This window comes from Sceloporus occidentalis, unplaced genomic scaffold, assembly GCF_023333645.1.
Source record: "Sceloporus occidentalis isolate IW3139 unplaced genomic scaffold, rSceOcc1.0.p SCAF_3, whole genome shotgun sequence".
NCBI classification, from domain to species: Eukaryota; Metazoa; Chordata; class Lepidosauria; order Squamata; family Phrynosomatidae; genus Sceloporus; species Sceloporus occidentalis.
Genome location: NW_028316983.1, coordinates 56,651,619 through 56,918,587, shown reverse-complemented (window position 1 = coordinate 56,918,587; position 266,969 = coordinate 56,651,619). Strand labels below are relative to the sequence as shown.

General features: G+C 41.2%; 3 protein-coding genes and 1 pseudogene across 4 annotated transcripts; 1 reads left to right on the top strand and 3 right to left on the bottom strand.

The window, feature by feature from the left end:
* The first annotated feature begins 38,016 nt into the window (after nucleotides 1-38,016).
* On the top strand, nucleotides 38,017-101,484 carry SLC60A1 (solute carrier family 60 member 1). The gene is made up of 10 exons (XM_089514506.1): nucleotides 38,017-38,479; nucleotides 62,872-63,070; nucleotides 64,761-65,000; nucleotides 85,647-85,815; nucleotides 89,631-89,746; nucleotides 93,259-93,432; nucleotides 94,612-94,759; nucleotides 94,931-95,001; nucleotides 97,240-97,360; nucleotides 99,466-101,484. The coding sequence occupies exons 1-10, from the start codon at nucleotides 38,244-38,246 to the stop codon at nucleotides 99,525-99,527; spliced, it is 1,536 nt and encodes a 511-aa protein (XP_089370632.1). The 5' UTR covers nucleotides 38,017-38,243; the 3' UTR covers nucleotides 99,528-101,484.
* Nucleotides 101,485-102,329: 845 nt separating this feature from the next.
* ELK4 (ETS transcription factor ELK4) lies at nucleotides 102,330-132,278 on the bottom strand. Its single transcript, XM_089514508.1, has 5 exons — nucleotides 132,121-132,278; nucleotides 119,328-119,543; nucleotides 116,439-117,335; nucleotides 114,191-114,307; nucleotides 102,330-111,681 (listed from the first exon to the last, which is right to left on the bottom strand). Exons 2-5 carry the CDS (start codon nucleotides 119,532-119,534, stop codon nucleotides 111,583-111,585), a joined length of 1,320 nt encoding a protein of 439 aa, XP_089370634.1. The 5' UTR covers nucleotides 119,535-119,543; nucleotides 132,121-132,278; the 3' UTR covers nucleotides 102,330-111,582.
* A 5,701-nt stretch (nucleotides 132,279-137,979) lies between these two features.
* Nucleotides 137,980-145,917, bottom strand: LOC149315973 (Krueppel-like factor 15; annotated as a pseudogene). The gene is made up of 2 exons (XR_016280691.1): nucleotides 145,045-145,917; nucleotides 137,980-138,584 (listed from the first exon to the last, which is right to left on the bottom strand). The product of XR_016280691.1 is annotated as a Krueppel-like factor 15 (transcript).
* Nucleotides 145,918-165,039: 19,122 nt separating this feature from the next.
* On the bottom strand, nucleotides 165,040-235,872 carry SLC45A3 (solute carrier family 45 member 3). Its single transcript, XM_089514505.1, has 5 exons — nucleotides 235,813-235,872; nucleotides 183,434-183,848; nucleotides 181,637-182,461; nucleotides 179,046-179,311; nucleotides 165,040-168,466 (listed from the first exon to the last, which is right to left on the bottom strand). The coding sequence occupies exons 2-5, from the start codon at nucleotides 183,651-183,653 to the stop codon at nucleotides 168,035-168,037; spliced, it is 1,743 nt and encodes a 580-aa protein (XP_089370631.1). The 5' UTR covers nucleotides 183,654-183,848; nucleotides 235,813-235,872; the 3' UTR covers nucleotides 165,040-168,034.
* Nucleotides 235,873-266,969: the final 31,097 nt, after the last annotated feature.

Below are 266,969 nucleotides of genomic sequence, written 5' to 3'. Positions count from 1 at the left end.
CACACAAACACTCAAGCATGTTTTTGTGGCCCTTGACACCTTCAGAATCCCCAAATTGACTTTGTTCTAGCCCAAAAAAGAGGATGATTTTTTATTTTATTTTTTGCTTCTGGAACCCTCCACACCCAAAAATTCTTGACGTTCTGTTTTTCTTTTCTTTTTTTAAATTATTTTTCAGAAATCCTCCCTGTTCTGTTTACCATTTAAAAATAATTTTGAGACCCAAAAATAGGATTATTGACACTTTGGTTTTTCTGTTACTGCAGTAATAAGGCTTTAGTTATGGAGATGAGGGAGAGTGCAGAAACGGGGGAGACAATTATGTTTCAGTTAATTGTTAAATAATATTTGGGACATAAATGTTAGGTTTTAAAAACTGAATTCAGGAGGCTGCAAAAACAAAGATTTTCCTATCTCTGTTGATCCCACACATGTGCATCTGAAATTAATCCAAGTAACGTTTGTCATGAGTAACGTACAAGAACAATGGCACTTTGTTCAGAGAAGCTTTTATCTTAAAACCACCCTGCATCATTGATAGAATATTATAGGGATGTCAATGGATGACGTCCTCTTAGTGACATAAGCACATGTTAATTAGTGGTTATTCATCTGTGCAGTTTCTTTTGGAGTTATTTACTACTACTTTTGCACTGTATAACCCCCCAGGTCCCAGTCTATTATGTCCATTCACTGTCCAGGGAGTGGCAATTCAGGTAACCAAGAAGCAATCTCAGCTACAATGGTAACCAAGTGAAAGAGAAACAAGGTCACTCTACAAGATGAAGAGAGAATTCATTTTTTCCACCTCACAGCCAGGATCAGCAGGTTCTTGATTGCCTGAGTTGCCTCCCCCTCTTTTCCTGCCAGTGAATGGCCACAGCAGCACCACACCCCCTGGGCTTGAGAGCTCCTGAGCAAGGGACAGTGGTGTGAAGCAGCAGAGCACTACAGTCACCACATGCAATGCAGGGTCTTGTCTGCCATTTTCACCATCTCATATTTCTTCAATCTTTGTTCCAAAGACATAGCACTTCCTGACAGACAGCACCTGGCACTATTAATCAAAATGCATTGTAGAGCAAATCACATCCCTTAACAAATTTTCTTTAGTGAAACAGCATGGCTACAGTTGTGACAGTAAGCCAACACTGAACACAGCTGGATTTCCTCCTGAATAAACATGTAGAAGACTCTGTTCTTAATAGCACACTTTAGTATGAGTTGGTCTTATTTAATTCATGTTCTCAACTTTTCACTAACATATTCCCTAATCCTATTTTTTAAATTTCTGTGTAACTTTCTTTTACTAAAAACAACAACAAAAACTGTTTTTTCCTTATCTTTGGGCCTGAACAGACAGGCCAAAATAAAGCTGCTTCAGGTCACTTTGGAGGTATGCTGTTTAAAGGGCACATGCATCTTAAGAGGCCAGATGCTGCACAAAAGCTGTGCTTCAGTCCTTAGGACTGGAGCATGGCTTTGGTGTGGCTTCCAACCTCTTAGGACGCATGTATCATTTAAACAGCATTCCTCCAAAGTGACCCAAAGCAGCTTTATTTTGGCCTGTCTGTTTGGGCCCTTTGCCTCATTTTTTCCTCCTTCACTTTCATGTCAATATCAATTTTTTATGGATATACAAGGTTGATTATATATACAGATTTTTTCAACACATTTGTTGTATCTTTTATATGTTCAAAGCCACTTTTAATGTGAGAGTTTTTCTGTGTCCTGTCTAGAGGGTAGTTATTCACTGTTTTGTAATATGAGGCTGATCCAACTGTCTCTTTCAAAAGTAATTGATGGGGTTGTTTTCATCTCCTATCTTCTTTTCAACAGCTCTTTGATGATTATAAATTATTTTTTAAAAGCGCAAATTCCACACCAGCCCTTTTCATTGCTTGCAGACACTGTGTTTCAACAACAATGCAAAGATCAGGGTAAAATCAACTGAAGGTTTTGTGCTCCTATCATTTATTACTGTAGACATAGATTCTAAAAGAAAATCAGGAGCAAAATGTCTGGAGCTTAGAAGGTCAAACAGTTTGGTGAAGTAACCACTTTTAGACAATAATTCCAGAAATGTCCCAGTGCTGGCTGGGGGAATTTTGGAAGTTGTACTCTGAGTTTGTAATTTTTCAAACACTACAAGGCTGCAAGATATAAATGTATAGACCAATCTCATTTGTCCCATTTTAAACAGGTCAATAATTTACAAGTTATTAAACATAATGTTAAATTATTGTCCACCAGATGCTGTTTCAAAGAAATGTCTACTAACCAGTATAGTTCCAGGAAAAGGATAATGGAAACAAGCTCAGCAACCTCTGGAGGGCATCATGTTGTCCACCCCAGTTTTAGAAGCACTTACCACATATGGCAGAGCGATTATTTAATGCTCCCTCCAGCAGCAGCCAGAAAAACCCATGCATTTGTTTATTACAACTTTCAGAATTCCCAACCACTATTTATAATTTGATGGTTGGACTCCACAAGGTAATTGCTTCTAAAACATTACAGCCCAAGTAAGGATCACGCCGACTGAGAGACTAGTCTTTATGACCCACTAGCCATCCTCTCCTGGGCCAAATCCAGAGAAATGACAGCATGTGGAATGAGGTATTACATGTCTATTTTAATACAGAAAGATCTATATTGTTAGAAAAGTGGATTTAAAGATTCAAACAGTATTCTTAAAGTCATTTTTCTCTAAGAGTAAGACCCATTAAACTTCTGAGTAGTCATATCCCAGATTGTTCTATTAATTATGAATGTATATGACTGCAAAAGTTTTTGCATACAGAAACACAATAACAATATCAGTTTTCAGTAAACATTAAGTAGTAGTATCCACTTCCAAAACACCCTGCCTGGTGAGGGCATTTTCATTCATGATTATACCCCACATGCATTTTACATTGCATAGGACTGCTGTTTAATGTCAGAAATAAGGCTAAAGAGAAGGCTTTAGTGCAATCCTAGCCATGTATCTTCAGAAGTAAAGTTTCTAAGTCTAAGACAGCATATCACAGGTTTGAAGTGAATATCAAATGCAAAGGAGGAGGATATGTATTCTTTCTGGAACTCAGTGAAGTAAAGATGGGTTATAAGCCTGTTTTTTGTGCTGTACATTTCTACTAAATCAAGCCATCAGGGTCTACACTTCAGAGCAATTTGAAGCATTTCAGGTGAGACAGTGTTCACCTTCTCTGCTCAGTGGGCCAGAATACCTACAATTAGGTACAACAACCTTTATGGAACACATGCATTGTAACTCCTCAAGATAGCTCTTCCATTCTTGCCTGAAAATCTGGGATTTCTGGAGGCCACCTAGTCCATTTATATGTATGTATGAATAAATGCAAATAATATCATTGTGACTTTCCAGACAAGAATATGTAAGATTACAGATTCAATTGTCCAATAGAACCTGAATGCTGCTATTATGAGCAGTTGCATCCCCGCCATCTTTTCTTTCTTCTTCAGTCCTCTTGTGCTTATTTCAGTTGTTCTCCTATCTTTTTCTTTTCTTCTTGAAAAAAAATCAAATGGATGCTACTCTAGGTAGTTGTACAAGTTCAGCAAAAGCGATCTTCTGAGACAACATGAAAGAATGTTATTGTTTCATTAAAGTGTCTACCATCTCGTGTTTGACACTCCTTAGCATCACCTCCTTCACAATGTGCAAGTAACAAAGCACTGATACTATTAAGCACAAACATTTGCTTTTCCCACTCTCCACTATTTTCCTTGTTCTCCAGTGGTGCAGTGGAGGTAGAACATAGGGAGAGACATCCAGGACCACACTCAAAAGAGTGCGCTGAAATGCAGCGCAGCTGGGTGCTTCAGTATATTTTTAAATCAATAGTAGTTTGAGTGTTGGACTACAAGACCAGGGTTCGATTCCTAGCTCTGCCAAAAAAAAACCCCCACTAGGCAAGTCAAAGGCTCTCAGCCTCAGGGTAAGGCAGTGGCAAACCTCCTCTCAACAAATCTTGCCAAGAAAACTATGATAATAACAAGGTAATAATAATAAGAAGCCTTTGGAAATGATTTGAGGGCACACAACAACCAACATTACCATCCAAGATTCCAAAGAGCCTCTTCCATCAAATCATTAAATCTGAATCCTGAAATTACCTGAGCACAAGGCCAACTGATCTTGGAAGCCAAGAAGGGTTGCCCATGGTTAGTACCTGGATGGGAGATCACCAAGAAATACCAAGTACTATTTCAGAGGAAGAAACTGGCAAAACCACATCTGAGCATTTCTTTCCTAAGAAACCCCTATGAAATTCATGGGGTCACTGTAAACCAACAGGTGACATTAAGACACACACACACACTGCTGCTTAGTCCATGTATCCTCTGCCCTTTATGAAGACTGGGGTGGAGGGTGGATGTATTGCTTATGTTCTCCTGCAAAGGATTTTAGATTCTTTCTCCTTGTCATCTGGCTTCTTGTGGGAAACTGATACACATTGTCTCCATGCCTCCACCTTCTTGATGAATGTCTTTGGTCCAAAACACACTGCAGAAGCAGTGTCTATAGTCTATTTGTTTCCTTTCTTACTTTGAAGGGAGGGCAAAACAAGGTCCAATACATACTGCAGAAATAATCCAGTCTGAGACCACTTTAACTGCTCTGGCTCAATGCTAGAGAATTCTGGGAATTGTAGTTTACTGTGACACCAGTGCTCTCTGACAGAGAAGGCTATCTCACAAAACTACACTTCCCAGAATTCCCTAGCATTGAGCCAAGGCAATTAAAGCGGTCTCAGACTGGATTATTTCTGCAGTGTGTTTTGGACCTTAGTTATGTTTTGCCTTCCCTTCAAAGAAAGAAAGAGGAAAAAAAAGACTATATTATAACATGACCTTGAGGTGTGCTCTTTTTATCTTGCTCAGTTATTTAATAAAGGTCATGCTACGAAGTGAAAGCTTGTGTACTTTCAGCAGCTTAATTTTGATATGATGATGATGATGATGATACCAAGTTAAGAGTCCAGCAATGTATAATAATAATAATAATAAAAGTTTATTTATATACCGCCCTGTGGTGAACCAATCCAGGCGGTTTACAACATTAAAATAAAATACAGCATAAAAACAATATATTTCCCTCCCCCCTTAAAAAGTTATTAAACTGCATATCTAAATTAAAACCACAATAACTAGTTAGAATGTAATGCTGAGTGTTGTTGTGTTTTCAAGGTGTCAATACGAAATGGCCTCATTGTGCACCTCATGGGCCATATATGATTCCCTGGATTAGATAACTGCTGGCACTCTGATTGCTAGATCTTGAATGGGTTCACTTTTGGTCCTTTTCCAAGCACACTTGTCTCAAAGTTTGGAAATTTAACTTTTTTACTAGAATCTCTCAAGTGGTGTGGCCATGGTTGAGAGATTGTAGATGTTCTAGTCCTTAAAAGGAAGTATTACAAGCCTCTGGTTTGTCTGTGCCTGTGTACCAATTAGATACAGGTTTACTACATAAACTGGATTTTAAGCATTTGTGACTCAAGACAAAATTAGTGCATTGTTGAAGGCTTTCATGGCCAGCATCCATAGCTTTGTTTGTTTGTTTGTTTGTTTTGGGTGGGTTTTTCGAGCTATGTGGCCATGTTCTAGAAGAGTTTATTCCTGACGTTTCGCCAGAGATCTTCTCTGAAGATTCCAGCCACAGATGCTGGTGAAACGTCAGGAATAAACTCTTCTAGAATATGGCCACATAGCCCAAAAAAAAACACCAAAAAATAGTGCATTGTCTTTTTTGTGTGATCCTTCTGGGTGAGACCAGAATGTGAAATTGGCAGAGCATGGTGAATCAGAACATTCAAACTGATGTTTTACCACAAAACTGGTTTTCTCCATGCCTGCCTTAGTTCCTGTGCTATAGCATAATTATGTAGCATGTGCCCAGAAGTCCCTTTTTTGCTCCCTGCTTAATGGTGTCCTACAGCAAAAGGTCCAAATGTTACTCTGAGGTAAATAAACACCTCATTTGGTTTCTTCCTCACCCTCCACTCCTTGTGGTGGATGGAGGTAGGAGGAAAAAGTACGCTCATATTGTCACAACATATCCTACTGCAGAACATTCTTTTGTGTGCTTTATGTTGAAAATACAGATAATATATTAAAATGTGTTATTGTACAAACAAAAGACATGTCTGAAGGATGGGTGATTTTATTAGATTTATTCCTAGTGAATGGAAAGGACTTCCAATAGAAAGACTGTATTCATTAGAATACAAGAGAAAGGATTACCAATAGAAAGACTGTATTCATTTACCAATGCACTGTTGAAATGTTTTATAAAGTAGGGTGGGCCACTTGTGATTCTCCAGATATTGTTTGACTGCAAATCTCAGCATCCTTCAGCCAATGGAAATTGCAGTTTAACAACCTCTGAAGGGCCAAACATGGCTCACGCATTTTGATGAAAGTTTGGGACATGACAAGGAATGTTATAAATGTTGATTGTTTTCTTACTGAGGCTTATGCTGCAAATGTATTACTGATCCTATAAACACTGAAAATAAAATTTGCTGAGTACCAGGTTGTTTGGCCAGAGTGTTATTTTGGAAGACAGAAAGATGAAATACTGGTCCATGTTGTGTCTTTGCTTTTTTTAAAAAAATAGGATCTGATGCTGTTGAACTGATTCCCACCTCTAATGAAGCAAAAACTATTTTTAAAAATAAATTAATGGACTCTGGGGAGATTATCGCACTGTGTTCTGAGAACGTTCCTATCATCACGTGATGAGAACGTTCCTGGAACAGATATTACTGCATTAGTAAACTAGAACGTGATCAGAACGTGATCAGAACTGCATTTTACCGCACAGCGATTCCTGAAACCGTTCCGAGAACATATTCCACCAAGGCCGCCTCCGTCTCCTGATTGGCTGAAAGAATGACAGGCAGGGAGGCAGGAAAGCAAGCAGGCGAGCGACTGCAGTGAGGGAAGGGGTGTGTGTGTGAGAGAGAGGGGGGAAAGGAGGAGGGAGGGAAGGGAGGGAAGAAGGAGGGATCGGGAGGAAGGCAGGGAGAAAGAGAAATGGGGAGAGATGAGCCTTGCAAGTTACATCCCAAACCTCCTTTGCAAGGTTGGGAAGAAGGAGGAGCTCCATGCAGGTCTCTTCAAGCCGAAGAAAAGCAAGTTGCCAGGGAGGGGACTGGGCCAAGGGCAGAGCCCCGGCAGCCATAGCAGCTCTTTAAACCGGTTAGAAAAGAAGAGTCCTCTGCTGTCATCCCAATTCCCCATTTTGGCTGCTTGTCAGCCTTTTGCCTCCTGTGTGTGTGCGCATGTAATGTGTGCCTTCATAGAATCATAGAATCATAGAGTTGGAAGAGACCACAAGGGTCATCCAGTCCAACCCCAATCAAAGCATCCCCAACAGATGGCCATCCAGCCTCTGCTTAAAGACCTCCAAGGAAGGAGACTCCACTACACTCTGAGGAAAGAGTGTGTTCCACTGTCGAACAGCCCTTACTCTCAGGAAGTTCCTCCTAATATTGAGGTGGGATCTCTTTTCCTGGAGCTTACATCCATTGCTCCGGGTCCTAGTCTCTGGAGCAGCAGAAAACAAGCTTGCTCCCTCATCAATGTGACATCCCTTCAAATATTTAAACAGGGCTATCATATCACCTCTTAATCTTCTCTTCTCCAGGCTAAACATCCCCAGCTCCCTAAGTCGTTCCTTGTAGGGCATGGTTTCCAGACCTTTCACCATTTTAGTCGCCCTCCTTTGGACATGCTCCAGTTTCTCAATGTCCTTTTTGAATTGTGGTGCCCAGAACTGGACACAATATTCCAGGTGGGGCCTGTGAGCTTCCCTCCCCGCTTTAATTCTTGTCTGGCTCTTTGCTATGGAATTCTGGGAGTTGTTTGCTTGCTTTTGTGTGTTGCTCCAAACAGAGGAGCTTTTGTGGGTTCCTTCCTGGAGGGAAGGAGGAGAAGGTCCTGGGCATCCCTGCCATCCTTGCCTCCTGCAGGCTGCCAGCACAGGAGCCCCGCTGGACATGACACTAGAGGCCCCCGCAGAAGCAGCCAGACCCTCTCCCTCTTCCTCTCTGCTCTGGCCCCCCTGTTTCCCTCTCTCTTTCTCTCTCTTTCCCTTCTTTCCTCTTCTCTCACTTGTCCCAACTTTCCTCCCTTCCCTCCCTCCTTCTTTCCCCCCTCACACACACACACCTTCCCTCACTGCAGTCACTCGCCTGCCTGCCTCCCTCCCTGCCTGTCATTCTTTCAGCCAATCAGGAGACGGAGGAATGAGAGAACGGATTTGAGAACAGATAAGAATATCGCACACACTTCTGTTGGAACGTTCTCATCACGTTTCAGCTCTCTGGGAACACATTCATATCTGTACCCTCCTGGAACACATTTGGAACACATTTAAACGTTCTGAGAACCCGATTGGAACACATACGTGCAGTATACTCAAATGCGTTCCGTTCTCATCACGTGATGAGAACATTCTCAGAACGCAGTGCGATAATCTTCTGGAACTGGAGAGTCTTGAGTCCCATCCAAAAGTAAACTACAGTAGGGGTGCCCTAACGCCTCTTCTCTTAAATCTTCTTTGAAATCTGGAATTGGCTTGGATCCCTAAAATAAAAGTTGTTATGATTGTTCCTATTGTTTCTATTGTTGTAACATTTTAGATTATTTTATTGACTGAGTGTAATAAAAAAAATGTTTAAGCCTCTGCTGAAACGATCTGGCAAACTTGGACCATTAAGGAGTTTATCATACGGGAGGGAATTGTCCAAATCCTGTGCAGAAACAGGATTTAAATCCACAAAACTGGAATCATTTTCAGATGCACTGAGCATTAACCAGAAATTAACTCACACAGAAAGTGGACAAATCCTGCAAAAGCGGGATCGTTTTCAGACACACTGGGGACACTGAGTATTAATCCGACATTAACCCACACAGGAAGTGGACAAAATTGGCTACTTTTTACTTTCGGGAATATCCCCAAAAGTAAAAAGCAGCTGATTTTGACCACTTTCTGTGCGGGTTAATGTCAGATTAATGCTCAATGTCCCCGATGTGTCTGAAAATGATTCAGCTTTTTCAGGATATTCCTGGAATTAAAATCCATTTTCAGCACGGGATTTGGGCACTTAGCCTCCCGTGTGATAAACTGTGATAAGACTCTTATGTAGCTATGTGTGATAAGACTCCCATGTCATTGAATAGGAATTATCAGTCAGAAGTACAGCGTGCCCACCCCAACCGTGGGTTTGAACATCTACGGACAGCAAGCCCTATTGAGTTTAATGGCCATTCATGCATGCAGTCCCAGTTGAGCAGGCACATGCACACATGCTGCCATTGAAAATTGTGGGACTTGATGTCCCACGGTTTTTGCCAGCTGCAGGGGGGCAGAATGGAACCCACGCAGATAAAAAGGACCCATGTATACACTATATAATGATCAAACCTTAAGAAATATTAAGGTAGTAGTTGACAGTAGTTGAGCCATCCTATGGATAAATAATAAAAGCTGCCTGCTGTCTAGCATCTGCACACTTACTTGAGGGAGGTAACTTATAAGTACACATTGAGCTTGTCAGAACTGTCACATTTAAGGATGTTTCAGTAATAAAGGATGAGAAAAATAATTTGCCCTCCCCCTACAAGTAAACAATTCTGAGAGCATTTCTAAAGAGCGAGGTTTAAAAACAATGAAGAAGAAGAACAAAAACAACCTGCATGGACAACATAACAATCTGCCTGCCAAAGTTAAGTGCCCGCCTCCGATAAACTCATTAAAAACAATTCCAGGAGCCCTGTCTAAACAGCTTTTATGCAAAACTGTGGCATGTTTTGGTGTTGTTGTTTTTAAAATGTAAACCATATTGACCCTAATTTTAATAGTAACAGTTAGTCATGATTTGTCTGTTCTATTATATACTGATATGGTGCCTTTTAGTGTAAACCCTCCCAGGATGATGTAATAACAAACATTAACAATCAGAGAGCCTAAGGAAACATTGATAAAAATTAATAATTGAAATCAAATAGCACTATGGGCACATGACACTAAGTGAGTTATAGTTCAAGGAAACTCTGAGTGCTTAAGATGGGATGGGGGGGGGGGGCTGTGTCAATGAAGGGCCATTTCTGCAGCCCTCAGCTCTTTCTGCAACCTCTCCTGAATCCATCCACCTGCCTACCCAAGAAAGTATATTTTTGCAAAGGAAATTATAATATCTGCTCCTAGAAGCCTCCAGGAATTAGGTTGCTCATGAATGCAAGACTCTGCATCTTGCATTTGCCCTAGAATAGCTAAAGAAGGGGAATTGCAAACCCATTAGTGCTTGTCTATTTAACTCTCGTTGGGGAGAGGCTGGTGGACACTAACTGGAACAATGTTCCACATGCTGGAAGGTTTTATTAAGACAACCTCCTAATAAGTAGGGCTATTGGCAGTGATTCCCAGAATGCAGATAGGTTGCTTTGGGCAAAGTAATCTGGACCCTAACCATTTAAAGACCAATTCCAATGCTTTAAACTGAGCCCTGGATACACACTGAAAACAAGCAGAACTTGTACAATAAAGTTGTCACATGGTCTGTGCAGCTAAAACTTAACTAGCCTCCAGGTGGCTGTATTTTGTACTCTCAGAGCATTTTTAAATACAGTCCCACATATTGTACATCACATTAATCTATGTTAAAAACCGTGTATGTGTATGTGTGTGTGTGTGTGTTGGCCTCTAATCTCACCAAACTGAAAATGAAATAAAATCTAGACATTTTGAAATTTCTGTATCTCATCCTTTTAAAGGAAGTTTCCTCTTGCATTTCTTGCTGATGTTCCAAAGAGCCTGAAGTATTTTATCATGTAGGCCACAATCCTGTTGACCTTATGCTGTGCTGCTCAGGAACTAGCAGAGCAACTTCCTCTGGCAATGAAGATGGTTTTCTCAGCTGTCTCCACACCTTACTCCTTCTACCTATCATTACAAATTGTGCCTCATGCCAGCATAACAGGCCATATGTCAACATAAGGCATCAACAGCATTCCAGCCATTAATCCCTGGTTATGTAATCCAAACATGTAATCTAGAAAGCCAGTCAATCTTGTTCCTTTACCATATCTGAGTCACTGTGAGCAATAGACTAGCCACTGTCTTTGTTTTTATCCAGTTCTTTTGCATAGTCCTTCATCCCTCCTTCTCCCAACCAGATTCTGGCAGGGAAAAGCTCAGGAAAATGGAAAGAGGCACAAAAGTTTGTTTGGAAGGTTGCTTCCAGACACAGGCCACCTAGCACTACACATTAAAAGACCAACATTAACCTGTAATGCCATTGTCTCCTTAAGAGTTTTCCTCTGGAAATAAAAAAGGAAGGGGTGGTAAAGGAAAACATGGGAAGATTGGAAATGGAAGACATGAGTAAGGCAAGGCAATTTCACAATAAAAGCTTCCCCTAGATGTTACCACAGATGGATTAAAGATCACATAAAGGCAACTTTGTATGTGTTCCATGTGAAGACTTATCTATTATACAAAGGAAATTCAGGTCTCCTCTCTATCAGGGTTGCCAAATTTCAGGGCCTAAAACCTCTTCTCCAGTCCTTAGAGCGAGGGTGAGGACTTACAGGATGGGACTGTTGCCTTGAAGTAAATGTATATGTGTGTTCCTCATTTGTTAAACTTGGTGTTTTTCATTTCAATAGCATACTCTTGCAATTAAATTTAATGCTTAATGCCACCACCAGGCGCTGCCCCTTGTAATATCACTAAGACCTGCCTCCCAAGAAATCATCCCAAAATCTCAGATTCTGGCACTGAAATCTCTTAGCCTGAGATAGTCCTGACCTGGCAACCTTGCCCTCTATATGCAGAAGGAATTTCAAGCACACACCTTTGTTAACTTGCTTTCAACCTCACCTTGCATTTTTCACAAGTGTTTCCCATCTCCCCACTCGTCTCATATCTAATATGATATTCATATTTCATATCATGATTTTAGAATGTAACACCTGTTTTGCAATTTTTCCACTGAAAAGAGCTGCACTGAAGCATGAAAGGGACTACCATGTACACAAGCTACTGGAACTAGTCACAGAATTTAACATACAATATGAATTTCCATTGCAAGTAAGAGGCATATATGCAGTGATATACTGTCATCTATGCTCATGTTCAGTCTGAACAGGTGTGAGCTGTACATGTGTGTAGAATATGGATAAATAAAAGGTAAAGGTAAAAGTAGTCCCTTGACATGAATGTCTAGTGGAAACTGACTTTAGGGAGTGGTGCTCATCTCCGTTTCTAAGCCGAAGAGCCAGCATTGTCCGAGGACTGATCTGGTGGTCATGTGACCAGCATGACTGCACCAAACGCTGTTATCTTCCCTCTGATAAATGGTACCTATCTATCTACTTGCATTTGCTTGCTTTCAAACTGCTAGGTTGGCAGAAGATGGGACGAGTGACAGGAGCTCACTCTGTCATGCAGCACTCAGGACTCGAACTACCAACCTTCTGATCTCCCGATCATCAGAACTGGCATCTTAACCACTAAGCCACCACACCCCACATTTGGATAACTATGGATAAATAATTGTTTGCAAAACAGATCTCCTTAAGGGGGGGAATTTGGGACATAATTTTGTAAATGTGGATTTTAATGTGTTGTGAGCCGCTTTTATTGTCTTGTCACAGAAAAGCGGGATACAAATAAAAGTTTTATTATAAAAAAAAGTTCTATTGTTATTATTATTAAGTCCTCATTTCTCATTCCTCTAGTCTGGCTTTTGGCTGTAAAAGGAGCTCCAGCACACCAGTGGGACCAAAAGAAAGCACAGATGTTCAAAGTTCTCAAATGGGATGCACTGCAAGCTTGTGAAATCCAGGCAGTGACAAAAAATAACTCTTTTGAAGTGTAGTGCTGGGGAGAATTCTATGGATATCATGGACTGCCAACAATACAAATGTATGGGTCCAACACCAAATCAGGCCTGAACTCTCACTGCAAGCCAAAATGACCAAACCGGCTATTGCACTTTGGACATGTCATGAGATGGTATGACTAGCTGGAAAAAACAATAATGCTTTGTGGGAGGCAGCAGGAAATGAGGACAAAGTTTATTTCAAACATTAAATGTTTCATGACATCTCATGGTGAGAGGCTCTATAACATATGTTCTTCAGAAAGAGGAGAGTTGCATACTACAAAATAGAGGACTAACAGACTAACTGTCCACTAACTGATGCTGGAAGAGAGAGGATGTGGCTAGGAAATTACATGATGGGGACATTTGAACCTAAACTCTTAGGCACGCAAACTAACATCCATTGCACATAGGCATGCCAAAATAAATACCTCTGACAGATATATATGGGGAGTTAGGATGGTGAGGTAAGAGAGAGTCTCTGCCGATGAAAGTAAGTCTTTAAAACCATAAGAATATAATTAGAAGGAAATATAACCTGCTCTGTGTCCAGACTGGCAAAGATTAAGAATTGTGTGTGTATACTTCTTTATTGGAGTGAGGAGAAAACTCCTGAGAAGATTATTGGGAAGTGGATGTACTGTATAAAACCTCCTCCTCTCCAAAAGGATTAATCAAGAATTGGCCTTGGGAGGACTTCCTTTACCACTCTTTAAAGACAGAGTGTCAAAGAAGGACTTCTGAGCCCTGTCCTCCCACTGAATCCCTGTGTTATCATGATGACATTTCCTATTTATTATTCCAGGGTAGTTGTAAACTATACCGGGAAACATTTTTACTTCTAAAAGAATGGGCCCTTCCAGTACTAGCCTGAAGTATTTCCCTGCCTGGGTCAACTGACAAGATGGTACTCCTTCCTAAGACCAAATAGAGTCAGCTGGTCTGGCAAGGTCCTTTAACACATCAATGAAGCCATCAGTCCATTGTGTAAATGTATTTGGCAAACAGTCAATCAGTTTAGGAGGATCACGAGAGGTTATGTGGTATACAAAGGTCTACACTCCAACAAAGGCAATGTGCGAGATGCTTCCTTTGCTCTCCTCTGCCCAGCATCTCCTCGCTTCACCCTGCCTAATGATAGGACCAACTCTGAAATCTTCAAAAATGTGGCATCTCTCCCATAGAAGACTTTGTATTTTTTCTTTTCCAGAGGAAAAGTGATGTTAATCAATTGCAGTAAAAAAGAAGAATGACTCCTGTAGCACCATAAATACCAACATATTTGTTGAAGCATGAGCTTTCATGGATAAGAGGCCTCTTCATCATATGCATACACTTATAAATGAGGTAACCTTTAAAGTGCCACAAAACACTTTACTAAAATCAAGATATTGGCCTTTGAAGATCAGCTGGCCAGTTCTTTTCCTAATTCCATACCAGTACAGTGGTCCCTTCCCTTATGCGGGGGATCTGTTCCGGACCCTCCCTCCCATTTAAGGGAAATTCTGCAGATGCTCAAGCCCCATTAAAGATAATGGGGCTCATGCCCGCGGTGGTGCGTGGCAGGCGCACTGTAATTAGGATCCTGTGGTATAGTGATGTGAGTGTTGAACTACAAATCTCGAGACCAGGATTCAATTCCCAGCTCAGTCATGAAACCCACTGGGTGACCTTGGGCAGGTTACATGCTCTCAACTTCAGGGGAAGGCAATGGCAAACCTCCTCTGAAATCCTACCAAGAAAACCCCATGATAGGTTTGCCTTAGGGTCACCATAAGTCAGAAACAACTTACAGGCACACAACAATTAAGAGGTCTGTCTTTTGTTGTTGTTGAAAAACATATAGGTGCTTCTGTTGTTTTTTAAGGATACATGGATCTCATTAGAATTGCTTTACATTTTCTACTTCTCATTATAACTAAGTTCAGAGAGCTTTTCTGAAGACCCATAATGGCTGCAATTCTGTCTCTATTTATTTCAGTATCCTGATATCACTTCCCATGCCATCTGAGATACTGCAAACTCTACCTTTTAAATCCTTGAGATTGCATCACCTTCTTACCAAAGCTTTCTTTCTTTTTGCTCCAGGCACCCACGTACACACACATGCACGCATGCACACACACAATGACTGTGACCTAGAAAATTCTTATTAATTATCCAGTACAGAGATACAAGGAAATGAGGTGGAGAGCTCCTAAGAGTTGTTTATGTGAAGCAGTTACCTAATATGTCCACATTTCATCCACAGAACCTCCAATGCTTGTCTACTAATTTCTCTGTCACAATTTGCTAGAACTATTTATTCCAAGCTGGAAAAGGTTATACTCTGCAATACTGCACAGATGAAAAACAGGTCACATGGAATCACAGAATCTTAAGAGTTGGAAGGGAGCACAAGGAGCATTCATTCCAACCCTCTGCCATGCAGTTATACACAAAAATACAACATTTGTAAAAGATGTCCATCCAAACTCTGCTTAATGACCTCCACCTCCTAATCTCCTAGTTCCTGCAACATCATGATTTATGGTGCTTCCAGTTCCTTGGTGGAGACATCAAAATAGTACTGGAGGTGCAGAGGGAAGATTTTCTGTTCACTCAAGTCCAGTATGACCAGAAATACAAAACAGCATTCTTCCATTTGAGCAGTAGCCAAATACACTTACGCAATGGACTAATGGCTTTCTGCTTTTCTTTCTGTCTGAACTTGAAAATCAATGCTTTTCAACATATTTGACTAGGCCAAACTCACTGAACAAATTGGTGTGGAAAGGGAAACACTTTGTTCAAGACATTTGGAAAAGCCTCTCCTGAATGGAAAGTACAGACTGAGAACTCATGAGACAATAGATTCAGGATTTGTGCCAGAACTTAAAGGTCAGGGCCCAAAATCCTGGTTGGCCAACCAAATAAAAAACAATACTATAGAGTTTTTAGTCCCCCATCATTGTCATTGTTGTCATTATTCTTTCTCACTAAACAAGAGCAAAGGGCAATAAATATTCTTTCCTCAGGAGGAATATTTCTTCCTGTTAAATGTTATTATTTCACCAACTAATTCATTGTTCAATACAAGTGTCAACATTTTAAAAAAAACTTATTTCTGGAAATTGCAAGTGGTCCAGACTGGCTGCTAGGAAGTTAGCAAGGACAAACTGTATAAAGCATACTTCTTTGACTCTGAATGGCTTCATTGGCTTCCAGATGTTTCCAGTTCCAAAGTGACCCCTCATTTTGAGGAATTCAGAAAAAAGGGTAATTCAAAGAATTCGCATTCAAGCTCACTTCGATTTCACTTTGAATTGGTCTGGTGTGGAAAACCAATCGGATGTCACCCCCCCCCTTGGCCCCCTGCGTCCTGCTCCATCATTCCCCTCCCCCTCCTTCAGCCCATCTCGCCTCCTCTGCCACCCTGCCACCCATCCCATCATCCTCTGCCTTCTCCTGCATCCCAATCCTGGCTCCAGAGACCCCCCAGCGACCTATCCCATCATCCCCTGCCTTCTCCTGCATCCCAATCCTGCCTCCAGCAACCTATCCCATCATCCCCTGCCTTCTCCTGCATGCCGATCCTGGCTCCAGCGACCTATCCCATCATCCCCTGCCTTCTCCTGCATGCCGATCCTGGCTCCAGTGACCTATCCCATCATGCCCTGCATTCTCCTGCATCCCAATCCTGGCTCCAGCAACCCCCAGCGACCTATCCCATCATCCTCTGCCTTCTCCTGCATCCCGATCCTGGCTCCAGCGACCCCCCCAATGACCTATCCCATCATCCTCTGCTTTCTCCTGCATCCCGATCCTGGCACCAGAGAATCCAGAGATCAGAATTCAGCAATAAATGATTACAAAATGATTTCAAAACAGTTGAATTGCTGAATTCTGATATATCAACATTTTAAGAACCCTAACAGCCTCATGTGAAAATCTTTTCGAATCGTTTATCTGTTATGATGATTCCACTACACTTTGGGACAATAAAGGAATGATATAACGATCTCGTGTGAAAATCTTCATAGACTAGTGATGGCCACTCAGTTCATGAAAAACACATTATTCAGAAAAGCAACCCATAGTAACCAAACAAGGTTGCGAGTTCAAGACCAGCAAAAGGGCCCAAGCTCGACTCAGGCTTGCATCCTTCCGAGGTTGCTAAAATGAGTACCCAGACTGTTGGGGGTAAAATTAGCTTACTTGCTAATTAGCTTACTTGCTGTTCACCGCTATGATCTTTGGAATAGCGGTATATAAATAAAACATATTATTATTATTATTATTATTATTATTTCCAAAAGAAGCTCCCAAAAAACTCCAATTGGGTCACCCCAAAATCTTATGTCCTCCCCTTAACTGGAAGATAAATAATCCTGGGCAATGGAGCACATACCTAATAGCATACCCTCCAACATTTTACAGATGAAAACTGGAGCGCACAAGGAAGAACACAGAAGGCAAGAGACACTGCAGCAGTTTGATTTTGCCTGAGCCTGCAGAGAAGTGTAAAATTCCTCCCCCTCCTCTCCTTTCCCCCGAAGTGAGTTAATTGAGAACAAGCTACTTTTCTACTTTGAACTCACTTTACATCAATGGATGTAAGTCAAGGACAAAGGGGGAAAGCAAGATGAGGAGAGAGAAAGTGGGACATGTTAAAAGCAGACGAAAAGGTGGGATGACAGAGGGATTAATCAGGATTCTGCCTGCCAAATCAGGACATTTGGCAAATGCTTACACATCTGGATATTTTGGATTGAAACTCCTACCATACCTTACCATTGTCTTTGCTCTCTGGGTCAGGCTGATTGGAGCTAAAGGCCTAAACATTTGTAAACTCAGAGATTGCCAATCCCTGCTTTACAACATCAGCCAGTTTTAGTACCTTTAACATAGAGAGACAGAGCTTCAGCCGATCAAGGGAGCTTGGTATATGATTTTTTTAAAAAAATCCAGGTTAATTTAATGGTTGTAGGAAGAATAATTAATTTTCATCTCTCTGAGCTAGTCTGGTCTTGAACTGAGACATTTTCTTAAAGCATTTGAGGATAATTAACAGATTTTTTTAAAAAATAAATAAATAAAACCATTCATTTAATAAAGCAGGATGGAAAGGGAGGACCAAGTTATTGATCTCTTTGTGACAAATGAAGAAATGTTTTCACTGCAACTTTGCTGTCTGGTTTCTCTCTCTACAAATATAATGTTTGTAGTCCCAAAATAGAAACAAGTAATGTCAAGTTGGTGAAAAGTGATGAATCACAACCAATATAGGCCAGGTTATTACACAGTTTATTTTCACAAGAGATGCTAAAACTGCCATTGAGCCCTTCTGGCACTATACCTGAGTTAAAAAACAGAAAATAGCCATTAGATAAAACTCAATGCACATCTCTAGTGTTTATATACCTGAACTGCGAATGGCAAGTATGAGAGATGCAAAAACTATAATTAGCTTCAAATTCTATGTGGCTTCTCAACGAATGGTTGCACTTAATGCTGTGCATTTTTAATAGACTTCTGCAAGGCAAAGATGTTTTAAACTGAGGGTTGAATTACACACTTCCCAACTGTCCTGATTTGGCAGCAACAGTTCTGATTAATGCTCTACCATGCCACTTTTTCAGCTGCTGTTAAAAAGTCCTCACTGTCTCTTTTCTCCCATTTTCCTCCTTCGTCCTCAGCTTACTTCAATTGCTACAAACCAAACTGAAAGTGCAAAAATAGTTTCCATTCAATTAACTCACGAAGAGGGAGAAGACAGTAGATGGAAAAAAACCTTCCCCTTTGGGGAAAAGCAACCTGCAGCAGCCTTTCCTAGTTCGTCTGGCCTTCCTCATTAATAACTTTTGCTGTCTTGACCACACTCTGATGGTTTGGGCGCACATGTATCCTGGTTTTCATCTGTGAAATGTTGGAGGGTATGTAATTAAATGCCACATGAAATATTAATCACACACAGAAACCTTGTTTTTTTATATACTTTCTAGTAAGCACACAGAGGTGCAATTTGGATCAAGACCACAGCATGGAGTTAGAGAGGTTTAAGCGTCTCCCCCTCCATCGACAACTTCTCCTTAATCTCCTCTCCCACATGAAGACAAGGGCTAAAAGAAAACAGCACAGTGAACCAACTGAAAGTTACATGTATATTGTTTCCACCTGTAAAATATTTAAAGGGAATGCTGCACTCAAAATTACTTTAGCAAACTCAGCTCTATTCTCAGCAAACACTCACTTTTTTTCTATTATGGGAAGCAATAGAAAAAAACCCACAACTCAAAATGGAACCAGAAGCATCTTCTAGCTTTTAGTGTTCCAACTCTCCCCATTTCAGTTTAGTTTTGTAAGCTGGGTTATCCAGTATTATTGTTGTTGCGTGCCTTCAAGTGATTTTCAAGTTATGGTGATCTATCACATGGTTTTCTTGGCAAGATTTGTTCTGAGGTGGTTTGCCTTTGCCTTTCTCTGAGGCTGAGAGAATGTGACTTGCCAAAGATCACCCAGTGAGTTTCTTTGTCTATGCAGAGATTCAAACCCTGGTCTCCAGTGTCTTAAGACTTTATCACACAGGGGGAAATCAGGGGTTTAAACAGTCATTTTTACAGGAAAGTCACATGATCGCAGTGAAGGTTTTCACACGATGTTGCAGTTAAAGAGGACTTATCATGAGAATAACCAGGAAATAGCCAGCAACAAATCATTCACAGGGAAATCCTGTGAATTATTTGTTGCTGGTTATCCCCAGGTTATTCCTGGATAAGTCCACTTTAATTGTGATGTGTGTGAAAATCTTCACCACAATCATGTGACTTTCCCAGGAAAATGACTGTTTAAACCCCTGATTTTCCCCACGTGTGATAAACTCCTTAGTCCAACACTCAAAGCACTGCACCATGCTGGATCCATTATTGTGGAGGATAATTTCTTTTCCTTCTTTTAGCTACAAAAATGCTTCCTGTTTATAAAAAGGTCTATCCAGAGAGGTAGCAACAGAGGCAATGTCATAATTGTGTTAAGTTGAACGAGGGCATCTGGTTTCCTGCAGAGAACCCTATTACAATACAGTTGTAAGTTGCTCCTGCCAACTGCAAAAAAAAGAAGCAACCAGCCTGCAATATTTTTTTAAAAAAAAGAAAGGTCATATAAAGAGAGAGGCTGCTCATTCTTGGTGCTCTCACAACAGACATAGGTGTAAATTTTGGATGGTGGAAGATTTAGCTTCAGTACCCAACAAAGCATTTCTGAGAATACAATCCAGTGAATGAATAGTAGGATCCAGCCAAGAACTGCTTTTAAGGTTGGGGGAAGTCAACTTTGGCAGGCTGGTTATTATTATTTTTGCAGGTAGTGGCAGGGAAGGGCAAATTACTTTTCTCATCCATTCTTAGTGAAAGATTCTTAAATATGAAGACTCTTACAAGCAGAATGTATATTTAGACGTACCCTCCCTGAGACCAGTAAGTAAGTGTGCAATAGGACAAACTACAGGCATCTTTTATTGTTTAGCCCTTGATGGACTCAACTACAATAGCTGTCTTAATTTTTCTTAGGGCTTGGTCATTCAGTACACTTCTGACTGAGTCCCAAGGAGCCTCAATTTACATAGGAGTCTTAGTGGTCCAATTTTGCCAGATCAATTTTTTTTGGGGGGGTGGGGTCATTCCTGTAACCTAGTCAAGCCCTCCCCCATTAAAAAACATGCACCTGAGGATGTAGGCTCAAGTCTATGAAAGCTCATGCTACCAACTTCTTTCTTCCTGTTAGTCTCAGAGGTGCTACAAGATCCCTTTGCATACTGGTCTTCCAGACTAACACGGCTGTATTTTTGAATTCTACAGTTGCATGAATACATGCAGACCTTACCAGCTCCCCCATGTCACTATTGATCCACAACTACTAGGGGCAATGGATAAATGGTGTGGCAATTGCTATGACATGGAAACACACTGAGATTGTATGTTGAAAATGGTATGTGTATACTGATGTACGTAAGACAAAACAGTGTGCATGCACATGAACCTGTACACACATGCATTTATTCGTAGTTCCCTGCCAACAACAGGGGTACAAAAGATTGTGTAATCCTGCTTTATTAGGCTATTGAATTGTAGTTGCTGATGTAGAAAGTCCTGTTTCCCATGTACAGTAAATTCCTTGGGACTTTGACTCCTGTAATTGGTGGCTTTTAAATCATTTCCTGATTTCCTTTGTGCTGTCATGCTGTGTGATTTTAAAATTGCTCAGGAAATGTAAGAGTCCTTCAAAAGAATTTAACCACAAGCAAGTCATTACGCATAGCTATACTTAATTTCCTGTATGATATTTGATCTCTATATTGATTCAGCATCAAGTATATCTCAAATTATCTACCTATCATATATCTGTACATTCAAACACAAAAACATAATCTGAATTTTTACAGTTCTCAATTAACCTTTCCAAGCGTTCAGTGTTCCAAATGTTCCACAATGGAATAACAATTCTAGTTGCTATCCACTGTGGTTGGGTAATCAGTAATGCTAATAAGATACTCGCAGCATTGATTCATCACAACAAGGTTGTACCAGATTTTATTCCTGTTTCCTTTGCCTCAAAATGAGATTCTGTCTACAAATGGTGTAATATAGTATTGTGCCACAGAAGGTTAAAAAATATTTGGTGGATATGTTAATGTTTATCTGCAAACCAGATAAAGAGGCATAGTAAGGTACCATTAGCTGTTAGCCAATGCCATTTTAAAAATAAAGTAGAAATTTCAGAATTTTCAGTGCTGGTTACTTGGAGAAGAATCACTTAGCCCAGGAGAACAAATTACATAACAGTTTGCTCCACTTTTATGACAATTTATTTCAAGCAATCTATTCCTTTTTTCCAATAATGGAAGTTGTAGTATGATTGTATTTTAATGTGGGATAAATTCATTGTTTTCTGTATGACAACTGTAACTTTTTAATTTCCTCGAAAGTTAAAAGGATATGGCCTGACTAAACAGAGGAAGAGGAATATTACACAATTCAAGTGCTGACTCAAGATGTGCCTTGTGCTGTAGCATTCAGGTTTTCTTGAAGTAATGAAACGCAACCCTGTTAGTTACAGATTAAGAACTGGAAAGTGAATAATGTACTAACTGTAATGGTAACTAAATACATCTGGGAGTTTAGAACCAACTGTGTTTAAATACAGTGGATGAGACCTCCAAGTATTTGTTCTGGATCTTCACACTACAAGTGTGTCTACACTACTAAGTTATAGCAGTCTGATACCACTTAACTGCTTTGGCTCCATCCCATGGAATCCTAAGATTTGTAGTTTGGTGTGGGTGTTCTCTACCAGGGAACTTTAGTGCTATGGGGTCTGAACAGACAGGCCAAAATAAAGCTGCTTCAGGACACTTTGGAGGTATGCTGTTTAAATGATGCATGCCTCCTAAGAGGCCGGAAGCTGTGCCAAAGCCACGCTCCAGTGCTAAGGACTGGAGTGCAGCTTCTGGGCTCTTCAGATGCATGTGTAATTTAAACAGCATACCTCCAAAGTGACCCGAAGCAGCTTTATTTTGGCCTCTCTGTTCGGGACCACAGTTCACAAGACTGTACTATTGATAACAAGCAGAAGTAGGTATCTCACCATATAACAAACCCCAGCATTATGCCAGGGCAGTTAAAATGGTCCCAAACTGGATTGTTTCTATAGTGTGTTTTGGACCTAAGTGAATGCTTCTTTAATGTTCCCCTATTGATCCATAATTCATTTTGCTGAATTCTCCGTTAAACTGTGGGAAATTAGTGGCAACTACCAAACACCTTGGAGTGCTGTTGCTCCCACTGTAAGCCCAAGGGGCATCAAGATAAGGTGACCCCCAAACTTCTGAAACCTGAAGCCAGCCCTGACTTAAAGCCATACTACATATTACACAATTATAGCACTATGGCCTGTTACAGACTGCCAAAATAAAGCTGCTTCGGGTCTCTTTGGAGGTATGCTGTTTAAATGATGCATGCATCCTAAGAATCCGGAAGCTGCACCAAAGCTGCACTCCAGTGCTTAGGAATGGAGTGTGGCTTTGGCGTGACCTCCGGACTCTTAGGACCCAGGCATCATTTAAATAGCATACCTCCAAAGAGACCCGAAGCAGCTTTATTTTGGCAGTCTGTAACAGGTCTATGAGTCCATTTTAATTGCCATGATTCCATTCTATGGAATCCCAGGGTTAGTAGTTTGTTAAGTTTGTTAAGACACTAGAGCTCTCTGGCTGAGAATCCTCAATACTTCCTCCTAGAATGCAAATCCCAGCAGCTTAGGAACCATGTCAGTGAAAGTGGAATCACAGCACTATAATTGTGTAATGTGGTGCAGGTGAGTGCAAGAGTGTCCCTTCACACAACAGAGCCCTTCCCCTAATGCTTTTGCTGTATTCGGAACTGTGGTAATACTAACTGTATGCTGTGGTGAGTACAGGACCAGAAGAAACAGTTATCCTTTTTTAATGAACGTGCGGTAAACAGATGAAATTTGATAACGTGCTGGCTGTGTTTCTGTTCACTCAGAATTAAATCTTTGAAGAGGTCTAAGTGACATGGCAATCAATCATTTTCAAAAGTAAAAAACAATTATCAACATCCATGCCCCCCCCCCCAAAACATACGTGCAATTTCATCCCCAAGGACATTAACATCCTCAGACCAATTAAAATAAGAAAAAAGCTCGTGGATTTCCATCTTCAGTGCTGCTAGGTCTGTGTGGCATGGTCAACAATGAGCATTTTCAGAATGAAAATTTGCTTACATGGGGTTGGAATATCCTCCCCATCTCATTTGTCAGTGTTCACCTTTTCATTCTTCTTTTTGACTTGGCCTGATATAGGCACGATACAGACCGCCCAAATGCGGCGTACTCCCGGTGATACTAGGGCTGGGGCCGTGTGGCAACCACACAGTCCCTAACTCTAGTACGGAGTGGCGGTGTCCCATGTACACAGGCGCCGATATTGTGTTGTAAGCACCACGTGGCATCCACATGGCATTTACATCACAAGTGCGTCATTGGCACACTCATGACATCCGCCCTGCGGCGCAAAAAGAACCCATTTTTCCCGGGTTCTTTTTACTCCGGAGGGAAGCCGCGCAGTTTGGCAGCTGCGGCTTCCCTCCAGAGGGAATTAGGCCACCAGCAGGATGCCCCTTGGGGTGGTCTATACCACACCATTGCTTTGGTACTGTTTTCCTCACTGAGTTCCCATTTGATATAAAAAGATTCCAGCCAGTCAGGATGATTTATGGAATGAAAAGGCATCATGGTGCTAAGTAACCAACAAAACATGATTATACATAATGCAGCCACTGAGGGCATGTAAAGTTAATTGACAGTGAGGTCAGTATTTCTGTGCCTGGTCACTCAGGATTTCTTATTTGCTTTTCTTTCTTTTCCAATGGATGGAAATATACTTACCGTACTTCCCTATCATTCCCCAAGGTGCTGAATGTAGTGTGCTTTTTCCAACTGGCTTTAAAGGTGGCAAGATATTCTACACACTCTGCAAAAATATTGTTCCCACTTGAAATCTTCCCTGTAAATGTCACAATTAAAACAATGATGATAAGCACTAAAACAACTCTTTTTAGATTGTAAGCCTGAGGGCAGGGAACTGTTCAATTAAAAAGATTGTATGTACAGCGCTGTGTAAATTTACAGCGCTTTATAAATAAAGGTTAATAATAATAATAATAATAATAATAATAATACCCATTTACAGGCCTGTAAAGAATGGTATGCAGTTCAATATTGTTATTATTATTACTATTATTATTTATTTCCTAATAATGGGACTATACTGTTACTATTCAGATTCCTTCAGCTGATATCTGTTTATAGCAGCAGCAGCAGATCGTATTGGCTGGAGGTGATCCAGTTGGTCAAATACCTACTGATGGTTGGTGGTGGGATAGTTGCCTTTAAATCCAACTGGCTCCTGTATGCTTCTTGAAGCTTCCTGGTAATATTCCAGCTTGATCAGCTAGTTCTAGTTGAATCTTCCACTATGTGGCCCCTTAAAATAGAGTTCTGTATGTTTGCTTGTTTTTTTAATTGGATCTTGTCTTCATCCACACTGCTTGAAACCCACCCAGCAACCATTTTTGTTACCTGGAAGTGAGAAAGTGCTTGGAAGACAAAATGTTGTAGATGTATTCTTTCTGGACAGCTTGTTTTTAATTAGCCCAGATGGTATATGACAAAGCACATTTTCATGCTTGTACTAGTTTTCACGCAGTGATCTGTTCTGTGCAGAAAAGCACAGGCTTCAGGAAATAATATGAAAAGAGCTAGACCAGCATGACCTACAAAGAAAGATTGTACTTAAATTTGCTAAAAGATGTAATGTATACCCATAGATATGTAGACATGGGTGGGCATCTTCCCATGACTGGGAGCGATACTGGAGCTCTTAGAACTTATTAGGGCTTCTACTGTTTCTGCTGCAGCTCTCTGTGGTGCAGGTGGGTGCTAAACTGTCCTCTTGCAGAAAAGAGCCCTGCAAGGTCCTAAAGAAGTGTGTTTTTTCCTTTCCTTTCTGAAGTAATAGAAAGGGAAGAGAAGGCTAGATGATGGTGTGGTCACGATTTCTTCTGCAGTGGTGGAGCACTGAAGGATGCAGGCATCAAATGTGGCCTGGGGTTGTCCCATCCTCTCCAGCCTAAAGACTAAGTACAGATCTTTGTTATCTGCTGGGGTTTGGTTCCAGGTCCCCCCCCCCCCACCATGGATACCAAAATCCGTGGTTGTTCAGGTATCATTAAATACAGTGGATAGTAATATGATGGCCCTTATATAAAATGACAAAACCAAGGTTTTTGTGGAATTTATATATTTTTTGAATATTTTCAAGTCATGCATGCTTGAATCCATTGATAAAAAAATCTGTGGATATGGAGGCCAACTGTACAGCAGACTGAAGGTCCACCTAGTCCAGTGGCCAACCAAGAGTGTTTGTGAAGTACAAGCAGAACATGAAGAAAATAAGACTGTGCTATTAACTTGCCAGAACTGGTATTGAGTGGCATACCACCTCTGAATTCAGAGGTTCCAATTAGCCTTATAAGCACTGATCAATTATGCCTTATAAGCATTGATCAACATCTTTTGCTTCAGACCATCTAATTTGCTTTTGAAGCCTTGTCAGATAGTGGTCATCATTTGGTAAAACAATTCCATAGACTCATTTTGAATACTTTGAAGATGTGGCTTGTCTATCCAGAATCTACTGCCAGTCAACTTAATTGGGTGCCTGAGTTCTAGTGTTATGGGATAGAGAAGAAATGCTTTCTCTGTCTACTTCCTTCACACCATCCAAATGTTTCGAAATACCTATGATTTGTTATGTTTCTATTCTGGAAGGATCCCCTTCAGAGGATGATCTGCACCCTGGCTGAGTAAACAGTTTCAAGAAACCTGAGGTGATCGGGGGGATCATGGACCTCTGTGACATTAGTAATTCTGTCTGGTTGGGATATGGAGAACCACCTAACAGATCAAGTCCACTGCCAAACCTAGGAAATACCTAGGATTGCCAAATAAAGAATTGCCCATTCGAAAACCAAAACTTCTTGTGAGTGAAGTGCTATTTATGAGTAAGAACGTTCCACAGCATCTCTAAAGATAGCAGCTGGGCCCTACGCAATAATGCTTTAAAAGTCTTAATTGTGGGATTCATTGGGGAAACGTTAGTTTTTCAGCATCCAGACTTTTGTTTAGCATTCTCCTTGCTGTCCAGTTCCCCTTTGGGCCTAACATGCCCTTGATACCTCCTCATATTTCACCTTTTGAGGAAAGTGTAAAGCTAGAACCACTTGGTTTGTTGGCTCCTAGCTTCCCAGCACTGACATGGGTGCTGTATTACCAACATTAGTCCTAAAGACTAATAAGTATGGCTGTGCTTGAAGAATGATATGGCCTCTCCAATATTTCCAAAGCTAGCTCACCATTTATGTGGAAATGACACAGCTGTTTTTACATACCGTTCTTCTGATGTAATAAAGTCCCCGTGGCATTTGAAAGACATCAAGGTCATAAGTAAACAACAAAGAAACCCATGATTCTTCTGAGTGTTCCATGATTAACACACAGCCTAACCTTGGGTAAGTCCTTCCATGATTCCATTACGGCCATTTCTCTATCAAATATGGTAAACACTTGACCTACATCTCAGTGCTGTTGAGATATTTCCTCAGTTAGTTTATATTTGCCAGCCTCTGGTTGATAAGCTCAAAAGCATTTTATCACCTTGGCCTGATTACCTTCTTTTCTGCTTTTACTAATTAACATTATAAAGTCACACAACTCACACCCATAGGCTGCTGCCTCCTCATATTTTAAAAAGGTGGAGGAGAGCTTAACTGCCACTGTGCCTTTTTAACTGCAAAAGTTACCTCAACCCTGGCACTATTATGCATATTAATTAACTGGCCACAGGTTCCTCATGATACAAATTTATTAGATGCAATAAATTTTCTTCTAGCAATGGGCTCATTTGACTGTGTACTTTTGTACTGGAAGCAGGTCTTTGTTGTTCTTCTTAATGAGGACTAACACAAATTAATCCCCTCCAGATGTTATTTATTTTGTTGCCATTATCATGGAAGTCAACTTCAATATAGGATGGTATTCCAGGATATTCTAGTCATGATTTAATCAGAGGAGAATTGCCTTCCTCCTATGGTGAGAAATTTGCCCAATATCACCTGTGGGTTTCAATGGCTGAGCAGGAGATGTTAATAAAATTATATAACACCTTTCTCCAAAAACACTAAAGGTAGTTTTCTATTTATTGCAACAGCTTCAAATCTAAAAGAGAGAATACCATAGGAAAGGGACATGGAAAGAGATGTGGAAAACAAACAAAATAAAGAGATCAGCTATTTCAGAATCTTACATAATAAAGATACATAATAAAACACTGAATGAGTAAATGGAGAAAGTCTCACTTCCTCAGGTCTTCTTCCGGCCCCAACAGTTGTAATGGTCCCAATAGAGAAATGAACCAGCAGAGACCAAACAGATTCCCAGTCAGACTCTCTCTTCATGGAATCAGTACCATTCCTTTGATTGTTTCTTAGTAGATCCCTTTCCTCCCATCATTCCCTTCTGCTGAATAACAGAGATGTGAATGCCACATGGTCAGTTCATATTCCCTAGACTAGTTTACTCCTCAGGTGTGGGGGAAAATACTAATTTACCTGTCATTACTTTAAAAGGATTGAGGCTTTTCTTAGCACAACAATGACAACAATGGCTCTCAGATTGTGAAGGCGATATCCAGTCCCTTAAGGCACCCTGATGGCACAGTTGTTAAGTGCCTGTACTCCAGCCACAAGTACAGATTAAATATTATATTAAATTTTATGTGTATTGTTTTATTACTTTGATTTTTGCAATGGCCATTGGCCAAAAGCAATAAAGATTGCTTGATTGATTAAATATCTGTATTGCAGCTACAAAGTTGTGAGTTCGATCCCAGGGGCTCCAAGGTCTGCTCAGCCTTGCATCCTTCCTCAGGTCACTAAAGTGAATACCCAGCTTGTTGGGGGGCAATTAGCTTATTCATCGTCAACTGCTTAGGGACTGCTTAGTTCACTGATAAGCACTATAGAAATGTACTTGCTATTGCTATGAAACCCCCAAATAATTCTACCCCTCTGCTGTAGACAGCCATTTGGACAGCAGCAAGGAAGGATGATATCTGAAAGCCAGTATGGTGTGACAAATAAAGGAGTCATCCTCAAATCCTCGTCCTTCATATATTTTGGGGTTTTTTACAGATCCACACATGTATGTGGCTTTGAAATGTTTTAAAGTATTTTGACTGGTTTTAATCAGCTGGTTTTCAATCTGTTAAACTTTATTTTTTGTGAAGTTGAAGGCTTTCATGGCTGGCATCCATAGTTTTTTGTGGGTTTTTTGGGTTATGTGGCCATGTTCTAGAAGAATTTGTTCCTGTTTTGCCAGCATCTGTGCTGGCGACATGGCACATAACCCAATCTTCATTTTCTATATTGGATTAAACTGATCATGATTTTATTATATGCTATCCTGGGATCTTTAGCAAGTGAAGTATATTTTAATTAATACATAAGTAAATAATTTTTAGACTCTCCCTCCCCAAACATTACCGTACCGTTGGCCATGCTGCTTGGGTTACACTGGGAGTTGTAGTTCCAAAGGTGATCCTGACCTAGAGTGCCTGACCTACCAATATGTAACAGGCATTTCTTCTTGGATTGTTTATCCCAACTAAGTTTTGCAATGTTGGGCAAAGGTTACAAGCTTAATTACAGCCTAATTAGTCTCAAGGTAATTTTCTGGCCATGCCTTGTGGCAGTTGTCCTGAAAGACAGGGAAAACAGGCTGTTTATGTGCATATGTCAGAGAGAGAGAGAGAGAGAGAGAGATTTGGACCAGACAAATGGTTGACAGTGATAAGGAACATTTATGAACAGACATACAGAGGAATGTACTGGAAAACCAATGTGAAGTCGAAGGCTTTCATGGCTGGCATCCATAGTTTTTCGTGGGTTTTTCAGGCTATGTGGCCATGTTCTAGAAGAGTTCATTCCTAACCTTTCACCAGCGTCTGTGGCTGGCATCATTTCTGAAGATGCCAGCCACAGATGCTGGTGAAACGGCAGGAATAAACTCTTCTAGAACATGGCCACAAAGCCTAAAAAACCCACAAAAAAACTACTGGGAAACCCCTTACCCCCATAGGCTGGGAATTATCCAGAAACAGGATAATTAACTGTAGTTTTCACCATTCTCCTGGAAAAGGCTGAAATTATGGAATCTTGTTGATATGAATCAGTAGTAGGAACAAATGAGAATAATTTAAAATGAAACTACAATCAAATAAGTAATAGAGGGCTATGTTAATACATTTCAACAAAGAACACATCATCACAACATATTTAGACAGGTATAAATACAAGCCTTCCACAGCCAATGCAGTGCAGTGGTTTGAGTGCTGGGCTGGGACACTGTGAGACCAGGGTTCAAATCCATACTCAGCCATGGAAATCTGCTGGGTGGCCTGTGGCAAGTCATAGTCTCTCAGCCTTAGAGGAAGGCAATGGCAAACCCTCTCTGAACAAATCTTGCCAAGCAAACTCACAATAGGTTTGCCTTAGGTTTACCGTAAGTTAGAAACAACTTGAGGGCACACTGCAAAAAACAAACCTATTTTTATGATTGGGTTGATGGTGGTTGGATTCTAGTTCCCAACATTTTGTATCTTGCCTGGTCAATGGTGAGAGATTACAGGAGAAGTTCATTAGCATCTGGAGAGCCATCGCTTTCCCCTCATCTTACAACATTTGATAGAATTCGTACCAAGTTCTTTAGAGTATAACCCTGTGTCTGTCTAGTCAGCCTCATCAAGTACAATGGGGAAATGTATGTAACCCAGGAAAGTGTACATAAATTATAGACACAATAGCTTTATTCATTCTCTGTGTGTGAGAGGATGGTTAACATATGAAAGGTGATCTCTTTTAAAAGGTACCTTAACGTTAAGCTCCCACAATGAAGAGAAGTGATTCTTGTCTGTGTGATAGCAACAGAACTGGAGTTTATTCTAGATTAAGCAATCTGAATTCTGGAAAGAAAAGGTTTATGTATTTTCTCTTTTTGTAAGCAACCAGATGCCTGACATCCTGATTCCTGACAAAGAAGCAGATTGAAGCTATTTGGCATACAGGTTAGAATGGTTTGTCTCTAGTCTACATCAAGGCTGAAAGCCACACTGAACCAATTGCTATTTCTTAGCTAGGGCAATCTCACAGGGTTGTTGTGAGCATAGAATGTGGGGAAATAAAGTCAGGTCCACTGCCTCTGTGGGTGAAAGGCAAGATAAAAATTTAACAAATCAATAATGGCATAAAATGAAACAGGATCTAAAATAAGGAGCAGTTTAAATGCCAGTGACTTAAAATAAGGTTGTGCAAATTGGCATCTCCAGCTTCACCATGTAAACATTCTGGAAGTACATAAAAACATGCAGGAGCACTGAGGCAAAGAAAGAAGTAAAGAACACACAACTCTCCAGCCTTTGCTTGAATCATTTTAGTACGCCTGTGTATTGCTTTGCCTGGAAAGAGGGAGGGAAAGGAAGTGAGAGAGAAATAGAGAGAGAGAAGCTAGCAAGAGCATTCTAAAAATTGCCAGTTAACATCTCAAATGTAGCAGGTGAAATATTTATAAACTCAGCCTTCTCCAGAGGGAGATTTCTGCGTAAGCAAAGCATCAACCACTCCAGCCTAGCCCCAGCCTGCCAGATTTGACAGCCACAGTATATATTCCTTTCATTAAAAAATAAGTCACAGAAAAGCTAGAAAAGAACAAAATAGAGCCTCTTTTCTGTAAGCATGCTCATTATTGAGGTTCCAGTGTTTCCCACCTCCTCTGCATATTTTGTGCACTTTGCAGTACATTTTGAAAGGCACAAGATTCCATATTACCATTTCAAGGGAGTCAAGCTGAGCAAAGTCTGGAGAGCCCTTGGGAGCCAGAGCAAGGGCTCTCTAAGCAGTTGCTTCAAAGTAAATGTTTTGGTGGTAATCATAGCTGGTTGTTGAGCATGGCTGCCCTCTCACTGGGCAGGGTAAAATGGCTTTGTGAGCTGACAGAGTTGGAACCACTGTTGACCATCAAATTTATTAAATGTAAACATTTTGCATATCCCACTACAGGTCCCCAAAATGTCATGGGTCAGCTGCACTGCTGGCCTATTGCTAGAAAATGGCAGCATGCGCATGCAGGTATCCTCTTTGCACAGTTCCTGTTGTCTGAAAATAGCACAAAGAGAGGCATGTGAGCAGTGTTTTTATTTTCTGGTACTGTGCTTGGCCATATTCTACAGTATGCTTCACACATGCTTAAGGAAACATGTTGTTGTGTGCCTTCAAGTCATTTCTGACTTATGGTTTGCCATTGTCTTTCCCCTGAGGTTGAGAGCATGTGACTTACCCAAGGCCTCTAAGTGGGTTTCATGGTTGAGTGAGGAATTGAACCCTAGTCTCGAGAGCCATAGTATAAAGGATTACAACCATGCAGAGAACTCTGCAGGAAGATCCTTGCAGATCTCAGCAATTATGTAATCTGAAGTCGAAGGCTTTCACGGCCGGCATCCATAGTTTTTTGTGAGTTTTTCAGGCTATGTAGCCATGTTCTAGAAGAGTTTATTCCTGACATTTTGCCAGCATCTGTGGCAGGCATCTTCAGAGAATGTTGGCATAGAAGAGAGCTGGATAACACACACACACACACACACACACACACACACACTATGTGACCCTGGGTAGGCTGGAATGATTTCCATGTTAATCTGTGTCTTGTTCTGTTGTTGATGGCAGGGCCTCAAGGTGGGAGGATATACAAAGGAGGATTAGTGTCTGCTAATTGGTGATCATTATCTGCTTGGAAAGCCCCTGTTCCTGGGTGATTTCCCATTTGCATTTGCTGCGTTCTCATTTTGCTATTCTTCAGGACTGGGAGCCAAACTTTGTTGACTTTAAGGGTCTCTTCTTTCCGGCTGAAATTATCCAGGTGTTTATGGATTTCACTGGCTTCCCTGTGCATTCTGACCTGATAGTTGTTTGCATAGTCCAGGATTTCAGTATTATCAAACAGTATTTTCTGCCCAGGATGGTTTATAACATGTTCTGCTACTGCTGATTTTTCCAGCTGACTCAGTCTGCAGTGTCTCCCGTGTTCTCTGAAGATGCCAGCCACAGATTCTGGCAAAACTTCAGGAACAAACTCTTCTAGAACATGGCCACATAGCCTGAAAACCCCACAGAAATTATGTAATCGTTTTACATCTGATTACGGGAACATAGCCAGAAGTTTCTCCAAATCTGCCTATATTTCTATGAGACTATATGGTAAATTGGGGGAGAAAGTATATGACACATTCTAGTATAGGTCTGCATATAGTACTACACTGAGCAATCCTTGTAGCAATCCTTGGAGGGCTCTGTTAATGTTAATAGCAGCCTGAGGCCCTGTGTGCATATGGAAAAGGAATGCCTTCTTCTTTTCACTGCTAGGGTCTGAGCAACTCCTCTCAAAAGCTTATGTTCACATTTAAAGGAAAGCTGGCCTTCCCTTTAGCCTCCCCCTTTGATGACATGGGCCCCAAGCTGTGTGGAGGTTGTTGTGGAATCACAGGATGTAAATGGATTACTGGTAGTTTTAACTGCTAGAAAGTGCTTGGCGCTGGGTATTGTCAGGGTAGTACCATCCAATGGCCTGAAATTTCAGGACTGACATCCAAGACCAACGAGCAGCCTCTGGCAAAGTTACAAGGGTGCCCCCATGGTGGTGCCATAAACATGACACATTAAGAATTAACCAAAGTTGATCAGAGTATAATGGGTCCTTGGTATCCTGTGGGATATTGTTCCAGGAGCCCTTGTGGATACCAAAATCCATGGATGCTGAAGTCCCATTCTATAGAATGCCATAGTAAAATTGTGTCCCTTATATAAAATGGCAAAAGAATGGTATGCTTTTGGAATTTGGGGGAGATATATATTCAAGCCATGGGCGGTTGAATCCATGGATACAGAGAGTTGACTATGAGCCATTCAAAATTGAATGGCAGAATATACAGTGCACCTGCGTCATACGCGGGCGTGGTTTACACGCTTTTCAGCATACACTGAAAGCTGAGCTGGGGGAAGGGGCGGTGCGTCCCATAGGGAATAATGGACCGCACGCCCATGGTGCATGCTCGCCGCCATGCCACCACATGCACGAGCCCCATTCATTTAAAGGGGGCTTGAGCATAGGCAGAATTCGCTTTACACGGGGGAGTCTGGAACGGATCCCCCGCATAAAGAAAGGGCAGACTGTATATACACAGTTTTCAAGGCTGTACTCTTACTCTGAGATTCCATCTGAAAGTCTGCATGTACCGGAAAGTATGGCGAGTAATGGCTGCAGCCAGTGTGGTATAGTAGTTTGAGCATAGGACTATGTTTCTGGAGACCAGGTTTGAATACCTGCTTGGCAATGGAAACCCACTGGGTGGCCTGGGACATGTTATACTCTCTCAGCCTCATGGGAAGGCAAAGGCAACCCCCTCTCTGAACAAATCTTGCCATAACTCTAGTTCTCCAAATGGAATTGTTGTTGAAGAACATCAAGAGGGTTGCATTGTTCTCCTCCTTGATCCATGATACACCTGAAACCCAGATTAACTGAGAGCCCTGATCTGGAGAAAATGTAGGACAGTGGATCTTTGGCTATAGAGCCTGTGTTGCCTAATGGGTTGAGGGCTGGACTATGGAGTTGATCATACAGGGGACAATTGGCAGAATAAACAGTGATTAATATGTGATAATCCCACAATTGCACAAATGGTTTTCACATGATGTCGAGGTGAAACATGGAAGTTTATCACACGGGACAGATACCATGCAGAAATGGGATTTAAAAATCCAGATAAAAGCAATAACACAGCATTAATCTGAACTGAAAGCCAGATCCTTTTTACTTTCTGGGATTTTCCAAAAATAAAAAGGAGCGGGGTTTTTTGACTTTCTATTCGGGTTAATGTTGCATTAATGCTCATTAACCCTTATGTTGTGTGAAAATCAACCCACTTTGCCTGGTTCTGTCACTTTCCGTTCAGATTCCCTGATGTTGTCTGAAAATCTACCCACTTTTGTGGGTTTTTTCCAGTTTAAATTTAGTTTCTGCACGAAAGCCGTCCCGTGTGATAAACTCCATGATTAAAATGCAACTAACCCATGAATAGAATCATAGACTCATAGAATCACAGAGTTGGAAGAGACCACAAGGACCATCCAGTCCAACCCCCTGCCATGCAGGAAATCACAATCAAAGTATCCCTGACAGATGGCCATCCAGCCTCTGTTTAAAGACCTCCAAGGAGAGAGACTCCATTACACTCCGAGGGACTGTGTTCCACTGTCAAACAGCCCTTACTGTCAGGAAGTTCTTCCTAATGTTGAGGTGGAATCTCTTTTCCTGTAGCTTGCATCCATTGCTCCGGGTCCTGGTCTCTGGAGCAGCAGAAAACAAGCTTGCTCCCTCCTCAATATGACATCCCTTCAAATATTTAAACAGGGCTATCATATCACCTCTTAACCTTCTTTTCTCCAGGCTAAACATCCCCAGCTCCCTAAGTCGTTCCTCATAGGGCAAGGTTTCCAGACCTTTCACCATTTTAGTCGCCCTCCTCTGGACACGCTCCAGTTTCTCAATGTCCTTTCTGAATTGTGGCGCCCAGAACTGGACACAATATTCTAGGTGGGGCCTGACCAAAGCAGAATACAGTGGCACTATTACTTCTCTTGATCTAGACACTATACTTTTATTGATGCAGCCTAAAATTGCATTGGCCTTTTTAGCTGCCGCATCGCACAGTTGACTCATGTTCAACTTGTGGTCTACTTGGACTCCTAGATCCCTTTCACATGTAGTTTCATTTAGCCAAGTGTCCTCCATCCTATATCTGTGCATTTCATTTTTCTTCCCTAAGTGCAATACCTTACATTTCTCCATGTTGAATTTCATTTTGTTAGGTTTGGTCCAGCTTTCTAGTCTATTCAGGTCATTTTGAATGTTGATCCTGTCCTCTGGAGTATTAGCTATTCCTCCTAATTTGGTGTCATCTGCAAATTTGATAAGTATGCTCCCAATTCTGTCATCCAGGTCATTGATAAAGATGTTGAATAGCACTGGGCCCAGGACAGAGCCCTGTGGGACCCCACTGGTCCCTTCTCTCCAGGATGAAAAGCAGCCATTGTTGAGCACCCTTTGGGTTCGGCCGGTCAGCCAGTTACAGATCCATTTAACAGTTCCTTTGTCTAGCCCACATTTTACAAGCTTGTTTGCAAGAATGTCATGGGAAACCTTGTCAAAGGTCTTACTGAAATCAAGATATACTATATCTACAGCATTTCCTTCAACTACCAAGCTGGTAAATTTATCAAAGAAAGAGATCAGATTTGTCTGGCATGACTTGTTTCTCAGAAACCCATGTTGACTTTTTGTGATTATGGAATTGCCTTCTAGATGTTCACAGACTCTCTTTTTAATGATCTGCTCCAGAATCTTTCCTGGTATAGATGTCAGACTAACTGGACAATAATTGTTGGGATCCTCTTTTTTTCCCTTTTTGAAGAAGGGGACAACGTTTAACCTCCTCCAGTCTGCTGGGATTTCTCCTGTTCTCCATGAGTTCTCAAAGATTATTGTCAATGGCTCCGATATTACCTTTGCCAGTTCTTTTAATACCCTTGAATGTAGTTCATCTGGTCTTGGAGACTTACATTCATTTAGATTAACCAGGTATTCCTCTACTATCTCTTTACTTATTCTGTGCTGAAATTCCCCTATTCTGTCCTCTGCCTTGGCATAAAACAGCAGCAAACTATTCCCAGGATTTTCCTGGGAATGACTTTTTGCCTTTTTTGCCTGGTTATTCCCTGCTTATTCACAGGATAACGCCTCTTGTGTTAATCTCATTTTAATTATGTTTTTATGTCAATTGCACACAATTTTCTCAGGTTAGGAGTTTATTCCATTAATATCCTGGAGAAATTGTGTAATTACATGAAACGGTTTCACATGACATCACACAAAACCTGCCATTAAAGTGATGACAAAGAAACATTAATGTTCATTTTACTTTTGGGATTTCAGCAACAATGCATTTCCAGTGTCACTGTGTGTGATCATCATTTGCGCAATTACTTGTCATTTTGGCTTTATTTGCAGGATGCTTTAAATGCACTTTAATCTCTCTTTAATGTCGAAATTAACCCCAGTGTGATAAACTCCTTAATCAATGTTTAAAGTCCCAGTTCCTCCCATGTGATAAACTCTCCCGGAGACCAGGGTTCAAATCCTGGCTGGGCCATGCTCAAGTCACAATCTCTCAACCTCAGAGGGATGGCAAAGGCAAACCCCTTCTGAAGAAAGGTGCCAAGAAAACCACATAATTGGGTCAGAAATGACTTGAAGGCACACACAACAGTGAAAGTACATGGTGAGATCTTGTCACACCTTTGAGACTCACTGAAAGAAAGAAGTTGGCAGCATGAGCTTTCCTAGACTTCAGTCTACTTCCTCAGATGCATTGGGATGCATCAGAGGGACTAGATGCAAATGCATCTGAGGAAGTAGACTAATAGTCTAGGAAAGTTCATGCTGCCAACTTCTTTCTTTCAGTGAGCTTCAAAGATGCTGCAAGATCTCTCTAAATAATAATAATAATAATAATAATAATAATAATAATAATAATATCAAATGCATCTGAGGAAGTAGACTTAATCCTAGGAAAGCTAATGCTGCCAACTTCTTTCTTTCAGTGAATCTCAAAAGTGCTACAAGATATCTCTACATGATGATGATGATGATGATGATGATGACAGCAAATGAATCTGAGGAAGTAGACTAGGAATGCGCCTGCTGACAACTTTTTTCTTTCAGTGAGTCTCAAAGATGCTACAAGACCTCCCTACATGATGATGATGATGATGATAGCAGCAAATGCATCTGAGGAAGTAGACTGAAGTCTAGGAAAGATCTCTCTACGTACTGATTCTTCAGACTAATCCAGCGAGATCTATGAATTACAACCTTGAAAGCATGGGGGGGGGGGGGGTAGCTGCATTGGCCATTTGACAGATGCCAACCAAAAAAACCATCAGTAGTGATACGTTTTCTTGACCAAGCGAAAAGGCACAGCATACTTGTTGCAAACGAGTCTAGTGTGCCTTTCGCTTGCCTAATCAAGGTATCGATGATGGGTTTGGGTTTGTAACTATAGTAAAAGGGTAGACCCCCCAGATTACAAGGGGGCGTCAGGCCTGGAGAGGAGGAGGAGGAGGAGGAGGAGGAGGAAGAGGGAAGAGGCTTTGCAGGAGGGCCACGCGGGGGGTGGGGGGTGGGTGGACCTTCTTGTGCAGATCTGCTTCTTCCCAGCGATGCAATGCAAGGCGGTGCCACTTCCCAAGCCTGGCACCGAGGCTAGAGAGGCTGGGCAAGGCTGGCAGGGAGGGATCCTGGGCCAAGAGGAGGAGGAGAGGAAGGCAGAGACGCGCGTGATCGTGGGCGGGAGGCAAGGGAGGGAAGGAGGCTGCAGGTGTTGCCTCTCCAGCTGGAAGAAGGAGCCAGGGTCGGGGGCAGCCAGGCTCCTGGGGGCCAGAGGCTTGCAAGCCAGGGAGGCATGTGAGCCTTAGGAAGGGAGGAGGAGGAGGAGGAAGAGAAAGGGGATCGGGGTCTTGGTCTGTGGCTGGAAGGATGCTGTGGTGGTGGGACGCCCGGGTGGCCACGCTCTTCCAGCGCAACCTGCAGCCCACCTTGACCTACTGGAGCGTCTTCTTCAGCTTCGGCCTCTGCATCGCCTTCCTGGGGCCCACCTTGCTGGACCTGCGGTGCCAGACCCAGAGCTCCCTCTCCCAGATCACCTGGGTCTTCTTCTCCCAGCAGTTCTGCCTCCTCCTCGGGAGCTGCCTGGGGGGCCTCTTCAAGCGCACGTAAGGACGCACCCAGAACCCCCCCCCTTGGTCCCTGCCCCAGATCTCCCCACCCCAGGAATATGGGCCCCTTCCCCTGTTCCTCCTGCCCCTCGGCCCCAGCCCTGATCTCTCTCCCCTCTCTTTCATTTCCCCATCTTCTTGAGCAGGAATGATGATCCAGGTGGCTTGAACTGCCCAGGCTCCATGCTCGAGGATGTGTGCTGGAAGATGGTGGGCACATTGCCCGAACATTTAAGATATTGCATAGTTTAAATTTTGTATCATTTGGATCATTTTCATTGTTTTTAAAATAGCTGTTTTAATATGTTTTTATATATACATGTGTCCGTATGTGTCTAAACCACTTTGGGTCCCAACCTGGGAGAAAGATGGGAGAAAAATATATATAAAATAAAATAAAAATTATGCCCCAAGGATGAAAGTAAGGCTGCCAGAAGAAACCAATCATTCAGTGTCTTAACCTTTGTGGACCACCAAGTGTTGGATAAAACCTGTAGCTTATTGGAGACAACAGGCATACCACTGTGTTTACTAAGCATCACTATAGGTTGTGTGACCTAGCCTAGAGACTATGGATTTGGCACCTGGATTGAGGAAGCTTTTGTTTCTGAAGCTAGCTCAGGTAGGACCATTTCCCAGAATTCCAGAGCATGGAGCCAGGGCAGTTCAAGCAGTGCCAACCTGGGTTATTCCTGCCCTGTGCATGCAGCCTCTGAGCATCCTTCCTTGTCTGCTATCCCCCTCTGCTATCTTCTCCTCTCTCTGGTCCTGAACCTCTTGAACTGCTCTTGCTTCCCTTTCTCATCTCTTTTAATTTATTTATTTAAGGGGATGGTAGAGCCAGTCGTGGTGTGATGGTTTGAGTCTTTGGAGGCCAGGGTTGGATTCCCAATAATATTCCCATGATAACCCATTCAATGGGCCCCTTGGCAAGCCACACTCTCTCAGCCGCAAGGGAAGAAAGCAAGGGCAAAGCTCTTCAGAAGAAATCTTGCCCTGAAAGGGTCGCCACAAGTGGGAAAGGACTCGAAGGTGCACAACAAACAAAACAGATTCTTGGAAATCCATGCCCTCCTAAAACCAAGTGGCAGAGCCACGGTTCTATACACTGGGACCACTGGTGACCAGAGGTCCTCCTTTTCCAGGATATGTCTTCCATGTCAGCCTTCTGCCCAGGAGGCATTCCCAAATGTCCTCCATTTGGAGCATGTCTAAGAAGCATGGATTGATATTGATCCTAAAGCAACTTTTTAGTTTTTATGTTGTAATGTCCTCCATTTTTCAGTGAACATCCTCTGTTTTGCACTGCCTTGGCCTCCCTTGCAGAGGGCATCTGGTCAGCCTGCATTGGCCAGGGGTGTGGGTTTCTTAATGCCCTGCCTCAGAGCATGCTGTGTATCCATGCCAAGTCCTCCTAAAATAAAGTGGCCCAGGAGCTACAGTCCTATACACTCGGGCCAGTTAGTCCCATTGACATGTGGGTTTCTGAATACCATTCCTCAGAGCAGGCTGTGTATCTTCCAAGCTGTAGCAATCTAGGGGAACTGTGGTTGTATGCCTTCCAGTCATTTCCAACTTTTGGCGACCTGAAAGCAAACCTGTCATGGGATTTTCTTGACAAGTTTCTTCAGAGGGGGTTTCCTTTGTTCATCCTCTGAGGCTGAGAGAGTGTGACTTGTCCAAGTTTATCCGGTAGGCTTACATTGCCCAGCCAGGATTTGGACCCTGGCCTCCAGAGTCATAGCACAACTCCTAAAATGACTAAACACATTTTTTTTTTTAAAAAAAAAAGAAGTCTTGCTTAATGGTTTGAATTCTTTGTGTTGTTGTAAGAAGCTGAGCCCTTTGGGATTTGAGTATGTCTCCCAGTCCAAGAATCAGATGGACACTTTGGGTTGATTATGGTGAAAGACAGGGCGGCATTTTCAACAGGACATAAGACATGAGATGGCTCCCAAGATGACATAGTGTCCATAGACATGTAGAGCTTTATTGGTCAATAACAGCTGTTCAACAAGATTGATTTAACATCATAGTATCTCTAGTTTCCTTTGCAGACAGGGTTGCTGCCTTTCCCCTTTTATTTCCAGCCCTTGTTCCTGTGTCTTTAAGAATAACCTGACATGCTGAATTCTAGCAGCTGAATGGGGAATGTGTTTTATTTGTTTAAACACAGATTGCAACAAAGTCAGTCAGTTATCTTAAAAATAATTAACCTCATAAGGTGATTCAGGGAAAAAAACTTTCTAATATTTACAGCCTTGAACATAAAGGAGGCCAGGTTTTTCCATTCTGTTATCCTTGCTCCTGGATAAAAATAATCATTTTCTTTGCAGTATGGGCCAAGGGGTCTTGTTCGATGAGCAAGTTATCCAAGTATTTGGCTCTTGATTCTCTATATGACAGGCAATGGAATTAGTATTATGCTAAGTCTTGAAGAGTTTCTTCCTTATAAAATATAAAGTCTTTGATTATCAGGAGACTTATCTGCTCTCTTGGGAGTGTGGCATATGTTTACTGAAACCACATGAGGGCCAGAAGTTTCCTGAGTGAATATTTAGTAAGAACAGATAGATAGCATTCATATCTTGAAACGTGCTTGATCATATGATTCCATGAGACTGCCTTTCCCATATTTAATTTTAGCATCTTAGACTGTATACTCAAATGTGTCTTCTATCTTGTTGCTGCTGGTAAATCAATATCACAGAAATAGTTGTAGTCTGAATTAAATGTAAGAATTTTAAGAAACCCAGAAATCCCTTTTAAGAAACAGTTTGCAATACACTTTAAGACAGAATTTGGGTGATCCTGTGTCTCCTGTGCTAACATTTATATGCAAACATCAAATATATGAATGCAGTTGCTTGATTCAGCAAACCATGCTCCAGTTCAACAATCTAGGAAGCACAGAGGATGTAATCCTGAAAGTTCCCAACACTAACAACAACAACAACAACAACAACAATATAATATATTTATTTATATCCTGCCTCTTCTGGGATATAAAGAGGATTGTATTCTGAAGACTTCCCAGATTTGGTGGCCCATAACGGCACAGGATATAAGGTACTTACAGTGTTTGTGGGAACAAATTGAACCTTTTAAAGGCAGCTAATATAGCCCTGCCAGTTCCCAAGAACCTTTTAGTTTTCCTTGCATGGTCAGCACTGTGCATCAAACTGTTGAAAATATGGGAGTAAGAACAGAAAGGAGAAGAAAAGGTTGCCTGCAACTGGGAATATTGTCACAACTGAAATGTTAAAACACTGGAATTTATTCCATTCTAATCACTCCACCAATCTCACTATCCGTTGTGTTTCCCACTCCTCCTGTAGTTCATTTCTGTGTTACAGTTAGCTTAATATTCTTCTCCAAATACCCTGGCTTCCTTTCTCAGTTGAGCCAAGCCAGGCATGAGTATGCTGTGAGCCCTGGACCCTAAATTTGGGGGTCCTCAAAGCCCCCAACCCCAATTTTTTTAATGATCTGATTTTTCAGACAGCTTTTGCCTTCAAAACCACACAGAACCCCCCCCCCCCCCCGAGACATGTGAAAGCATAATAAAAAATCCCCAATCCACCCTGGCATGCACCCCGTATGTATTCCCTAAATATGACACTCCCTGTTTCCATTTTGAGAGAGATTGCAGAGGGAAATGGAAGTCTGTGGGCTGGATATGTGTGTGCAGCCTGTGAGGGGGGGTCTGTAGGGGGAAAATTGACCTCTGTCCCCCCCCCCCTCAATTGATCACTCCTGTCTAAACTCATCACTGTGCTCACCCCTGTCTAAACTAATGGGAGGTGTTTTTGTTCCAATTGCATCTGTTAAAAAAGCACCTCTCTTCACGTTCCTTGTTTCCTTATTCCTTTCTGACTTTCTATTTGCCTGCCTTTATCTTCCTTCTTGAATTATTTAAGAGCATATCTTCAAAAGCATTCAGGGGGGTGATCTGAATAAGATCAAAGTAATCTGGGTGCTTCCTGATTGACCCAAAAAATGATTTGGACAGGTTTGACACGGAAGCCATGCAAAATGAGCCTTATGTAACTTGCACAGCACTTAGTCACTTGAGTGACTCCACGGAAATTGTCAAGGCTGCAGAATTTTTTCCCTCTCTCTGTGGGACCCTGGCTCTGTTGTAGAGCCCACGCAGGCAGACTCTTGGATCAGCTCATATGATGTCAGTGTGGTTATCTGAGGTCTTCCTTCCCACCTGGAATTAGTTTCAGAATTTAGGAAATTGGAGTATATGGCCCAGTTCTGAGAAGATTTGCAGTGGAAAGTATACAGAACACAGCAGTTTCTAATGTAGACTGACACAGACCTCTCAAGCTGCAAAGATCCTGCTGAGGAGTTCTCAGTGTGTTTTTGTAACCCTAACGGTCTGTTGTAAAAGATTTGTTTTAACAACCTTGATGTCAAAACTCAAGCTGTCCTCTGATCTTTCAAAAAAGTTGGCAAGCAACATCCAGTGTCAAAGAAGCTCATAAAAACTAATGTGATGTAAAAGAGGCACCTTAAATATTCTACTTCCATACAGAGTTCCTGGAAGGAACAGTGTTGTCTTCCTCATTGATCCCATCAATGTTTTGAATAGTGTCACTCTAGCTCCAAAATAACTCTATAGCAGTGGTTCCCAAACTTTCAACCTCCAGGTATTTTGGACTTCAACTCCCAGGAACCCCAGTCATCTTGACCAACAGTCAGGAACTCTGGGAGCTGAAGTCCACAACCTCTGGAGGACTAAAATTTAGGAACCACTGCTCTATAGTTATAAATCTGATTTATTTCTAGGCATTAATTTTGAGTCATTTAACTTTTGCCATCTGCAGATGGATGTTTAATTGATTAGCAAACACAATGGTTTTGATTGGATTAGAAGCCTTGAGTATTTTGATCCAGTAGATGCGTAATTGGTTTGACCTGTAAGCTGATAAAAGTGTCCTACTTGCTGAACTACCTTGCTTAAAATATTCATTATTTTAATTCATCAGATATTTACATAATAGTTACTGGCCTCATTACCAGTGTATGCTCTGGAAAACAATCTTAAAACATATTGCTTGAATTAAGGCAGGTACATAAAGTAGTCACAGAAGTATAGTAAGCAGAAGGCACAATTCCATAAGGAACAGATCTGATTAAAATTAATTACACTGATTATTATTTTCATCCCTGCAGTTATGAACTGGGTTACGTAGACAGCTTTTTTGCATTATTAGCCCTTTAATTTTCTGTTGTTCACATAGCCATGTAAATGAGAAGCCATCACATTTTTAACAGTTCATACGCTGATTTTACTCAGCACTATATAATAACCTGGCATAAACTAGACTGCACAACACAAGCATACATTTAGAGTTTTTGCTTTTTAAAAAACCAAGCATGATGCACCTGGAAAGGGCTATGGAATCAGCAACTTGATTTCTTAACTGTGAGTTAGAGAAGCAGTGTGTGTTTATAAGATACAGTACAGAGACCTTGCTGTCTTACTGCCCAAACATTCTTCCTAGACCTGTTAACTGTTCCATGGGAATTTAAGAGATGAATGACCTCAAGATCAAGTGAGTAAAAAATCAGGAGTATTAGGGGGATCCCATCCTTTCCTAGCAATGGACTCCATGAATTATTTGTCTGGCTGTGGTTGATGGGTTTCTTGAAGCACAGAGCCTACTGTAGTTTCTGTGCTTCTCCTAATAGGGCAGTAGAAGAAAAAACATTAATTAGAAAACCCCATTTCAGAGAACCAGGATGCTGTTAGCTGTTGATCAGTGTCCTAGCTTTCTCCAATGATGTTCTGATTGTCCTTGGTAAGTAATGCTGGCCAACATTCTAGTGGTAACTTAACTAGAATTAGTTTGGGATTTGTGTAGCAAGGGTGGTATCTTAACTTACAGATGCCATGTTTTGAGGAGCATAAGTGAATCTGTAAAAACATGAGCTCTTCAGATGAATGCCTTTAGATGCTATAATATATTACAGATTTACTGAAATAGTGTAACCAGATGGTTTCATTTCCATTTTCTTTCTGGAACTGAGGCAGAACGCTCCTTTGAAGGTTTGACAGGTTTTTGAGGACAAATATAGAGGAAGTCCTGTCCCAGCATTGCTAGTTCATTCTGCCAGCAGTTGCACAAGCTGCTTTGGAAGGTTTTTATTAATCTAGTAACATGGGCTTGTGGTCTAATTGGCTTTTACCATTTTCTATGGACCAGATGTCTGAGAAAGCAAAATACCTTTGCTGCTCTTTCAGGAACCATAATGCGCCATCAGTAATGCTCCAATATGGGGACATCAGCAAGTAGAACATCCCAAACTTTGGTCACCCAGATGTTTTGGAATTCACATCCCAGAATTCCTTACAGTTGACCAAGCTGGCAGGGGCTTCTGGGAGTTGACATCCTAAAATATCTGGATGCCCAAAGTCTGGGAACCGCTGAACTAGAGCAATATGGCCTGTTGGCCTCATGTGGCACACAAGACTAATTTTGTGTCTCCAGGCTAGCATTTTAATTCCATCCTCTAAAAGAATATCCCCCATTGCAAGATATCCACATTTTTGCACACCTGGGCCATTTTAGGCCCAGGAGAGTCTTCCCCCCCCCCCCCGCCCCCAATAGAAAGTGGTCCTGAAGTTCACTTCTGGGTAACTTTCTGTTGGAAAAAAGGCCTATCCTGGCCTTAGTGTAAAGAAGACCAAATTCATGATAAATTTGTCTCCATGTCCTCTATGTGGGAGCATTTAAGGGAAGTACCTCCCCCAGTTTTTTTCAGGAGTGCCACCTTTCAAGTTTCCCTAAACCCCAACAGTTGCCACCCTGAACTAGAGCTACTGAGGGAACATTAAAAGATGAACCTTTCTCAGTACAGAATATTAAGAAAATGAATGGTTCCATAGTTTATTTTCCAAGATGCTACTCATACTGAACTTGTCTTCGTAGTCAGCATGTCTCTCAGTCAGAAAGCAGTCCTGTGTATGGAATGTAAGTAATCATCAGCTTGCCACATATAACAGTTTGGTGGGTGCATTGTTGTCTGTAAACATATTGTGACATAACTTCTAAACATTTGTGCACCATACATCTGTAGAGTAAGGAGTTTATCACATGTAATTTTCATGCCGACCTGGGCACGGGACAAGATTGGGCTGAAATGAGTTAAAACTGATTTTACTGCATACAAAATTGCTGCTGCGCTGCCACCTGACCACCACCTGTTCTCCAGCAGTGCTCTGGCAACCAATTTTGATATTACAGAAGCTTTCCATACTACCAAAATCAGCTGCCAGAATACTGCTGGAGGATGGGTAATGGTTGGGCAGCAGCGGAGGAGCGATTTTGTGTGCAGTATAATCAATTTTAACCATTCCTGTCTCGTGCCCAGGTCGCCGTGAAAATTACATGCAATAAACTCCTAAAATATGTAGGCCTGTCTATGTGCTACTTACATATAAGGCTAAACCACTGTTATGCTTGCAGTTGCAACAGAACTTTCTCTCCCCCGCCTCTCTATACTGCCTAAAAATGAGCTCTGGAGGGCTTCCCAGACCTTCTCACTAGGGAAGGTAATTTGGTGCCAAAGAGAAGGCTGAAATTGGGACATGTGAGTTCACCATCAGAAGTCTACTGTTAGATCCTGCCCATAAGTTGCATGTTATTTCCTGCAGGGGAATATACTACGACCCCTGTATGTATAGGACGAGTACCCACAGTTTCACTTATCTGCATCTGTCGGGGGGAGTTCTCCCTAGGCATCTGGAGGTCCTCCAGCATGACTATGGTCAACTTTTGTCATAAATATTGTGTTTGCTTTTATCTGTGATTTTCACAATCTGCAGTAAATTGGGGAATATATTCCTCCTGGATGTGGGAGTCATACTGTGCTTTTTGTCTATTAAAATCTTGAGGGATCACTTGACAGTCCATCTGCTTTTTTTATAGACTCATGTGAATGTGATTGGTTAAGCAAAGACTTCTATAAGTTTATGTTCACAACCATTTCTTCTGAGACAGAAATGTATGTATCCAGTATTTTAAAGCTAGAATGTTGTGTGTTGATTCTTTTGGTCTAACGTAATCCGCTGACCATAGGCATTGAATTCTGTGACGTAGAGTCAACCGTTTGATTCAGACTAAGGTCATTAACTAACTTGAGCCTCATTTATTGGCTCACTGGAGTTTTCTACACATATGTAAAAGAGAAGATCACTAAGTACTTGCCATCCTACAAGATGGCTTTAGGTGGTATTTCTCTCCAGCCTTTGTAATAATGCTGCCACTCATCATGAGTGGAAAACAGACTAAATTTTGTGTGTGTTTGTTAAATGGATGCTCTAATACTTCTTTCAAACAGTGTTACGGTGTACTTCAAATATATAAATGATCAAACACTTAAAATCAATAAGACATCCCTTTCAAAACCTATTAGTAGGTTTTATTTGAAATCTTCCTTCTGTAACTTAAGCCCATATGAGGAGAGAACAAGGAAGTCTTTCCCTTCTTTTGAATTATAACCCTTCAGCTGTTTGAAGGGTGCCTTAGTCCTCACTTTTCTCTACAAGCTAAACATAGCCCAGTAGTTCAACTGCTATCCATAGAATAACTGAAACTTTAGTGTTGCTTTAACATATTTAAACAAACCCTCAGTCTGATCGAGCTTTTAGATCAGGAGTGGGAACAATCTGTGCTTTGGATGACATGTATCCCGAGGGCCATTTTTGTGTCCCCAAGACCTGCATTTGTTTTGTTGTGGTGATGATGGTTTAAATGACCCCAAACACCCCTGGGGGTATAGGATACAATTTTGACACATTTTGAAGAACCCATGGCCATATTAGAAAGGCCCTTTATCTGCAAGAAATGATCTTTTGTAATCCCGCTTCAATCCGAAGGGAGAAGCGGGAGATATAAATAAAATTTATTATTATTATTATTATCCAGAAAGCAACATCTGGGTCATTTCCTCTAGGAAAAAAGACCTCTCCTGGGGCTAAATTGACCTAAAGAGCCAAATGAACACCACGCTGGCTCTTGGATTTGAGTACTTATAGTCCTGGGGGAAAAAACTTTACTCAGCATGCAAAGGGATATTGTAGCACATTTGAGACTACCTGAGAGAAAAAGCATAAGCTTTTGTAGACTGACTTTAGTTCATCAGATGCATGGTGCGAAATGCCCATGGACAGACATAGCAGGTTGTGTGTGTGTGAACAGTAATAGAAATACAAAACCTTTTACTGATGGTCTTGTCAAACAAAATTGGGAGGAAAGATATTGCCTAAAGCCAATGTGTGTGCTGGAGGGAGTTTTTGGAATGTAGTATGATGCTGGCTGGGAACCAGAAAGGAATTGTAATAAAATGGGCAAGACAACCCTTGTGAAGCTGGGGTGTTAACAAGTGTTATCACATATGTAGTGTGCCAGGAAACTATTGTTTCTGTTCAACCCACTGTCAATGAACTGGAGTTTGTGAATATATCCCAATTCTGCTGCTGCCCCCCCTCCCCAGTCTTCCTTTGATGTTCTTTTTGTCCAAGGATTGCTGCTCTGAAGTCTGAGATGGATTATCCAGGAAGATTGAAGTGTTCTGCCTCTGGTTTTTCTGTATTCCCATCCCCAATGCCTGATTTATGTCCATTTCTCCTTTGGTGCAGAGATTGGCCTATTTGCCCAATACAGAGTGCTGAAGCGTATTGTTGACAGAGGATGTCATTTATCATATCTGCCACACTTTGTCCCCCAACGATCATCATAAAAACTGAACTTGTCACCTCATCACAATACCCTTAATTTCTGCATTAGGAGGGATGACTGTAGTGAGTTTCTGCTAACACACACTCTCCTGCTGTGCCTCACAAATGAGCACTATTTAAATTACTGTGAATGAGTGTGTTCTCACACACTCAAGTGTGTGTGTGTGGGCGGGGAAGAATCCTCTCTTCACCATATTTGGAAAAAGAACTGCAGTTAGTCCTTGCTGCAAATGTATTGTGGCTTGTGGGAAGTCATGACCTTAAACTAACAGCTGCAGTCCCCAAGTGTTCACAAAACATCAACAAAAAATCACAGTCTTTCTGGCTTGTGATTCCTGTGATATTTAGGCGGGATACAGACCGCCGCTTTGCGGCGGTCTCCCGCCGGCGCCATTTGCTCCACGAGGGAGCCGCAGCAGCCAAACCGCGCGGCTCCCGCGCGGAGCAAAAAAGAAGCTCCATTTCGGAGCTTCTTTTTGCGGCGCCTTTATGACGTCGCGAGGCGCCGCTGGCGCATTCGCGACGTCATAGGCGCCGCGACACGTCTGGACGCTATGCGTCCAGTACGTAAACATGGCGGCCCCCATGTGGAAGGGGCGCCGCCATGTTGTATGTATTCTATACGTACTAGGGTTAGGGGGGTGCGGAAGCACCGCCCCTTCCTAACCCTAGTACGTATAGAAGACGTACTATATGGCGGTTTGTATCCCGCCTTAGATCATCATAAAAGGTTCCATTATTGTTAATGGACTTTTTCTTTTTGACTCATGTGGAATTCAGTTTTCAGATTTTTCTTGGAAGATGCACAATCTCAAGAAAGTATGAGAGGCCTAAATGTCATGATCTAAATCCGATGACATTCTAGAAGCTGGGTTGGAAGAAGGAGACAATTTAGCCCAAGCCAACTGTGCTGAGACTCAATATGCTGTTACAAGACTTGGCAATATGCTCTTCATCTGTCTGTCTGTCTTTTTCTGTAGCCTTCTTGTTGTCACAGTCAACAATACATAACTAAAAACAGTGCCTCTCGTGTTAAAAGGCAGAGACATCAGCTAACAAGTTTAGCCTCACCCTGGTCAGTAGATGTAACATTTAATATTTAATGACTTGAGTGCATTCATGTATTGAAATTGCATCATAATGTAGGGCTGCACAGATAATACAATTTCCTTCCAGATGTTAGTAAGTGCTAGGAATGTTGCTTTTTTGTGTCATAGTCTGTCTTTGTTGCTCTACTGAGTTGTTTAGGGGCAATGTATGATGATCTGATTTAATTATCTTTTATCATGCACGAAAACTCTGGTTGTTGCTCTTCATTTTCCCATTGGCAGCTGTCCTCCAAGTGGCTCTGAGCCTTGCTTGACTGTTGGAGGAACAATAAGAAGTTTATTTTTGCAATATATTCCCCAGCCAGTGTCTCCCAAGATTAGTTAAACTATAGAGTGTATTCAAATGGGTCTTGAATTGGGTTGTTGCAAAAGCTGAAATCTAGCTCTGTGGTTTAACTCTCCATGGATCCTCACTCTCTCCTTTTGCTATAAAAATAGAAAGGCACCTACTATTCCTCTGGCTGAGGCAATCCCTCGGCCCAATGTCATTCAGTTATTTAGTTATTTTCCACATTTTCTTGATGCTGGAACTCAAGATGATGTGCACATTTAAAAGTGATACTGGAAAAAGTTCATGTTACTAAACACAAATGAAAGTTAAAATATAATAAAGTTGTCAGTAGAATTAAAAACAATTGAAAAGCATGCCAGTTATAAAGCAACGACAAATACAATATTTTCTGCATGCCCCCCCTCCCTCTTTCTCTCTCACACACAGGCTGCTCTCCCATGTCTTTTTTCCATGTAAGAGTTAGTTTTGGGGGCAACAAAATCAGGGAATTGGCCCTCCACTAAAAATTCTGCCCGCCCCATGATATTTTCCTTCAGCCCCTACATTTCTAGTATTGCAGCAACTTAAGTGTGTAGCAAGTGTGAACTGGCTACACCATGTTATTTTCCTAGTGAATGAGGCTTGAATGATTTCTGATGTTTTCCTTTTCAGCAAAAGTAAAAAAAAAAGAAGAAGACTGAAAGAAAAGTTCATTGTGGTGCCATAATTCTTATTTTGGGGAAGTAATACCCTCATTTTGATACCCCCTACCAGCTACCTCCCCATTTCCACCCCAGCTGTGCTATTCTTAAGTTTTTCCATCCAAGCTGTGCTGTTCTTAGGAGTTTTTTGCCCCCTATTCTCAGCCTCTTCCTATTTCACATTCTAGGCTTCCATTTAAAAAATTGCCTCATTCTTTCTCCTTCTGATGAAGTCTCCATTAGTGCTGAAAGGAGGAACTGCTGGATACACTTAGACCTACTGCATTTGTTGAATTTGGTTCTTTCTCTCTCTCTTCTGAATTCCAAAGTATGTTTTTGTAAAGGTTTTTGAAAATGTTTAAATTTTGATTGGTTTTGGAAAAATGGAAAGTTCTGTGCAGGTTTTTAAGGGGGATTGTCTTGAATATATGCTAATGTTAAAAATAACAAGCCTCTGTAAGATTAGAAATTTTGTAAAGCATTTCAAAAGCCCATCTGGTCTAATGTTCAGTTTCGCAAAGGCCATTTGGATATATCTTGCAAGCAGGGCACCGATCCAGTTCACACACTTCAACTTTAGGAAGAGCTTCCTGACAACAAGAGGTGTTCAGCAGTGGAACATGCTGCCTCAGAGTGTGGTGGAGTCTCCTTTTTTTAGAGGTTTTTAAACAGAGGCTGGATGACTATCTGTTAAGACTGGTTTGATTGTTTTTCCTGCATGGCAGGGGGTTGGAGTGGATGGGCCTTGGGGTCTCTTCCAACTGTATGATTCTATGATTCAGTGATTCTACCTTTGTAGTTGTTTGTCCCAAGCATCTATGTTTGAACACTGTTAATAGCAATGCATGGCCAGTATAATAATAATAATAATAATAATAATAATAATAATTTAAAAAAATATTTATGTTTCCCTGCCTCTCCAGGTGGATTGAAGTGGGGTTACAGACTAAATAAAAGCACAAAGTCTTTACCTAAAATTCAATTAAAAGCAGCTAAAAACAATAAAATATCCAACATCAGACAATAACAATAGCATCAACAAGCAAGGCAGGGATCGTACACAGACAGGGACATGTCATTCATATCAGGAGGGTATTCATATCAGGTGGGGTATGCTCTCGGCAGGCACTTAGAAACAATGATAATATCTCTCCTGACATCTTAGCTTCTATGCGGTCATCCTATAAGGCACTCTTAAAACACAAAAAAGATGAATATATTAGAACACAATGGAAACAACTAGCACAAGCTGTTACAGAAAAGAACGAGAAACAGTTTTGGGATATTACTGCCTCTGGCATGAATAGGATTAGACCGGTTATTGTTGGGCATATCACATCACAACAATGGTATAGCCATTTTAGTAAACTCTATGGAGCTACAAATGCAGAGCATCACTCTTTTTTTGTTTTAAAAACTACCTATCTGCTTCAATGGCCCCCGGTTTCAGAGTCTGAGATAAAAAAGCTGATTGCAGCTTTGGCATTGAATAAAGCCCCAGGAGAAAATATGATGCCCCCAGAAATATATAAAAACTTTTCTGAATGGTGGGCTCCAATATTGGCTAAGGTGTTTACCCAAATCAATAATACTGGGATAACTCAGTAGGCTGGAAACAGAGCGTAGTTGTCCCCATATATAAGAAGGGAGATAAGCAAGATCCTAATAACTATCGGCCCATAAGCCTTCTGGACGTTGATTCTAAGCTATATAGTAGATATTTATTAAATAGACTGGAGGATTGGGAATTTAATAACCAGATTATTTATCCTGAACAAGCTGGATTCAGGGAAGGCCAGAGTACTATAGGGAGATACGGTCCTGTAAGTAACTCGGGCCCAAGCCATTTAGGGCTTTATAGGTATTAACCAACACCTTGTACTGTGCCCGGAAGCAAATAGGGAGCCAGTGAAGATCTTTTAAGATAGGTGTAATATGGTTGAACCTTGATGAACCGGTGACGAATCTGGCTGCCATATTTTGCACTAACTGAAGCTTCTGAACTTGGTACAAGGGTAGCCCCATGTAAAGCGTATTACAGAAATCTAGACGAGAGGTTACCAGAGCGTGTACCACCGTTTCAAGGTCCCTTCGGTCTAGGTAGGGTCGCAGTTGGCATATCAACCGAAGTTGATAGCAAGCACTTCTGGCCGTCACATCTACTTGAGATGTCAATTGCAGGGATGAGTCCAGAAGTACTCCTAAACTGTGAACTTCGTCCTTCAGGGGAAGTGTGACCCCGTCCAGGACAGGTTGGCAGATTTCCTTCCTTAGACCTGAGGAACCTATCACAAGTACTTCCGTTTTCTCTGGATTCAGTCTGAGTTTGTTTTCCCTCATCCAGCCCATTACCGACTCCAGGCAGGCATTCAGAGGAGAGATGCCATCCTTAGTCCCTGTTTCAGTCGGTGATATAGAGAAACATATTTGGGTGTCATCAGCGTACTGATAACACCGCGCCCCATGTCTCCAGATGATCTCTCCCAGCGGTTTCATGTAAATGTTGAACAGCATGAGGAACAGAATAGCTCCTTGAGGGACACCAGATGTCAGTTCCCTCTTAGAGGAGCACGTGTCCCCCAGCTTGACCATCTGGAACCTGCCTGAGAGGTAGGATTGGAACCACTGGAGCGCAGTGCCCCCGATACCCAGCTCCCTCAGGCACTCTAGAATGATACCGTGGTCAATGGTATCGAAAGCCGCTGAGATGTCCAAGAGCACCAACAAGGCCACACTTCCCCTGTCGATGCCCAGATGGAGATCATCGACTAAGGCGATCATGGCAGTCTCAACTCCGTATCCCGCCCTGAAGCCGGATTGAAATGGGTCCAGATAATCAGTTTCATCCAAGACAGCTTGGAGCTGGAAGGCGACTGCTCTCTCGATCACCTTGCCCAGGAATGGCAACAGAGAGACCGGTCTATAATTATTTCTCACCAGGGGGTCCAGGGAGGGTTTTTTCAGCAGTGGTTTAACCACTGCTAATTTCAATTTAGATGGAAATTTGCCCTCCCGGAAGGATGCACTGATTATTAATCGTAACAATATAGTTACGGCATCTCCTCCCTGGGCGGTCAACCAAGAAGGGCAGGGATCGAGAGTGCACGTCATCTTCTTTACACATCCAAGGAGCTTGTCCACTTCATCGGTATTTACAAACTCAAAGTGATCCAGCTTAACAGAGTCCCCGGAAGCTCTGGATACCTCTCCTATTGTTTCTGTTTTAATGCCGGCGTCAAGATCAGCCCTCATCCGAGAGATTTTATCTGCAAAGAAGTTATTAAAGTTGTCACAGCAGCGTTTTGTTGGTTATAATATAGGGTTCAGGGCGGGCGGTAGCTGGGTCAACTCCCTCACCAACCTCAACAGCTCTGCCGGACGAGACTCAGCAGACACAATACGTGCAGCATAGAAAGAATTCTTTGCTGCACTTATTGCCACTCCATAGGACTTCAAAAGACTCTGATGGAGTGTCTTGTTGGATAGGCGCTGATGTCTCCACCAGCAGCGCTCTAGTCGTTGCGCGTATACCAGGCTTTCTTGTTAGGAGCGGGCCAGAAAGGACGCTCGGGAGCAATGCTGTCTATAGCCCTGGTAAGGTCGTTGTCCCAGGTATCTGTCAGGGCATCAACAGAATTGCCGTCAGATCCAACCATAAATCCCTCTAAGGCTTCTTGGAACCTTTTGGGTTCCATCTGCCTTCGAGAGCAGACCATTCTAATAGGTCCTCCACCCCCAGGGGGGAGTTGGGTGGTTGCCCTCAGTCGCACCTTGACTAGGAAATGGTCCATCCATGACAGAGCAGAGGTCCCCAGGACCTCTGCCCACGGACTTCCCTGATCCGTATTAAAGACCACATCGAGCATATTACCTACACAATGTGTCGGACCTGAGACTAATTGGGAGAGGCCCATGGCCGTCATGGAAGCCATGAAGTCCCGAGCTGCACATGTTAGTTCTTGTGAGCTGGCCTCGGAGGGAATGTTGAGGTCCCTCAGCACAAGAAGCCTGGAGGACTCCAACACCAGCTCCGAGACCAGCTGTGTCAGCTCGGCCAGGGAGTCTGTTAGGCTACGGGGTGGACGGTAGACCAACAGGATCCCCAGACTCCAGTGTGTGTTGATTTACATTAAGCATCTAACATAGAGAGTTCCTGAAACCCTAAAGAACATTTGAAATTCTTAGCCCTAATTTCTTGTGACCCAGAGTGGTATAGTGGTTTGAGTATTGGATTAGGACTCTGAAAGCCAAGGATCGTTGCCCAGCCATGGAAACCCAGTGGGTTATGTTGGGCAAGTCACACTCTCTCAGCCTCAGAGAAAAGCAAAGGCAAGCCTACTCTGAACACATCTTACCAAGAAAACCCTGTGATAGATATGTCCTAGGGTCAACAGAAGTTGATAATGATTTGAAACCACATATCAACCGTGGCATCTTGTGGTGAGCTAAGGCCAATAGAGAATGGGTAATTGGCTAAAATAATAGCAAGCAAGCAATTCCTCTTTCCTTATGACCAGACTCATGGCAGCAGTGCAGTGGTGCATAGAACAGGTGACTGCAATGGTAGGTGGAAGTGCATAAGAAAGTATTTCCATAATCATTGATATAATTAGAGAACAAAACTTGTTCTTTACTCCCCTGCCTCCAGCAGTCTCCTCTGAATAGCACAGATTTTTATGTTGTCCTAAAAGCTCCAAATAACAATTAATGTTTAACTCCTTGACTTGTTCTCATGCCAAACAAGGGTAGAAAGTGGTATTTTGTTAATTCTGTGAAGCATGCATAGAGTTCCAGTTTTGGCACAGTTCCCATCTCCTGTGTATTTGTTGCTAGCATCTGCATCTTTATCCCCTGATGTGCTCTTTTTGTGTCCCAGAGGAGTTGTGCTTAGTCCTGTTGCTGACACATCACTAGCATTTGGCAGTTGTTTTTCAAACAGTATCCCTAAAAATAATACCATGTTTGTGTGTTTCTACATTAAGCGTAGGCTTAAGGTTTGTTCAGATTTGATTGACCTTCAAGCTTAAGGCCTGTTCGTATAAGAATTGCTTGGTTGCACACATATAGCATACAATATGTTTGCAGATTGTCATATGTGATGGCCACTTATGTGCTGCTGCAAATACAGCTTTCTCTCTAGGAAATTGTTGTATTTGCTCTTGCTTTGGGTGATGTGACTTGGGCTCTCCCTTACATCAGAATATTGATCAAATGCTGATGGACAGCTGCTTGTATTAGATTCATAATGAACTTGAACCAAAGTTAGAATTTAACTGACTTCCAGTAGACTGATCAGAGAAGTTGGGGAAAGCAGGCATTCTTGAAAAACATAGATTGGCATCTTGAGAAATGCAGTTTGTTTGGAGGTGATTTCGGTAATTTTTTGGCCTTTAAGGACAGTGCAGAAAACCTGTGGTCCACGAGGTGTTGCTGAACTTATACCTCCCATCATGCCTGGCCACTGGGGTGGGCTGGCTAGGACTGATGGGAGTTGAAGTAGAGCAGATGTTCCCCACTTCTGCCTTAATGCTACAAGGGTAGGCTTAAAGAGTGCAGCCAGTCCTGGTCAAATCAAACCTGGACCCCGTCTGCCACATTGCTACCTTTGCTATTCCTCACCATGATACCCAGAAGTGAAACAATGACATGATTCTTCCCTTTGTAAAGAGACAATATGTCTTTGCAGTCATGAAAATATCATTCTTAGGAACATGTATGTGCTGTTACTCTTCTGATTCTTCTGGTCCTGACCTTTTCCTAGGTTCACACTCTGGTCACCTGTTGACTTTCAGTCTGAGTGGCTTCCAAAAGCTGCAAAGCAATTTCAAAACTGTTCTTTTTAAAGAAAGTGAGCCAACCGTCTCTTTGGATATAGCTGAGATGTGTACCGCCCACTTGTATAACAAGTTGGATTGGCCTGTACTGATCATGTTCCCCATTATTTTTTATAATTGTACTCTTCTGATTATATCTGGCTGGATAAGAGAGGGCCTTCATGTCCTATCAGCCATCTAGTTGCATGGAAATGCTGCAAAGAATTACTGGCAGAGACGGCTTTTTCAATAATAAGTAATAGCTGCATGTGAAGTACAGAGGTCTCAGGATGTTGTTTATTTTCTTATGGAATTCCAAAGCCTGAGCATTTCAGAAATGTACTCCTGGAGAGATCTGGAGCCTGAGACACCTGGGAACAGGACTGGCCCTGACATTAAGTCGGGGCTGTGTCCTGCGGTGGAGCTTGAACACCCTTGGAGGACATTAAATTGTCAAGTTATTTAATACTTTATTTCCTACCTTGGTCATTTTTGGCTGGCCCTGTCTTGAGAAGGAATTACATATGGAAAAACTCTGGGTCCATTAAATTGTGGGGTGGTGGGAAGACTTAAGGCTTGCCAAATCTCCTTTGTTATTACTATAAGCATGAGATCCACCAAGATCTGCTAGTTTATAGCAAAAGATGTTAACATTTTGATTTTAAAAAAACAAATAGACACAAAACGAACTGTAATCCTAGGAATTTGTTTTCAATACCAGAACTGAATTAAACTCAGACCTCTTTTATATGAAATCTATTCCTGGTTAACTATTGCAGTGGTATAATTTAGGAGGTTGTTCTTGCCCTTGTTAAACAATTAGGAGCCAGAAATTCTTGCAGATCTCTTTCAAATCAATCTATGATCCTGATCTACTTTCTGCACACCCCTGCTTTAAACTATTGCTCTTCAGTTGGTGTGTCAGGACCCTCAAACTGATGTAGGGCAGCCTTTTCCAAGTCATTTCTCTATAGCTCTGCTAGGCTACCACTCTCATCTCCACCAGCATGGTTGGGGATGATGAGAACTATAATCCAAAATATCCAAAGAGCATCTGGTTGAAAAAGTCTAATTTTGGATTTTTCTTAATGTGTGTGTGTGTGGGGGGGGAGGTAGGGAGAGACTTCATGTAAAGAAGTACAGAGTGACCTTAGCTATAAAAGTAGGGCAGAAGAATGACTTGTGGTCATGGTGGTTTGGCACATTTTGTGTGTTTGTGCATAAGAATAGCTGCCTTCCCAGAATCTCTTTGTTTGCACAGGTCTTTAAGGTAAAAGAGCTCTGTCCTTCCATGGCTCTGATTACTCTAGGAGGGTACATTTTAAAAATTTATTTATTTATTTATTTATAACATAACAGGGGGTGCATAGTCGGTGGGTCGCATTTAGCTCTGCATCTGATCTCTGAAATTGACAGATCCCTACATACCTATCAAACTATAGGAAAAGAGATTCCATCCCAACATTAGGAAGAACTTCCTGACAGTAAGAGCTTTTCGACAGTGGAATATGCTCCCTCAGAGTGTCTCCTTCTTTGGAGATTTTAAAGCAGAGGTTGGATGGCCATTGGTCGGCAGTGCTTTGATTGTGTATTCGTGCATGTCAGGGGGCTGGACTGGATGGCCCTTGTGATCTCTTCCATCTCTATGATTCTATCCTGCTGTTTGTCATCATCTGTTTGGCAAAGGAGAGGGAGACATATATCACCAGGGAAAGAAGAGGGCACTGCTTTCTGGTGATCACAGAATGGTAATATCAGGATCACTGGGTGGCAGGGAAAGGGGAAGCCTCTCTCAGCTTCCACTGTCATCTTTTCAAGGAGAAACAGCAAGATCACTGAGGATCACTGGGGAATGGAAGAAGCCTTCACTTCTTTTACAGACACATATGCCATAATTCCTAGCTCTCAGAACACACAGAGAGAAAAATTTAAACCTCTCCATTGGTGTGTACTTAGGTGTGAGCATGTCGGTTCTTCTCAGGATTTACCAAAACTTAAGAAACACATTTGCAACTATTTTTAAAGCATTTTTGAATATGTTATCCGTCCCTAAACTGGAGGTTTCCCAGTATTGATCCCATTTCAAAATATGGATCTAACTTGTTCTGCCTGCACAGAACCCTTTGTATATTTTAAGACCTAGTTCTACCAGCAGTATGGTAAAAATGTTTCCCACCAATATAAATACATGAAGTGCATATAGTGTTTATTTAAATTTTCAGACCACTCTTCCTCAAAGAAGCCATGGATAGTATTAGGCTAGAAAATATTAATTGGCCTTAGAGATCACCTATTAAGCATCTTTTAATTTGTTTAATTAAACCATTCATACCCTGTCTTGATAAGGAAACCCTGTGGTTCACCACAAGTCAGAAATGACTTGAAGGCACACAATGAGAACAACTCTGCCTTCCACCAGAAAGCTTCATGACTGAGCAGAGGGTTGAACTTGGGCTTCTCCTATCCTGTTTCAATGGACAATCTGTATAGTACTGTACATTGGATCTTGTGGAAGTCTCTTACCTTGGAACTGGTTACTGTAGTGCTTCTTGTAAAGTTTCCATCTGCCCAGCCCAAACCTTTTTCCAGTAGATAGGAAACAAACAAGCAGGGGCCAATGAGCTTGAGCAGGCAGAATGCTGGACGCAGGTTGATGTTCATGTTCCAGCTTGGCAATGGTGAGCTTGCATGGCGATGTGTAGGGATGAGGAGAAAAGCACTGTTAGTACTTTGAGTGAGGTTCTTTTGTTCCACTTTTGGTTCAACATCAGTGAGATGTAAGCATGATGCAGGCAAAATTCATGCTTGTGGAATTTACATTGTTGTTACACTAGATCACCAACTGGAGCTTGGAACAAAAGAAGTGCACTTTTAATTACACAACTCTGATTCTAGGAATTTGTTATGAGTACAGTAACTGAAGAGAACTCACAACCCTTCTGCACACAAACACGTAATTTCAGGCTTTATTTTATTTAATTCCAAATTTTATTTAATTTCAGCAGTACAGTTTAAACTGGAGGGAGGGGTGTTGTTGTTGCTGTTCTTGTTAAACAACTGGGATATCAAAAGCCCTTAGCAATTATTGCATATCATTCGGAGATGTATCAGTCAGTCCAGATCTACTTTCTGTGCACCCTAATGTGAACATCAGTAATTGACTTCACATAGTTGCTGTGAGATCAATAAAACAGTATGTCACATGGTCTGTTGTATGACTTCTGGATTTGTGTCTGAATTGTGGCACATGACATTTTAGGCAACCTTTGGGTGTATCTGTAAAAATAAATGGTTGAGGGTCTTTCAGCTAGCCAAACAGTCAGCAAACTGGATGCAAATTGCCTCTTCCTTTCCCCCCTTAACCTCATGTATCTAATTGGCCTATTTTCTTTCTTTGTCTTTTCCAAGTACCTTGTGTCTTTGCATGATGCTGTGATCAAGTATTTAACACTGTTTTAGCACTTTTATGTTATTTCTCCCACTTTTGGCATTCTTAGGGATAGGGAGTTCTGAGACTGTGGGAGAGAGTATCCCCTGGTTTTGTGAGTGACAATGGCTGACTAGTCAGGGTTGCTTAAATCTTGCTGTGGCTGCTGCAAACCAGAACAACAGATTCCCTCTGATTTTTATCCAGGGAGAAATGAGGGTGCAAGATTGTTTTCTGCAGCTCCAGAGACTAGGACCTGGAACAATGGATGCAAGCTCCAGGAAAAGAGATTCCACCTCAACATTAGGAGGAACTTCCTGACAGTAAGGGCTGTTCGACAGTTGGACACAGTCCCTCGGAGAGTGGTGGAGTCTCCTTCCTTAGAGGTCTTTAAACAGGCTGGATGGCCATCTGTCGGGGATGCTTTGACTGAGATTTCCTGCATGGCAGGGGGTTGGACTGGATGGCCCTTGTGTTCTCTTCCAACTCTATTATTCTATGATTCTATGCATATCTATCCAAAACTGTGTTGCCCTTGCAGTTCATGGCTGACTGCTTAACACTGTGTGTGTGTGTGTGTGTGTGTGTGTGTGTGTGTGTGTGTGTGTGTGCGCTGTGTGCCTAAAATGAAATACAGTCATGCTGGTCCATGGGGCTAAAAAAGAGAAATCCACAGTTGGTAAATGCCTTTATTATGACCTACCTAGTATCTCACAAAAGTTAAAAAATATTGTTGATATTTGCTGGGATGGGTTTACTTACTGGGTGAACGTTTAAGTCTGAGAGTGCTGGCATGGTGCTTGGAGAGGTGCAGCCCACTGGTCAGGCATGGCTCTTGCCAATAGTGGTTCCTTAACTCTAGCCATGGAGACTCCTGCAGCTGAATCTAGGAGACAATTAGTGTTCCATCAATGGAGGAAATTGCCCTTTTCCCTTTGAAAGAAGTAGCTCTAATTGCTCCTGAAGGAGCCTGACAACTTGAAAATCTTTTTTGAAGGTGGTATTCTTGACTGGTCTACATTATAGTTCATACAAATGATTTTTAAAAGTATTGTTTAAAAAATACTCTATACTGTAAAATGCACTGATCTTGCACATATTTATTTATGGTTAATGTAAAATGCACTGGAGAGAGAGCCAATATGGTATAGTGGTTTTTACCATTGGGCTATGATTCTAGAGACCAGGGTTTGGACCCCCACACAGCCATGGAAACCCACTGGGTAATCTTGGGGAAGTCACATTCTCTCAGCTTCTGAGGAAGGTGATGGCAAACCTCCTCTGAACAAATCTTGTCAAAAAAACAACAACAACAACAACCTTTAGAGTTGCCATAAGTCAGAAATGACTAGATGCCATACAACAACAAAAATGCACTGTACTCAAACATATTTCTACAAACATATTTCCATGTACACACACACACACCCCAGCAATCTTTTTCTGAGTTTGAGGACTTTCCATGTAGCTCATTCTTTTGGCAACTGTTATGCAATTTCCTTTGGGGAAAGTAATTTAAGTACTTAAAACCTATTAAATTCTATTGTCCAGGCCATGTGGCTACCAATCCAGTTTTGGAATTGGAACTGTCTTAGTCACTTTTGGCTTAGTCACTTTTGGCTGATCTTCTTTGGGGAAGTGTGTGATCCTGTTACTTTTCTCTGAAATCTTGGACAGTTGGGTTTTTTTATGCTATTGACTGTGGTATCCAACTCTTGGTAGTAAGACTAGGAGATAATATACTCTGTTGGTATCTTTCCTAATTGATGGATCAGTTCCAGATGGTGTTGGTAGGTTATTGGTCTGCCTGTGGTATGTATCTTCTCCAAAGCACTATCATCACTCCTGTGGTTTTTTGGGTTTTTTTGACATCATTTAAAAATCTCTGGGAGAGATTATTTGGAGATTTGGAGAGAAGTGTCATCAGTATTTCTCCTTTTCATTAAATTCACATGAGGTGGTGAGATGTATTGAATAAGGTGCCTGGAAACAGTAATCAGCTCAGTGGGGTACCAGTAAAACCTGACATCTGTTTCAGAAAAGGCAGGGATTCTGTTGATTAGTGAAATAAAAGACCAAGGATTTGGGGTACAACCCGGTAGATCGGGTTGCACCTCCCTACAATATTGGGGGGCTTCTGTGGGAACACAATATTATTAGATCCAGTCTTGAATTAGATCCATTCATGGAACAAATCCCCATTAATTTGCCAGTGTTAGTTGGTGTTCCTGCAGTGATTTTTTTTGGAAAATGATGACTCATATCCTGGTAATATTCTGATTCACTGTGATGCACTGTATGAAGCACTATTTGTGAAGACCATTCAAAAATACATTGAGTTCTGAATAGCAGCCACTGGGATGTTGATAAGTAGGAATAGGAAGAAATATGTCTTAAAGGAGCCTAGATATGTGCCTCTCTGTTTCCAAGAACGATTCAGTGTGATGGACCTGATCTTTTAAAAACTTTCCTTAACAGTCAGGGATTCAAGTCTTCTTTGACTGGTTCCAAAACCATCTCGTTTTTTAAAATCTTATTTGGAGCCCCGTCTCTACTTTCAAAAGTTAAGTGGGCTACAATGAAGGGAACAGGGCTTTTGCTGTGGTAGTGGCTGTGCCTTTCATGCCAGAGACTCACACTTTGTTCCAAAGATGGAGAATATGTGGTCATCCTGGTGTGACTATATAGTACTTTTCCATCATCCTTTAGCATTGGTTCTGCTGGGGATGGCTGTTTGGAACTGCAGTCCAATAACAGATGAAGAGTTATTTGGTTCCCATCTCTGTTTTAATCCATTCATCTTGTGATTATTGTAAGGTACATTAAAGGTAAAGATATTCCTCATTGACAAGGTTGTCAAGTTGTTTCCGACCATAGGGGATGGTGCTCATCTCCGTTACTAAGCCAAAAAGCCAGCGTTGTCAGAGACTACTCTGTGATCATGTGGCCAGCATGATTGCACAGAACGCTGTTTACCTTCCACTTAAGAAGTGATACCTATTTTTCTACTTGCATTTGCATGCTTTCAAACTGTTGGTCCATTGCCAATACCTTATTGTTTATCTGGGCTATAAGGAATTTTTAGAGAATTGACTAATCAGTACTGCTGCTATTTATAATTATCAGCATATTGTGCATTTCTTTCTTTCTTTTTTTTTAGTTTAGTATTGATGCTTGTTTTACTATAGTCATGACTTCTCCCCCCACCCACCCCCTTGTAACCTGCCTTGGGAACTATAGTGTGTAGAAGGGATGAAAATATTATGAACAACAAAAAATGAAAGAATACCCTTTTCTTCCTCCTCTCGCTCCAGGTTGGCACATTCTCTGCTTGCCCTCTTTGCATCATCACTTGCTATCTCAGTGGTTTTTGCCATCATTCCCATCTGCCATAATGTGGTGGTGCTCGCGGTGGTCATGGCTGTGGCTGGGCTGGCCATGGGGTGCATCGACACACTCTCTAATATGCAGCTGGTGAAGATCTACCAGAAGGATTCGGCAGTCTTCCTACAGGTGAGACACATAGCTTTGTGAGGCTGGTCTCCAGTTTTGGATCTTTAGATCTTTCTCTGTCTTGCATTCTTGCTTTAGTGTTACATACTTTGACTGGACCTGGTAACCAGCTAACATACATGCTTGACACGACAGTGACTTCATTTGTCAACTCTATGCTCTTGCATCAAATCTTTTTGCCTCATCCCCTAGGATCTTATTTCGTTATTTTGAGGAATTATTCCTATTTTACATCTTGTCAGTGAAGTCACAGAGACAGTCTTGGGGCACTTCTGTACAGAGCTTCTCCTGCTCCAAGGTTAGCCCTTAATTTGTAATCTGCTTTAGGAATACTATTTTAACCAAAAAGTTAACAGGCAAACAAGCAGAAATGACTCTACAAAAAAGTACAGTGCAGTACCAGAGAATCCTTCCCATCCAGAGTACCTTTGGTCAGCTGTGCTTGATTCAAATTCAGCCCCATTTTTCATGGATGCAAGCAAAGGGCAAGTCCATGTGCCTTGAGAATACTGGGACTGCAAGCACCAGTTAAGCGTACTTAGTCTGCACACATAACAAATCCTGGGCAGATGGTATTGTAATTCCCTCCTATTACATATACTTCCAGAGGTTATTGGCATCATATGAGTCTGAATGATAGATGTTGATGTAACTATCTCATTATGAACACAATTGTTCGCTGTAACAGTGAATATCAGGACAGGTTTTATTGTTCTCTCATGTTATTGCTTTTCTTTGATACACTTTATGTCAATCTGGTAATTTTTGTGAAAGGTGGTATAAAAGTATTATAAATACTTAGGCGTGTTACAGACCACCCAGAAGGGGCAGTCTCGTGCTGCTTCCGGTTGCTCCGCGAGGGAGCTGCAGCAGCCAAACTGCGCTGCTCCCTCGTGGAGGAAGAAGAAGCGCCAAAATGGCGCTTCTTCCTGGGCCCTGGAAGAGGCGCCGCAAGGCGCGAGGCGCGCACTTGCGGTGCCACTTCCTGTGCGTGATGTCCAGACGCTGTGCATCCACGACGTCAAAATGGCAGCGCCCATCTGTATAGGGCGCCGCCATTTTGACGCACTCATTACGCGCAAGGGGCAAGGCACGTCAGTAAGTGCCACCCCTTGCGCATAATGACGGCGCCTCAGGGGGCCCGTCTGTAACGCGCCTTAGTTCCAAGAGGATATCAAAGTTATATTCTAGGAGACTGCAAACTTTCTGATCACAGAGAGAGCATCTACACTGCAAAATTAGGCAGTGTGATGCTACTTTAACTGCCATGGCACCATCCTACAGAATCCTGGGATTTATAATGTTGTGAGGCACTAGCATTCTTTGGTAGAGAAGGCAAAAGACCTTGTATAAACTACAAACCCCAGGATTATATAGGATGGAGCTGCAGTACTTAAAGTGGTGCCAAGCTGCATTATTCCTACAGTGTAGATGCACTCAGAGCAATAGTAATGGGGGAAAGCTTGATTCAAGAAAACTGCAGGACCATAATCCAGCCATTTGGAGTTAATTTATGAGGGTTCAAATCATTGTTACTTATGAAGGTTGAAATCATTGTGCTTTCCTCATGTGTAAACATGTATTGGATTCTAGGATTCTTGTGACATTTATCTGACCATACTTATCATCAGCGATGCCTGGCACCATTGTGTTGAGAGTAATCGACTGATTATCTCTTTCCTTCATGTAGGCTCTTCATTTCTTTGTGGGCTTTGGTGCCCTGCTGAGCCCTTTGATAGCTGACCCATTTCTGTCAGACACCAACTGCATCTTAACAAATGGCACAGCCAATGGCAGCAGCAACCTCCCTCACATCCGGAAATCCCTGGTCCCCAATCATCCTGGGAATTTCTCCAATTATGACCTGCCTACCAAAGGACTGGTGGTGACGCGAGTGTCCTACGCCTTCTGGATTATGGCTTTGATCAATGTAAGTTGTGCTATCTCCTTGGCTGCAGGTGAACACTTGCAGTATTTTGAAGAGAGTTCTTGGCTTGCGTATTCCCAGGACCCCCATTAGAAGCTGGTTGTGTCCATGCAAATACCATGTTTCCAGTTCAGTTTTCAGACTTAAAATGTTCTGGTGTTCCACTGAACTGGCACTCCCAGTTTGTTGTCTCCATCTTTCTGTTTCTGCTTATGAAATGATGACACTGCTGAAGAATGAATGAACAGGACAGAACCTAGGATGGACCTGCTTTGTTTTAATTGGTTTCGAAGACTGATATTCTATATTAGATACTTAAGGAAGTTCACAGACATTGGCAGTGCAGAGCCGAGAGATAGTTTGGCTTTTTTTGTGGGAGGGAGGGATGAATTGGGGGCAGCTCTTTGTCTTTTAGCAGAATTATTACATGTAGAAAGAACAGGTTTGTCTGAACTGTTCATCAGGAAGCAAATCAAACATGCCTATCACATCAACCTTCCTAAAGCAGTAAGCTATTTCAAGATCATTTCATCTCTGTTTTCTTCTTTGAAAATAATTTTATACACTACCTACTACTTTGCAAAATAAGAGGCAGTGATGCTTCTTCCACTCTGCAAAAAACAACCCTTCTGAGTGTTTTTCCCGTTGCCCATTTACCTGTATAAATATTAACCAAATGAGGTGTCTCTCCACCAGTAACAAACAAAAATCATAGCAGGTGGACTCTTGCTGCAGAGGATTGCTGGAGACAGTGAAACTCTAGGCGCCTATAAAGATGTATGCTTCTGTGCCGGGAAAGCTGTGATGTTTTGTTCTCTGGGTAATATTTCTCACCTGGGATAGTCAGGTGATCTCTGACCTACATCATTGCTTAGCACACTCCCTGAATAATCTTTTCCTCTTTAGGAATATTCTAGATAGCAATGAAGAAAGGGGCTGGAACTAGAAGGGCTGCACTGGGTTAAAGACTGACATTGTTTGGTCTTTTAAATTGCTTAAAACCAGTTTTCTTCCATCCTAGTGCTCTCCAGATATGTTAGACTTCAATTTCTATTGTCCGCATCCAGCACAGACTGCAATACTCTTCGAATGTCTCAGGTATAACTCCCATCAGTGGCCATGCTGGGAGATGATAGAAGTTGTAGCCCACAATTTGAGGGAACCAGATACAGCAGACTGGTTAGTACATTCAGAAAGTCCTGCAGACACTCATCACAGTACATCCTTGTAGCTGTGTACCAAAAGAAATTAATAAAAATATTCAGCCAGTTTTCATTTCTATCAGGAGCAGCTCTTTCGTAAAACCAATGGACCTTAATTGCACACCCATGATCAAGCCACTGCTAAATACTTTACATTACAACCAGTATAGTTCACAACAATATTGCTAGCAATGTAAATAACCACCACACCACCCAGAATATATCTTGTCTTTTCTGATTTTGGAATCTAGGCAGGATTGGACCTGCTATGTATTTTAATGGGGGATAGCTTTGCCATGTGGAATAAAGAACAGGGCAGTTGTCTTGTTAACAGTTGTATAGATGAGGGAAGTTTATGAAGTGTTGCTTGTTCTTGATGGAGAATGTAAAAATGTTTATTGTACTGTGTGCCTTCAAGTCATTTCCAATTTATAGCGACCCTAAGGCAAACCTGTCATGAGGTGTTCTGGGACTGAGAGAGTGTGACTTGACCAAGGTCACCCAGTAGATTTCCATGGCTGAGCCTGGAATAAAATCTTGATCTTCTAAGTCCTACGCTCAAACTGCTATGCCAAGCTGGCTCTACATAAGTGTAAGATAGCTAGCAAATAAGCAGCAAAGATATCAAAGGCGTCTTTGTAAGAACTCCATTGTCGATAATAAAGCTAATACTGAACTATTTTAATCTCACTCTTAATAGACATAAGAGAAGAGGACGAGAAGCTCCCCAAGAGTATCAATTTACATCTCAGAGTAGTTAGGATAGGTGGATAAGAAATTAGGAAACGCTGGATCAATGCTCCACTCTTAGTCATCTTTGACCTTTTTAAGTGTTGAATGTTGTTGCATTTCCAGCAGTGCTAAGGTTAAATCTCTCCTTGCTCATTACTGATCATACCATGTTATCTGATCCAAAACATGCCTACATCATCATAGTTAGGACTATTTGTTACAATGCGATTTATTCCCAAATTAAGTACATATAGAATTGGTGCCACTGGCAACTTCTATTCCTGGGGGGTGGCAGTTTTCACTGCGATCGCAAGTGCAGAGAGAAAATGCAGTATCTCTTGCTCCTAATCCTGACTACACTCCCCTCCTCACTTTCCCTGGCTGCTTTATGAAAAACGGTGAAATTCAGTAAGGCAGTCTGTGTATTGTCTCGTTAAGCTGATATCTGCCAAGTGTCAGAATTGGTTGACTTTACAGTTCAAATGTTTCTGTGTTGAACTACATGCTATTTAGCCCAAAAAATCACTCCTGGGTATAATGTCAATACTCATAGAAAATAAATGAGACTAAGCCCTGTAGATTTTGCTCTGAAAAAATGTGCTGTCTCTCTCATATACACACATTCTTCTTTATAGTATTGGTGGAAATGATGCAGTCCTTCAGATGTTTGTTGGACTGCAGATCCCAGCATTAGCCAGCTAGTGATAAACACTGGGAGTTGAATTTAGGACAACAATTGAAAGGCTCCCAGTTCCCACAGTCTAATACCCAGATTCACAATCTGAAATTTTAATGATAGAGGTACAAAGCTTGCAAATTTCAATTTTTGGGTTGAACTCCCAGATTCCCCCAGCTAGCAATAATTTCCAAACTCTTAAAGGAGTATACATCCCTTGTTGCTTTAATCCAGGTGACTTTTATATTATATTAGGTGCAATGCAGCAGAATCATCCAACAATTGTTTTTCATTTGGTTAGATCATTGAACAGAGGCTAACAAAATATTAAAATTAAAAAAAACCAGTTCAGGAAACAGAACATAACTTTAGGCATAGCAAACAGGATCTTAGAGTCAGTTTCTGTGACTAATGCTGAGAGTATTAAAGGCATTAAAAAGATAGTATTGCAAAGTATTCTATGAATTATTAGATCATTCTTGGAGAACATTCTTGGAGTCTTTTGGCTGGCAGAGACTTGTGCCACAAGACATTAATTAAACTGTAGTGTGCCAAACCAAGGACCCGATGGCCTTGAGTTCAGATATGTTCGTTTGTTGGTCTGAAGGGGATCTCTTTGAAGAAGAATGGTGTCATAATATTTCATAGGAAGGAACTACTGTATTTCTAGATTCCTTTTAAAGTCCCAATTGTACACTGGGCTTGTTAACATACAGTGAATACACTGAGGAAGTCAAAAAGGAAGTGGTTGTCTGAGAGCCTTCTTATCGCCATCAGTATTAGCCAACCTGTAGTTTACAGGAAGGCTCAGTTTTCACTCAACAGGATGGTGGACAATAGGAGGTTCATAGTAGCAGCTATTCAATAGCAGCAAAGACAACAGGGCTTTGAAAAGATTAACATTAACTTTGGCTTAATACATCTTCACATCCTGGATAGATGCATCATAACAGTGAGTTATAAGCAGTAGGCTACAGACCAATGTCACATAAAAATAATTATTGAGAGATAACTTTAAGACTGAAAAGAGCAAATGGACAACATAAAGTTCAGTGTAGTCTCTGTTTCCTATACAGATTTTAAATTAGTGTTAGGCTTTTCTTTTACAGTTCACCCCATATTTGGATTTTTCAAGTCCTTCAAAGGGCTTTCAAAGTAGACTCATCTTTAAATAGTAATTTAAAGAGCAGCCCAGAAACTCTAATGTAGATTTCAGGCTAGCTCACTTATACCCATGTTGTCCAAACTGTTCTGCTGAACACTGTGGGCTGTGTTTACTGGCTTCTGCTGTTTTCTAGGCTGTTGCGTCTTTCTTAATTCTTGATGCTATATGAGAAGATAATGTATTCCATATTTTTGCCTTTGGCCAGAGCAATCTTTTAGGGAGGATGAGTCTATGGTAAAGTAACTACCATATTCAAAGCACTGCCAGCTCGCTGTGGCTAAGTGTTGGCAGTGTTCTGTTCCTTTTTCTTTCTCTCTTTCCTTCTACCCACATTGACTGCAGTGTCATCTCCCGGACTGGTGTAATTTCAGGACATGGTTGGAGGCTTGTCAGGATCTTAGAATCCATCCTGACAGATAAATCTTAATTTTTTTATGGAGTTACAAATTTGATAGATCGGGGACGTTGTAGATATAGGACTTTATCGCACACTGTTTTTAAAACGTTCTGGGGACCAAAGGAGGACGCTTGTGTGCGTGCGCGTCCTGCAGAAAACAGAGTTTATCGCACACAATTCAGTCCTCCAACAGTCCCTGTTCCGTTCCCCGGCGCGCACCCGTTTGCGTTCAGTCCTGAAGGGCGTGATTTTCACCTGACGGACTACCTTTCATCAGGCAAAGATGGCCATCCAGTCTTTGTTTAAAGACATCCAAAGGAGGAGACTCCACCACTCCAAGGGAGCATATTCCACTGACAAACAACTTTTACTGTCAAGAATTCCTTCCTAATGTTGAGGTGGAATCTCTTTTCCTGTAGTTTGCATCCGTTGCTCCGGGTCTTATTCTTTGGAGCTGCAGAGAACAAGCTTGCTCCATCCTCAATATGACACCATTTTAAATGTCTAAACAGAGCTGCCATATTACTTCTTAACCCTCTCTTCTCCAGGCTAAATATACCCAAATCACTTTGAGAGAGTCCCTTCTGATATTCTTGTAGACAGGCTGGCAGTATGAGTTAGATGATACTACTGTTGTAGTTGGCTTATGGACCAAAGCCAAAGAGTGCTAATTAATGCTTCCTTTTCATCCTGAAGAAGTGAATGGCCAAAGTGTAACAAATGCCAATGTTGTTGGACCAGTTTTGTTCAGCATCTTTATAAATGACTGATGACAGGACGGAGTACATACTCATCAGATTTTCAGATGACAACAAACTGGGAAGGATAGTTCATACCTCAGAAAACTGATTTAGGATTTAAGATTAATTTAACAAACTAGCAAAATGGGCCACCATGAACAAAATGAATTTCAAAAGGGATAAACTTTAAGGTAAGGAAAAATCTGATCACAAAGTCAAGATAGGTGATACCTGGATTGACATTAGTACTTGTGAAAAGGATCTTGGTAGACCAGACATGAATCAACTGTGGCAGAGAAAGGCAATGCATCAACAGACTGTTGGTCATCCAGAGCAATGAATTTAATACAACTACTTTGTTCTGCTTGGTCAAATCTGTAATATTTTATCCTTTCTGGGCATGGCAGTATAAGGACATTAACAGGACATGTCCAGAGGTTGACTACGATGGTGGATGATAAAAATCTAGGAGCCAAGTACTATGAGGAATGGTTGATAGAGCTGGATTATCTTTACCTTGGAGAAGAAACAACTGAGAAGTGATAGGACAGTTGTCTTTTAAATATCTGAAAATGGAGGGAGCTTGTTTCCTGTTGCTCCCCAGGAAGAGAATGTGAACCAGTGGATTCAAATTACAAGAAATTAAATTTCAAATAAACATTATAAAGAACTTTATGACTGTAAGAGCTGTTCAACAGTGAAAAAGACCACCTTGGAAGATGGTGGTCTCTCCTTCATTTTTTTTTTTTTTTACCAACGATGGGATGACCACCTCTCAGAAGTGCTTTAAATGGCAGTAGGTTGAACTCAGTGGGCCTTAGGGTCCCTTACAACTCTTTGATACTATGATCAGATCCATAGTCTTCCTTGACACACTCCCAGAAAATCTCATTTTTGCTTCTGCCCCTGGCATAACATCATAGGGAGGGCAACAAGGGCAATGGAGCTTTCCGTCCTGTACTTGGGTGATCTTTGAATGTTCCTGAGTAAATTCTTCTTTGGTGGTGGAGCAGGACTTCTGCTACATCATATAGTCCCTCAACTTGCTTTCTTTGGAAGATAAGAATTTTGAATATGGGAATTAGCATTCCATACAGATGTCTTCACTAAAAGTAATTTGTTTTTCAAACTCTTCTGTAACACAAAGCAACATCTGACTTTAAGAAACAAAACATTAACTAGGTAGCCTGAGACTATCCTGATCACTGGGGAAATAATACAGATCCAAACAATCCTGTTAGTTTCTGCCCCATATGGAATGCATTCTTGTTTATTACTCCTTCAAGGCCTGGTAGCTCTGAGGCCTTTTGACCTTGCCTTGTAAAAGAGAACAACAGAGGAGAAAGGCTTAAAATTGCATTGAAAACCAGGCTGCCTTTGCACTTATCTTTGTTGTATTGCTGTCTCTCCAGTGCCCACAAAGCAACTGATGTCAACATCAAAATAAAATGTAATTGCAAAAGTGCTGAAAGAGGTAGCCTGTCCTAGTTCTGAGGTTTGTTTCATTTGAAATTCATATGCTGCTTTTCCAGCTCACTTAAGCTGCTAAAGGAGGTTTACGACTAAAGCTGAAATCCCAGATATGCTTAATGGGAAGTAAACCCCATTGAGTACAGTGAGACTTACTTTCTGAGTAAACAGTCCTAGGCTTGTGCTGCACAAATAATGAAAAACAATCATTAAAGACATATGAAAGACAACATAGTTGTGATACCCAGTCAACTATAGGGTGAAATGCAAATATCAGTCAGAGGAGTTTATCATACTGGGGCCAATCTTGGCATTAAAGAGAGATTAAAGTCCCCATGTCCAGAACAATACTTATACTGTACTCACTGCAGACTGTTTCCCCTTCTTGCAATAGTTTTAAGTGAGTATCATTGATGGGGAGTCTAAAAGACGGGAAAACATGTTTGCATTTCATGCTGTAAGCTTCTTGTTAGTCTTAAGTGTCAGGTCCCTCTGCTTTTTAGTTGATTATGAGCAGGCCCAATAATTGTGAACTATATGAGATTTGGCAGTATTGTTGCCATGTTACTGAGGAAATATGGGAATAAACCAAACAAACTGGAAAGCATGAAAAACAGGACAAGAGTCTACACAGAGTGACACACTGTCAGTTTCCTGTTTTGCATTTCTCTATAGACTCTCACCTTGCCAGATTCCCTGCCACTTCTTTTGATGGGTCTTGAGAATGATGTATGGCAATTCAGACCCTGCAAGCATCCTAGAGGGGAAATAGTCTGGGAAGTGGATGCATTAGCCTTGCTAGCCTTTTCCTGGCATAAGTAGTATGTTATAATAATGTCTTTGTTTTAAATTATTTGAATTTATTCTTAACCTTTCTCCCAGCAAAGATGCTCATGACACCTAAAAATAACAAAATAACAGATTAAAGCAAATTCTTCATTAAAAACATAAAATTAAAAACGAATACATTTGAAAACATGATTTCAAACAGTTCTACTCAAGTGGTGATCCATGCTGCACCCCAAGCCAATCCCTTTAGAGCAGTAGTCCCCAGACTGTGATCTTTAAGGGATTTTGGACTTCAGCTCCTAGAATGCCAGACTATTGGCCAATATGGATGAGGCTTCTGGGAGCTGAAATCCAAAATCCCTTAAAAACACAGTTTGGGGACCACTACTTTAGAGCTTCCAGGAAGGTAAGAAACGAAAGTAGCCAGCAGATCGAAATATGGTGCAGGTCTCTGGCACACTGAAGGAGCAAACCCCTATCTGCCCCTCATATCAGATAGCTTGACAAGCAGTGATTTAAAAGACAATAGTCAGCATCCAGACAGGTGGATACCCTCAACAGCAAACCACCTTACAAGCCAAAAGCCTACCTGAATGAAATTATCTTGGTCTGCCAGTGGAAGAACAACATGGAGAAAATAAATGGAGCCCTTTATGGTTCTGGATTCTGGAGCAGCTACCAAAAAGGCCCTCTCTTGCATCCCTGGTGTGTCACTTTTCACATGATGCATGCACATACATTCATGCAACCCTCTGTCATTTTTTCCACAAGGAGAATGTCACCCCCCTTTTTAAAAAAATCATTTTATTAAATATAAAAACCACTGCACACATACTTTATCCACCCCTTTTGGAGGTACTCATGGATGAGAGATTTTGAAGGGCTTCATGACCATTTGCTTCTGCCAGCCAACCATTCTGGGCTATTGACCAGCAGTTGAACAATAACTGTGGCCATACATGACAGTGGTATAAAAAGCCAAATTCAATCTGAAAAGGGTTCTCAGGGGCTTCATTCCAGTAGTGAATGGGGGTGTAAAGTGGGAACCAAGAGTGCCAGCATATGCTATCTTAAAGCTCTTGCTGCTAGTAACAGCCTTAGGAGGCAGTTTAACCTTTTGGAGGATACAAAACCACAGTACTAAATCACAGAACAATGGTACAGTATTTTGGAGAAGAGGACTTGAGCACATGGGGAAGCCCAGAAGACTGAATTGGGAGTCACAAGGGTTAGGTTCAGCCCCAAGTTGTGAGGTTCCCCATACCAGCTATAGATAACAACTCTGTTTTGTTTTTGTTTTAAAAAGTGTGTATTTGGAATAGATCTTTTAAGTACCAGGTAGTTCAAACCTTTCACTATTTCTTGACATTGCAATCCATTGCAAATTTTGTTGCCATGCTATAGTAGCTTCTTCTGAGCAATGTCTGGTGAAAGGGTTCGTTACGATTATCTTCTCTGATAATCCTGGAGGAAAGGTTCGTTATGATTAACTGCTTCTAAGGATGTTAGCAGCATCTTTTTAAAGAGCTCTCTTGCAATCTGCCTGCACAATTTTTAACACTTCACAGCTTCTACAAGGCTTTCTAGCCCTTGGGTGGGTGCTGGAGCTTCTATTTTCTGCCTCGCTTGGGAAATATTAGAACAGCCTACTTTACATGCCAAGGCTGAGGCAGTCAAGCTAAACCATATGGAGTTGCTGGAAGTGGAGAAATGGATGTTCTTTGCCTAAGAAAAAAGAACCCTCTCCTCTGCTCTTTTCTTTTTTTCTTTTTTTCTTTTTTCTTTTTTGGCAGTTAAGCCACTTTGTGATGGAGTGGGCAGGATGAAAGAACACAGCCTGAGACTGTGAAATGTAATCATATAGTTAGGAATGCCGAAAGTGGCATCTGTTGTAAACTTAACTTAAAGGTGCAAAATGGGCATGAGAAAAATATGAAATGTCAGATGTTATTGACAATATATAAATTATGTCATATTTTTAGCAGGGGATAGTTGGATGTGTTTTCTAAGATGACAAAAGATTTAGGTGCTAGCTTGCCTAGTGTCTTAGCAAAGGCCTGCAGCCTAAACCTGTAAAGCACATTCAGCTACTGTGTACTGTTGGCTATGGAGGACAAAATTATCTTCCATCTAGTAGATTCTTTTACATAAAAGCTTTTGAACATGAGCACTCTTATCTGAGTAGCTAAAGCCTTGCATTGCAGGAGCAGTACTCCTAAAGCATCCTCAACCATTCTTAAGGGTTTGGTTTTCTCCCCCTCACTGATTCTAAGGAGGAAGGGATGTGCTCCTTTTGCCTTGCTGTGGAAATGAGTGGTTGCAAAATGTCAAAACAGGTAAAGGAAAAGGCATCTCAAGTGGTAAGATGACAGGCTTTGTCTTTATTGGAGTCTGAAGGGCTGCACGTGGCTGGTGTGATGAATGAGATTTTTTTAAAATGGGGATGGTAGCCCTTAGGAATGTGGCTGCTTTTCCTCCATAAATGATCCACAGGATGCATAGTTGCCAAGATTTTTTTTAAACCCTTCAAGTAACATGGGATCTGGGGTTTGCTACCAAGGGCCAAACTTTGCATTATTTTATTATTTATTTCATTTCATTTCATTTCTGTGCTGCCCTTCTTCCAAAAAGGGATCCAAGGTGGCTCACAATATAAAAACATTTCAAAAGATTTTACAATAAAAATGTGAAAACAATTAAAATCATCTAGATAAAATGGTATTAAACTAAATATAAACATTTTTGCTTGCTGGCAAAAAGCAAGGAGAGAGGAGGCCAGCCTAGCCTCCCATCGAAGGGCATTCCAGAAGGTGGAGCTGCTACTAAAAAGGCTCTCTCTCATGTCCTCACCAAGCAAGTCTGCAATGGTGGTGGGGCCGAGAGAAATCCTTTCTCTGAAGATTTTAGGGCTCTAGCAGGTTCCTATGGGGAGCTGTGCTCTCTCAAATAGTCTGGACCTAATCATACAGAGCTTTATAGGTCATGACCAGATCTTTGAATTGTGCTCGGAAATGAAATGGTATCCAATTAAGCTGTTTCAACAAGGGAGCTATATGCTCCCTATAACTGGCTCTGGTCAGCATTCTGGCTGTGACGTTTTGAACCCGCTGAAGTCTTTGAACAGTCGCCAAAGGCAGCCCCATGTAGAGCGTGTTACAATAGTCCAAACAGGATGTAATTAAGGCATGTGTCACCATAGCCAGATCTGACGTGTCAAAGAATGGGCATAGCTGGTGCACTAGTTTTAGCTGTGCAAATGCACTCCTGTCCACTGATGAAACTTGGGCATCTAGGCTCAGAGTTAAAACCAGGAAGACACCCAAGCTGCAAACCTGAGATTGCAGAGGGAGCATAATTGTCCAGCACAGGCAAAGTCCCTATTCCCTGGTCTGCCCTACGACTGACCAGGATGCCAATAGATTATGACTAGTCTCATTTAGTTTTGGCTTTGCTGCATTTTCCCCACTTCCACAAATGAAAGAGAAGGGTAAGGGAATATGGGGGGGGGGGAAGTTAACCATATATCCCTCCATCCCACCATGTCACTACAGTGATCAAATTCACAGTCTGCAGTTTTCTTAGAACACATAACAATCCTGATTGATTGATTGATTGATTGATTGACTGATTGATTACAGATTTCATAGCATCAGCTATACAGTGGCTCAGAAAACAAGTGGGCAAAGTTCATGCACAAATCATTGTAATTCAGGATTATATAATGACAATGCAGTGATAGAAGAATGACAAAGAGGGATGGAAACACAGTGGATTGGATGTGGACTGGTTATAAAGCAGGGAGCTCCCCACATTGGAGAAAGAGAGTTGGCACTTTTTGCTGGTATTTCTCTTTCTTGCATTGTATCTTTTGCTGTTCTGAGGGTCCTTCTCTCTAGAGCAGTGGTTCTCAACCTTTGGGCCTCCAGATGTTTTGGACTTCAATTCCCAGAAATCCCAGTCAGTATGTTCATTGTTCAGGAATTCTGGGAGTTGAAGTCTCAAAAATCTAGAGGACCAAAGGTTGAGAACCACTGTTCTAGAGCCTCTTTTTGAGAGGCAGAGGGGGGCCGTGGAGGGAAGGAGAAATTATGAAGTCTCTCTCCCTAGTCTCTTCCTCCACTGGAGGTAGAACTATTCTATATCTTACTCAGTGTTTATTTTTCTGATCCAAAAAACCAAAGAGGCAGCATATTGCTTGCCAACTGCAGGACATGCACAGGGGGGCTCTATGCATCTTCAATTTTTAGGACACTTGGACCAGTAAGTTCCATGAATAAGGCACTTTAGGGAATGAAGTTGACTTAATGCCACTTCTGTACTAAGATGTGGATACCCAGATGCAACTCTGAAACTGAAGCATTATTCAGTTGGAGGGACTGGCTATGCATAAATTGCCCATTTCCCCTTTATGACCAATTGACTTCCCAATTGACAGTCATTTTGCTTGTTGCTTCTTCAGTAATGTTTACTTTTTAAAGGGGAAAGCAGTGGTTTGCACAAGATTCAGGATGGACACATTTTTGCATTGAGAACAAAACATATGAGGAGGCCTTTTGGAGAAAAGCCATAGCTTGGTATTGGAGCAGAACGTTGGCATAGAGAAAGTCCAGGTTCGGTTCCAGGCTTCTCTAGATAAAGTAGGACAAGATGTCCATCTGAAACTGGAGAACCCTGCTGCCAGTCAGTAACTCAGTGCTGAGCTGGGTGAACCATGCTGGCTGCATGGTTGTGTCTAGAGAATGCTCTGTTGTGTGTCCCAATACCTCACACGGTTAGGTGGTTATGTACATGTAACAGGGCTTACTGGGCTGCTATGGTTGGGGTGCTGCTAGCAGTGTTCAAAGTATTATTAAAAGTTAAAAGCCCTGCTAGATGTTCAAGTCTTGTTTCCTGAGTATAGTCCAGTATGCAAGCTGGGTACTGGTGGTATTTTAGAGTTTTTAACTATGCAGTTCTCAGAATACCTCAATTTCTCCCATTATTCAGGGAATAGCAATAACACCTAAGGTTAAAATTCTAGTTTGTTGGAGTAGCTAAGAGACTTTATCTACTTGTCTCAGCTTGGAAATCTTACCTTCAGGCCCTGCAACTGCCAGCCTTCCCAAACTCGTGGCCATACTGGCTAAGAGTTGGAATCCAAAAAGGCAACCTATCCAAACTCTATGCTGCTAACTTTCAGTTTAAATCAAATTAGTTCAGAACATCTTAGCCTTCTGCAGCCTGGTATTTTCCAGATGTTTGGATGACAACCCCATTAGTCTTTCCCATTGGTCATGCTGGCTGGGGGCTGATGGGGGCGGTATTCCAAAACATGTGGAAAGCCCCAGATTGGGGAGGTGATATTGTAAGTTGTTATTTTAAAAAAAAAAAAAAACATAGTTTGGCATATAGAATATTGCAGAAAGCCACATCTACAAAGTAGGAGAAAAAACAAATCTCTGCTGTAAAGATATTATAAGTGTCTCCTCAGCCTGAGTCTCTCCAGTCAGTTAGGCTACAGTCTCATCCTTCTGTGTGAGCCTGGTGGCTGGGGATGATAATAATAAAAAAACAGTGGTATACGCTGGGGTTTGGTTCCAAGATCCCCCATGTATAACAAAATCCGTGTATGCTCAAGTCCCATTAGATATAATGACATAGCAAAATGGTGTCCCTAATAAAAAATGGAAAATCAAGGTTTGATATTTGAAATTTATACTTTTTTAAACATTTTCAAACCGTGTATGCTTGAATCCGTATATAACAAATCCATGTATAAGAAGGGCCGACTGTATATCTGAAGGGCAGCAGGATTGGCATTTAATCTATCTACCTTTTATGTTAACTGAATACATGTTGCATCAGCACAAAGGCTGGCTCTCCTTAGCATTGTAGGCTGAGCATTTAGTCATGCGTGAAATGATTTTTATTTTGTTGTTTGTTTAGGCTTGCATTAGGCTGCTGAGCCCTGTGCCAAGGCCTTTCATTAAATGGTGCACCAGGAGGTTCAGTATGTCACACTAAAGCAAGCATGCCGAGTTGTGAGATCCTGTAATAAAACGCCTTGGCCCTGCCCATGTGTATCTTGGCAGATGAATCTGGCCGCAGGAGCCAAGTCGGCTCATCAGGATCATTCAGCCTTAAGCTGAAAAGAAAGACAGGAAAGGAAAGGGGAAGGTAGGATACAAGGAAAAAATTAAAGACGGCTGAGATGTGTGTACTTATGAATGTAAAACACTTGGAAAGCCTTGGAACTTAAGCACTTAACTTAAGCACAGGAACGTAAGCACAGAAAAGAGTAACTCAGTGGTCCACGCAAGAACATGGCTCAATAAACCCATTAGTCTCTAGTCTAAAAAGCATGGGTTGGAAACCTGCAGCCCAAAGGCCTCATGCATCCCTCAGCCTGATCTTGTACCTCCTTTGGCTGAATTTCCCACAAGAATCAATTCAGGACTCTGCAAATGTGAATGGTCCCTTCCCCAGCAGCCCACTGAGTGGACAGGGAAAGAGAAAGAGAATGGTAGCGGGTGAGAAGGTAACCAAAAGAGAGAAAGGTGGGGTAGTATCACCTACATTTGACTCTTTCTCTGCACATTATTGACTTCAGCCCCCACTCTACCAGCTGCATATGGCCCTTTCTAGACTATCCACAAGGGAACATGACCCTGAAGATTGTCCATTTCTGTCTTAATTTGCCACTAATGCCTTTTTGTATTTGCTTTCTAAAAGGAGGATCCTGACTAGAAGCTTTACCATAGTGGGAACCTTATTCCCTTCACCCAGATGTCTGAGATTTGGTTATGAATGTTAATTTTGAGAGGGGGCAGCACTGCAGATATTGAAGAAGATATACGTGTTGCTTTTTGCAACATCCCAGGCCTGAGACTCAGAGTTGATGCCATGCCTGACCTGTCAAACATTTTTTTGCAACCAGACTATTCCTATGCAGTGCTGCTCTGTTAACCAGCAGCTTGTGCTCAGTTCTGCTAGTCTGTGAATTGTTTCTCTTCATGCTGGATGGAGCATCAGCCAGCATCACCTTTCTCTCCTAGAGTGGGAGAGGTATGCCATTTTTGTCTCAAGGTGAAGTTGAGTGTGAGCTGAGGTTCTGTACTGTTTAACCTCCCATGTGGTGGCATGGTTAAGAAGTATTAGACTAGAGCTGATGAAGCCCAGCATCAAATCCCTACTTGTTAACAAAGGCCACTGGCACTAACCTCCATTAAGGTAGAGTTCTGTGTCCAATTCTGGATATCCTCAAGAAGTATATCAACAAACTGGAATCTGTCCAGAGAAGAGTGATCCAAGATGATCAAAGATCTAGAAGCCAAGTCTTATAAGGAATGGCATAGGGGGCTAGGGATGTTCACTTGGAGAAGAGATGACTGCGAGGTATGTCATGTAGAAGAGAGAGCCAGTGTGTTTGCTGCTGCTCTAGAAACTAGAACACAAAGCAATGGATTTGAATTACAAGAAAAAGAGATTCCACCTAAACATTAGGAAGATTTTTTTCTTGTGAGAGCTGTCTGGCACTGCCTCAGACAGTGTTGGACTCTCCATCTTTGGAGGTCTTTAAACTGTATTTGGATGGGTATTTTCCAAGGGTGCTTTGGTTACATGGCAAGACTAGTTGTCCCTTGTGGTCCTTTCCACCTCTAGGATTCTGTTATTCTAGGGTTATGGTGAAGATAAATTGAAGAAGGAGAGCCATATGTGCAATTCCTGACAAGCAGATGGGATAGAAATGAAATAAATTCTGCGTGCATGCGTGCGTGTGTGCATGTGTGTTATAAAACGCTTTTAGTCATGGCTTTGTGGAAATCAGTACTGGGGGAGGAAAATAACTTCTGAGGTTATTACTATAGTAAATAGACTATTTATTTCATTCATTTCTCAAGGCTTTTATTAGTTTTACTCCTAAACATCAACTTTGAGTCATTTTGTACATGTTCTTGGCTCAGCAGAAGTTTACTGAGATGAACACATTGTGGGGCATTGTTGATAACTTTTAAAGTCCTAGTAACAGATTTGCAGGAGTTGATATGTCACCAAAGTGAACTGCTCTCAGTGCTCTAAGTTGGATTTCCCACTCTGTGCTAGTACTGGGAACTTTTAAGAAGAGTGTTTTTAGTGAAATGAAAATGAAATGAAATTTATTTATATACCGCCGTTCCTATGATCACGGCGGTTTACAACAGAATAAGATACAAAATACAACAATACAGGTTACAAACACAACAATACAGGTTAATGGCTTTCATTCCCAGAAATGTAGACAGTTATAGTTTCAAAGTTCAGATATGTCATTTAGTAGCCCTGAAAGTGCTGTTTGGGTGACTTTTCCAAGAGCAGCTTCAAACATGGAAGTATATGGTGCTGACAAAACCAAAAGGAAAAGGTCTCAAACACAGAAACACCTACCAAACAAAACCATATATTTTTTTAAAATATCTAAAATGAATAACAGAAACAGTGACATTTAATTAGTATTAAATAATACACTGTTTATATATCAGTTACTGTTGCCTTTATTTATTCGAGAGATGTGTATTTATTTCTGCCAAGTACCTGGAGCTGGCCAGATGTTCAGTTGCATCTCACTCATGCTTTCTGTCCTTTGGGCAGAAGAAGAATTTTGGAAAGAAAGATCTGCAGTGTTTGGAGGCACATCTGAAGCTTGAGCATATTTCCTGCATGGGTTCTCCTTTTGACTTTACAGCAGCTGCACTCAACCAGATGTGCACATAAGGGGCAGATGTACATGGAGTGTGACTGCAGGTGCTATAACAGCTAAAGCCAGAAGTATACATTCATGTTCATTTATGTTCTCTATCTCTTCTTTCTCTCTTTCACTCCCCATTTTGCTGTTGGTTATTTTTAGTAGTGATGGAAGGAAAGAAGGCATAGGAAACGTTTTGTTTGCTTCTTCCAAGTCAGTGCTTCTTGCACTTGAACTGGAGGGACATTTTGACCCAGCTGAGCAAAAATACCGCTGTTTCTCCAGGACCATCTGCACACTTTTGTCAAGAAGCAAGAATGGGTGTCTGGGGCATGGTTATATCATTCCTCCTCACTTCTTTAATTGTTTGTGTTCAAGTAGGCATTGCCTGAAGAGTTTTGTGCTCTTGAGCCATAGTTGTTTTTAAAAGACAAGAAAGGAGAAATTTGTAGGAGAGAGAAAAATGATGAGGTTTTTTGTGCTTCATTTTATCTGCCATGGCAACATCCTGTGGAATCCTGGGACTTGTTAGGTCAGTGAGGCACTACAGCTCTCTAGCTGGGAATACTAACTGCAAATCCTAGGATTTCATAGGATTCTGTCATGACAGCCAAAGTGGAACCATAATGCTATAACTGTGTATTGTAATAAGACCCTTAAAAACAGATTACATAAATAGAGTACAGATATGCATCACTAGGGGGGTGCAGAGGGTGTGACTTCACCAGGTAATACCCTAAGGAGAGGTGACACCACTGCTTCCCAAACATCTACCTTCTGGCAAAAACAGCTGGTATTCACCTGCATCCCTTTAAGACATTGAAGAGATGGTGTGATTGGCATGAGGCTCAGTGGGAGGAGAAAGGAAAGTCTCCTTTATTCTTTTTAAATTTTCTTTAAAAACATCGCATATTACCAAATTTTAACCACCTGAAACTATGTAAATACAGTCAGGTTGTGCATGTAATTGAAAGAGATTATTTTTATTTTTGTTAGTTGTTTGTGTAACAACTATTGCCATTACATTCAGAGATGTATGGGAATTATGATTTACAAGTAACATTAGTACAAAAGACACTGTAAGGATTCTGTACAGTGTGCTTTGGGAAGAGGTCAGTGCAGAGGGGTGACACCATGAATTACCGCACAGGGTGACACCTATTCCAGTGACGCCACTGCATATATGATTTATCATGACACTCAATGTTTGAGAGTACTTTCCCCATTCATAGCTTTCTTTCTTGCAGTTACCTGTATTGAGCAGGGGTATTGACTCCATGGCCCATGTGGCCTCTTCCAGATCAATGATTCTTCCTGAAGGGTGGGTCACTTTTCCCATTTTGCAGAAAGGAATATTGGGCTTAGTTTCAACAAATGCAGAATGCTTGGCTTATGCTTGCCTAGTCCAGGGTTTTCCAAAGGGACTGTGATACCGATGTCTGTTTATGCTACTCTCACTTTCGTAGCAAGCTTGCCATTAACGCAAACTGGTCCTGACCTCCGGAAGGATTCTAACTATTAGGAGAAAAGGTTTTTCTTCCATAGGGACTGAAACTGGCTGTTCTTGTTCCTATTGTTCTGCAAACAATGAAGGCCACTTAAATGAATGCAGTTGAGGAGAGGGAAAGGGGGAGAATGGGCCATAAATTGAGCATTTGAGCCAACAAAAACCAGGAAATGAAGAGCTACAGCTCTTTTAATTCACAGACAGAGAGAAAACAAACTCCACAACCAGCTGGATTATGGCTATCCTTTCCCCCATTAATCTAGTAGAGGGAGACAGTTTCAATTAAATTATTTAGCTCCTTTCTTGTACCATTTCCTCTAACACACACACACTTAATAAAAGCTCTATTACATTAAACAATTGAGTTGGTTTAACAAAGGACCATTATAGGGCATTGTACCAATAGATCAGAATTCAGTATTGGTCTAGGCAGGGAGTAAAGGTACTTGTGAGCCTTCCAGAACTGTGTTGCACGTTAGATGTTTAGGCTGTCGTTGTCCAGATTGCGGTGGGGGAGGGGGAGGACTTAGGTTTCATTTTTTTAAAAGGCATGCCCCTAAGTAGACGCAGAAAGCCCGTATGGCATAGTAGTTTGAGTGTTGAAGTGCAACTCTGGAGACCAGAGTGTGATTCCCAGCTCAGCCATAGAAATGTACTGGGTGGCCTTGGGCAAGTCACACTCTCTCAGCCTCAGGGGAAGGCAGTGACAACCCCCTCTCTGAACTAATATTGCCAAGGAAACCCTATGATAGGTTTGCTTTAGGGTCACCATACATCAGAAATGACTTGAAGGCACACAACACAAGTAGATGTAGCCTTGTGTTGACTACCAAGATTACCATCAACTGTGGGACTAGGCTGCCACCTGCTGGCAGGATGAGAAACAGCATGTTACTTTAGTTGGTTGAGGATCTGAAAACTGGTACACTTGTCCCTCCACATTTGCGGATTTGACTTTTGCGGATTTGATTATTCACGGATTTTATTAATATGTTCTCTCTTGTACGACTTTTGGTTAAAGTTGACGATAGAGTTGTGCTGGAGGACCTAGATATTCCAGGTTCTCCAGCGCAACTCTATGATCATCTTTAACCAAATGTCGCACTAAAGGACCTAGAGATTCCAAGAGAGAACACTGCACTAGGCATTTGTAGCTCCTTCAGCACAATTCTGTGGTCAGTGCCTGGCAGATGTCGACCACAGAGTTGCACTAGAGGACCTAGAAATTTCTAAAAATATAGTGTTTCTGTTATTTGTGGTTTTTCCACATTCACGGTGGTCCTGTGCCCCTAACCCCAGCGAATGTGGAGGAACAAGCGTATACCTCTAGGTCTTCAACCAAATCTATCATGTTAGATTATATTATTATTATTATTATTATTATTATTAATGTTTGGATTATATATAAGGAATTAATTGTTAGAGGAAAAATGAATTTACCAATTGGGTATAGAAAGACTCTCTCAAAATGGTCTGAAAAGTTATGTTCCAGCCTGGGTTGAGTTTTACAGCTTAGCATGCTGAAAGCCAGTGAATATACTCATGGAAGCATCTGTGAGACACATCCTCCTGCGACAAGGCAAAGTTTATGATGAGCTTCATGTTGGATGTGTTCCTCTGGCCAGTTGCTCCTGCATCTATGCCTTAGATAAAAGATTCAAAGGTCATGTCAAAGGTCATGTGTGGTGTTGTTGTGGGCAGTGTGGTAGGAGCTGTACATCATGTGCCTGTTCTCTGTATAACAGTGTGCTTTTTAAAAACACAGCCAGGAGCAGTTTGTCTGGGGCTCTTTATGCAATTGTAGCACTATATTCTACTTTAAATTGACATGACCTTTGAATCTTTGTTTGGTAAGGAAGTAGAGCTCTCTGGCTGATAATTCTAAATACCCCCAAACTGCAAATCCCAGTATGCCATAGGAGGGGGAACAATTGCAGATAAAATTTAATTATAGTACTATAATTCTATAGCGAGAAAGAGCCCCTTGTCTAGAGGCCTGTCCCCTTTTTAATAGCTGTTGAGAAGAAAATTTTCCAACAAAGGCAGCTTTTCACAACTTTGTAGACCAAACTGCTGAAATCTCCTCTTCAATGAAACAAGTAAAGCCTATGGATAGAGGTGTCCTCACACACATGCACATAAAGTAGAGTCTCGATTATCCATCCTTCAGTCATCCAACATTCCGGATTATTCGACGTCACAGCTGCTTGGGGGCATGGCTGTAGGCATTTCCACACACCCCAGATACGCCCCAAACATGGCAGCCATGACTGGCAAGGAGAGAAGGACGAGTGAAGCCTCGCCCCAAAACATGGACCCAAGCGCGGTGGCGATGGCAGTGAGCAGGGCGAGTACCTTCAGGCCCCAAAACAAGGGCCAAAGCATGACAACAGGGGAAGGCGACAGGCACAGCCAGGCCCCCAAACACGCCCCCAAGCATTAAAACTTCAGTACGTTTGCAATTCATAGTGATTTCAAGGCTTTTCTTGGACCCTCCGGATTATCTGACATTTTCAGCTATCTGACTATCAGCCCACCCGTTTATGTCGGATAATCGAGACTCTACTGTACATGCAAAATAGTCTTTCTCAATGCCCCTTCCATCTTCTGTAGTTTAGGAGGATGTTATTAATACTGCAGACAAAGAGAAAGCATGCATGAAACTAAGATGTTTATCACACTATACTCTTAAAGTGCTACTATTCCACTTTGACTCCTCTAGCTGCCTCCTGTTGCATTCTGGGATTTGCAGTTTTAAGGAAGAGTATTTAGAATTCTCAGGCAGAGAACTTCTCTGCCTGAGAATTCTAAATACCCCTCCTTAAAACTGCCAATCCCACAATGCAACAGGAGGCAGCTAGAGGAGTCAAAGTGGAATAGTAGCACTTTAAGAGTATAGTGTGATAAACATCTATGAAATCCCCAAATCTTTGATAAAAACTTGTGGAAGGAAAAAAGATGCAGGAGTAGCCAGATTGGCCATTAAACAAAATCCAAGTGCACCATTATTAGGCCAACTAGAAAGGTGCAAAATTAATTATGCTAACTTTTGATCCCATTGGCATTCTTCATTAGGCAGAAATGATCTTTAAAAATCACATAGGGGAAGAAAAGTGACTGTGAGTGTCATGGGTCTGCATTTTGCTTGAGGTGATACAGAGAGGAGGGTCTGTGCTAACAGGCCAATGCCATCTAGTGGGCAAACAGATCATCAGTTTATTTGAAGGATGGCTGTGCTTGGCTAACCTGCCTTTTCATGTTGTTCTCCAGCTGCCTGTCCCCTTTGCAGTGTTCCTATTGCTCTACAAGGAACGGCTGGTGCCATGCTGTCACAAGAACAGTCCCCCATTGCTGCCTGCGGATGAGCTGGCCATGGAAACCAGGATAGCTGACAGGGATGATTCTTCCACTTCCTCACCAAAACTTCAAACAGAAATAGGTGAGATCTGCAGTACCAATTTTGAAATGGACCCAGAGCTTGGAAAAGTTCCCTTTTTTTGAACTATCAATTCCTGTGATCTCCCAGCCAGCATGGCCAGGGGTCTTTATGCATGGCATATAACTGCCCCCTTCATCATATATGAACTCAGTTAAAATTGAAAATGTACAGTGCCTGTGGCATCATTGTGTGGGTGCGGGAAGTGTGGACCACACCAGGTGACACCCCAGAAGAGAGGTGACACCTGGTTGGGCCCTCCTCCTCATTCAATACAGGAGGGGTGCATGCATGCAACTGTTCCATCCCCAGGCTTCCTTCCAGGGGAGAAAGCCCAGGAATGGAGGAGAAGAGGGGCAAATACATCCCCTTCCCACACAAGATGACACCATAGTTAGTGATGCCACTGTACTGTGCTACTTCTTAAATAGAGAGACAAATTGTGGAGTGTGGTAGGTGTTAATGATCTCCTTTGGGAAGAACTACCTGTTGTATTAGAGGTATGGGGTTGCAGCTAACATGACCTTAAATTTGAAACAGGGCTGGTTAATTGTGGCCCTCAGTTGTTTTTAAACTGCAGCTCTCATAATCCCCCACCATTGGCTATGCTAGCTAGGGCTGCTGGTACTTCTCCAGAAATATCTGGAAGGCCACAATTGCCCATTCTTATCCTATTTCTGACAGAGATGTCTAACCTTTGGGCCTACAGATTTTTTGAGTATATAATTTGTATTGTCCCTGTGTAATTGTCCCTGCTGGATGGGCTGCTTGTTGGGAGTTGTGGACCAAAATACCTGCAGGGACAAAAATTTCCTACTTCTGATGTACATAGACAGGAGTAACTCTATGTTAATTAAACACATAACCAAACATACAGAGACACGTTCAGGTAATACCTTCCTTGGGCCAACCAGGTAATCTGAGTTCTGACTAGCACCCTAATCTATTTTGGTAATTCTAGGTTGATTCCTCAAAGCTTCCTTCACATACATGAAGTGAAAATGAGCCAATTAAAATGGTTTAATCCTATAATGACAGACAATCCTGTTTAGCTCTGCAGAATATGACTTCTCTAGGACAGGTTCCTGAGCTAGTGTTTACCCATTTCCTAGCACTCCAGAGAGACAGTGTAGTTTAGTGGTTTAAGTGTTGGACCATAACTCTGGAGATTCAGGGTTCAATTCCCCACTGAAGCATTAAAGAAACCATTTGAGTGACCTTGGGCAAGTCACACTTTCTCGACCTCAGAGGATGGCAATGGCAAGTTCTGAAGAAACTTGTGAAGAAAATGCTATGATATGTTTGCCTTAAGGTCGTCATTAAAAAAATGACTTAGAAGCACACACAGGGCACAGGGCAAAGGGTTGGTTAATACCTTTAAAGCTCTACGTGGTTTGGATCCAGGTTACCTACAGGGTTACCTTCTCCCAGACAATCTGTCCTGTACACTCAAGTCCTCTGGGAAATGTTTGTTCCAACCAGCCAGTACTAGACTGAGGACAATTTCCCAGAGGACCTTTTCATCTGCTGGCCCCAGATTGTGGAATGACCTGCGGGAGGAGACAGGGCAGCTGAAAACGCTGACTGCTTTTAAAGCAGCATTAAAGACATATCTCTTCCAGCAGGCCTACCCAGTCAATTTTAAATCATGAATTTTTAATCTGTATTTGAATTCTTATGAGTGTATTTTAATGATTTTATAGTATTGTATTTTAACTATGGATTTATGTGTTTTAATTGTGTTTACTATTTTAACATGCTGTTCCCTGCCTCGAGCCATGAGGAGAGGTGGGAAAGGAATAAAAATTAGTACTACTACTACTACTACTACTAAATAAGTACTTCAGCAGTTTGGCTGTAATTGCAGTTGGATCCTTCCTGGATGACATTTAGCACAAACATTGGTACTAGGCAACAGAGAACGCTTCATCAAAGAAAGTTGTATCATACCTATTTGGGCTTCACCATCAAGACAGAGTTTCCCTCTAGGCAAATGTGTCTGTTTCCCTAAATTGCAATATTTATTCTGGAGACTAAAAGGAGGGCAATTATCACTTTGTACAAAGTGGTTTGAAGATGAAAAGCAGTGAATACGTGCCAAAAAGCTTATTACTGGAACCTTGTAATAAGCAGCTTCTGTGTGCCTTTCTAAAACATCTCTTTTCATTTGTTTTGTAGTACTGCAGGGGTAGGCAACCTTTTTGAGCCGGAGGCCGGGTTGCTGTCCCTCAGACAACTGGGGGGCCAAAGCCAAAACATAAATAATTAAATATTTTTTTTTAAAAAAATTAAATATATAAATAAACCAGGACAAATGTAGGACAAAATTTTCAAATGGAAGACACTTTTTAAAAAAAATGGAGGACACGCGAAAAAATTTGCTGGTTTTTTAAAAAAATGTTAGTATAAATGCATGTTTCTGAGGGTTCTATAGACAATTGCCCCCCAAAGGCCCCGGCGGCAATCGGCGGCAGGACTGGGCTGGGGCCAGTCCCAAGGCCTTGCCGGGCCGCATCCGGCCCGCGGGCCGCAGGTTGCCTACCCCTGTAGTACTGTATTGCTTCAGCATGTAGCAATTTACTAATGTATTTGCACATCCCACCCAAGAATGTAGGCTTTTTGCGTTTATGCCTTTTCCCCAGCACACAAAAACAGGTCTTCACATCTGCACATATTTTTGTTGTGGCAGCTCTGTGTATCAGTTTTCCTTTGGTGTATTCGGCAAACTAGAAAACCTGAGACATTGATGTAGGTGACGCAATCCACATGGTTAGAAGGACATAAAAAGCCCCAGGTGACTTTCCTCAAAGAAGTCCCTGTTGGAGCAGACCAAAAAATGTTTTAATGCACCCTTCCGCAACTTGATGCCTTCCAGATATTCAAAACTATACCACCCATAATCCCCAGAGCTATAGGGATGCTAGTTCACTATATTTGGAGGGTGCTGGGTAGAGGGCAGACTAGTGGAACATTGTGCTTCCTGCAATATCCAGCTAAAAAGAAGACAAAAAGTCTGGCCCCAGTGAAATTGATGTAGTAGTTTATAAATACCTATGTAATTATTTAGAAACTGTTAGATTAATTTCATTCAGCACTTTTGCTGACATGGTACTTTTTCTCTCTTTCTCCATTTTGGTCACATTCCCTTACATCCAGCCAAGCATGAAGACCACACTGCTTCCAAATTGTTACCAAAATCAGATCATTTTTAATGTGTGAAATTGCTGAAAATGAAGTTTGTTTCTTTTTCCATTGGATCTGACTCCCACCTTTGCATTATTCCATTGGATCTGACTTTTGCATTTTTAAAAGGCTTAATCCCTACAGTCTTAACACCTAAACTTGGGGGGTGGGGGGAGGACACAGGGACTTCTTGGTGTCTCCATCCACATACAATAGTCTTGTGGGGAAAGTGTCCCATTTGTTCCAATGGGAGGCTTTTTTAAAAAAAAAAATAACTCTCTCTTTCTTGGTTTCTTGTCTATGGGCATTACAGATTGGGGTCAGAACTGAAGAGCAAAGGGAGGACAATGTTATCTTCTTTGACCTGTAATGCCATGTTGCCCTGCCTTCAGAATGTGGGATGCAGTAGGACTAATAATAATAATAATAATAATAGTAGTAATAGTAATAATTTGTTTTATTTATATATCGCTATTCCAAAGATCATAGCTTTCCTCTCTCTTTTTTTCCCCTTGAACAACAGATGACACCTGGCACATGGACAGACACATTCATTTAGTTGTTGCTAAACCAGTGCTGCACAATGCACATAGAAAGAAGTCATGGCACACATGGTATTGTTTTCTTCTCCTCAGGGCACAATGACCTCTTTGGATGCTGCCAGAGCAAGAACTTCATAGGAGCTCCTTGCTCTTACTTTGCTGTCCATGTGACTGGAGCCCTTCTTCTCTTCATGACTGATGGCATCTTGGTAAGGTCTAGCAGTGGAGGACAGTTGTGTCGCGTCCCCACCTGAAGCCCTTTCACACTACACAATTTTAATGCTATACATCTTTAACTGTCATGGCAACATCCTGTTTGAATCCTGGGGTTTGTAGTTGGTGAAGCACTAGAGCTCCCTGGCTTAGAATTTTAAGCCTGCCTCCCTAAACTGTAAATCCCAGAATTCCGTATGATTAGAACTATAGTCTTTAAAGTGGAATCATTGTGTTATCATTCTCTCATGTGTTGGGGGCCCCACTAGAACAGCCTGGAACCTCTAGAATGGGCAGAACAAAAGCTATATAGAACAGTGCTTTTTGTTTTACATTGCAAAAGTTGGAGAAGGTACATTTCTGGACCACATTTCTTGGAATCCCCATCCAGCAATGCCACTGGCCATTTTATCTTGGGGATTCTGGGAACTGTAGGCAAGAAATGTAACTTTTCTAAGTTCTGTACCTGGACAGCAGTACTCATGCACCTTCTTGTTTTCTGATCAGTAACTCACTGGTGGCTGGAACTCTTTTGGGAACATACTTTGTCCGGGATCATGTATTTCCACAGCACAGCATAAGTAACAGCCAGTAGATTTATGTTCTACTTGCATTATGCAGTCCCTACATTTGATATCACTATATCTCAGTACAGGGGTCGGCAACCCCCGGCCCGCAGGCCTAATCCGGCCCGCGGAGGTGGCAGGACCGGCCCCAGCCTGGTCCTGCCGCCGATTGCCGCAGGCGGTATTGCGGCGGCGGCAAGGAGGGCGGGCTGCACAGTGTGCCGCCGCTGCTCGCCCGCCCGCCGGCAGCTTCCTATAGCCCTGCGCGCGCCTGCAGGGCCGCACGGAGGGCTAAATAGGAGGAGTTTCTCCTCCTGGGGCTGGCTGGCCAATGGCTGCTGGCAGGGGGGCGGGCTGTTGGAGCTCCAGCCTGCCCCCATTGGCCAGTCAGCCTCAAGAGGAGGAGCTCCTCCTCTAGTCCTCGGCAGGGCAGGAGGGGGCAGCGGTGCTCCTCCCCCCTCCCGCCCTGCCCGCGGTTGCCTCACAGCCACGGGCCAGGCGGGAGGGAGGCGGGGGTCCTCCTGCTCCCTCCTGGGCTCCCTGGGGGTCTTTCCTCTGCCAAACCTCTCTCTCCAGAGGGAGGTTTAGTGGAGGAAGGGCCCCTGAGGGAGCCCAGGGCCTGGCGGGCCGGCGTCCTGGGCTCCCTGGGGGTCTTTCCTCCGCCAAACCTCCCTGCGAGAGAGAGGTTTGGCGGAGGAAAGACCTCCAGGGAGCCCAGGGCCTGGCGGGCCGGCGTCCTCAGGGGGAGGCCTCCAGCGCTGGCCCCGCCCCCGCCCCCGGAGGGTGGAAGCTCCGCCCAGCATGTGGCTCCGCCCCCGCCATGTGGCTCTGCCCCCAGAGGGTGGAAGCTTCCCCCCGCTTCGGCTCTCCAGTTGTCTGAGGGACAGCAACCCGGTCCCTGGCTCAAAAAGGTTGCCTACCCCTGCCTCAGTATATGTAAATCACTGCTTAATGCACATGGCTGAAACCCTCTTGTGCAATTGCAGTGTGCATTGTGACATGGATTGGTGTATGTTGGGCCTCTCTATATGCTGTGCAGAAGGGCCTCAGGTTTCATTACAAATGAGACTCATTGTGGATTGCAACCACCCCACCCAATCTGCATCAGTATATGTTTGGCATGCAGACCTCCATGTCCATCCCCATCAGTTGAATATGGCCATTGTCAGTAAAAACAGTCAGCATGTATAACACAACTTAGGGCACAAACACTTGTGCAGGATACACTTGGGGCAGCCCATCATATCTTGGCCTCAGAGCTGCCCCAATGACCTGGTGGTGCAGTGGTTAAATGGCTATACTGCAGCTACTCACTCACAAACCACAAGGTTATGAGTTCAATACCGGCTCAGGCTCGACTCAGGGTTGCATCCTTCTTTGGTTGCTAAAATGAGTACCCAGCTTGTTGAGGGCAATTAGTTTACACATTGTAAACTGCTTAGGGAGTGCTTAAGTGCACTGATAAGTAGTATAGAAATGCACTTGCTACTTGCTATTGCTATAATGCTCCTCTGCTCACAAAGGCAATGTGAGGTAGCTTTTTGCATGAGCACCCTACTGGGAGTCATGGTGTGGTCATGTGCTCTAAGTCAGAATGTGGAAGTGGAGCCACAAGGTAATCATTTTGATGCTCAATAAGTGGCCAATGTCCCATTTTGGTGTGGAAAATGTTGGATGGCTTCTGGTCTGTCTGCACCAGAGACGGGTTTGAGGGGGACAGGGAGAGATCAATGTATTTGTCCATGCAGACAAGCTCTTTGCCTGTTTATGTCATTAACAGGATTCCAACCCTTGAGTTTAAAGCTAGCAGCACTTGTACACTGCTGCTTATATTTATATGATTTTGGTTTCTTCCATCCTTTAAATTGCAACTCTGGCACTTCCAATTTAAGAATATGAGAAAATTGAATCTTTTCTTCATTGTCAAGACTAGCAGTGCAGTTGCTTCTACAGCTGTCACTTCTAGCAGTTCCTTGTAATATGCTATGTTGCCTTCTTTTAATGATTTGTCCTATAAACCTTCCACGGACTCTTATTAAGGAGGTTTTATAATAAACCAGTATAGAAATGTTAATACCGTGATGGGGTGAGGGGAGGATTCTCCCTATATCATGATTACTTTTTTTCTTGAACTTCATATCATGGTATTTTATCATATTCACTTCAAGGTTGATTTCCAGGAGCAATTCTAAGTGCTGTGGGCATGCTAGCTGGGGGATTCTGGGATGTGTAGTCCAAAGTAACTTTTTTCAAGTTCTTGAGGACCATGATACCTGAAGGACTGCCTCTTTCCACATATACCTACCCAGGGCCTGAGGACTGACTCTTGAGCATCTTCACAAGCTGAAATGCTGAGGAAAGCCATCAAGAAAGAGGTCCTCAGGGGCAGACCCTCAGTTCTAGAAAGCCCTCACCAAACAGTTCCACTTGGCACCTACTTGCATGTCTTTCCAGCACTAGCTAAGGGCTGTCTTATCCTCACATGCTTTCTGTTGTGCTTTATTGTGGCTTTCCTCTGCAATTTAATAGCTTTTGCATTCATCACCTCCTCTTATAGGTATGTTCAGAGGTTTAAAGTCTTTGCTTTGATTTAAATGATTATTTTACTACTGTGGTGATGTTTACAAATGGTTTGTGTGGAGACATATTGCCTAAATCCTACCGTGAATCTGTTAGAGTAAGCCTATTGAATTAGTGGAATTTATCAAGGTTCTACTGATTCCGTAACCCTATTCTTGTTGGCATTAACAACTGGATTTAGAACTGTGTTTTTGGTTGGCTTTTATTTTTGTTAATTATTTAGGTAATTATTGTTGTGAAGCCGTTCATAAATTGAATGAATAATTGAATGCTAGGTATATGTTGACAGAAGGCACACAACATTGCAAGAGATAAGGCCTATGTAAACTTAACTAACAGTGTGCCTTTTGTATTTATTTCAGGGGGAGTATTCTGGTTTTGTGTACAGCTATGCTGTGGAGGAACCTCTCTCAGTGGGGCATAAGATGGCTGGCTATTTGCCTAGTCTCTTCTGGGGTTTCATCACTCTGGGCAGGCTCATCTCTATCCCTGTGTCATACAGAATGAAGCCAGCAACCATGGTTTTCATCAATGTGGTAAGGCCAGATCTTAGTCTTCCTTCCATTCAGTGCAGCCGTGACCCACTGTCTTGGTCAAGAAGTCCAAGTCTGGCTGCTTCACTTTCAGGCTGGCAAGTAATGGTGATTTAATCTGCAACTGGCACCGTCCTCTGGAAATATAAGTATCTCCTTGGCAGAGATTTTCACAACTGAGAAAAATGTAAACTGCCAAAATGTTAAATGAGATTTGCCTCCTGTCAAGGAACCCTTAGTAATATGGGAGCTGGAAACCACCCAACAAAGTAGTCTGTGTACTTTCACAACCCTGCCATTTCCAGGGATTCTGTGAGAACTGTAAAATTATGTTTTTTAAAAAAACAATAACATCCATTAATAAAAGATTGGCTGATTAAAATATATGAGGCAAAAAATATGGACATAATATCTGCCTCATTAAGAGGAAAGGACAAAAATCAGATAGAAGAAGAATGGAAATGTCTTAAATATTGAAGAAAGTGGTGACATATAATAAATGATAAATAATAAATGAATACTATTTGATAAAATTACATCAACGCAGGAACTGATAAATATAGAAGCATAAATATCAGGAGTAAACGGTTAATATTTCATGATATGGGAATACTCAATTGTAAAGGAAGTATGACTAGAGAGATAAAGAATTCAAATATCTTCTGTAAATAGTTTATATGTCGTTTGTTTATTATTAGAAGGTAATGGTAAGTAATGTAATTTGCTTTGCTTGTGTGTTAGTTGTTTGTTTGTTTGTTAGGTTGTTTGTTTGTTTTTTGGTTTCTGCTTCTGTGGGTTTTTTTGTCTTCTTCTTTCTCACTCTTTATATGTAATGTTTTATTCTAAATAAATTTATAAAAAAAAAAAAACAATAACAGCCCTTATTTTTTTAATTTTTATTTGGGTGTATACCGTAGATAAGTTCTTTGTTCTCATGGTGTCTCAGTCAGGAATCTTTTCCCAAGAGGCAGTTGCTGGTTGTAAAAATATTTTTTTAATCTATCTTGCTCTAATTCTACTTGAAAGAAGAACAGTTAATGATGTAAATTAAATGAAATTACAGCTGTGACAGTGGTGGTAATGAGTTGGCTCCAGGCTGGCTGTTCTGTGAATTGAAGTGCTTCATTCTTTTTGATTCGGTACTAATATCTTCTTCCTCCTATCTGTTTTATTTCATTCCAGGTTGGAGTGCTTATAACATTTTTCCTGCTACTGATCTTTTCCTACAGTGTGGTCTTTTTATTTGTGGGAACTGCATCTCTTGGTCTATTTCTCAGCAGCACTTTCCCCAGCGTGCTGGCTTACACTGAAGACATCCTCCAATACAAAGGTAAGTCTCTCATTTCCAAACAGAGAGCTTTCACTGGGGTGTTATATGCTCTAAAAGATGGGACAAACGTCCTGCCATATTGGTTCAATCTTCAGCTCTTCTGTTTCTTTGCTGTTCTGTTTGTTTAAAATACAAAACAAAGAGTATAACCTTGTGTGGTTTTTATTCTAGGCTGTGCTACTACTGTGTTGGTGACAGGAGCAGGAATTGGAGAGATGGTTCTGCAGTTACTGGTTGGGTCGGTAAGTATGCAAGATACAGTGCAAGCAGCCTGGTAGGTGCCTCAGGTATGAATCAGGCAGCCCTTCCAGAAGTTGGGCTGCAACTCCCAGCTTGCCTCATATTCTGGCTAGGGCTGATGAGAATTGCAGTCCAACAATGGCCACAATTGGGAGACAACTGCAGTCCAACAATGGCCACTAGGCAGAGTCACAACTCATCTGTTATGTCCCCCAATCCCACCCCAAACTCATACCCATTACTTCTTACAAAGCCATTTACTGGCCAGTGGAAAGCTGAGGTGGTGGTGGTAAAGCATCTACCTCTGTAATTGGATGTACAGCATTACCATCATCTTTCACAGTCTTTGAAGGATTCACAGAAGTTCCCGGGGATGCTTTGTTGCTGCATGTCCAGCTTATAGGAAGATAGCTGAATGCAACTTCATGTGCAAGAATCAATTCCTGATCTGGGTTAAAACGTAGTCTAAATGGCCCCAGAGAAAGCTAAATGTCTCACAAAAATACAGTTCCCAGTACTCCCTAGCATTGAGGCACAGCAGTTAAAGCAGTCTCAAACTGCATTATTTCTGTAGTGTGTTTTGGACCTGAGTGGCAGTGGCTCTTCAGGGTTTCCTTATCAGTGGGAGATGCCAGGAATTTGAACTTTGCATGCAAAGCCTGTAATCTACTGCTGAGCTACAGCCCAGTCCTAACATGTTCTGTGGTGCGGCAGACTGTTACTTTGATTGGACAGCAGGGCTGGAGAACATATGGCCAAATGGTATTCTCACCATTCCTGGCCATTAGTCATGTTAGCGGGAGCTGGTCAGAATTGTAGCCCAACATTTGGAAGGTCATAAATTCTCTAGTCTGATGTCAGTCGGGAGACATATAGGAGATTACTTTTGCTTGTAGGGCTTATTTACTTCTCCAAGGACTGTTCATATCTTCCAGAGGTTTTTAAAAAGTCAGATTAGTTATGGAGATGGACAGAAGCAAATGGCAACCAAGCACTATTTGATTTGTTTTATCAAAGAGAGAAGCCAATGCAGGAAGGTATTTTGCCCTGTTTCTCCATCCAGCACAACAGCGGGTCTCCAGGGACTCAGGCAGAGAATTTTTGTTGAATCCTTCTGGATACAAAGTGTGTGCTGTGCCACTGAGCCGTCACCTGCTAGCTTCAGATGACATAGCCATGGAGCCTAAAGATAATCTGCCTTCCTCATCCTGCAATATAGTCACTTGGGTGGCATTACAAAGTGCTTGGAGAATGCACTTGCTAGCTTCTCCTTTCATCTCAGAGGCAGTGTGGTTAGATTGCTGGACTGGGAACTGAGCGACCTAGGTTCAAATCCATATTCAGCCATGAGACTGAGTATGGCTGGGTGCCTGAGGCCAGTCTGTCTCATTTACAGTGCTCTCATATAGTTCTGCATGAAGCTTAATCTATAGAGTTGCATCTAAGGAAGCAGACCAAGTCTATGAATGTTTATGGTACAATTCCTTTTGCAGTTAGCCTCAAAGGTGCTACAAGATCCCTTTGCATACTGATATTCCAGATCAACATGGCTTGTCTCTCAGTTCTATAGACATGTTGTGATTTGAAGGGTAAAACTGGGCTGAGGGTGGAGAACAACGTTCTTTACCTTGAGCTGGTATGGGGAGAAAGGCAAGTAATTGATAAATATCAGCACTTACGCAGTAGAAGTTGTTTGAGAGTATTCTGAGCGGAGAGGGGGAAATGAGTGTGTCTAGTTGACCATCTGCATGCAAAGTAGGTGATCTATTAGTGAGCTACAATCCAGTGCTAACATGTCCTGTAAAGCAATTCACTGTCAGTCTGAATGGACAGCAGGCAAGGGAATTTGCAGCCCTCCAGATTTATCAAACCACAGCATCTGCTGTCTCTAGCCATTGATCATTTTGGCCAGAGCATATGGGAATAGTAGTCCAACAAGAAGAAAATAACAAACCAGTCCATAAAAGGATAAGGTTTCAGGCATGCTTCTTATCAGAAGCCAAGCAGTAGACTTTTTCAGATGGAACTCTTTCCATCAGTTCCCTTGGAACTGGAGGCCAGACAGTCTGTCCCAAAGAGCCTGCTCAAGAGAAACAGACCCTCTATAACTCCCATTAGCATTTACTGGAGGGCTCCAACATTGTTATTTCTCTGGCTTCAAAGCATATCAAGTCAGTGTGTTGCTCTTGTGAGTTTCTGGAGCTGCAGGATCTCAACTTTATGGTTTTCTTTGTTGACAGATCATTCACGATCAGGGCAGTTACAGTTTCCTGGTCTGTGGAACCATCTTTGGAGCCTTGGCCTTTACTTTCTACATCTTCCTTCTATTCTTCCACAGGATGCACCCACAGCCCCAGTCAGGTAAGAACTGCCAGCTCATTTACACTCCTTGTACATCTAAAAAGAAAGGAAGGGGAGGTCTACTTGTTAGAGCAGAGTGGGCTGGAGAGTTCTGAGGAGGACAAAATGCAAGGAAGTATTTATTTTACAGCTGCTTCCTGTCATTTCTTCCTGCTTGGATTGGCCCATAGTGCTCCAGCACCAAACACCCATTTACTTTCTTTACTCTTGGAAGTGAGGTCCGGGGAAAATGAAGCACATTGTATAGACAGGAAGGCGATGGGAGATATCATAAAATGTGTTGGAAGTCTGAAGAAGCAAAATAAATGAACAAATATAGTTGGCTTTTCTGAACTCATAAATGCAGAACCATTTATGAGGATGCCTGCTGTTGCCATTTCAGTTAAACGATGGAGCCATCTCAAGGCATTTTGCTGCCTGAGATGAAACAGCATATGCTCTACTTATCTTTCCCAAGTCAAGGTATGGTGTATCCAAAACCAGCCATGTTATTTTGGCCCACAAGGCAGAAATTCCCACATGCATCCCTGGCCCTCCTTGGGAGTAAACTTGCAAACAATTGGCAATCTGCTGCATCAGGCCCAATTCCTATTGGCCAGTATAACTGTGGCAGCATGAGGAGAAATGGACACAGATAGGAAGCAGCAGAGGTATGGTGAATGCAAGTGCTGTGAAGAGAAGTGCAAGCTGTTTCCATCAGGAAATAAAGCTGCTCTGCCCACTCCTGAGCTGCTTGGCAGGGTGACATACACAGGCATAGGTTTGGCTTATGTGCACATATGACTATTTTTGGATAGGGAACAAGGAGCTATTCTTTAGCCCTTTCAACAATGTCTAAAATCTCCACTCCCCAGCAGCTTTCAAGCCCTGGAAGGTGTCCCTACTGGTTACCAGAGGAAAGGGGATGAAGGAGGAGGTAGTTTAAACAATGAAGAGGCAGCTGGTCTGGTCTTCAGGAGGAAGGATAAGAAGGGTGTACTTTATTAATAAGTGTATCCTCCTTATCGTTCCTTTCCTTTCCCCAGAGACCAGACCAGCTATATATATCTCCATTCTCATAATTGTCTCCCTCTCCTTCTATAAGGAACAGCAAGTAGCAGCACCCTGCCTGGGTTTGAAAGCTGCCAGGGCCAGGAGCAGACACAAAAATGTGTGGATGGATCATCATACTGTGCCTGGTTTAATGTAGAATCTTGGCCTCTCTTCCCTTATGGTCACAGCGTTTGCTAACATCTCTCTTATGCTCCATTTAAAAAAAAAAAAAAGAGTGACTCATGCCAGTATAATAAGTCTTTAAGCCACCATAAGTCATCAAGAGGATTCCAGTCTTATGTGGCTCCTTCACTTGTTCTAATAAGGCCAGCTCTGATAAAGGACAGTTATTCAATCGGCATAAGGTAGACTAATGAACAGAGTCATTACATCTCCTACTCTGTCTTGTAGGAGTTTTTGTTGTTGCTGTGTGCCTTCAAGTCATTTCTGACATAGGGTTTTCTTGGTAAGTTTCTTCAGAGGGGGTTTGCCATTGCCAACTACTGAGGCTGAGAGAGTGTGACTTGCCCAAGGTCACCCACTGGGTTTACCTGGCAGAGCCAGGATTCAAACCCTGGTCTCCAGAGTTGTATTCCAACACCCAAACTACTCCACCAAGCTGCTGGCCCAGTACTGTTGGCCCAGTACTGTTACCAATATGTTTTAAAGTGAAAATATGTGATTTTATTTTCTTGTAGAAAGGATTCACCTTGAAGAAGTTTTCAGAATTCTAGAAAGCAGCAAAATATTAATATAAAGCCTAGTTACAAGCCAAATGTAAACAAACAGGACTTGATGATACAATATTCTGTATCATAAGCACACTTTTACTATAATGAACCAATGAGATAAGCAACTATTTTAAAGACACAGGTAATACAAACTAGGTATCAGAATTGCCAGTGGTATTCTGGCACCTAGGTATCTGACTATTTTCTACTGTACTGTATGAAAAAGCCCTTGATGGATAGAAGGAGTAGAAGGCATGCACCATTTTACTATGCTCTTCATTGAACAGTCAGTGGTCAGTTTTATTGCTTTTTCAAAAATGCAGCTGAAATTTTGTTTTGCAGATATGGATCTGTCACCTGATAAACCACCACCGATAGGGGAGCCTGAACTTTATCAGAGCTAAACAAAGCAGTGGGTTTGTATTTGGATCAAGCACAATGTCACTCTCCAACTGAAAGATTTGCTCTCACCGCCTGATTTCAAACTACCTGAATTTTCTACAATCAGACTTGTTGGTTACAACTTGTTCTCATCAACCAGTCATCCATCATTACCAGAGAAGGTTCACTGCAGAAGGAATTAAGAGACAAACTGCAGAATTCTAGAAGGGCTGAAAATTTTGATACATGAAAGTTTAAACTCCTCTGGTACACTCCTTTGTCTGTCCAGGAGCTCAGGTGGTGGGGGAAATGTATTGATGTTATTTTACAGACCTTGAGTGAGAGGTCTCCTAGGTTTTTATATTCACTCTAAACAGGAGGCAGCTATAGGCAGTGGGCACCCTTTCCTAATTTGGTAAGAGGCAAACTATTTGTTACTGGGTAATTTTTAAAAGCCTTTTAATCCCAGGTCTTCTATACAACCATCCACATTAAGAAACAAATTGCAGTAATTCAATCACCCAATCAGTTGTAATAGTCAAATCTTATAGGACTCTACCTGGGATTTTGCTGTGGCCACACAGTGGAAAGATCCAAGTACTGGTGATAGTATAATGATAGCTTGAGCTGTGTTGAGTGTACTGACCTTTCAAAATTTGCACAGTAGAATGAATAAGATCTGTGGGCTGCCATATTAGGCAGAACAGCCTAACGCCTGAAGTATATGAAGCCAAATGTCAAGTCCTTTCCATTTGTGCAATATAATAGGTGCCTTCCAGGAGCAGAACCTTTCAGAGGTACTGAATATCCAGATCATGCTGGTCATTTTCATGACTGCTATAAATGAAGGTATTGGGATAGTTTTAAGACATAGCTTTAGCAGAATTGAGCTAGTTTTGTTGCAAGTGTTGTCCCACGGATATACATGTGTATGTATATAAAGGAATGTTTTAATATTGTTCTTGTCGCATGAACTCGTGGAGTGACTTTTAAGATGGGACCTAGCAACTTCACTCAAGCAGAGCTATTTTTTCCAAGAGGCTTGTTGCACTGCTCATTTCAAAACTGTACATTATACTGAATTTGTGTTGCCATTTGACTTTACAGATTGCTATGTTGCATGGGTATGCACACTCATTTTTGATTTTCATGTCATCTGAATCTTAATATACACCTTCCTTGATTACAGAGCTTGTGTGTTCTTCTGGCCTTAAGTTGTATAGCATGGACACTAACCTTTTCTAATGAACTGTTTGTGCCTGTTGGTTAGTGGAATTCTTGCATTAGAATACACATCCAGGTAGACATTAATCGGATTCAGTAAAGCATGATCTTACGTGAACCTGAATAAGGTGGCTTGGGTAACACAGATAACTGGAGTCTTAACTATTAAGAATTACAGCAACAAGCAGGCACCTCCCATGCCTGTAAAGAGAGTAAAGGTATTTCCTGGCTTGTAGCAAACCCTAGTCTACCATATTTGGTGAAACTATAAAACCAAGATTAGAAAATTTTAACTATATCCTCCTATCTGCAAGGGAAGGAGTAGGCATACACCCAACTTTACACCTGCTTGTTCCTATAACAGCATTGTGTTTCAAGTGTGACTTTCTATGTAAAACAAAAAGCAGAATATGTATTTTGAAGTCATAAGTGATGAGAATTCCTGATTGTTTTAGTATAAATCATATATATTTATTAGACCAGAGACACTGACAGTATGGTATAGAAGAACCTTTTTCTGCCCAGTAATTGCCAGCCATTCCTCAAAAAAAGAAGAAACTGTCTCTGTGTCCTCTGTCCATTCCAGACAAATTTAAATTCAGCACCCATAAAATTATAAGGGCAGAGCATGCTGCATTTGATGCCTATGAAGGACATTTCCCAGAATAAAACTGTGGTGGCTGCAGAATTTGTTTTGAGGAGAGTGTATGGAAAGAAAATAGACACATAAAAACTGTAGTGATTGCTGGGGGGGGGGGGGGGGAGGGGAGATGAGGAGTAGGGGACATATACTTAAACCAGCTGGTAGTACCAACTGGAGTAGACCCATGGAAAACTGACTTAACTGGTTGTCATTAATTCAGCATGTCTATTCTGGTTGGAACTGACAGTTGGCTATACACCCCAGATTCAGTCCCTCTCTTCACAGGTTAAGTTCAGCACCATGCACACAATTTCAGTCTAGTAAGCGCACATGCAAGCCACAAGATTCTGTGTGCCCAGCATCCTTTTGTACATTCAGCAACTAGACTAAGAGGAGGCTTTAGGATCTACCATGCCCAAGCATGTTTTGAGTGATTTCATCAAGACTTTGTGTTGCATCAAGTTCACTGGGAGTAAGGGGGAGTCTATTTCTGGAAACCAGATGTACTGGACTGTTGTGTTAGTTCCTCCACTCAGCTGTCCTTGCTAGCTCATGCTTTTACATCTATACAGGAGTTCAACAGATGCAAGTATTTTGGGCAGTATGAAAGAAACAAACCAATACAATCTAAAGAAGAAAATGTAAGAGGCAGTGTTTCTAAATCCTAAGGTAGGATTCTTGAACTGCATTCTGAATAACACCCAAGCATTTTCCTTTCCTTGATGGCTACAACTGTGCTTTTTGGAGATGAATGACAGTTCTTGGCAATAAATATGCACCCTTTGAATCCATATCCAAGAATGGTACCACCACAACATATAAACAAGAGGAAATTGCTGTTAACCATGTGGGGTGAGGTCAACAATCCTTCACAATTACCCAACTGTACTGTATAGAAACTACACTGCAATGGCAATTTCTTTCCATTACAGATGAAAATGAGATTTCAGATGACATATTTTGTTAAAAAATATTTATTTAAAAAAATACAACTGTTTTGTAAGTCTGGTTGCACATACATATTAACATGATTTGCTACAATGTTTAAAGCCAACTTGCCATTATTATACAAGGCAAATTCCCTCTGTCATGTCTTAAACAAAATATTTAACACTCCCTCAAACTCTGTTTCTAAAAATTGCCCTAATTTTTATTTTTTATTTTTGCACCGAAGACTAAACAATAGAAAACAACACCTGATTCCTCAGGAAAGACCTTCATTGTGTTTTGATAGGCAACAAATAATAAACTAGCCATTAAAAGCAAATCGGTCAACAAAATAGTGCCGCTGTGCAGTCCCTGAAAACCTTATATTGTAGAATGTGCAACGAAATCTGAAGCACACACCTTTAAAAAATTGTTCCCAACATTTTCTTCCCTTTCTAGCCAACATTTCAACATCATGAAGGTCTTCCCAGTATCTTACCCAGAGGTGCTTTTAGTCAAAAGAATAACACTGAAAAGTTACTTAGGACTTTGGCTATTTATGCAACTGCGTTACACACCAGCATAATTTTATACAACAGCATTAATATACTGGATATATAAAAGGTATACATTTTCAATTTTAAAAAATGGAACAAGACTTGAGAAAACTACTCTCCCCAGCTAACTCCATACAGCTATTGTTACAATAGGCTAAATATTTGCAAGATATTAAGAAATCCTGATTAATCCAATAGCCAAATCCTCAAAAAGAACACTTGTGTCTCAAATGCACTGAAACAGACTTCTGGATATTTCAGGCTGCACAGATGTTACAGAACAGCTGTGGGCCATTCCACCTTCTGCACTACACAAATATTTGCCCAAATTCAGGGGAGGGGGTGATGACATGAAGAGAAGTTACACCTGCCCCCCTCCCCCCTTCTGAGAAATAGTGCAAAGGCCTTAAAGAAAGCAGGGTATTACCAATGATAAAATGATGAAAAAAATGCCTCCCTTTTCCTTCTGCCAGTCTGCAGGGCTATACTTTCTGCTGTAAAAACAATCCAAGCATAACTCTGCTCTCTTCCTCCTTCCTGCACTAGGCAGCCTAGAGGAGAAATGTCTCTGGTAAGAAGGTCAAGAATTAAGGCTGTTCTACTAGGAACAATAACCAAACTGTTAGAAAAGGAAGAAATAGGAAATTAACTGTGTTAGCTTATAAGAGCAACTGCAGGAGAATCATCTACATTGGGGTGGGCAGAGAGTAGCTGCTGGACAGTTTTTGCACATAGATACTTTTCCCCCCCAAGCAACTTTAAAAAAAACCAAAACACACACATACACCCTTGATAAATAAAAGCCTCCACTCACACACACCCTTGTCAAATAAAGGGCTCCACACCGAGGAAAGATCTTTATGTAATAAAGATGTAAACCAGAAGTCAAGTTCCTGTTGACTTCCTTACTGAACAAAGGTCTCTCCTGGTCCTAAAACAGCCCCACATATCCCCCACAGCTGTAAAGTGGTGTAAAAAAGAAGAAGGGGAAAAATAAAAACAGGAAAATTGTTAAAAATCCAAGAGAGGGGGCAGGAGGAGGCCAATGTAGCCCTCAACCCTGGGCAGTTAGTTGCACATACCTTATTTGTGTAAACCTACTTCAGAATTCAATAGGACCTCCAACCTCATCTCTCCTACACAACATGCCTCTAAATCATATATTCGCTAGTTGTATAGCACTGAAATAGTTCAAAGCAGGATCTTAATAATCCATTGGCTTTCCCCCTACTGTCTGGCCCTTCACAGCCTTTAGATTCCCTTGCATATTCTTCCATGCTGCAGAAACGTATTAACTAGGAATGCAAACAGAGAACAAAATGTTTGCTACTGTACCAATCACAAGCACTGTGATGTACATAAGGCCATCTGGTAACACTGCAGTAAAAATACAAATGATGTTTTAAAAATTATTTAGGACAACTTTTTTTCCATACAAGATTTACCAAACATTCATGAAAAACCATTTAGTACATAGAAGTTGGTGCAACTGAACAGCAAGAATGAAAGTCAACAACTTTACGCCAAGTTTCAATACATACTACGAAAGAAGAAATCTCACAGCTCAAAAGGCCTCCTAGAAAACCCAAGAATTTAGTTCACCACCCTGTGTTCTACTATTATGTAAATCACAAGAAAGACAGACCTTATAAAGACACTCTAGATGTGAAGTGAGACTGAAAGTAGAAGCTTCCAGTTATTAATACAGTGCTCTGTTTGTTTTATGAAATTCACAGCCACAATATGTTCTGATGGCCACTGTTCGAGATGTCTTCAAAAGGTGCTAACCACTTCATATTAGAGACTTAAAAATGAATGATGTTTCATCAAATTTCAATTTAACAATAATTTAAGTTTACTTACTCATGTTAAGTGCTAGCTACCAAATACCAGAAAAGCAAACTGAATAGAAGTCTTATTTTTTAAGCTAAAATGCCAGTCAAGTAAAGCTATACTGTGGAGAGTGGAGAACATTTAAGTTTTTAGGGCAAAGGTTTCTTACTCTGCCTTATTTCATGGAGTAACAAAAATAACTTTAGTTATTTGGATTATTAAATGATAAGCAAAACTGCATTAATGTCACACGAACTCACCTCCAAATAAGTTTAAGACACTTTGGCAGAAAATGACATGTCATATAATTGTACATTTGTTACAACAGTTAGAGTGACAAATATAATATGTGATGTAACAAATAGTACTAGAAAGCCTGAAAGTGCAAGTTATTTTAAAAGCTGCAGTTACAAAGTGCTGTACATTTCACTCATAGGTAATAAATATACAATCTGGAGGCCCATATGGGTCCTTTATTATAGTATATTGCCTCTCATGCCAAATTTTTCCAAACATTTAGATTAGCTTCCTCTATTTGATTAGTATTATTCTATACCTAGAAGAAGGAAGGACACATACTGGGGGGGAGGGGAGGGGCTCAAAGCCAATGAATCATGGAATGAGTTCTTTGAACATAAAAGGTGGTTTACATCCAAACTTTGCCAACAGCAGCCAATCCCTGATTGCTGGCATAACAGGGTTCAAAAACTGCTACGAAGAGGTATTCAACGAAACAAGGTCAAGATGTCCACTGGACTAATGAGTGTGGCCCTTGCACAAGCAGTTCTTTAGATAATTTTACAAGAGGCCATTTACATTTTAGCCAGTTTTTTCTAGAGTTTGTAAAAAGGTGCACAGCAAGGGCAATGATAATTGTAATACAGTAACTATTTTATTTTTTAAAAAGCAGAAACTGCTTTTGAAGCAAACGGTCATAGCAGGTAGCTTGAAATGTACCATCAAAAAGACAGGTACACTTTACACAAGGCTACTTGGCTAAATTCACTCTATGACTGGCATGCTTGTTTCACTCCTAGGTCAACATCTGATATTAGTACCCTGACTTGTCAATGAAGATGGAACTAGCAACCTACTGAATGAATTCACACCCCACAGTCAATCCTACTAGCTAGTTTTCTACTTTGAAACAGCACAACAGTGATGATTAGAAAATTAAAAGGAGGAACGGAGGTGATATTCCTTGTTTTCAGCACATGCCAACCTTAGACCCAACCAAGAACTAAACCAGAAAAGGAATACTGTTCAGTGGAGAGTCAGTAACACACTGATCAGTATCACTTCGTGTTCACTGATATGAGTAACAAAAGAGAAGACACCAAAAGAATACAATTAAAATACTCTCAAGATCCTCTTGTAAAGCTCATTTGATTGGAGAAAATAACTTTTGAAACAGCCTTATGTGCATTCTTGATAGAAAAAGGGAAACCACTGGTTCAAAAGGGGGGGGGGGGGGACTGAAATGTATACCAAGCCATCATATGTCCCAGGCAATACCTACTGCCATTTGAAAAAGGAAGAACAAATTAACTATTATTATAGAGCCATGAGCTGTCAAAGATGCCCTCTGAATGGACTAGCATCTTCTTCTTTCACTCTTCCAAGACTGTGGTACTATGTACACTTACTTGTGAAATAAGTTGCATTGAGATCAATGGGACTTCTGAGCAAACACACACACACACAAAAAAAACACTCAATTCTTTATCCCACCACAGTTTTCCTAGAATAAGATGTACTCAAGCACAAGAACTCAGCAAACATACCAAGTTTGTTTCATATAATTGATCCTAAATACAAATTTCTGTGCATTAACTGCAGAATTTGCCCAGCCCTGAATTAAAATAAGAAAGCATTAATACAACAAAGCAGATACTGACTAGAAGAGTCATAGCATGAACTTGCAATGCTTTGTGAAGTCCTCCACACCACTTGGGAGAACTGATGAAAAAGAGAGAAAAAACAGTCCTTCCCACTTCACCTACAAACTTGAAAAATAAAATTTAGCTGATTGAGCATCCCTTAATATTTCTCCTTTTAAAAGCAAAATGTCTGATGTTATCTGTTTATATAGGATTATGTAAAAAATGCAACAATAATGTGATGCAAGCAGATGAAATGAATGATATAGGACGTCCTAAAGATTGTAAAATCTGAATGATAATATAAAAACCATTAAACATTTAGTTGGCACCATGATTGCCAAATTGTGCATGTCAGCATTGCTCTTTTCTTTTGCTATCAAAGAGGAACTAGAAATAGAACTAAAATATAATTAACTACTTAAGAAAACTCAGTAATACTCCAGACTGACTGTTATCTTTGTACACACACAGAGTCAGACATTTATTGTATCTGTTATCATCTAAAATAATTACAGATATTTACAACAGTTATGTTGCAGAAAAGAAAACATGCATGAAAATAGTACATTCTGACCTTACCTGTACCTAGTTGAAACATAACCTGAAAATATATATATCATTTTATATTTTTGGGAACCTTGGTCCACTGACACACTCCTTATTTTGGGATGGGGAGCATAGTAGGATGCATTTTACTTAAATAAATTACTGGCTAGAAAACCTAAAAGTATGTTTAGGTGAAGGGTGCAATGGCACAAAATCACACAACAAATCTGACAATGAAAGAAGAGAAGAGTGGGTCAAACAGCCAAAAAGGACAAAACAACCTGCCTTTTCCCAACTAGGCAAAAACTTGCTTCTGTGTAGTAACTTTAAAGGGGGGAAAAGGAAAAAAAAAAGGAAAAGCAAATTCCTTTACTTGCATCTGAACAAGCAATACCAAAGAGAGGAATTTTCATGGCCAAATGCATTACTCCAAATTCTGGTTCCCAACAGCTTCATTTCTGAATGGAAAGAATCCATAAAGAAAGAAGTAGTCATTTGCTATAAACTCACAAATGACTGATATCTCCATATACAGTATAGAATTTCTGCATCTGAGGAAGTAGACTTAAGTCTACTAAAGCTCATGCTGCCAACTTCTTTCTTTAGTTAGTCTCAAAGATGCTATAAGATCTCTCTGCATAATACATCTGCTGTGAGACTGGTGGGACTTGGTTCTGAAAGCTAAACTAAAATGAATTGGATTAACTTATATATCTAAACATACTGTACAGGTGTATCACATATGATACAACTAACTACAGTGGGCCCTTGGTACCCACTGGGGGTTTGGTTCCAGGACCCTTCTCCACACCCATAGATACCAAAATCCATGGATGCTCAAGTCCAATTACATACAGTGGGATAATAAAATGATGTCCCTTATACAAAATGACAAAATTAAGGTTTGCTTTTTGGAAGTTTTAGAAAAAATATTTTCAAGCAATGATGATTGAATCTGTGGATACAGAGGGCTGACTGAACAACATTCACAAGAATATAGCATGCTCTTTCCCATTATCATAAAAGTGAACAGTTTAATAGCCATTCATTTAGTGCTCAAGAAGAAATGTTAAAGCAAAAAACCACACTTGAAAACTCTCCAATACCCAATACTTATGTCAGATGCAGTCAGTCTAAAAAGACTGCCTTTAAAAAGTGCTGGTATTACTGGTCCACTGGAGAACACATACAAATCACTGGGCAAACACAAGAATGCAGGATGTTCACCCTCACCTGCAACTTTCAGCTGTTTTTCTGTAAATTTGGATTGAAAATAATCTATGAAACATTACACATTCAGTTTTTGCACAAGAGGTATATGCCTTTCAAATCCTATTTTTAGGGAAGGACAACTTTGACACGTCCAGATGTTAGTTTCCTCCACCCTCTTAAAGAACTTTGTCATGGGCTGCATACCTCCCAAATGGGAGATTACACTTTTTTCAAAAACAGAACTGTCCAGAAATTTGATTCAAGTTTTTTTAAAAAAGGAAAAATATGCAGAAAAGATCACCCCACACTAAGCACAGCCCTGTAGTTTCCTTAAAAGACAATCACAATTCACAGAGGCTTCCAAGAGCAGCAATTCCCCTTTATTGAATTTTAAAAACAAAAATGCGGAAATGGGAGGGGGTACACTGGGGGCTGGAGGGAGTCCCTATATTACCCACCCCTGCTCTTTCTTGTCTTGTCTGGAAAAGATGTCACAGCAGACTGCCAGAATCAATGGATAGGACACACTGGTAAGAACTCTGCAGGTGCGCTATGCTAGCAGGGATTGAGTAATATTGGCAAGGGGAAGCCAGACACAATCTGGTGCCTCTGAGGAGACTATTTCTCTAGTGTCCTCCTTCTTTCATAGTCTCTGTACTTGTGCTTTTTTCATCCTACTGGCAGAGCCTGTCCTGCATAGTGCACCAACAGGAGTCCGATCCATATCTGCTGTCTCTCTTCAGGCTGATAAACTAGACAGTTTTCCTCTCACCAGACTTAATTTGACTGTGTTTGGGAGGGAAGCCAAATTAAAAAAAATGTACCATTCTTGTAAATGGTGTATTACAAATGCTAGAAAGCTATTCAGTTAACCAATGTAAATTCAAACAAATTAGTTTGTATCTTCTCCCTTACAAGATACTCAACCATGCAGCACTTTCCTGCATAAGTACAATATGGGAAGCACTCTTCAGGCCTATATTCAGGCAAATGCCTGAACAAAGCTTGAAGTGATCTAAAGAAGTTCCTTAATGGGAACATACAAGTGCCTCATTACTATTGGGTGCAGGGGAGACATGGACATGCACATAGGTCCCATCTTGAATGACCCCATGCACCCAGAACAGAACTGCAAACTTCCCTTCAATCCAACAATTTTACTCTTGCACCAGAGAGATAATTGCAAATGGATGTCCTTTTTTCAACATTTCTGCTGCTGAAGAACCCACTAACAATCACCACTGTAACTATGATGGGAAATCAGACATTAGTTATGAATGCAAGTGGCCAAGACTTCCAATGCCAACCCTCTCATCCCTGAGCCATATGACATGATCACTGAAAAATTATCAAACACCATTACTGGTACTACATTTTTCAATAAATAGCTCTTAGACTTATGGCCTTAGCACCTGCAAACTCAGGACTTTGTGCATCTCTTTATACAAAAAGACAACTACCAGTGATGTAGGCATCTATTCTGGATACTGTTACACTTTCCAATTTGGGTCATAAAAGCAAGATTTTGCACCAGCAAGCCAGCATAATGTTGCCATGAGATTATGAGGAAACCTACCATACTACACCATGCTGAAGATACAGTATTACACTGGGGGCTTGAACTGCTGACTTGCCACGAAGTTACACACTGCCTTTAACTCTTACAGACTATAAGCAGCTCATGCCAATTTCCCACTTCCACCTAAACCATCCTCACTAACAGAAACATATCCTAATAATGGCACAATGTTTTAATTGTAGGAGCATCTATATCAGAGGTTCCCAGGGGTGCAAGATGGAATTTCTGGGGGCGCAATAAAAAAGTGGCTTGTGTCCTTGAGTGATGAGTCATCACTCAATTTTCTAAATAGATTAACATCTAATTGCTCAATTTAGATTTGCATTTTATGAACAGAGCTTGTTTTCTTTAAATTCAATTTGTTCACCTGCAGTCTTGTATGTAGTTCCATTTGTGGTTCAAAAATTAGAAATTTGACTTCTTAATCTTCAAATGTGATATTATTTTTGTAGGAGATACAAACATTAATCAAACACTTCCTAGGACTGTGGGGCATAGAAAAGGTTGGGAAGTACTGATCTACACATTCAAAATGTTAGTTCAGCTGTTATTCAGATTTAAATAAAAACACAGCATCCAGTGGAACTGGGGTCAAGAGAAGTGGTGCTTCTTTTTTAGGATGCTCACTTTCTTGGGCGACGGGGAGAGAAAAGTACTGTAAAACAGAAACCCTCACTTCCCATATGACATTAGCAAACAACAAGACAACACTGCACACAGTATTGCAAATACATACTTAATCTGATACCACAAAACATGCACTGAAAAGTTTCTCAGTCTACCTGATTTGTTAGTTCAAGCTCTTCACTATTTGATATCAGGAGAATTTTTTAATTTTCTCTTTTCTTTGCCTACCAAGTAATATCCAACTTAGAGAATTCAAATATTTCTTGAAGATCAAGCCTGTTCATTTCGTGATCTATGCACCTTTGTATTGTTCAACAGCACATAGTTCCTAGGACAAGGGTGTTGGTGTTGGAATCATTCAGCCTTCTAGATGTTAAACTGTAATTTTCACCAGCCCAAAATCAGCATAGCCAATGGAAGGAATGCTGGGAACTGCACTCCACCATATCATGAGGGCCACATGAATGCCTAGGAGATGACATGATGTTTTCTAGGATAGATAGCTAGAACTTCCTACGCCCATCATTGTTTGAATCTCTTCTATATCATCAGAAATGCACATTAAAGCTCCTCCTTAGAAAGTCTTACAATGCATTCCTGTGCCAGCTGTACAGAAACTATCAATATTAAAAGCAAGCTTGGATTTCAACTTTCAATAATGATTAAGAGTATCATAGAAAAGAACAAGAATCAGAGGAGCAGGAGATTATTCAAAGGGGGGCTGTGACTGCAGTTTCAGCTGCTGCAAAATCAATCAACATATCCACAAAAAATAGATTCCCTTTAACAAGAAAAAAACTTCTTAAACCAAAAAGAACCAAGGGAGAAAAGAGATAACAGAGCAAAGCCACCAATTAAGGCATTTCTGTACTAATTCTCTTATATCTTGAAGAGAATTTTTGCAAAGGCATTTAAATTGGGAATGACAAAAATCAAGTCAGCATATATTGTTTCTGTGGAATTATTACCAATCACTCCGTGGATTGCATCATTTTAATGTTCCTTCCTCTCGTTTCCTGATGTGTCCTATTCCAAGAAAGTCATGCACTATGTCTTCTGTAAATCTGGAGAGAAAGGCCTAGGAGTAGAGGGCCCATCCATTCCTGATACAGTAAATGGTCCATGAGTATTCAGCACTGATGGAAACTATAAAATAGAACCAGATGTTAATAAATAATTGTTATGATTATTATTATTTATTTACATCCCGCCTCTCTTTCGATGACAATCGAAGTGGCTTACAATTCAAAAATTACATACAATCCCATATCTCAATATCCCATCCTCCCCTAAAATATCAATTAAACAATTAACAATTTAAAATCTTACATTAAATTACAGTGTGCCCTTCTTTTACGCAGGGGATCCGTTCCAGAACCCTCCCCCCCAGCATAAAAGAAAAAGCATGTATGCTCAAGCCCCATTACAAGTAATGGGGCTCGTGCTCATGGCGGCATGGCACAGCGGCGGCGAGTGTGCGCCATGGGCGTGTGCACCATTGTTTCTTCCAGCATGTGTCAGCGCTTCTTCCGGTGCTGCTTTCAGCATATGCTAAAAGCAGCGTATAATGGACCCACGCATGACGCGGGCGCACTGTAAAATCAAACAATGGGCTATAGCAGATTCAGAGGGATCATACATTCAACTTGGTGGCCGGGATTTCTATTCAGGGAAGGCCTGCCGGATGAGATCCGTCCTGACAGCCTTTTTGAAATTGTCTAAGCTGGTAACGTGACGGATCTCCTCCAGCAGGACATTCCATAATCCGGGAGCAGTTGACAAAAAGGTCCTCCGGGTGGTTGCAGACAGCCTAGTTTTTATAGTTTTTATAGGCTGCAATAAATTCCTCCCAGAAGACCTGAGTGTGCGGGGTGGACTGTATGGAAGGTGGTCCCAAACGTAGGTTGGACCAAAGCCATTTAGGGCTTTAAATGTCATGACCAGCACCTTGTACTGTGCCTGGAAACCAATGGGCAGCCAGTGGAGTGATTTCAAGACAGGTGTTATGATTGCTTCTGGTTTTAGCAGTAACCAACCTGGCTGCCATGTTCTGAACTAAATGAAGTTTCCAAACTAGGCATAAGGGTAGCACCATGTGGAGTGCATTTCAGAAATCAAGTCGTGAAGTTACCAGCACATGTACCACAGTTTCTAGGTCCTCCACTTCCAGTAAAGGACACAGCCAGTATATCAGCTGAAGCTGATAACAGGCACTCCTGACCATCGCATTTACCTGATTTGTCATCTGGAGCGATGAGTCTAGGAGCACCCCCAGACTGAAAACACAGTCCTTGACCCCGTCTAGGACCAGTGGTTATATCACTGTGAGTACCTCTGTTTTATCTGGATTCAGTTTTAGTCTGTTTTTCCTCATCCAGTTTATTACCGCTTTAATACATTCACTGAAAGGAGAGATGCCATCTGTAGTCAAAGCGGTAGACCGAGATATGGAGAAATATATCTGGGTATCATCAGCATACTGATAACACCCAAACCCATGTCTCTGGATGATCTCTCCCAGCGGCTTCATATATATATTGAAAAGCATTGGGGACAGGATGGCGCCTTGAAGGCTGCAGTTATGTCAAAAGCAATGTTGGCACAGACATTTCTCTTTCTCAGTGTCAAAATCTTAACAATGGCAAAAGGTGCTGAACACTTCCAAAAGGTTTGACTTCTTGAGCTGAACTTCTGGAGAGCAAAACAATGGTCAACTTCAGATGGCCTTGTTTCAGTGGTGAAAGTCAGGTCAGGTTCATTGTTTGATTCAGTACTCCTGATGTTACAAGTGTCCATATTGGGCAAAACCACAAGTGAATAAGACTGGACCAAGATTTTATTTTTTTACAAACAGTATAAAAACATTGTAGCACCCAAAGCCATTATCACAGGGCTATTTACATTAATAATCTGAGGTAAAATATCATGCTTGGTTCAATTCTTCTACATTTAAAGTAGTCATGTGAAATGTATCCTTATTCTGCCCACCAATAGCTCAGCTGAAGGCCTTTATAAAGAAGCAATGGAAATCTATTTCTAGCTTCTTCTAAAACAGAGGCACTTGCCAACATAATAGAGAAACACAGATGCTGCAAGCTTCAGGATTTGCTATAGATTATGTTTTCGTGTATTCAGTTTACAACTTTGCCCCATCTTTTCCCACAGGAAACAAAGCAGAAAAACCATCATACAATATAGCTCTTCCATATTATTTACCATGTATAAATAATAATAAATGATATGCTTTTTCAGTCTTGATGGAAAGAGGAATGCATTGCACAAAACACAAAGTAAAGAGAAACACTGTAACTGCATTCAGCTGAAATGTTGTATAACAGAACCTGTGATTCATTGCAGAGCTTCCAAGATATATGAAAGATTGTATAAATCAATGGTTTTCAATCTTTGGTCCTACAGCTCTTTTGGATTTTAGCTTCCAGAATTCCTGACCATTATCAAAGCTGGTGCTTCTATGACCTGATGTTCAAAATGCATGGAGGACCAAAGTTTGAGAATTAGTGACCTACACTGAGACTTACTTCTAAATGAATAGTCACACTTACATAAACCTTTATGTAATCATTTCTGTTCTATCTTCAAAAAGTCCTGCTGGCTCTTTAACAGAACTTATTCGATATCATTTTCTGGAACTTACCTGGAAAAGGGTGGTAGCACCTGGTAACCTTGCTGGACTGAGGGGAGCAACTGGGCTGAGAGTACTCCAGAAATGGATACTGGAGAGCAAGGGGCTTGGAGTCAGCAAAATAGGTGTCTGAAGACATACAAAATAGTGTTAGAAAACAAGTTATAATAATATTTATTACCTGAAGCCCCCATTAACTTCAGCGTAATAACCAATCACTTGTTTCAACACCTCTCAGATGAGACGAGAACCCAAATAGGCAGCTGATAAAAAACTGGAATGTCATCACATATGAGTTTATCAGACAAAGGAAATTGGAAGTATAATCCAATGGCAATCCAAATGCAATCATGGGGTTTAACGTTATTGCGTGACAGACTACCACACGCAATTTCAGGCAATGGGAAGTCAGTCCGAACACAATCATGGGGTTTCACATTATTGAGTGATAGACTAATACATGCAATTTCGGGCAATGGGAAGCTATTTTCAAGCAATGGGAAGTCAGTTCGAATGCAATTTGAATTCACGTAAATTTGCTGAACTAGCGAATTCACGTAAATGCGTTCTGGCCCCACTTTCTTTTCATTCGAAATTAAGAGACATTCCTCCCATGTGATAAACTCCATAGAATGAGAGAGTGATTAATGTGTACACACCTAAAATGGGAGTCTGATGGAATAAATCTTACTGTCCTAGCTACAGCTCATGGAAAAATCTAAAAGAATGCAACTTCTTATTTTCTAGATGCCCTGGGTCCCATGCAGGGAGAAAGGCATGATCTAAATTCTAAAATACTGTACCTGCAGGACCAGTAACAGCATTTCACTTACCATGTCTGGGGCGAAAAGGTCTCTTAAGTAGGTTAACTACTTAACCATGGTTAAATAATTCAGAAAAGGTTGAAAGATTGCATGATCCCACATCTACTTTCTCTTCTATAGAGTGGAAATCTCCCATAAACTGTATCACACTATTATGACTACAACAACATAAACCGAGCTAGCATTCCTACTTAGTCTAGGACTTCTGTGTGTGTATGTGCTTTCAAGTCATTTGTCAAATTATGGAAACCTCGTGAATTTCACAGCACTTCCTTAGTACCTAAATTAAAACTAGTATATCATATCTTGTATTAAGCAAGAATTGTGCTATGTTTAGCTAATTTTATGTGGCAGTAGACATAACAAATAACGAGGCAAGAACAGTTTGCACTCCACAAGAAGAGGGTAGGGGAGATGTGATTTTACCACAACCTTCTAATAGCATTTTGTTGTTATGTACCTTCAAGTTGAACTGACTTATGGTGAGCATATCACAGGGTTTTCTTGGCAAGCTTACTTCAGAGGAGGTTTGTTATTGCCTTTCTCTTAAGCTAAGGGTGTGTGATCATCCCAATGTCACCCCGTGGGTTTCAATGGTCTCCAAGAGTCTTAGTCCAGCAACCACATTTAAATAACAAGGAACAGTGGATTGGATCAAGGATCTGCCTTACTTGAAGCAAAGGGGCTCTGCTCACTGAACATGCCTTCAATTGATTTTCAATTAGTGTCAGATTCAGGCTCCCCCCCCCCCCGCCCCCCGCCAACCTCATGTAGCATTTCTGTGGTTGCTATCTGGAAAAGGGAACAGGAAGTCCATAACCTCTTGCACATGTCTAAATTTGGGTTCCTATGTTGGCCCCTAATGGAAAGACATGAAATGACATGAAAAATCAGTTCAGGAAACTTGGATATCTCAGGATATTTATACTTCCACCACCAAATGTTTTAGCAAATTTAGGCATCCTGTACCCAACTTCCATTCTACTTATGTATATACAGACTAGACATATGTACTGAACAGATGCTGGTACTGTGGCAATGGATGTGAACACAATCAGCCCAGGAGAGGTTTCCATCTAGCCTCTGTTTCTGCTCCCATCTTTCAAGCTTTATGCTGCCCCACAAAACCAAAAATTACTGATATGAATCTTTTCCCCACCAAATTGCCCCTAATGCCTCCTAGGGACCTGACCTCTTCCCAGACCAATTTAGGCCCATGAAAGGGCTTTTCACCCCAGATCTTAAAAAGGCAAAAATGCCTCCCAAACCCTCTGGGGTATGCAATGAACCATCCCCCCCCCCCAAGTTTGGGAGTAGGATTTCTGGAGGGCACTAAAGACCACAAAACTGCCCTGAGGGATGCCTGTGGGCTGTACTTTCCCCATCCTACTCCATACTCATACAGGATTTTATTTAAAAACAGAAAACAGGATTACCTGCGAAAAAAGTGCTGGTGTAAGAGAAGCAGTAGGGAGAGAAGGGCTTAGTATTCCCAGAGGACTTGGGTCACTGCCAGTAATGACAAGAGCAGGGGCAATCTCCAGTCCTTTTGGCTTTCTAGTTCGGCTATTGCGAAGTTCCTTTTCTATTGTGGAGGAATCCTGCTCATTAAACTCCAAGACTTGATTGTGAGACTGCTCCAGCTGCTGGCAAGCATCAGACTCAGTGTCTGTGTCTATAACCAGATCAGGATTAGAATTTAAGGGTGGCAAAGGAGATCTGGAAGGAACCTGGAGAGCAGGAGAAATGGAGGCTGAAGGAGGCGTAGAGGTGAAATTGGTGGTTAAACTTGGCAAAGATGTTGAAGTTTCAGTAGGAGCCGCTTTTGGTATTACTAAAGACTCCAAGGCCCGGATACTTTCATCTGAGCTAGAAGGGAGGGTAGAGGAAGCTGATATAGAAGATGTTGGTTGAGTTGTCGAGGCAAGGGGTGATGGCAAAGACTTTTTGGAGGACATGGTCACAAATTTTATGACTGAAGGTGTAGACTCCTGAGGAATTTTTTTCTCTACCACTTTTTCAGTTGGGTTCTCCATCTTGATTGGCTTAAAGAGTTTTACACATGAGGATGAATTCAGGGAGTTCAAAGTAAATGAAGAATATAGGCCTGAGTGGATATAGTCATTGCGACTGGAGGATTTTGCACAAGACTGAGGCTTCTCTTTCCCACAGTTCTCCGTCTCCTTTATAGTGTTGTTTGCATCTACAGTGCCTGTCTGTGTTTCAGCATCACCCTCAATCCTACCAACTGCTAGTGGATCCATATTCAAAATTTCTGGATAGGACACAAACTTGTAAACAAATTTCTGACCATTCACTTTTTTAATTATATTCTGTAAAAAAAAGAAAAAAGTTATCAGGTACATTTCACAACTGTATTCTTGTCAGAGATGTGTGTCAGTTGGTCAAGCAGTTTGTCAAGCCTAACATTACCCAGGAAATTATTTGTCTTGCATGTAGGTACAACACAAGTTGATTTATTATGGGTTGGATCTAGATCAGTTCTTATAGAAGTTAACCTTTTTATACTACAATTCCTAGAATACTAAATCATCATGGCCACTGTTTCAGTTTTCAAAGAAAGTAACTTCCCCCAGCTCTGATTCAAAGTATCTTATCCCCACTGAAATCAATGCAAAAAGTAAGTTACACCTGATTTCAACAGAACCTAAGTAACTGATCCTGGATCAAAAGTTAAATCTCACTCCTAATTTGAAACCAAAGAGTAGCTTACAAGTTGACGGAAGGGCCACCAATCTATCTTCTAAGCAGGACACATTCTCTCTTAGTTTCACCTAGCCAGCAGCATTTGGGGATTCCAGAATCTTGTCTGTTTCAGAGCACAGCCATTTCATCCCTGTCCAGCCAGCCACTAATCAAAAAGTCCATCCATGATCAAAATAAGTGAAGATGACTCTGAAACTATATTACCATTTTTCAAAGCCTTGAAAATAATGAGCAGAGAGTAAGTCAATTATGTCCACATTTATGCCTTCGATTTAGAAGGCACTGAAACTGAAGCTCACATTCTGAAGATAGGCACAACATTCCCACGAGCGTGTGCATAATGTTCCAGCACCAAGGTTAAATATTCAAAAGAGAGAACGTTTATGTAACTTTTTGATGTAGCTGAAGGTAAACAAGTAGATGAAACCTTCTGCAGAACAGAATGAACAATAACCATTTCAATACATCTGAGCAATATTCTGTGGCACTTATCTTTTCTACTTACCAAAGTACACAGTTCAATCTGTGTAATGTAAAGTTAACATGTAATGCTTAATAGCCAAGCCAGTGATACCCTAATTTAAGTTCAGTACGCCAATTGGAGCTGACATTACTCCTGAAGACTTATTTTTTAATTCAAACATCCACATAAAGACAGGTACAAAACAAACCATTTATTAAGAGTTCATAATATATCAATATCCACTGTTCTCAGACAGTATTGATTAAAATTTATGGTGTTCCTCTGCTTTCAAAAAAAAATAGAGAGAGAATGAAACAGTGCCTGTGCTGAGAAGGAAGGACAGGTCCCTCATGCTATAAACTGTTCTTCAAGAAGTCATTCAAACATATTTGAAATAAAGCAGAGGGATGTAGGAGGCTACTCAGCTTCAAATCTAAAGCAGAATATTTCAGAGAGACACAAAATGCTATTTACTGCCCTCCCATGAAGTTAATGTGTATTGTTAGACTCCCATCTCCCCTAACTTTGTACTATCTTCTGGTGACCAGGCAACTGGTTCTCATGAAAGCTTCAATTAATTGCCAGAGATAGATTTTCCATAAATTATTAAAATTATGTATTTAAATTTTTTTAACAGCAAGGACATACATGTCTAAATCACAGCTATAAGCAAGGCAGTGCCTATGCTTGTTAAGCAATCAAAACTGGGAATTATTTGTTTGACAGGCTTATACTCTGAAGACAATCACACTCACTCATAGGGCCAGCCCTGTCATTAGGCAGAATATGGGAATCACATCAGGCAGCAAAGTGCCGGGAAGATAGATGTATGCCATACAAGCTCTAAAGAAAGCTGCCCTGCTGCCAGTAATAATAAAAGAGTCAACTGACAGTCCAGTCAGCTTTTGTACATGGAGTGGGAGGTGGCACTACTGTGGATAAGGCCTATTCATTCAACTAAGGAAGACCAACAACATTTTTCTTATTTACATTTCACTTCAGCTTAATAATCATGGGGCAGCTAAATCAATATAATCTCCCCTGAAGTGAAGGAGAACATCCACAAAGCTCATTAAACAAAAGCAATAATGTAAGAAGGTTAAAAGCCTCTGGGGCAAACAAAAGACTGAGTTACCTTCACATAATAATATCTGAGAGCACGACTGAGTTTGTCGTAGTTCATACTGGGCTTGTTCTTACGGATCCCCCAGAGGCGCGCCACTTCTTCTGCCTGCAGAAGCTTGAACTCTCCGTCATTGGAGGTCCAACAAATGAGATCCTTATTCCGAGGTTCCTGAAGAAGTTGCAAAAGGAACTGCCACAAGGTGATCGCGCTGTCCATAGCAGTGAGCTGAAATTCAAAGAAAGATAGGGGAAAAGATTACCACAGAAGCCATCCAAACCATCTGGAGACATGTGTATAATCTCCATAGCTGATGGTGAGCAGGAGAGAAGGTGCATTCACTCCAATTCCTACCATGAGACAAGAAAGTTGGGCTGCCAATAGAAGCTAAACACAAAAGGCTTAGGAGTCCTGCACAATGTCCAACACTTTCTCCTCCTTCTATAACCAAGAAAATCCAGCAAATGCCACACTCAGCAAAGGATAGGAGAGACCCTCTCATGACCACAGCAGTTTACAACATACCATGTAGCTGCTGACATAAGGACCACCAAACACAGTGTCCAAACACAAATCAAGGAATACGAATGACACTGCAGTCTGGGTCAGCCAGAAAAATCAACAGTAGCAGAACATGTTATAAACCATCCTAGGCATAAAATGCTGTTTGAAAACACTGTAATTCTGGACCATGCCAACAACTATCAAGTCAGAATGGACAGGGAAGTCATTAAAATCCATAAACACCTGGACAACTTCAGCAGGAAAGAAGAAACCCTTAATTAAACACTGGTCCTGAAAAACACCAAAATCAAGACCCAGTAAATGCAAATGAAAACCACCCAAGGTGAGGGGGGTTTCCCAGCAGACAATGGTTCATTAATTAAATAGACACCCTGAGGCCATTCAACAACAGAACAAGACACAGATCAACATGTAAATCACTTCTTCTCAACCATAAACACTCCACTCTCTTCTGTGCCAGCATTCTCTGAAGATGCCAGCCACAACTGCTGGGGAAATGTCAGGAATAAATTCTTCTAGAACATGGCCTCATATGCTGAAAAACCCACAAAAAACTAAGGATGCCAACCATGAAAGCCTTTCACTTCACTTTCTCCTTTTCTTATGAAGCCATATATTGCCTCCTTTAGCTAAATTAGGTCAGCTTGGAGAGTCACATTCACTCCTTAAATTTTTCTGTAGAAAGTCTATGTGGGGTTAAACTATTGTCTGAAAAGAAATTGTGCCATTGTAACAGTCAAAGAAGACTTCTCTTCCATTCAAGGCAAAAACAGCACAACACAAAAACGAAAGCAACTCTGCATACATATCCTTTCTCTGTTTAAAAAAATAAAGAAAAAGATCATTACTGCTACAATGGGGAAGGGGAGGATTTATTTGTTCGAGGACAGATCTGCATTTAGCTTTGGGCACTGAAATGTGTTTTTTGGTTAAATCTAAGTCACTAACTTTGACACCAAACAAATTGGAGAATGAAAGTCTCCAAGACTATAGGCCATTTCCCATATTATGTTTTACCAGTGAGCCTATGTTTGCAACTCTGTACAAACTTCACAAGGGACCTCAGGAAAAATTCGCTTCCTGATGGGTCTACCTGCAGTTCCACACATTTGCAAAGACGTCTTTGGCCTGTTACAGACAGGCCAAAATAAAGCTGCTTCGAGTCACTTTGGCGGTATGGTATTTCAATGATGCATGCGTCCAAAGAGTCCAAAAGCTGCACCAAAACCACGCTCTAGTCCTAAGGACTGGAGTGCAGCTTTGGTGCAGCTTCCAGACTCTTAGGACTCATGTATCATTGAAATATCATACATCCAAAGTGACTCGAAGCAGCTTTATTTTGGCCTGTCTGTAACAGGCCCTTAGTCACATTCACATGGTGCAGTCTTAAGCCGGTACCTAAAAAAAGGAATGTGCCAAATGGCTCTAACCTTCAAGGCTAACTTGAATGATAAGATATAACGAGTTGGGATGGTTAAAGATACAGAGATTTATAACCATCACATCAAAAGCCAATCAAAAATCTGCTTCCTGCCCCTTCTTCAAAGAAGAGAGGATGAGCAGCAAGGTAGCCATGAGGTTGGGCAACTACAGAGTGCTGTAGTATCTGTAGCTGGGTGGATCATACATGCTGTCCCCACACCTCAGGTGTCACACACCTCAGGTGTCACAAAAACTATACTGGGAAGAGCGAGCCTCAAAATAACTGGTACGTTTAGTAGCTATGCACAGTCCTGCAATGGCAACCTCTGTTTGTTTATAAAATATCATGTTAAAACTGCCCTTAGCAATGAAAGAAGGGAATTCTGAAAACAAGGGGGAATTTGCATGTGTTCCTAAATCTATTCAGTTTCGAGGGTTGTACACATTCTTATCATTAACCTAAGTGCTGAATTTGCTTCTTAACTGTCTCTTGCAGAATTTTGAATGCTGCAGCCAGCAATATGCCAGAAACTCCCACTGTTCGAGGAGGATGTAGCCACAGCAAGTCATCCCTTAATTACTTCTTATATGGATTACTGTAACATACTCTACATGGAGATGTCCTTGAAAGATGTCCATGAACTACAACTCATGCAGGAAATTATAAACAGACTTTTGTGAAGCATGTGTTTTACAGAGCATATGGCACAGGTCCTGGATTAACTTCTCTTTCAGTTCATTTCTAAGCATTTATAAAGTGTTGATTTATAAAGTTGGATTTATAAAACTCCCAGCTGGTTTAGAGCAGGCATAGGCAACTTTGGAATGTCTCAGGGCCAGTCTTGAAAATAAACAAAAATATCAAAACTGGAAGTGATCACTGACGTATTTTCAAGTTTTGATTATGTGGGTTCAGGGGCTTGCAGGGTACTGTGACCTCTTAAAAGTCAAAATCATTTCTGCTGTTAAATTAAGTTGTCGAGGGAACATTGGGCATTGGGGAGGTCTACAGGATGTGGCAGGCCAAACTTTGCCTGCCCTGGTTTACAACCACAATTTCTGAAGAACCAACATTCAGATTGATAGACAGACAGACAGGGCATAGGGCTGTTGTATTGAGTTTTTAATGGTGTTTAATGTCACTCTCAATTTTTTATTGATTGAGTTGGATATTACACATATCTAGTGGCTATTAGGCAAAAAATGTAATAAATGTATTAAATATATGAGTACTATACACAGAGAATAAATACAGTTGACCTTCCCTATCCACAGATTCCTTATCCATGGATTCAGCCATCTACAGTTTGAAAATATTTTTTAAATATATAAATTCCAAAAAGCAAATATTTATTTTACCCATTTAAGTGTGGGGTTTCCATTTCACTACACCACTGTATTTAATGGGACTTGAGTCTCCATAGATTTTGGTATCCACATGGGGTGCTGGAACTGAACTCCAGCAGATACCAAGGCTCACTGTATTCACAAAATGCTACCTATATACCATATATACTTGACTATAAGTCAATCTCATGTATATCAAGCTCAGGTTTGGGGACCAAAATTATGGATTTTGATATGACCCATGGATAAGTCAAGTGTAAAATGTAAGAGCATGTAAGAAAGGATCTAAAGGATGAAGGAAAGCAATGCCAAAGAACTTACAAAATTCCAGGAGACATAACTGTTTCGTGCTTACACTAGGCTGGCTGGATGAGACAGTAGAGGGGAAACTCAGTGCTTCCAGGACAGATTGCATTCTTGTCTTTCACCAGGTGATGGTTCCTTGTTTTACAAGAGTAAAAGTACAGTACTCACATTGACCTGTGGATAAGTCAACCCAGGTTTTCTGGGTCAATTTTTGAACTAGAATTTCTTGACATATACATGGGTATATACCGTAAGCAAATGGGAAGTATGGAAACTCCAGGATAGTATTAGCTTACAGTTCAAACCTGTTACTTTCAGAGTTGTTACCTAAGACACTATACCCACCTGGAAAGGAACTAAATGTACATCTGGAGGTGTTCCTTCAGGTTTTTACTGTAGCTGCTCATACAGCTGAATCAGTAAAGCCACTCTTCTTTATAGTCTGTTAGCCTTGCAACTGCAGAAACATATCCAGCTACTTATACTGAAGAAAAAGAAATGTTCACCCAACCTCAACAATATATTCATGATCTCCACTCACATACAGAATTAATATTTGGGAACTCATTTTATTTAAGCAAGAACTATCCATCCAACTGATAGATTTCTATGCAGTACAATCTAAAGCACCAGAGCTTGGATCCAAAAGCTCCTTTTTACATGTCAAGCGTTTTCCTGTTTCTTTGTTTTTATTTTATATTGCTTTCATTTTCTTTTCTTCTATAGAGGTAGCCAGGTATGTGTGTTTCAACAAAAGCAGCATAGTCCACAAAAGCTCATGTGGTAATAAGTGTGTCAGTTTTTAAGGTGCCACAGGTGTTGTAGACAATATGAACACTTCTCAATTTCAAAAGCATGCTTGTCCATGAAATTTGATGTGCGTGGGAAATTATTATAAACACAAATTTAAACTGTGCATTTGGATGCCTGCCATGTATCTGCTATTAATCATTTCAATGTTAGCATATCCATTTGACAACTGAACAAAATGAGGCAATGTAACCACACTGTTGATGCTACAGAAGTTTTAAAAAATGTATATACTCATGTGTAAGACTACAAATTTTAGTCCATGAATTGACCCCAAAACCCTGGATCCATTGGTCAGTGTAATTACTGTATGTTAACTCTTATCAAAAAGGAACCATCCCCTTCTCTGATTAGTGACAAAAGGTGAGAGCTTAGTCCACCCCAGGAGCTCTGACCTCCTCTATTCTTTCCACATTGATGCCACTTCTTAATTTTTTGAATGCCTGGGTGGTAAAATGGCAGCAGTAGCAGCTCTTTGGCACTTCCCCTCAAAGGTGTGCCAAGAGGAATTGAACTTTGCAGGATTTGAATGAGACATTTGTATATGTCAGCCTTTCTGGGTTAAAATCAGACAAAGTTATCATTTTAAAGTCTGTAATCACTGCTAACATAGTCGCCATTGTCTTTGCTTTGTCTTTTCATCCTTTTTGATATGTGTGCATGTCCTTAACCCTGCTTGTGTCTGGTTGCCTTCGCCACAAATTGCACAGCCATAATTTATCGTAATTCTCTTCTCATCCATCCAGCCTTTAGGGGGGAACACAAATATGTCTGCTAAAAGTCTGAAAGTTTTTTGATGTAATTTTCCTTTCCATTGTCCTTTACATCCTTTGTCACATGCCCCTAAGTTTTATTCTTGATTTATTCAAGGGTCTTATCAAAATCCATAATTTTGGCTCCCAAACCTGCCCTCAATGTATACATGAGGTAGACTTGCAGTCGAGTATATATGGTAATACAATAGGACAATACTGAGGCACAAGATAAAATATATATAAGCTCTACTGAAATCTTCAAAAGAAACACAGGTTAAGACTGAAGAGATACCCAAACTCACAGTGAGGAAAAGCGATCAACATCTCAAATGGCTATCTCTTCAGATGTCTAAAAATTCAAAGTAGGGATCAAAAACAAGTCACTTTTGTATAAAATATTGATGATTTTTTTCAACCATATTTCAAAATACAGTGGACCCTTGTTATATACTGGGGTTTGGTTCCAAGATCCCCCGAGTATAAAAAAATCCATGTATGCTCAAGTCCCATTAAATATAATGACATAGCTAAATGGTGTCCCTTATAAAAAATGGAAAATCAAGGTTTGATATTTGAAATTTATACTTTTTTTAACATTTTCAAACTGTGTATGCTTGAATCTGTGTATTAAAAATCCGTGTATAAGAAGGGCCGACTGTATGCTATTTATGAAATTATTTTCATGTTCAATAATGTTCTAAATTTTCACTGTAAACTTCTGAGTGACATTAGATGGGAAAGTGGTCTATATATTCAACTCAAAATAAGCAAAATGCCAATTGCCAGTTTAAACCTATGTCTTATTACATCCAAAAATAAATCAACCAAATTTTTGATTAATATCCTTAAAGAATATTCTGTCCCCAACATCAGTATATACTTGAAAAGTAAAACTATGTAAGAAGCCCACAAAGAACTAGGGCAGAAGATTATGGTATTATGATATCCTCAACCGAAGGGGTGGGTAAGGTGCAGCCTTCCAGGAATGCTTTTGTGGTCAATACCTCCATAATCCCCAGACTATCTTCTTTCTGGCCAGAAAACAAGGATGAAGTAATGCTCCTGGTGCAACAATTTACCTTTTAAATAGGTTGCAAGCTCTCTTTATACTGTTTAACCTTAAAAAATATGCAGTTTTTGAGAACCAGAAGTGGACTTCCAGGCGTTTTCATTTTATTTTTCAGTAGTCCATGTGGCCTCTGAAGGATCATAAATATGGCCCTCAAACCTGCCACAGTTGCTATAGATAGCTATAGACTGATCCCTGGTGCAGAGATAAGGCACACATCCTTAACACACAAATTAGTGGATTACATCCTCACTCCTCCGCATTGCTAGTTCCTTTCAGGTGCTGAAAGTATGCTCTCATTTAAAGAGAATTCATTTGGATCAATGGAAGCAATCTTCACCCAACTATTCCCCCCAAAGCCCCCTCTTTAAGATGCATTAGTGGAAGATCTTCTAACAGGTTAAATGATTGGAGTGTAGCCCCTCAAACATTTCTCCTCTCATTCCAGTTCCTCTCCTTGAATCAGCAACACACAACTGCATCTAACAGCCACTCACCACACTAAGAGTTGGAAATTTGCAGTGCCCCCCTCCATGCAGAAGCAATTCCCTTCTCTCTGGGTGGCCCTATTTCACTGCCATGTTGGTTTGCAGAGGGCCATCCCTTCTGGCCCTACAGGCTAAAAATATTTATACATGCTCCTGTATTGTAGCCTAAACCCTTTTTGTTTTAAGCAAACAAACCTGTGATCTTGCAAGCATTTCCAGCAAAGAAATCAACATTCAAAGGAAAAAGAGCAATCTTACAGAGTCGATTACAAATAGCTCCCTTTTCTTCCAGAGATCAAAGTCCTGAACGGAAATGCAATATTTCAATGCTTTGAGCCGTTGTTCTCATCCAAGTTCCTGGCATGCAGGAACGCATGTGAGCACTCTCATATTCCCTGCTCATTTTGTGGCACAAAAGAAAACCCTAGTGTTTTCAAACAAAGACATAAGAATGTCCAATCTCACTGATTGCTTCAGAACTAAGTGTTCAGAATTATACCTGCAGAGATCTTTAACACAATCAACAATATGTATACAGCACTAAGAAACTCTCAAACCTTTTTCAAGAGAAGTGAGACAGAAGATCTTCCACTAAAAAAACTCCCATTGCTGGGAAATCCAAGTGACAGCAGTTGGTAAACATGAACTTCTTTGCTAGTTTTGGACTTTTTAAAAATATACATTTGTTTGTTTTTCCAGTTAGCTCCTACCAGCCACAAAAACATCCTGCTGTATCTCTCTGCTCCAGTTGCCACCCACTGCCATCTCTTGACCAGGACAGCAGCAAAAAGTACACAGCAAACAGCACAGGGCTGGCAAGAAGGCTATTCATCAAGCAACACAGAGCAATGACAATAAAGAAGAAGACCGCTGTGGAAGATGAGATATGGAATAAATAAATAAAAAGTATGGATAATATAAGGATGATCAAGGAAAGGAGAGTCAAGGTGGTGTAGTGGTTTGTGCACTGACTATGACTCTAGATAAAAAGGGTTCAAATCCCCCTTGGCCATGAATACCAATGACTGAATTTGGGCAAATCACTTTCTCTCAGCCTCAGAGGAAGGCAAAAGCAAACCCCTCTGAGCAAATCCTTCCAAGAAAACCCTGTGATAGGTCCACCTTAGAGTCATCATAAATCAGGAATGACTTATAGAATCATAGAATTGTAGAGTTGGAAGAGACCACAGGGCCATCCAGTCCAACCCTCCTGCCATGCAGGAAATCTCAGTCAAAGCATCCCCATTGACAGATGGCCATCCAGCCTCTGCTTAAAGACTTCCAAAGAAGGAGACTCCACTACACTCCGAGGGAGTTTGTTCCACTGTTGAACAGCCCTTACTGTCAGGAAGTTCTTCCTAATGTTGAGGTGGAATCTCTTTTCCTGTAGCTTGCATCCATTGCTCCGGGTCCTGTTTTCTGGAGCTGCAGAAAACAAGCTTGCTCCCTCCTCAATATGACATCCCTTCAAATATTTAAACAGGGCTATCATATCACCTCTTAACCTTCTTTGAAAGCACACAACAACAAGAACAACAACAAATAAAGGGAAAAGAAAAATCGCCTAGATCAATGACTACAAAAGGTCAGCTGTTGCAAGAACAGTTTAAAGCAAACCTGGCAATCACTATAAACAGTGTATTGAAATGGCAAAATGCTAACAGATTCTGAAAAAAATTTTTTTTATAGGGCAGGAAAGTGTAAACAAAATGGGAGAGCCAAAGGTTAAAAAATGATTCAGAAAAACAGTAATATACAGATTCAGGCGGTTCAACAATAATCTGCAGCAAACAGTAGAAAGGAAAGGCTGATAGAAAACACCATCCAAAAGTTTTTGGCCATCAGGAAAGAAAACAAAGAGGTATGTCTGTCAGATTCAGACAACAAAGGATGAACCAGTTGTGCTTTCCACTGGTTTGGGCATATCTTCATCTTTATTGATACCTGACCTTTTGCCAAAGCTCAAGGCAACTTGCAAATTAAAACAAGTACCATATAGCTAAAAACATACAAAAGGTTAACATTAAAATGTAATTAAACTAGTCACAATATTAAACCGTTTACAACATACAATTTAAAGTAATAAAAATTAACCTAAAATAACACAATTAAAACAGTACAGCAGCCTCTTAAAATCCCTTTCTTTAAAAAGCTTCAGTTGTAAAAGTGTCAGAGTAAGTCTTTGCCTGGTTAGAGCAGGAGAAGAAGGAAAGGGGCTATTCTGGCCTCTCTAGCAAGGGATTTCCACAAAAAAGGGGCAGCTACCAAGAAGGTCCTGCCACACATCTCTATCCATCTTCCCTGTGAAGATGGTGGGACCATGAGAAGGGACTCTTTGAAGAATCTCAGGGCCTAGGCAGACTCATACAGGGAGGCCTGTCAAGGAGCCTGGACTGAAGCCACAATCAGGATTGTTAGAAGAGAAATGCAAGGCAAAGTTTGCCCGTACTTTCAACTGCCTGTTTTCAAGGTGCAATGTGTTAATGATATTAGTTAAAAGTTTAAGAGGGTAGGAAATGCACACAGACTATGTTCACATTGGTAACTGGACACCTTAAAACTCTGGTACCATTACCACAGATCCAATCCACACTGCAGAGATAATCAGTTTGAGACTGCTTTAACTGTCCTAGCTCAATGCTAGGAAATTCTGGGAACTATAGTTTTGTGAGACATTTAGTCTTCTCTGTCAGAGAGCTCTGGTTCCACAAATAAACTACAATTCCCAGGATTCCCTAACAGTAAGTCAGGGCAGTTCATGCAGTGTCAAAGTGGGTTATTTCTGCAGTGTGGACTGGACCACAAAGAAGCCAAATGCATGGACTGCTTTTAAAGAGGGCTATTACTCACATTTCCAGCTTTTAAAAGTAGCTATTTATTCCTCATATTCCCAGTTTGCGTGCCTGCGATAGGTAATGTAACAACAACAACAAAAGAAGTATGGATTTCCCCACATGACCTCTGTCCTTATTAAATAAGCAGCCAGAAGAGAGGTTGTGATCTCCTTTACTGCAGAAATACAGGATAAAACTTGTTGCCGTTCACAGGGTGAGGAGGTGTAATCCAGATGGAGCAGGAGTATAAACCCAAGGGAGCCACAGTGGGAGATCCCGAAGATGGAGGAAACTAGAAAAATGACAGTATGCCTTACAAGTCACATATGAAAGTGTGAATACACACCAGAAAGGAGCAGTGGAGTTAAATTCCAAAGGCCGAACGTTAAAACCCAGGGCTACAGGACAACATAAAACTACAAAGAAGAACGAATGTAGCCTTGCCAGTGAAATCCACACAGATTTGGATTGCTAATAGAAACTGAGTGTCCCTAATCCAGTGCTTCTCAATTATTTTCTGTCATGCCCCCCCTAGGAAGAAGAAAACATTTCGCGCCCCCCGCGTGACTGTAAATAGTATCATTTGTCTATAAAATTGTTATAAGTACTGTATCCTTACGAAGCCTCGTGCCCCCCTTTACGGAGCCTCGCGCCCCCCTATTTGAGAAGTACTGCCCTAATCCCAAATGCTTGGGACCAGAGGCATTTGGGAGGCATTTGCATATGTACGTACAAAATGAGACATCTTGGAGAAGGGACCCCAATCTAAACATGAAATTAATTATATTTCATATACGCCTTTTAAACATAGCCTGAAGGTATACAATATTTTCAATAGTTTTGTGCATGAAACAGTTTGTGTACATAGAAGCATCAGAAAACCAAAGTGTCACTCAGGTGTCACTCAGGTCATTCAGTCAGCCATGAAAAAACGTTTTGGTTTTTGGAATATTTCAGATTCCTGATACGAGAGATTCAGCCCAGCAAACCCCTTTCTCTGTCTCTGCCTCATGCTGCCAATTTCTTTCTTTCAGTCAGTCTCAAAGGTGCTACAAGATCTCTCTATGTTCTGCCTCTCTCTGTTTGCCTTCCCGCTCCTCCTCTGTAAAATGACAAGAAAGAATAGTTACGAAAAGGTGTTGCAATGAAGCAGCACATGCCACAAAGCCCCATTTCTATCACTAGCGGTATATGAATTAACGGTGATGCGGAAATCATTAATAAAGTTAACAGTTACAGAAGCTGCTGGGTGGAGAGAGAGATAGGATCTCGCAACTCCAAGGGAAAACCAGGGAAATTCTGGCATGGCTTGGAGTCAGGAAGCAACAAGGGGAGAAAGGAGCGTGAAACAGGGATGATCCCAGTCCCAGAGCCTTTTGTGAAAGTCAGCCTTGGAAGAAGGGCCAGCATGGCTTAATGGTTTGAGTGTTGGACTATGACTCTGGAGACCAGGGTTCGAATCCCAACTCGGCTACAGAAACCCACTGGCTGACTTTTATTTGTATATAAATCAATTAATAATAATAATAATAATAATAATAATTTATATTTCATGCCTCTCCCTGCGGATCAAGGCGGGATTACAACCAGATAAAATACAATCAACAATAAAAAAACAATGTAGTTACACTTAACAATAATAATTCTAACGAAAACCTTACCCCTCCCATAGTTCAATAATAAGATCAACAATTAATAATTAGAGTAACAATTAAAACACTCATCTGAATGCAATCAGTAAACTAGAGCGTTGAAGTGAATGGGATTACTTTAAACAGGATCGGATGGGAAGGCCTGCCGGAAGAGATCCGTCTTGACTGCTTTCTTAAAAGCATCTAAGGTAGTAATAAGAGGGATCAAAAACTGATGAGACATTCATGATCGATGTTGAATTTGTGCTCTTCTGTGTGGCTTTTATTTTATCTCAACAGAGGATAATCAAAAAGAAGGAAAGAAATAATCCAGTTTGAGACCCCTTTAACTGCCCCGGCTCAATGCCAGGGAATCCTGGGAACTGTAGTTTTGTGAGACATTTAGCCTTCTCTGCCAGAGAGCTCTGGTGTCGCTACAAACTACAATTCTCAGGATTCCCTAGTCCTGATCCAGGGCAGTTAAAGCGGTCTCAAACTGGATTATTTCTGCAGTGTGTTTGGACCTCAGCCTCAGGGGAAGGCAAAAACCGCTCTGATGGCATCTTGCCAGGAAAACCTTGCGAGAGCTTCACCGCCTTCGGGTCGCCAGAAGTCGGAAATGACTTGGAGGCGCACAACAACCAACACACAGGTTTGTCTTTGTAAGCTCATTGTGAAAGGAGGTATCCAGTACCTGAGCATCACCCTAAGCCTGAAATGACTATGAGGCACACAATAACAGCAACGACAAGAACAAACTTGGGCAAGTCACACTCTCTCAGCCTCAGAAACATGCCAAGAAACCCCATCATAGCTTCACCGCCTTTAGTTCGGGGCGCGACCAGAGGTCCTCCATTTGAAGCTTCTGTCCAAAACGTCCTCCATTTTGCGCAGGACTAAGAAGCATGGGTTTGTATTTGAGTGTTTCTAGATTTTATTTTTGTCATGTCTTAGAAACATTTTCTTGAAATGTCTTGTCTTTCCAGTGCCTTGTCCTCCTTGGCGGTGTCCTCAAAAACGACTCAGAACCGCACAACAACAACCACAACAACAAACCCCGGTCAAGTCACACTCTCTCAGCCTCGGAGGTTGGCCATGGCAAACCTGCTCCGAACAAAACAACTCCCAGATAAGCTCACCACCGCCTTTGGGTCGCCATAGGTCAAAAGTGACTTGGAATCACACAACAACAAACCTTGGGCAAGGCACACTCTCTCAGCCTCAGGGGAAGGCACTCTACTCTCCCTCTGAAGAAACTTGCCAAGAAAGCTCCATGACAGGCCCACTGCCTTAGGGTTGCTATAAGTCAGAAGTGGCTTGGAGGCACACAACAACAGCAACAACGCAACAGCCAACATTGGGTCAGTCACACTCTCTCAGCCTCAGGGGAAGGCAATGAATAAGGAAACCCTCCAATAGGTCCGCTGCCTTAGGTTTGCTGGCTTGGAAGTACACAACAAAACAACAACCCTGGGCAAGCCACCCTCTCTCAGCCTCAGAGGATGCCCATGTGGCAAGGGAATCGTGCCAAGAAAACCCATTGGCAGGTCCACCTGTCAGGGTGGCCAGCGAGGGTTCTCCTGAGCATGTGCAGAGTGCCGCCTTGCCGCCCGCTCACCTCCCCAGGCGCTTCCCGTCCGCCGGCAGGCGTGGCGCTCCCTGCCGAGCCGAGCCGAGCCTCCTCTCATAGCCGGCGGAGGAGGCTCCGCGCCCGGCTCCCCTTCATCCCTCTGATAGGGTTCTCTTCTCTCCTACTCTTGCAAGGAACGGACGCCTTTTTCCCATGACGGCCGCCGTAGCTTGCACTTCCGCCCGAAGGAGGTGGGAACTTGGGCCACGAGCCAATCGCGGGGGGCCTAGGAAGGAAAGGAGCCAATAGGAAGGCTCGTCCCGCCCTCTTCTTCGCACAGCACTCTGGGAATTGGAGTTCGGAGGCCTAATGTCGTTTTGTGCGCTTCTGAGGGGAGGGGCTGCATCCACACTGGAGAAATAACTCGGTTTGGCACCGTTTTAACTCTTTGTTTGGCTCTTTGCTATGGAATTCTGGGAGTTGGAGTTTGTTGTGCCCCACAACAAACTCCAACTCCCAGAATTCCATAGCAAAGAGCCAGAAAAGACTTAAAGTGGGACCAAACCGGGTTATTTCTCCAGTGTGGATGCAGCCTTTAAAAACTGGGATGTATGTCCTGAAGGAAGGTTCTCACCCCCAAGTAAATGGTTTCCTATAAAAGTGATAGCAAAGTAGCAAAGGCATATGGCCTGAGGAGGAACAAGATGGAGCCATTGCTCTGGAGCTCACACATGCCTCACTGCATTAATAGACAGTAATAGGTATACTCTTGTCCCTCCATATTCGCCAGGGTTAGGGGCACAAGACCCAGTGAATATGGAAAACCCGCAAATAACAAAAACACCATGATTTTAACCTGAGAGGACACCTCTCTAGGAATCTCTAGGTCTTCCAGTGTGACATTTAGTTAAAGTTGACCATAGAGTTGCACTGGAGGACCTAGAGATTCCTAGAGAGAACTTATTAATCAAATCCGTGAATAAAGCCGCAAATATGGAGAGACGAGTGTATTGTTGTTGATGTTGATAATCGGCCTCCAGTCGATCTCAACCTATGGCAACCCTATGGAAGAGACATCTCCAAGACTCCCTATCCTCCGCTCCTCTGCTTAATTCCTCCAAACTCATACTCATGATCTCTTTAACAGAGTCCATCCATTTAGCATGCAGCCTTCCTCTCTTTCTACATCCCTCTACCTTTCCCAGAATTACTGTCTTTTCTAATGACTCCTCAGGAAGTGGCCAAAGTACGACAGCCTCAGTTTACTCATCCCTGGCTTCCAAGGAGATTTCAGACTTTGATCCTAGGTATGGAAACTTTTTTACTATTTATAGTAAATACTAGTAAATAGTATAGTATTTACTATTTATATCCACCATCTATTTATATATATTCCAAAAAGCAAACCTTGATTTTGCCATTTTATATAAGAGACACTATTCTACTATGCCATTGTATGTAATGGCATAGATTTTGGTATCCACGGCGGGTCCTGGATTCAAACCCCAGCGGATACCAAGGGCCCACTGTGCATTTTTTCATATACATTCTGCACATCTGCTGTAAAGTCTACTAATGCTCTATGAAAACTTCAGGCAAACGGTGTCATTTCTCTTATCCTAAACCACTGTTCTTGACTTGGCTTGTAGCCATGTCTCTAAATAAAGCTAGTGTTGCCTAAGTGAACTGATGTCCTTAGCCTTCACCTGAGAAATTGTCTTACCTGCCAGGCAGGCATTTATCTCGGTAAAAGGCCTTCAGTTTTCAAAGCCTTGTGGAAGAATCAATTCACCCTGGAACTGCAAAGCATATTGTCAGATTGCCGCTCTCGACCCCACAGCAAACTCCAACTCCCAGAATTCCATAGCCTTGAGCCAGGGCAGTTAAAGCGGTGCCAAACCGGGTTATTTCTCCAGTGTGGATACAGCCCCAGAGTTGCTCACCCACAACTGTTATCCCAAGATGATCATCCTCCTGCTGGCCCAAATGACAATCTTGTCTGCTTTTCAGCCACACCTCCTTTTAGTGTAATTTTAGAAAACCCAGGTCCAAAACACACTGCAGAAATAATCCACTTTGACACCACTTTAACTGCCCTGGCTCAGTGCTAGGGAATCCTGGGAACTGAGGTTTGTTGTGGCCCCAGAGCTCTCCAACAGAGAAGGCTAAATGTCAAACAAAATGACAGTTCCCAGAATTCCCTAATAAAGCCATCTCAGACTGGACTATTTCTGCAGTGTGTTTTGGACCTTAGTCACTAGAACTCAGTCCTTGGGAGCGTGAACTATATTTGCCAGAGTTAATAATGCTGATAGTATTGCATGGCCATTTGTACTGGGCTGGAAAAAAAAAGGTCTCTAATGTTATCATGAGTTGTAGATTTACTTTGCTTTCATCAACCTCTGATTGACCTCTAGAATGTATAATGAATATGTATTTGACAAATTAAATCAGGGAGTAAAGTGAAATAAGGGATCGTTGTCCCAGGATAATTTATTGTTAAAATAAATAGGTCTTCAGAGATCAAGTAGCTAAACCATCAACAATGTTCTAATATGAAAGCTAAGAAAAAGAAAGAGAGAGAGAGAGAAAAGAAAGAGAGGGAGGGAGAGAATCACATGGTTTGCCAAAAGGCATTTTCTTTTCAGAAGGAATACATTGGTTGGCAAATAAATCTGCCAGCTTTGATGGCTGATTCAGTTTGTTTTTCTCTAAAGTGACATATGCAAATATTTCTCTCTGCATGGCTGGGCATGAATCCTGGCTTTCTGCACCTGCGAGCCAAAGAGTTCTTTCTGCAGGCTTTAAATAGCTAAAGTTACCATTGTACATTTTTCCGCAGGAGGTGCTTTTTAATCCCTTTCTTGGTTACTTGCACCAGGATAGGCTCATTCAGTGAGAAGGGTAAGGGCGACAGAATTTCTTTGAGAAGCCTGCATGGAAACTGAGATGAGGCAACTTGGATAATGTAGCCAGAGAGCAAATTGAATTTGTATGTATAGGACTCTGGAGCAAAGGAAAAGCGAGGTGGTTGTGAGTCACCCAGGCTGGCATGTAGAGAAAAAGAAGGTGCCCAAAGGGGAAGGCAGCTGGAACATTCAAGGCAAGCAGGAACAAGAATTATGCCCAAATACACATCTCACAATCAGAGTCTTCCAAGTAAACATGTGTGAGATGTAGGCTGCTGGTCTTACCACCTTTGAAAGCTATTGTCCTCATCATCTGGTAAGAACTTGCTCAACACATCAGGACAGGCTGGAGGCACATAAGACACAAAAGGAACAAAAATACAAGTGCTTGCTCCCCCAGTGCATCTGGCCTCATCGCATCTTTTTCTAGTTCAAATACAGTTGCAGAACAGTACATTGCCATGGCCTAGGTGAAAAGTCCTTTCTTTCAAAGCAGGAATATATTAAACCTGAGCTTGGAAAGTTACTTTTATTAGTGTGGCATAGTGGTTTGAGTGTTGGACTGTGACTCTGGAGGCCAGGGTTCAATTCGCAGCTCAACCATGAAATCCACTGAGAGATCTTGGGCAAGTCACAAGCTCTCAGCCTCAGGGGAAGGCAGTGGCTGAGCATATCTTGCCAGGAAAATCCCATGATAGGGTTGCTTTAGGGTCAACATAAGTCAGAAACGACTTAAAGGCACACAACAACATTCCAGTTCCAGGCTTACTGCAATTCAAGAGTTTGTTATTGTTATAGTTAAACATTTTAAAAGTAACGTTCCCTTTCTCATTTCTTAAAAATAAATAGAACTGGTTTTTTCCCCACTTACTTTAAACAAAGACCTCTGGATGCTACAAGCCGATACCCTCTTTCTTCCCAAATCACTACCACCTCAACATTCACAATAGAGCACAAGGCAGCAGTATGAGGCAACACTTGAACCATGTAATATGCCTCTTCCTTACACTCTAGGCCCTTTCACATTGCACAGTTATAGTGTTATTATATTCCACTTTAACTGCAACAGCAACATCCTGTGGAAACTGGGGTCTGTAGTTTGGAGAAGCAGTGGAGCTCTCTGGCAGAGAATTCTAAACCCCCCTCCATCATCTGCAAACCCTAGGATTCTATAGGATGGAAGTATGATAGATTCATAGAAGCATAGAGTTGGAGGAGACCACAAGGGCCATCCAGTCCAACCCTCTGCCATGCAGGAATACACAATCAAAGCATTTCTAACAGATGGCCATCCAGCCTCTGTTTAAAAGCCTCCAAAGAAGGAGACTCCACCACACTTCAAGGGAGTGTGTTCCACTGTTGAACAGCTCTGTCAGGAAGTTCTTCCTAATGTTTAGGTGGAATCTCTTTCCCTGTAGCTTCAATTCATTGCTCCATGTTCTAGTCTCTGGAGCAGCAGAAAACAAGTTTGCTCCACTCTCAATATGGTAAGCCTTCAAATATTTAAGCAGGTCTATCATGTCTACTTTTAAAATTCTTTTCCCCAGGCTAAACATACCCAGTTCCCTAAGCACCTCCTCATAGAGCATGGTTTCCAGACCATGGTAGCTAAAGTGTGATCATGTAAAGTGTTACAACTGTGTAGTGCAAAAGGTCCTCTAGTAATTTAAAAAGCAACTAAAGCAGCTAAAAAGTCAGTTATCCTGCAAAATGGGTGACATTATCCCCCACAGCTAAAATCATGATGCAGTGTATTGACACCTTCATTACTGCAAAGATAGTGCCTCCAAATTTTAGAATGAAACTCACTAACGTAGAAGCCACCAGCTGCTACTGCATTATTGGAGGACGCATATATGAATTGGTTACTTCAAAATTCCCATTTGAAGTAGCTTTGAATCCCTATTAAAGCAACAGTTTCCAGAGTTGTGGCTTGCAAAAACAAGAAAGTGTCTTGTGGCACTTAATAGTTTTTAAGGTGCTAGAAGATGGTTGTTCTAGAAAAGAAGCATCATTAGATGGAAGTACTGTAGTGAAATGACTACAATGAAGTTGCTGGGGGGCCTGGTTTAAATCCACATTGAGCCACAAAGTGCAGGTAGCCTTGTATCAGTTGCTGCCTTTGCCCTGAATTCCTTGGTGCAAGCAGAGTTAATAAATGCCAAACAAATAAATAAAATAAAAATAGTAACAACAAGCTTATCCAAACCTCTAAACACTGGAACCATTATTGATATATGGAAAAAAATGTGAGACCAACAATCACATGAACTCAAATGAAAACACATGAACAAGTGTTTTCCCCCCCAGAACTGGGGGGGGGGGGGGTAATTAAATTTCTCAAACTCTACCACCCAGCAAGGGAAATTCTGAGAGTTTTAACCCAAAACAATAATTTTTGGTGGGTTTTTTGGGCTATGTGGCCATGTTCTAGAAGATTTTCTTCCTGACATTTCACCAGCATCTGTGGCTGGCATCTTCAGAGAAAGCCTTCGACTTTACATCCAAAACAATAACTTTTCCAAGCCCTACTTTACAAAATGGGCTGAGCTGAAGATACTTTTTCTTGTCTTATTAAAGAGGCTAAAGGGAATCAGTTTCTCACCATGCAGTGCTTACTCTCAGAAAAAAAAGTGTGCATAAAGTTAACTCTATGTACCATTGAAGGGTGCTGGCAATTTCACATCATTCAGAACACAAGCATTTAAAGAGGAACTTTAACAGCCAATTCAAAGTAATCGAAAATGCAATTAATTCTTGCAAAGAGAATCAATGTAATCCAAGAAATTCATGTTGAATACTATGAAACTGAACTAGCTAAATATGGTTTTAGGAAAGTGAAGCTCATATTTTAAAATTGGGAACATAAGAATTCATTTTTATAAATAGGAATTTTTGGTGTTAGAATCTAAATGTGACAATTTTCAGACTTGCTTTCACAATTTTAGAAGGCATTCATTTGCTGGCATTATTTAAAATAAAATTTATTGATGTTCCCATGTTCATTTACATTTTAAAAATCAGAGACAGAGCAATCAAATAGGATGCTGTCTGAGAAAGAAATGCTGAAAAGATCATTCCTGTTCACCTACCACCCATGCATACACTACAGTAGGAGCATTAGAAATCCATCCTGTTTCCAAAATTCACTTCTAAAATTGAGAATTGTATCCTGTCCACCTCAACATCTTTAAATGTCACATTCCCTCCTCAAAGGTAATTCTATCTTTTCAGAAAGGTTTGCAGTAATCAAGATCTTAGCAGCCTTAAGGCATGTTCAGGAAGACGTAGACTTTGAGCCATCCATAGATTTTAAGCCATCCATTTGTTTTCAACTCTCTTCCCAGAGGAAAACCATATTTTGTATTTCCATTTCATTTGATTAAGATGCTTCTCTTGACACAGCAGCAAATGGAGGGTTAACTGTTTCCAATGCAACCCTGGGCTTTCTGACTTCCCAAACTGAATGACCCTTTGTGGATCTTCATATGTTTGGATAAGTGGTCACTGCGGGCAAACTTCTTCTCACAGGCTTGGCACTGGTAAGGCTTGAGTCCCGAATGGGAGCGCTTGTGGCGAGAGAGCTCATCTGAACGGGAAAACCTGCCAGACAGAGGACAAGATGTTTACTACAACCAAGGAGACTGTTTTTTTCGGTCAGTGTCATCGTGGCCAAACTACTATACACAGAAGAGGATTTGGGGATGAAGAATAGATGGTCTAGCTAGCAGTCAGTAATTTAGTTTTAATCTTTAAAAAAAATCTTTTTTCCATTTCTAAAATTATGCTTCCTACTCACATTTTGAAACCACATACAGGCATACTTCAGTTAACAAATTAGATATGTTCCTGGACATTATTTCTTTAACAGATAAGTTGGTACTGTACAAGAGGCAGAAATAACATTGAAAGAATAGGGGTAGGTTCTGACACCACAAAAAAAGATGAGCAGTTCCACACATTTCAGCACATGTTTTATTAAAAACTAACAGTATGGATATGTGAAAGGAAACGACCAGATCATGTAAGCCTTGTAAAAGTAAATCAAAGAATTTTGAAACTTCAGGAGGCCACGTGAAAGTTTCTTCCAAAATGGATTCGGTGTGTGTGGTGGGATTCTTTCAGCAGCTTCTGCTTTTCTTAATAGTTTGGGCAAACCTATAGACCATGTGCGCTCCCCAGCTCTACTTTTGGCCCAAGGACGGCACTTCCACACCGTCTGTATCGGCCCTTGGACAAAATCAGCAAATCTAACATCATGATCATGGACTTTGCCACCATCTTGCTTCCCTTCTCTACTTTGGCTTTTCTTTTGGGTGAAATTAGATTTCCATTTATTCTAGCACCCTGATTTTCCACAGTGGCCAACTAGAGATATCGTGGAACTCAGAAAACAACACATGAAGGCAACAGTCCTGTTATGCCTAACCGCTTTTGACAGACCTGTCCTTCAGGATTTGTCTACTCCCTCTAACGCAGTGCCATCACCAGTAAATTAGTGGCAGTAATTGTCATTAATTATATTGTATAGAGAAGTATTTTACTCTCTTCATCCTGAATCTATTGCCTGGGGCTGGGAAAATGTACTTTTTTGATTCACCACAGCTTTCAGACCCTCCCAGGCAGCATGGTCCAAAAAATAATGTGTCCAAGCTCTGCTACATTCCCTTCATAAGTTTTCATGACAGTATTCCTAAATCTATTTTAAAAATCTCTCTGTGTGTGTGTCTTGTCCTCCTGTTTAACAGTATTTTTACCCCATAACCTAAACCTAAAATACCCCATAACCTAAAAGCACCAGCTATTTTCCTTTCCCTAGATGCTTGAGTCCTTTGATCATTTCAGTGAGTCCTTTCTGCCCTTTTTCCAGTTACCTAACAATCTTTCTGAGATGGAGTAATGAAAACTGACACTGGCATTTCAAAGGCAGCCATGCCATAGAATTGTGTAGTTCTGGCATGGCATTATGATCAAGTTATATTTTCAGTCCTATTCCTAAAAAGTTACTAGCATGGAATATATATTTTCTCCCCACAGCAGTTTCACACCACAGCTTGGAAATATTATTTTTTGACAACAACTTTCAGACTTCCACAGCCAGCTCTGTTCCACAGCAGGTTAATATTTTCAGCAATCCCAAATGACATAAAGTTGTCATTGCTAATTAGTTGCTGACGGATCATTTGGGATAGTGTTTTAGGCTACCTCCCTCCTCGCCACTCCCTATTATTCATTACATTCTATTTCTATTAGATTTTACAATGTCTTAATTTTGTTGTAGTTACATATTGTTTTAATCTTAATTTTGTATGTTTTTACCTATATGTGTTTTTATTGTAATTTTGTGCTTTTTTGCAAGACACAGTGGATCCCAGTATGGGAGAAAGGCGGGATATAAATAAAGTGACGGATGGGTGGATAATTGTGTGCTATCCTACTGGCAGAAATGGTTTTTCCCTACTTCATACCATGTAATTTTTTTTCAAAAGGAAGATGGACTCTGATCCAAACAGAAAACCAGCAATATGGCTTCTCCACCACAAGGAAAGGGAAGCCACTTAACTTTCTGCACCAGTAAAGGCAGGTATGTGATTGCTGAAAAAGTCAGACAGCTGCTAACCTAGAATAAAGAACTCCAGGTTTGATTCTCTGCTCTGTGACAGATTTCCTGCTAGGCAACATAAGATCTGTTCTGCACATTAGCCAGAATCCTGTTGGGGATTCCTGTGGAAATTAGAAGTGGGCAGTTTGATCACATCTATATCCAAAATGAATATATCCACCTGCAATAGAGTGCTGTTGTCATGTTATTTTGCAACATAGCTGGCAAAGTGACTGTTGCATTGCCTTCATCCTGGACACCAATGAGTATCGGGCATTCTTGCTAATGTCCTGTCACACATCTTCCCAATTCATGAACAAGCATCTCTTAGCATCTCTGCTATGTAGCTACACATACTTAAAGTTACGTAACATAGTGATAGAGCATTCCAGCAATTATTTTGGGGTGGACAACTCCTATGAACTACAAACTCCAGGAACATGACCAGGGATGGAAAGAAATGCTGGAATTTTCAGTCCAAAAAAGCAGCTTGTTCAGGCTTTGCCAATAGGGTATTGGGAAAATATTTTAAAATTTCATACCTCTATATTGGAAGTGGTAAGAGTCAAGGAATAGAAGGTGTGTCTACAAGGAACATGAAGGGAATAAGCTTTCAAATGAAATGAATTCCTGATGACCCTCACATATGGTAGAGCCATTAGGCGAGCTTCTCCATAATGTACAAAGGAATGCAGGGTGAGGTGTTTGTTATGCTTACTGTCTCCCCCATTTGCCATCTGTATTTGCAGCTCATATCTAACGCAGCAGAGGCTTTTACAGAGCATGATAGAGATCAAACGAATTCCTAATACATTTACCAGAGTTCCAAGGAAAAATACAGACTTTCTCTGTAGTAAAGCAGAAGTACATTCTGAAATCTCAAGTCATTATAGCCAAAAAAGTTGGAAGACAGCCAATGAGCCAAGATCATACAGGACTCTCTTGAGCATGACAGCCTGTAGACTGAAAGGAAGCGTTAAATTAAGAGAGTCGCAAAGTAGCAATGGAGGGAAGGAAGCATGCCGTTTGCCTCTGCATGTATTAAATCTGCCAAGCTTCTGAAAGCCTAGCATTTCCTTTGCTCTTATTTAAAAAAAGGTTGTGGTGGTGATGGTGAAGGTTGGAAAAGTTGCTTTCTGCAACTACAGATCCTAGAATCCACCTGCCAGCATCTGGGAGTTACAGTCCAAAAAGATAACATTTCCCAGTTCAAACTGGGAGGAATAAACAATCATCTCTCATCTATTATTTTAGATAAATATACAAAACTGCTTAATGCTGAGACAGGTCTTTATATGTCCATACAGCCTAAACTGACAGGCAACAATTTTCTGTGATTTCAGCCATGTGTCTTCCCCAGTCCTGCTCAAAGAGGCCAGATACCAAACTGTGAACATTCTCCACACAAATCATGTGCTGTGCCATTGAACTATGGCCCTTCTTGGAAACTTTTGCTACCTTTTGATGAAAGGTCCAAGGCTGGCCCATCCATTAGGCAAAATGAAGAAAGTACTTCAGGAAAAACATTCCTTCAGTTGGTTGACAAAGCTGCGTATGCCACAGAGACTGTTCTATCTTCCTTACAATGTCTTGTTTAAGGTGCAGTGAAGGCTGTAGCGGCTGTTTCTCCATTGTCAATATTCTACTCGCAGTTTTGTCAGCCTCTGCATATAGAATGTAGGAGGAGGCTTCATATGGTCCTCTTCCTCAGGCATCTCATCCTCTCCTCCTGGTCAGTCCTAAGTAAACCTATCCAGAATTGGTTCATAACATGGAGCCACTCTGTTCATTTATCATGCTTCAGAAAGTAAAATGTCTTGGACTTTGTTAGCTTCTATCAGAATTATTTAACTAAAGATGCCAGGGACAGACCCAGGATCTGTTAGATTCTAGAGCATTATTATTATTATTATTATTATTATTATTATTATTATTAATATTATTATTATTATTTACGTTATTTATACCCCACCCTTCAGCCCTAATGGCTCTCAGAGCAGCTTACAATTATTATTTTTAATAAGACGGTTCCCTGCCCTCAGGCTTACAATCTAAAAGACACGACACAAAAGGAGAAGGGAATGGTGGTGGGGAAGAGGATGAAGTCCAGTGGTTCTTCTCTCCCTCTGATGCCTGGACCAAGGCAGGTGGACTAGAGGGAGGGCTCTTCTTCTTCAGGCTAGCCCTGGTGGAGCTGGGCCAGCCTATTCTCTCCCTCCCAGGCCAAAGGATGACAGTTATGGAGGGAGGAGCCTCTATCTTCAGGCTAGCCCTGGTGGAGCTGGGCCAGCCTATTAACTCCCTCCCTATACTGTGCCACTGAGCTATGGTCCTTCCCCAAATGATCTGACCTCCTTTCTCTCCCTTTATGGGATTTCTTCTCTAGCACAATAGGCAAAAGCTGCTCAAATCAGTATAGAAAAGGTTATTTTAGAACTAAAGTTATTTTAGGATTCTAGGCATTCCAAATTATGAAAATTGTAGTCCAAACAAGTAACTTTTCCACGTTCTGGGCACAGTCTTGTATGCAATTAGTTATTCTAGCCAGCTTCAGAATGGAATACACACATTACCCTTGTTTGAGGTTACAGTTAACCTAAAGTAACTCTTTGATATGCTTGAAGCCTGGATACATACATCCTGCTTTGAAAAGAAGATAAGATATTTCATCATGTTCCCCTCTTATCACAAGCAGTTAGTGAGACTAATGCAGCAGAACTCTGAAAAATTGTGGCAAGCTCCCTGAAAACTATAACAATTGCACATTCATCGGTCATATTTTCTTCGCTTTTTGAATAACTCCACTGATACAAGGACAGCTGGAGGCTTTTATATTTTAAATAAAACCGTCTGCTTGAGAAAAAGTACATATATATAGGGTGGATGCATATAAACACAATCTCTCAAGGCTTTGCAACTTCACCCCAGAAAATATATCCTGTAGTTTGGAAACACCATCACAAAAAGAACATACAAGTGAAGCAATTTCATGGTATATTCCATAATCTGTGGTTAAACATACTTTGATTAGGACCACTCCTAACATGGTGGGCAATCTTTCAAGATTTCCACTTTTAGGGCAAAATGTAACAAAAAGCAGGGTGTGGGTGGTGAGGAAATAAAAGCTGACTGATGGTTTGAAGGCATGGTATGCAGAGCTACAGCCTCTCTGTGGAAAACCAGTTGTATGCCAGGAGGCACAGAAATGTATAGGCTCAATCCAAACTAGGGAAGGAAGGAATTCTGGGAAACCAGCAACATTGAGCTGGAAATATTTATGCAGCCATTAAAAGTGTTGGATGCAATTCCATAGAGAAGAGATGGCCAGGAGAGATAACAGCAGCCCTGTTTTCCTTATAGGATAAGGTCCCTGTGCCTTTAAAGAGGTGCCTGGAAACAAGCAGCAAATCAGTGAGACTTTTCTTCTGCATTGCTAAGGAAGGAAGCTTATTTATACCAAGTAAGACCAGTGGTCCATCCTGCTCACTGTTGTCTACACCATGAGTGACAAAATGCAGATCAGATGCTGGATGTTCCCACCAACCTCTTTTAGCACCCTAAATCCACAGAACAACCAAAAAATTAAGAGGTGCTAAAACTTTTCAGAGTGGTGTTTTTACTTTTTAACACTGCCCCCTGCCCCAAACTTCACAAAATCCCACAAACCACCTGAAACCCAGCTGAAATTCCAAAAATTGCAAACCTCTATCAACTTATAGTCACTTCTTGGCCACATTCCTGGGCATAGTGGGATTGACATTAAAGAAAAAATATAGGACTGGATTATTGTTTGAGAGAAACCAAGGTGGGATACAGACCGCCCCTTTGGAGCGGCCTGCACCCGCCCCTTTCCCTGACGGATCGGGGCCTGAGCAGCCACAGCGGGAGCCCCGGAGGCCCCCATCTGCCGCTTTTCCAGGCCTCAGGGAAGCGGCAAAAGGCCGCTTCCCCGCAGCCTGGAAAAGGGTATCCTTGGGGCTTCATGCCCCAAGGATACCCCAACAGTGACAGGGAGACAGAGAAAGGGGCCACTCGGCCCCTTTCTCTTCAGTATCACTGGCGCGGTCGTGTAAAGAGCTGTTTTGGAGCTCCTTTTGGTGCCGCTGAAAGGGCACCATAAGCGCCCTTCAGCGGCGCCAGGACATAACGGTCGTGCCCACCATTTGGACACGACGCAGCCATTATGTCAAAATGGCGGTGCCCGTGTGTACAGGGCGCCACCATTTTGACGCCCCCGTCACGTGCTAGGGGTGAGGTCGGTATGGACGCTGCGTCCTTGGCCAACCCCTAGCACATGACGGGGCCACCGCATACGCCAGTATGTACAGCGCCCAAATTATTATAAAAGAGATTACCATATTTCACTTCCAGTTAGGTGAAAAGCAAGACAATTAACCTGTTAGCAAAGAACAAAAAACTAAATAGCAAGGGGGAAAGTATCGTTCAATGAGATATACTCACCTCCAGCCACAGTCAGGCCAATTACATGTGTATGGCTTTTCCCCAGTGTGGCGTCGGAAGTGTGCTTTGAGGTGAGAACTCTTGGTGTACATCTTGGTGCAGCCAGGATGTGTGCACTTGTGGACTCTAATGGTAGAAGGAGAAACCTTGGGGAGTTTGGCCTCAATGCTCCGTGCACTCTCAAGAACTCCAGGTCTCAGCGTCACAGGCAAAGGGGCAATTCGTACATACTTTTGGTCTGTGCCTGGTGTAGGGTTTTGGACAACCTGAGGAAGAACAGTCATGCTCTGGCCTTGCATTTTGATGACTAACTGTGTCACTCTGATACCACCATTAAGGCTCTGGGGGGATGAGCTACCTTCATTCACTTGGATGGGTTGAATCTGAAGGACAACAGGGATCGACCCTAAGGTCCCAGGTATGTTTGTACCATCAGTCACCACTCTGGTCTGAACAGAGCTTGGAAGCCCATCATCCAGAGCGGGTTCTGTAACAGACTGTTCTCCAAGACTGCCCAAGTTGATTTCAGATTTTATCTCCAATGGCTGTTTCTCATTGAGCTCATCCTTGAGAAGTGCCATTTTCTCATTCAGGAACTCTTCAATCTCCTCCAGTGTAGGAATGAAGTCCCTAGAGAGTTCTGCACATACATCTGGTAATTTGAGGTAAGCTTCATAGACAGTGGTTTGTGGCTTCTCCATTTCCTTTATTTTTGGTAGAGAGACACCTATCTCTGATGTGCAAATTAGGTTGGAAATCAGTTTGGGGTTAGATTCTTGTTCCTCACTATAGTCTTGCAGATTTAGTGGTGGCATCGCAGGTAACCAGTGGTCCTGAAGTAGACACCAGTTTGTTATGAATTACTGAGACCATTGGTGTCTTGCTCATAAACAAGTATATAAATAGAGGTATATATAACTGTTAAGTAGTCAGTTGAAAATGATGAAGCTTGGAAAGCTATAGGGTAGATCCACCTGTAAGAAGACAAACACAAGAAGGCCCTCAATTTAAAATGACAATACAGGAAACAAGAGGCAGAAGACCCAAAAGGTCTACATTCTAACAACAGGTGCAAGATATGTCAAACTATATGATAACATTTAGTATAAAAACATTTTACATTCATATTTTTCTTGGAATCTATCACAACATTATCTAGGATTTTGTTCTTTCAATGGAAATTAAATGTATTCCTTCGGACTGGACAGGGGTTAACCTTCTCAGCAGCAAAGTCTTGATATCCGCCATACTTCTGGAAATAAACCAGTTAATTTGGGAGACAATCATGTTTTCTACCTATATCATCATTGGAGTTATTTTTTAATTAATTTATTGGATTTATATCCTACCTTTTTCCCAAAATGGGATATGATACTTCTTTTTGGCCGAATTTTGTAAATTTTGCAGCAAAATGCAATTTTGACTTTCAATCCCACTGTATAATTTTACAATTAGGATTTGAAATTGTATGCATTCTGGCAGTAATTTTGTTTTTTAAATTAAAAAAACCCTTCTGTTTCAAATACAAGAGTCTATCAAGAAAGGGTCTAGCTAAACTCAGTAAAAATAGAAGTCACGATTTCAAGCTAGGTACACTCAACAAATTTAGCATAACTATTAGTAGGCCATCACTAGTGAGTATACACATCCCTGTCTCCATCAAAAGATCCAAGGGGACTAAATGAACATTACAGTACAGATGCAAATATACATCAAACACAGAACCAGGCAATTCCCACAATCCCAGACAAAATGGCTTCAATCCTCACCAACACTCCCCCAAAAATTCTAGACTGTACAAAGGACAAAATGGTTCCTCTCAGCTTGATGTAGCAAAGCCAACTGGACTGGCAATTGGTGTAGCAACCTCTGCTATCCCTGAAAGCAGAAGGCTAGCTTGGGAGCCCAGTTCAAGTCATGCTGCACTCAAGGTTCTGTCTGCTCCTTGCCCATCATCCCTTGCTGTCCTTGTATTCATGTTTAGGTCCCAGCCAACATAACACATTGAATGTAGTAGTTTAAAACAATCTGCATGTTCTCTGATATCTTAATAGATCAAATAATAGAGATAATTTATTTAATGGTTTCCAACTTAAGACATATCTTCTAGTACAACTTCTTTCATAAAAGTAAGAATGTTGTTCTTAGCATGGGGATTAAGCCTGTGTATAGTATGACCAATAAATTCTAAGAAATATTACATAATCTCCACAAAGTCCCAGTCTGCCCTGAAAATATCAAATGGGGAAACAACATTTGTCCCTTCAATAATTTCTCTAATTGTTTGTACAGTTGGCCCTTCTTATACACGGATTTTGTCCACTGTGTTTGAAAGGGATCTTGCACCCTTTGACCTCTCACCCTTTTAAATGTATGGAATTCCTATAGATTTGTCCATAGAACTCTCTTTACTATTACTATCTTCCCAAATTGCTGAAAGCCAAACTAGAAATTCAGGAAAGCATTCCTGAATATACACACCCAGCATTTAAAGTAGGTGTACTTAATGGCCTGCCAGCAGCAAACATCCAGGTCAAAGAGTTGGCATTGCACAATACATTTCATAATACCATTCACAACAGTGTCTCTAACTCCCACTCCAGGTGTTTCTAAGGTAAACGAAAAGATTTGTGAGGAACCAATCTCATTCTTGTTTCTCTCTCCCTCTAAGTTCCAAAACACACTGTAGAAATTATCCACTTTGACACCACTTTAACTGCCCTGGCTCAGTGCTAAGGGATTTTGGGAACTGGTGTTCTGTGAGATATTTAGCCTTCTCTGTCAGAGAGCTCTGTTGCCACAACAAACTACAGTTCTTAGGATTCCCTAACATTGAGCCAGGACAGTTAAAGTGGTCAAACTGCAGGGACGTCGCTAGCATTTTAGGAAGGGGGGGTCCAGACTAAGTGCCACCATTATAATGGGGCTTGGGCGTGGCAGCACAGCAGCACGCACCATTCATTTTTCTAATGTAAGAGGGGGGTCCAGAACCCAAGAACCCCCCCCCCCCTTGGCTACGTCCCTGTCAAACTGGATTATTTCTGCAACGCATTTTGGACCTAAGATTGTTTACTAGTAGCACCTCATAAAATTAAGAGCAGAATTTGTTGAATGAGTGGGATTCCACCTTCTCTGTGTGTCTGCATTTTCAGACAAGTCTGCTGGTTAAGCTAGCAACTGTACAGAACTAGAAACATCACAATGGTTAGATTTCTGAGATTTCGTGGACTTCAGTTGACACTTTTTCCACTGCTAAACCCTTAATTTTAACTACCATATGTACTCAACTATATGTCAACCTCATGTATAAGTGAAGGGCAAGTTTGGGGGCCAAAATTATGGATTTTGACATTACCTGTGGATAAGTTGAGGATAAAACTTAGCAGCACGTAACAAAAGATGTAAAGAATGAAGTAAAGGAAAATGATGCTAAAGATGTTTTTAAAAATTGACAGGCGTAACTGTTTTTGCTCACCCAAAAGGCAGGATGGATGAGATAGTAGAGGGGGTTGATGCTTCTTTCAAGGCACTCTGAGAAGAGATTCAGCTCTCACCTTTCACCAAGGCATGGGTCCCTTTTTGATAAGAGTTAAAGTACAGTACTGACACTGACCCATGGATAAGTCACCACAAGTTTTTTGGGTCGATTTTTGACTAAAATTTCTAGACTGATACATGAGTATATACAGTATATCTCAGGGTTTTCCCCTTAACTGGACATCTCCTGTTACTTTTTTGAATAGCTATGAAACTTCAAAAGGAGATTTAATTAGGATGGCTGGCAGCCTGTTAGTTACTTACATCTTCATAAATTGACTTATGCAAAGGTGAATTATGATGTTGCACAACGCTAACATTCTCAGGAGGAGAGGAGAGATGTAGCTATGTCTCTGGGACAACTGCACAAATGGAGCCATCAGTGCGGCCACTGCACAATGTTCCCAATGCACAACATGTCCTAATGCCCACATTGCACAAGTGGGTTTTCAAATCTTTTCAAAATACTACAATTGAAGAATTAAGACACCTATTCATAGTGATACAATTCCATGGTGTAAATGAAACCTCTGTCACCAATCTAAAACCATAGAAAAATTCATATGGTGCAGGAGATCCATCCCATCTAAACATTAGGAAGAACTTCCTAATGGTAAAAGCTGTTTGGCAGTGAAATATATGCTGCCTTGTAGAGTGGTGGAGTCTCCTTCTTTGAAGGTTTTTAAGCAGAGGCTGAGTGGCCATCTGTCAGGAATGGGTGTGTTCCTATATGGCAGGGGGTTGGACTGGATGGCTCTTGTGGTCTCTTCCAACTCTGTGATTCTAGGTGATATTTCAAATAACTTAGCCTTAAAATGGAAATGATAGAGAATTGTTGTAATATAATTGAACCATCTGGACTTAAGGTGTACTTAAGAACCAGCTGAGGTTTTCATATTGTCTTCAAAGTCATCTACATGTACAACACATCACAGTAGTCTTGTCTAAAGACAACTAGTGTTGCATGACTGAGATTAGATTCACTCTCTACACACATGATGAGAACTCATGCACTATCCCTAAGGAGAAAAGAGACTTTCCTGGCTATTGCTGCCACCACCTATCCTTTCACAAACAATGCCAAACCAAGATGAAGCACACAAAATTACTTTGTTTGGACTACAACTCCACATGCAGCCTGACAAGCTGAACTGTAGTCCAAAAAGGTAACTTTCCAAGCTCTGATAAAGACAGCCTACTCCCAAAAGTTGATGTGAACTTGGTCCTTCAGAGAGAGTGCAGCTCCATCTAGAACCATTTTGCTTTGACCCGCTAGTTTACTTGTTTTCCATATCTTCATCTTCTCTCTAAGTTCCAGGTGACTTTCCAACAACAGTTACAAAACCATCTCCTGAACCTGTTCAAGAGTTCAATGGCTTCCTCAGAATCTGAAAGATAGAAAATAGATGCTGTGTGTCACCACTGTATTGCTGGCTCCAAGCACACAGTGGATGTAACCCAGTGATTACAAAGAGACTTTAAAAAGCATTAGGGACAAGATCAAAGCTTACAATACCCCATATGCCAAATGCCATGTGACATAACAAAAATCCCATGTCACCGCTTCTAAGAATACCCCTCCAGAAAGGTCAAGGGCCATGACAAGATTGTGCATCTGAAAGCCAATCTAGCCAACCAATCCAGGAGGATACCATGGTTGGTGATATCAAAAACCATACACTGATCCAGAACTGATAGCATCACACTTGCTTCTCCATGCATTCTTCAGCATTAGCCATAGAGTGACCCCAGCTATTTCTAAACCAAAACCCAGCCAAAAACCAAATTTCAATAGTTCTAAATAGTACGTGTCCTTCAAGAATACCTGGAGTTGAGAAGCCACAATCCACTGTAACACCTTACTCAGTTAGAAAAATGGACATGGAGAAGTAATTGTTCTTAATCATATGATCAACATTTGTTTGGGGTTTGTTTGCTTTTTTTAAGTTCCTCATAATTATCTCCTTAAAGACAGCAGGAACAACCCAGTTTCTGAGGAGCACTGACTAGCTGAGATCCTACATCAATGTAACTTTACACTCAACGGAGTTACATAAGAAGTGTGCATTGATGAACTGTAACTGAATGTGAACACAAATGTCCAATGAATGATTGCATTACGCAATGCACAGTGGCACCACATGAAATTGTATGTACAACTCTGCTTTCACAACTTCCAGAAGAATATGGAATTCTGCATTGGATAAAAATGTCCAGCTGCCTCTAAGGTCCATAGTTCCACTCAGCTCCTACAGATTTCAGCAGGCTGGATAAAGGTTCAGAGCAGAAGTGACAGACTTCAGTCTTCTAAGAAACTTACCACATCTCAAAGTGAACAAGCTGAAAAATAACCATTACAATAAAAGATGATGTTTTATAAGCATCCATCTCTGACTCCCTTTAAATGGAAGGCCTGAATCCTATTGGTGTGGTGTAGTGGTTTAATCATTGGACTATTACTCTGGAGATCAAGGTTCAAATCCCAGCTTGGCCATGTGAACTCACTTGGTGACCTTGGGCAAGTCACACCCTCTCAGCCTCAGATGATGGCAAGGGCAAACCTCCTCTGAACAAACCTTGCCAATAAGAAAATAAAAACTGTAATGTGTAATGTAATGTAAGAACTGTAAAACTATAGGGTCCTCATAACTTGGAAACAACTTGAAGGCACACAATGCACAATGTGTCTGTGAAGAGTGAATTGGTTTTGCTGTTGTTGTTGTTGTTTTAAAAACCACTTTTATACAAAGGGGTCCTGCAATGGAAAAGCCAAGGTGAGCTTCAAGGAGTTTGCTTTCCCCTCAGGAAAGCTTTTCTGAAGTTTGGGTGCCTAGTGTTCTTTCTGGATGCCTCAGAGTGCTCAAGCTCCTGGTGGGAGTCAGAAGAGTGTCAGTGTGACCCCCTAAAACCCTCACAGGAGGAAGGAAGAGGCCTTAGTAAAGGCCAAATATTAGCTGTGGAAAAGTTTGAAACTGGGACCGCCAAAGTCAGGCTTCCTTCCCAAGACTTCTGACCCTTCTCTATGAAAAGAATTGGCTCCCAACCCAGCCAAGGGTGCCTTTATTCCCAACCTACATCACTTCCAGACACCTCATCCGCACTGCAGCAATAATCCGTTTGGCCATCGCTTTAACTGCCCTGGCTCCAGGCTATGGAATTCTGGGAAGAGTAGTTGGTTATGGCACCAAAGAAAAGCTCCAAACACTCAGTATCAATATAAATCCACGCTTCTGACCATGATGCTCCAAATGGAGGACTTTTTGGAATTCCTCCTGGACAGAAGGCTGGAAATAGAAGACAGGTCCTGGAAAGAGGGTGGCCAGATGTCCTCCCCGCCAAGGAAGAACAGGCACCACAGAATGCAGGGCATTCAAGAAAAATGGCACACATGACCAAATAAAAGTGCAAAACACTCGGTATAAATATATACATTCATCCCTCCATATTCACTGAGGTTAGGGGCACAGGACCTCCGTGAATTTGGAAAAAAACACAAATAACAAAAACACCATGATTTTAACCTGAGAGGACACCTCTCTAGGAATCTCTAGGTCCTCCAGTGCAACTCTGTGGTCATTATCTGCCGGACATTGACCATAGAATTGTGCTGGAGGGGCTACAAATGTCTAGTGGAGTCTTCTCTCTAGGAATTGCTAGATCCTTCAGTGAGACTTTTGCTTAAAGTTGACCATAGAGTTGTGCAGAACGACCTAGGAAGAAAATATTAATAAAATCTGTGAATAATCAAATCTGCAAAAGTCAAAGCGGCAAATATGGAGGGATGAGTTTAAATCCATGCTTCTGAGCCCTGATCCAAATGGAGGGTGTTTGGAATTCCTCCTGGACAGAAGAGACTGAAATGGAGGGCATGTCCTGGAAAAGGAGGATGCCTGGTCACCTTGGAGGTGGAGATGTCCTGGGAAAGGAGGACACTTGGTCTCCCTGGAGATGGAGGAGATGTCCTGGGAATGGAGGACACCTGTCCCCCTCGGGATGAAGGACATGTCCTGGAAAAGGAGGACACCTGATGTCCTTGTAGATGGAGGAGATGTCCTGGGAAACGAGGACTCCTGGTCACCCTGTGGACCCTCCAGCTTCTCCAAAGGAGGAGCCCGATCCCTGCTCTTCTTCTTCTTCTTCTTCCTCCTCCTCCTCCTCCTCCTCCTCCTCCTCCTCCCTTGCCAGACTCAGAGCCCTTACCAGCCTGTTCTGCCTGAGGACAGTCTTCCTTCCTTCCTGGCCAGCCATCCATCCATCCGCCTGGGTCTCTCTCTCTCTCTCTTTCTTTCTCTGCTCACATGATGCCTGGAAAGTGCCAAGCGGATCTTGGGGCGGCCCTCCCTCCCTCTCGGGAGGCTTGGCTCTCTGCGGAGGCTCCATTGGGCAGCAGGGCAAAGGGGCTCGCCTGCCTGGACCTCCCTCGGAAGGAAGGAGCCTTCAGCCACAGCTCAGGCATCCACAGCTTTGAAATATTCAGACACAGACACACCACAGACGTGCTCCAAAGCACACCCTGATTTTGCCATTTTATAGAAAGGGATTCCATTTGATTCTGCTCTTGTATTTACTTGGACTTCAATATCCACAGATTTTGGTCTCCAAAAGGGTCCTGGAATACCAACAGCATCAAGCACTGTCAAGATGGGAGAGCATGGCATAGTGGTTTGAGCATTGGACTGTGACTCTGGAGACCAGGGTTCAGTTTCCAGTTTGACCATGAAACTGAGTGAGGTTGGGCAAGTCACACTCTCTCAGCCTCAGGAGAAGACAAAGGCAAACCTTTCCAAGGAAAGCCCATGGGTCACCAAAAACTGGAAATGGCTTGAAGGCACACAACAGACACACAGACAGAGATGATAAAAGAGAGAAACTAAACAGGGAATGGGGAGAGGGAGTTTGCATGTTGTACAATTTATTTTCAACATTTTACTATGTGCATTTTACCATTTCTTTAAGATAATTTTCAGAATTTTTCTTCTTCATATTATTCAGGGGTGTCTGATTCTTGCAAAAAAATGCTTAGAATTAAAAAAATGAAAACAATCCTTTTTGTTTCTTTTTTCTTTTCTCTGCCTCTTAGTTTATTCACAACTTCACTCGCTCCTATTTAGTGGGTGAGAAATGAGGTTTCCAATAACTCATCCAGGTGAATTTTCCAAGCTAAAAACAGAGAGAGGGGGAGAAGGAAGGAGAATAAAATCATATTCTAAAATCATATTCATAGACAAGCTCTTTATTGTTGCAAAGTCATTTAAATGCCAACTTTAAATTAAATTAAGGGTTATAAACAGTCTCCTTTTTTTAAAAAGGTTTTTAAATGGTTAATAAAACATAAATCTCTCTCTCTCACTAACTTTTCTGCCTGTGGGCTATATTAGAGTTTAGCCCTGGAATGTCACAACCGATGTGATGAAACAAGAAAGACGTGTTCTTGAACATATACAGAGATCTTGCCCTCTCACTCTGTATTTCCTGCTGAGATCATGCGATAGCAGGGCTACCATTATAAGGAGTGGGACTGTTAGGGAAATTCACAAAACCACCCTTTGATTGCCCCCCCCCAAAAAAAAAACCACTTTCTTAGCTGCCCTCCTCCTTCCAGAGTCAGTTCTATATCAGCGATCAAGTTTGGGTGGGGGAGGCTGCCAAAAAAACCAAGAACCCCAATCCAGGATAATTGATATTGGATTGTTTTTCTGAGTTTTTAAAAAAGATCCACATCATCAATAGTGTGAATACATAACCAATGCAAACAGACATGAATAGACCTGGGATAAAATGCTGTATGCCTTGAACATGTTCAGAATGCATTTGCATTGTCGACTCCATCTTTATTCGAATGCTTATACGTATGAGCAACTGAACTTGCTGAGATGTGCATTGATGCAGTTCCATAGTATGAATAACAAACCCAGAATGCAATATCCCCAGTGTAGCTTTATTCCAACACACTATGACAAGCTGAAAATGATGTCATGGTGGTTTGCCTTTTAAAACAGCAAATTACTTGTCCAGTGTGGAACAGAAATGAGAGCAATTACAGTGGGCCCTTGGTATCTGCTCAGGTTTGGGTCCAGGATCTCCTGTGGATAACTAAATCCTCAAGTCCTATTAAATATAATGCCATTGTCAATCCTTTATATAAAATAGAAAAATTAAAGTTTGTGTTTTGGAATTTATATATTTTTAAAGAATTTTCAAGCCATGGATGCTTGAATCTATGGATAAAAAAAAATCTGTGGATATGGAGGGCTAACAGTAATGGGCCTGCATGAACAGGATCTTATCAGAGTTGAGAAAGTTACCCTTAAGAGGAATAAGCATAAGGAGAGGAATCCTGTTGATGTCTTATGCATGAATTAAGTCCCCCTGAGGAAGCAGCTGGATGTTTTTGTCAGATATGCAATATCCATATTCAGTTCAAGGTAATGGAAACAGAGTTGTGTGTTCAGTGTCAGTAGACATGTAGATGTGTGTTAAAATTGTGCATTTCAGTTGTGGCCTACGCATTCCATTGTGTATCTGGTTCTGTGACATTGCCATCCAACACAATCAATATGCACTTCCACAAGTGATGATGCAACTTTGATGTAGGATCTCAGCTAATGAAACCACCCACAACCAAGCAGCAGCTGGATGATGCTCTGGAATACAGAGCAACTTTTGACTACTGCTCACTTATGGATGACAACTGCTCACTTATAGATGACAATAGCATATTGCTATTAACCAAGGATGACTTGGTTAATGGGGTGCAAGTGGTGGGATCCCTAGGTGGAAGTGACCATGTTCTCCTGGAGTTTGTAATACAGTGGAAAGGAGAAGCCAGGCATAGTCAGACACACATTCTAGACTTTAGGAGAGCGGTTTTCAGTAAACTTAGAGAAGTATTTAGGGTGATCCCATGATCGGAAATACTAAAAGAGAAGGGAGTTCAAGATGGATGGGAGTTTCTCAAAAGGGGGATACTGAAGGCACAATTTCAAATAGTTCCAGTGAGAAAGAAATATGGGAGGTGTCTCAAGAAACCAGGATGGATGACTAAGGAACTTTCAACTGAGCTAAGTTTTAAACAGAACATGCATAAGAAATGGAAAAAGGGGGAAATCATGGTAAAGGAATTCAAAGAAATAACAGGCATGTGTAGAGGTAAAGTCAGAAAAGCTAAAGCGCAGAATGAACTCAGGCTTGCTAGAGAGGTTAAAAAGAACAAAAAGGGATTTTTTGGATATGTCCACAGCAAGAGGAAGAAGAAGGAAACGGTAGGGCCACTGCGTGGAGAAGATGGCAAAATGCTAACAGGAGATAGAGAAAAGGCAGAATTACTCAACACCTTCTTTGCCTCAGTCTTCTCAGAAAAGGCAAAGGGTGCTCAACCTGAGGATAATGGAGCAGAGGACAGAATAGGGGAATTTCAGTACAGAATAAGTAAAGAGATAGTAGAGGAATACCTTGTTAATCTAAATGAACTTAAGTCTCCAGGACCAGATGAGCTACATCCAAGGGTATTAAAAGAGCTGGCAAATGTAATATCAGAGCCATTGGCAATCATATTTGAAAACTCCTGGAGAACAGGAGAGATCCCAGCAGACTGGAGGAGGGCAAACGTTGTTCCCATCTTCAAAAAGGGGGAAAAAGAGGATCCCAACAATTATCGTCCAGTTAGTCTGACATCAATACCAGGAAAGATTCTGGAGCAGATAATCACACAGAGTCTGTGAACATCTAAATGGCAATTCCATAGTCACAGAAAGTCAACATGGGTTTCAGAGAAAGAAGTCATGCCAGACAAATCTGATCTCTTTCTTTTATAAAATTACCAGCTTGATAGATGAAGGGAATGCAGTGGATATAGTATATCTTGATTTCAGTAAGGCCTTTGACAAAGTTTCCCATGACATTCTTGCAAACAAGCTTGTAAAATGTGGGCTAGACAAGGTAACTGTTACATGGATTAGTAACTGGCTGACCGGCTGAACCCAAAAGGTGCTCAAAAATGGCACCTTTTCATCCTGGAGAGAAGTGACCAGTGGGGTCCCACAGGGCTCTGTCCTGGGCCCAGTGCTATTCAACATCTTTATCAATGACTTGGATGACAGAATTAGGGGCATGCTTATCAAATTTGCAGATGACACCAAAATAGGGGGAGTAGCTAATACTCCAGAGGACAGGATCAAAATTCAAAATGACCTGAATAGACTAGAAAGCTAACAAAGTGAAATTCAACATGGACAAATGTAAGGTACTGCGCTTAGGGCAGAAAAATAAAATGCACAGATATAGGATGGGGGACACCTGGCTGAACAAGACTACGTATGAAAGGGATCTAGGAGTCCAAGTAGACCACAAGTTGAACATGAGTCAACAGTGTGATGCGGCAGCTAAAAAGGCCGATACAATTTTAGGTTGCATCAATAAAAGTATAGTGTCTAGATCAAGAGAAGTAAAAGTGCCACTAAATTCTGCTTTGGTCAGGCCCCACCTGGAATATTGTGTCCAGTTCTGGGCACCACAATTCAAAAAGGACATTGAGAAACTGGAGCATGTCCAAAGGAGGGCAACTAAAATGGTGAAGGTTTTGGAAACCATGTCCTATGAGGAATGACTTAGGGAGCTGGGGATGTTTAGCCTGGAGAAGAGAAGGTTAAGAGGTGATATGACAGCCCTGTTTAAATTTTTGAAGGGATGTCATATTGAGGAGGGAGCAAGCTTGTTTTCTGCTGCTCCAGAGACTAGGACCTGGAGCAATGGATGCAAGCTACAGGAAAAGAGATTCCATCGTCAACATTAGGAAGAACTTCCTGACAGTAAGGGCTGTTCGACAGTGGAACACACTCCCTCGGAGTGTAGTGGAGTCTCCTTCTTTGGAGGTCTTTAAGCAAAGGCTGGATGGCCATCTGTCGGGGATGATTTGATTGAGAGTTCCTGCATGGCAGGGGTTGGACTGGATGGCCCTTGTGGTCTCTTCCAACTCTATGATTCTATTCTATGATTCTATGTTTATTCATCACCATACTTCCCAGGCTCTGCTGTCAGCTGTTCAGTATTGCAGCAGGTGTTGATGCCTGGCCGCCCCTAAAATTCATGCACTGGTCAGCAGTCATTATGACTGTAAACAGTCAGCATATATTATGAGTGCTTCCAGACAAGGTTTTTTGCCTGCAGTCAGTTTTCCTTGCTCACAATATTTTGAGGGAGGGAGTAGATCCCAGCAACATGTCTTTCACTTGTAATCCTCCCATGTGTTCCCATTGCCATTTTGACTTTTGTTTTTCATTTTACCACACAAAATCCAAATTTGTTAAAGAAGAAAAGGTAGAGCAGCTGCCCAGTTTTCATCAGCAGTTGCCAACTTCATCTGGAAACATCCCACATAGTTTCTGAGAAGGGTTCTTGCTACAATTTCCAGGCACACTTGAGCCCAGAGTTTGGAAAGTGGCTGTGCTGATTTAGGGATTCTGGGAAATGAAATCCAAAATTATTTTTTCCTTATCCACTACTTGAGCCTTAGCACACTTCATTTTATTCATGGAAGCAACTCTCACTTTACATGTCTACTGTTACCTTGTCTTTAATTTCATCTGGTTGGCAGCATGAATCCTTTGTGTGCATCTAATGCTGATAATTAATGAAAATGAGCCCTCGGCACTGGGAAGTCATTAGATTAAATCTCTGTTTCCTATCCATGAGTTCACTAACAGGGAAATCCTATGCATGAGTACTCAGGAGTAAAACCTGCAGGGTTCAATGAAGATTACTGCTAAGCAACTGTGGGTTGCCACCTAGATAGCTTTGCATAAAATGGTCTTTAGAGTGCCCTCCGCAAACCAGTGCAGCATGTGTTGGGTATTGTTGTAACAATTGTGAGACATTTGTGAATTGTTTTGATACACACACATACATCCGGGTGGGAATCATGTGGCTGCCCTGATATTGCTGAACTGCAGTTCCCATCAGCCTTGCATCTGCACTACAGTTATCAGTTTCATACTGTTTTAATTGTTGTGGTTCTATACTGAATAATTGTGGTATTTTGTAGTTCACAAGTGTGGACTAGCACCCTCTAACAGACAGCTTTAAGCACCCAGGCTCCAATTCTCAGAATTCTTCAGGATGGGGCCTTGGCAGTTAAAATGATATGATACTGATCTGACATTCCTCAGAGTAAGGAATGCTGGAAGTTGCAGTCCAACATCATGTGCAATGCTGTGTGATTCTCACCCTAAAGTATGACCACTTAAACTGTAATCCTGTATACTGTTATATAGCTGAAAGTTCAACTGATCTCAGTAGTACAGGAGGGGGGTTCATATGGTTCTCTAGATGTTGAATGGCAACTCCCTGCATTCTTTAACACTGGGGCAGTGTAGGAGTGAGTGTGGGCAACTAGCAATTCCACTATTTGTAGTGGCTGGGGGATTCTGGGAGGCAGAGTTCAAAGTAACTTTCCCAAATTTTCAGATACATTAGATATAATATGAGTGTATATACCATTAACTAGTAATTTCTGCTCCATGCCACTCACATTAGGATGAGGTTCCTATAAGTGTTGTACTAGAAGATGTGCTCTGGTCTCTTGAGCATGATCTAGCATGATCATTGCTGCTAACAGTTTTTCCCCAGGCTTAATTAATTTGTAGCCAAGTTTATTATTTTCCTAAGAATTGTAATGTGATGGTGCCATCATTAATTTCCCCTCTTGCAAGCTGCCAGCACTCATGGTTTCTCTTTAATTCACCTCTCCTTAATTCATCTAACAACCCAGGTTTCTGCTACAGTTAAACAGCATGTCTTAACAGGCAGACAGGGAACAGCCAATAGTTTCAAAGGCCTGAAATTTTAAAGCCATTTTCCAAATCAGTGGTAGGGTTGCCATTTACACACTATTTCAAGTAGCAGTTCCATTGGTATCAATAGAATATAAACACCAGTTTTTAGTTCTAAAATCTGAGCGACAAACTGAATCCAAGCAAACCACTGAGTCCAGATAATACTCACCCTCAAGTTCTTTAAGGTTATGAAGGTGAAAATGCTGATTTTCTAACAAAAATGCATAGTAAACCTCTGTGACAGGCCTCTTGTTGCAGAGTGTCCAACATGACACCAATTCTTTTAGAAGGTGATCTGGCAGGGAGTTACAGGTTAGTTTGCTCTGTTTGGGCTAAATTAATAGAAAGTGTTGAAGATACTATCATCCTAAAGATCTCTGAATTCATTAAACATCTCACCTAGTTATTATTTGGATTGAAGACCATCAAAGAATATAAAAAGATCTCCAGATAGAACTAGAAAACATTTACAGAATATATGCTTTGATTTTGACTTCTAGAAACACCTTGTTTTCATGTAAAAGCAATGTTTGTTTTTTATACCATTGCCAAAATTGAGCAACACTGCAACAGATTCACTGGTGATACAACCACACATTCTGGCTGTGAGATATGAGTCAACAAAAATACTGATACTCCCTGTTCTGCTATCAGCTTTTAACACGTGAATTCACTTCTATATGGTGAGTACTGAACATATCACACACTGTGTGAAGCAACTTTCCAAAACCCCTGGTTTTTGATCCTCAACTCCCATCTTTCCCAATCCATGCTGGGATTAGTTTAAGACTTTTACACAGGCCTGAATTACCAAAAGAAGCCATAGGCTAGCTAAAATGTACAAAACAGCACCTTGCAGCAAGGCAAAAGCTCATCTTATCACAGTGCTGTTGCAGTCAGAATGTTTACAGCACCACCTACTGGAGGAAGTGTGCAGAACACACTATAAAAGGACCATAAACCTACAAGCATCACTAAGCCTACAGCAATGGACAAATCCCTAGCCAGTGCTTCTGCGTGAACTAATATAGTTCCACCAGTTCTTCTAATATTGTGAGGATAGAAAAATGTAGCTGCTGAGGTTCACCTCTAACAAGTATTACTTGCTAAGGAATTCATGCCAGGCTAAAGGTTGGAAACTTCTGCTGACATTTTTTCCCCTTCATTAACATTTCCACATTTATTTCCCCAGATTAGATCAAATTATAACTATGAGTTTCTTTAACAGCATGACACACCACACTTCAAGATATTTTTTAACAAATATATTTTCATCCCTCACTAATTTCTTGAATGAGTATAAAGATACACTAAGTTTTCTGGCAGGTTAATGCAACACTGCCAGCATTAATGTGTGTCTATATCAGCATCCTTCTTCTTGGTATACTAGAATTTTGTGAGACAAACCCTTTTGCACTACACAGTTATAGCACTTTGATTCCACTTTAACTACCATAGTCCCATCCTACAGAATGCTGGGGTTTGTAGTTCAGTGAGGCTGAGCATTCTAAATACCCTTCCCTCAACTGAAAATCCCAGGACTCCATAGGGTACTGCCATGGCAGATAAAGCAGAATCACAGTACTATAACTGTGTGGTGTGAAAGGCCCCTGATTGACATTTCCCCCATCAACTGCAACATCTTTTGATATAGCAGCTCCCTTACACATCTCCATTACTCCATATCAATTTTACAAAGTACAGTGATTCATTTTCTTGCTTAAAAGTAGTACAGTATCTTCTTTTTTTATCCATCCTTATATGTCTGATGGAGTCACTGGATGTTAATGTCTGCCATTATACCACTCTCAAGGCATAAGCATCCTGCCTAGGAGCTTGCAATCGCTGCTGATGGGTTCTGTGTGAGAAGCCTCAGCAAAGAAATTATAAGGGAGGTTTCAGTATCTCTGTCTGTGTCTTATACCTCTCCCTCAGTATAAGGAGTATTTTTGCCTTCCTAAGGAAGGCCAAAATTAAAGACAACATAGAGAGACAGAGACATTGACCGATTTGCCATTTGTAATTGTTCATTCTGAAGGAGGTGTTTCTTCCTGCAACATTTTGACATTTTAAAAACTTAATATTACTTAGCATTTTGCAATAAACTGCCACCAATACACTGTAATACTACCAAATCCCTGTTCTCAACTGGCAGCTACTTTGTCTTCTGAAGCATTGTAGTTTTCGATTTTTCATCTAGCCTTTAAATCCTATCTTCTTGAGCAATGTCTTACAATACATGGATTAAATAGCCTGTTTGAAACAGCTGTTTCAAAAAAGAGAGAGAGAGAAGAGCAGTGTTTCATTATACCCCCATTCAGGTGAATTCCTTCTATTGTCTTTGCAACTGCAGGTTTTATTCATTATTTTGGTTTGGGATAGAAAAATGGATTAAATCATCACCCAGTTTCAAATCCAAAGGAAGTTCTCATTGCGTCATTAAATTATAAACAGACATTTTTTAAAGTTTCCACTCCATAATAGATTTTAATATCCCCTGTACATAAACTATACAAAATATTTACTTCCGTAAATAAATAAACACACAAATTGCAGACAGTATTTTGCAAGACACAGTAAGGGAGATACATTACCCCTCAAACAAATATAATTAAAAGGAATCTCTTGTTTGGAGGTAAAGGCATGAATCCAATCACTGGCCCAAACATATTCAATAAAGTTCCCTTTAAATAAAGCTATGTGGTGGAAAAGGAGGATGGACAATAGCACATCAGCAATGGGGCAAAAATACATGGCCTGACAGAATTCTAACACATGAAAAGAAACTTGTGAAAGAAATGCCATCATAACTGAGCTAATGTTAAATATACCCCAATAGTCAAAGCGAGTTGCTCCATTATCCAGTGGCTGAACAGATGGTTGGGATGGAGTTTTCACTGGCCCATCTCAAGTAATCCTGATAACCATTTGCTTAAAATAGGATAAAGGATGAGGCCCTGCAGAATAATACTGAAGGCAACACTACACTGTGGAGCAGTTATAAGCAGCAAGTGGAATGGCTCATAAATCTGCCCTTGTACAGATTTTGCAATTAAACAAAAATAATTGCAAAAAAGAAGTTGCTCAGGTAAATTTAAGATTTCTTTTCTCAATGTTCATTTCAATGTCCTCATAAAACAAAGACATGAAAATACCTGAACTTAGGACAAGCCAGATAGTCACTGGCTTTTTCTCCTCTCCTGCCCCAGAGGACAGACCAGGGGATACTTGCAGTTCAAGCAGGGTCACCCAGTGTAAATACATGGACATTTTTCTAGTTCCTCTCCCTTAAATACTTCTTCAGAAAGCAAGACCATGCTTTTAGATATCATTTCTGTAGTAGATGGCTACACAGGTAAACTGTTACATTTTGGAGGGTAACAAACTCTGCAGACATTCTTCTCAGCCACTATGAGTATTTTTAAAACTCAAAGGCAAAAATTAAGACCTTTAATTCTGTCTTTTTATTCATGTCTCTTGTCAACTGCAGACCCCAGTCTTCTTGAGTTCTAGCTGCTTTGGACATTTTCTGTATACTAATCTGTATACTACAGATCCCTACCTGTAATGTGCATTCCCCAAGAAGAAAATGTACTTCATTTTGTCCTCTGGCCAATTTCCAAGCACAATTGTTGTCCTCACAATCCTAGATAAGAGAATATTCTTCCTAGGAAAGGTACTCCAGAAGAAAATGCACACCTATGTGTCTGTATCCTGAGAGTTCAAGCTTTGCACTGCCTAGACCGGGTGGGAAAATGTGGCCCTTCAAATATTGTGGGATTACAATTGCCAGACGTTCTAGTCATTATAACCAACAAAGAAGGATCACTGAATTGTAGGGCCACACATTCCCCACTCTACCTGAAACACTGGATTCACTATGTATCAAGATTCTCTGAAGAGTTTGCAGAACAGCGACAATTAAGTTGATGTCCACAGGGGTCAGTGCTTCCATTTGTATGGTCAGGACAGGTTTCCTTGTTCTTCCTCATATCCTGAGCAAGCACTTCAGATGAGCAGCTGGAGGTAAACCATCAGCAGGAGCATCCATTCCCAACCTGGTGATCTCTGGATTATTTTTTTGGATTACAGCTTCAAATAGCCCTAGCTAACATGACTAATGATGAGGAGTTCTGGGAGTTTAAGTCCAAAACATCTGGAGGGTACCAGATGTAACTTAGTGCTTCTTTATACCCAGCAATTAGTGTGTGGGGGGAGAGAGACTACAGATTGAACAATACTTTAAAATATCCCCTCACTGTCATCTACATATCTCTTATACACAGCAGGGGGATACATACCAAGATCACAACCATTTCATGAAAACAAAAGATTATCCTTGTTTTTTGTGGGTGGAAATCTGTGGTTGATAAATACTGGATTTAAATCACCCTACTCTTTTCAAACATTCATTTAGAGCAAAGTAAGATAGCTTTTTCAACAGGCAATGCTAGATCATGGCTTGGAAACATTTTTTGCAATACAGCTCCCAGAATCTGCCAGTCAGAATAGTCACCATGCTGAGTGGAGATTTTAAGCACTGTAGGGTGCATCTACACTGTAGAAATAATACAATCAATAATACAATCCTTCCCGCACTCTCAGGTCCTCTGGGAAGAATCTCTTGCAGTCTAAGAAAATCAGACTGGTAACAACTTCCCAGAGGACGTTTTCTGTTGCTGCTTCAAAAATCTGGAATGACCTGCCGGAGGAGATCCGCCATCTAACATCTTTGGAGGCCTTTAAGAAGGCAATAAAAATGGATCTCCTCTGTCAGGCATTCCCAAATTGACCTCCTCAGAATGTTCACTCTCCAGTTGGGAATTGTCGTTTTTAATGGTATTTTAAGGTGGGAGGGAGATAGGGAATTGGATTTGATATGTTTTCCTATGCTTTTACTTGTGGTTTGTTGTGTTTTATTTTTATTGTTCTTATGTTTGTTGTTACTTGCCTCGATCCAATACAGGGAGAGGTGGGATACAAATAATAATAATAATAATTGTTGTTGTTGTTGTTGTTGTTATACAGTTTGACACCAGTTTAACTGCCATGGCTCAATCCTACAGAATCCTGAGATTTATAGTTTTGTGAGGCACCAGCACTCTGGTACTTTCTGGCAGAGAAGGCTAAATCTTTCCTAAACTACAAATCCCAGGATTCCATACAATGAAGCACTTAAAATGGTGTCAAACTGCATTCGTTCTACAATGTAGATGTATCCATAGTCCAAAAAGTAGCTTCCCATCAGCCTTCATCAGCATGGTCAATGACCAGGGATTATGGAAATTGTAGTCCCAAACCCCAGGAGGATACTAGGCTGAGGGAGGCTGGTTTATGGCAATGTACTCTTTATTGTGCTTTTATATTGTTGTTCCCCCTGTGGTTTGTTCCCTCTCCCATTCAAGTTCTGAAATTGGGAAACTATGGCTCACCAGCAGTTTTTGTCAATTCCCTGCTCTTCTCAGATCTTTTTGCTCCTATTTATGGCCTGTAACTTTACTTTTAGAGTACCAAACTCCTCTCAGCTAACCACAAAATTGGAAAGACTACCGCAGTAAGATCTCTTACAGTGGGTACATCTGTTCTCTTTCCAAATTCTATATTACATCCCATCCACCCACCCACCCTCTAACACATCAAAGATGGCCCTTGTATAGTCATATGGCATGAACATGTGGCAAAAAGTAAAGCAACAATTCCTTAAGAGGACTTGGTAGATTTTTCTCCCTCCTTTACAAAGCTTTGACTTTAAACATCATATTAGATCTCAGAAAAGTTGGTCTTCATTCAAATCCAGCATCAGGTCTACCATTAAAAAGAGAAACAACCATCTCACAAGGCAAATGGTGAGTGCAGTAGTCCCCAAGCTGTCACTGAGGTTGTATAATACAGTGATGTCTGTATTATACAACTTGGGCTCACTGCTGCCCTAGGATATGATGCCAATACTAAAGTACAGTACAGCCAGTTTCTATCTAAGGATGGAAGGTACCATTTTGTCCTTCACCTCAGGCAGCAAACTATATTTGGCTGAAACTAATTCAGACTGAGTGGTTTTCATATCCCTACAGGCTGCTTGTGGACAAAACCAAGGATAGGAAGGAGCTTTCCCTCATCAGGTGTAGGGGGGGGGGGCATCCAGACCATTTGGGTAACAAGCTATAAGTCTACTGAGTGATTATCTATATAATTACCTCATGGCTCAAAGTGTGAAACGTCCAGATTGGAAGCTGACACTGATAATTGATCTGAGGGCCAAAATAGATGTGACATTAATCATGCTAATGTGTGTGTTTTATAGAACTTGGCTGGGAGTTTCTTGGAATTATAAATAAAAAAGCTAACCTTTCCAAGCTGTTATGTTTTGTTATGTCAATAGCCACTACAAGAAAGCCCAAGCAAAGACAGGGTGGAGAGAATTAATGTTTACTCTTTGCCACGCTGGCATGCATGTCCCAACAAAAACTGCTTCTGGAAAGTTGCCATTTGCAATTCGAGGGAACCTAGGACTGCAGTGGTGAAGTACTGGTGTTCTGTACTTTAGCTTCCCAAAGCCCCAGCCAGAACACCTGTCTGAGGCTTCTGAAAATAGCCACAGATTCCATACTTCTTCTGTAATGACAACAATGCAACAATACAAATAGTATCTTTTGCAAGGCAGTTTTTATAGGCAGCATATAAGGGGGGAAAGGATAAAAGAAATCCTCCTCATCTCCCCAAGTTCAGAGAAGGGGTGGGAACTGTGCAGTTTTCTAGATATTGTTGAACTGAAATTCCCAGCATTCTTGATCATTGTTGATGTACGCTAGGGCTACCAGGAATTGCAGTTCAGCATCTGGAGGGTAGCATGATTCCCACCCCTAATCTAGAGGCTGCAGACTTTTTCATGGCTATTGTGTTTGCATATCACTAATGTCGCCCACTAGCTTGGCCCTGAACTAGGTACTACCAAAGCAAAACTTTTCCATTGCTAACTTTTCCATTTCCAACTTAGAACTTAATACAGTGCACCTGCACCATACGCGGGTGCACTATATGTGGCTTTCAGCTTATGCTGAAGCCGCATGGCAATACAGTGAATGGCGTCACTGCGCCCAAGCCCCATTATATTGAATGGGGCTGGAGCATACATGCGGGGGGGGGGGGGTCCGGAACGGTTCCCCCATGTAAGATAAGGCTTCACTGTATACAGATAATCATACTTTTTGTAAACAGGGTTGGGTTTGGCCTTCAAGGGCCCTTCTAGTCCAAAAAGCCTGTGTATCCTGAGCTTCCCTTGCTGAGAGTTGTTTTGCTCATGGCTAGAAACATCTGCACTGCCTGGTGCAGAGTGAATAGCTGTAAGCTATATTGCTTGTTCTAACTGCTTCGTAGGGGTTTTTTTTTAATGCTAAAAAAAACCAACAGCACAAAGATTTTGAAACAAGCCATTTGCAAAGTTTGCCTGGCAGAGGGAGCACCTCCACTCAATCTGGGTGGCAGAATGACTGGATCATACACTGGAAAAATTCAGCTTGGTGGTATTTTGAAACATGGATGGTTTTTCTATGGAGCCCTTTAGTACAGGGAGGCAAGCCACATTGCATCCTTAGCAGGAAAGGCAGCATATACACAAGGATTTTATTTTTTTTTACCATGCTGGTACACTAAGCCTCCTTTTTAGGACTGCACACAGTGAAAGGCACTGTGGTTTGTTTGTGCCAGTCTGTCACTGAGACCAAGTCTTCCAAAAGGGTGTGTTCTTTGGCTGATGTTTACGTGAGCCTCTCTATTTGCACTCACTGCAAGCTTTGTTTAGGTCAAAGATGGGGGAGAAGTATCAGATGATGACCAAGATTTTCATTTCCGTCAGGCCATTGCAGAGTTGCTGCCAGTTCAACCACAGTATCCTCAGCCCTCCCCCCAGTCCTTGTTTATATCACCTTGATCTTGACCTACAAGGCATATGGAATGGGTAAAGGGAGTGGATTATTCCAATCCCCTTTTAGATGTGCCAATTTATAGCCTCTCTCCCATGTATCTTCTGGTTCACACCAAGACAGGAAAAGATACATTATAGGAGTACCTTTACCTGTAGCACAATCTGGAGACCAGTCAACTAACAGCAGTGTTTTAAAACATACAGCAAAGAAGTGAGATTGATGAGAATTTTGAACTATCTTTGGCCACTTCTGCCCTGTTTTACCAACTCCCATACAATTTCACAAAGCTATCATAGTAGTCAGAGCTTGGGAAAGTTACCTTTTCAAACAACAGCCCTAATAATTCCTGGGAGCTGCCCACAGAAGTAATTTCCCAATCTTTAACAGTAGTTTTCTGTTATACAAAGATTTGCCCTTTACTTTTTAAGCCCACAAGCTTGTTTTTATAAGCTTCTGTGCCGAGACACTTAGATGAAGGCATCACAGAGAAACAGACAACATGATACTAGACTCCCTTTCATTAGATACCCTGAGATCAACCCAGCATTTTCCTTTTGTTTTGTTTTCCTTCAGCCAAGGCTTCTGCACTTGTCTCATAGCAACACAACCTGGAAGGAAGGAAGAAACAGTATGTGTACAACTGAGTCTTTTCCATGATCCCTTTTCAAGTTGGGTGGATTCTGATCAACAATCTTCCTCCTCCTATAGTGAATATTTAGCCATGTCACTTTTGTCAAAGGTAACTTTGGTTGCAAAGTAAATGGCCACCAAGCCAAACCCAGTAGCAGACGCCATATATGCAGTGACAGACTGTGTGAACTGAACAAGCGAACCCATGAGGAGGGATGGGATGACCTGTGAAAGGAGGAATGCACTGTCCAAGATAGCCAAGTCTGAACATATGCCTCGGCTTGCTGCTGTGGTGTCTGAGTCTCCCACCATCATCATGAGAGGGACTTCACAGGGTGAGCCAACGCAGAGGGAAGAGCCAGCAACAGGGGTAGAGAAGAGGCTTCCGCTGTGTCCATTTTGATAGGTCATTTTCTGGCCAGAAATATGGGTTTTGAGGAAGCTGTGCTTCTTGTCTAGTTGAGCTGCATCTTCTTCTTTGCTTTTATACTTAGGCAAATATATCTGAAAGGACAGAAGAAAGGACCATAAGACGTTGCACCAGAACCCTACAAAGAAAGAATCAACTGTATATCAGTAGTTGGAGCAAGGTAGAAATTGGGAGAATGTGGCTATTTGAAGGAAATGGAACTGGCTTCAGTTCCAAATCAAGCAAATTCTAACAGGGCTAGGTAGACAAAGTTAGTTTTGGCACAAGGGTGGTCTTACTTGTAGGTACAGCACAGCATTGTACAGAAGGCAGCATTTTGAATGAAGAAGAAGCAGAATCCTTGCCTGTGTAAGCATATGCTTTTATTGCTCAAAACAGCAGAAGTGAAGAAGCTTCAGGCAACAAGAGGTGATGACTGAGTTAAGGCAGTGTTCTCAGCCTGCCACCCTACAAATAGTTTGGACTCCCAATTCCCAGAATCTCCTTCTAGAGGGGCTTCTGAGTGGGGCTTCTGGAGGTTGAACTCTAAAATATCCAGAGGGCCAAATGTTGAGAACCTCTGAGTATACAGAGTATAATCAAAGTTAAGATTTAGGGTTGATGGGAGGAAATGGAGACAAGACAGTCTTACCATAAACCATGCACACCCCAACTCAAGAGATTCGAAACTGGTTGAAAAAGATACAATGGGAAGCAGTTATTATTTATTTTAGAGTGTGTGATCAAGTACACCAAAAAGGTGCTACTGGAAGTGAGCTTAACTTCATTATCTGTAAGCAACAGTTCTGGTGTCAGGCCAGGTAGTGCTGAAATGGGATCTGATCATTTGTTGCAAGTCTGTATAATAAGAAAACAGACTGCCACTTACTTTTATGTACACTTCACTTCTGATGGATGCCGGTGTGAAGGTGGAACATCATGTTCTATAAATATATCTGCCCAAATCATAATGTTTTCTACTAGAGAACTGAATATTAGTGTATTAGGAAAAGGTCAGTACTGCTTGGTTGTTAGAACATATGACAAACAGTGCTGGATGAGAACAACAGTCCATCTTATGCAAGTACCTGTTTCTTGAGGGAGCCAAGTAGATGGTTCCTCTCCTGTTACTCCTCTCCTGCAGCTAATATTCAGTGGCAAATGTTTTCAGCACAAAGGCACATCTGATCCAGCACTTTTTCTCTATCACTGACTACCAGATGCTTTTAGAGAGCTTACCAGCAATACATAAGAGAGAAAGATATCCATCTCTACTTCTGTAAATTTCTACTCTATTATAGTCATTCTTAGCTTTTATATCTCCCACAAATTTTGGTAATCCTCCTGTAAACTCATTTATATTTGTATGAGGTAGTGCACAGGTTATGAGACAGGACATCTGCAGCTCACTGTTAAATATACAGGTTAACACCACTACCGTTTTGCCCTTTAGGTTCTTCTAGTCACTTCAACTAGATCACATAACCAAGCATACTTGCATGAGCAATCCCTCCATGTTTTTATGTGCCACCCATCCTCCATACTGAAGCCACTCAAGGTACAATATTAATTAGTCCTCTAAATACATTCCAGTGCCCACAGCATGCCAAGTCAAGTTTTCAACAAGTCTTCACCATGTTGATGCACATATCCTCATGTTGATGCACATATCCTGCAGTTACATAACCTCATAATTTAAGTCACTAGGTAGGTTTTTTTCCTGGCAGTAGATAATGCAAGGAAAGGAATGCACCAGGGAGGAAGAAATTCTGGTGCAGAAAGGTTGTTTAGGATCAAATGGATAATTGCAGCCAAATATTACACTTTGCAAAAATTGTTCCTCCCAGTGTTCTTTAATGGGGGTCTTATACAAATAGTGACAGGTGAGACTCTCTTAACTCCTCCTGCACACATAACTTATAAATAGTAGGTGCAAGGTAACATGGTGTGGGCCCACATCACGGAACAAAGGATTAAACATGTGAGGATCATGCACTTCAGTATAGTATAGTATGCATGCATACTATACTAGTATAGCATGACATTCCAGGCTACAGTTGCCCAGGCCAGCCTGGAAGATTACTCATCCTAATGGGTGCTCTTTAATAAAGCAAAGAATGCCTCAGAAACAAGCTCGCTCTTGGAAATTTAGAGCTATTCAAAAATCACTGTAACTCATGTCTATTTGTCTTTCCACTTGTTCAAGATGTATTTCCCCTTACAAACAAGATTTATTTCTAGACACTGTCACCCTTTAGTCTGCACTCATGAAGAGAAAATGAATATTATGAACTACAAGAATGCAGAGATAGCTAACAGCAAATCCATGATTGAAGTGGCACTTTTTCAAGCTACCACAATTATTACATAAGTTGATGCTGACCTTATCAGTTATCCATGTTACAGGTATTTTGGTCACCATGGCTGTGTTCCAATGCAACATTAAACTGTGGAAAAGTATGACATGCATATGTTTTGAGCTAATACACTTCCCCCATCTCTTATACAGCCATGAGGTCAGAAGCTTTTGCTTATGTTTCCAGTTGACCAATGTTAGTACATCCAAATCTGACACTGTTGCTAATTTTAACTATGGCTTGAAACAGGCAAGACGAACCTGTTTCCTATCGGAATCCATGTTAGCTCAGCCAAAGCCCATCAAGGTTTACACTCCAGCAATAGGAGTCAGTGCAAAATAGGGAAAATTTTAAAAATATAATAATAATAATTAATTTGTTTTATTTATATACCGCTATTCCAAAGATCATAGTGGTGAACAGCAAGTAAGCTAATTAGCAAGTAAGCTAATTTGCCCCCAACAGTCTGGGTACTCATTTTAGCGACCTCGGAAGGATGCAAGCCTGAGTCGAGCTTGGGCCCTTTTGCTGGTCTTGAACTCGCAACCTTGTGGTTTTGAGTGAATGGCTGCAGTACAGGCATTTAACCACTGCGCCACCAGGGCTCCTTGTCAATGTTTACATGAGACTCTTGGGTTGCAGGTTTCCCATCTATGGTTTATGAAAACAAGCCAGCTTATTGAGCCACGGTACAAAAGCTGACATGGTTAAGAAATACAGTGAAGTCTAACATGAGTTCGTTATGGTTTGGATAGTTAACTGGAAATGGAGCTTTTAAATCGGGTGTGTGTGTGTGTCAAAGTAAATAACTGGCAGGGATAGGCCTATGGGTGTATGGGTGTGTGTGTGGGGGTGTATACCTGCTTTAATCCTTTGTTCCCTTTGGCTGCCATTGCCTACTATTTGTATAACACTGGACTGAGAAGCACAATAGATCCAAGTGGGTCTTAATCCAGTTTATCACTTAGTCAGGCTCTCAGTTAAGTCTTTGAGACAAATCTGAAGAAGCCTGGTTATTAAAGTTGTAGGGAGTGCAAACTGCAAAGCAGAACTTTGAAAAATTGATACTTGAAAATAAGACTCTTAGAATCCCTCAGTCATCCTGGACACTTGATATGCTTGATGGAGGATTCTGAGAGTCGTAATCTGATGAAGTAACACTTCTTAGCTCTGCTGGAAATTGTGTATGTACATGAATATCTTCCAAAGAAACTTTGTTAAAAGCTAGAACACATAAAAAGCAGCACGAGTGGTTATGTGAACAGTTTTAATGGCCAAATGAAGCTTCCTCCAATGATTAGTCCTCACCTCCACTCCTCCTATATCTCTCCCATTAGTTTCAGTGCAGAGAAAAACCTCAAAGTTATTGTAGGTAATGGGCTGAGACCTGACACCCCTCACCTCTGGTACCTTTGAGCTGCCCCTGAAATATCTTGTTTTGGGGTGTATACTGAAAACAACCTCCAGTAGACCTAGGAAGTTTATATGGGTGTATCCAGGACCGCTGGATATGTCTCACCCCTCACCCCCAGTGGAGAAGCACTTCTTCCCTATTTGGACCCACGGCAGCCACTGAAACTGGGGATTAGGATTCCTCTCTAAATCTTCAGTCCAAACTGTAAAATGTTTATAATGATTAGCTACCATTTGAAAAAGGATCAAAGTAAAGACGGCATTACACTGGAAGTCTGAAAGAGAGCTGTGCAGGCTTGGAACAGGAACTAAACTATACACAAGTAATTATAAATCCCTTCTGGAATTCCTAACTACTGTTTGAGCTAAAATATAATCCAGAACAAGAAACAAAAGGCAGCAATCAAATGTTGTGTGGCAACCAAATGCATAATAAACCAAATCCAGAAAAAAAAAAACAGAATTTGTGAAACAGATTAAGCTCAGGAAATCTTGGTGTTATTTACAATTTGAGTAACAAAAGGTTTCGTGCAATATTATCTGCCCCAGGAATAACCACTTTCTCAGCAACTTTACTCAGTTTACGACAGTTGGGGAACTGACTCCAAAAGGGTGAATCCCCTTATACAGATGGTCTAAGAAGCAGCACATCACAATTCAAGGGCATGCCAGAAATGCAAGCAACTTACGCGGCTTGCGAGCGCGAAGCTTCAGACAGGGTTAGTCTTGCAGGCTCTCAGAACACTGGAATGGCAGCTGTTATGGAGAAACTCACTTCAGAGGAGAGAAGCAAAGAAACATAGAAAGCAGACAGAGAGGATTGACAAGAGGCAAAGAAACAGAGGTGGCTTAGAATAGCAATACCCCTAAAAAAGAGATAGCTACAAGGGAAATATTAAGCCTTTGTGCAATTAAGGTGGGAAGAGAGAAACATCTGACATAACCTGGACAAAGATGCAAAAGTGTTGCCAGTCAAGTGCTATGTAATGATAATGGTTAAAATACCAGATTAAGAAAAGCTATTTCTCATTCTCAATAATGAGATGTATCTAAGACATGGCAATTTGAAAAGCCAAAAACATGCTCAATGGCTTATCAAGAGCAACAGCTATTTTAAAAGGTCTACAGCTAGGGTTGTAAGAGTGAAAACTGGAGAGAGCTCCTGTACTTTTAATGGTTGTGTAAAAGAGGAGATGTTGCTTGTTGCCTGGTTACATGACAAATAACAATTGGTGACATGACAAGTCAGCAGTTGCTGTCTTTGAGTTGATCCCAACACATGGCAACACTGTACATGAGACATCTCCAAGTCTCCCTGTGCTCCACTACTCTGCTCAGATCCTGCAGGCTCAGGTTCGTGAGTTCCATGATTGAGTCCAGCCATCTGGCATGTGATCTACCTCTCTCTACTACCCTCCACCTTTCATAGCATTATTGTCTTTTCTAATGAATTATACCTTCTCATGACATGGCCAAAGTACTGCAGCCTCAGTTTCGTCATCTTGGCTTCCAGGGAATATTTAAGCTGGATATCTTCAAGGATCCATTTATTTGTCTTTTTGGCTCTCCATGTTATTTTCAGAACTCATCTCCAGCACCACATCACAAATGAGTTTATTTTCTTCCTATTCTCTTTCTTCATTGTCCAGCTCTCTCATCCATACATGGAGACAGGGAATAGAGTAGCTTGGATGATTCTTGCAAACAAGCTAGTGAAATGTGGGCTAGACAAAGTAACTGCTACATGGATTTATAATTGGTCGACTGGCAGAATCCAAATGGTACTCAACAATGGCTCCTTTTCATCCTGGAGAGAAGTGACCAGTGGGGTCCCACAGGGTTCTGTCCTGGGCCCAGTCCTATTCAACATCTCTATCAATGACTTGGATGGCTGAATTGAGGGGCATACTTATCAAATTTGCAGATGATACCAAACTAGGAGGAGTAGCTAATACCCCAGAGGACAAGATCAAAATTCAAAATGACTTTAATACATTATAAATCTGGGCCAAAGCTAACAAAATTAATTTCAACACGGAGAAATATAAGGTACTGCACTTAGGGCGGAAAAATAAAATGCACAGATATAGGATGGGTGACACTTGGCTAAATGACACTACATGTGAAAGGGATCTAGGAGTCCAAGTAGACCACAAGTTGAACATGAGTCAATAGTGCGATGCGGCAGCTAACAAGGCCAATGCGATTTTAGGTTGTAGAAGTATAGTGCCTAGATCAAAGGAAGTATTAGTGCCACTATATTCTGCTTTGGTCAGGCCCCACCTGGAATATTGTGTCCAGTTATGGGCACCACAATTAAAAAGGATGTTGACCGTGTCCAAAGGAGAGCAACTAAAATGGTGAAGGGCCTGGAAACCATGTCCTATGAGGAAAGACTCAGGGAGCTGGGGATGTTTAGCCTGGAGAAGAAAAGGTTAAGAGGTGATATGATAGCCCTGTTTAAATATTTGAAGGGATGTCATACTGAGGAGGGAGCTGACTTGTTTTCTGCCGCTCCAGAGACTAGGACCCGGAGCAATGGATGCAAGCTATAGGAAAAGAGATTCCACCTCAACATTAGGAGGAACTTTCTGACAGTAAGGGCTGTCTGACAGTGGAACACACTCCCTCAAAGATTGTGGTGGAGTCTCCTTCCTTGGAGGTCTTTAAGCAGAGGCTGGATGGCCATCTGTCGGGGATGCTTTGATTGAGAGTTTCTGCATGGCAGGGTGTTGGACTGGATGGCCCTTGCGGTCTCTTCCAACTCTATGATTCTAACTGTAGTGCTCATATCTTCACATATTTTCTCTAGTTCTTTCATAGCTGCCCTTCCCATTCCTAGTCTTCTGATTTCTTGACTGCAGTCTCCATTCTAGTCAATATTTGATTCAAGGTACGAGAAATCTGTAACTATTTTGCTTTCTTGTTATCCAAGTTGAATTTATGTAGATCCTCTGTGGTCATTATTTTGTTTTGTTTATGTTCAGCAGCAAGCCTGCATTTGGACTTTCTCTTTAAATTTTTCTTAGTAATTTTTCAAAGTCAATGATGTTTTCTGCTAGTGTTATGGTGTTATCTGCATATTTTAGATTGTTGATATTTCCTCCTCTTCTCTTCACTCCTCCTTATTCTGAGTCTAAAACTGCTCTTTTTGTGATATTTTCTGCATGCAAGTTCAACAAATAGGGTGATAGTATGCAGTCTTGTCTGACCCCTTGTCCAATTGGGGGACATTTCGTTTCTCCATACTCTTTTTTAACAGTAGCCTCTTGACCTAAATACAGATTTTTCATCAGGACTATCAAAAGTAGTGGCACTCTGATTTCTTTAAGAGCATTCCATAATTTTTTGTGATCTATACAATCAGAGGCTTTGCTACGGTCTGTAAAGCACATGTTGACTTTCTTCTGGAATCCCTTGGTACACTCCATGATCCACTGTACATTTTTTATGTGGTCCCCAGTGCCTCTTCCTTTCCTGATCCCTGTTTGTACCTCTGGGATTTCTCTCTCTCTATGATTGCAGTCTATATGCTGCAGAATTTTGAGCATAATTTTGCTTGTGGGGGTCCTATAGTTACTGCAATCTTTTGCATCTCCTTTTGTATCTCCAGTCTGCTGGACATTACTATGTTTTCCATATTTGTTGGCATATTTTAGTTGACACCTGAGTTGATTCTGTCCATGTGAGTTGTAACAGTTCAACCCTTCTACATAACCATTACAAGTACATGAGCTCTCCCCAGTTTTCACTCAAGCAACCCTATCTACTCCAAATTGATATCAATTTAAGACACTCATCTTCAATTAACAAAATAAAACAAAACAAAACAAACAAGCTTCATTTATATACCGCTTCATCCTGCCTAAGCAGTGTCTAAGCGGTTTACAACTGTAAGCTAATTAAACTTTAACCAGTTGTATATCATGCTCCTTAAACACCTTTGTATGTTTGGGGAGAGGTTGTGTGAGAAGCAGGAGCAGGGGCCTATACAGTGAGCCCTTGATGTCCACTGAGGTTTGATTCCAGGACCCTGCATAGATACCAAAATCCATGGATGATCAAGTCCCATTAAATACAATGGCCCAGTAAATGGTATCCCTTATATAAAATGGCAAAATCAAGGTTTGCTTTTTGGAATTTATATATTTTAAAGCATTTTCAAGCCATGAATAGTTGAATCCATGGATAAAGAATACATGGATGTGGAGGGCTAATGGTATAGTGCAGCCAAGGTCTCTGAGTCAAAGCCCTGAGACTTTCTGATTAACAGGAACTATGATGTCAATGTCACCTTCCTTGAATTCCTCAGTTCCCTCTGAGTTTAGCTCCAGTCCTCACAGTAGCTGGAGGAGAATGGAGCTTCACAGCTACAATGTATTGTTATGAACTATCCCTGTCATAGTATTTTGGGGTGGATTGGTTTGGGCAGGCAAATCCTATTAGCTTAGTGTGTGTATCTGTTTAAATACCAATCAACACAGCTACCTATATTTTTGAACTCTTTTTTAGAGTGCTGGTATAGGGACTCTCCTGAGTAGGGCTTGTGCTTTAACATTTATCACTACACCTCTCAGAGGGGCACAGGACTCAAGACTGAAGCCTCAGAATTGCTTGTTATGGCACTGACAGTTGTTCAGTCCCAGCCCAGTTTCTCTCATATGCCCTGAGCTATCCTAATGACCTCATTTGTTGTACAGGTTGAGTATCCCTTATCCAGAATTCCAAAAGATGATATACTCCAAAATCTAAAATTGTCCACATGGGTGGCTGAGAAAGTGACACCTTTGCACTCTGATGGTTCCGTGTACACAAACATTTTTTCATGCAGAAAATTATTAAAAATATTATCTTTAAAATTACCTTCAGGTTATATGTGTATAAGGTGCCTATAAAACATAAATGAATTTCATGTTTAGACTTGAGTACTATCTCCAAGATATCTTACTATGTATATGCAAACATCACAAAATCTGAAAAAAATCCAAAATACTTCTGGTCCCAGGCATTTTGGATAAGGGAGTCTCAACCTGTACTCAGTGTTCTGTGTCCTGGAACATAAAGAATCAAGGAAAGGGCCTTCTATCATTATGTTGTTCCAAAAATATCCCTGAGTGAGCAAGAAGGAACGCAGGCCTTCTGCAGAGATTCAAACTGCTTTTTCAGGTGTTCCCTTGAAAAAGAATTTTGATCTCAGAATGGGCTGGAAATAAAAGAGATTGGGAATACATTGGTACAACTATTCTTCTACAAAGTGCCTACACGATGTGAAACAGGAACAAGTCATGGTAATTATTTCTTACAAACTATGGCTTTACAATAAAGCCTAGGTTTTCAAAAAAAGATGGCTAAGATCAAGTAAAGCAGGTGACTAGGGAAGCACTGGATTGCTGATGGAAGCTTGTCCCATAACAAGCCAATTGAATCTTTCAGTGCCCTTCAGTGTCTTATGGCTAAAGAATCCATACTGCTTCCCACAATTCTGTTCACTGCTTGCATGCGAGAAAGCTCTCATGACAAAAGAAAAGAAACAAGAAGCACCTTTGAGCCTGTACCACGAAGCAAAATGCAGTTTACCATAACATGACTTTCATCAGTGGTTTTATTTATTTGTAACTAATGTCTTTGACCAAAAACATACGTAGAGGTAGTGGCAGGCAGTTTCCTTCTTCATTGTACACCATCTTCACCTGATCTCATGGTCTATAAAAGCTTATACTGCCTTTGTAGTTTCCAGTATAATTACTTTTTAAGAGTCTCTAGTTCAAAGATTTGTCCTCATCTACATGCCTCTCTTTAAGATAGGAGTAGCGATAGTTGGGCACTCCAGGTACTGTTGAACTAACACATCCATCTGCCCTTGCCAGCACAGCCAATGATGGCTGTTGTAGTCCAATTAACATTTGGATGGCCCCATATTTTTCATTCCTGCTTTAGGACATGCATGGGGGTAAGGCAATATGCAGTCTGTTCTGTGAGATGTCAAAGTAGCTTGACTACCAAGCCACAGAAAAATAGTTTTTTGTGGGTTTTTTGGGCTATGAGGCCATGTCCTAGAAGAATTTATTCCTGGCGTTTCGCCAGCATCTGTGGCTGGCATCTTCAGAGATGCTGGCGAAAAGCCAGGAATAAACTCTTCTAGAACATGGCTACATAGCCCAAAAAACCCACAAAGAACTATGGATGCTGGCCATGAAAGCCTTCAACTTCACACAGAAAAATAACTTCTTTGAACTGTGGCTCCCTAAATCCCCAACCAGCATGGCCTCTGGGAAGAACTAATAACTAGAGACTGGGTGTGGGGTGGAGCAGGTGTGAAAGAAGCATAAAGCAGCAAAAGCTGTAGGAAAAAGCTGTAGGAAAAAGACAGAGATGGAGGTACAGAAATTAGAAATATTAAATTTCAATAGCCTTGAAGAATTTTGTATCCTACAATAATGAGTAGGAATACTGTAACAGGATTCTTGCTAGCCAGTTGGTATGTCATTGCAGTACTTTTGGTCATTTTAAAATTTCCAGAAGAAAGTTTATATTCAATAATGGATGGAGAGGAGGACTTCAGGAGTTCCTTTCCAATTAATCATCTAGTCCACTAAGAACTTGGATATAAAAAGCACTTCCAATAGGCAATTGCAGTTTCACCACTACCACTCAGAGTCACCATGGCATCAGAATGTTGGCCATAGAGTGCTTTATAAAATGAGGTAAATCTACAGTACCCCGAGCTATAAGAGGGTCAAGGAAAGAGAGCAAAATTTGTTAGGCCCTTTAACTCTGCTTTGGGCAAGACAATCTGGACTCTGCTTTGGCCATGTTTCATCTGCTGCTCCCCTCACCTGCTAAAATTCCAAATGCCTTCTAAATATCCTCAGCTTTCATATTCTATACCTACATGAACACATACCTGTTTTTCATGATGATAGAGTGAAGCCAATGTGTATGGTAGGATCTGCAGCACTGAAAAAGGGAAGCCTGTCAGGGCGGCAGAAACAGTGACTATAATAATACTCTGAGAGAAGCACATGATGAAGGCAGTCAGTGGAAATAAAGCCACACTGGCTAGGTAGACCATTCGAGTCCCAAACTGTTTCACCATCCGGTCCATGATTGTTGAGAAAAAAATGGAGATAATACACTGGAGAAAAAGGCCAAGGCTTCCCATACGAATTCCTGAAAAAAGATACATGTTTATGTAAGGAAAGAATCTTTGAGAAGACTAATCAGAAGACAGCCTGGTTTTATTAAACCAAGTAAATTCTTATTCATTGGTCACTATTTTGTTTTTAACTGTGCAAATCTAAGCATGTCTAGCCAAAAGCAAGCTCTACTGATTTCAGTGAGGCTTACTTCCAGGTAAGTAGATATGGATTGCAGCCTACAAGTCTTAAGTAGTCCAATTAATATTTAGGAAAGAAATTTTAGGAAAGCACAGCAGTTCCCCATTTCATAATGAATACATGGGCATGATGAAAATAAAAGTGTATTTAAAAGTGAAGGTGCTTAGGTACCATGGAAGGGCAAAAGCAGATCAAAGGATTTATTCTTTCACCTTTCTCTGTAGAGCCACAGATTACTTACACATGATGGAGTGCTCCTAAATATATTTCAGTTTTAAATATTCACAGAACTTCTCCAGATATTCATTTAATTCTGTCCTCGAATTTTGCATGGAGAACTAGAGCTCACAGATCTTGTCCACACTTAGTCTTGCAATGATTCTGTAGTATGATCAAGTTCCATAGCAACAGCAACATTGGAACTGGTATTTCAAGTAATGCCAAGTCCAGTTTCTCACCTATAAATTAATCCAGGATATCTAAAGAGACACGGGTCTATGGCCATGGTTCTGGGATTGTTGCAGTCTTTCAGCATCATTGTGCTCACACAATCAAGTTTCCAGTTTTGGCCGGGCTCACTGGCACCACTTGGGTATAGATGTTAAAAATTAAATACATTCAAAATGGGTCACCCAAACCTTGAACTGAACTATTGTTAGTGAAACAATAGTCAGGCAAATGACTCAGTAGCTTTAAGCAGGAGATATCCAAGGGATACCACATCAAATTACTTTTTCTAAGTTAGGAAAGAGAGGAGACAAATACTGTACTAAGATTCAGATCTGCCATAAAACTCATTCAGCATGAAAATAATCCATATATGGAAAATATCTCAATCAACCCCATGATAGATAAAAAGGAGAGTGTTGCATCAGCTATATCATTTGTTCCATTCATGACGACCGACGTTCCTTCCTTCCTTCCTTCCTTCCTTCCTTCCTTCCTTCCTCTCATACTCCATCACAGATTATTTCTGATTCGCTGATTCTTTTGAGATAGCCCATTCCATGTTGTTGCAAAGGAGGAACAGGGAGCAGCATGTTAGGATGATATGCTAACTTTCTTTTAGGATGGGCAATTTGTTAAGTCAAAAAGATATTCAGTATCTATTGGCCCTTTTTGACAGAAGAGAGCAGGTTGCCTTAATATTTTAGTGAAATGCAGTTAATTAGATTATTGCTTGGCATGGAGCAGGCCCCCTCTGTTATAAAAACTTTCTTAGACAACAGGCTTGTCCTCTCTATGAGACCTTATAGTAGACCTGCTCTATGGTCTTGTGAACTCAGCAGATGACTGGTGAGGTCCTAATTGGTATACGGCAGACCCATATATCTTTTGTGCAAACATGAATGGTATACTGTCTTCCGCAAGTTGTCTAAATAAACAGATCAATGAAAGCTTGACTCAGTTAAATAAACAAATACCTTAATTAATAATTTAATTCTTGAGAAATATTAATGTTGAAATTCCAATTTAAGTCAATCATCTTAATTAAAAGCACAGTTTCTATTTTTCATTGGCAAATTCACAAATTAATCCATACATTCATTTTTATGTGCTAGTTCTTATCCCTACCCTGGCATACACAGAAATGGCTATATGCTTGAGGAGACAACATCTCCCCACAAAAGCTCAATCAGCATTGTCACTAGATAGGGACTGTACAGTTTAAAGCAACTGAAGAGCAGCAAATTGCCCATACCAGTGACACATGCTCAGGCCTAAGAATATCCTAAGCATCTTAAAAAGTAATAGTTATTTATATTTTGTATTTTTGAAAAATGAAATGCAATTAGGTAATTCACTCTTAAAGATTTTCAAAAGGATAAAGCCATCTAGCAAACACATTTCTGCAAAGAGTTTTAAAAAAGAAAAAAGTTTCCTGGTCTAAGGACCAGCAGTATCTCAGGACCACATTGATACTTACTGGTTTCATTCCTCTTTCCCTCAACTTCCTTCCCAAATTCCAAGTTAAATAGGAATCAAGGAATTGTAAGTTGCAAAGGAAACTTTATGCAAGTCTGTTTCACTTACATAATTTATCAGAGCTATGAGAGCGTTTCAGTTACATAACTCGAAAGGTGCAAAATCCTGAATTTAGAAGAAGCAAGCAACTCCACATGACCACCCCAACTCCTGAGAAAAATAATCAGGTTACCTTCATCATAATGTCGTCTGGCCTCTGTACCTGGTTCAGCTCTGGGAACTCCTTGGTATAGTCCTTCCCCAACAAAGTCAGTGTAAAACAGCATGAATGTCATGAGGGCCATCCAGCTGCACAACTCAGCAACAAAAAGCTGCCGGATTACCTTGGGGATGCGGCAGCATACTCCGTGCAGGCGTGGGGCCAAGGCACAAAGGTTCCTAAAGGCCTGGACCAGATGCCTGGTCCTCAAAATGTTCTGTGGAAGCCAAAAAGAGCAGCAGGTAAGGGATGGGGATTTGGAGGAATCCTTCATTGCAGGGCCTGTGAGAACTTCTACCTGAGCAGCCACCTCCTCTGTCACAAATGCAGTAGCCAAGACACAACCAAGAAAGATGATGGTAAGGAGGCTGAAGAGGCATTCCTCCTGTCCTCCTAGGTAAGGAGCCAAGAAGCTACTGTCCCAGTCAATGGCTGGTAGAAGGTACCCAATGCAGCCTCCTAGACTAACCATGAAGGAGTACACAGAAAAAGCCTGGCGACAATTATCTGGCTCCTGGGAGAGGTCAGAGAGAAGGGCCTCCAAGGGAGTGAAGCAGACCTGGCCACAAAAGTCAAGCAGGCCAATTCCCATGATGAGGAAGGTTAACTCCAAAGAGTGGGTATCCAGGGTAATAAGGCTGGCCAGACGATGAGCATGAGGAATGATCAGAAGGCTCAGGAGCACGCCCAAACACAGGACCCAGATGAAAGGCCGTCGCCGGCCATAGCTACTATGCCAGTGATCACTGGCAGAGCCAATGAGTGGCACGAAAACTAGGCCTAGAACTGGTCCAATTCCTAGAGACAAGAAGCGGGAGAAACGTTAATTTGTTATTTAACTGCTTTATATAAACAGTTTTGAATATTTTTTTATTAAATGTAAAGACACAAATACAACAAATATTTACATACCCATGCATGCAAATAATCTATATCCCAGTACATTATTTCCTAGTACATTACATAACTTATCCTTCTGTTCTTAATTCATCTTCATATTTCATCTTCCAACTTTCTTTCTCTTCATTTTGCATGCTTATTCACCACCACTTTCACATACCTTCATAACACTTACACATACCTTCATTAACTTACTTCATCATTCAGTCTAACTTCCTCTCTGCCAATACTGGCATATTTTTTTACTATCTTTATGAGTTTCCTTAACAGTAGTACAATTTCATTTAACTTTGCTTTCCTTCCTTTGAAACTCCTTAGTACTGTATTTGTTTTTTTCAATCTCTCTCTCGCTAAAATCAAATCTATCATTACCTAACAAAATGTAAAGGATCATCACAGGTTACAACACTTGGCAACACAATTAACAACTAACAAAACTCATTGGGGAAAAAGGGAAAGAAAGGTAAATAACTAATAAATAAAACCATATTTCTATTAACCCTCTACTATATATATTATATTACATAGCTCATATGTATCAGAATTTTTTCCTTATTATAAAATTATTTTGCTGTTGCATTCATTTTTATCTAACTATTTTACAAGTATGACTTTCAAACCGTTAGCATCAGGTGGTACAGCTATGCTTTCTAAATCTCCCACTGGTGATAATAGCTAGTGTTATACTTAGAAAGTTTACCCTATTTTACCATCTAGTTAACATGATAGGTTGTGTGTGTGTAGCACATACTTATGTGTGTATATGCAAGTTGAAACCCTGTCAAACCAGACATCAGACCACTCCAGACTTCATATAGAGAATGCGCATCTTATTTTTCAAAAATAAAAACCAATAAAGAAACAACCTACCCAGAACCATGGTCATGAACTTCTCTTCCACTCCCACTTCCAACAACAGTGGTGGCACATAGGTGATGCCTGCAGCCAGGCAGACTTCCAATCCAAACGTTAGAGAGTTGACCAGCAACAGTTGGGTTTTGCGGTTCTGGAACAGTGTACTGGCCCAGGCCTTCTGAGCCATGCTGGTCTTACACCTCAGCATCAGAAAGCTGTGCCACGCCAATAGCATTCTCCTCAAGGTGATCCAGAATAGGCTATCTGAGTCCTGTGTTTTCTTCTGAGGCTCACTAATAGAAAGTCTGTAGCCATGTTATACACAGTAGTAAATAATTTCTGTTATCTTGGCCACTGGACAAAATCAACAAAGCGACTGGGCTGAGGATGGAGAGATGAAGATCATGGATGTTTTCCTGTGCTTCACATTCTGCATGAAAACAGAGAAAGTTAAGCCTAACTATACATCAGAAGTCAATGTCCTCACATCTACATTTTTTTAATAGCAGTGAAACCATGTAGCAAATTCTTCTGCTGAGTAGCAGTCCCACAGTACAACCATTTCCTGCCACCCAAGCATATTCTACTGGCAGCTTCCTTCATTCATACTTGAGGGCAGTCTTACTTTGAGCTCAGTGGCTCATCTTCCACCTTGACTAGCTTCCACATGGAGTATCATTTGCTAAATGTTAGATCAGTACTATGGAGACAGTACATTAAGAATTCTGCTAGAGATCCTTAGGCTCTAACAGATCTGCAGAACCTTTTCAGCGCAGAAGCAATTTTAAATATGCTCACTTTCGCAGTGGGTGGATCTAAGAGCACAGGAGTGGATACAGATGTAATTCTTACCAAACTGGACATACAAGCATACAGCCCAATTCTGTAAATGTTTATTCAGTTATATGTCCCAATGCAACAACTTTATGGACTGCAAACTAAACCAAAGGACAGTTCCATACTATAGTTCCTTATCTCCAGTTACTGATCATTTTCAGTAGTCTCTTATATCTAAACTGTGAACTGAAATAAGAAAAGCAGCTGGGAGGGAGGATGGGAAACAAATAGCGTCAAATTCAGGGAGTCAGAGTTGTGTTATTTCTAATCTAACATAATTAAACCCCTTAAGTCTCCTTGGTTAGGAATGTAATCCTATATGACTGCAGCCTTTAACTGGTTTAGCTGTCTAACATAGGCTCGGGAACTCTCTTCCCGGGAAGGTTAGTCTGGCATCTTCCTTACTATCTTTTTGCTGGCAGATGAAGATCTTCTTGTTCCTGCATGTCTTTAAGAACTGGGCTTTTACAAGGAAACAGGGATTGTGTAATATGCTGGGTTTTAGGGTTTTTTAATGGCTCAATTTTTAAAATTGTTTTTAATTATTGTCTTTTTAATTACTTTTTAAATTTTTGTTACTGTGAATTGTTATTTATGATTGCTTTTAACAGGTGTGTGTTGCACTGAGTCCTGAACTGGGAAAAGAGTGGGAAATAAATAAATAGTATTAGTCGTCGTCGTCGTCATCATCATCGCCTAAACATACAGAATGAAAGTATTAGTGAAAGGGAGAAAGTGGGAGAAAGATGAGCAGACTAATTAAATGCATTATAATTAGTATGAGCTAATTAAATACTATTCCTCTCCTTCGAATCCAAGACCTCATCTCAAGTCCTTCCATGCAAAAACACTGGACTTTTACGTTTGTCACCTCACCTAGAACATGCAGCTGAACAGAAGAAATTTCCCCCCATAAACCTCATCCAGTTCTCCTTCCTCTGCTAGGCAGCCGATAACTGAACATGTAATGACCTAATGTGATGACCAAGGTGCTGTCACTGACTCAGTTACTTCTTTGCCTTTTGTAATGTCTTCCTTTACTGCCAACTTACTGTTCAGTGACAAACATTAGGCAGTCATGCAATCAAACAACTAAGGACACCCTTATTTTAAAAAGGAAGGAAGATCCCTTATTGTAGAAAGGAAGAAAAGAAAGAAAGAAAGAAAGCTCAAACCTTATGTAGTCCAGTCATCTTGGGCATGTAGACTCTATCTTTGGTAAGCCATGGGGTGATCAGTAGGTGGCGCTATTGCTTCCAAGAGCATGTAATCCCTAGTCCTATATATAGCATTTACTCCAACATAGTTGGAGTAATCCAATTAATCCAATTCTGTTCATTTGATATTTTGACTGTACAGCCCCAAATATGGAAGCCCCAAAGTACTTTCTCTTATGACAGAGGCTAACAAAGATAATGTTTTACATCATTAGCAAGTTCAGCCTTCTGTTGCAAGCCATATTACCTTTTTGGAAATTATTACAACTGGGGTATACAAGAGGCCCTTCAGATCATGGAGATGCCATTCTAGGAGGCCCTGCTGGATAGGAAAAAACATGGATGATCACAGCCCATATTATTAAATGGTGATGACATGAACATGGACATGCTGAAGTTTGCACATTCATGTTGCTGCCATTTAATTATATGGGGCATGACGATCCACAGAAATCTGGAATCCACAGTTCCGGAGGGCCAATTATAGTTATTTTCCCAGTTCCTTAAACCAATACAAGAGGATGCCAAAGGATACTGCTGCTTCAAAACCCACTACAGTTAGAGGGGGAAATCAGGAGGTAAATAAAGGCCACCCTGCAACAATCTAAAAAGGATCCTTAACTCAGATATAATGAATAGTCCCTTTATATTTCCACTACACCATGCTAGCTCTCAACATATATCCATATTTATCTCCATATTATTCAATATATCTGAGCTAAGGATCCTTTTTAGATGACTTCAGGGTGGCCTTTATTTGTTTCTGGCTTTTTCCTGTCTGACTCTAGTGGGTTTGGAAACAGGAGCACAGACCTGTCTGGCATCCTTATGTGTTAGTAACTGGTTATGTTACTATACCCTAAGTCTAGAAATCTGCTTTGGATTCAGAAACAGAAAGATGATTTTATCACGTTACACAGTAGATAAATGTCAATTTCAACCACATTATCTGATTTAGATTCCTGTGGTGCTAATACATGGTCCCTTTACTTGATGTAACAACCTTGAAGCCCTAACCAGCATAGTTCATAGTGAGGAATGCTGGGATCTGCAGTTTAACACATGGAAAGTCACATGATTTCCAGCGCATGCTGTAGCTGAGTAAATATTCTGTGAATAGAGTTTCCATATTTAAGTGACTGCTCTTTTTTTCTGAATCCTCTGAAGTGCATGATAAGAGGGCAAAGATGTCAAGTCAGAACACACTAAATATGGGTGGGGATGCTGTTGAAGGAACTCAAATCTATTTGAGGTATCCATATTTCCAAATAAGAAACACAGGCAAATTTGGAACAGACACAAAACTGACCAGCCATTTCTGAATGTCCCTTGTACAAGATGATTTACCAGAGGTTAGCATCCACCTTCTCCCTGCCCCTCCAATCACAGATTCTGATTTTGTGCAATTACAGCCTCTACATGTTTGTTTTCCAACTGATACCCAAACTGTATGCTTTTAACCAACACACACACACACACACACATGGAGGGAGGAGAATGACTGATTACAAGAACACTGAAATTTCAACAACACAAAGATTGTGATTTTTGGGAAGCAACTAATATGAAGCATTCTAGAAAAAGTTGTCTGCATCCTTAAAATGTTTATGCAGAGAGATATTTCTTGTAATGATGTTGACATTTCCTATTTGCAAAAAGCTATGCTTGCCATATCAGGATAATTATTTTATACATTAGCTTTTCAATCCAGGAAGGAAAGACAGACCTGTCACTATAAAAAATTATGTTTTCTAACTACCACCAAGACAAAACGGCTGATGGGTCCAGATGATTCAAAAGATCTGCAATTCTCTAATATCCAAGATCAGACAAAATGCAGAGAATTAACTCTGAAGATATCAGCTCTCATTAATCAACTTATTCAAATGTATAGGCTTTACAGAAGGTCTGTGCTCTGTCTACCAGGCACACCAACCTCTCCCAAGAGAAGTAATTACAGCCCGTAAGGGAGGAGCATCTTTGCTTAGAGTTGAGAAGTTCATGGGGCCATCACCTTCATTCTACACATAACTAGTACAGACATTTTCATGCCTCACATCCTTCCTTCCTCCCTCCCAACAAGTCATTTGCCCCTCACCCATCTTCATGGTTTTAATGAGTCTGCAGAAGATTGCATTTTTCTAAAGACTTTATGATGAAGAAGGGGAAGGAACCAAAAAGAAATATTACAGAGGGCCAGCTGAAGACACTTTGTTGCTTGAAGTGGAACAGCACCAACCCAATTTACAGGTGCCATTTGCACCCGGGTTATTTTAACATCCAATGCAAAAAAAAAAAAAAAAAATCTTATCCCTCTGTCCCTGGCAGTAAAAACAGAGCAAGTACATTAACCACTGGCTGCCCTTCCATGCTGTTAAAAGGTTGTCTCACTTGAACAGTAGGTCTGGTCACCACAAACTAGATATACAAATATGGAGAGAAAGAAAGGAACTGCATGCTATTTGGGGGATGGAAGCTCTTGTGAGAGTCTTCATCTTCTTATGTTAGATGCTGCAAAGTCTCATTGTGTGGAAGCTCAGTTGGGTGAAGAGGTTGAAATGTGAGCAGAAACTGAAACAGCATCTCACAGTGAAGATGTTTTCCAGCATTAAAACCAGCAGTATAAAATTATTTACATTCCAAGATGAGCTTCTCACGTTTATTTACTAATAATTCTGAGCAATAACAGCAACTAATTTGGAAGGCTAAAAAGCAGCATGGTTCACAGAAACCAGGGTTCAATCACATAAGAGTTATGTCACTCCATTGTAGTAAAAACAGAGAACCTTGTGAAATCTGCCATAATAGTCTGTTATTTTCACCTGTTCAGGATTTACATGATCTCTCCAGCCTCACAACGCATTGAGCGTATCTTTCTACACATATTTATTTCATTTTCAACAACTTTGCCCAGTCTAGTACCTGATAAATGTGTTGGATTGCAACTCCAGTAATTCCATAACTAGATGATTTTAGGATAACAGGAGTTGTAGTCCAGTTCATCTGGAGGGCACCAGGCTAGGAGAACAACTTTAACAACTGCATTTATTCTCTGCCTTCTCCCCCAAAACTAATACCCACATAATCTGGAGAGTTAGTTGCAACACTGCTGTGAGGTTGCTAGTGCCATGACATGCGCACGCACACACACTATACAAAGTGTTTTAGATTCATCAGTAGGACAGTGCTTCTTAAGCTATCTGATATGGGAAACCAGCAGCCCCCACCCCACCCCCATACGCCAGGGACTGCCACCATATTTGTGCCCATTGGCTACAACTGTTTCTTTCTTTTCTGGAAACTTGATGCACTCATTCATTGATTCATTCAGAAACAAAAGTATGTGTTATGGTGGGTGTGTACAGACCCTGTGGGTTTATACATTCCACATCCTGTTGATTAAAATCACTTATCTCCTACACAACATGATGCCTGGTTCAGATTTATCATTGCCATCACTCCACATGAAAGACAGAAGTGACCACTGATTTTCTGCACATATTAATTCAATTATATTGATGCTAACTTTAAACATTACAGTTTGACTAGCAGGAGTCAAGTTACTTAGCCATGAAGGAGCTGCACCTGTGTGTGCACATGCAAACATACACAGAAAGAGAGAGAGAGCGCACAGAGTCAAAGCATTTAAAAACTTGTCAGGGTGAAACTCTCCTTGGGATACATACACGTACCCTAAAGCCATGAAACTCAAAAAGGCAAGCTGAAGTATGATCTCAGACAAACCCATCACACATATTAGACACAGGTAGGGTTGCCATAAGTCAGGACCTCCAAACCAGGACAAATGTAGGACAAATGTAGGGCAACATTTTCAAATGTAGGACACATTTTTTTAAAAAAAATGAAGGACACGCAAAAAAATTGAGGGTTTTTAAAAAATGTTAATATAAATGCATGTTTTTTAGGCATGATCAAAATGGAGGACATTTTGGCATTATTCCTAGACAGATGACAGAAATGGACTTGCCCTCGGGTTCAACTGTACTTCTCAGAAGTGTGTACTTGGGCAAGGGACTGTGATTTTTCTTTACTGCGCATGAGTTTGTAAAAATCACAGCAAGTTACATTGGCCGTGCCTCAGAGGCTTGTTGATATCAATATCACCATCATCATCATCATCACTATAATTATCCAAGAAAGGCAGACTTGTTAGCATTCAAAGCGCCCTAAATACACAGAAAATGCACTTGCATATATTTAAGAATAAAAAATAATGAAAAAATAAAATAAAAAACAAGGCAGGGGTGTATATATTTAATAATAAAAATTAATGTAATAAAATAAAAAACAAGCAATCATAAAAATTAATGAAATAAAAAAGCAATCATAAAAATAAATGAAATAAAATAAAAACAAGCAATAATAAAAGTAAATGAAATAAAATAATAAAATAAAAAAGCAATAATAAAAATAAATGAAATAAAATAAAATAAAAAGCAATAATAAAAATTAATAAAATAAAAAAACAAAAATAAGTATTTTATATTTTTAAAAATTAATTTAAAAAAACCCAAGGCAGACCTGAAATGGCCACTGACTCACCTTTCCACCTCCTCCTCCTCTTCTTCATCCTCCCCCTCCTCCTCTTCCTCCTCCTCAGCGCAAGGGCTCCTTGTGAAGCCCTGCGCGAGGGCGCGCAAGTGGGGGATGCGCGTGCGCTGCCACTGGCCCATGCTGCGGCCCGGGCAGCACGCGCAAGGGAAGAGGAGCCCGGGCGGCGCGCGCAAGGGAAGAGGAGCCAATGGCCGGCTGGCCCAAGGGGACAAGCTCCTCCGTCATAGCTCCGCATGCGGGCGGGAAAGCCCCACCGCGGGCGGCGCGGCGGCGGCACTGGTGAGGAGGAGGAGGGCGGCGCTGGAGAGAAGGAGGCGAGTTGGCGGCCAGCTGCATTAGCGGCCGCAGCAATGGCCGCGTGAGTGGGGCCGGCCCGGAGGCTGGGACAAAGGCTGGGATGGGGGGAACCGGGCCGGGGCGGGCAGGGGGCCCACAAAAGCGGGATTGTCCCAGGGCCCGCCGGGATATGGCATCCCTAGACACAGGTAAGAATTTATCTGCAACATACTAATTTTGATAGTGCCTGTTGATACAACTGTGGTTAAACCTGCCACATTATGTAGGACTAGACCAGTTGATCTTCTAGGTCTCTAAATGCTTCCATCTAAGATCTCTTACAAAGAAAGAAAAAGTCCTGTTTTTTCTTTTTTCTTTTAATGCTAAATAGCAGCCAGGCCAAATCCTAGTATCTTGGTGTCCACTCACATCATGTGCAAAAAAGAAAGCAAACTGTCTGTAGTCAAGATTTGTTGACATGCATCAAAGATAGGCACTTGTTTAAAAAACAAGAGAGCAAATCTTGGCTGCTTTATGAAAAAGTGTATTTCCAGCAGATTTCTAACTCCCATATTTCAGAAGTGAGGTCAAACAATAATCACAATTTTCTATTGAAGTTACACTTCTCTCAAAATATTTGCAACACTTTAAGGAGGAGTATCCACTACCCTGGGGCAGAAGAGAGGGGAAAGAAAGGGAGGAATCAGAAGAATTATTCTTGGAAGGAAACATGAGACAGCTGCATACATGCATAGCAAGATCGTGCTACTCCAGCCTCTTGAAATCTTCTAAAAAGCTACCACTTAACCCCAGTACCAAGACCCAACTCACCTGACTGCGGAGGCTGAGGACCAACAGGTGAGTTCCAAGCACACTGGTTTCATCCACCCAGACAAAGTTTTTGCTGCAGAGTGAGCCTGATACAGACACAGGGAGTGTGCCACTCATTGTGAGAGGTAGGGCATTTAGTTGCAGGAAGGAGAGGTGGGGCCAAGTTAACCTATATACTCAGAACACCTATCCTTTCAGTTTGGAAGCCCTCCCTTTTCGCTCTTTTGCCTCTTCCACCCCCGTCGCCACCACTGAAGAAGTCACACTGTGAAACTATTGTACATTTTAGTAAGAGCTGAACTGGAGTTCTATTCTTTCACCTTAATCTTATAACTGCACTTCAGAGTTAAGGGTCCTTGTTTATAAAGCTCCCATCATTAAAGGTGCTAATTTCTTCATTAGCCAGGGTCCTGAGCCTTTAAAAATAGCAGAGCTTGGGGAAGTTACTTTTTTAGCCCACAGCTTCCAGAATCTCTCTCATCATGTTCAGATTAGCAGAACAAATTGCAGGGCTCCTTAACAGAGAAATACAGAAATGCCCAGTTGTGTGTAATTATAGTTTCATGCCAAGAGCACACTTACAAGACAACTGTGCATTTTGGGCACACATGTTTTCTTGCTTGGCATTTAAAAGCCTGCATAGGGTAGCAGAAAATCCTCAGAAATGGGAATTTTACAGTAATGCAGAACAAAGTTCTTGTGAAGTTTCACCCAAGAAGAATCACAAGCTCCAATGATTTATTTGTAGTGAGAGATGTTAAACAATAAGAAAGAACATGAGAGGAAAAAACAAACAAAGCAGCACAAACACAATACATGAGGCCTTTGTGTCTCATCTCATACTGTATACTTTTAAGTACACAGACTGACTACATAAGATCCTGGAACAACCAGGAAGTCAATTGGTAAAAGAAATAGCAGTCCTTCTATTACATATTCCATATGCCACAAAGCGCTAAAAGTAATAATACTATTTCAAGCATGTAAAGAGAGGCGATTTTCCCTCCACTGCTGATTTAATTGATCTTCAAGTCAGCCGCAAGGAAACAGGTTGAAACAATTATTTGGAAGAGACAGAGATGGGGATGTGTGTGTCAAGGCACAGTGAGCATGTTTCTGCTCTAGAACAATGAGTCCCAAACCTCGGTCCACAGATGTTGTTGGACTTCCCATAATTCCCAGACATCATGGAAAATTGTCAGACATTCTGGGATTTGTAATCCAATATCTGGGGACCCAGGTTTGGGAACAATTGATATAGAATGAAAAATTATTTTGGGAAAGCTGAGAAATCATACTGCTTATGTGCATCGTTGAAGAAAATATAAGGCAGGCTCTCATTAACATGGTAAATCTAGATAGAAGATCTTTTTGTAGCTTTTCAGAACTCAAATGTAATAATTTGAAGCTGTAATTAATGATTATTCTTCAGGCACAGACGTTGCATGCAGCGCTGTCTCAATACAACCCCTTATTTATTAAGACTTCAACATTGGATATTTCTGGTATCACCACTTTTAAAATATCAACACCTTAACAAAAAAGGGTTCTCCATATTCTACCATTATTTCTTTTGTACTAGCCTGATAAATACTCTGTGGACAGGAGCAGTGAAATTTGTGTTTTAGGTTGTGGTGGAGAAATCCTAATGCTTGATTATATCTAGGGGGGTCTGGACTACTCAGTTCCCCCCTACTTTGTCACTAGTCGCTCCTTACATTACTTAACTTAATATAGTTTTCATGTCACTTGGTAGTTTGAGCTGCCCACATGTTCATCCTAACTGGCCATTTGGAGTCTGGTTGCCCATTAAAAGACAAATAAAGCTCTGGCAGCTATAATCCCTATTGCTGCATTTCATCACCAGCATCACCATTTGGTGAATTTCTGTTTGTTACCCAGCTATTTAAATGTGCAACCACCATCAAAAAAAGAAGCCGCCTTTAATGGAGAAAGAAGAGGAATACCATTGGCAACCTGAAAGACTTCTTGCAAAGTATTGTGCATTAAAATGCTTCTGCCACAAATACAAAAGAGTTTGAATGCCAGTGGGCCACTTGAAAGCAATGCAAAATAATCCACAGAAAACTGGCATGGAATAAAAGCTATTGTGTGGGGAGCTCTTATGTGGATCCTGAGTAGCTCACACAGTACTTTGTCAGTGTACATAGTGCTCACTGTCTCAGAAAACAGTCCCTGGTATGTTTATTCTTGTTTGACCCAAACTTCATGCATATTTAGAGATCCAGCTGCTCCATCACAATAACACTCCCACCTGAGGACAGAACTAGAAAGGAGGAACCAACAAAACAGGAACCAATTTAATAAGACAGCTAGCTCTGTTGTAGGTTCTTTATTGGAAAATGTCTTCTTGATGCAGCTCCAACTAATTTGAGCAGTAGCATAGTGAAAATGAAACACGAGTGAACACAGCTCCAGATGTTTCTTTTACAACACAAATGTGATGTTGTCTCCTAGAGTAACTGGCAAATTGCCCTTTTTCTGGCAAATGAATGAGGTTATAACAAGTCTTTCAAGTGTTACTGGATGGCATCTGATGATATAGCAAGCCAGGGATTCACAGAAAGTTTGGTTTGCCATGTATGAGCAATATGCTGGCACTCAATAGATCACTGCACATGGCCCCATTCTTGTAGTACTCACGCTTTTAATAAAAAGTGGGATGTCACCGCTTTTAGGCAGCCATCACCACAGCTCTCACAATCATGCAACTGGGGCTGCTATCCCCCATCACACTCTCTTCCTGAACTTTCCCATAACCCCACCTCCCTACCTAATGCCCTAGCCAGCGTGTTTTTAGGGCAGGGGTTCCCAACCTGTGCTCAGAGAAGCCCTTAGGGCTCCATGTGCACTTCCCAGGTGCTCTGTGGCTGCTCCAGGAAAATGAAAGAAATAAAAATGGAATGAAATTAAAGAATAAGAATATATTCTTATATATAATCCTGAACACCGTTAACTTGTAAGACATAGGGTAGGCCTACTGTGTCTCTGGTTTGTTAGTAGACAAAGAACATATATTGGTTCAGAGATGGAAAAGCAGCCACAGTCAGACAACATGATGAACAACCACAATAAATAAACAGTTCACAAGCAGAATTGAGTGAGATGCTATAGTGTGCTGCTCATAACTAAGCCAGGACTCTTGTGGTTCCTGGTTCCCTGGCTTATCATGCTGTCTAACTTCAGCCACTGTTCATGATAGATTAGCACAGAGATCAAGGAACATAATTCAGTGGAGGCTACATAAATCTTTCCTTTTCCTTGACAGAGGATCTTACTTCATCCTAAAAGTTTAAATGTTAACACTTCTTTTAAAGATGGCCAGTATTTCTAATTGAAAGCTAAAAGGTATTTCTTAAAGGTCAAGCATTTAACAAGTTGACTCAGTGAATTCAGGAGCAATCATTATACCAGTGGACCTGGGTGCAAACGCAGCATGTAGAAGAGACAACATGACCAGAATGATGCCCTAATTCAGTTTACTATAGAAGGTTTAGAATATTTCTAAATAACCTGAAACAGAGGTCAGGAACCTGTAACTTTCTTAATTGCCATGCTGGCTGAGGTTTCTGCAATCTGAAGTCCAAAACACCTGAAGTTTCAAAAGCTCCCCAGCCCTTATCTGGAGGAAACAAAGATCAAAATGGGAAGGGGAAACTCACTGCCTTTAATTTAGTGCCCTATACTTTGCAGGTGCCAGTTTGGCTACACTATAAACCATTCCACCACTAGCAGACTGGATCTGACAGACACACTTGATGAGACACTATAGAGAGGAATAGTCCTTGACATATAAATGAATTTGGTTGGAACTGGCGGGGGATTCTGGGAGATGTAATCCCAAATGTCACTTTTCTTACCTCTCCATTTGGAGCCCACTGTGCTTAAAAGCCACAGTGCTGAGGTGGTCTTATTCATACCTTGAAATCCACATACCCAGGCAGCCAACTCTTGAATTCTGAACTCCACATCAAAGGAAATTCAAATTTCACACACAAAATCCAACCAACTGTGTGCAAGCCTACATATTTTACTTCAAGCTTTTCAGCTTAAATCACTGAGACACATTAGCAAAGGAAGACTGTTTAACAAAAGGAAGAAAAGGTTAGAGCATTGTTTTGGAGGATGGCAGGCAGCTCTGACAATGACCAGTGTTGAAGGAATATGACTGGAACCCATAAAAGACAAGAGATGCAAAGCACAAAGAGTGGATCTCTAAAGAACAGTAAGCATTTGGCGAAAGACCATAGCTCAGTGGGAAAGATAAATGGCAGTCTGTCTGAAAACTACAGAGGGAGCCATTGCCAGCCAGGATTGGAGACCCCTGGCCCTCCATATATGGATGGATAACAACTCCCATCATCCCTCACAACTTGCCAAGTTGCCCAAGCATGATGGAAATTGGAGTCTAGTACTATCTGGATAAATACATGTTCTCAGCCTTCACTGGAGATAATACAGAGCCAAATGTGCCAATGATGTGATGCTGTACTTTCCTAGCTTCCATCTCTATCTATTGCCAGCTAAATACATGCTAACTGTAATGGGAATTCTGTAATTCAGTCTCCATGCTCAGATTTTCTTGGAAGGGAAAAAGTAAATGGATGTGTCCGGGGTGAACAATTTGTCCCACTGCTTCTAACCCCCCCTTTAAAAAATGCTTTGTCAAATATTACCTCCTTACTTTAAATACATCATCTGCTGAGCTGTCAATTATGAATATGCTGCAAGCCATCTGCTTCTTGCACTTCTTTTTATGAAATATGCATATTTAAAGGATAAAATAACAAACTGCCTGCCAAGAAGACAACATAACCAACAAGAGTCTAAATCAGTCTGACCAAGTATAAAGCAGTTGTTTTTCCCTTCCAATGAGAATGAGAAACTGAAAATTTCTGTTAAACATAATATATATAAACCCTACCTGATAAACTCAGACAGCTTTTTCTTCCTTCTAAGAAACAAGGGAACAACTCATCCAACTTCCTTACCTGGAAGCCAGGTAAATGGGCTGGGCCTCAATGTAATTTAAAGGAGGGGGAAACTGCCAGACAAAGGGAAGGAAGGGTTAGAGCACTGTTTTGGAGGATGGCAGGCAGCTCTGACAATGGCCAGTGTTGAACAAGTCCGGATGCTTCACATTCCTGCAGCTTCAGCATAACTTTCTTCCTATTCCATTCTATAAGATCCTAGAAAAGAGTTCCTGAGGTGGGAGGAACTTCACAACTGGGAAGATGATGCCCCGGGAGAGGGGGGGGGGGGAATCTTGCAGCAGATACCAAGTCAAAACCACTATTTTAAAACTAAAAGTCTTTTCCCACCTGCCCTCTGCCCCTCCTTGCTTTTTAGTTCAGCTTACTATGTCAGGAAAATGGTGGGGTTTTCCCCCAGTAAGGATTGAAAAACCCTTCCAAGTTACTCACTACCACCAATGCAAAGTTTTGCTATTCTGTGCTAGTGCTTCACTACATAGTAATTTACCTAATATCTGCTGAACACCTATCCTAGCATTAGCCCTGAAAGATAATTAGAATATATGAATATTTGTAGCCTGCCTTTTAATTTTACAGTCTTCATGACTCACAATAACATTCTTTTTTATCTGATCTATTTCTAAAATTTAAATGTGACTGTGAGCAGCACTGCCTTTGTTCAAGAGAGAGGTACAAGCAAACTTGGGACTGAGGATGAGAAAGGATGGCTTACAGTGTGAACAGAAGACTATTACATCTATGTCTTGACCTATGTCACCTAATACAGAATCACAGCTAATGATCATTTATTATAGTTGTTGTTATGTGCAGAAGCCTCTGGTCAGCACATCCCCATGTCCATGCCCATCCTGATGCAACTGTAAGAAAAGAGATCAGACACTTTTGTTTCCAATTTCAATGGTGGTAGTTGTGTGCCTATCACTAATCATGGGTTTTCTGAACCTGAGAGTGTGTAATTTGCCTAAGGTCACTCAGTGGGTTTCCATGTTCAAGCAGGGATTCGAACCCTGGTCTCCAGATTTGTAGCCTACTACGCATACCACTATGCCACACTGGCTCCCCAATTTCAATTAGCAGAGTTCAAATTGTCAACACTCTAAACTTTCAGTAATCTTTACAAGCCAGCTTTATAAGTGATGATGATGATGCCATAAAATTGTGTGGCACTTCACAGGCATCATCAAAACAGCATATAACCTGTCAATGGCATACAATCTAAGAAGCCCTGGTGGCACAGTGGTTAAATGCCTGTACTACAGCCATTCACTCACAAACCATAAGGTTGCAAGTTCAATACCATCCAGGGCTCAGGCTCGACTCAGGCTTGTATCCTTCTGAGGTCGCTAAAATGAGTACCCAGCATATTGGGGGCAATTAGCTTACAGTTGTAAACTGCTTAGAGACTGCTTAGGAGGTATGAAGCGGTATATAAATGAAGCTGCTATTGCTATTGCAACAATCTAAAAGTCACAAAACAAACTATACAAAATTAAGCAAGTTATGCAGATAAACTTTAAACTGTAAAAACAACTAATATATAATCAAATATAAAATTATAAAACGATATTATAATACAGTTCCAAATGCTTTAGAGAACAAGAAAATCTTTAATTTGGCTTCAAAAACTAGCAAGAGAAGAGATAGTCCGCAAATGTTCAGGGAGGCAGTTCCTGGACTATGGTGCAGCGAGTGAAAAAGGAGGAAGCCAAGCCAAGGAAGAAGAAACCGTTGGCTTGAAAAGAAGCCCCAAGCTCCTGGACCACAAATCTCAAAACAGGATGGTGAGATGAAATAAGAACTGACAGATAAGGGGGAGCTAGCTTGTGTAAAGCTTTAAATGTTAAGAGAACAAGCTTATACCGAATCCTAAAAGGAATGGTAGCCAATGAAGAGATGCCAGAAGTGGGGTGACATGATCAAAGCGACAAGTTAAAAAGATAATCTTAGCAGCAGAATGTTGAATGGAAATCAGAGGACTAAGGTGGGACAACAGGAGCCCTGTCAAAAGAAGACTGCAATAGTCAAGGCGGGAGATTCTTACTTCAGAGGATGAATGGGACCATTATTGACCATGATAGAAAATGTATATTGTAAAGTAGGTTTTGGACGAAAGATGAATAGTTCTGTCTTAGCCATGTTAAGTTTTAGATGCCAATGAAAGCATCCATGAAGAGATAGCTGAGAGACATGATGTAACATGTTGTTCAATATCCAAAGAACGTTCTGGAGTAGAAAAATATGACTGCATATCATCAGCATAAAGATGATATTGAAAACCATACGAACTGTTAAGATTACCAAGAGATAAGGTGTATAAAGAAAACAACAACAGGACCAAAACAGAACCCTGTGGAACCCTTACCGACAGAGGAAAAGGAGAAGATACCCGACCTATGGCTACCACAGCAAATAACCAATTTGAAATATGTGACCTAAATCAACTAAGGATTAGATGAGTAAATCCTAGGTTCTGAAGCAAATCTAACAAAAAACCATGATCGGCTGTATTGAAAGCTGCAGAGATCAAGGAGAATGAGAACTGAGTATAAGCCTTTTGACTTGGCCTGAAGCAGATCATCTTTAATTTTTGTGAGAGCTGTCTCCGTAGAGTGCAGAGGGTGAAATCCAGATTGAAAAGGATCCATGATGGGATTATTAGAGAGAAACTCAAGACAGCGTACGTAAACAGCATGTTCCAAGACTTTAGAAAAGAAAGGCAACAGTGAGACAGGATGATATAAGAGAGAGAAGATTGATCGAGTGAGGACTTCTTGAGAATTGGAGAGACAATAGCATGTTTAAACTCAGAAGGAAATAAAAGTAGAAGTAGAGAGAGAGAGAGAGATTAAAAATATGAAGAAGAGAAAATAGTATACCAGGAGCAACAATGATTAGGAAGCGAGAAGGAACTGGATCGAGAGAACAGATTGAAGGATTTGAGGATATCAACAACTTAGATAGTTCATGTTATCTTGGATAGTTTGACATTGGCTTTTTTAAACTAACCACATTTAAAACTTAACTGTAGTTTTTTCAAGTTCAGATATAAACTTGAATGGAGGCAAAAGCTTTGAGACCCCACCTACCAGCAATACTAAAAGAAGAGAAAAGAAAAGGAAGGGCAAAAACCAGTACTCGCTGTGGTTCATCTTTTTAACAAGATATCTATTAGCAATACATTATGACATCTGTTCTCTACAATAGCCAACATATGAATGAATGAATGAATGAATGAATGAATGAATCTTTATTTATATACCTCTATTCCCATGATCACAGCGGTTTACAATCAGTTAAAATACGAAAACAGCAAAATCCAATAAAAAGAAATCCCCCGCGTTAAACAGTAAAATACAAGCGATAAAATATCCATCATTCAATCACCTTTTAAAACAATTAAAACCAATAACACCAAGGACATCCATTACACTACAACAGCATAAAAGGAGAAGAGTGGAACTAAGGAACATGGGGGAAAGCAAGACGGAAAAAGTGAGTCTTTAGGTTTTTCCTGAAAGACTTGAGGGAGGGGGCTGAGCGGAGCTCGTCAGGGAGAGAGTTCCAAGCCTGCGGGGCCGAAGCAGAAAAAGCCCTATGTGCAGATATCACATATCTCGTGTCAGGGACTCTCAAAAGCTGTTTCCCACCCGACCGGAGAGTGCGGGGCGGATTGTATGGGGAGAGGCGGTCCTCCAAGTACCCTGGGCCCAAGCCATTTAGGGCTTTATAGGTAATAACCAACAACTTGTATTGCGCCCGGAAGCAAATTGGCAGCCAGTGTAGATCTTCCAATACCGGTGTTATATGGCTGGCTCTGGAGGTACCAGTAACCAGTCTAGCTGCCATATTCAGAACCAATTGAAGCTTCCGAGTTTGGTACAAGGGTTGCCCCATGTAGAGCGCATTACAGAAATCGAGTCGAGAGATTACCAGTGCGTGTACCACTGTTTCAAGGTCCCTCCGGCCCAGGTAGGGTCGCAGCTGGCGTATCAGCCAAAGCTGATAACAGGCGCCTCTAACTGTCGCATCCACCTGAGAGGTTAGGTGGAGCGACGAGTCCAGAAGCACCCCCAGACTGCGAACAGTGTCCTTTACAGGGAGCGTGACCCCGTTCAGGACAAGTGGAAAAATTTCCATCCCTGGACTAGGGGAACCTATCACCAGTACTTCCGTTTTCTCTGGATTCAGGCTGAGTCTATTTTCCCTCATCCAGCCCATTACCGACTCCAAGCAGGCATTGAGCGGAGAGATGCCATCCCTAGTCACTGCATCAGTCAGAGACACAGAGAAGACTATTTGGGTGTCATCAGCATACTGATAACACCGCGCCCCGTGTCTCCGGATGATCTCTCCCAGCGGCTTCATGTAAATGTTAAATAGCATAGGGGACAAGATCGCTCCCTGAGGGACCCCAAATGTAAGGGCCCTCTTGTCGGAGCGACAGTCCCCCAGCTTCACCATCTGGGATCTACCCGAGAGGTAGGAACAGAACCACTGCAAAGCAGTGCCCCCGATACCCAACTCTCCCGGGCGATCCAGAAGGATACCATGGTCGATGGTATCGAAGGCCACAGAGATGTCCAAGAGCACTAACAGGGACACGCTACCCCTGTCCATGCCCAGACGGAGATCATCAACTAAAGCGACCATGGCAGTCTCAACCCCATAGCCCGCCCAGAAGCCGGTTTGAAATGGGTCCAGATAATCTGTATCCTCCAAGACCCTCTGTAGCTGGGAGGCAACCGCTCTCTCGATTACCTTCCCTAAAAATGGCAGCAGTGAGACAGGCCATTTTTCGAATTAGGGGTCAAGGGAGGGCTTTTTTAATAAACGTTTCACAATGGCCGTCTTTAAACTAGATGGCAAATGGCCCTCCCTGAGAGATGAATTAACAATTCGGCGCAGCATCTCAGATATCGCCGTTCCCCCTTGAACTGCCAGCCATGAAGGGCAGGGATCGAAAGAGCACGTCGTCTTCCTAACGCTACTGAGGATCTTGTATGTATTAGTGAATAATGCAAGGCATCAGTATACGTTTTGAAATTTAGATCTCATCACACTACAGCAATGTCCTCGGGGGTGTTGAATATGTTGTTTCATTGGATCAGACAAAGACATGTATTTAAATGGAAACAAAATGTTATGTAATATACTGCGTGAAAATATATTTGACGATTGTTTATTGTTTTACAAAAAATACAGATATAAAAACTTCTAGAAATGTGAACCAGAAAATTCTCTTTTTCTCACAAAGACAGAGAGGAAAGAGGAAAGAGTCCATGCATATGGAGGACAGGAAACTGGGATTAAAAGGGGTGGAATGGTGCAGAGGGTGAAGGTCAAAAGGAAAAGGATTTCTAGGGCAGGAGGAAGAACGTCTCTGTTCTTCCTTCCTACTTACTGTGGTGCCATTCACCCTCCGTCATTACTGACCTATTAGGACAGAGATGGGTAATAACAAGGGGCACATTTGCCATTTGATGAGCAGCTGCCGGGGGGGGGGGGTTCACATACATATACACACATGCATGTGCACACTCATACTTTCCCAAATCATTAGGACATGAGGGAGGTTGCTCTTACTCCTATTCCAACCATTTAGAATAGGTCCTCTCAGTTGTAGGCAAGGTTAGAGTATCCCCTCCATTTCAATGCCCTTGTTGAAGATCACCATGTGGAGTGGGAAGGGAGGCTTTCACCACCACGATCTCCAAGCCTGGCACTCTAAGTACAGGGGAAAAGGGCATGTGGACTCCACCCCTCTTGAGAACTTCATCTGCAAGTAGAGTCCAGCACCTACCACCCCTTAAAGAGATTTTGGAATTTTTGGAAAGAAAATGTTAGACTAAATCAAGAATGGAGAATATATGGTAATTCACAGGTTCTTAGACTGCAGCTCCCATCAGTTTCAGCCAGCATAACCAATGTGAGAAATTATGGGAGTTGCAACTCAGCTTTTGGAGGGATGCATGTTCTTCGTCCCTGAACTAGAACAAACAAAATGTTTCCTAAGACCACCACATGCATAAAAGGAGGAGGGGTTCTAAGCTTCAGTTCTCAAATGCCAAATCACTCTCTGATGTCCTCATTTACTCTACCACATCAAGCTACACTGCCACAACCATTTCTGGGGAGACTAACATCCCATGCATATCTACTCTATTCAACTGCAACCCTTCAAGTGATTTATTCCCCACCCCATTAATTAACTTTCTTGATCTTCCCAACCCTTCCATTTAGGTTATTGCTTCATTTATTAGGCTATTGGAAGTAATCAACTAAGTCAAAACTAAAGTCAGTTAAGTGGCTCTTTTCAGTAAGGGTTTTGTTTCTACCAGTGCAATTATACAGTTAATACAGTTGTTATATGAATTAATTTAAAAAACAAATAATTATAATTATTAAAAACAAAGATATGTTCCTCTAGCACTTTTGAAAACCCACACAGAGCCAGGCTAAGAAATTCTGCTATCTGAGGCAGGACAGGAAATGACACCCCCCACACACCCATAGTACCCAATGACAACCATGTTATTTCAATAAATGAGGCAGAAAATTCCAAAAGCACTTCTCCCTATACTTGATAACAAAAATGTTATAAGTAAACAGCCAATAATTTGCTGCCCTCTTAATATACCTTCTAACTCCACCTCAGGTACACACAGGTAATTAACCAAATTATTAATAGTTTGGGGACAGCCCTGTGATTTATACCTCCTACACCACTGTCAGGTTGAAAGAATAAAGGAATTTGCTGGGGTGACCAAATTCTTTCCTTTGGGTTTCCTGTACCAGTCACTTCTTTCTTTCTCATCCTTCTCCCTTGTCTTCAGGACCTAAATTTCTGGCTTTTAGTTCAGGATGTGTGCAGAAAACACTACAGTGTGGATCATGTGCAAAGTTTGTTTATTTCAGGTTGACTTCCAGAAAAACATAGAGCCAAATAGCTGTACGTTAAATACACCATGGAGAACAATTCCAGCTATCTCGCGTGGGATGGAATGGAAATCTCACCTGACCTTCTCCAACCCTCCTCCCGCTCTTCCTAAAGTATGTGTCTACAGCAGGGAGGGTGAAAACACAGTTGTAATTTATTCAATTTCATCTCCCTGAATTAGCTTCAGGTTTCCGGAGAGCTCAGACCTCTATTACTGGCTCTTCACCAAAGAGCACAGCTAATAACAGGCTGCTAGAAGTCTCTTATTATCCAAAGTGCAAGGCAGAAATGTTCCCATGACAGAGCAGTTTCTCTAGGTACAAAGGCAAAAGCAAAACAAAAAATCAAACCCCCCCCCCCCCCATAATCCTGATTGTAGACTGTTTCTTCTGTATGGTTTATGAATCAGCATTCCAGTAATATGGTGATTTCTCCCATAAAAATGTAACTAAGGTTGTGTATAATTGTATGCAGTTACCAACAAGTAAACCCCATGAACCTTTCTCAGACTTAACTCTAAAGAGACATATACTGGATTGTGCTGCAAATTTAGCATTTGTACTAGTTGGTAACAACAAAAAAAACAGGTTTTTTCATTTTCCAAAATATTTTTTTAAATTACCAATTATAGCATTGGAATTAAGTTTTTGCATGGTTTTTTTTTTCCTGTCTGCTAGAGAAGAGGCAGGGAGTGACGGTAACAGTAATTCAAACAGAAAACAATTTGTGACTCAAAACAATTTTCAAAGAGGCAGCCACATTAGTTGGTTTCAGCATAAAAAAGAAGGAAAAAATAGTATTGTTGCCCCTTTAATCTATTTATTTCAGCATAAGCTTTCAGAGGCTACAGCATCTGCAGAAGTGGTCCTGTGAATGTTTGTGGTGAAATGAACTTGTTAGTCTTGAATGTACTCCAGGATTACGGTTTCTTTTCCCTTTCCATATTGTTTCAAAATCAGAGTTGTAAATCAAATTACAATTAAAAGTAAAGAGTAACAATTTGGTAGAATATCTGAATCCTCCATATTTGAATCCTCCTTGAATCTTTCTGAATGGGTTCATTTACTGATGGCCTGTCATAGTTTTTCCACTACTTTCCTCTCTGTCAAAGATGACTACAGCAGGATGAGATGGAATAGGGCTGGGTATCTGGTTCCAAAGTAAAAAGATCCTCCAGAAAAGATGCAAAAAACATTCAGATCATCACGGTTTGTCCATCAAGCCTAAATTGTCACATCATTTCCAAAGGCACTAGAAGCAATATGACAGAACAGAAATTAGATAAACAAGAGGAATTGTGGAGCCTTGACACCTTGTGAACAGAGCAAGTTTGCCATGGAAGGAAGCTTGGGTTCTGACTCTTTATAGCCCTGTGGCAGATCTGGCGCTAATGTTAGGCAGAATGAGATGGCTTCCTCAGGCAGCTGATCTTGGTTTGATGAAAAGACAATGGCTATTTGCTTTTTTATTTCTGGATTGGCTTAAATCCCCTAAAGGCACCAGATCCTGTCTGATGTAGGAAACTAAGTAGAGTCAGCCCTGATAGTACTTGAATGGGAAACCACCACCAATAAACACCAGGTATTGTAGGCTATATTTCAGAGGAAGGAACTGGCAAAACCACCTCTGAGTATTGCTTGCCTTCAGAAATCATATAAAATTCATGGGAGCACCGTAAACTGACAGGCAACTTGAAGGCACACAAACACACATTAGTACTGCTAGAAATGAGGAAGGGTATCTGTGAGAATCTCTGCCACAAGTGCCACAATAACTTGACTGTGAGTATTGTGTATCTTGAATTTAATGAGTAAAAGAACCCATTTGCTATTCTTCCTCAGGCAGCAAAATATCTTGGGCTGTCCCTGTTGGGTGGCCTTAAATAAGTCTTTATTTCTGATCCTAATCTGTGGGAATGAAGAAAGACAAGCCCACACATACAAATCTGAGCTCCATGGAGAAAAGACAGGATGCAAGCATAACAACTGAAACCCAGCTTTCCTAACCTAGGAGTTCCCAGATGTGTTGGACTGTACTGTAATTCCCATAATTCCCAGGCAGCATAACCATGCTAGGTGGGTGGTGGAAGTTGTAGTCCAACACATATGGAAGGCACCAGGTTGGGGAAGGCTAACTTAAACCTTCTGTAGAAAGCCCACCCACACTGTATACCATGCAAACAGAGACTCCAGTGACAGCAAACCCATCCCACCCAGCCTGCAAGTATTTCACATTCTTTTGTGGGTAAGGTAAAATCCCAGTCACTTGGATGTATATCCTGTATTGCAAGTACAAGTACATATTAAAGCAGGAAACGTGTTCCACTCCAATCATCTCTGAATTACAGCACTTTTGCCAGTTTCCAAGCACAACACCACTACGTGCCAATGGAAGCAAGGCCAGTTTAAGACACACTGAGACCTGAAGCCATGTCAAATGCAAGAAGCTTCATAGCAGTACCCCTCATGCAAATGCACAATATTCTAACAATTACATAAAATGAAATTTAATTTTGAGGTTGCACAAAATCTGAAGCCCTAAACTCTAATTTACTTTACTTGTGCATAAATCCATTTTTGAATGGAAACCTTGCTTATGCACTGCTATCCATAGTTTGCAGCTGATGCCACAGTGATGACAGTTCTACCTGCGTCAGTTCAGTTAATGCGACAGTGGTTAGACCAGGACATTTTTGAAATATATAAAGTGCTGGGGAAATTCCCTACCAGCCCTCATTATTTCCCTACCAATGAACTGAACATCCTGCCTGAAGTGTCCTTTTCATTCTTGCATGTGCCTTCAAGTTGCCTGTCAAGAGGATGCCATGAATTTCAAAGTGTTTTCTTAGGCAACAAATACTCCAGAGGTGGTTTTGCCAGTTCCTTCCTCTGAAATGTAGCCTACAGGGTCCAGCATTCAGATCTCGCATCCACCAATGGTACTTATGAACCAGGGCTGACCTTTGGAAATCTTAGGATAACAAAAGGCAAATTTAAATACTTTTTAAAAAAGCAATTAAAATACGTATTTATTGGGCTGACCAAAAGGTCGCAAATTGTGCAACCCTTTAAAGCTTTCAGATCTGTTCATCATGTCAGGGATGATGGGAGTTGTAGCTCTTCACCTCTGGCTCTAACTCACCACCTTGTTATGCAGTGGAGCTGACCAGCTTTGATCAGTGGTTAGTGCTTTTCTTCCAAAGCAGCAGAGTTTCAGAGAATAGGCTGAAGACCCTGACAAACTCTCCAAGCCTTCTCACTCTTCTTCCTCAGAAGTCTTCAAACTTCTCCAGGATCCTGCTGGCTCTTGTATCTTCACTCAAGACACCAGACAACTCAGTAGTCTTATATAAAAGATCTACTTTATTCTACTATATACAAAATACTATATGCCCTACAATCACAATCTCTCCAATATCTCCAACTATATACTCCAACTACCCAACAAAAAACATTGGCAAACATAGCAATTACTATAGCCATTGTCAAACACCACCCACTAGTCAGTTTCCACCCAGTGGGCGTGTACATTCATTTTGATTGGCTCTCATAGTTCCACTCATACTTAAGAATTTCATCATTTCACCTTGTACACTTAATGAATCTCAGGTGCTTCCAATTGATCATTCTACAATTCTGTCCTTGACATTCAGGACTTCTAAATTACATTAGCTTTTTCACCTGTTTGGCTTCTTAATTGCTTTTGCTTAGTCACTGTGACTTTCACTTACATGTTTTATTTCTTCTACTGTATATCCCATGTTGCATTTTCCTTAACACATCAGACAAGATGTTTTTAAGAAGGGGAGGGGAAGAGAACAGGAGAATCTGATATTTAAAGTCATGTTCTCTGCATGCTGTCTCAGAGATGTAATGGAGAGGAAGGCTCTGACTCTGCAGGCCCTCAAACAAATCTCTCCATATGGAATGAAGTGTCATAGACTTGCTGGGAGCGAAAGAAAGAAAGAAAAAGATTAATGTCATTTCTTTATTTAAATAAATATGTGTTTATGTATAATTAAGTATTTAAAATTAATTATAATTAAAATAGCTTTAATTATTTAAAATTAAAATTAAGATTAAAATGTACTTTCGTACATTATTTTAAAGTGCCTTTTTGAAGCTTCACACATACACACACAATTCTTATAAAAAGACCTGGGTTAGAGTGTCAGACTAGGATGAGGAGGACAATACAGGTTCAAATCGTTATTCAACCATGAAGCTTGATAGCCCAATGCTGTTGGGCTACCCAGCAGTTCTGTACCTGACCTACCTTCCAGTAATGTTGCCGGGACGTAGCCAGGATTTTAGGAAGGGGGGGGGGTCCAGACTAAGTGCCACCATTATATTGGGGTTTGGATGTGGTGGCGCAGCAGCACGCACCATTCATTTTTCTAACGGAAGGGGGGGTCCGGACCCCAAGAACCCCCCCTTTGGCTACGTCCCTGAATGTTGTGAGGATTAAAAAGACAAGGAAACCATATAAACTGCCTTGAATTCTTTGGATGAGAAATGATGAGATATAAAATGTAAAAGTAAAACATCTTTACTCGATGAACAGGTGCAGCATTTAAGGCACTCCACCCTCAATGTAACTCCATCTTCAGCTTTGCCCTCTGCCAGACCCTCCCCCCTTTCCATGTCTCCAAGTTATTATGAAAAGAAGAATAAAAATGTAAATCAAACCAAGTGGGAAAACCATAAACTAGACTCAAACAGGTGCCCCCCTTAACCTCTAGGCCATGGTAGTGGGCAAGGATTAAACTCTGCACCACATGACCACAGCTCTTGTATTTATATGTCAGTGTGTAAAACCCACCCTGCTGAGCGGCCTTTTCTCCGCCTGAGGCTGGGGGCTTCTGCTGAGCGTCTCGCCCAACCGACACACAAAGGGGATTAGCCAAGAGCCTCTCAGCCTTGCAGAGTAATCCATCAAATTATCCCCTTGTTGGTGCTGCTGTCCTCTTCAGAGAAGGAGTGGGATGGGGGAGGTGGGGGGGGAGCCTCTAAAAGGCTTTTGAAGAAGCTGAAATTATACTTGAGCGCCTGCAACAGTCTGCCCAGCTGCTTCCAGCCTGAGAACCACAATGGGACAGTTGTAAACAGAACACTGAGAGATTGGAAGCAAAGGAGAGGGAGACAGGCAAGGAGAAAGAGGACAGACATACACTGTTAAAAAGGGCAGCAGCCTCCCCCATGTGTCAAAATCCAACAGGTGGCCCAGCACCCCTCCCTCCGTTCCTTTCTGTCTCCAGTAACAGGAACAGCAGCACTGAAAAGAAGCTGACAATATATACTGACCGCCCAACACTCCACCCTTCCCTCATTTAGGGAAGGGAGTCCAAATTTCAAGAAGTTTTGTACTATGCATCCATGCCCCTGCCCCACACATCCACATTTTCCCTTCCTTCCCAGCCATGCCAAGTTCAGGGCATTTTTATCTCTCCCACTTTTTAATACACAGGGAAAGATCATAACAAATTGTTTCCCAGATATCTGGAGCAATCTTTAAAGATCTTCAAAGATTTAATGATAAAGACTTGTCACAAAGTAATAGCCAAGTGGCAGTCAAGGATCCCAATTTGATGCCATTGCTCACCAGTTCTCCACAGCATCTGGAAGATTATGGGAAGGAGCCCATTTATTTTATTTCTATTTTTACAAATGGAGTAGCAATGTCAAAACATCCCATAGTTTTTAATTCCCCACTCCAAAAAGGTTTGTTTCACGAAAAAAAATCCTTACACACAGATATGCGGGGGGGGGGGGGCACATTTCAATGCATTTCCTTTAATCCTGGTAAAAGTACAAGTCAGTTGCACATCAAATGCGTGACAGTGTGCAACCAACACACATGGGCCAAAATCCAACACACACTACACAACTAAACACATTTTTCCTAGGGCTGAGCAATGGAAAAATCTGGCAGACAGAACTCTACTGGGGCCTTTGATGTCTTACTCCTTTCATGGCTGCTGTGCCTTTTTACTCCTACTGCTACTGCCAATGCCAGGACCAATAGTCATGATTTGTATCATAGACTGGGGCAGGGAACTAAGGCCCTCAAGAGGTTGTTGCTCATTGGCTCTAACCAGCATAGCCAATGGTGAAGAATAATAAAATGCAGTCCCAAAACATCTGGAAGCCCATAATTGCCCAATGTATTGAGTGTCGGCAACAGTGGCAAGCCTGAGACCACTTTTTTTGCCTTGGGTCGCTCCAGGGGTCACATGGACTGCTAAAAATTCTCAACGCCACACCAAAAAAAAGGGAAAACACATCTAGAAGTGGCATAGATATTCTACAGTACTTCCTTATAATCCCCAAACATGCTTTCAATTTTGTGTAAACTTTATTCTTTCACAGAACATCTTGCCAGAAAAACCCACCCGGGTTGCTCTCAATTATGCCATCATCCTGCTAGTAACCGGCTTCATTGATGGAATTATTCCAAGCAACATGGCCTCTAGTATGTGGCCCTCCTGCATTTTTCTATTGGTTCTTCTACCTTTTTTTTTATTTCCACACTGAATTTATTTAAGCTCGACTCAGGCTTGCATCCTTCCGAGGTAGCTAAAATGAGTACCCAGACTGTTGGGGGCAAATTAGCTTACTTGCTAATTAGCTTACTTGCTGTTCACTGCTATGATCTTTGGAATAGCGGTATATAAATAAAAATAAAACAAATTATTCAGTATGTTTGGATAACAGTGCCCAGAATCCTTCAGCCAACATAGTCAGTGGCTGTGCTGACTGTGGCATTCCGGAAGCTGTAGCCAAGGAACTGGCAAAAGACGAACTGACAGGAATAGATAAAATTGGAGAATGATAAGTATAAAGACAAACGTATCAGTATTTTGCCCTACATTGCCAAGAAAACTCTCTTTTTGTTTCTTCCTTTTTTCAGTTTGGTTCTTATTCACGATGCCTCTTACGATTCAGATACTGAACAAAAGTCCCTTGAGCTGAAGTGTACCACCAATCTGTTACTAGCAATGAGTCTATAAGGTTACAGAAATGCAGAATTGAGGAGGGGTGTGTGAACACTGTCTTTCTGGTATTGAGTTTGGTATCTGGTATCAAGTTTCAGAATTAAACTGTGTTCAGTCATCACCTGAATATTTTAAACTAGAGAGAGAGAACCACCATCAGCCACAGTGAGAAGCATGAGCAAAAGTTGGAAATGATGAAGGTGGAGTCTTCCAATAACAGGAGAGCACTAGTTTTCCAACCCTGCCCTGAACATAGCTTGAAATAACCTCAAAAAATTATGGATACTGGCCATGAAAGCCTTCACAATAAATGTAGGCTTTCCAAATCTTGCCCTCTTTCTCCACAGTCCCCAGCCCCATACTAGCTATGAAGTTGGAGGATGCTATTCAGAGTCACCAAGGTCACAGATTTAAAACAAATGGGGTGGAAGAGAGGTTACTCTCACTGCCAGATTTCACAATATAAAACATTCAGATAATGCTAGAAATCAAAGAGCACATGATCTGAAGGGGTTCAGACAGACTGCCGCCCCCCATCCCATAGCCCTACCTCTGGTCTGAGGCAGATACTTTGTCAGCTTAACATCACTCCATGGCGTCAAGAATCTGAAAAATGCAATGGGCTTTAAGAAGGTCAAACTAAAAAGAAAAGCATCTTTCTCCCTTATGATGGGGCATAGTCATGCTGTCAAAGACAATTTAGACTTATCAGTTTGCCTTCTTCTGCCAACCAGTAGACTCTAAAAGTGTCTCGCAAAAAATTCAGCTAATGATTCTAAAGAGGGAACAAGTCAGACCTGCAACAAAATGTTGCAAATTTGAGTGTTCCTGTTCAGTGTTCCAGCCAGGTAGCCATGTCTTTTTACAGGGTGCTTGCATTCCATTACTCTTACAATACATATCCGTCTTGTCAGTCAGCATTCCCTGACAACTACTGAACATGTTTAATCCTCAGTGGCCTATTTGGGGGAAAGTCAGGTTGCCCTTTATAAGTTGACCAGTTGAGACAATTTGGGTAAAAATAAATGGAGAAATAAACAAATGTATCATTGTGGTAGAAGTTTACTACAGGCCACTAAACCAAGAAGGGGTGCTGGATGATTATCAGCAATCTGAAAAATGCAAAAATTAGTAGTTATCAGGAATTTCAATTACTCCAATATCTACTGGGAGACCAATTCTGCTAAGCACAGGCTATCGAACAAATTCCTGGTGTGCCTTGCAAATAATTTCCTGTTTCAAAAGGTAAAGGAAGAAAGAAACAAGAGGATCAGCAATCTTGGACTTAGAAACAATGGGAAAATATGCGGACAAAGGACTGAAATTTACATTATGTTACAATTCTAAATATAATTTTTATAAAATGATGTATCAGTGGTATATGACCCCAGAGAAATTCTCTACAATATGTCTAATGGTTGTTGGAAATGTGAGCAACATGAAGGGACATTTTACCATATGTGGTGGACATGTGAAAAAAACTTTTTTAAAAATTGGATGCCAATACATACATTGATGCAGAGGATTCTGAAGATTAATATTCAGTTGGGATAATTTGATGCACAACTGGAGAAGAGTATTTTAATATATGACCATGGCAGCAAGATTTCCATATCCGTAAATATGGAAGAATTCAACATTACTATCTATGGAGGAGTGTTTGGTGAAACTAATAGATTTGTCAAAAATTGACAAATTGACATGATTGATTAGAGAAAGGTCACTTGTGACATTTCTCAAAGACTGAAAACACTTTATTGATTTTTTTGTAGAAAAAAGAAAATGACTTCGTAACCATAAGTTTTGATAATTACAATAGAAAGAGTAGAATGTTCAAAGAAGTGAATCTGTTGTAATATTAGAGTATGAGACATGAATAATGATGTGTAACTACTGAAAGTAGATTGGAAGTCATTTTTCTGTAGTTTCTTAATGTACTTTTAAAAATTCAAATCCAGGACTGCTTTATATATATATGAGAGAGAAAAGCAGTCCTGGATTCGATCCTAACTAACAGGGAGAAGTTATGGAATTATATGCAACAGTTGAATCATGTAGTTGGTACTTTAGGGGAAAGTGACAATGGAATGCTAGAATTCAACATTGAGGGACAGGGCAAAGAGGAGTACAGTCATCCCTCCATATTTGCGGATTTGATTATTCACAGATTTCATTAATATGTTCTTTCTAGTACTGCCTAGGTCCTCCAGTGCAACTCTGTGGTCAACTTTAACTAAAAGTTGCACGGAAAGACCATTTGTAGCTACTCCAGTGCCATTCTATGGTCAGTGTATGTTGGACATTGACCACAGAGTTGCCCTGGAGGACCTAGAGATTCCTAGAGAGGTGTCCTCTCAGATAAAAACAGTGTTTTTGTTATTTGTGGTTTTTCCATATTCACGGGGGTCTTATTCCTCTAACCCTAGTGAATATGGAGGGACAACTGAGTAGTCAAACGTGGACCTTGGATTTCTGGAAAGCTGATTTTAAAATGTTCAAGGAAATACCAAGTGGAATTCCATGGCTAGACAGGCTAAAGGAAAAAGACACCCAGCAAGGATGAGAGTTCTTAGATAAAGAGCTACAAAAAGCAGAATCAGAAACAATCCAATGGGAGAAGAAAAAGGGAAAACATCTGACAAAATCAATGTGGCAATACTGCAAACTCAAGAATAAAGTGAAAAGAAAAAGGAGTAAGTGTAAAGAATGGGAGGACAGATGAATCACCCAGGTATATAGTTTAGGTTTGCAGGAATAGTACAAATAAAGATGAAGCTCAGAATGAGATAAGACTGGCTAGGCAAGGAAAGAGAAACAAAAAGTTTTTGTTTTTGTTTTAGTTTTGTGGGGTTTTGGGACTATGTGGCCGTATTCTAGAAGAGTTTTTTCCTAATGTTTCACCAGCATCTGTGGCTGGCATCTTCACAAAATGCTGGCATGGAAGTGACTGGGGTATATATAGACTGTGTGACCTTTGGTTGGAAGGAGGTTGTATACATGTTAATCTGTGTGTTGCATGACAAGGTCTGAGGGTGTTTATTTAATTAGTGATCCATTGTGTGCTGGGAAATCCCTCGACCTTTGGTTTGCATGTTTTGAGTTTTGATTTTGGTATTTTTGTATGTTTTTTCCCCAGATATATTTGAGGCAAGACAATCACCAAGGAGACAGTAGAGCTGCTGTTCAGTAAGAATGGTAAAATGCTAGTGGATCACAACGAAAAGGCAGAACTGCTCAATATCTATTTTGCTTCAGTTTCCTCCATCCCCAAAAGAGGACTGTGTGCTTCCATGCCACATCAGATACCTTGGCAAGGGATCTGGTTTGCAAATCAAGAATGATAGGAAGTTAGTCAAGAATCACCTACTTAATCTGAGTGAGTTCAGAACTGCAGGTCCAGATAGACTGCCTCTCAGAGTACTGAAGGAACGTACAGGCGTATTCTATGAACCACTTGCCATCATTTTAAAGAAATCTTTGCCAGAGGACTGGAAAAAGGCAAACATTGTCCTTCTCTTCAAAAAGAAGAAGATAACCCAGGAGACTATAGGCCAGTCTGCCTGACCTCAACACCAGGAAAAAAGGTAGAACACGGTCCAATGGATCCATAATTGGTTGGAAAACCATGCTCAAAGAGTCATAATCAATGGCTGCACTTCAAACTGGAAGGAGGTCTTGAGTGCAGTGCCTAAGGGTAGTCTCCTAAAATCATTACTCTTCAAAAAAAATTATCAGTGATTTAGATGATGATGTGGAGCGAATCCTTATGAGGTTTGCAGATGACACAAAACTAGGAGCGGTGGCTAGTACAATGGAAAAGAAGAACAGAATTTAAAATAACCTAGATAAATTAAAAAAATCAGATAGGAATCAATAAAATGAAATTAAATAAGAGTCAAATACAAAATTCTACATTTAGGCCACAAAAACCACATATAGGATAGAGGAGACATGGTTCAGCAGTAACACATGTAAAAAGGACCTTGGGAGTATTGTTCATCATAAGTTGAACGTAAACCAGCAGTGTGATGCTAAAGCAAAGAAAGTGAATGCTATTTTAGTCTGAATTATAGTAGCATAGTTTCCAAGTTAAGGGACACATTAGAAGTACTTGTCCTACTGAATTCTGTGCTGGTCAACCTTATCTACAGTACTGAAGTATAAGAAGGATACAGACAAGGCACAGCAGCAGGAGGAAACTGCATTTTTGCTTTGCAGCACAATACACAGAAAGCATCCACTCTGGTAGCACATTTTGGCTAAAAAAATATCTAGGTGCACACTCCTCACATGGTTTATTTCAAAATAGGCTTTGCTGCCATACTGACAAAATTTGGTGGAGATGGCCCTTAGTGAGCTACGGATCCAAATACAGCCTCCCCCCCATCCCCATGAACCAAAATGTTGACTATTCCTGCATATGTCCAGCCACATGTTAAGATGTGTGTGTGAATGAACAGGACCCTAAAACATCAGGTTTGTTATCCAAGCAGTTAATTTAACATATTATTAATTTAGCATTTTGTAGGACATTTTGTGGGTTTTTCATGCTAAATTCATACAGTAATACACTGCAGATCATGTGAACTTGCCTTGGCTGAGAGGAGGGAAATACATTTCCAAGAAAATGCATGCTAGTTGCTAGTATATGGAGAGGTTACAGGAAGTTAGTTAATGACCATTGAACTTAAGTGACCCTATCCACTTATACTATTAGAATTTATTTGGCATTTCATGGAAGTAAGCAAGGCAAAGTGGAGAGCAGAGATAAGAGGAAGGAGAAGGTTCAGTGGCCAGTCATTAGAAAAAGGAACTGAAATGTGAACTTATCTAAAAGAGAAATCGTATCCTGCACAATTTAGGCACTTTATGTTCCTTAGAAAGGATTATAAAGTGCTAATCCTGTACTTGAATATTCAAGTCACACTCATCCAGGAAGTGCCCGGCAAGTTCAATTTGCTTACACTCATTTCACACAAGGTTTGAATTTCCTACATGAATATAAATGCCATCGAGGGAGGAATGTATACATAGTCATGCAATGGCAAAAAAAATCTGTTTCACCATAGGCAAATATCACAGGAACTCATACAATGATTTCAGGTTTCCAGAATCCCAACACATGTGTATCATGGGTGTAACACAATCTTACACACAATTATATATGGCAGTATTAAGTAAGATGGTTCTTAGAACCATTTGCCACCGAACTACAGTGCTATAGTACTAAAATATAAACTAAAAAAGCTTTATGCTATCATTGAATCTTAACTGTGAGGTACTGTATATGTATGTATTTCTGTCCACACCAAAGGGCATGACATAATCTGCCATGAGGAGGACCACCTGATATTCAGCAAACATTCATTACAAACTTTCATTAAATAAATAAGAGAGGTAGCCCGCAAGTCAATAGGCAACTTAAAGGCATAGAAAGTCACGGTCACACACACACACAATTTTCATCTTATGGCACTAGAATATTATAATACAAATATCTTTCTAGACATTCTCATTCTGGTAGTGACTAAGTTGTTATTTCATTTCATTTTATTATTTTTGGTGGGCTGGGAATGATGTGGATGGAGGCCCATGTGTAAAATTCTGCAATGTTGATAATATTTTAATTGGAATAATAAATGTTGCAAAGTCTTGAGCAAACTTTCATGTTCTATACAACTCTTCATCAGGATAGATCCAGAGCAGCACAAAGTGTGCAGAGAAGATCTAGGAATAATGTTTTTGCCACAAAATTTGCAATTTGGAACAGTCTTAAAGTGGAGTACAATATGCAGAAACAACTAAAATTTTAGTCTTATAAATTGCAAAATGGATTGCAAAGGATGTACCCAAGGCTACTGGGATAATAGTTGTTTTGTTTGTTTCCCCATTTAAAAAAAAATTAAATCTAGATTTGATTCAGTTCTGTCTCAAGCCCTAATTTAAACAATGCAGATTTCTGGGATGTGGTCATGTAAAATTAGCATATGACATCTTCAGTATTGTTTCCAAATTAAGTAAGAGTGCTTCTAAATTAAGTAAGAGTGCTTCTTATGTTTAAAATTTTATTCATTACTTCAAATACTTCTTCTCAACAAAATAATTTTATACTCTATCTGTCCATGCATGAATCTACTCACACAGCATGGCTTCCCCCAACCTGCCCTCCCAATGGGTTGTGCTACAATTCCCACCATACAGACCCAGCATGTTGACTAAGGAATGATAGCGGTTGCAGTCTAGTACATGTGGAGCATACCCAGTTGAGGAGGACAAATGATCAATATGAAGCAGTTCTCATTACATTCTATTACAACATTCTCCTGTCAAGGAGAGGCTTGATGTGGAGAGAGGTGTAGGTTAGATTAAAGGCCAGTCCAAACCCTATGTCCCATATATAAAGAAATACAGTCTATATTATGTTAGTTGTTCTGTGGACCAGTAAAATGTCAAACAGTAGAAATGATTTAACATTACTGGGAATGACATCCAAATGACTAGCATATTTGGAAGAAATCAGTTTACCACATACTATGCCTCTGTGATCAAGTCTACATAGGGATCACCAAATTCAGTGTTCAAATGTGAATCAAGGAACAAAAGAGACACTGCAGAATGGGTCAGCTAGAAAAATCCGCAGTAGAAGAACACGTTATAAACCAACCTCCACATAAATGCTATTTGAAAACACTGAAATTCTGGACCATGCTGACAACTCTCAGGTCAGAATGAACAGGGAAGCCACTGAAATCCACAAACACCTGGACAACTTCAACAGGAAAGAAGAAACCCTGAAGGTAAAGAAAGTTTGGCTACCAATCCTGAAAAACACCAAAATCAAGACTCAGCACATGCAAATGAACATCATCCAGGGTCAGGGGGTTTCCCAAGAGACAATGGATCACTAATTAAATAGACACAAATCCACCTCGCATATCCTCCCACCCTGAGGCCTTGCTATTCACCAACAGACCAACACACAGATTAATATGTAAATCACTTCCTCTGAAGCAAGAAGTTCATCGCACAGCCATTTTTGCCTGATTCGGGTATGGAACGGGATCAGGACTGAATGGGGAAAAACGGGTGTTATCGCACAGAAAATGTGTACTTTGTCGCAGGGTGACCACAAGCCATCACCCAGCCATGCTTAGTTGGCAGATTTTGTGGGACGGAAAGCTTTCGTACTACCAAAATCAGCAGGAGAAGCACAGCTGGGGGACAGCTTGTGGTCACCCTGTGACATATTACCAAGGGGAAAAAACCACTGCCTCATCTCAGCTATAAGAAGCTTTGAAGAGATTATGACAGAAGGTTTCAAGTTTTATTACTTTTTCCTGATTGAAGTTAAGAGCGTGACCTTGTGCTCTTAACTGAAGAATACACTTTGAAACCCAGGCATACAACACTAATGGGTCCTTTTGTAATCACATGGTAGCTAATGCCTTTCCCCCATGGCAATTTTCTGGTCTGAGATTCCAACTATTTATATCCCTGTCAGACTAATTTAATGCCATCGTCTCTCTATGCACTCTTTGACCCTTGTAAACAGGTCCCCTCTTTGTAATTTCTAAAAAGAAGAAGAAGGGATCTCTTAAAATCTAAAAAAAAAAACTTTGCAAGAAGGAGTAGACAGGTACCTGAATTCATTTCATTTAGGCTGCACTAAACATGAGGCAAGACAGAAACAGGTGAACAGGGCAAGAACAAGTTTATTCTCTTACAGCAGAGCTAGAAATTACATAAATTTGGACACCATCATTTTGCTCTTCTCCCATCAATAAACTAAATGCCATTTCTCTTTTGTCTTTTTTAAAATTCTGAGATGTAGATTGTGGATCTGTGAAGATGCCAGACAAGTTAACTCTGCCAACTTAAGAGGAATGGAATATTCCTACTTATTAACTTTTGGGAGGAGGGCAGAGTTGTAGGTGCCTTTTCAAAATTATTGTCAGCAGCAACTATTATCCAGTGCCCAACTTTAGTTAACATTTTGGAGTTTAAGAACCCATTCTTGTAACTAGTTACTTTTCACTGGTGTAACTATTATATTGTTACACAACATAAAGGTGTAACTACAATATTGTTGCGGTGTGCCTTCAAGTCATTTCTGGCTTATGGCAGCTCTAAGGCAAACGTAAAATGAGGTTTTCTTGTCAAGGTTATTCTTTGTTTTCCTCTGAGGCTCAGAGTGTGACTTGCTGAAAGCCAGCCACTGGGTATCTGTGGCTAAACAGGGATTTGAACCCTGACCTCCAAAATTGTAGTCCAGCACTTAAACCACTACACCATACTGGTTCTCTGTGAAACTGCAATTCATTATATTTATGATTCAGTGAAAGATAGCACCTCATTTGCAGTGTAACTAACTTTTTAGTTACCATTAGAGCTGTTGGGTATGATCTCACTAAATTGTGGTGGAGGCAGAATCTCAATTCCCTCCCAGTGTTCTATGCTCTAGTCACCAAGCTGTTGGGAGATTTACAGGCAGCTGTCTCAAGACACCTAGTGCCTAATTAACTAGTGTATTTTATTTAATCATTGCTGGGATTATGGAAATCTCTCCTTATCCCTTTGAAGATCTGCAAATGATGGCAACATGTCTTTACCATCTTCCACTTCTTCCTGGAGAGCAGGGCCTCCCACTGCCTCAGCCCCAGCTTCTTGAACCCATCATCAGGAGCTGTAAATTCTGGAACATCTAACTCCTCTGTGGGCCTGAACAGACAGGCCAAAATAAAGCTGCTTAGGGTCACTTTGGAGGTATGCTGTTTAAAATGACATACACACCTTAAGAGGCCAGAAGCTGTGCCAAAGCTGCGTTCTAGTCCTTAGGACTGGAGCGTGGCTTTGGTGCAGCTTTTAGCCTCTTAGGATGCATGCTTCATTTAAACAGCATACCTCCAAAGTGACCCAAAGCAGCTTTATTTTGGCCTGTCTGTTCAAGCTCTGTGTCTGAATCAGAGGGTGCATTATGATTCCCTAGACTAGACTTGTGGGGACTCAAGACACCCTGCTTCCCTGTTCTGGGGTCCAAGGGAGAAGGAATGTCACATGCTTCAAGTGCTTGTTCATGTTTTATCTTGTGCTGCTGCCTAGTGCTCTGTTCTGGATGCTGAAGTGATGATCAGACAAAAGGGAAGAGAGTGTATTTTGTACTACATGCCAGCAATTGATAGCATTCAGTTTTTTAAAACTAACTATTATTATCACTGGGAATGAATTGATTTTTTTGAAAACCCATAAGTATTAATAGCAGCTAACTATTGTTGGAGCCTTAGCCCTATAACGGTACTTTAAAAGTAGCTTTCTAAGCTCTGGCCATTCCTAACAGGTGCAAGTACAATTTACTTTGTATTCCCAGGTTTCATTGGTTTTTGTGTTTTTTCCCCAACACCATTTTAGCCTCACAGTGGATCTGGGATATGAAATGGCTTAGTGGAATCCAAATGATGTGATCCTGGTAGAATAAGGTCTACAGGAACTTCAAAAGAAAGTAAAAGAGATATGTCTCCCACACTTTAACACACATAATCCAGTGTTAACACAGGGCATGTCTAACAATAGCAAACAAGACTGGTAATAAATCTGAACACACTTTCTGAGTGGATTGCCACACAGACAGGATGGGAATTGAGAGAAACTTTACAGGTATTCTCTGGCAATGAATGGCAGGGCAAACTCTTGCCGTCAATTTCCCTTTATGGTTAATGTCTTCAGGTATTTGTCCATCTCTGGTTCTGTTTACTTGATCAAAGTTCACAGAAAACTCCAAGCACAAACGTAACTGGGCAATACAGTATTCACATCCTCCCAATTACAATGTTACAAGTGCCTTTGGTAAGCATTAGAAAGACCTGTTTGATAATTAATTTCAGAAAGCAAGACTCTTATTAACTTCTGAAGTTTATTTTTATGAGGCTACACTTTTCATTATATGATTGACAAGGATATCAAGTTACCACCCAAAAGTACGTGAGAAGGAAGGACAGTCTTTTTAAAAAAAAAAATTCCAGGATCCATTCCTTAATCCATCAAACTTCAAATTTATCACAAAATAGCCAAGATTACAAATGGCATACTTATATAATGATGCAGAGGTGGATAATAAAGGGTCAGCTTTCCACAAACACACATATACTGTATTTGAAACTGGAAATAATACAAATCACTACAAAAAGCTATTTCACTCTCACACATTTTGTAACTTGATCAACAGAATGTAAAGCAATTATGTGCATGTGTCAATCTAAAATCATTCCTTTTCAGTTCAATGCGGCTTTCTCAAAAGTTAGCACACACACAATGACTACACTTTTCATTGCCTGGTCCACAACTTGAAAAGCTGATAATACATACTAAAATATTGTTAATAGACATTGTTTGTTCATCACTATCAATGCACCCATTTACCAGTGCATCTGTTTCACCTGGCTGCAGCAGAAGGGAGGTAAGTTAGTGAGCTCCTCTCCATCAGCCTGTCTGGGACAAACTGCCATTTCACTTTCCCACTTATCCCAAAATAGCTTTCTCTGTGACCTCTGCTTGTTATTATCCAATAGTATGGAAGACTATTGCCTCAGTGTGCTTATCTGGTGCTTCCTCTCCCACCTCTTTTGTATACATGATCTGCCTTGACAGGTGGTTTGTAAAAATCAAGCAAGTGAATAAGTGACAGGCAAGTATTCTAAAGGCACCAGAGCCTGTCTGATTTTGGAAGCTACACAGGATCAGCCCTGGTTAGTACTTGGATGGGAGGCTGCCGATGAATGCTAGGTGCTGTAGGCTACCATATATACTCAACTATAAGTCGAGAAATTTATGCCCCAAAATGGACTCTAAAATCAAGGATCAACTTATGGAAGGGTCAATAGGTTACTACAGCTGATAAAGTTCATTTAAAAAAAAGTGCCCGCCTTCCTCTGTAGCCAAGTAAACAGTCCCCATTTGAGTCCCAGTGCTGCAGCCTCCCCTCTCTCTGCGAGTGTGTGTGTGTGTGTGATCCTTCAGCCATCCCTCGCAGCTGGAGCTAACAAGCAGCTACTGAGGGAAGGGAGAAGGATGCAGAGAGAGGGAGCATGCCCAGGCTTGGACCCCATTTTGCAAACCATGGGTCTGGAAATGCTGGGGTTAAAGGCAAGGCTGGGGTCCTCCTTTTCCCCCCTGCAAGCCATGGGTCTGGAAATGCTGGGGTTAAAGGCAAGGCTGGGGTCCTCCTTTCTCCCCCTGCAAGCCATGGATCTGGAAATGCTGGGGTTAAAGGCAAGGCTGGGGTCCTCTTTTTTCCCCCTCCAAGCCATGGGTCTGGAAATGCTGGGGTTAAAGGCAAGGCTGGGGTCCTCCTTTTTTCCCCTGGAAGCCATGAGTCTGGAAATGCTGGGGTTAAAGGCAAGGCTGGTGTCTTCTTCTTTTTTTCCCTGCAAGCCTTGAGTCTGGAAATGCTGATGCAAAGAGGTGTGTGTGTGTGGGTATGTATGCACCCAGACTTGTTTCCCCATGCTGATATTGTGACCCTTGAGAGAGGTTCAGAGAGGGAGATGTAGAGCGGGAAGTGGTGCTTTGTTTCCCCCTTTAGATCTTTTGTAACATGCCCTCGACTTATCCACGGGTCATATCAAAATCCATGATTTTGGCCTCAAAAACTGCCCTCGACTTATACATGAGGTCAACTTATACATGAGTATATATGGTATGTTTCAAAGGAAGGAACTGGCAAAACCATCTCCCCATATTCCTTTCTGAAGAAAACCCTATGAAATTCATGGGGTTGTGGTAAGTCAACAGGCAACTAGAAGGCATGTGCACACACAAATACACACACCTGTCCCAGGTACTTAAACTTTGCCCTTTCTTTTTATAGGAGAAAACCGGGGGGGGGGGGGGCAGAAAGAGGGACTACGTATGGGAGATTAATATGAACCAATGAACATCAATCTCATTTACATTACACAGTTACAGTACTTTGTAATTGCCATGCCTCCATCCTGAGATTTGTAGCTTCTTCAGGTATTTAGACTTTCTGAAGCAGAAGATCTAGTGCCTCACCAAACTATAAATCCCAGAATTCCAAAAGATGATGCCATGGCAGTTGAAGTGTTACCAATGCACTGTATGTGTATAGTGTGAAAAAGATCTTTGACAACGGATCAAAACACATGGGTCTCCAGACATGCCCAACATTTTCCCACCACTGGCTGTGCTGGATGGAGATGCTGGGAGCTGCTTCCTAACAACATCTAGAGAGCTGTGCAATCCCTAACCCTAACTCAAACTTTGAGCTGAACTGAGAATTAAAAAGGTTCAGCTAAAAGTTTTATGAAAAAGATGGGAGTTTGGGAAAGAGAGGGAGGTAGCATCACATAGGTATTCTGGTAGAGAAGCAGCCTGATAAGACAGAGATACATTAACTGAATATTAGATTCCACTCCAGCACCACCTGGTTTTATTTCCTACAATATTAACTTGTGCCTGTTGATCCCTCTTTGTTCTGCATCCTCATTAAGGACTAGAGCCAAAGACCAACAAATACTGTTATTTGTTATTTGCACCCAGTGAGTTTTGAATGTATATTTTTCTAAGACAGGAGTGGGTAGATTATGACCATCCACAGTTCTAATTGTTGTCCTGCAATTCCCAGTTCCCACATGCCCTAGCTAGCATAGCTAATAGCAGGGGATGAATGAAGCTTCAGAAAAACAATTTCTGGAGAACTTCAGATTTTCCACCACTACCAGAATAGGAACTCCAAAGCAGGTTAAACATACACTTTTTGTGATACATATATACATAATTATGCATCCCAGCATCTTATATGGTAGCCTTCTGGGTGATTTCAGTAATTTGAAACTGAATTGGAAGCCAGTCTTGTCCAGACAGTGAGGAATATTTAATAGTAAATGCATACATGTTTGAAGCATGCTTTTCCTGTGAATACAAAAACAATGTTTTCTGAATTAACCATCAATAATGAGTATCTGGACTACAGCTCTGGTGACGAAGGTTTGAATCCCCACTCAGCCATGAAAATCAGCCCTCAGCCTCTGAGGAAGGCAATGGCAAAGGCCCTCTGAACAAGCCTTGCCAAGAAAACCACATGATAAGACCTTAGGGTCACCATCAGCTAGAATGACTGACAACAACAACAACATGATGAGTATCAGGTATGCAAATTAAGTAGACAGAGGTTATGTATTATTTTTAAAAAGATAAAAAGTGAGAAAATAGGGAAGGCTGAGGGACAGATCAAAGCCTGAAAAAGTGGGGGGGTTTTTTTTTGGGGGGGGGGGTTGTTTGCTTGTTTTTGTTTTGTTTTGGTAGGCATACTGGCTAGAACATTCTGGAAACTGTAGTCCAAAATGTGACTTTTTTTCAAGCTCCATGAATGTCCTCTGCTCAACAAATCTCAGGATAGCCCAGATATCGCTTCAACAGAACACATTTCAGTAGAGTCCATTTGCCATATTGCAGCAGAGGCCATCAGTTGCAAGTCATCAGGTATTCAGTGAAGAATTAAACATGTCTGAAAGTAGTTTATGAGCAGATCTCAGATGCAAAGCACAAGAGGGCAGCTAACAGATTAAGAAGGGGAAACAAGGCTTTGGAATGAAATGCCAGCCCATCCCTTTTACTAGTTTACTGTCAGTAGAAGACAATGATGAATAGCTTTTGAGGGCGAGGGACAGAGACATTGTTCACAGAAATAAAAAAAAAAAAAGATGAAAAGGACCCTGTTGTATCATCATCTTCCCCTCCGGGGACACAGCTAGTCCATGCTGTTTTGTCCAATCTTGTTGGGCACTGCATCTTGAATAGCTGTTGCTCACATTACCCATATGCTTCAGTCAAGCAGTTCTCATAATATGAGGTGGGGGGGGGACTGTCCTGTCCTATGCCTACAATATCTATCTAAAACTCCAGTCTACATGTCTGTTATTATATATATACTTTCGCCCTACACTTGATAGTTTGCCAGGTCTCTTACTAAAAGTCCAACTGAACCATGGAGGTGCACTTAGGAAATTTTAGACTATGGACTTTTATTTTAAAAACCCTTTAGATGATAATGTGTATTACAGTTGGCCCTCCCTTTCTGCAGGGGATCTCTTCCAGGCCCCCCCCCCCGAGCAAAAATGGAGACTCACTGATATTCAAGCCCCATAGGTATGAATGGGGCGCATGCCTGCAAGTGTGCGCAGGGTGTATGCAGCAGGGGCGTGCCCCATTGATATTAATGGAGGCCACCTCCCTGTGAACATTCAAGACCACGGATCTCAAGTCTGCAAGAATGGAGGGGTGACTTTACTTAATATCCTGAAAGGATTGCAGTGTTAGTCTGGTGCAACAAAAATAACAAAAACAATTTCAAATGCCAGCACCATTAAGATTTCCCCCCTTCCCTCTGCATCCCATGTACAACTTAAAAACCTACAGCTGGTTTTTATGATGAAACCAAAGCAGAATCTAGCTGTATTATACCACTAGACTAAGTCTGGTTCATACCTGAAAGATGAACCAATTTGTTCTGCTTGGAGATTTTGAGGACAAAAGTCAAATATTAAGATCAAAAGAAAATTAAAATTTGGAAATTCAGTCTATCACCAGAGGTGTGAATTGGAATAAGTTTCTTAATCATACTCTTACATTATCTGTTTATATCTGTTAAATGACTTACCTATGGGCAAGATGCTGTTATCGATGCTAATGATGTAATTCTCACTAATCATATTTTTTGCATCTAATTTCCTTCTGACCCTGCAATCTACAATCTCGCCTCCATCTATGTGTATCACGTTTATACCTGAAATTCTGGAGAACACATCCATGCATCTCTGATCAAGGGGACTACTATGGCTCACAAATGCACAAGTTATAATGAATTTGTTGGTCTTTAAGGTGCCCCAAGGCTCTTTGTCATTTTTGTACTACTTCACGTACTTTGTGTCATCCGTGCTGTTCCAATTTTAGTGTATGGGCTGCCGAAGCAAGCATTTACTTCAAATTGTGGTGGTGGTCGCCCTGCCATTCCTGCCATAACATTCCTTCTTGTTCTGCCTTGACAGAACACACACACACACACACGGTGAGAAGGACCCTGTTCACACTCAGCATCATTGGCTGGTAATCCCAGAGAGACAGTACACTGGTAGCTTGAGAGGTCAGCCAGCATTGGTGGCCAAAAAAGTGGTGGCTGAGAAAACAGCAAGACTAGTCTGGAAACAAATTCTGGAGCCATGGAGGATAGTGCAGCAAAGAAAACTGCTGTCTGAGAAGGTGATGGATGAGATCAACTTTACAGAAGGAGCACCAAGTGCTCTTTCCACAAACCAGAATACCAAATGGTAACACCACTAGTTCTTAAAGATGGTACAAAGAAGAATGACTATTCAGAACGTATGCACCACTAACTACCACATGAAAAGATGGCAGTAATCAAGATAAGGGTCTGCCAACATTGGCAGTAACCAAGGTAAGGATCTGCCAGTCAATACAATAACACTGAAAGTTGGTATTGAACTTAAAACCAATTTAGCCCTAAAGTCTCAAAGGTGGGTTACAAACTGCCATATGGTACGTGACGAGCGCATACTAGGGTTAGGAAGGGGCAGTGCTTCCACATCCCCTAACCCTACTACGTGCTCTGTGCACACAAAATGGCGGTGACCATTCCACACGGCCGCTGCCATCTTGACGTAACGGACGCACTACGTCCGCACATCGCACCCCAGAAATGACGCCGCGAGTGCACGACTAGCGCCTTGCGGCATCCCTTCCGGGGTCTGAGAAGGAGCGTGATTTCCCCGCTCCTTCTCTGCAGCATCCAGGAGCCGCGCAGTTTAAAGGTTGCAGCTCCCGGACGCTGCAAGCGGAGGCGGAGCCAGACCGCCGCTTTTCGGTGGTCTGTAACCCACCAAAGTTTAATTTAAAGCTTTAGCAAGAGGTGTGTGTGTACTGTTAAAATCCAAGGTACACAGTTTTGTGAAGTACATTAATCCAACAGTATCAGTACTCAAGATCATTTCTTTATGTACGCACATGTATACATGCATGTGTTTATGAATGCAAAGGAAGAGGAGATAACCACATTCAGGTTCCTATCAGTTCCACATATTTCAATAAACTTCTGTATTTGAAGTCTAAATTTTGATATTAACATTCCATTTTCAGAAGCTACTATACAGAACTCCAGATTGTGTTGAACTCTACAATCCTGTCAGAAACTACAGTCAATCAATCCTGAACTTCAATCAAAAAAATCTTGAACTACCATCCTGTCAGGATGTCTTGGTATCTTTCCTCACCATTAGATCACACCATAAATCATCAAAGCTCTGCAGGCAAACCACTCCTGTGGTTCATTAAAATCCGCATGATTAACCTCATGGCTTGTTCAAGTCAGGCCCAGAGCAGGTGATTCTGACTGTAAACAGCTGGAACAGAGATCATTTCCAGAGCAAGGAAGGTCAGTGTCATCTCTCATGAAAGAAGCAGCTTCTCAGTGCTCTCAATCTTGAGAAACAGACTTTTATTACCAGAATGTAGCTGTGCACAACAGGCACTAAGGGGTGTTTTTATTGCTGCTAACATAGTCCAGTCCCTATTTGTCTCCCCAACCAAAAAAAGTTATTTGAGATGTGTTCTTTCTGTTTCATTTCTTATTTTCCCATGGTTGATCTTGCTGATAAGCAGATGAGCACAATGGTAAAATAAATATTTTCAGTCTTAACACATAAGAACCAGTTTCTGTTTGGCTAGGGGAGGCAGGAACCAAAGTTGCCACAAGTTCAAGGAACCTCCTAGGAATTAACAAGGGTGAGAAGAAGATCAGGTCCAACAATACAAGAATGACAACAATTTTCTTGTACAGTTCCATAGAGCCAGGAATTTAGGCATCATCAAGATGACCAAGACTGCACAGCCTTGCAGCTTCCAAGCTTTTCTCAGCCCCAAACTACATCTCATTTAAAGACAACACTTGAGGCTGCACTGATGTTTCTGCAAACCATCTCAGATGCATCCTATTTTCCTAGTATATATACTATTCAAGAATACATAAAAAAGCTTTACAGTAACCTTTCATTTTTAAAAACATATTCTTACTCCACAGGGCCTTTTCCCACTTTTAGTGGGACATTCATTTTATAGTTTGCTCCCTGTAGTCATATTATGGAGCATATCATCTATCTTCAACCAGTCTGTCTCAGATTTTATCACTATTGGTGAAAACACCAAGGATCACAGGTGAAATAAATCAATATCTACTTTGCCTCAAAGCAGAGGAAGTAGACACATACTATCAATAATCAGTTATGCAAGTGGTAAACACACCTTACAAAGAGAAATATCCAAAGTTAACTACAACTAAGGTGAGTTTGCTATGTTAATACAGAAAAGTAAAGTCGTGCAGTGCCTTAAAAAACTAAAGAAATCTATCACAGCATACATGCATGGAGTCTACTATGTCAGTAGTATGAAATGCTATCCTCAGCTGGCAAACATAGATTGGCATCCTGAAAATGGCATGCACAGTTGTAAGTCCACCTTATGCCTTTGCTTGTCTTTTTAAAGTCTTTCTGGAGAATTTCTTTCACCTTCAGCAATGACCGAAGACACCACCACTCCTCATTCACTGTTTAGCTGCTGCAGACCACATCCCCCATGGCAGCGTGGGGAGGGAAACCAGAAAAGCATCTCGCTATGTTCCTGTAACCAGAACAGACCAGTGACACCAGGGGAGCTAAATGGTGAGAGAAGGGGCTTGAAATGAAAGATGTATGACAGTCCCACTTCAGGAGCTATTACACTACACTGTATCATACAGATCTTGGCCACAGAGTGTACACATTTCCAGAGGGAATAGAAACAACGGTTATATATAAAGTGTAATGTCAAGCCTAGTTACTTATATGAAAGTCCCATTTCATTTCCAAAGTCAAAGAATTTGAACAGATCTCAAGGGCCAGCTAATCCAGCCCCGTATTGGTACAGAAATCCACAACTAAACCATCCCTGAGAGATGTCTATTCAACCTCTGCTCTAAAACCTCCAGAGAAGAAGCGCCAAACTCCAAGACAGCCTATTCCACAGTCAAACAGCACCTACTGTCAGGAAGTTCTTTCTAACATTTAGATGAAATGGTCTTTCTTGTAAATTGAATCCACTGGTTTGGGCCCTATCCTCTGGAGCACCAAGCTTGCTCCATATTCTACATAACAACCCTTCAGATATTTAAATATGGTTATGGCTGATTTTGATGTATGTTTGGACTACAGCTTAAATGCTTACATAATATGTAGGGCAACCATTAACAACAGGATTCATTAATTCATTCATTTATGGGATTTATATCCTTCCTTTCTCCCAAAATGGGATTCATGATGACAGAATAATTGGTGACAGAACCTGTTGTGAATAGTCACTGTGTTCATTTTGTTAAAGCTTTAATTGAATAGTCAGACTTCACCTTTTTGCATTTAATTGCTCTCTGACCTCATTGTTTACAAATTTCCCTCCTAGGCACCCACATCCTAACTAAGCACAACATTTCATGCTTCTGAAAAAGTGACTGTAAGCTTACAAATTTGTTAGCCTTGAATGGGCCATAAGACTCCAAATATTTTCCACAATAGATGAAGATGGCTATCCTTTTAAATTAAACATGCTTGTCTCTTTTTTCCATCATATTCCTAAGAGAAACTCATGAGAACTTCAGCTAAGAAAGCCTCATTGACCCATATAAAAGATTAGGCCAGCAGGCAAGACTGAATCAGTAATATCAACTCGGGTGAACAGACTAAGTTCAGTCCCTGTAGGTCTCTAGTGCAGATAGATATTATCACAGCAGGAAATAGAGCCTTCTAGTCCTTTGGTAATCTCTTCATCTTCCAAATTAAACTTTTCTTTGAGGAGTCTGAATTGCATTATTTACATAATGGCAATGGTCAAAAGCTAAGCTATGTATAAAGCAGCATTATTAACTTAGGCATTAATACAGTAAGCAAGCAAAGAAGAAGGCTTAGATTTCCTTGCATATAAAAAAATTCAAGAAGTAAAAATTCAGAGCAACTTCTCCAAGACTATTCTCATGTATGACACAGAAAAGAGCTACTATGCTCTGATTTATACCAAATGTGTCTTCTACTTAGAGTTTTAGGGATGTTATAGATTAAAATGTGTTGGGAAATCCACTATTAATATCACTAGTAAACTAAAGTCAAACACCTGCAATCTGTGGCTTTAATTTTACAAATTAAGAACACAAATGCAGAAGCCAGAAAATCCCAGTTTTGTGACCTAAATCAAATGTGTCACAAATAACTTAACCTAGGCGTGAGATCTTAAATCTTGCAGATTTAGAGATGTGACCAAAAACAACAACAACAACAACAACAAATAACTGGGTTAGTAAGAAAAAAAATGAGAAGCAGTTGCCTTGAATCATCAGCAAAAGGGAAATGGAATCCATGATACTGAAGGCAGAATTGGTAGATATTAATATCCTGATCTTGGGGCCCTAGAAACAGCAACAGACACATTTAATTTGTCATCTATAAACAGAATTTGCCTACAAGTGTGAAAGCAACCCGTTCTTTACTTTAAGGAAAAGTACAGATCATTCCAGGTCTGAAGAAGGCACTACCTTAATTATTAGATAGGTATGCATTTCTATTCACTGTGCAGGCTACCTTGGAGAAAAGGCAAGATATAATGTAATAAATCAATAAAATATGCTATTAAGAGTTATATTGCATGGGAACCCTTTCCTATCACAATATTGTTGATTTTAAAAATGCTATTAAATTGAAATTGATCTTTCCTTGTACACCTTTGGAACCATTTCAGTATTACAACATCCATTTGTGCTAAAACATGCTATGTGCTCCAAGACACAACCCCCACCCCTTTTCCTAGTTTGGCACACATGTACATGTGCCCCCCCCCCCCCGAAATATAAATTAAACCAGTGTTATTTCTAACATGTCAAGATAGCACTGCAGTCAGTCCTTGGTATTTGCTGGGGTCTGGTTCCACGACTCCCCATGGATAATAAAATTTGTGGATACTCAGGTCCCAGGAAATACAATGGAACAGCAAAACTGTGCCCTTATATAAAATGGAAAGATCAAGATTTGCTTTTTAGAACTGTGGATGCTTGAATCTGTGGATATAGCAAGCTGACTGCATATCGACATATGGAATAAGAATGCCTATTAATTTACTATCTCATTATTAATGAGGTTTACAGAAACAAGATGAGGGCCAGTGTGGTGTGATGGTTTGAGTGTTGGACTAGGATACTGGGCAGGGACGTAGCCAAGGGGGGGGGGGTTCTTGGGGTCCGGACCCCCCCTTCCATTAGAAAAATGAATGGTGTGTGCTGCTGCGCTGCCGCACTCAAGCCCCATTATAATGGTGGCACTTAGACTGGACCCCCCCCTTCCTAAAATCCTAGCTACGTCCCTGTACTGGAAGACCAGGGTTTGAATCCTGGCTGAGCCATGGAAACCCACTGGCTTTTTCTCAGCCTCAGAGCATGGTAATGGCAAATCTTCTATTAAAAAAACTTGCCAAGGGTCGCCATAAGTCAGAAACAACTTGAAGGCACACACCAACACAGAAACAAGATATTTTCAGCTTGTTTCAGAGAGATTGCTCAAAGAGGAACCCATACCTTGCTTATTCCTGTTGTCTCACTGACTCTTTATAGTTACTATATGAAAACATCTATATCTCCTGACCATTGTTAACACTCCATATACATGCATACATTTTGTATCTAGACAAATATTCTGTACTGAAACCACAATGCAGTAACATTTGTTGTCATAAAGACTGTTGTGGTTTATTTTCCTTTCTTTTAATCACGCCAGCTTATTCCTCAAGAGCATTAGGAATCCACTTGGGAACTACTCAAAGAATTGAATTTTCCAAGAATATATGCTTGTTATCCATAAGAGATGAGGAAGCGTACACAGAGAGAGAAGAGTTACAAAGAAGAAATGATAAGGAGGCCTAAATATATTACCATACTGGTTCTGAGCTGAACATGGTTAAGAGCATTTAAGCTACTCATTACTCAAATATTTGCACTTTCCATTATCATTGCACTAAACTTCTGCTACATGCTTGCATTAGCAGGTGCTCTGTATCTCAGATAATCCCAACTAAAACACTAGGGTTATATCCTTCCCTGTCATAAGGGCTTAGTGCTACTTAGAGAATCCATTATTCAGGCTTCCAAAAGAGAGCAAAAGAAGAGAAAAAACAAGCTGATAGCTTTTATTGGATTACCTTCTGATACAGGAGTGCACAAACTTGATTTAACACAGGCCTATTCAACAGGCAATGTTAGTAAAAGAGTATGTGAAACAAAATGTTGCATACTGCTTGTAAGCTATTAGTTAACACATTTTAAGAGACAACTGAATTACTGCTTGCTGTCTAGCACCAACAACTAGACTGTATCAAAAACATTAGAAAACAAATGATTGTTTCCTCATTGCCTGTGGCAGCAACAAGCCAAACAAGAAGATAACATTCAGCTAGCTATTAGGAAAAGGCTCTTAGTAGGAGAAGCTGAGCAATTGGAATTCCATGTTTGCTTTGGCATAAGTGTTATGAAATATTCACAGTATTTGAGAGAGAAACATTGGTAAGCATTTATCACAGCCAGGCAAGGGCCAATTCATATATCTAGCATTCTCAAGGTTTTGAAACTTGAAAAAGTTACTTCCAAACTATAGAATCTTCTGCCACCAGGTTTTGCTACTTCTGCATGGCAGACTGTACACAGAACCTGACTTTGTGATGGGATGTGTGTGTGTGTGTGTGTGTGGAGCTTGTCAATCAACCTGTATTCAGCATATTCACTCAACCCACTTTCATCTCAAATACTAACAAGAGGTGTCCTGTGCATGGCGCAATCAGTTCCAAAGCTGCCACAATGGAAGTTACTGAGATGAAAAGGGAAAATCTGTCATGCAACAGAGCTTAAAATAGTAAGTGATGTTACTTCATTTATACGGAAGGTTGGCATCAGCACCTGGCATTTTTGGACAGCTGCCAATGCCCCAGAACGCTGGCAAGGGCAACCATTGACACTTACCCTGCCCTCCCCTGAAGAACAAAAAATTCCAGCCCAATGATTCAATCAGGTTCAGCAGACTGGATATAGCTGCCATTTTAATTTCATACTGAATTGGTCTAAGGCACTGTGAGGAAAATAGGCATTTATTTATTTCTGCAATTCTATGGCTGCATACATAAGATGGTAACATCTCATAACAATTTTTTCTAACAAAAAAAACCCTGGGATTTTAAAGTTTAAGCTCAGGCTAAAGCAAAGTTATTTAAAAAGCATGAAGGCAAAAATTGTGAAAATGGCACCAGGCAAGCCCTTCGATTAATGATGTTCTGTTACCAAGCTACCTCAGCCTATTTGTTACCCACCTCACATAACCTGGCAGGGCCACTCAGGGCAAGGCCTTAGGGTATATTTATATGGAGAAACAAGTGGTTCTTTGGGGGTAACCTAGTTGTAAGCCATTCCAGCCTTGCATTATGAATTAAAACAGTACAGATGATAGAGCCTAGAATCATAGACTGATACTTCCAAAAAGAAGTAACTTCTGCACAACACCCAAGAGTCCTCCTGCTATTCAGTGGGTCATCAGTTAGCTTCCAGAAATGCTTAAGACAACACCATATTGTACAGTAGGATGAAAGGGATAATCCACAAAATAAAGTGTTCCAGGAAAGATCTGTAGTCTCTCCCCCTTGACACATGAAAGGTACTTGAAAGCATTTTGTTTGTACTGCGCAAGATAACTAACCAACTGGACTGTGTCACATTTAAATCTATGCTCTACATATTTAGTAGTTTCAGCAGCTCTATCAGAGCTTGAGATAATTAACTCAGAATTCCAAGTTCTTGTTTAGATTAGTAGAGCCAAAAGCAGGTCATGGACCCAGGAAAGCCAGTGAAGAAATAGGAAGGATGGGGGAGATGAACTTGAGCTGATGCTCAGCCCCGCATTTCTTCACCAACTCCTGGGCTGAAGCTTTATTATCATGTGTAGTAGTTTGTCTGTTGGACTATGACTCAGCTACAGAAATCTACTGGGTGACTTTGGACAAGTCACACTCTTTCAGCTTCAGGAGAAGGCAATACAAATCTCATCTGGAACAAATCTTGCCACAAACACCTCATGACCTTAGTTAGGGTCACCATAAATCAGAAATGACTTGGAAAGCACATGGCAGTAAGTCAGCACAACAACAAATCAACAGCTGAGGAAAGAATTGGGAAGAGTTTCAATTTTGGAAAACCGCTCCCAGCCTCCTGCAGCACTTTGGGAGTTGCAGTCCCCAAAGGTAGCTTTCCTAAGTTCTGGCCAAAAGGAAAGTGCATTCATGAATTCATTCACTTATAATATTGTTCCCACCCACCCACCCACCCACCATTTGCTACAGCATGTAATGAAGTGGCCCTTCAGCCCCCTCTGGGCCAGGTTAAAAGAGCAGCCAGAAGCTGGAGGGGGGGAGTTGCATACAGGTCAGTCATGACCAGGGTGACCAGATGTCCTCCTTTTCCAGGACATGTCCTACTTTTCAATCTTCTGTCCAGGAGGAATTCCAAAATGTCCTCCATTTTGACCATGACTAAGTAGCACATTGAGTAGCACCATGTTTGCTGCTCCCCTTCAAGAAATGTGTCTACTTGGCACATTCATCCTCACTGCAAATATGGGGAGAGGATAGACCCTTCTACAGTTGTTTTTTCCTAGGAGCAGCAGCAGCAGACAAGACTTGCCCAAAACTTGGAAGCAAAAAGACAGCAATGATCTGCTTTAGGACACCAAGTAAATGTTGAAAAGTTTTCCCCTAAGCCTCAGCACAATGGGCAAATGAAAGGAATAATTTAAATGTAGATTCAGTCAAGGATTTGTTGCTAGTAAAGACATTGTGAGTAGCCAAGTGGGGATGTGGAAGAAAGCCGACAGAAAGAAAATCAATTCATTGGAGTTTATCAGACAAGGGGAATTGGAAGTATAATCCAATGGCAATCTGAGAGCAATCATGGGGTTTAATGTTATTGTGTGATAACCCACTACATGCAAATTTGGGCAATGGGAAGTCAGTCTGAGCACAATCATGGGGTTTCACGTTATTGCGTGATAGACTGCCACACAAATTTGGGCAATGGCATGCTATTTTCGGGCAATGGGGAGCCACTTCGAACACAATTCGCATTCATGTAAATTCGCTGAACTAGCGGAGTCATGTGAATGCGTTCTGGCCCCCCTTTCTTTTCATTCGAAATTAAGAGAAATTCCTCACGTGTGATAAAGTCCATTGGAGATGTGGTCCTGAAGGAGAGTGCTGAGCATACCATGGACAGCCAAAAAGACCAACAAATGGGCCCTTGAACAGAGAGCCCTGTTTAAATCTTTGAAGGGATGTCATATGTTTTCTGCTGCTCCAGAGAATAAGACCCGGAGCGATGAATTCAAAGCAGAGGAAAAGAGATTCCACTCCATTATTAGGAGGAACTTCCTTAGGGCTGTTGGGCAGAGGAAGACACTCCTTCAGAGAGTGGCAGAATCTCCTTCCTTGGAGGTCTTGAAACCGAGGCTGTGGATGGCCATCTGTCAGGGATGCTTAGAGTGAGAGTTCCTGCATGGACTGGAGGGCCCTTAGGGACTGTATTCTATGAAGGAGGAAGAGGAGAAAGAAAAGGAAGCTAAGGAGAAGGAGGATAAGAAGAAGGAAGAGAAGGAGGAGAAGGAGAAGGAAGAGAAGAGGAGGAGCAGAAGGAAGAGGAAGAGAAGGAAGAGAAAGAGGAGAAGGAGATGGAAGAGAAGAAAGAGAAGGGGGAAAAGGGAAAAGGAAGAAAAAGGAGAAGGAAGAGACGGACAATTAGGAGGAGCAAAAGGAGGAGGAGGAGGAGGAGGAGGAGGAGGAGATGGTGGCATGGCCTGGTGGAGGTGAGTCCTCCTGAGGGAAAAAGCGAGAGGAGGGCGGCGGTGCTGACCCAAAAGGCGCCCCGAGGCCGAAAGAGGAGACTCGTCCCTTGCTCTAGGCCTCTTTCTGGAGAGAAAAGGAAGAAGGGAGAAAGGAGACAGGACAGAAGCGAAGGGAAGAGTTTGCCTCAGAAAGCGCTGGCCAGGTCGGAGGGGCCGAGGAGGAGGAGGATGCTCCCTGCGCCCCGCCCTCCTCCGCTCTTGAACCCAGGGCCGCTCCCTCCTTCTCCCGCCTCCGAGGGAGCCCTCCCCGCTGAGGAGGACCAGACACCCTCAAAATGGAGGACACTCCAGAGGACAGGACCAAAGAAAAGCTACCAACCCTCTATCAACGCTTCTTAGTCCTTTGGGAATCCCTCCTGCAGAGAACGGAGGACCAGTCCGGGAAAAGGAGGACGGTGGGGAGGGGTCACCCTTTAATCCCCCGCGGGAAAAGCAGCCTCAAGGAGAGCAAAAAGAGATGCTCCTTTCTGCCTCAGGCGCCAAAGTCCAAGGAGAGCGCTTCGGAGGACCAGGCACCACAAAATGGAGGACAGGACACCCCCCCCCCCCCCATAAAGCCTCAAAGAGCCCCTTGCTTGCTTAGTCCTTCTCCGAAGGGAGGACCTTGGGGAGGCTGAAGAAGGCTGGGAATGGAAGAGAGAAGCCCTGGGAAAAGAGGAGGCCTGGTCCCCAGACCAAAAGGAGGGCTACCTGGGCCAGGGGGGCTGCGGGGGCCGGCATGGCTCTCCTCTTCCTCCTCCTCCGCTTCGCTTGGCTTTGGCGACTCCAAAGGACCAAGCCGGGCTTTTTGGCTCCCTACCGCCCTTTTAAATCGCTGGCCTGGAGAGCGCATGCGCAGGGCTGGGCTTTTTTGGGAGGAGTGAATGAGGTGATTTGGCTTTTCCCCTCCGTCTGAAGGAGGGTTTGTAAGACACACACACCCCCCCACCCCCCCAAAACAAGAACCCCACCCCAACTGGGCCAGACTGGACACGTCGCCTTTCCCTCCTTTGCGCCTTTGTTACCTGCCTTGGCTTGGGAGTCATTGGCTGCATCCACGCGGGAGGAATAACCCGGTTTGGCCCCACTTTAACTCTTTGTCTGGGTCAAGGCTATGGAATTCTGGGAGTTGGAGTTTGTTGTGGGCCCAGAGCGGAGCAGAGACTAACTGAGAGAAAGAAGTTGGCAGCGTGAGCTTTCGTTTCATAGGTCTGCCCCTGGCTTTCCAGTCCATTATATGCATCTGAAGAAGTAGACTGAAGTCAAGCTCAAGCTGCCAACTTCTTTCTTTCAGTTAGTGCCACAAGACCTCTCTATAGACTGGCACAGCTATATCTTTGAATACTGGTTGCGTGTCCCTCTTTTCAATGGAATTAATTCCGAAGTTAACAGACCTGCCCTAAAGACACATGTGCCATGATCCGATGCAACTGTGCTTAGAAATGCCTCCTTATATTCCACAGATATTTATCACAGCTGTATCTGAAGGCTTTCAGTCTCTGTGGGGGGAGGGAGAGGAGGGTGAAGGCAATGTTGATTTCTGTACAAAGGACTTGCACTGATGCCATCGTAGGGCAGGCAACAAGTTCCCCACTCCATGAAGGGTTTAAATGAAAATATACTAACCGATTTCATCACTGAACACAAAACAGGTTTATTCAAAACATTTCTATACTTTTCTCTATTTCAAAATTTTACTTTTGCTATCATTTTATTTCAGGAAAACAACGAACCAGCTCCACCCACAGACTCTGCTGAATAATAAATCTATTATTTATTACTTTCAAGCCTCTAAAATCAATTTTTGTTGGATTTCCAGGCACTAGAAGAGAAAGCAATGGCGTCAGAAGCATTTCCAGCCTTTCCCTCCTTTCCTCACCTTCATGGAGCCCACAGGCAGCATATGATCTCTGTTATTTAACAACTAAAATCTGAGCAAGAAACTGAGCTGCCAGTCATAATATTGTTTCAGATATATTTTGGGAGTGGCAGGTCTACCAATAAATACTATTTATCCTTGAAAAATGCCACACTCCTTACTTGACAAACATGACTTCTTAGGAATTTAAGGCTAATTCCCCCCCACACACACACACACATACACACACTATAGTATTAACTATCTTCAAGTAATTAAACTAAAATCCTTGTAAGTCACACTGGATTACTTTTTGCAATGTCATATAAGATATCAAAAGCTTCTAGTAATGGTACTATAGAAAGACTGATGAATGTATAACAACAGTCTCCCATCCAAGTACTAACCAGGGTTGGCCCTGCTTAGCTTCCAAGGTCAGACAGGATCTAGTACCTTTAGGATATTTAGGACACATCTATCTATCTATCTATCTATCTATCTATCTATATATATATATATAATACCTTTCATTACCCATTTGGCAAATAAAGTAGAAGTAACTTGACAAATATGGAAATCATGCTTCAGACATTTTGGAATTTGGGATAAGGATGGAGAAATAATTTATTATTGAAAAACCGGGAAGTGAAGCAAGCTCTAACTCATAAATTAGTGGATTTTTACTAGTTTGGATTTCCTCCCAGTTGTATTTCTTTTTGTATCAATCCTCACAGTCTTGAAAGGAAAAGAAAGAAACAAATGTTCTGACAAAAGTGTGTTTGCCTTCATGGCTTAGAAGTAATGCGCTAGAAGTAACTTTGTTACCTGCAAAATGCTACTTTTTGGAGTAATAAGGTAACAATTTTGTCCTTTTGTGAATAATGTAGAGACTGCTTAAAGCATTTTTTTTCTTTTAGAAAAATGTAATGAGTAATATTTACTTATTACTGCCAAATGTTTCAGGGGGAATATGTTTTGGGATTTTTAGGCATTTTTCTATTTTCAGTATATTTTGGGAAATCATCCCCATTCTAATTCAGAAACGTACTGTGTAAATAATGTGGTACTAATGTGGTGTTCCTCCAGTAAGTAGCAGCAGGTAACCTCTTACACTGTATAAAATAATGATGTGTGTGTGGTGTATCTTCAAGTTGCCTGTTGACTTATGGTGACCCATTAATTTTATGGTTTTCTCAGGCAAGAAATACTCAGAAGTTGTTTTGCTAGTTCCTTCCTCTGAAATATAGCCTACAATACTGATTCATTACTTCTTTAAAATAACATACCAGCTTCTGCTTCAGGGATGTGAACATTGCATGTACCAAAGATCTTCAAGGGAGTAACCTGTTCAGCAGCTTCAAGTGGACTCATCTTGAATGCAAGGGTTCTCTGCACCTAGCAATTTCTTGTTCTAGTACTCTACGTCTTCTTCATTAGCGCTCTACTATTGAACAACTGTCAGGGAAACAGAGCTGAAGAAGAAACAAAAGAGACGATAGTATGTGCACCAGGAGGAATCAATAAAGGATCTTACTCAGTGAACTCATCTTCTGCTTCCATAACTTACGGAGGGCTGAGTTTAATTTTGATCTTAATGCCTGACAAGCTTTTAGTGGGACAGACAACTACTACAGAGAGAGACCTCACAGATTTGAGTCCATGTTTTCTGCCACCCATCTGCCAGTTGCAAATGATAAATGGACAGTTTGTTTCACCTCCATGCATATTTGCATGAAAATTAATTTCACATTTAGGTCCATTTAGATCTTCTCATAGTGTGAGTTTGTTTCAATTCTTTATCCGTATGTGAATGTGAACCTTCCCTGAACATCTGCGTGACCAAATAGATGTTTGTGCAAATAAATCCTCATAAACAGAAGCACACATGGAAAGGTTGGAAACATCTGTTTCCCAATTAGACAAGCATTCACAGATATATAAGTCAATGGATCTAGGACCATTTATATTAGCTCATGACTGGGCCAGGACATAAGCCAAATGTGCCTACTTCATAAGGTACAATTAAGAATGCCACATATTATTTGACTTCTCCCCTTCCCTAGCATCTTGTCCTTCACACTTTTCATTTGACTTTTGAGCAATGGCACAAATGCCACCTTGTTTTCCACACTGGACAGCTGTTCAGTCCAAACTGCTTGCAGACCGGAACCCAGATTGCATGGGAAAATCGTGTGAAACATCTGCACTTGCAGTCATACGAACCAATGGGAACAAATCCATTGGCATGGCTCTCTGAGACAACTGAAGGTTGCAAAAACTAAAATAAAATAAAACTCAGCACTGTTTCCCGTACAAACTCCACATGGTTTCCAGCTCTCACTCTGCAAGTGAACAGAGCTGGATTCTATTTATATTTATAAAAAATAACAAGAGTTCAGAACCTGTGAGGAGAGATTTCTAGCCAGGAAACGTCATTTATTTAGTGTCTGAGGAAGGTAGATGGAGAAATGTTAATGCTAGCTGCTTTCACTATGCTCTGAGTTCCAGACAGAGCTTGTATTTTTCAATGAGCCAAGGCCAAAAGTGCCCACCTGCAGCAAGGACTAACATGAGGTCATCCTCACAAGGTGAAAGAGTCAGTAGCAGGGTGAGAATCAGAATGGGACAAGACTACTACTGAAAGGGCCTCTGTTGACAATTAATCATCTTGCTTTTCAATTATTACTAAATCCACTAAAATGAGATCCTCAAGTAGGTCCACAGGCTATATATTAGCTCTGCCCAACTCTATTCCCCTTTCTAACAAAAATAGTCGTCATTCTCTCTGATAGCCAACTCAGTTGGTGGGAGCCAAAATAGGAGCCATGGAGGAAAACTACACATGGAGGAGACCACATTTTCTCTGAAATAAACATGCATCCACTAATACAACCCCATCTTAAGACTTAATTGTCTCCTTAAAGCCAGCATGGTACAGAGGGTTTGAGTGTTGGACTAGGACAATGAGAGACCAAGGTTAAAATCCCTGGTCAGCCGTGGCGATCCAGTGGATGCCCTTGAGCAAAGGACACTCTCTCAGCCAAACCTCCTCAGAATTACTCTTGCCAAGGAAACCCAGTGATAAGGTTACTATGGTCCAAAACACACTGCAGAAATAATCCGGTTTGAGACTGCTTTGCCCTGACTCAGTGCTAAGGAATCTTGAGAATTACAGTTTATTGTGGCACCAGAGCTGTCTCTGACACAGAAGGCTAAATGTCTCACAAAACTATGGTTCCCGTAATTCCTTAGGACAGTTAAAGGGGTCTCAGACTGGATTACTTCTACAAAGTGTTTTAGACCTCTAGGTCAGAGTGAACTTGAAGGCATACAACAACAGCAACACTCACGCTTTCACTTTCCCCCCATTTTCTTCATTCAGGAAAAGTGAAAGAGCAGCAATGCCACGGCACATGAGGCACAAGTTGAACCAACCCTCCTCTATTTGGACCCTCAGCCAACTAGTTTTGCTCTGTGTGGGCTTTTCCCAGGCTAAGCATCACCTAAAGGACTTTCAGAGATTCCTTGAGGAAGAAGCCTAATGACATGAGGAGCTGTGACCTGCTCCTGACATGGTCTTACCCACCCACCGGCCCCTGTCCCTGGTTATCTAGCCTGCAAAGGACTTAAAGGGATAGAATCCAGACTTTGCCCCTCAAAAATTCTCCACTCCTGTTGGAATATAACAACAACCAAAAAAAAGAAGAAGAAGAAAGAAATCACATATTCCAAATCATTACAGTGGTCCAAATAGCACTTTAGCCATTTGATTCAGGCCCATCAGTCATATTTAGCACTTAGAAAACATACTTTTTGGACCACAACTTCCAGAAATGAGCAGAAAGCATGGCCAAAGAGATTGCCCTATATATTTTACATACAAATCCAGGTAAAACCAACTTTCTGGAGCAGTACTTTGGACCATTTTGTACAACTTTGACTGGATCATGACTACTGAATGTCACACTCATCCTGAACCAAGTTTTCTGCATTAAAGGGCTATATACTCTAGGGCCCAATTTGGAATTGTATGCATTGACTTTCAGAAACTGGGCATAAGATACAGATAATTGTCACAGTTTTTTTCATTTTGTGTATACATTTGTGGTTGGAAAGAATACAGTTGTTTTAACTTGCACGAAATCAAGGAGGAAGGATAACTGTCAGATCAGCTGCCCCTGCCTGATTAGATGACTTCATAGATTTCTCCATTATCTAAAACTGACAAGCCAACAGAATTTTTAGTTAACCAAGCCATCAAGATATGACTCTTCCTCCTCTCAGTTATGACAGTAAAGCAAAACAGCTCTCTTAAACCACTGTCAGTTCCTGCTTAGCAGTGAAAAAAGTTATGTGTGCCAGCTCCCTCTTCCCTGGTACTGTAGTCCTGAATTGAATTGGGAGTGAGGTCTGGGTTTTGGGAGGGGTTGTTACAAAAATATAGAGAGATGATAGCTCAAATCATAGGTCAATATTTCATCTAATTCAGTCCTAAATATCTTTCAAGTTATCATGTTGTGACGGGGGTCTAAACCTTAGCATCTCTGACAACTGCTAGTTTTATACTAGAAATTCACTGTTTTCATGCCAGTTTCATGCACTGTGTGGAAGGACAGCAAGATTTTGACTGGCATCCTGTTAGTGACAAACACTAAGGTACCACCAACATTTGTCTTCTTCTTATGGCCACTGTGGAAATAAGAGTTCAATATGCAATGACACCCACTTATTTCATGCTAAGGACTCCAATTTCAGTCATTTAGCAACTGATTGGGAATAAGGAGGGGTATCAGCAGAGAATCCAGCTATGTCTCTATAGCCAGACACATTTCAATGAAGATGTCCTCCAGAAGCTCCCAGGAATCCCACAGAGATCCCAGAGAATGACACCATTATCATGCATCTGGCTATAAAGAAATAGCAGGATACTTTTCTGCCACCTCCCCACTTCGAGTGTCCATTGTCCACCAAATGTCTGTGTTGGGCAGCCTGGTATCACACAGGAAGGGTTTTGGGGAAGTGAGGGGGAGACAAGGCAAGTTCTTTATGCTTCTTCTCTTGATGCCAGATCTTGTCCTATAAGCATCTGGCCACTCCTGTAGGCAAAAAGAAAGCAGCTGGTCCTCTGCATCCTCACAAAGGCAATGTGCATAATATTCTGGGCTAGTCACATTAGTTTTTCACCTGAGATGGAACTCCTTTGGCAGCAATGATTTGATCACCATTGCAGCCATCATTTGAATACGTTTGGTGACACCTTCAATCTCCTGCCTTGAAGCAGCTGCTTCACTCTGTCTAATGTTAGAGCTCACCTCATTACAAAATATTTTCAGAAAACAAACAGGGTTTGGGACATAGTGCTATCTGTGTTCTGGGAGTGTGGTCTTAGTACGGCTGCCCTGGATGGTTGTTTGAGAGACTGCACTGTGCAGACTAGTGTTTTCCCATCTCCCATCACACATGGAGCCCTTTGACACTATACAATTACAGCATTATAATTCCCCTTTAAGTATCATGGCAATATCTTATGGAATCTTGGGGTTTGTAGTCTGATGGAGCACTTGAGCTGTCCAGTTCAGAATTCTACATACCTCTCCCTAACTGCAAATCCCAGGATTTTATAAGGGGTTGCCATGACACTTAAAGTGGAATCATATAATTGTATAGTGTCAAAGAGCTCCAAGTAATCAACTTCACACTATACACTTATGCAATGCCTCCATGGATGACATTTGTCCACAAGACAGAGAACACAATATCTTGGTTTAAACTTACACTGGATTCCTGCTGCCATTTGTTTTTAGTAAATACTGGGAAGTCTGTTAATGACATATGCTCAGAATTGCTCTTCACTGTAAGATATTAGAAAACACGCACATCGTAAGCTATTTTAAGCATCCCACAGCACTTCAACAGCAGGGTCCTTGACACAGTCACAGCAGACGTCTGCACTCTTGGGCTAATCTTGCCTTGTCCTCTAAACAGGAAATGTACCCTCAGCTCAAGCATTTTTCTACAAAAAGGAAAACTAGGCCAAAAGTTCTCAAAAATTAAAGGGTGACTAATACTGGTCTTCTGCCTTCTCTGGGAAGTAGGAAAATTCAGACACTACCAATTAAGTCAATGAAGATTGCTGGGTGTCCATACTGCAGCTATAAAAATATCAAGCACTGATCCAGTTACCTAAGTATGTGTTTGGAAGTTATTTTTGCTTATCAACCTTTCAACACTAAAGGATGAACAAAACTGCTTTGCAGCACCTTAAAGACTTTGTTGTTGTTGTTGTTGTTAACTGCCCTTGGGTCAACCCCGACTAGGGATGCCATAACCCGACGGCCCCTGTGACAAACCCGCTTTTGGGGGCCCCCTCCCGGTCCCGGTCCAGTTTGGCCCCCAGCCCCCGGTTTGGGGCCCGCTCAGCACCAACCCACCTTCCCCTGCCTCCCCGCGTGGCCAGGCCACCCACTTCCTCCTCCTCCTCCGTTCGGAAGCAAAGGAGGAGGCGGTGAGTGGGGGGAGGGTGGCGGGGAGGTGGGGAGGGGGCGCGGGCGTGCGCAGGAGGCGCACCTCCTTCTCCTCCTCCTCCGTTCCAAGCCTCCCTTCCTTTCTCCCTCCTTCCTTCCTCCTCCTCCTCTGCCTCCCAGCCCAGGCCCAAGCGGAGGAGGAGGCAGAGGTGCCTGCCTGGCTTGGTGCTCCCTGCGCATGCGCGTGCGCCAAGGCAGCCACCCACCGCCTCCTCCGCCTGGCGCGCCTCCGTGCTGGGCACTTCCTTGGGCCCAGGAGGCGGAGACAGAGGAGGAGGCTGAGGAGGAGGTGGCTGGCTGCCTGCCTCCTGCCTTGGCATGCGGGCGGGGGGGAGCACACCAAGGCATCCACCCACCTCCTCCTCCGCTTGGGCCTGGGCTGGGAGGCAGAGGAGGAGGGGGGAGGAAGGAGGAAGGAAGGAGGGAGGGAGGAAGGGAGGAGGAGGAGGGAGGAAGGGAGGGAGGAGGAAAGAAGGAGGAAGGAGGAAAGGGGAGGAAGGGAGGAAGGAGGGAAGAAGGAAGGGAGGAGGAGGAGGGAGGAAGGAAGGAAGGAGGAAGGAGGAAGGGGAGGAAGGAAGGAAGGAGGGAGGGAGGGAGGGAGGAAGGAAGGAAGGAAGGAGGGAAGGAGGGAGGAAGGAGGAGGGAGGAAGGACAAGGAGGAAGAAGAAGAGGAGGAGGAAGAGGATAGTGATGATGATGAAATGAGCCAGCTTCTGAGGCGCGACCAATGTAAGTTGCTCTCATTTTTACAAACTCATGCACAGTGGAAAAAAACCAAAGTCCCTTGACCAAGTACACACTTCTGAGAAGAACAGTTGAATCCAAGGGCAAACCCACTTCTTGTTAAACCACCTTGACATATTCAGTATGAAACCCAAAGAGTTTGATTATGGAATAGGCCTCTGAAATATGCAAGAGGCCATGTTAAGTAAAGCCATGTTCAATGCCCAAATGTGCTGTTTGGAATGGGGGGAGGGGGGGTGGCCAGAAAGGGAAAGTACATTTCTGTCATCTGTCTAGGAATAATGGCCAAATGTCCTCCATTTTGATCATGCCTAAGAAACATGTATTTATATTAACATTTTTTTTAAAACCATCAAATTTTTCCATGTGTCCTCCATGTTTAAAAAAATGTGCCCTCCATTTGAAAATTTTGTCCTACATTTGTCCTACATTTGTCCCAGTTTGGAGGTCCAGACTTATGGCAACCCTAACCCCAACTCATGGTGACCTTATACTTTAAATACTTATACCTTAAAACTAGCATGTTGTTGGTTTGGGAGAGGGTTGGTTTTGTTTTTTGCATAAGCCTTTGTGGACTGATGCCTACTTCTTCAAAGTACATGGGTGGGACATTTCCAAGACCCCCTATCCTCCACTCCTCTGCTTAGATCCTGAAGCTTCAGGCCCCTAGCCTCCTTGGTAGAAACCAACCATCTGGCATATGGTCTTCCTCTTTTTGTACTACTTTCTACCTTTCCTAGCATTATTATGTTATACTTTTATCCTTTTCTAATGAGTCATGTTTTCTCATGATGTGGCCAAAGTACGTCAGCCTCAATTTGATCATCTTGGCTTCCACAGAGAGTTCAGGCTTGATTTGTGCTAGAACCCATTTGTTTGTCATTTTGGTCATCCACTATATCCTCAGCACTCTTCACTGTCCAGCTCTCACATCCGTACATGGTGATGGGGAATACAATGGACTGAATGATTCATGGGCGGGATACAAACTGCCATATAGTACGTATTCTATACGTACTAGGGTTAGGAAGGGGCAGTGCTTCCGCACCCCCCTAACCCTAGTACGTATAGAATACGTACAACATGACGGCGCCCCTTCCACATGGGGGCCACCATGTTTACGTACTGGACGCATAGCGTCCAGACGTGTCGCGGCGCCTATGATGTCGCGAATGTGCCAGCGGCGCCTCACGACGTCATAAAGGCACCGCAAAAAGAAGCTCTGAAATGGAGCTTCTTTTTTGCTCCGTGCGGGAGCCGCATGGTTTGGCTGCTGCAGCTCCCGCGCGGAGCAAATGGCGCCGGCGGGAGACCGCCGCAAAGCGGCGGTCTGTATCCCGCCTAACTTTCACACTCAGTTCTATATCTTTACTCTTTAGGATCTTATTTAGTTACTGCATAGTTTACCTTCCCATTTCTAGTCGTCTTATTTCTTGACTGCAGTCTCCATTCTGATGTTTGATCCAAGTATGGAAAATCTTTAAATATTTCAATTTCTTCATTGTCTAGGTTGAATTATGTAGGTCCTCCCTATTATTTTTGTTTTCTTCATGTTCAACAGCAAGCCTACCTTTGCAGTTTCTTCTTTAATTTTCCTTAGTAATTGTTTGGTGTCATTTACATATCTTAGACTGTTGATGTTCTTTCCTCCTATCTTCACTCCTCTTTCTTCTAAATCTAAACCTGCTCTTCATGTAATATTTTCTGTGTACAAGTACTTATACCTTAATGACTAGCATGTTATTGGTTTTGTTTTTTGCATAAGCTTTTGTGGACTGATGGCTACTTGTTCAAAGTACATGGACTGATAAAAACAGGTGCTATCCACAAACATTTATGCCAATTAAACTATTACTCTTTAAGGTGCCACAAGGCTATTTGTTATAGTATTTTTGCTCCAAAAGCTAACATGGCTATTTTCTAGAAAATTAGGGTCCTTTCACATGGCACAGTTATAGCACTATGATTCCACTTCAACGCCCACAGTTGCCAGAGGTGCCATACATCTGGGTTGGCCTAGTTTTATCTGGGTTCTAGACATGCTAATAATGCATATTTGAATCATCATTTGGCCTGGATTCCAAGATTTCCAAGCTGTAATTTAAATACAACAACAAGGGGGTTGTCCACATGAGTGAAAAGAAGTGGCCCTGCCCTGTTGTGAAAACTTCCTGTTTAGATGATGCAAGTGGCCAAATCAGGAGGAAAACAGGATCAACCCGCACTTTGGAGCTAAACACTGGAGCAAAATAACTCCCAGTTTGCTCTGCTCCAATTTAGAAAGTGTAATCTGTCGTATCAGCGTGCAAGGGGGCCAGGCATCTGGGGGAAACAGTCCATTGAGAGTGTCTTTTAAATAACAAAACCCAGTTCTTATTTCCAGCTACTACTATACCCAGGACTCAGTTTTACCTTCAGTGCTTATTTATATTCCAGGTTTCACTGTGTGCCATGGGGCCAAGTATCAAGGAGAGAGTAGTGTATGTGGTTAGACCTACAAAAATCTGGACATTTTTATGGGTTATAGAAAGCAGCAGAGAGATTTGTTTTACAAACATTGACTGGAGGAAATGGAATTGCTTGGTCAAGGTTGTACTGTAGAGTGCAAACTAACTGCAAGAATTATATTCAAAACACACACACACAACATCTCCTAACACTCCTATTGGAGTTTTGCCCACTAAGCAAGGAATCATTTCTGACCAGCAGTATGGACTTGCCATACAGGAAGAGTGATGTCACTGTTTAAGAGTGGCTGAAGTGGTTTAATAGCACATTTGCTGCTATTAAACAACTTTGAGGGCAATAAATTGGTAGTGGATTTCTTTTTTATTCCAAGACATATTGGAACAACAACAACAAAAACCTCATCATCATTTTATTTTAGTGCATTAGTGAGATGGGACTTTTGCACTATAATATCAGTGAAATGGTACTTTTGCAATATTTGTAAAAATTCAGATAGGAGAAAATATACCATACAAATGATTGAGAACACTGCTTTTAAAAAATGTTGAAAGAGCCCTAGTGAAGACCCAAGCCATCACTCCAAACCCTTTCCCCTGCCCCTGCAAAAGGATGGAACAGTAGACACATAGGTAACATCAACTAGAAAATCCTGGGGAAACGCAGGGACATATATTGTGAGTACTCATGCTTCTTTAAATCAATCTAGAATTGCCCATTGTTGTGAGAAATAACTCCTGCCAGTATCACATTAGAGGCAGGTGATCCAGACTGGCCTTGGAGCACATGAGTGCACCTGTCTGCTCCACATTCATTATATATTGGATTGGAAACATTACCTTTTTGAACAACAATCTTTAGACTCTCCCCCCCACCCCCCACCGTAGCATGCTACACTGTATTTCTGTTTAAATAATACAGTGGGTCCTTGGTATCAGCTGGGGTTTGGTTCCAGGACTCCCTGTGGATACCAAAATCCATGGATGCTCAAATCCCATTAAATACAGTGGCACAGTAAAATGGTGTCCCATATATACAACGGCAAAATCAAGGTTTGTTTATTGGAATTTATGTATTTTTAAATATTTTCAAGCCATGGAAGCTTGAATCCATGGATAAAAAATCTGTGGATATGGAGAGCTGACTGTACACATTTATAGCAATATGTAGGGAGACCCACTATAAGCAACTTTAGTTTGATGTGATACAGGAGAGTCTGTTACTGTTGTTGTGTGCCTTCGGATTGACTCTGACTTAGGGTGATCCTATCATAGGGTTTTCTTTACAAGATTCATTAGAGGTGTTTGCCATTGCCTTCCTTTGAGGCTGAGAGAATGTTTTCATGGTTGGGTTTCCCAATCAGTGAGGATTTGAACTGTGGACTCCCAGAATCATAGTCCAACACTCACACTATTACACCAAGCTGGTCATATTGTAGAATATGAATCAAATAAATGAATATATACATTCCTTTTTAATGTACTTATTATTATTATTATTATTTGTATGTTTTTATTGTACTGATTTTAATGCTGTGAAGCCACTCTGAGTCGCAGTCCTGGGAAAAGAGTGGGTACAAATAAATATAATTAATAAATAAATAAATAAATAAATAAATAAATAAATAATTAATATAGAAGGACTGGTAGAACTACAAGACTTTTTATCTATAGGCAAGACAGAGTGGGATAACCATAGGTTTGGAAAAGTATGAATTGACAGGTTTCTGTGTCACTCTGCCTACGTGTGGGATGAAAATATATACTAAGATATAATGCTAATTGAAAGGATGGATGCTAAATGTTAAGTCAACTTGACCCAAACATAGATATATACTCACAAGATACCCGAGGACAAGACTGGAGCAGGGAATTTTTGTTTTAAAAAAACCACTGCTAATTTGCACATAATTCATTTAAAATATAGACATATGGGCAGGGCTAGGGAAAAAAGTCAATAAAAGCCTTTAATCCAGGTCTGACTGTTTTAAACCTAGCCACATGGCAACCACTTCTGTCTCCCAACATATCATTACTGCTATGAGTCACTAGGGCCTTGGAAAAGGGAGGTAAGTTTCTTTCTGGAATCCAGTATACTCAGATACTGGGACTCAATTTGCACTTTTTGCAAATTTTCACTACACATATTTGCATGCTGTTAATATGGCATTTGTTCAAATGGCTCACAGAGTATTTTTTCCACATTTCTAATTGAATGGAAGAATATATGTAAGGAGAAATCTTACACTCTTGCTATGAACAGCATCACTGGGCATACTGTGTAAAGACTCAACCAGACAGCCTGAAATATTCCAGTTTTCTTTTATTGTACCTGCATATTAACAGGTTTTCAATGCTCCTCTATCTAGTCCTTTCTTGAAATATCCCGAGGTTCCCTACCTCTCGCTGCCCCTCATCATGTGTCACATCCAGTCTCATGAACATTTCAGAAAGTGATTTTCACTCATTTCCAATGAGCCTTTATTATTATTCAATAGATATAGTGCAAAAGTGTTTTACCAATATTATGCTAGTTAAGCATTAGTATCATATTGTCTTAGTTCCAACCTTCCCAGGGTGACAAGATGTCATAACCACAAAGGGGGATAAGGTACTGTAAAATGTAGGACATTATTAAATAAAAGCTAAAAACACTCATATAAATGTAAATTCATGCTTCTTAGTCATGCTCAAAATAGAGGACATTTTGAAATTCATCCAGGACAGAAAGTTGAAATCTAGGACATGTCCTGATAAAGGGAATGTCTGGTCACTCTGAACATTTCTCTTTCACTTGCTTGATTTATGTTGAATTTGTGTTCAGGAAACAATAACTTTGATTATTTGGCAGTTGTGGGTAGGTAGAAACCTGTCTACTAACTCATTCTGAGATGGTAGAAACATGTTGGCAAATAAACAGTCTATTTCATTTTATAATGTACTGGGTTAATAATAAACTCACCTGGAGCATGGGAATAAAAAATCTTTGGTAGTACCAAGAGTTCACTAGAAATATATTGGAAGAAGCAAAATGTCATGTGAATATCATAAATAAAATTGGTTTGTACAGGAACAAAACCTGGCATTTCCTGAGACATTTTACCTGTCTCAAGGGAGAACAGTTAGAAGTTTACATTTAGAAGAGTAGGAAAAGAATAATACTAAAGACACAGATGGATATTAAGTCTGAACTCGTGTCTTTTAATAACTGGTTTTAAATTGGCTGAGCGTTTACTTTTATATTTGTGGTTTGATCTCTACCTGAAATATAGGACAATGAAAGGTGATTGCATAAGAAACAGAGCTTTGAATGTTGGGTTTGAAAATTAATTTGATAATGTTAAATATTAGAAATCAGAAAATTCACCACTATAAATACTAATAACTGAAATGGTTTAGTTGCATTGTCATAAATTAACTCATTTATTAAGACATTCGCATTGGGACAGATCTTAGGAGTGTATGTTTTGTTACTGGCTCCCTCAAAAGCATCTTTTTCTTCTTTTAAAGTTGCCTTCCTCCAATCCAGAATTTCCCTTCACAGGTGCTACAAAATCCACAATATAATGGTTGCCTGTAAATAGTGCAAATCCAAAATGTCTGCAGATTGTAAGGTTGGGGGGGGGGGGGAAGCAACCCTGAAGCATGGGATATTGTCTTACAACTTCTTCATTTTGTCGCTCACCTGCAACTCTCTCTTCTTTCCACTCAAATATACACTTCACTTACACTTCAGATTTTGGACATTTTACAAGTGTTGAGGGCCATAATGGAGGAGAGCAAGTGAAACCAGCATGTTTGTATGCCGTTTGAGGCTGTTTTCAGGGAAATTGGAGATGTCTCATCCACAGGGTCACCATGAGTTGAAGTTGACTCGAAGGCAGTTAACACAAATATTATACAGTTGGCCCTCCCCATAGGCAGGCTTGCCTTCCGTGGCTTTGAGCTTATGCAGAAGGCAAGCCCTGGCAGAAGTAATGGGGTGTGTACCCACGCAGCACACACTGCACAGGACTGCGAGCACATGCCCCATTATTTTCAATGGGGCTTGAGCATATGCTCTTTTCCCCATACATGGAGGGGGTCTGGAATGGATCCCCCATGAATAGGGAGGGCGGACTGTACCATAAAATACAATAGAAACCTATCCAGACTATCCTTTGGACTGAATTTACTGGAGAAGAAGAGGAGAAGTTACTGAAAAGAGTCAGAAAACACTATCCAAAAGCCTCCCTTCTAGACAAGTAGGAACACCTGCCTTTCCAGTTTAAGAGACCAACATTCTAAAAGGTCCCTGGCTGTTTAAGGGTCTTGGTCTCTTGCTAAGCAAACAAATAACTTCCCACTTCACTTCATTCCCATTCCATTCCATTCCACTCCATTTCTTCTTTCTTTTCTTCTTTTGTATTCTTGTTTTTAATTCTGATGTTCAGAATTCTTTTGCCAAAAAAAGCAGGAAGACTGACATGCCTAACAACAGAGCCATGCGATGCATTTCCTCTAGTTCTAATGCAGAAGGCCTTCCTGTTTTATATATACTGACCAAGGAAGGCATTACCATGTAATGAATTCTCACAAAGTATAATGACCAAATTCACTAAAGCATACATCTAACTTCAGTATTAACTGAGGATTCTAATGAGGAGATTGCTTAGAAGGTAGTAACAAATTAATAGTGTAATGAGTTACAGCGAATTAATTCTGAGCTCTGATAAGTGAATTAATTCTAAGCTCTGATAAGAAACAAGTAAACATGTAAGTAGTGATTCATGGCAATGGCCAAGTATGAGAGCCAGAAAGTGCCTGTGCCATGACTATATAGTCTGCCATACAGAGTTGTTGTAAGGGCTATTGACAAAGCACATGAAGTGTTTTGAGCACTTCTAAGGGATCTACAATACAAATGTGAAATATATTATCTGAAGAAAGTTTCTGAAGAGTTACAAAGATGAAGGTTGTGAGCTCCAAATAACGAGAATAGACAAATCTGAGAGTAAGCAAATGCTGTGTACACACATATATATTAAAGCCACAACAGTGACTGAGAAGAAAGTATATGTGGTGGATGCTTAGCCATTTTTGTATATGCTGCTTCCTACAAGTTACTCCTCCTATACTACAGTGCTTCCTCCAGTAGGGTTTAAGTTGAAAACTGAAGTGACATGAAACAGTTGTAAAAGGGTTAAGCATTCCTTTCTGAAATTACTATTTACAATGAATAAAACAGTACTGAGGCTTTCAGTCATACTTTTGGGCATAATTTGTAATATGCCCCTTGGCATATGGATTAGAGCAGGGGTTCCCAACCTGGGGATTGTGACCCCTTTGGGGGTCACGTGACCCTTTCTGGGGGGTCACCAGGTTGGGAATCCCCCCGCCTCCCCCCTCCCCTTCTTCCCGCAGGTGCCGGAGCTGGAGCAGGCATCGAGCGGGGAAAAGGGGAAGGGGTGGGGCTCCCTCCTTTCCCTTCTCCCTGCGAGTGCCCTCGCTGGCACAGGCAGGCCCAAGGAAGAAGAGAATGGAGGCAGGGCTGCCTCCTCCTCTCCCTTCCTTCCTGCGGGTGCAGCCACCCGTGGGGAGGAAGGGACGGGGGGGCCGCCTCCTCCTCTTCTCCCCGGGTCTGCCGGGCAACCGTGGGGAGAAGGGGATGGGACTGCAAGCCCCAGCGGGCTTTACGGCCGGAAGTCCCACCCCTTTTCCCTCTGCGGCCTCCCTAATTGGTTGGGAGGCTGGAAAGCTGGGGCTTGTAGGCGGCCAAAAGTCCCGCCCCTTCCCGGTCTCTCAACTAATCAGGGAGGCCGCAGGCGGGACTTTCGTTCCCAAAGGGGGTCGTGGCCCAACAAAGGTTGAGAACCACTGGATTAGAGCCTCTACACATATCTAAAAAGGTAACATGAATGCAGGTGCATTGCTCAATCTATATTCAGCTGACCTGAGAGCTGACGTATGTAAAACAAGAATAAGCATTTTGTTCTCAAAGTCTAGTGTACCCTTTCCCCATAACTGTAAGTGCTTGGTGATTTCAATATGTGGGGTGATATTTCTTTAAAAGCAAGTTGCTAGTTTGAGATGCCATTTGAAAACCATTTTTTGCTGTAAAATCTCTATTTAGTGTCAGATAATAAATTCTAGCTTGAAGAAAGTCCCTCTGAACTCAGTGAGCTTATGATTGGGATGTGAAACTCTATCACAGTTCTTTTTCTACAGTCAATATCAGGCTTCCTCCAGAGAATGATGCAAAGGTGAATGATCTATTGACTGATTTATTGATTTTTATTAGTTACATGTATCTAAATATTTCAAACCAGTGTATAACAATAATAAAATATACAGTATAAAACAATATATAAGATCAAGAGACAATATCTGCCTCAACTGTAAGTATAAAGTATGTGGTTAGCTGAACTGTACTGGGAATGCTGGAAAATACACATGGCTTCATCATGAGCTTAAAGACTAGAATGGTCAGAGCATTTCAAATATAGGGTGCCTGCTCAGAATAACCATAGAGTGGATTTCAGATGCATGTGGCACTGCTGGGAGGCATTTTCCAGTTGATCTCAAGGTCCCTAGAGTGGAGAATTTGATCTTGTGTGAAGCTCCTGACACAGGAGAGTACACATTCTTATTTCCATTAGCAGGCCTGGTCTTCTCTAAAGCCTAAGTGGCACTGAGCCAGCAGAACTGGGGAAATCTCAAGGGAACCACAGAAATGCAAATGTTGGCATTTACTGTCAAGTAAAAAGCTTGAGTTGGGCTTTCCTTGGGAAGCAAATTAACTGCTTCTGGATCACTGCCAGACTGAAAAACAGCTAATCTTAGATAGTTAAGAAGAAAAGAAAACAACAAACCCCATGACTTTCCTTTTTATGTATTACAACAAATTATGGTGTTCCATTACACTGTACCTTCATTCATCACAGTTTGATGACAGAACCATTTGTACTCTGTACTGCACACTTTGTCTCTCCAGGGGCGGCAGCCATCTTTAATTTGCTTGGGAAGAAAAAGTCCTCTTCCTTTAGTCAGATCATTATTGGGATATATATTTCTTCTGAAGGAAATGTGAGCACTGTGGTGGGCAGACCTGGGTCCACAGATAGATCTTGGAAAGATTTGCAGCATATTGACAGCATGAATCTCCCATTTCAAGTCACCCAACTAAAGCAGCAACAAAATTACTATTTCCCATTAGAACACTGAAATAAAAGAAGTTTTCAGTAGCAAATAGTCTGGAAGAACTGTGAGCTCTGTTCAGTTCCCAGCATTCAAATAATATTTCTGGGATCAGAATTCTTTAATTCTACGTAAACAGATTTTGGTTCAGGTTTAATCTAGAATTTGTGTTTCTAGTAAAAAGATAAAGTTGACCCTGTTAGCCAGCAATCTACTCATCCTTTTCTTAGCCACAGCTTTCAAATTGTTCATTAAAATTAATTCATCACTCATAGTTTCCATAGTTATTTAATTATATTAAGAACAGCAATTAAGAGTATTTAAATCAATGGCAACAGTGTTTGTAAGTTAAATGGTGATTAACATTTCATATTATTTTAATACATTACTTTTGGGGAGTAATTTTGTGGTGTTTGGTTATTTGGGCCATTTTTAGATGTCTGTGTTCTTTAAAACGTGTTACTAGCACATTACTAATGATTAAATCAACAGATGTTTATCGTTTTTACTAAAATTATTACCATTACTGAATTAATTTCTGTATTTGTTTATTAGTTATTTTAAATTCAGTTGTTTTAATGTGGTAATTTGGTTCATTCTGTTTTTAATTGTTTCTGTTCTTTGACCATATGTGAGACAAGTCCCAGTATTTTGAAAAGAGGGGATATAAATCAAATCAAATAAAAAATAAATTAATGCTAGCAAAGGCAGGATATAAAATACACACACACAAACACACATGAACTTTAATGCAATAGTTCTTGTTCCTAATCTGAGAATCTTCTCTCTCTTTTAACAGCAGGGGACATGACACCTACTTTAAAGAGTAGCACTCCTCCATTTGAAGAATCAGATGACAATCTTTTCTTACCCTCAGTCTGGTTTAAAGATAAGGAACCATAAGAAGGGAAAGCAGAGATCTTGAAGTTGCCCATCAGCACTTAGCACCTGGACAGCAAACTGAGCAGCCACCAGGTCCCCTGGAATTTCCTCCAAACCCCAGTTTGCGCTATTTCTTGGTGACATGGTTTCACTTTGTAAAGCAATGCATAGAATGCGTTCAGAAATAGCTGCTTCTTCCAGTTTGCCACTTGATTCCCTACCACACACTGTGTAGATACCCAGTTCCAGTATATTCCTTATATTTGTGAGGGGACTTTTGTGGTCTTGTTTCAGTGACCTGAACAACAAAAACAATCCAAAAATAACATATAGACTTTTATTAATAAGAATTTCTGATCAAAGGTGTTTTCGTATTGGGTCTGCTGCAGGCATCAAGGTTTGGAGGAAGACAGAACCCAAATGAAGATGGAAGTTTCTTACTTACTTGCTCAAAGAACAAAGAAAGTCTTCACTGGCTAGACTTTGTAATTGGATTACAGCAAAAAGTTGGCTTTGTCCAGAGGGAAATGGTTCATGGTTCAGATTTCAAACCATTCATTAATACTGTCTGAGGCATTTTATTCTGCATGTAATACAGTCTCTAAAGCATCCCTTTATCCTCTCTGTTTTACCGTACAATTATAAACCAGTTTTATTCAGAAGTAAGTTCCACCATATTGAACAGGGCTTACTTCTCAGTAAGTGTGTTTAGGACGGCAGCCCTACTGTGTGGGAACAATATAACACCTGCTCTTGGGGTACATCCCTTATCATAAACACGACCTGCAAGCCAGCCTACTAATGACTGTCAGTTGTTGTTGTCAGCTGCCTTTGAGTTGGCTTTGACTCATGACAACCCCATGAATGAGACACCTCCAAGCCCTTCTGTCCTCGGCTTCTCTGCTCAGATCTGCAGGCTCAGGGACATTGACTTCCTTGACTGAGTCTATCCATCTGATGTGAGGTCCCCCTCTCTTTCTATTGTCTTCAGCTTCCCAAGCATGATTGGCTTTTCCAGTGAGTCTTGTCTTCTCATGATGTGTCCAAAATACGATAGCCTCAATTTAGTCAAGTAATATCGTGTAATATGTTGGTGCAGCTCCTTTACAATTTTGAGTCTTTCTGTTCATTTCTTCATGCAAAAAATGTTTATGCTGCCTTTCAAGTGGTTTAGCAAATAAAAGTTTAAAAGAGAAAAATATTACATATTTTGCCATCCATGCTGAACAAATGACATATCTAGATAGATATCTAGATAGATAGATATCTAGATAGATAGATAGATAGATAGATAGATAGATAGATAGATAGATAGATAGATAGATAGAGTTATCCTACATCATTGCACAGATGGGGACAAGTGCTTCAGCGCCTCTTCGAAAGGCTGCCTTGTGACAGTGGGCAACCCTCAGATCACCTAAAAGTGGTCTGAGGCCTGCCCACAGTTTAAATAACACTGACTGACTTTGGCAGTGATTTTGTTGTGTCTTTCTCAACAAAAGCTACTAAATAGCTTTCTAAACAAGACGTGCTGAGGACTGTATCCGGAACCCTCTGCATACAAATCTTGCAAACATCTGCAATAAACTGAAAATATTTTCAGTGTTTTGAGGCACAGGAGCATCCCAAGGCAAGTGACTGGAAAGCATAAAATAATTTTTAACTGAAAAGTTTGATTGGAAGACCTCAATATAGGAGCATCCTGGCATGACAAGCATTCAGATTTGGGCAAATCAGTTACAGTATTATCTTTGTCTACTTTTTGGTACTTAGTCAGAAGCTAAACTGAAAAGAAGGCACTTTCTAGAAAGGCAAGTGTTTCCTTTTATGTGTAAGCAACATACAAGAATAACTGAGGTTGATGAAGTTCACAGTTCTGTTAAGAATAGAGTGGAAGATCAGACTGGTGATGACTTTATGGTGGTGCTATTTCTACTGTTCTGGTGAGACACTTGCTGCTTCATTCTGTGTTTTCTTGTCAGACTGTGGTGGAGGGGTGAACATGGGTTTGGAAAACCCCTCTGTCCATGATGCCTTGCTATCCATGATCTAAAAGAATCCTCAATAGTTTTGCCTTCAGGCCTTTCTCCACCCCACATGCCCACCCTCCATCTCTCCCTCCTGGCATAGTGGCAATGAAGGAGTGAGAGGAAACATGAGTCTTAAAATTGAATACCACCACCACCACCACCACGCCCGCCCTGGCCCTTCCAACTGCTGTGTTTCACAAAGTACTGAGTTGTAGCCCTGTTGCCCTGCTTTCTTCAGCACCCTCATGATTTTCAAAGCTAGTCACAAGTAATTCAGATGAATCAGGAAATCATTATGTTATCACAGGCTAATGAAATATGACCAAAGACCTCCCAGCAGGAATTTTAGTGGGGAGATCAAGGCCAGAAAGCCTGCTCTACTGCCATTGTGGTTAAGGCGGCCTAACAGAATTCCTGTAATCTTTTACTTTCTTTCAGCTTTTCCCTTCTTTTCTGTACACAAGCACAATTTCAGGAATTTCAGGAACATGCACTCATTAATGGAAAAATGTACAATAGATATTGCTGAATATTTCCTGTTTTCAAATATGTAAATAAGCACAAGTTTCTGTGAAGCAGCGGCATTGTTTGATTTTAACAGGATTTTCACATGGCATGATAAAATGCAAATATAAAAGACCCAAAGTCTGTAAGTTACTAGTATGATTCAATTGTTAATAATTAATGGCATCTTCACTGAGAGAGCCAGCTTGGTGTAGTAGTTTGAGTGCTGAACTAGGACTTGAGAGCTGTGTTGTAGATGTGTACCTTCAAGTCATTTCCAACTTATGGAGACCCTAAGGTAAACCTATCAGGGGTTTTCTTGGCAATATTTGGTCAGAATGGATTTGTCATTGCTTTTCTCTGAGGATGAAAGTATATGACTTGCCCAAAGTCACCCAGTGGCTCAGCCATAGAAACTCATTAGGTAACCTTTGGCAAGTTATATTAACTCAGGTTAAGAGGAAGGCAAGTGCAAACCCCACTCTGAACAAAATCCACCAAGAAAAGCCTGTGATAGAGTTGCTTTGGGATTGCCTTAAGTCAGAAATGACTTGAAGGCATACAACAACAATGTTCACTGATAAATACTAATGTGTTTAAATTTTATTTGTTTGTTTCTTTGTTTTGCTTACATTGTACTCTAAATAGCTTGGGTTAATCATCTCATCACACACATGCAGATGTTTTGAACACATACACACATGCAGATGTTTCAAGATGAAACAGTATTGCATTTGCTGTATTTTACTTTGTGTTGTTCTGAAAAAACTTTTTTAAATGGGACCTAGAAAGCCTGAAAGTTAGCTCTCTGCCACCCTTTCCATCCCATGCTAGCCCTTAAGAAAACATGTGAATTGGATTGCTGGAAGAATTTGAAGTAATGAGATTGTAGTTGTTTGTGGCACCAGAGCTCTCTGACAGAGAAGGCCAAATGCCTCATAAAACTACAGTTCCCAGAATTCCATAGTATTGAGCCATGGCAGTTAAAGTGGTGTCAAACCAGATTATTTCTGCAGTGTGGAAGCAGCCAAGGTGCACTATACCCAAAGCCAGCCAAGTTATTTTGGTACCTGATGTAGAAAATCCCATAAGTATCTTTATCAGTCCTTAAATTTCCCCCCCCCCCTCAAAAAAAAAAAAAACCCCCTAGTAATGACAAAACATCTATGACCCCAACACCTCAGCTCCTGGAGGCAGTCACCTCATTTTGTCTAATGCCAGGGTGAACCTTGGCTGATAGTTTCTAAACGTCAGTCACAGGCCTCCATATTCTCAAGACAAATAATGTATGCATGTGTTGAGCAAATGCACCCTAAACAAAGGAGAGGTACAATGTTTGCTTGTAAATGTTGCACAACATTTACAGGTTTACCAGAATGTAGTCAACCAAGGAAACCTGTTCCCTTAACATTTTATTGATTCTGGAAAGGTGCCTAGTTCTTCTGCAAAAGAATGAAAAGCTGCTTTAGGGATTTATATGCATCTCATGGGAGATCAAGTCTTCAGTGTTCAACACTGTGCTCTCAAGAGACTGCATTCTTGACCTCTGCCATCTGCCCCTTTTTGGAAAGGAAACCACATGCCTTATTTCATGTACAGTCACCTCCTTTCACTTTTAACGGCATTGCAACGTATGAACTATATGTCTGCCATAACAAACCTGATCTAATCTTTGCACTGATCATGGATGAACAAGATAGGGGAAATGCAGAATTTTAATAAGAGTTCTTTTCACAAGCATCAGCAGTTTTCTGGTCTCTGTATGTACACTTAGGTAAGGTTAATCAAACCAGAGCTGCTGGAGGCATATCCACCTTACTTTAAGATAGAAACAAAGGTGCTTTGATTCCATCATATGAACCTAGTTTTGGAGCCTTAATTAAGACTCTAAAATCTCAAGACTCAAGTCCCAGGGCTTCTCACCTCCCAACCCCTAGACTTTATGGCAAGGAGAGGCATCTCAGGGCAAAAGCAAAGATCACTGGAGAGCACATTTTGCATGCAGGAGCCTGGGATCCCAAATCCATGTTGTAGTATATTCAGTTTTCAAAAAGATCAGGTATCTTTCAAGTGGATTTAAATATCCAGATCTTGTCTGGTTTTGGGAGCTAAACAGGGTCAGCCCTGGTTAGCACTTGGACGGGAGACCACCAACAAATATCAAGTGCAGTAGGCTATGTTTCAGAGGAAAAAACTGGCAAAACCTCCTCTGGGTATTCCTTTCCTATGCAAACCCTATAAATCCATGGGGGCACCATAAGTCGACAGATGACTTGAAGGTACGTACACTATACAAGCCTACTATTCTCTGCATCCATTTTGCCTTAATTGTATAATTAATAGAAAGTAAATAAAAAGAAGATGAAAACCAAGAAGACAAGTAGTAGTAGAAAAAGAAGAAGATCAAAAATAGAATGGGAAGTACTGACTGGAAAGACGCCAAGCAATAAAGAAATGAGAGATGAGTTTGACTGTTATCTGGCTGTTAAGCTCCAGTATATGACTGAGCTACTACTGCCTTGTCCGCCTGACAGACTTTGCTTGGTACTTTGTCCCTGGCAGGCCTCCAAGACACCTGTTTTGTTAAATGGGCTTCAGAAAGTTTTCTCTTTCCCCTCCCTGATTAGCTACCCAAAGAAATTAGACTGATTAAACTGCCTAACAATAGATCCATGCAATGCCTTTTTTCTCATCTGAGTATTTCTTCTTCAGAGGAAACAAGCCTTTCTGTTTTACTGAAAGTAACAAAAAGAGAGGCACGCAGCTTAATAAATTCTAACCAAAAAAAATCACCAAAACATGTATTTTAACTCCATGTTAAGTGGAGAATCTAGAGAGTTAGGGAAAATCACAAAGGAAGTTATAACATTGTGAGTTAATTAGTGAATTATTTTCAAATGCTGAGTGAGGCTTGATCTTCCAGTACCATAAAAATTCCCAAGGTAGAGCTCCACTGTGAATACCACAAATCAGTTAGTATGTGTAATTCCCATATATAAGGCAGCAATCTGACTTGATTAAATATTAAGCTAATACTGGAGGGAGCTAGCTTGATGTAGTGGTTTGAGCATTGGACTATGACTCAGGAGACCAGAATTCGAATCTGGATCAACCATGTAAACCCACTAGGTGACCCTGGGCGAGTCACCTACTCTCAGCCTCTGAGGATGGAAATGGCAAACCCCCTCTGAACAAATCTTGCTGAGAAAACCCCATGATAGGTTTGCCTTAGAATTGCCACAAGTTAGAAACTACCATATATACTTGACTATAAGTTGACCTCACATATAAGTCGAGGGCAGGTTTTGGAGCCAGAATTAGGGGTTTTGATATGACCCGTGAATAAGTGAAGGGTAAAACGTAGGGTCTCATTACCCTTCCTCCCCCTCCACAGCCCAGCTGTCCCCTTGGGACACAGCCAGGCTGGAGAGAGGCTTAAGAGGTGAGTGCTTGCCCTCCATCTTCCGTCTCACCCTGGCTGTCTCCCATGGGCAGCCAGGCTGAAGACAAGGCTTGGGGGGAGTGAGCACTTGTCTCCCATGGAGACGAGACCCGTGTATAAGTCAAACTAGGTTTAGGGGTCCATTTTTTGTAAATTATAAAGTACATATGGTATTTGAAAGCACACAACAACAACAACAATGGGAGTCAATGTGGTTTTCTACATCTGACAAGCCCCCCCTTTTCCTCTTCTTCCACTATCTAGCTGAAATAATAATAATAATAATAATAATAATAATAATAATTCTGACCATGATATCCATGATTACAGTCGCCATAAGTCAGAAATTAGTTGAAGGTACACAACAAAAACAAATACAGATTCTGCCCCACCCATCTGCCCAGCAAAACTTCAAGCACTGGTGAAACCAAACTGTGTCTTCTTCCTGCTATTGATGATAGGTTTTTTTTCTCTTGTACCTTGTCCAATGCAGTTATTGTGTGAAAGAGTACTGCTAAATCATATAATTTACCAGTGTTTTGCTCAGTATGCAAAACCAGTTATAAATGCAGATCACATTTAATAATACCATTCTCACCAGGCAAATTGGAACATTAATTGCCCAATAGTTGCATATTTCTTGGTTGACTAAAACTGTCACATGGTTGTTTCTTATCAAAAGCATGTTATCAGTACTGAATTTACTTGTCAGATTTATTTTGATAACTATTTTATCATACTTGCTCAGTTCACATAGGCCACTCCAAACAGTTTTTAACTGAATATTGAAATCGTTACCAGCAACACAACTTCACAAATCATTTTTTTTAACCTGGAGGTCATTTGGAAAGAGGCGTGTATTCTATGCATACTCCATATAGGCAATAAAGATACACACAATTTTTTGCTGTGTGTACCTGCTGTTTGCATGTATATGTTTTTCAAACGATACTGTATGTGCTTTTTTTTAACACAACCCATTTTAATGTAGGAAACCCATTAATTTCAAAGCATATTGAGTAGGGATGTAAATAATATTTGGCAATTTAATATCCTTAGTAGGAGGTCTTGACCAGGATGTCACCCCATTATGAGAGTTTTTGCACAAGTTTTAATGATTTTTTACATTTCAGGACTTATATTTGCACAAATGTGAATAATATATTTTGCACAAACAAAATATGAAAAAAGACCCTGAAAAAGACACAAAAACTCTTATCTTGCATAGTTACAACAACAATTGTTAAATGTTTCATTTTCATCTATGAGAACAAGATGATAAGATGACAACAACAATAGCAAAGTATCCCATGTTGACAAGTAAGGTGGGTTATAAATACAATAGATAAATAAAAGTTTTACTTCCCTTATATTGAGAAACTATAACTTTGTACCTCAATTCTTACCAGTTCTTACTTGCATAATGGTCTGGACAGAATCACACATGGTTCTCATGGTGCATTTACCCCAAAGAATGAAAAACACGCAGGCTACATGTTGTAAAACCATTACGTGAAACATAACACACATTTTAGTGTTGCAACTGGCTCTACAGTTCACATATGTGGCAAAGTACTGCATGGCACCAGCATATTATGAGCTGTGATGCCACTGGCATGAATGTGTGCAACTGGCTGTAAATCCACAGGGAAGTATTTTCAGAAGGTGAATGGTAGCAAAATTCCCAACCTAACTTAAACAGACAGTCAAAAGAAAGTATTCTTCACACAGCCCAGGCTTAATATATGGAATTATTTGCCATAAGAAGTGGTGTCGGCTAGTACAGTCAGCCCTCTGTATCCAAAATTCCACATCCATGGATACCACCAGTCATGACTTGAAAATATTCAACAACAACAAAATCCAAAAAGCAAACCTTGATTTTGCCATTTTATATAAGGGGGACCATTTTACTACACCATTGTCCATAATGGAACTCAAGTATCTACAGATTTTGGTATCCACCGGGGGTCCTGGAAGCAAACCCCGGTGGATGACAAGGCCCACTGTATAACAAAGTGAACTGGAAGGCTTGGCAACTGGGCATAAGGAATTATCTGTCCTGCAGGATCCCTATCCTTCATGTTAGAATCAGGGAGTTAAGTAGGAGAGAGGAAAGAGAGCACAACATTACTTACAGTGAAGAGGCAGATAAGAAATAAAAATTATTATTACAATAATATTTATTACATACGTCATTTTAATGACCCTCCAGGGTTAGCAAGTTTCTTTTCCCTTTGAATATATGTTCTCTCTGTTGATCTTTGTCTTCTATTTGTAAATCCTGGTATGAATAAATAGGTTCAAATTTTAATATCCACTGACTTCTGTGGCATGATTTTTGAAACTGCTTCTTCACAAACTTCCCCCAGAACAATTGGCCCTTAACTGTACCTATTCTGTCTGGCTTAGAATGATTAACAGTGTTCCTGGCCCAGTCTAGGAAATATTGTAAACATGGAGTACTCTCATGCTGTCCAAGCAGACTTTGTATCTAACTGGTTATTTATTAATATTGGAAAACTTCAAATGGGCAAGGTACAGGTCACAGTCACAAACACAGATAGCTTTTACACTACTTCACAGAGAACAAATCTAACAAAGGCTACAAATCATGATGACTACATGTTGCCTACAGTATCAGAGGCAGCATACTTTTCAATAGCAGCCACCACATACTATTTTCATCTCCTCCTTGTGGGCTGTTTAGAGATCTTCTCTTGACCATTATAGGAAACAGAATGCTGAACTAGGCAGACCTTTAATCTGCTGTTACTGGTCTCTTCTTACATGCTTCTGTGATAGAATTCAAAGATATACCCATGTTAGTCTGTAGAATCAGTACGTAGAGAGATCTTGTAGCACCTCTGAGACTAACTGAAAGAAAGAAATTGGCAGCATGAGCTTTTGTAGAGCATGAGCTTCAGTTTACTTCTTCAGATGCATTTGGTGGAATGGAAGCCAGGTACAGACATATATATATGTTATTGGTATGTGAGGATGTCAATACAAATTACAAGTTCTTTGTGTATAGAAATGAAGTTGCAGGTCCAGTTTTAACTATGGTTGTTAGCACACAAAGACATAGGAAACTAGTCTTTGTGCATGGAGATGAACTGGCAGATCCAGTTTTGCAATGGGACTAGCCTGTGGTGAGGGGAATAGATGAATGTAGGGCACCCTCATGAGGATGGGGGTCAGATAGTGTTGAAGTGTGTGTAGTGTGTCAGGAAACCATTGTCTTTGTTCAATCCATTGCTGAGGAACTATAGTTTGTGGATGAATTCCAGTTCTGCTGTTTCTCTTTCCAATCTACTTTTGTTCAATGACTGCTGTTCTGAGGTCTGAGATGGAATGCCCAGGGAGACTGAAATGTTCTGCCACTGTTTTGTTTTTTTTCTATTCCCATTCCTAATATCTTATTTATGTCCATTTATTCTCTGGTGCAGGGACTGGCCTGTTTGCCCAATGTAGAGTGCTGAAGGGCATTGCTGACACCATATAGCACAGATCACACTGGAGAATGAGCATGTGAAGCCCCCCTAATATTGTGGGTGATACCATTAGGTCTTGTGATGACATTTCCTGTGTCGGCAGAGTTGGCATCTTGGTTTGTGGCAAGACTTAGTACCTGTGTTGCCATCTGTGTCATCTGTCGTCCTGTAGGTGAGTACCTATTTGAGCTTTGGAGGCTGTCTGTAAGCGAATAAAGGTCTGCCACCTAGGATTCTTGAAAGAGTGGTATTATTGTCCAGAATAGGTTCATTGACGATGTGCCTAAATGGTCCCAGTTGGGGGCTGTATGTGACCACTAGCAGGGTCCCCACTAGTGGTCACATACAGCTCCCAACTAGGACCACTCAGGTGCATCATCAGTCATCAACCAATAATCAATGAACTACAACCTATTCTCACTGCTTAGAGTAGCTGTACAGATCAGCCATTAAGGCTGGCCTGGGGGTGGAGTTGGGGCATGGCATCCATATGACGCCTGCCCTGACTCAGCCCCCAGGTTGGCATGATGCTTCATGCTGCACCACACAGTGGGTGGCATCACAGTCCTCGTCTGGCGCTGCATCTACATGATGCAGCACCAAAGGAGCACCAAAAATCCATGGTGCTGGCAGCTATGGCGCCCTTTCTGCTTTAAGCACCCAAAGAGGGTGCTAAAAGGTGAGATCAGGGCGGTAGCATGTGGTTGCCATGACCCTGATCTGATGCTAAAAGGGGCAGCTGCAGGTGTTGAAAGTGGTAGTGTGTACAGCCCCTGAGTCTAGAAGATTTGAGGGAAAAATTTTCACCCTGCAATTAAAGTAGAACTAGGACAGTTTCAGTTAAACATGGCAGGGAAGTGGATTTCTCAGGTAGGGTCTCCTAGTGAAAAATTTCTGGTCCCTGGTCATTATCTGTCTAATTTCTCAAGTCATATTATCAAAGATGGCCAAGAGGCCCAAAAGAACCAACAGGATTGCACTCTCCCCAGCCATAACCTGCAGAGCAAGCAACATTCTCCATTCCAAAACTACAGCCATCTGACATATAGTAACAATTATTATTATTATTATTATTATTATTATTATTATTTATTTCTATAGTGCTATAAATGTACACAGCAGTGTACATGCAAATAATCAAGTCAATAAAAATAAAAAAACCTGCCAATGGCATACAATCTAAAAAATACATATAAACCATAGGTAGTAATATAAAATAGAATTAGTTAAAAAACAGGCAACAATTAAAACATCATCATCCACTATTTAATCAAATATCAGATAAATATTCACACAGTGCCTGGGAACACTTCCCTGAACTTCAGCTCAGATTTAAAAGTCGTCAATGAAGTGATGACCCGTGTTCACGGGGGAAGAAGGTTCCAGGAGTGAGGGGCAGCAAGTGAAAAGGGACAAATCCAGAATGGGGCAGTGGAAATCCTAGGCTGGGACAGCGGACTGACTACTAGTAACAACAACTCATACACTGCATTTATTTACTATTTTAAGGCAAATGTGATGGAAAAACCGAAGACCTATTTGGGCCTTCTCCTTAGACCAGGGGTAGGCAACCTGCGGCCCGCAGGCCGGATGCGGCCCGGCAAGGCCTTGGGACCGGCCCCAGCCTGGTCCTGCCGCCGATTGCCGCCGGGGCCTTTGGGGGACAATTGTCTATAGAAGCCTCAGAAACATGCATTTATATTAACATTTTTTTAAAAATCAGCAAATTTTTTCGCGTGCGTGTCCTCCATTTTTTTTTAAAAAGTGTCTTCCATTTGAAAATTTTGTCCTACATTTGTCCTGGTTTATTTATATATTTAATTTTTAAAAAAATTATTTAATTATTTATTTTTTGGCTTCGGCCCCCCAGTTGTCTGAGGGACAGCAACCCGGCCCCCGGCTCAAAAGGTTGCCTACCCCTGCCTTAGACTCTGCTCTTATGACAGCAAATGGAGTTGTTATTATTTTTGATTCCCTTCTTGCAGAACTGTCTTGTAACAACCACAAAATAAAAATCCAGGAAGAAAACAAAAACCAGCTTTGGAAAAGGAAACTGGGTAGACACAGACCAACAATTATTGTACAGTGCCGGCTTCAGCACTTGCTCAGTTCTTTCCCAATGCAGTTCCAATTACTTGGGGAGCCAGTTATCCAAAAGACCTTACCAACCTGCTGTGCTTCTGCAGCAGGCCACTGCAGTCAGAAATGGAAGGCAGGAATCTACAAGAAAGCTCTTTGGGTGTTTACAGCTTCAGTAAGCCACGTATTTACATGATAAACTCTTTTGCATCTGCTGTTTCTTTGTATGTCCACTTCACAGTATATATGCCTCCTCTCGATTTATAATTTTATATGGGGGTTCCAGGCTATGGAATTCCTTCCCATAGAAAGCTAGGCTGACTCCCTCTCTGCTCTGCTTTCACTTCTTATGTAAACAAGCATTTACTGATTAAAAGGTCATGGAAAGAATTTAAAATCTTTATTATTATGTCTTTTAAACGATATATTTACACAGTTTTAAATTATAGGTGTTTTTACATGAAAGCTAATTCAATATTTTTTAAAAAAATTGTGTCATCAGGTTTTTTTGCTACATTTTGTTTTAACATTTTTTGTAGTCTATCTTGGGTCCCTTATTGGGAGAAAGGTAAAAAATCAATTAAACAGAAACATAAATAATAAAAACACAAATATGGACCTTGGAACAGGGGGGAGGGGTGCTCAAGCCCCCTCTAAGATTTGGCTAAAA

What these genes read in the sequence shown, in the direction of transcription:
- SLC60A1 (XM_089514506.1), top strand. Translation starts at nt 38,244, where the DNA reads ATGCTGTGGTGGTGGGACGCCCGGGTGGCCACGCTCTTCCAGCGCAAC. An exon ending in AAAACTTCAAACAGAAATAG is followed by an intron (nt 85,816 to 89,630) that starts GTGAGATCTGCA and finishes TCTTCTCCTCAG; the next exon opens with GGCACAATGACCTCTTTGGA. An exon ending in GCACCCACAGCCCCAGTCAG is followed by an intron (nt 97,361 to 99,465) that starts GTAAGAACTGCC and finishes TTTGTTTTGCAG; the next exon opens with ATATGGATCTGTCACCTGAT.
- SLC45A3 (XM_089514505.1), bottom strand. Translation starts at nt 183,653, where the DNA reads ATGCTATTGGCGTGGCACAGCTTTCTGATGCTGAGGTGTAAGACCAGC. An exon ending in CAGACGACATTATGATGAAG is followed by an intron (nt 179,312 to 181,636) that starts GTAACCTGATTA and finishes ATCTTTTTTCAG; the next exon opens with GAATTCGTATGGGAAGCCTT. An exon ending in TCTATCATCATGAAAAACAG is followed by an intron (nt 168,467 to 179,045) that starts GTATGTGTTCAT and finishes CTGTCCTTTCAG; the next exon opens with ATATATTTGCCTAAGTATAA.
- ELK4 (XM_089514508.1), bottom strand. Translation starts at nt 119,534, where the DNA reads ATGGACAGCGCGATCACCTTGTGGCAGTTCCTTTTGCAACTTCTTCAG. An exon ending in TCAGATATTATTATGTGAAG is followed by an intron (nt 117,336 to 119,327) that starts GTAACTCAGTCT and finishes TTTTTTTTACAG; the next exon opens with AATATAATTAAAAAAGTGAA. An exon ending in GTGCTACCACCCTTTTCCAG is followed by an intron (nt 111,682 to 114,190) that starts GTAAGTTCCAGA and finishes TCTATTTTATAG; the next exon opens with TTTCCATCAGTGCTGAATAC.